Source organism: Melospiza melodia, chromosome 11 (genome assembly GCF_035770615.1).
Source record: "Melospiza melodia melodia isolate bMelMel2 chromosome 11, bMelMel2.pri, whole genome shotgun sequence".
Lineage (NCBI taxonomy): Eukaryota > Metazoa > Chordata > Aves > Passeriformes > Passerellidae > Melospiza > Melospiza melodia.
Window position 1 is genome coordinate 833,315 of NC_086204.1, and position 282,009 is coordinate 1,115,323.

The window sequence follows — 282,009 nt, forward strand, 5'->3', positions numbered from 1 at the left end:
ACTGCAACTGGTGAGCAGCCTGGGGGATGTGAGCCAGAGCAGAGAAACTCTGCACATCTCTGCCTTGAGATTACAGCCTGCTGAGCCCCTCTCAGGGCTCCAGACCCTGTTTCCCTGCTGCTTTTCCCCAGAGAAATAAAGTGCATTGGACAAGCGTGTGTGTGTGAGGTTTTACCTTGTCCCCTGTGGCAGCTTTTGGAGCTCTGGGCCCAGGTGAGGCCAAGGTGACAGTGAAGCTGCTCATGGTGAGAGAGAGAGCCCTTAGGGAAGGGAAGGGGTCGGTTAAAGGTGTTTCTTTTTGGGGACCACAAGAGGCACAAAGGTGTTTGCTGCTGCAGAGCTGGCTCTGGAGCTCAGGGCTGTCGGAACTCAGTGCATCCCTCCGGGTGTCCAGAATTGCCAAGGACCCCGCTGGGGGGCTCAGAGACCCTGGCATGCTGCCCAGAGTACCTGGGGATTTGATATTCACCCTTGGAGCAAGTTACCAGCTTTGTATGAGGACCTGAAAGTCACACAGGTTTGAATAGTGTAATAACAAAATGATCACAGGGTGAAAATGTAGAATTTAGGATTTTTGGTATGGGGGTTATGGGGACAAGATGGAGGAATCTGGGTGTGTCCAGCCTTTCTCCTTCTTCTTCTCGTTCTCCATTTTCTGCAGTGACGTTGGCACTTTGGGATTGGTTTAGACCAGAAGTGCACTGTCTCACATAGGTGATAGGTATTGGGAATTTAGTGTAAATATGTTATAGGTAGTTTGTAGTATAAAAGGACAACACAGAGTGCCTGTGGCTGCCCTGCTGAGCAGATCTCCACTGGGCAGAAAGAAAATTTTATAGATAAGAATTAATAAACAACCTCAAGACCGAAAAGTGAAGAGGCCAGACTCGTTCTTCATTGCACAGGCTGAAGCAGAGACATCCTGCACATCTCAGGGCAGCAAATATCAACAGCCAACCAAGACTGGGCAGTGCCAGATCCACGTGAGCAGCTCTGAGCCCTGGACTGAGAGCAGGATTGGGCTGCTCCAGCAAAATCCCCCTCACCAAGGCTGGGACAGCCCCTGTGCCCACTGTGCCACAGCCACCAGCTGACCCCTGTGCTCCCTGGAGCAGCTTTTCTGCCTCTCCCGTGCCATGGGGCTGCTCCAGGATGGGCATGGGCTGCTCTAGGTGAGATATTTCATATTGCTCAGCCCTTCCCGGGGTTATGCAACAGCCTCTGAGCCCGTGTGTGTACTCAGATGTCTTCATGCTGCTCTGTATCTAATTGAATTACGTGCTTCCTGTCTCATTTAGCTTAGCAGCCTCCCGCGGCTCCGGCCCCGTGCCCTCCATTATCAGCCCTTGTTTTGGAATACAAAAAACTCTTCTGTGTCGCAACGCCTGGGGCCAGGCTGCCTTCCCAGAGCCCTGCCAGCATCAATCCACCTCCCAGCCATAGGGTCGGGTTTCATCTGCACCAGGAAGGTCCAGGTTGGGCTGAGAAGGCATCCACAGGCAGCATTTTGGGGGGTACAGCCACCCCCAGCAGCAAAATACACACACCCCATCAGCCCCAGAGATTGGTGTTTCTGGGTTATTTGCAAAATGCCAGCAACTTTGGAAAATACAAAAACTAAAGGTTTCAACCCCAGAAATGGGGTGGGAAATGGCAAAACAAGGGTTTGGTGACACGGCTGGGAGGTGGCTGGGCTAAGAAGACACCCACAGCAACCCTTTGGCAAAATCTGGGGTGTGCTGGCCCAGCAGCCCCAGGAGTGCTGCTGGTGTTTCTGGGTTATTTGCACAATGCCAGCAACTTTGGAAAACACAAAAACCAAAGGTTTCAGCTCCAGAAATGGGGCGGGGAATTGGGAAAACAAGGGTTTGGTGACAGGGCTGGGAAGTTGGCTGCACTGAGAAGGCACCCACAGCCACCCTTTGGCAGAATTTTGGGGGGTACAGCCACCCCCAGCAGCAAAACACACACACCCCATCAGCCTCAGGGATTGGTGTTTCTGGGTTATTTGCAAAATGCCAGCAATTTTGGAAAACATAAAACTAAAGTTTTCAGCCCTAGAAATGGTGTGGGGAATGGGAAAACAAGGGTTTGGTGACAGGGCTGGGAAGTTGGCTGGGCTGAGAAGGCACCCACAGCCACCCTTTGCCAGAATTTGGGAGGTACAGCCCCAGCAGCAAAATACACACTCCATCAGCCCCAGTGATTCCTGCTGGCGTTTCTGGGTTAGTGTTTGCAAAATGCCAGCAACTTCGGAAAACACTAAACCAAAATTTTCATCCCCAAACTACAGAAATGGTGTGGGGAATTGGGAAAACAAGGGTTTGGTGACAGGGTTGGGAGGTTGGCTGGGCTGAGATGACACCCACAGCCAGCCTTTGGCAAAATTTGAGGGGGTATAACCACTGGCTGGCTTCATCCTCAGCAGCAAAACACAAACACCCATCAGCCCCAGGGACTGGTGTTTCTGGGTTATTTGCAAAATGCCAGCAGTTTTGGAAAACATAAAACTAAAGTTTTCAGCCTCAGAAATGGGGTGAGGAATGGGAAAACAAGGGTTTGGTGACAGGGTGCAAAGTGCCCTGTGTATGTGCCCCAGTGCACAGCCAAGATCTGAGGAGAGTTTCTGGCAGGGGTATTTTTGTGGTTTTGTACTGTTCAAGTGGAATAAGGGGAAGATGCAGAAAGATTTTTGGAAGGGGAGGCAGGGAGAAGGAAAAGGGGAAGAGCCAGGCTGAGCTGTGCTGTTTTGGGGTCGCACTGCAGGCAGGCTCCCCAAGGAATCTGTCTCCAGTTTCTCCTTTCTTCTTTGGCCATCTCTTCTCAGGGATGGCCAAACCTGGAGGCATTCCTGCCATGAAATCAGGGAGGTGCTGACTGCAAAGGAGCAGAAATGGGATGTTTAAAGGCCCTGCTCATGTTGCATAGCCCCTTCCTCCACCTGCAAGCTGTTGATGAGCTCTGGATGTGTTTAAGGAGGGAAGTAAGCCAAGGAGATGGGGATGGGATGGAGTTTGGTGATGGGCTTGGCTTAGACCTGATAATCTTAGAGATCTTTCCCAACCTGAGAAGTTCTCTGATGGTGCCAGGGAGGAGCAGGGAAGCTGCCAAGGCTGAGACAGCAGCCAAGAATTTGCAAGTGGCCCCTGAGTAGCCACATTGCAGCTGGGGCTGGGCCATGGGCACAGCTTGTGGGACAGGGACAGTCAGGGGTGGCTGTGAGACACCTTGTCCATGTGGCTGCAGGTGAGCCTGGCTCCACCTGGGCCTGCCCAGCCCATCCAGGATATCCCAGCTGCCCATGAAGGATCCCTCACCCTCACCCACGGGGAGTTTGATGGATTCCCGACACTCCACATTCACATGAGGCACGGGAGGAAATAGCTGCTCTGGATATTTGTAGCAGTGCAGAAAGAGATTATTGAAATAATAATAATAATAATAATAAAGAAAAATTAGAATTACAAATGAGGTTTTCAAGGGGCAGCTGTTACCCACTCTGCCCACGTGCTTGCTTTGCACAGCTGCACAAGGAGAGGTAGCTGACAGCAGGTACTTTTAATCTTCTCTTTCCGTTCCCAGCACCTGCTTTTTAAAGCCACTGAACAGCCAGCAAAAAAAAAAAAAGCTAAAAGATGATGGCTAAATATATCCTAAGAGGAGAGACAGAGCAGCACTAATGGCAGATCCCTCCTTGGATGCATTCAGATGGGTTTGGCTCGGTGACAGGCTGAGGGAAGAAGCAGCAGATGAAAAGGAAAAACAGCAGAAGAAAAGATTTAGGGGCAAAAATAAAAGGGGGATAGAAAGAAGCCAGAGGGACTGATATATTCCACTAGACCCATTTCCAGAGGAAAATTTAATGTTTGGCTTTCAATGCAACACGTGTGTGTGCAGAGCACAGAGCAAACACTCACCTTTCACAGGGAGAGAGAGGGGCATCAGGCAGGGTGGGAGCCCTCGGTGTGCCCAGGAGCAGCTGAGATCCAGGTTACTGCTCTTCCTGCTGCCAGACCTGTTCAGGAGGTGCTCTGCCCTTCCTCACTGAAGCCCCACATGGTTCCTGCAGTAAATCTCTGTCCTGGGTTGTAAGATATGGTATGGGGGTGTGTGTTCTATTTCCATCTGTCAGAGGTGGGACAGTTCTCTGCTGTTCATTGGGCAGTTTTCTTTATCTCTCCCACAACCAATCCTCCCTCCAGGAGATCTCTTCTGTCCATGGGCCATTAATTATTAATTATCTTCTCTCCATGGCCAGTGAGTGTCCCTGCATGGCTGATCCAATTCCATCATCCCATGGGGAGATGCTCCGCCCAGGGGAGGAGCCAAGCATTCCTACCTGGATACAATCTGAGCTTTGGGACACCACAGCAGCCTGTGCCCCCAGCATTGCCAGAGGAGCAGCTTTCTGCTGCCCTGCATGGCCAGAGGGAGCCCAGGCCCATCTGCAGCAGCCCTGGAGCTGCAGAGGAAAACTCCCCCCTTGTGCAGGATCCCTGCTGCAGCAGAGCCACAGCTGGCACTGCAGGAGGGCTGAGCCCCCCTGGGATGGGGCTGGGACACCCCCTGACACACAGGGGCAGGGACTGCTCTCACTCTGGCAGTGGTTTGTTTTCTTTTTTTAATTTTTTTGTAATATTGCATTTGTATTTTTATTTTTCCTGATAAATAACTGTTATTCCTATTCCCATATCTTTGCTTGAGAGCCCCTTAATTTCAAAATTATAACAATTCAGAGGGAGAGGGTTTACATTTTCCATTTCGGGGGAGCCTCCTGCCTTCCTTAGCAGACTCCTGTCTTTTCAAACCAAGCCAATCTCTCACCATGCAATTTCCCACTAAGACCCAACCACACCTCAAGTGCCTGGCATCCTGCCCCTGCTAATGCCTCCCCTTCCCCCCCAATATCCAGGATTGCCCTCAGCTGCTGCCTGACCCTTCCCCAGGCTCCTCCAGACTCCCCAAACTGCTCCATGACTGGCTGGTGACTCTCCCCCTACTCCTGCTCATCCCTCCCTGGTTTATCCCACCAGGATGGAGCAAGCTGAGGCCCAGGTGTGAGCTCCCTGCTGGAGCACAGGGTGGCTTTTTCTGGTCTGGAGAAAGCTCTTCATTTGTTGTTTGCTCTTTGTGACCTCACCAAGCTCCATCCATCCATCCATCCATCCATCCATCCATCCATCCATCCATCCATCCATCCATCCATCCATCCATCCATCCACACTGCTCCCTTTCCCAGGAGCTTGTGTGTCCCCCACTGCTGCTCCTGGTGCAGGGAGCAGGCTCAGCACTTGTTCCCACCTCTGTCCATGCTGGTTTTGGGATTTGGGGCAGGGAGTCCATCACTGGCAGCAGCAGGGAGGTGTACTCAGAGAAGGACAGCAATGTGCTGCTGGAAGGCTCCTGGGATTTTCCTTCCTTGCAGGTCCTACTGACTCTTTTCAGACTCATTTCCCCAAACTGGACCTCTGGGGAGCCTGGTTCTAAATTGCTTCTACTGAGGCATCCACAGCTTGGAGCCAACCCATCCTCACTCTGCTGCCCCATCCAGCATGTCTGCACCAGCTTCTTCCCTCCTCTTCCTCCTCAGCAATTTGGCTGGGATTCACCCCTCCATCCCCAGGATTGCAGCTTTTCAGACACTCAGGCAGAGAGCAAATAGTCTCAGGCTGTTTATTACATCCTCAGGGTGTCTATACAGCAGGGGTGTAACACTGCACAGCGTGGTGACACGGCTCGGCGGGGATTTGTGGCATGGCTGAGGAGCTTCTCCAGCCTCCCAGGGAGCAAGGGCAGCCTAGCAAACAAGCAGCTAATGCAGGAGGACGCGGGGAGCTGAGCCCATGCCTCTCCTTGAGCAGGAAGGGGTCAGACTGAACAGCCTGCCTGGCCTGCCCCAACACCAGCAGCACTGCAGGGGTGGCAGCTGCAGCGGCAGGATCTCCTGAAAATAAAAGCATTGCCCAGGGAAGCACTTCTGAGCTGTTCTTTCTGCCTGGTGGCTCACTTCTGAGTTCACTGAGTGCAGCAGAGCCATCCTCAGTCTCTTCTGAGCCACCCACGAGCTGATTTGCAGAGGAACCAGGTATCTTTGTTATTTTAAGCAGCCTTGCTGGGCGTGGAGTTTGTAGTCAGGTCCTCAAGGGGACACTGCTTTCCCACCAAGGTGGAGGTGCCAAGGAGCTTAAGGACAAATCTGAGCTCTGATTTGGGCAACTCACAGAGGAGTTGGGGGAGAGGTTATGAGAAGATGACATCTTCAGTGGTGGCTCTTAAGGAAGGGGGATCTACCCCAGGGTGTGCTCATACCCTGCTCTCTTCATTGCCACGAGTTCCTACAGAGGTCTGCAGGAGTAAACACAGCAGAAGGTGCCTCCTTCCCCTCCCTGCTTTTCAGCTGGTGGCTGCAGGCACTGATAGAGCAACATGAAGACATTTCTCTCAGGATAAAGCTGTTACCCACACTGGAAATGCAAAGCTGAGCAGCTCCTCATCCATCATGCTTTAGATCCAGCCTGGGGCATGCAGTACGTGAGGCAAACCGGGAGCTGTGGGGCTGCTTGAGACAAACAATTCACAGCACAGCTGGTCCCCAGAGCTCCCTGGTGCCTCCAGAAGCAGGCACTGCCTTTTCTCCTGTGCCTTTTTGCCAGGAGTGTTGGATGTTTTTGGTAACAATCTCGTCCCCCTGTGCCACCTCCCTCCCACAGCCTCGGCTCGCTGAACTCGCGCTGAGTTCACCGCAGCCTCAGATTAGACACACATCCTCCTGCAGGAGGCACAGAGCACAGCGACTGAGTTTGCTGAGCAAATACAACCCACACACCTTTATTGAGACTACTTTTATAAACCAGAGAGCCACGGGGGTGCCCAGCTGTGACTGACCCCAGCATGGACACCCTCCACCCCAGCCAGCCCCTGCCACAAGCACTGCACGTGCAGCCTGCATGGAAGGAGGAGAAAAAGAAGGAAGACAAAAGACTTGGGGACAAGATGAGTCTCTGCAAAGCCCAAGGGGTGCGTGGTAGACAGAAGCATTCTGGTCTAGCAGCAAAATGAACTTTAATTCCAGTTCTGGGGTATAATGCTACGATGCCAGAGAGAGCACAGCACCAAGGAAGGAGACGACTGCAGCAGCCCCAGGGATGGAAGATAATGCAGAAAATGATGTGAAACGTTTTGTTCTTATATAATGGGCAGGGAAGAGCTCCTAGGAGCTTTACAGTGGCAGTAGGAGGCATGTAGGAGGGAGATGGCATGACCAGAGATGAGTGCCTGGGGAAGGGAAAGGCAAAGAAGAGAGGAGGGAGGGATGGGCATGGAGGAGAGGCAAGCAGGGGGAGGTTAGGGTAGTCCCAGGCTCAGACAGATGAGGACAAACAGTGCTGGTGGACAGGAAGGTTTGGAGTGCTTGGAGGAGGAGGAAGAGGGAAGACAACCAGGACAGGAGAGAGAAGGAGAGAGGAGTTTGGAGGGAGAAGCCAGAGGCCCCCAGGGAGGGGAGAGCTTGCACTGACAGGTGAGAGGCACTCCAGGACTGGCATGAGGTATGCTTTGCTATTGCTCTGAATGCTGTAAACATTTTGGTTTTGTGTCTATCATCAGTGAACATTCAGTTCAGTTTGATACATGTGCTCTTAGGGGTAACTGGGAACCTAGCAGAGTTTTACATCTCCTACTACTACTTGGACTTACACACGAGGCAAACACAACACTGGCTAAAGGTCTCAGTTTATGTCATTTGTGCCTAATTCTCCTATTTTAACATGCACATCTATGTCTCAGAAAAGCTTCTGTAGTAGAGGACACTAAATAAGATACAGATGAAATCACATGCACTCTCATCCACCCACACCCCCAGACACACACAGCAATTTCCCCGTCCCCTTTGCCCTTCACACCCTCCCAGCATGGACTAAAGGTGCATTAATGAGTCCACTAAAAGTGGTGGAAATCATCCCAAGCCTGGCTGACGGACCAAAGCAGGAGAAACTTCAGACAGATTCAAGTTCTGCATCTGACCCTGCAGTTAACACCACCTGAAGCTCATAGAAAATGAAATTTGTAAACTCTTTTTCCCTTCTGCCATCAATCTACCTGGGAGCTGACTGGGTATGGGCCAGCAAACAGAATAAAAAGAACTGAGTGAGCCAATTTTTTTCCCCTCTCTTCATGCGATGGCACATTTTAACATTGCTCCAAACAGGAGGAACATTTTGGAGGTGTGTGCTTGTGGAGAGGGGAAATGGGTTTGTAGGTTGTGAGTACCCCTTTCACAGCAGGAAGAGATGAATCAAGGATAGGATATTTGCCCTTGGTGGGAATTAGTCACCACTCAGCTCTTTCCAAAGCTTTGGCTCAGTCATGATTTCCTTGATCAGCCCCTGGTTTAAGGGGTAGAGCTACAAGCTGCTTATTTTGATTCAATTCAGAACAGCATTTGTCATTAAAGAAGCAACTGGTGCCATTTTCTTATTTAAGAAAAATAGAATTTTACTTTAAATAACTAGTCTGCTTTCCTTCCAGAGAGACAAACTGCAAGAGCAGCAACGAAAATAACAAGTGGCAGACTCAAGTGCCTCAGACAATACTTTTGCTCCACTCTGTGTTCTAGGATGATGTTCCCAGTGGAGGGAACAATTTACTGGGAAAAACACTTCTCCTACATCAGCCAGCCTGATTCCAGCTCCTGTCACCACTGCAGCAACATCTCCAGATGTGCCCTGCTCCAAGCAATTCCCCAGGTGGATGGAGCAGAGAAGGGAGCTTGGATTTACAGGGTGTGGGCCACTTCGAAATTTTTTTTGAGTTCTGATGTAAAATGAAAGGAATTCCAGCACCAACACTGCTGGAGGGTCTTGTGGAGAGATGGAGTCACACTGGACAGGACCAGGGTAGCCTGGGGATTGTCCCACTCACATTCCTGGACACAAGCCTCTGGCTCCTGCTGTGTCCCCTGGCCTGGCTGTCTCTGTGACCCTCCCCAAGGTGCTGACCTCAGCTGGCCCTAGAGGTCAGCAGCACCCAAGCTCACTCAGAAGGTCTGTCTGGAGAGCTTATCATGGCTTTGTGCCTTCTCTTTAAAAGCAGTGACTGCTTCAGCCTCCTTCTGCTGGCTCTCACATCCTGGGCAGCTCTGGGATGCTTTTTTTGCACGTACAGGCAAGAGCAGGGTGGAAAGGAGGAAGACAGGGCCAGAAAAGGTGGCCTCCCTTCACCACTTGAAACATTTGTTTGATGCCACAGTGCTGGGAAGCTGAGCTGCTCTTTGGCAGCAGGGAGTAAAACTGGGACCACAGGCTGATGCCTTATAAGATTTTAATTTTTGTGTTTGTGTGTACACTAGACTGTATTAGTGCATAGCTCTAAACTCTATGGAAAGTGTAGTTAACTCTCTCCACATTTTGGTCAGACAAAGCAATCCCTCTGGACCTGTGATCCAAAGACACCCTACAGCCTCAGGCCCCAAAAAGGATAAAGAAAAGTGAATTGGTGGGGGGAGGGGGGGAAACTGGGGGTAAATAACTTCATTACCTGAAGCTGTAATTGAGGATTAACTCCTGATATGTAAAAGAACAAATTTATAATTGTCTGAAAAACTCATGACCATTGTCTATCCTAGGTGTAACCCCTTGGGGAGCTTTTGACTGCCCAAGGTGTGCCTATTGAAGGCCTTCAATAAATACCCATATTATTCTCTTAACCTCTAGCCTCTGTTCTAGGCAGCCACTCCAACGCATCAGTTTTTGCTGGCCCAGATGGGAGGGGAAACTGCAAAAGCAGCCTTTGCCCCTGGGGATCCCAGTCTGTGCTGTGTCACACAGGGATGGCAGGCAGCGTTTCTGGGAAAGGGGAGCTCCCCCAGCCTCTGCTCACAGCCAGAGAGGGGAAATTTCCATCCCCTTTGCAGGTCAAGCCCCGAGTGTGTCACTGCAGGAGGGTTGGGTTTGTCCTTCTTGTCCTACCCCAGGGGCTGTGGGGGTGACATGGCTCCTTCTTTCTGAGGTTAGAAAATGTGGCTGGGGGTGTGTGTTCAGTTCCCATCTGTCAGAGGTGGGGCAGTTCTCTTCTGTTCTTTGGGCAGTTTTCTTTATCTCTGCCACAACCAATCCTCCCTCCAGGAGATCTCTTCTGTCAATGGGCCATTAATTATTAATTATCTTCTCTCCATGGCCAGTGAGTGTCCCTGCATGGCTGATCCAATTCCATCATCCCATGGGGAGATGCTCTGCCCAGGGGAGGAGCCAAGCATTCCTACCTGGATCCAATCTGAGCTTTGGGACACCCCAGCAGCCTCTGCCCCCGGCACTGCCAGAGGAGCAGCTTTCTGCTGCCCTGCATGGCCAGAGGGAGCCCAGGCCCATCTGCAGCAGCCCTGGAGCTGCAGGGGAAAACTCCCCCCTTGTGCAGGATCCCTGCTGCAGCAGAGCCACAGCTGGCACTGCAGGAGGGCTGAGCCCCCCTGGCATGGGGCTGGGACACCACCCTGACACACAGGGGGCAGGGACTGCTCTCACTCTGGCAGTGGTTTGTTCTCTTTTTTTGTACCTATTACATTTGTATTTTTAATTTTCCTGATAAAGAATTGTTATTCCTATTCCCATATCTTTGCCTGAGAGCCCCTTAATTTAAAAATTACAATAATTCATAGGGAGGGGGTTTACATTTTCCATTTCAAGGGAGGCTCCTGCTTTCCTTAGCAGACACCTGGCTTTTCAAACCAAGACACCTTCCTACAGCCCAGGCAGCACCAGAGACAGGCACTGATGTGTGGCTCTGTGTCCTTTGCTTCTACCTCTGATTCCTTCCATGCATTGCTCAGGTTCATCAGACCTGTCTCACTCTGCCTTGCTTGCCATAAAGCTTTGGGACACTGAGTCCTGTAGGATCTGGCTCCCTTGGAGAAATCATGGCAAATCTGGAGCATTTTCCAGATGTGCTTCACTGCTCCCGCTTTCGAGCAAGCAGCAAAAAGTTTGTGTTAAACTGTGCCACGTCCAGACCCTGAGCTTTATATCTCTTGTGTCCCATGAGGGGCCTCAACAGCCCCAGGAGCTGTGTCACTGAGCCTGGTGTGGATGCAGAGTGTCACCTCTGTCACCACAGTCCGCCCCAGCTCCTCAGGTGTCCCTGCAGGGACAGGGGACAGCCAGGAATGCTGGGTCACTGCTGCTCTTTCTGGAAATTCCTCACAGAAATTTAACTGGAGATGGGATTTGCCTTCCAAAAACCTGGAGGATTCTCCTGCTGGCTAACCAGACACTGAAAAGCAGCTTTCCCTACTGAACATAAAGTTGTAATGTGTTTAGATTTCAGTGTCTTGGAGACCACAGGAATGCACCTCCAAAATAAATCCAGCATGGTTACCACCTCTGTCTTGATCCTGTTTGTCGTACTGTCCTGCACATCATCCTTGCAAAAAGCCTCAAAAAGCTGTTTCCTACTTAATTGATGGACAGTAATTTTTAATATCCAGACAGATATTTTTTTATCTTCTTCCAAAAATATTTTGCTTGGCTTTAGAATTCATTGTACCTCATTTACACCACATTACACAAAGTCTATATCAGCAGCTTTCTGATGTATCAAAGCCACCCACCACCCTTGGCTGGAGCAGAGGTTTACAGCCTCTGGTCTGGGGATGTCTGAGAGAAGAAAAAGATCCATGGGGTCACTTTCCAGGCCTTCATTAAATTAAGAAAAGAGACCTCTGGTCTGCCGGCTCAAATCCACAGACAGGCTGTCTGCTTCTCCCCTCAAAAATATTGCAGGAATCTGCCAAGCTGGAGCAGCAGTGCCATGGAAATGGGGCCATCAGATGGGAGGAATTATTGCCCAGCCCACAGGAGGTGCATGGGCACAGAGAATTCTCTTGCAGGGGCCATCCAGGCTATGGGAACAGGGCCAAAGAGCCCCTCACATCCCCCCTGCACGCCTCAACACCCATCCTGCTCACTCCATGCTTTGTGTCCCACTGGGGGCAAGCACCCTGCATCAGGGTCTGTGTGCTGGGGAGCTCTTTGCAGGACACTGAACACACACAGAGAGTGGGAACAGTCAGTAAAAGGGAAATAACAAAAATAGAAATGGGATTTTTCACACTGCCACTGGCCAGGTACCCCATAAAAAATGCCATCTGCTGTGGCAGACGGGCTTTGTGCTTTTCCTACACCCCAGCAAGGGCCAGAGGGTTCCAACAGGTCCTTCCTGAGGAGTCACCAAGCCTGTGGCAGCCAGGAGCCCCTTTGTGCTGGGCTTTGGTCCAGTGCCCAGCACAACAGAGCCTGGATGATGGCTGAGACTGAGCTACCACACAAATAAATAACAGCCACAAAAAACAATCATTCACATTAGAAGACTTGCCTGCCCAGGCCTAGTGAGAGCTTTTGGGATTACCTTCCTCATGAGGAAAACTCAGCTCCTTGGGAATACTCTGAGCCTCCATCCCTGAAGGAAAAGGGGCAGTGACAGAGTGGCAGCCAAGCCATAAGGTGTGCAAAATAAATGGGGGGGGTGAGCTGAGTTTGCTGATGGTTCCCACTTCAAAAAAGGGATTGAATCCTGTTTCTTTGTCTCCTGTCTCCCTCCCCTCAGTCCCAGACCCCAGCAGGGTGAGAGCTGAGTTTGCTGATGGTTCCCACTTCAAAAAAGGGATTGAATCCTGTTTCTTTGTCTCTTGTCTCCCTCCCTTCAGTCCCAGAGCCCAGCAGGGTGAGAGGTGGGCTGGCTGTGGCTTCACAAGTGGCAGCACTGCCCTTGGGGCCCTCCTGAGCACAAGGGAGAGGTGAGAGACAGGGAGAGATGTGTGGAAGGATGGAAAGGTGTTATTTACACACAAACCAACCCAGCCATTTCAAAGGGAACCCGCCTTGCCCACAGGTGACCCTGAGAGGGTTGTGGGTTTGTGCTAGACAGAGGGAAAAACTGCAAGGTGCTACTGCTAACAAAGAAAAAGCACAGATAGTCAAAGAGTCACTCTCTGGAAGCTTCCTCTGCCCCTTGTCCCTCTTTTCCCATTCCCACTGCTTTGAACACCAAGAAAGTTTCACATTTAGAGATGGGTTTTGGCTGTTGAGGGAAGCACGTGGTTTCTGAGGGCCCCGTGGCTGTCCTAGCTGAGCCTCCTCTGGGTCTGAGACAGCAGGTCTGTGTAAATTTTGGATCTCAGGAACCTGGGGTACGAGTCTTTCTCCATCAGGCTGTGCACCTTCCCCTGGGCTTGGTCAAAGCAAGACAGGGAGGGCTCCTGCACGTTTCTTCTGGTCAGCTCCCGTGTCTGGAAGTCTATGTTCACCTGGGGAAAGCAGCAGAAGAGAGTTTGGCACTGAGTGTCCAGATGGCCTCCTTCAAATGGCTCATTCCCTCTCTGCCAGGGCAGCAGAACCAAGGTCCTACCCCTGCCCATGCCTGAACAGCCCCCACAGTGATTCAGGGCTGTGAGTTCTGCCCCAAGCCTGGAAAAGTTGGGTTTATAGTGATCTGAGCAATTCTGAAATAATTTTACTTTTACTAAAATCACTTTTGAAATTACTTTCTTTCAGACTCTTAGGCAGCACATCACCTAAAGCTCCTGACTCAGCCTAACCTCTCTCCTGTTCCCTCTCTTCTTCACCACATGCCTAATAAATGGGTGAATAAACTTTCAACTGGGTTTAAACCACTGGTACATTCTTATTAAATGTCTCCAAACTCGGCTGATCTAAAATAAACTGTTTGATTTTTCCCATAGCAGCTTCATGTTACAATGTCTGGAGGAAAGGCTTGGAAAAATAAATGTTACGACTGCCATTTGTTTGCAAAGGCAGCCAGTGGAGTTTTCCTGCTCTCCTTCCCTAGAAGGATAATCAGCATTTTTTTAGGGTTATTGTCTGGAAGGAAAAAAAAATGGCTGAAAAAATATTATTTGTTGTTATTAATTCAGTGTCCAAACTGGAAGGAGCCTGGAAAATAAAGCTGTCTGCCTCAATGTGGATGTCAGCAGTATGGATTAGCTCTATAATTTCATATTCTAAACATGCCAAAATTATGTAACAGTGCTCCTTAGCACATCACCACAGGACCAAATTGTAGGAAGGACGCCCATCCTACCTGCATTCCCATTTCTAATCAAAAATCATCCTTCCAGTCCTTAAAATCTCATTTGGCTTCCTGAATAACTGCTGGAAAATGCTCAAGGAGAGCACTGAGACCCCCACACACCTCAGTGCGAATCTGGGTCCTTCCCAGTGGCCTTGCAATGGCCTTCCCAGCTGGGAGAGGGAGGAAAATGAGGAAAATTAGCCCTTTTTGGGTCCCTGACAGGCACCCATGCATGAGTGGGAGAGGCTGGGTGCAGTGAGAGCACCTCTGGCTGTGCTGTGATTGCAGTGACACAACCCAGCGTGGTCACCAGGCAGGACCAGGCAGTGCCATCAGCCTGTGGAGTGCTTGAAAGGGGATTTAACAATCCCAGGCTCCGGGGTGTGACTGCATTTTCTGTTCAGCTCAGAGTTATTGTTTGTATCTCTCAGGAGGTCTGGGTGAGGGGGGAGTTAGTCAGAAGCTCTCCCCCCCTGGGAGTCAACAAGTTACTCACAGAATCACAGAATCACAGAATCACAGAATCACAGGATTGGAAGAGACCTCCAAGATCATCGAGTCCAACCCAACCCGGCACCCAGTGCCACATCCAGGCTTTGTTAAACACACCCAGGCATGGGGACTCCACCACCTCCCTGGGCAGCCATTCCAGAGCTTTATCACTCTTTCTGTAAAAAACTTCTCCCTAGTATCCAACCTGTATTTCCCTTGGTGCAGCTTGAAGCTGTGTGCTCTGGTTCTGTCAGTGCTGCCTGGAGAAAGAGCTCAGCCCCAGCTGAGCACAGCCACTTTTCAGGGGGTTGTAGAGTGATAAGGTCACCCCTGAGTCTCCTTTTCCCCAGGATAAACACCCCCAGCTCCCTCAGGGCTTTGTTCCACTCATGGGTGGGATGGTCCTGGGCAAAGTGTCCTGCCAGGGAAGAGCCCAACAGCCTGCTGAAGGCTGATAGAAATGACAGGAGCACTGTGAAATGCTCCTGGGGAGCTCAGTGAGGTTAGGAAATGTAGGCTGAGGTTGCCAGTGAACTCCCTGGCTGTGACTAATTCAGTATCATCAAAGCATTGCCCTCATCAGGGATGAGTCAGGGCGAGCAGAGGCAGCTGGAGCAGCCAGGATAGCATGGCCACCATCCTTAGCCACTCTCTGAGACGGAAGGGACACAGGGAGAGCACCCAGCTGGGGGTGACAGCCCTGCTGTGTGGCAGTGAGATGTAATAGCCTGTCCCAGTATCCCGGTTGCCTCCCCAGGTGTGCCAATCACCTCTCCCTTCCCCTCCTTTGGCCCTGCTGAGTGCTGTCCTTCAATCTTGGCATTCCAGAAGGGCCTCGAGTGATTGGCAGAGTTCACTCGAGGCCCTTCTGGAATGCCAAGAATTGGCAAAGTTCAAAAGATGCCTTACGTCCCTTGAGGGACATTGAGCCATCCAGGTGTCATTTGTCCCCTGAGACTTCTCCCCATACCTGGTTGGTGGCTCCCTACCCCTTCCCTGCCCCTCTCCCCGGGGTTAAAAGACTCAGCAACCACACTGTGGCTGTGTTGGAGCTGTTGCTGCATTCAGAGGCCTGTGGGCCAGGAATAAAACTCTGGATTAAAACCCTCCATCAGAACCTGATTCCTTTCCTTCACCTCACCTTGAAGCTACTCCACCAGAGGCAAACCTGATCTCCTGCATGCCTGGACTTGTCCCAAGTGCCCCTCTGCAGCATCCAGCCAGCCAAAGGTGTCTCTCAGGTGAAAACACCACACACCCAGCCAGCCAAAGGTGTCTCTGAGGGGAAAACACCACACATCCAGCCAGCCAAAGGTGTCTCTGAGGGGAAAACACCACACACCCAGCCAGCCAAAGATGTCTCTGAGGGGAAAACACCACACACCCAGCCAGCCAAAGGTGTCTCTGAGGGGAAAACACCACACACCCAGCCAGCCAAAGGTGTCTCTGAGGGGAAAACACCACACATCCAGCCAGCCAAAGGTGTCTCTGAGGGGAAAACACCACACACCCAGCCAGCCAAAGGTGTCTCTGAGGGGAAAACACCACACACCCAGCCAGCCAAAGGTGTCTCTGAGGGGAAAACACCACACATCCAGCCAGCCAAAGGTGTCTCTGAGGGGAAAACACCACACACCCAGCCAGCCAAAGGTGTCTCTGAGGGGAAAACACCACACATCCAGCCAGCCAAAGGTGTCTCTGAGGGGAAAACACCACACATCCAGCCAGCCAAAGGTGTCTCTCAGGTGAAAACACCACACACCCAGCCAGCCAAAGGTGTCTCTGAGGTGAAACCACCACAGCTGCCGCCTTTGGTCAAGCAGCAAGGGCCAGATGAGTCCAGACACGTTCCATCTGGCTATATTGGTATAAAATTCCAATCCTGCTGGGTGCCCTGGCGTGCTGTGGCACCCCTTACCCACCTCCCGAGGGGCCTGCACGTCGATGAACTCCTCGAAGATGCGCTGGGCCTTGGAGGCCAGCTTGGCCGCCGAGCGCGTCTTCTTGAAGTCCTCGCAGGCCAGCCAGAACTCCAGGTTCTCCTCGCTGAACTCGGTCTTCAGGAAAGCACGGAAAGCTGCCAGCCCATCTGCCAGAGACACACAGGCAGGAGAGGGTTGTGGGAATCCATAAAACCAGAGGGTTTTGGGAAAGCTGCAAAAGGCAGGCCTCAGAGACAGCAGAACTGTGATTAGAGCTATGCAGCAGTCATGAGATTGGGCAGCAGAAAAATTATGTAGGAAGTAGAAAAGTAAGGACAAAATAGAACAATGGTCTGTTTGTTAATGCTTGTTTAAGCTGCAGAAAAGTTTATCTAGCAAGATATTAGGAAGTTCTAACCTTAATAATGAAGCTCTGTGCATTGCGTTTTACCTGCTTGTAAGCAGGTATTGCATTCAAAATAAGCAAGCATTGTTTAACCAAAGGTACGTGTGCTTATTATAGTGGTTGGATGGAACTACTGTCAATATGCTTTTGCTTCGTGTGATTGGTCAAAAAACTTTGAAAGGAAGTTGTAACATTGTTCTCAGTCTGCTGCCTGGGATGTGAGCTGATGGCATCTTCCCATTGTCATAACCACGTAATGAGAGTGATGGTGGAAAATCAAACAGCTCAAGGCACTCCCCTCCTGTTTGTGATTTGTACAGACCCCCTGACTGGTGATAAAAGTGATGCCTCAAGGAGCTGGAGCAGAGGCTGGGCAGAGTTAAGAGAAATAAAATGGATTTTTATTGAAGAGCCTTCAAAGGCCACACTTTGGCAGTATTGGAGCCATGGCTCTGTCTGGATGTCTCCAAGATGGAAGCAAAAGAGGGCTTGGTCATGAGATCTCACATTTTTATAAGTTCTGTTCCATTTGCATATTGGAGTTAATTGTTTAATTACAGCTCCAGCCCATGAAATCCTATCCTTCTTGTTTTTCTCTCTTCAGCCCACGTTGTTTGTGCTTTTGGGCCTGAGATTTGGATCATTTGTCCTTGGTGCCCAGCTAGAGCACCAAGGAATTGTTTTATCTCCCTGCTCTGTGCACAGAGCTCACCATCTCCTCATAGGAAGCCCAGACCCGCACACTAAAGCAGCACAGAATCTGAAAAACACAAAAGCTAAAACCTGAGGCATCAAGAGAAGGCAGGGAGCTGTTCCATTCTCAGACATCCTTCCACCTATCCCAGCCTACTAAAGACAATTTGATATTTCTCCCAAGCTCTGCCATTCCAGGATGCATCCATAGCTTACACCACTGATGAGCCAGGCTCCTGTGAGCTGCCACAAAGCCAAACATGACTTGATGTAACTCTGAAAAAATGTTTTCCTTTGCTAAGGTGGCAAAAAGCTTTCCTTGGGACTGGATCACCCACCCTTTGGAAAATTACTCATGGAATTATCAAGGTTCAGGTCATCTTAATACCACACTTTATAAGGCCTTATCTGCCACTAAGAAAGTCTTCAATAAAACATGGCTGATGTGGACTTGTTCCCTATGTTTTCTGTCATTTTGTTTTATTGCCTTGTGCCATTTTTAGTTCTTATTTAAACAGAAGAAAGCTCTCAGAGAGTCTGTTACAGCTCCAGTAAAGGGGAGAGGGAAAGGACTTGGCCTAATTACAGCTTGTCTAGTCAGTGGTAAAAGTGTGCTTATCACTTGCTAATGCTCAGCAATTGTGACATTTCAGTAATGCAATCTGAGTCAGCCAGGGCAGATTAGAAATATGGAAAGATTTATTAGGCAATCTGTGTTAAACCCCTGCCTGGGCCTATTTATGGACACAGCCATTGTTTTTTATTTCCTTTCCCTGAACAGCACCAGGGGGAGTTGATGCAGCTAAAGGCTTCACACATCCCCTTTCTCCTCAGGATAAACTTAGATTCTCCTTTTTTTTTTTTATTTTTTCCAGTAATGTACTTCTAACTCTTTCTAGTCTTTTGCAATAGCATCCAGGTTTTTGTAGTTCATGACTGGAAAGCTCTTGGCTACTTCCAAGCAACTGTCTAAAAATATTGATGGAACTGGGGATGAGCCTGGTGAGGTCAGACTCCTTGGAAGGATGAAGGGAGCAAGGACGAGGCATGTCCAGCCTCTCCTCCACCACCATCCTCAAGTTCTTCTGGGCAGGGCTGCTCTTGATCTGTTCAACCTCCATCCTGGATTGATTTTGGGGATAATCCAAGTGCAGCACCTTGCACTTGGTCTTGTTAAACCTCGTGAGTTTTCCATGGGCTCGTTTCTCAAGCTTGTCCTGATCCCTGTGGAAAATTCCAACATTTTCCCAAACAGGCTATTAGACAGTTCCTTCTATATGCTGCATATGCTAACTATATGCTAGATACAATATATACTCTATTTATATGCTCTCTATATGCTATATATATATATATATATATATATATATATATATATATATATATATATATATATATATATATATATATATATATATATATATATATAAAATGTGTGCTACAGATCTATAGCAATGTAACACTACCCAGCATCTCCCTTGCATGTCCTAAACTTCTTCCTGCTCCCCTTGTTCCTGCTAATAACTTAGATATGGACTGATTTGGGGGTTAATCCAGGTGCAGCACCCTGCACTTGGTCTTGTTAAGCCTCATGAGATTTCCATGAGCTCATTTCTCAAGCTTGTCCAGATCCCTGTGGAAAATCCTGACATTTTCTCAAACAGGCTGTTCAGAGAGTTCCTTCTATATGCTCTATATGCTAACAATGTGCTCTATATAGGAGATATATTATGTGTTAACAATGTGCTCTATATAAGAGATATATTATATGCTATATTGTATATAATATATATTATGTATATTATATATATAATACACATATAAAATATAAAGTATAAATACACATATTAATATATTATATATAATACACATATATATATAATATTTCTATATTATTTATATTATATATTAATTTATATTATATATTACATGCTATTTATATGCTCTCTACATGCTGTATTTATCTATTTGCTATATGTGCCACAGATCTATAGCAATGTAACACTGCCCAGCATCTCCCTTGCATGTCCTAAACTACTTCCTGCTCCCCTTGTTTCTGCTAATAACTTAGATATTTTCCAGCTCCCTCTGAAACCTCAAGCCCTAAGAAGTGGGCCTGGGTATTGAACAGCACCAAACAATCCTATTTCTGTCTGTGTGTCAGTCAGAGGAGATGTCTGACTGCCCATATCCTCAGAGGGAAAAGGAAAGGCCAGACAAGCCCAAAGTACAGCCTAAACCTCTCTTCTCTGCCTTCCTCAAAGCTCCTCCATTTGGGTTTTTTTTTTATCAGCAGCCTGCTATCAGCATAAAAATGGATCCATCCCATCTCAGCCATGCTCCCTCCTGCTGTCAGCCCCAGAAATAGCTGCATTATTCCAGCTCCTCCTGACACTTCTCCCTTCAAGCAATTTTAGGGGGAGATCAGGGCTTTGCACTGCTAGGGTAGACAAAGAAAGGGCCTCTCATCCAAGTGACACTGCGCATTGTGGGTCCAAGCCTGGGGCAATGTTGTGACATCAGCCCCAGAGCAGAATGCCAAAGGAGCAGGGCACCTGTCCTGCTGTCATCTACCTGCTATTATCCACCCTGGGCAGGTAAATATGGTGATAGGCAAATATGGTGAAGGTAGAGCAGCTCCCCTTCCTGAAATCTGGGACACAGCAATATTTCCCAAAAGCTGTGTCCCCCTTGGTGCCTGTAAAATTCAGAGGGCCTGCATGAGAGCAAGGGAAGGACTGGAGAGCAGAGCAAAGAGTCTTTGCATGCTGATATATTTCAGAAAGAAGGAAATAAAACAGAAAGTTCCAGTTCCTTGAAGTCTATGTCATTTTATCAATCATCAGCTCCTAGCATGTCTGACATTAAATATTCCATCACACAAGCACACTGCTGTGTCTCTGCAGTCTCTGCTGAGGTCTTGCTCCCCTGTCTCTGCCTTGGTCTTTTTTTTTCCCCTTTTCCTCTACAACTGACAGAGGAGCACTTGCAGGAATAGCAATGTTGCATGGAAGTACCACATCTGCAAGAGGATACTGATGCAGAATAGAATACCTGAAAAATAGGATACCTGAGCAACAAACTACCTGAAAAATATCGTATCTGAAAAATACAATACCTGAGAAATAAAATACCTGAAAAATATAATATCTGAAAAATATAATACCTGAGAAACAAAATACTTGAAAAATATATCTGAAAAATATAATATCTGAGAAATAAAATACCTGAAAAATATAATATCTGAAAAATATAATACCTGAGAAATAAAATACCTGAAAAAATATCATATCTGAAAAAATCTAATACCTGAAAAAAAATACCTGAAAAATGGCATATCTTAAAAATTAAATACCTGAAATATAAAATACCTGTAAAATATCATATCTGAAAAATATAATACCGAACAAATATAATACCTGAAAAATATAATACCTAAAAAATAAAATACCTGGACAATAAAATACCTGAAAAATATAATATCTGAAAAATATAATACTTGAGAAATAAAATACCTGGAAAAATATCATATCTGAAAAAATATAATACCTGAAAAATATAATACCTAAAAAATAAAATACCTGAAAAATAAAATACCTGAAAAATGTAATAATTGCTAAAAGAAGGGAATGTCATGAGTGACAAGGAGAGAAAGGCATTTGCTACCGCCCTGCCCCAGAGAGCAGCTGCAGCAGGTTCCCCTGGGACCAGGAGGTTTCCATGAGCTCTGCCTCCTGCTCTCTTGTCAATCAGCTCCTTTTGATGCTGAAATAAGTTTAGACAGTGAATGGATAAATAATAGTGTCTGGCTGTTCTCTGCTTTTTTTATCCACTCCTGTCATGCAGTCCCCAGAGCCTTGGAGGAGCTGCAGATGGTGAGGCTGAACCTTCGAGGGCCTTGCTGGGACACTTTGGGTGCAGGAGAGCTCAGCCCTGACTGCCTGGTTTGCCATGGTTTTCATCTTTAACCCTTAACTGCCTGCCAGCCTTCCCAGCTGCGCCTGACAGCCAGGTTTGGGCAATCACTGCCTGAAGTTTGTCATGGAGCAATGACAAGTGTGACTGGAAGGGCAGGAGGACAATTGGGCGTGAGAGCTGCCACCACCTAAGCTGGGATTTGACCTGGATGTTGACTTCAACCTGCTCCTCTCCTTCAAGGCTTTCAAGGAATGAGCACTCACGGATGATCAGCATTTCAAAGCTCATCCCACCTAACCGGACATCTTTTCTTTCCAGGACAGCCACTACTGGAGTGCAATGTGACACAAGCAGGAGAGAGATTTCACCTCTTGAAGAATCCCAATGTGCAATTCCGGGGGGATGCTTTACAGAGAAAGCACAGAAATTTTAACTTTTCAATTAACTGGACAATTGGACTTTTTTTTTTTTTCCTAGAGAAATCACCACTGGAGTGCAGTGTGATATGAACAGGAGAGATTTCACCTCCTGAAAAATCCCAGTGTGCGATTCCAGAGAAAGCAGAGAAATTAACTGGGCAACTTTTAACTTTTCAATTAACTGGACAACTGGACATCTTTTTTCCAGAACAAACACCACTGGAGTTCAGTGTGACACAAGTAGGAGAGAGATTCCACCTCCTGAAAAATCTCAATGTGCAATTCCAGAGGGATGCTTTAGAAAGCACAGAAATTAACTGGACAACTTTTAACTTTTTAATATACTGGACATCATTTTTTCCCAGGACAACCACCACTGAAGTGCAGTGTGATACAAGCAGGAGAGAGATTTCACCTCCTGAAATATCCCAGTGTGAAGTTCCAGAGGGATACTTTACAGAGAAAGCACAGAAATTTTAACATTTCTATTAACTGGACAACTGGACATCTTTTTTTCCAGAGCAATCACCACTGGAGTGCAGTGTGATACCAGCAGGAGAGAGATTTCACCTCCTGAAATATCCCAGTGTGCAATTCCAGGGAGATGCTTTACAGATAAAGCAGAGAAATTAACTGGACAACTTTTAACTTTTTCATTAACTGGACATCTTTTTGCCAGGACAATGACCACTGGAGTGCATTGTACTATGAGCAGGAGAGAGATTTCACCTCCTGAAAAATCCCAATTTCCAGTTCCAGGGGGATGCTTTAGAAAGCACAGAAATTAAAAGCAGGATCAGAATTCTGCAGAGGCAGCAGCACAAAATAATCCCCAACGTGAGCCCCAAAGGCATGGCCACTCAGGAGGACAGGATGTGCTGCTGTGGCTGCACAGCCCTTCAGGACAACTATTGGACAATTATTCAGGAATTTGCCTCAAGAGTCCTTTGCTTGAAGCCAAAAGAGGAAATTGATGCTGGTGGAGCAGACAAATTGAAGGCAAAGAAGCAGAGCTCTTTACTGGATGTTGAGAGTCTGAGGGAGAATACAGCAGACATTTGATATTTTACTTTTGCAGTATAAATCTAAGCTTCAAAATGCCCTGCTCTCCTTTCAGACTGACTGAGGAACATGCAGAGGGGATTGTGCAAGTGCTCAGACATTGCTCAGGATCCTGCACTGCTGGAATCTGAAATGCAGGGAATTCTCAGAGCCTGTAAGCCAAAGCTTAGAATTAAACACAGGATTTGATCTGAGACCTTGGGAAAGGCTTCTAAACTTAGGTGCCAGAAGTGAGAATATGGATTTTAAAGCAGAGACACATTTAAATTAGGAAGAGGAAAGTTTAGAGCTTTAGAGTTTAAGATATAGAAAAAACAAAGGTAAACAAGGAGTTTAGGATGCAGTGCTGTAGGTTTGTGTGTCATAACATGGCTGGCTTTGAAAGCTTACACTGTAGCATGAGTCCATAAGATAAAATATTGAAGGATTGGATCAAAACCATAAATATCCTTATTGGCAGTGATTTATTGGTTAATAAATCTTTAAAAGGGCTTGTAACTAGGGGCCGTGTGACCTTCTGAACCATGCTGTGAAGATGTGAGCTGAACTCACCCTTCCTGTCTGTGTAGAAGATAAGAAAAATAAATGGCATCATCTAAAAACCTCAGAGATCTAACTCAAAACTCCTTCAACAACCCCCATACTGCAGAGTTAGGCAGTGACAGGAATTTCTGGTTTATGAATGGGCAGTGCCGGGCAGGTCAATGACCATGTGAGGACAGGGAACCTGAAATCCCATTCAGGAGATGGAAAGTGGATCCTTTCAGGAAGAAGGGACTGGGGTGGGGAGCAGAAAACACAAGACAGGGCTTAGCTAAGCTTCATCAGCATGAGGAAAAGCCCAGATTAGTGGCCTAAATCATTCAGGCAGTTTAATAACCAAGCACCTGCCACTGTCAGAGCAAGAAAGCAATCACCAGTAATTTATTTAATGCATGTGTTTCACTCCTTGAGCAAGCAGGGAGTAAAGGTAGGGTCCCAGTGGCTGGTGGACGGATGGATTGGCTCCCTGGAAGGTGTTGGGTGCAGGGCTGGAGGGACAAGGTCACAATTGCTCTGCACAGCACACAAATGTGCTCCCACTGCTGCTGAGCAGAGCTTCCCTTCATCTCAGCTGCCTGTCAGCAGCACAATGCTAATGCTCTTCTGGCTCAGAAGGAGCTGGGAGTAGGTTGGGATATTCCTGTGCTGTGTAGGAAGTGAAGGAATGTGTAGACAACAGGAGGAGGAGAACAACAATAAAGTTTGGGAGGAAGAGCACGGAGATCACAAAAAAAAAAAAAAAATCCAGAGAAAAATCACCTTTTCCTCCAGATTTCAAAAAAATATGGAGAAAAATCACCCATGAGATAAAAGTGACAATTCAGGATGAATGTTTTTGGTGTGGAGTGAGAAGTTTACCAAGGGTTGAGGACAAACTGTCCTGCTGGATGCTGGAGGAACAAAAATCTGTGTGTCCAGCCCTGTGGGGGATGCAGAATGACACATGCTGTGGCTTGTATTTCCCTCCAGCAGGCTGTCAGGATAAATCCTCATCTGGCCAGCCTCCTGGGCATGGGCACAGGGAGGGGATTACTCCTCACTTACTCACAGGCATGCACTCACACATGGGGACCACGCTGAGCTCACTTCCCTGGCACAAAATGGGGAAAGTTGCCAAAATCCAGCGTGTTAAAACCACTGCTTTTCCTCCCTGGGCACCCAGGGAAATGCTGCACATGGTTTGCCTCTTACTCTGCCTCTGTCTCTTACTCTGGGGTTTATTTTCCCTGGCAAGAACAGCATCAGGTTCCCCTCTCTTGTTGCTTGCTCTGAAACCCTGACCCCAGGGAACATGTCAGTGAGCTCAGACAGTGTAAAATAGATGTAGAATAGGGATTGTCTGCTTGACCCCAGGGTTTCTGAGTTTATTTGCTCTGCCCATTAACAATTAGGATTTTACTGCACTGACCTATGGATGTGGAGCTGCTGCATCCTGCTGCTCAGCACTGCTCACTCCAGGAGGCATGAGGGAATTCAGTCCCAGGGCCAGCACAAAAGGGAGGTGGGGAGAGCCCTCCTGCATTTCCTACTCACAATCTCTTGTTAACTCAACTTGTCAGCTCAAATTATCCTTTGAATGGCTCGGGGAAGAAATCCAAATCAGACCAGTCTGTGCAGAGACAAGGGCATCACCCAGCCTGGAATCACCCAGGAGAAAACAACTGCTTCAAATCCCAAGGGATTTCAGTCCTCTTCTCACAACAGGATCAAACATTACCTGCACATCATTGCCTGTCTGGCAAAGGTGCTCATTGAATCACAGAATGGTTTGGGCTGGAATGGACCTTAAAAATCATCTCGTTTCAACCCCTCTGCCATGGGAGAAAACTACTGCTTCAGATCCCAAGGGATTTCAATCCTCTTCTCACAACAGGATCAAACATTACCTGCAGTCAGTCATTCATTCTTCAGGAGGGTGAGGGGAGATCAAGGGGGTTCCCCAGGGCTGTCACACTTCAAGGGACGTCTGGCAAAGGTGATGATGGAATCACGCAATGGTTTGGGCTGAGAAGGACCTTAAAAATCATCTCATTCCAGCCCCTCTGCCATGGGCAGGGGCACCTCCCACTAGACCAGGTGGCTCAAATCCCCACAGACTCTCCATGGAATCTGTGTAATGCATGACACTGCTCAGGTCACTTCTGTTAGAAACTGTGGGAAATGGATTTGTAAAGAATTCCCAAAGTCTGACAGAAAGCTCACATAGTGTGCATCTGAATGCAAACCTTGAGATAAGAAATGCTGATTTAGAAATGCCATAGAATAAGACAGATATTGTTGAGAGAGAAATGGAACTAGGAACAAGTTTCAAAGGATGGTTTTGTAAATAAGACTGGATACTTTGGAGAAATAGAACTATGAAAGATGCATTGTAGTAGACCCACAAGGGGTAATTTTAGATTATTGGCTTTAGGGAATTACAGCATGGCGTGGCAAAAGTTGATAGGACAAGAAATGCTTATAGTATATTGTAGTTAATGATTGTGATGGCATGAATTATAACACCTGCATTGTCTCACCCTTCACATGAGACTGAAAATGGAATAAAAGTTTTTAAAATGCCTCTAAGTCACCCCATCTCTAAATCAGTATAATCCAACAAGAAAGCTTTTGGAGACTCATGGAAATAGGAAGGGAATAGGAAGTGTTTTTCCCATCTCCCAGAGAACTGCAGGTCTCTGAACCTGCTCTGTGTACGAGGGAACCTGCTCAGCTGGGCACTTTGGAGCCCTCCTGGGGAGCTCTGATCCACGTTTTTGCTCCTTGGAGTAATTTTGCCACTAGTCCAATATAGGAATGTGCCTCTTGTTGATGGAGAAAGGAAATAAGGCCCTTTAGAAAGGAAATAAACTCAGAAGTTTCTCTCCTCAATTAGGTGAAAAAGCATCTCATAGCCTAGGGAACTTCACCTCAATATTAAGGATAGCCAATTGGACAGGAGCCAAAAGTCCCACCTGAACAATTTACTAGAAAAAGAAGAGAACAAAGAAACTAATTGCTTTTGTGGGGTGTTCTACCAGGAGCAAGAACCTCTGGCACCTAATAATTTTTTCTCTATAAAGAGTTTATTATTTTGCCTTTTATGAAACCTTTTCGTTTCCAACACTACCACAGAAGCCATCCTGCTGATTTTATGCTTTCTAAGGTAGCTGAGCTATCTTGGGTGTGAAACAGATCTCCAAGAGCTCATGAGACCTGGCTCAAGGAGAGCCCTATTTCAGTCCCACCCCTGGCAATATTTCCCACAAGATCTACCCCGTTTTCAGCTGCCCCATCAGCTCCTGAGCCCTGCTCCAGCACTTTGGGGTTTATTTTCCCTGGAGAACAGCTTGCCTGGAAGGCACTGAATCCATCTGACTGCAGCAGCAAGCACCACACAACCCCCTGAAATCACAATCCCCTTCCCAAAATAAATGAGCTGTCCATCTAGTGAAGACACTTTTGACAGATGTGTCAAGCACAAGTGCTCTACCTGCTGATGCTGTGAGCCCCAGGGGGAATTCTCCCCGAGCCCAGCTGGTGCTGAGCCCATACCCCCGAGCATCAATTCCAATTTTCCCTGGCTAATGCTGGGAAAATTAGACTGGAGCAGTTCTGTCCTCCTCTTGGCACTCAAAGCAGAATTTTTGCTGGCAGCTTCCCTCACAGACAGATGCCAGCAGGCCAGGCACAGCTTTATTTAATCCCAGATTTTGGCCAGTTAAGGCACAAGGCTCCCTTACCTGTGTAAAATCAGCACATCCTAACAGCAAAAATGCAACTTGTACAATATAATTAATTCCATGAGTATGTGCTGTTCTCTCCTTTAAACCAGTGTAACTAAAATAACACTTCTGTTTCAACAGAACTTTTTGTATTTGCATCATTATAACCCTCGACTGCCAGGCTGGCAATTCCAGAAACTTCAGGTGCAGAGCAGTTATAAAATATTCCTTTAGAAAGTAGTTTATTAAACAACAAATTTTTTGTCACCTACCAATCACCAGGCAATGTCACCGTGACTGCTGATAAAAATAGATTAATTTAAATTTTAAAGATCACCTTCTGTTGCCATTAGGAACTGAATATTTTTCATTAGAAACTGAATATTTTTCATTAGTGCCAGAGAGTTATCAGAATTACTTTCCATGCCAAGAGATGGGAAAGGTCTTGATAATTCATTTATCACTCTCTAAGGCTAATTTATTAATAAAACCAGACAGCCTCATGGAGGCTGCTGGACAAAATCATTGAACTGAGGTTTGATTTTGCATTTTTTTGCAGTAGTCAGCTGAAGAGGGAAGAATCTGTGTAACATCAGGACACAGGTGGGTAAATTCACTGGGGTTTGCAATCCAAGCCCTTCTTCTGCAGTCTAATAAAGAAAATTTCTACTTTTACACCAGTGAAGAAGAAATGGGTTTGAGTTCAGGATGATAACAGGGGTCTGACAATCCTGCCCTCCCCTTTCTCCATCCCCCAGGTACCCTGTAATCTCCTTGGTGTATTTTCCCCTTCTTGTTCTGAATTTCCACAAAAGAAACGTTCCTTTTTAGCCATACCCAGCTACACCATATATTTTTTTCCCCTATTGGCTGCAAGAGCAATGATCTCAACTAGATACTGCTGCTAAAATTACATCCTGCTTTTTTCCTGCCTTGGTCAGCCTGCCTGTTTAAAGTTGTCACTTAATTCCCTGCCAAAACTGTTGTCATCTCAGTAGAAACCTGGCAAAATTACCTTCAAATTAGCTTAATAACATAATTTACACTTACATTTTACAATGTAAGGAAAACCTGAGTCTCTAAGCAAGCCAGACAGCTCCTTAGTGCCATGAAAGAGTTCAGCACCCACGGTGGCTTTTCCCCAACCTCAACTCATTTGGGTTTTTTGCTTCAATAGAAGCCCATGAATGAACCCATACTGGGAACTTTGCTTTGTTTATAATTTCTCAGTGTGAAAATGCTGCTGAAGCAGAGCAATATTTGCAGAACAGACCTCACAGGACTGAACAGAGCAGGGGTTGCTGATTATAGGTTGGCATGAGGGCTCTGGATGTGAAATTTTTGGGTTTGCTGTGGTAACCGCAGCTCAGGGGGACCAAGGGGGATTCCTCTGTGCCAGGGCAAGCTGGTCAAGGGTGCTGAGCTGGAAAAAGCAGCACCTTGGGCTGATGGCTTTAGCAAGTGCAATTTTCCTTGTTGTCAGGAGCAAAGATGTGAAGGGAACACACAAAATTCTCTTTTTTCCTACCTAAAGGATGGTGGCTCGGAGGGACCGTGCCCCTGGACAGGGGTTAAGGGAAATGGAGGGAAAAAAAAGATAGAATTTGATCTCTACTCACATTTATGGGACAAAAGGACATCAAAAGAGTCTGCCCATCTTGTAGCTTCTTCTGTTGACAGTCTTCTGTAAGGAAAGGAAGGAGCAAGTTACAGACAAACCACAGCTGCTCATCCCCTCTGGAGCTGTTTGCTGAGGACACCGAGGAAGGCTGGGATTCCTCTCACCTGATTTTGGAGATCTAGGGTGTAGAACTGAGCCAAGTGACCCTGGGCTTGCTTTAGAATCAGAGAGGAGATCCCAAGGGACCTGCGGGGACTCTGCTCAGCTCGCATCCCCAGGCAGGCAGGTAAAATAGGCCAGATGAATCATGCCCAAAAAGGCACCAATTTTTCCTCATTGACTCTGAGCAGAGGCCCAGGAAACGAGCTCAGATGCAGACATTTACATTGTAAAAGCCAAAAGTCAGGTGAAATGGAACTCAGCCCTGCAGAAGTGTTTATTTCTCTTGCTTGCCTTTCAGGGGAAGGACAGATCTTATCTCAGGTGGAAGCAGGGACTTGTGGTCAGATGAGTCCCATCCCACACTTCTCAAATCAGGACTCTGGAGGGGTTGAAGCATCTCCCTCCAGCATTTTGCAAACCATCACCTGAATTTTTGCAGTGTCAAATACAAGGCTGAGCTGAAGATGACCTGAAATTTCGGGTCACCTCTTACACCAAGCCAACTGCTCAGGCTTTGATTTGTGATGGCAGAGGTGTAAATTACATCCCAAAAGAGGTGCAGACGTGTCCCACACCCAGCGGTGGGGACTGGGAGCACGTCCTCTCTCACAGAACCAAAGATCCAGGAATTTCCCGAGCTGTTCCTGCTGGATCAGTTTGTTTTCCTGCTGGAAGCACTCACAACTCGTACAAAACACAACAAAAGGAAGACAATACTGCAGGGGGGGAGGTGGTGGGTAGGGAGGGGAAGGGCAGGAGTGGGGTTGGGTGGGATGCTGCAGCTATACTCACTTCAAAGCCCGGTTGGGCTTGTCCGGAAGAATAGCTGTGAAATCATTATATGAGTCTGATTTGTGAGACAGGCAGCCCAGGCGAGTCCTCATCCCTCTGCTCCTGTGGTCGAGGTGGGGAAGCAGGGGTGTTAGCAAGGGGAAAACCAAAGAACAAGGATGATTATAAGTCTAGCCAGCTTGGCAAAAGAAAAAGAACAAACCCAAAAACAGAAAAACCTCTGTGCCAGATCTGTGTCCTTGGTTCCCTCGTGTGTGAGAGGGAGCCTGAGACATCTCCAGGCTGATGTTATGGGTGAACACAGCACCAGAGCAGCTGAAGGCTCCCTCACACCAGGCTGGCAGAAAGGCTTTGAAGGGCTGCATTTTGGGATGGTTTCTTGGAAAGCCCTGCTCTGGTTGGGTGTGGGAGGAGGGCAATGGGCAGCAGTACAAGAAATCGGTCACCACGTTCCAGCAGCACCAAAACCAGCACAGATCCCTGAGGTGGAGGGGGCTGGAGGAAGGAGAGGGGTAGGAAGGCACCTGCAAGGTGAGCCTGTGCTGCAGCCCCCTGAGCTCCCAGCCAGGATCGATCCCGAGCGGTTCTTTAGACTCAGGATTACATAAGCAGGATCAAACTGCTGTTTCCTGACACGCTTACCCAGGCAGAAAATGGCTTTATAGCTTTTTTCCTCTACATTTCAGCCCAGCCCCAGAGCCTTCAGCCCTGTGCCAGCCCCTGGTGTCCTTGCCCAGCCCCTTCCCAGGACAGCAGCCGCAGCATCCTTCGTTACATAACCCGGGATGGGCAGGACAGAGGGACAGGGAGAGGGAACACATGCATTGCACGGGACTGGCACCACCCTCTCCCCAAAAACATGTGGGGGCTGCTTCTTGGGGTTGCATGGGCTCTGTGATCTGCCTCTCCAGCCCGAGGGTGTCTCCTCTTGGAGATTCCCTGGATATCAAACTGGGCCATTCTCTCCTCGGGACCATGGGAGGAACATTCAGTGACCCCATCTCCCCTTCCTAGCTGCTGGACCTCCTTTGGAGCTGCTGAAAGCTCTGCTCCCAAACAGATGCCCAACACTCTCTGTGGCTGCACAAGTAGAGCATTTTTCCCCTTCCATCTGTAATTCTTGCAGAACACTTCAGCACCAGTGCCTGAGCCAATCTGTGGCGCGCCTGTTTCCCCCTTCTCCTCCCGCCCTTCGGAGAGCTTCTATTATTGCACATTTTAATGTAATCTTCAAGCAAATTAAATGTTAATTAAATGCACCGAGTGTCTCCCTGGTGCAGCACAGGCAGCTCACAGCGTTTAACAAGCACAAAACCCAGGAACTCCTCAGCCACAGGAATTGTTGCACAGCCTCCAACTCCGGCCCCACGGCCGTGGGCATTGCACAAACTCCAGAGGAGAGCACAGGGAGTGCCACATTCCCAGCTGGACACCAAATCCACTGCAGGATCCTTCTCCAGATGCCTCCTACCCCCACCTTTCTGTGCCCTGCTCTGTTTGCTCACGAATTTCCCAGCAAGAGGTGTGACAGGCGTCAGCACAGCAGCGCTGCTCCCGTTCCCCTGGGATGCCTGAGATCAAGGGACTGCAGCAGGGAATCAGAGCAGGGAGCTGGTTCCTCGTGGAAAACACTTCTCTCAGCCAGGACTTCCAAGCCAGGACACAGGGGAGAGAAAATGGGAGAGAAATTGGGTGTGCAGGAGGTGGAGAGACAAGGGAAGGGCAGCAGGGACACTGCAGTGGGCAGAGGGGCTTGCTGGACGAGGTGGACAGGGACAGGGTGGCAGGGTGGGGATGCACTGTGGTTGTTCCAGTTACCTCCGTGGGATCAGTAAGGCAGCCATGCAGGCATCCAGCTATGGTTAACCCTTTAACTGGCTGGCTTGGACCTCAGTCAGGGCTGCTTGCAGGAGGCAGGAGGGCAGAAAGAAGGGATTTACTGTTTCATGTCCTGGCACTTTAAAAAGCACCAAAGAATCCTCTTTGCCAAAGCCAAGAAGGGCCAGTTGTCCTCAACCCATTTGATCCTTCCCTCCTAGAGTGGAAAGTCAACTGTTCAATGGAAGACGTGGAGAGCTGAGGGGTGGCCACAGAGCAGAGACAGCATTTCCTTCTAAGACCAGGCCAAGTCCAGCTTCAGGTGTGAAGCAGTGTGAGTTTGGTGTCCCAGCTCACCAGGGAGCAGCAGGAGTTGGCTGGATTATCCCACTCATCCTCTGAAGGTCTCTCCTCAAGGGGCAGAGCTCCAGGCTGGCCTTGCTAGGATGGGTCACAAACTACATCTTGTGCCTGTCCCTGCAGGTCACGGCTGGAGCCAGTGGCCAGGCATCACGGGAGAGCTGGCACTGCAAACAGAACAACAGCAGGACTTCACATCTGCAGGGGCTGCTCCTGTGCCACCAGGGCTCAGGCACTCACACAGAAACCACTCAGAGCAAGCAGGGCCTCGTTGGGGTGGTGGGAGACACCAGGGAGGCGCAGAGGCTGCAAAAGGGGAGGGAAAGAGGAAGGAAGGAAGGAAGGAAGGAAGGAAGGAAGGAAGGAAGGAAGGAAGGAAGGAAGGAAGGAAGGAAGGAAGGAAGGAAGGAAGGAAGGAAGGAAGGAAGGAAGGAAGGAAGGAAGGAAGGAAGGAAGGAAGGAAGGAAGGAAGGAAGGAAGGAAGGAAGGAAGGAAGGAAGGAAGGAAGGAAGGAAGGAAGGAAGGAAGGAAGGAAGGAAGGAAGGAAGGAAGGAAGGAAGGAAGGAAGGAAGGAAGGAAGGAAGGAAGGAAGGAAGGAAGGAAGGAAGGAAGGAAGGAAGGAAGGAAGGAAGGAAGGAAGGAAGGAAGGAAGGAAGGAAGGAAGGAAGGAAGGAAGGAAGGAAGGAAGGAAGGAAGGAAGGAAGGAAGGAAGGAAGGAAGGAAGGAAGGAAGGAAGGAAGGAAGGAAGGAAGGAAGGAAGGAAGGAAGGAAGGAAGGAAGGAAGGAAGGAAGGAAGGAAGGAAGGAAGGAAGGAAGGAAGGAAGGAAGGAAGGAAGGAAGGAAGGAAGGAAGGAAGGAAGGAAGGAAGGAAGGAAGGAAGGAAGGAAGGAAGGAAGGAAGGAAGGAAGGAAGGTGGTGCTGGGTTCCTCGTGAGCCGTGGCACACTGGGGATCACTGACTGACAACTCTCCCATCAGCAGAGAGTGAAGGTGAGATGCAGCAGGCAGGAGAACCAGGGGACAGAGAACAGGATTCTAAAAGAGCAGAGGCAAATGTTCCTGGTTTGCCAGGCTCCAGGTGCCCTCTGAGAGGGGGTGCAAGGAGCCAGGACCCTGCTCTGCTGGGGGACACCCTGGAGCTTGGGCTGCCCACTGCACCATCCCTCTTAAACCCTGATTACATTAAAAAGGCACAAAGCCTCTTCCCCACTAAATTAATGGAGCTGGGATTGTGCTGCACTGCCAGTGAGTGCATTCCCTTAATCCTCGCCCTGGCCGGCTGCTTCTCTGACTGAAATCAATCCTTGTAATTCCTTAAGCCCCTCTAAATTTCCTCATTAACAGCCTCACCCCCATGTAGGGCCACAGCACATGACTTCCTAGAGTCCAGCAGCTCCTGCTTCCCTTTCCCACTGCTGCTCCAGCGGAGCCATCTGCCCTCTCTCTCCCTTGCAGCATGAATTTTGGGGTTCTGTTATGAAAGAGCCTCCTGCTGGCCCCCACTGCCCCCCACTCACCCCCACAGCAAGCACCCAACTTCCCTGGGACCCCAAAGTCTGTCTGACTTGAGAGGTGCAGGGACCAGCATTCCCCATGGAGGCAATGCTCAGCTGGCATCCCCGTGGATGCTCCCTCTGTTTGCAAATAAATCCAGTCAGTTTTGGCTTTAAAATGTAATCTGTGGCGTCTGGCAAATTGCAATGAAGGTCTCGGTGAGGGGTTTTGCCTCCTCCCTGCTCCATCCTTCATCCTGCCTCCATCCATCCATTCCTTCCTATGGAAGGAATCCAGTCAAGGAGAGCCACCAGCCTCATCATGGATGAGTTTTGGGGGTTTCTCCTTGACAGACAGCAAGGGAGGGCTGTGATTAGGACGTTCAGGTTATCAAACCACCTGGGCACAAATAAAGAAGCCATCCCAATACAAAAAAAAAACCAAACCAGCAGCACAAAGGTTAAAAAACCAACCAAGCAAATAAACAGAACAGCAAACCGTGAGATCTCTCGGGGGCTTCGGGAGATTAAGACCATCCATTCACATGCACAGAAAGCCAGGGGGGAAAACCGAGCACGGAGGCACTGCAGACAGGCAGGCAGACAGACAGACAGACACCGAGATCAAGATACTCACTGCCTTTGAGCCGTCCTGCCTGCCGGTGGCTCCGTGCCGACAGCGTGCTCAGAGCGGCTCTGGGGAGACAGCAGAGCTTCCTCAGGGCCAGCCCCCTGCCCGGGGTGACGGGCACACCTCGGCACCCTCCCCTCCCCTTCCCCTCCCCTCCCCTCCCTCCCCTCCCCTCCCCTCCCCTGGCAGCGGCAGCAGCGCAGCCACGGCCGCTCTCGCATCAGCCCCAGCCCGGCTGCGCAGCCGGCTCTGCTCAGGATTCCAGCGCTTCCCAGCGCATCCCAGCGCATCCCCGCGCATCCCAGCGCTTCCCACCTCATCCCAGCACTTCCCAGTACACCCCAGTTCATCCCAGCGCATCCCAACTCATCCTAGCCCATCCCAGCACATCCCAGCTCACCCCAGTTCATCCCGGCACATCTCAGAGCAGCCCCGCGAATCCCAGCACATTCCAGCTCGTCCTAGCCCATCCCAGCACATCTCAGTGCTTCCCAGCGCATCCCAGCACATCCCAGAGCTTCCCCGCGGATCCTCGTGGGTCCAAGCTCATTCCAGAGCATCCCAGCTCAGCCCAGCGCATCCCAGCACACCCCTGTTCATCCCAGCGCATCCCAGCACATCCCAGCTCATCCCAGCACATCCCAGCACATCCCAGTACACCCCTGTTCATCCCAGCTCACCCCAGCACATCCCAGTCCATCCCAGTGCCTCCCTCGGGCTTTGGGGCCCCCAGATCGTTCATTTCCAGGAGCTGCCACAGACGGGAGGGATGGGAGAGCTCCACTGAAGGCGTCAGCAGGGCCAAGGGAGGAGGTTTGGGCACAAAGCAAAGGAGGGTTTATTGCTGGGCACAGCAGGACAGAAGGGAAAACGCAGCCAGTGCTGTGGCAGGAGCCTGCACCCACCTGGGCTGGGCATCCTCGGTGCCCTGAGCCCAGAGGATGGGCTGCAATCCCCCTTTTCCTCCTGCACCCACCACAGAACAGGTTTGGGATGTCCAGGGCAGCACAGGGGCTGTAACAAACCCTGAACAACCTCACCCCTGGCACCAACATCCCCCCGGTGTGGGCTCAGCACAGCCCCGTGTCACACAGCACTGGTAGGGGCACATCCTCACTGAGAGCTCAGCCAGTGGGATCTCCATTGATTTTTTTTAGATTGACTAAAACAAGCAAAAAACACAGAAAGAATGAGGATTACCATAATAAAAAAGTCCCCTGCAGTTTAACAAGTCATTACCTGTCACATTCACATTTTCTGAAAAATTCCTTCACCCAGGATTTTTGTCCTGGAAAGCTGAGAAGCCTCGGAGAAAAATGAAAACAACAATTATCTCATTTGCTTCTCCTCTGTTTTGCTCATGTAAAATGTGTTTAAAATTTATTTATCCAACAAGTGATTGTTTCATTAGTTTCTGCTGTATTTTCACTCATTAACCAATCAGTGCCAAGCTATATTGAGACTGTAGAAAGAGTCATGAATTTTCATTATTATCTTTTTAGCATTCTGTAAATACCTTTCTGGACTCTATAATATAATATAATATAATATAATATAATATAATATAATATAATATAATATAATATAATATAATATAATATAATATAATATAATATAATATAATATAATATAATATAATATAATATAATATTTCAATATAATATTTCAATATAATATTTCAATATAATATTTCAATATAATATTTCAATATAATATTTCAATATTATATTTCAATATTATATTTCAATATTATGTTTCAATATTATATTTCAATATTATGTAATAAAATAATAAATTAACCTTCTGAAAACATAAAATAAAATTCTTCCTACCACAAAAATCCCTGCAAATACAATACTGCCTTTTCCCTGGATACTTGTAGTCACCTTCCTGTCTGCTCAAGCACTGCTGGCCCTGGCACCCTGGTGCTGTGAGCAGGAAACATGCCTTGAGATAGCACATTATCAGCATCCCCCATCCCTGGGGAGAGGCAGAGTCCTGCAAAACCTCCTGGAAAAACACAGGGATTAGCAGCAGGGCAGCAGAGACCCCGGCTCCCCATCAGCCTGGGTCCCTCCTGCCCTGCCCTGCCTGGGGCTGTGTGGAGATGTTTGCCTTGTGCTCATCCTCCCCTGGCAGAGCCCAGCTCGTCCTGGCTGGGATTATTCACATCTCCACTTATCAGAAGACAAGCACTGCAAAAATGCCCTGGCCAGCAAAATCTCCTCTGAGCACAGTCAAAGGTTGAGGTCCATCCTCTGCCTCTGTTGCCACAGGCTGCTTTGGCCGAGTTAAATAACAGTCAGCTGCAGCCCTTGCCCCAAAACCCAGGCCAAATTTAACTTCTAACCTGTCATTTTTGGTTTAATACAGCATTTCCATGCCCCCAGGTGCCCTCTGGGCACTGCAGGGGTCACGAGTGACAAGGTTTTCATAACAGTGCCAGGACATCCCTGAGCTCTCACTCACAGACACATGGTGGGCTGGAGGAGGTCACTCAAGTGTTCAACCCACACAGCTCAGGGTGATTCTGCTCCAGGATTCAGATTTTCTGAGATTTTTTTTGTTGCACTCACAAACAGATCAAACTCTGGTCCACCAACACTGAGTGGGAGAAATTCCTGGATCATGAGAGTGCTCCCATTTCTCCCTCTGCTTTTATATATTTTAATATATTTGTATATATTTTACATATATTGATATTCTATATATTTCTATCTTTTTATAAATTATATATTTTATATATACCTATTTAATATATTTATATTTAATATTTATGTGTATTTATAGATATAAAAGATATAAAAGATATATATAATATATAATATATAATATATAATAATTAATATATTTATATATATAAATATTTATATATAATTTTATATCTAATTCTAATATATGTCTATATTTCTATACTTATATACTTATATTTTTATACAATATCTTTTCTAATTTATGCAACATAAAATATATATTGTGCATATTTATCCATTTTATGTATTTTACGTGTATATGACTATAACTATAAATATGAATATATAAATACATCTTTTATGTCTTTATCTAAATATCTGTTTTATATATAAATATATCTTTTATACATTTCTTTAAATATATATTTAGATATTGCCATCTCACAGCCATCACCACGATGAGAACCCCAATTCCTACTTCTCCAGCACCTCCTTAGACCCTTTTTGTGAGCTCAATGAGATCCTGAAAAACACACAAATGACTCAGAATGCCAACAATTTTTCCTTCTGGTTTCCTGGGGCAGGTGTGAGTTAATAGAGAACAAGAGTAAGTGAACTGTTCTGACACAGGCACTACAGGAAATGTAATTAAATTGCAGATAAAGAGAATTACGGGTTTTTACAGGGTAATATTTTAGAAAGCTTCTGTGTAGCAGGTTTATAGCAAATTCCTTCTAAAACAGCCCCCCTGCTTCCAACCACTCTTTAGTTTCTATTTAAATGCTTTTAATAAAATAACTCATTTTGATATTAGGCTTGAATCCCATCCAGAAATTTAAATCTCTCCAAAAATTACTCCAAAGCAATTTCCTCCTAACCTGGCAGCAGCAAACACCAGCAGTGACCACGTGCATTTCCCAGCCTCTTCCCTACATGTTAATCTCCCTCTCCAGGATCTTTTTTACTTTCACTGCGTCCCTGCCTATTCCAGGTGTTTTGAGCATTGATCACGGCTCAAATGGGTTTTATCCAAAAAATCTCATCCAGACCAAACAGCTCCACCAGCTTCAGCTGCTTTTACTTTGTGATTTTTCTTCTCTGGCAGCATCTCTCCTGGCTGTTCTCATATTCTGTAAAAATCCTTTCTGTATTCTTTAATATAGCTTAGTATAATATTAGTATAATATTATACTAAAATATGGGTTCCATGGCCGTGCTCCAAGGGCCTTGCTCAAGTTTCACAACCTCTTGGTCCAAGAGGATTTTCCCTCCTGCCAAGAAAAGCACATTTCCCTTTGCTGGGGTGCTGGGCAGCTCCATCCCTGCAGGTGAAGTCGCTCCCTGGTGTGTTTCCATGAGATCCTTCCAGAGGATGCTCAGCACCCACAGCAAGGTGCCCCTGCCCATGGCAGGAGCCTGGAACTCGATGAGCTTTAAGGTTCCTTGCAATCCAAACCCTTCTGAGATTCTGTGTCGGCTCTGAGGCTGCACAATGCCAATCACAGGGGCTGGCTGCCTCCCACAGCAATCCTGGCTCTGGGAATTCAGGTGAGCTGCAAAACCTGCCTTAGGCTCAGCCACAAACCTGCAGCTGGAACCCAGGAGGGATTTGGGCTCTTGCTGCATTACTGAAAAGATAAAATGTCATTTGCTCTCCTTCATAGTCATTCCAAATTTATCCAGAGTGGCACTGATAAGGGCGCAAGCCCAAGGGAATTCAGATTAGTAATTAATTAATCACTGTCCAGATAATGCTCTTCTCCACCACTGTTTGCAATTAAACCTGGAAGGAAAAATTACTTGGAACTTGCATCCAGCTCTGCTCACTGTGCCAGGCTGCCTTGTCTGAAAGCACACTTGGTCCAGCACAAGGTGACTGCCTAGCAAGGAAGGAATTATGATTGGTGTGTAGATCACAAAACAAACCACGCCCTTGTCTTAATTCCAAACAGAACCCCCTTCTAAATAATATAAAAAATCTCAGGTAATATGTGGGCAGCAGGAAATGTCCACAGATGAAGCTCGGAATGCTTCACCCACAGATGAAGCTCAGAATGTTTTTAAGGAGTTGATTTATCTGCTCCTCTTAAATCTCAAATCATTCTCCCTGTCAGGCCTGGCAGGAGGAAATCCCAAAAGGCGAAAGAAGGAGAGCCAGAGTTTCATGGACAGGTGAGGAGAGCGAGCATCTCACACGTGCTCTGTGAGACAGGGCAGGAGATGGGAGACACCCACCGAGCCAAACTCCCCTAGAAAATGAAAGCACACCTTCAAAAATAGAAATAAAAACGAGTTACATAAAGAGAGATCCGCAGATGTGTCTGTGGCTCAGCTATTTGAATTGTCCCCTGTGTCAATGACAAAAGTGTCTCCTGGCCCTGCTTGTGGCTCCTGGGCTCGGTGGCTGCCGCAGCACAGCAGATGCTTCCCCTGCTCCCTCCCAGCCCCTCCAGGCAGGCAGGACACAAAACCAACAGCAAAGCAGGGCAGGGAGCTCCAGGCTGAGAAGGGCAGGCAGGAACCAAAGGGAAGAATTTCCCCTTTAAAGCACTTTTATTACAATTTCATAATTGTTCTCCGAGGAAACGCTGCCGTGGCCAGAGGCAGCTCCGCGGAAAGCAGCGCTCCGGAGGATGCTGAGAGTGAGGAGCAGGGAGGCAGAAGGGATTGGGGCTGACACAGAGATGCTCTGTGCAGCCCTGGAGCCCTCCCAGCTCCGAGCATCGCTGCTCTGCTGTCAATACGGCAGCGGCTGTGCACGGCTGGGGAGCTGGGACAGACCCACCCCGCCAGACAGACAGACAGACAGACAGAGCTCCACAGCGATGCCCTGCCATGGACTGCCCCGTGCCTCGCAGGGTTTGATGGAGAGCTGATGCTCAGCACGGGGCAGGGAGCCAGCCATGCTGACAGACAAGGTTAATTTTCTGCTGGGGGATCATCCGAGGTGCTCGCAAGCAGCCTGCGTTCTGTGAGCTGACTATTGCGAACGAGCTGTTTATTGAGTGTTAAAAATCAGCCCCAGAGCTCGGGGTTGCAGCCCCAAAGCCATTTATGATGGACAAGGTCTGCTTCTGCTCTGCTCTTATCTGCTGGTATTCCACAGACTGGGGCCTGCAGGGCATCCAGGTCCCAGAGCAAGGATTTCCTGGGGCCATTCCCTGCTCCAGGGATACACAGCTGAGCCAAGGGGAGGTCATTCCCACCACAGCAAAACACCTGAGCACGTGTTTAGTTTTAAACACCTCGCCCAGGATGAAATACAAACACAGCTAGCCACCAGGGTGAGCTGGGATTTCTTTCATCCATCTCTGGAGGCTGCTGCTGTAGCCTGAGCTGAAATATAAATGAGGCGAGCGAGATGAGCTCGTCCTCTTCCTCCAGCAGATTTTTCTTTCATAAAAATGTCTGATGCATCCAGCAGCAGCTTGTCCTCGGCAGAGTGGCTGCCAGCAGTGCCCGTGCCCTGCCAGGCTGCAGGGAGATGCCAAAGCCCAGATGGGCAATGTCCCCAGAGCCGCGTGGCAGGGGCACAGAGTGGCAGGGGGACAGGGCAGGATTGTCACAGCGCTGCTCTGGGGGCTGCAGGGATGAGAGAAGGGCAGCCCAGCAGGGCAGAGGAAGCTCAGCCCGCTCATTATGCAACCTGTGGGCTCCCCAGCGGGAGGAATTCCACAGCATTCCGCTGGGATGGGGCACAGCAGCCGGAGAGGATGCCAGCACCACGGGCCCCTTGGATTTGCCAAATAACCCAGTTTGTTTCCCCCACCCTTGGGAGAGCAAGGAGCTGACCCTCACTGCTGTGGGGGTGTTACAGCAGCAAATTTACAGGAGCAAAATAAACCCCCCAGTCCTGCTGGTTGTTCCCCAAAGGGTGCACATGCCTCTGCTGTCTGCAGATTTATCTCCAGCCTCGGCTCAGCACAGCTCTCTCCTCTCCAACACGGAATCTTTTCGCTCCAGTTGGTCTCGTTTTTAACCAGCTCAGCCCCAGCGCTCAGTCACAATGTCACAGAGACCCAAATACTCAAAGCAGACACAATCCACCATTTTAAAACCACAACAGCAGCGAAGCAGGGCGGGGGGAGATGCCGGGGTGCTGAAGATCTCCGAGGTGCAGGCACAAGCACAGGCTCAGGCTGGTGTTTTCTGCCAGCATCAAAGGCCCAGCGTTAATCCCATTGCAACAGAGATCACCCAGCGCCGGTCCCGTTCCTCCCCAGGCAGGGCTGGGCTCAGCCTAAGCAAAGCTGAGCTTTCCCCGCCTGCTAATTAATTCCCAGCCGTGCCCGCGTCCCTTGGACCATTCACAAGATGCCACGGGACGATTAACACGGGGGGAGCAGCACCGCGGTGCCACTGACGGGGCGACATCCCAGCATCACCCTTCCCCTCCCGCTTGGCAGAGTCACCTTCCCCGCAGGAAACCGGGCAAGGAACAAGTCAAAAATCCCTCCTCCCGTAGGGATGCAGACAAGGGAAGGCCTTTCATCACACTCCTGCCTCTTACCTGTGTGCAGCTACCTGGCTTTGGCTTTTGGTGCTGGTTGGGGCCCTGAGGAGCCGCGGGGTCTTGGAGCATGGGGGCGGGTGTGGGACCTGTCCCAGCCCCGTTATCCCCTCCAGGGCAGCAGCACCGTGCCCCTTCCACCGTGCCCAGCCCCGTTATCCTTCCCAGAACAGCACCGTGCCCCTTCCACCGTGCCCAGCCCCGTTATCCTTCCCAGAACAGCACCGTGCCCCTTCCACCGTGCCCAGCCCCGTTATCCCATCAGGAGCAGCACCGTGCCCCTTCCACCGTGCCCAGCCCCGTTATCCCATCAGGAGCAGCACCGTGCCCCTTCCCGGGCTGCCCAGCGGGGAAAGGGACGGGAAAGGGATGGGAAAGGACAGGAAAGAGTCAGGAAAAGGGACGGGAAAGAGATGGGAAAGGGATGGGAGAGGACAGGAAAGAGTCAGGAAAAGGGACGGGAAAGGGATGGGAAAGATACAGGAAAGGGAGAGGGAAGAGATAGGAAAGAGACAAGAAAGGAACAGGAAAAGGACTGGAAAGGGACAGGAAAGCACAGGAAAGGGATGGAAAAGGGACAGGGAAGAGACGGAGACATAAAAGGGACAGGAAAGGGGCAGAAAAAAGACAGGAAGGGGACAGGAAAGGGATGGGAAAGAGATAGGAAAGGGATGAGATAGGGACAGGAAAGGGATGGGAAAGATTCGGGAAAGGGACAGGAAAGGGACATAAAAGGGACCAGAAGGAGAAAGGAAAAGGACAGGAAAGGGACAAGAAAGGACAGGAAAGGGACAAGAAAGGACAGGAAAGGGATCAGGGCCTCACACAACATCGGAGCGAGGAAAGGACTCCTTTATTTTCAAAAACTCTCACTCCTCCACATTCCTACTCCTATATTATCGACAAACAAACAAAACAAAACAAAACAAAACTCTCCTTTACTTTTAATTAATTTTAACTAACTAAAACAAAATAATTCCCTAAACCATAGGGTTTTTTTCCTTTTCTGAAAACCTACTCTAAACACCCAAAAACCTCACACCTATAACTCACCAAAACCTAAACTACATTTCCAACACTGAAAAAGTAATAAAAAACTAAATAAACCAAACTACAACCCACAAAAAAACCTTTCTAAATTTATAATCTCTTTTAAAACAATGAAAAAAATTATTATTTAATATTATTATTTTTTATATTAATAAATACTTTACCTATTAAATAAACATTTTTTCCACTTTTCTCCAAAAAAAATATTTTTCCCAAACCAATTAAAGAAAAACCCTTAAAATTTACTTTTCTAAAAAAACAACCTTTAAAAATTTTCTCCCAAAATTACCCTAAACTAAAGCAAATACAACTTTTGGGCTCCATGGTCTTTGTTTGCTGTCACCTGAGTGTGGGAAATAGATTTGTAGAGAGATCTTAAAGTTTGATAGAAGGATTATATAGTATATATTTGTATGTAATTTTTGAGATAAATGTTGGCTTAGAAATGTTATGGAATAGGATAGATACAGTTGAGAGAGAAAATGAAATTAGAAATAAGTTTTAAAAGATGGTTTTGTAAATAAGACTAGATATTTTAGAGAAATAGAACTATGAAAGATGTATTGTAATAGAACTTAAAAGGGGTAATTTTAGGTAATTGGTTTTACGGTATTTATAGTGTAGTGTAGTAAAAATTGGTAGGTTAAGAAACACTTATAATGTACTGTAATTAGGAAATAGTTGACTTTTGACTGTGATGGTGTGAATTATAACACCTGTATTGTCTCACTCTTCACATGAGACTGAAAATAAAATAAAAGTTTTAAAAACTCTTCTTAGCTGTTCTATCTTTGGCTAGAAAAGAGTTTAATCTGACAAAATTGGTGTTTTGTGCAAGGAATAAAATACTGGTTAGTTCTGTGTTGTGAATTTGTGTGAAGACATGAAAGCCTTCTTGATATATGATATATGATATATGATATATGATATATGATATATGATATATGATATATGATATATTATGTGTTATATGGTATATAATATATTATGATATATTTTATATTATGTATTATATATTATATATGTTGTATTACATATGCTATATGTTATATGCTGTATGCATATACATATATACATTATATTATATGTTATATATCTTATATATGCTATATGTTGCATAGGTAACGTTATATATGTAATGGTATATGGTATATGGTGTATGTTATATTACATATGTTACAGATTATATACATTTTATATATAAACCTTTAAAATGGTAATAATAGTAATGATGATGATGATGATGATGATGATGATGATGATGATGATAATAATAATAATAATAATAATAATAATAATAATAATAATAATAATACACAACTTTAAAATTTCTCTACAAATTTATTTCCCTGGAAGGAAGGGGATTGCAGTGCTAGTTCAGCTTTTTATGGGTAACTCCATTTTTCCTTTGAAGATAACAAACCCCCAAGCCCCAAGCCTGGTGCTCCCCAGGGACACTGAGGGATGCCTTGGGGGTGTCCTGAGCCAGGGCTGCACATCCCAGAGCACCAGCTCAGCCTTCCCCTCTCACCTCCCATCATCTGGGTCGTCCTGAAGCAGGTCCAAAGGGCTGGCAGGGCTGTTTGGGGGCTGTAAGACACTCCAGCTCCCCTTTGGATGCTGTCAGGGAGCTGCTGGCAGAGCCCCCTGCAGTCCCTGACACACCCAAAATGGGGGGAGCCAGAGATCCAGACAGAATCCTGCCCAAAGGGCACCAATTCCTCACCCCACTGATTTTATGTCTCTAAAACATTGAGTGTTTAGAAGTGTGATCCTCTGCGAGGAAGGGAGAGCTTTGCACCTCATGCCTTTTTCAGCTTTCCCTTCCCCTCCTCTGCTCCAATGTTCTGCCTCTCAGATCTCACCTGGGGGAGCTCAGTTTGGTCAGAAGGGTTAAAATAAAGTCGAGTCAGATGTTTGAGGTATTGGACCCTCCCCAAAAGCCCCACTCACCCGTTTCACTCCAAGGCTTCCCACTGGTGTTTGCAGACACATGGATCTCTAGCCACAGGGCTGCTGTTAATAGAAATCAATGGGTGATGCATGGAACTACAAGTGCAGAATTTCCAAGTCAATACCCTGCCCAGCAGTTAACCTGGGAGCACACCAGCCCCCTCCCCACCTCTGGGTGCCTGTGTTCAGTCACACACCTTCAAGGCTCACCTGAAACGATGAACATTCCCACGGCAGAGGACAGGATCAGTCCTACCGAGCAAAATCCAGTACCCTGCCTGCTCCACTGGCCTCAGGATGTTGGCACCCAGCTCCAGGAAAGCCCCTCCTCACAGATCACCCTGCCAGGAGCTGTCAGAACAGATTTCAAGTCTCAGCATTCCATCAGCCCTGCAAGAGAAAAGGTCTCACTGTGGGTCTGTGGCTCTGGACGGATTCTCTGCCTGGAGCAGCACATCCAGGGCCCAAGGGATGATCACTTCAGGGCCTTTAACCAGGTATTGATGCCTCAGGTTTGAGTTTTTACATTTTAAAAATTCTGTGCTGCTTTAGTGTGGGGGTCTGGGCTTCATATGAGGGGATGGTGAGCTCTGTGCACAGAGCAGGGAGACAAAACAATTCCTGCTCCAGCTGGGCACCAAGGACATTTGATCCAAATCTCAGCCCCAAGAGCACAAACAACGTGGGCTGGAGAGAGCAAAACAAGAAGGATGGGACTGCATGGGCTAAAGCTGGAACTGGACAATTAACTCTAATATGGAAATAGAGCAGAACTTATAAATGTGAGAGACTCTGTGACTGGGGATCCATTTTTTGTGACCATTTTGGTTCATCTTGGGCGTAGCCCTGGCTGGGCTCTTGTGCTGCCCAAGGTGGATCCATTGAGGCCTTTTAATAAATCCCTACTTTATTCTTTAACTCCATCTAGTCTGTTCTAGGTCAGCTCTGACAAGACATCATATCCCATCCTCATTCCCACCACAAGAGCAGCGAGGAGCTGAGGTTTGGTGCCATGACAAAATCATTGTTTCTCATCCCAGAGAGATCCCAATGGTGCTGGGGAGCTGGATCCCTTTAGGATGCTGAAACTGGGAGCACATCACTGCAAAGGGGGGTGTGGGGCTCTCTCTTGCAGCACTCTGTATTACTGACACCGCTAACAAAGCTGCCAGGAGTCTCTGAGGATGCACAGCTTTCCTACAGCCCAGGGCTGGGAGATTTCCAAGTGACATCCATCCTCTGTAGGGCTGTTTTTAATGCAGATACACTGCAGAGCTATCGGGGAAGGTGGGCAAAAGCCATCTTTGGGGAAAATAATCCCCATATCTGTGTCTTGTGGGGAGTGAGGAGCTGCCTGCTGTGTGCCCCAAGCCAAACTCCAAGTCTCTAGGAGGACAGACGCTCTGGCAGCCTTATAGGCTGGGATCTGACTCTCCCAGAGGGGGAAAAAAAGGGCAATTCGATGATTTGTGGTGTCCAGGACTTGCAAGGGGACACTGTCAGTGCCACTCTCTGTCACCACCATGAAGGTGCCCCCCAGCTTCCAGCTTCTCCCTGTCTGACCCAGGATTTCCAGCTGCACGTGGAAAAGCAGGTTTGTTTTGTATTGCATGCAAGATCCTAAACTTAGCGAGCAAGATGTTAATTTGGGAGGGGAAAATAGGCCATATTTATGTAACTGTGAAAAGCTGCAGCAAAAGGCTACGGATCCAATGGGAGAGGAGCGTCTGCTCCCAGCTCAGGGCTTTTGTGAGAGCTCCAGCAACTGCATATTCATCTCCCCACACCCCAAAGAACCAGCTTTGAGGCTTTCCAGGCTAAGAATAGAGGTCTTGTTGTGTTTGCTGCTCCACGGGCTGGGTTTTTGTCCGGGATTAGAGGCACCAGGGTGTGTGGAGCTGCAAACGGCAGCATCTCCTCCTGCCTGTCAGCCCAGCAGGGATGGGGAGCACAGAATAAAGGGGGAATTCATTCCCAGCCACACAGGATGGCATTAGTGCTGGCCCTCTGCTCCCAGAGACATCCCCCGTGGTGGATGGGGCACCCACAGAACACGACTCCCTTGTGCACAAACAAAAACCCGAGCAGGGCAGCTGGGGCAGCGCCACCACTGAAATTAGCAGCTCGTCCTGGCTGTGAAGCTGATGGCTTGGAGCCACCTCGGGTCCCTGCAGGGACAGACAGCTCCCTGCCAGCCATTTCTGTGACATTTCTGTCTCTTTCCGCTCACATTCTCTGTCCTACTTAAACCAGGTTGGGAATCCAGCAATGCCCAGCCTTGGAAATGGGAACTCCAGGGATTTTCAGACAGCCCTGCACTTCAGGGGTCTTTCAGCTCCAGAAATCATCATGTGGCACTGCAGGGAAGCAGCACAACACTGCTCCCTGTTTGGCTTTGAATTTGTCACCCTGGGGCTCTGGGAAAGCCCCTTAAGGGCTGAACTGGGCTCTCAAATGGCAGCAAAGCCGTTCCTGTGGGGAAACCAAGAGGAAAAGGAATTCTAGAGGCTCCTGTGGCCTCTGACTCCACTATTCCCTGAGCCTGGGGCCATATTCCTGGACACACATCCTCAAGCAGCAAGGGATGAGACTTCCAGAAAGGATGGTGACCCAGGGCTTTGGTACCTGTAGCCAAGTGAGAGGAATGGTGGATTTGTCTTTACAAACAAGCTGTGGGTCTGCTGGGAGATAAAACCAGCACTGGGAGAGAAAAGAAACAATGGGAAGGATTCCACTGATTGATGAATGGATAAAGATATTTGCTTTTGCAAATGAACTTGAGGTTTGCTGATAAGTGAAATTAGACACTGAAAGATGAAAGAAACAATGGGGAAGAAAAAAAACCCTAAATTCCATGAGAATTAAAGATTAAAAGGGAGGGTTGGAAATTAGAGGGGAATCTTTGGTATCAGGCATTCTGGGAAGTCTGAACCTCTCAAGTACCTCAGAAATGGGGAAAACCCCCTAAATTCCATAAGAATTAAAAATTAGAAGGGAGGGTTGTACATTAGAGGGAAATCTCTGGTATCAGGTGTTTTGGGAAGTCTGTACCTCTCAAGTATCTCAGAAATGGGGAAAAAGAGAAGGGAAATGCAGCTGGGAAACTGGGATAAAAAGGAGGCTGCGTCCTCCAAAAATGTGAGAGACCCCAGGGGATGCCCCATGGCCTCTCCCTTTATTGGAATAAAGTAAAAGGACTCCTCTGTCTCCTTTTTGGACATAAACCTCTGGTGTTTGTGGGTTAATTTTCCTGACAAAAGGGCAGCAGTGAGCACAGGCACTGGCTGCAGACAGCAGGATGACTCCTGTCCACCAGAACTCCAGCCTGGGAGGTGAGAGAGGCCACCACAGCACAGACTGAAGGCTATGACTGACATGAGGTGGTGTTTTCAAATACATGGGGACAGAAATTGGTTTTTTGAAACATGCAAGGAAATGCTCTGCAAAACATGAATCCCCTGAGAGCATGCACAGTCTCTGGAGAAGGCCTTTCTTGCTAAAACATCACATAACAGAGAAGTCTCTTGGGAAAAGACTCTCTCCTAAAATAAATGCCCCTGGGAGCAACTGTCTCAGAAAAAAAAATAGAAAAAGAAGTGTTCTAAAAGCTGCTATTAATTCTGTATTTACCCTCTCTGCAGCAGCAGCACGCAGAGCTCAGAGGTGAGCCATTATCTCCCATGCCCCTTCCTAATCAGAGCTGAGAAGGATCCAGCAGTGATCCTGCTGCTCTCTCATTTCCTCCCCATCACTCAGACCTGCTCACTGTGAGCAGCAGCTCCACAAAATCTGTCCCGGGCTCGTCTGTGCAGCACCACAACGGGGCCATCCCATCTGCTGCTGTTTGTTCAGCCCTTGCATTGCCAGAGGAACACCTGGGAATGCTGCTGAGCCTCGGCTCAAAGCACAGGGACACGTGGGTGTCTCCCCATGGGCTGTGTGACCCCAGCACCGTTTGGCAAAGAAGGAGAGGCCAAGAACCAAGTGGTGCCTGCTGGAATTAGCCACTCTCGTGATGCTGGCTGTGAAAAATGCGTATTTTATTATTGGCTTTTCGCAAATATTCAAATGAATATTATACGTGTTGTGTTAGAAAGTTATGCTGTATTAATTCTCTTAAGTAGTGTGTTAAATATAGTTTTAGGTTATAAAAATTGTTAAAATAGAAACTATGCTATGTAGGATACTTTTTGTAAAGAAAGGACTTGCACTGAGATAGCAGCCACAGGACACCTCAATCTTTCAGAGAAAAAGAATTTATTGCCCTCTTATCAGAAGAAACAAACTTTGTCCTGCCTCGAAGGCGCTGTTAGAATTCAGAAGAAGAAGTTGACAATGACCAGACAGAATCCTGTGTTTGAATGGAATTTATGCACCATGGATGAGGTGTATGAATATGCAACAGGCTGTTGCTTTTAAGGGTTAATCCTCTGTTAACGTGGGTCTTTTTTCGGGCTGGTGCTGCCCAGAAAAGGTACCTGGATGTCTGTAACTCTTTGTATTTGTTGTCTCATATTGTCCTGATTCAAATTATCCAAATTATTATTACCCTAATTGTATTACTATTTTTATAACCATTTTATTACTATTAAACTTTTAAAAATTTAAAAACAAGTGATTGGCATTTTTCACACTGGCCACCATCCAGGCACTTGGCCAAACACAATCCAGATACTCTGACCCTGAGGATTGGCTGCCGTGCCTGGAAAACCACATGCCAGCTCTGACTAAGCACCTGCAGGTTAATTTATCTTTCACATTTCCATCGGTGTAGCTCAGCAAAACCCAGAGCCACGCTGGCAGGCAGCAGAAAATTCCTAATGAACAGCCATGAGTGGGGAAGGCCTGAAAATTCTCCAGGAAATATTCATGGAGCAACTGAACACTGAGGATCTGCTGTAGGGGGCATTGGAGACCAACCCTTCTGCTGCTGGCAGGAAAGATTCTTTGGATGTCTTTAGGAGAGGAAGGCAGAAGCATTCTAAAGCCTGGTCTAGCAGCCTGTTAAAACCTACCTGCCCTCACTGTGGTTTAAGGCATAAATCTGCATTTATTGCCCAAATTCTGCATATCCTGCAGTCTCCTTTTCCATGAGCAGATGTGTGCAAACAAGGTGACCCCCAGAGAGGGGGTTATATTTCAGGGTGTTCCATCACCAGCAGGAAAATGAGGTGTTCCTGAGACAACAGGAGTTGATGCAGATCCATTCTGAGCTCAGACTGATTGCAAAGACAGCATGGATGCAATTCCCAGGACTTCAGGCAACACCCACAGAACACAACAAGATACTGTGTGAATAACATCTCCCTAAAAATCCAGTTCTGGGAACATGGTCATCCTCTGGGACTGTATGGTTAAAACCAAAAGAAACAGGCAATGAGATCAAGGAAAAAAAAATACTGGACTTCCACAGCAACCTAAGCATGAGCATCTCTCTGTCTGGGAAAATAGATGGACAGAAATGGAACAGAAATGGACTAAAGAAGCTGGAGTAGTCACAGAGCGTCCCGGCACCTCTGAGTGGCCCAGGGCATCACCATGCACAGCACCCAAAGAAAACCCCATTTATTCACCCACATCAGCCTCTGCCTGCCCTGCTGGCACGAGGAAGTGTCACCACATTTCTCTTCACAGAGAAAAGCAAGGCACAACTTCCCAAGAAATTCCTGAGATTCACATTCTCTGAACCTCAGAGAAAGAAAAAACAGTTCTTGTCTCATTTACTGCTTCTGTGTTTGTTCACAAGTAAAATACATTGTAGAAGATTGTTTACCTAAAAATAATTAGTAATTAGATTCTGGCGTGAGTATTTTGATTCAGTGACCAATTGAATCCACGTGTGCATGCTGGGACTGTCACTGACAGTCACGAGATGCTGTGCATTGTACAATTGAGTGCTTGGCAGATTCAGTTTAGATGTAATATAATACAAAATAATGTAGTATAATAAAGTAATTAATTAACCTTCTAATAAGATGGAGTCCTTCTCATCATTTCTCCCTGCCACAGAGGTCAGCTTGTTCCGATAATGTGAAAAATGCCAATCACTTGTTTTTAAAATTTTAAAAATGTAACAGTAATAAAATTGTTATAAAAATAGCGATACAATTAGAGTAATAATAATTTGGACAATTTGGATTAGGACAATATGAGACAAAGAGTTACAGACATCCAGGTACCTTTTCTGGGCAGCACGAGCCCAAAAAAGGACCCACGTTAACAGAGGATTAACCCTTAAAAACAATAACCTGTTGCATATTCATACACCTCATCCATGATGCATAAATTCCATTCAAACACAGGATTCTGTCTGGTCATCAGATTCTGTCAATCCTAACAGTGCCTTCAAGACAGGAAGAAGTTAGTTTCTCCTGATAATGGAGCAATAAATTCTTTTTCTCTGAAAGATTGAGGTGTCCTGTGGCTGCTATCTCACTGCAAGTCCTTTCTTTTAGAAAAAAAGTATCCTATATAGCATAGTTTCTATTTTAACATTTTTTATAACCTAAAACTACATTTAACACACTACTTAAGAGAATTAATACAGCATGACTTTCCAACACAACACATATAATATTCATTTGAATATTTGCAAAAAGCCAATCATAAAACACATGCATTTTTTTCACAGACAAGAAAGCAGCTTTTCTGTGCCAGGCTGCAGCCAGGCACAAGGCAGCAGCGAGCAGCTCTGCTCCGGCCCAGCAGGGACGGGGATCAGGGCAGTGTGCAGGGTCTCCTCAGGACAACAGCCCCAAAATGGGGAATTTTGGCTGAGAGCAACAGGAGGAGCCAGCAGCGTGTGTGTTTTGCTGTCTGCAGGGCAGCTCGCACCCAGCGTGGTGTTTGCCTTTGCACAATGGGCTCCGTTTGTTGACTCGTGTTCAGCTTGTGACCCAGCAGCGGCAGCGTCTGCTGGCACAGCAGCTGATCCTGCTGGGCTGCTGCAGCTCACACTCACTGAGAGCTTCCCATCACCATTCCTCAATTTATCAAAGCTCAAAACATTTCCTTAGGTTTTAGGAGAAAACCTACCTTTAGGAGGAAACCTACCTTTAGGAGGAAACTTACCTTTAGGAGGAAACCTACCTTTAGGAGAAAACTTACCTTTAGGAGGAAACATACCTTTAGGAAGAATCCTACCTTAGGTTTTTAGTTTTTCTGTTCTGCTTTTAGCTTTATATTCAGTGTTACTGGGATCTTTTCACAGGGTGGTAAAGACAAAACAATCCTGTTCTAGCTGGAGACTCAAGGATAATCTCTTCAAACTTCAGGCCCAGAGCATAAACAACGTGAGAAGAGGAGGGTGAGCAAGCAAGCAAGGAGGGTGAAACTTCAGAATTTGAAGCTGTTAATTGGGCAGTTAACTCCTATATGCAAATGGATTAAAACTTATAAAAATGTGAGATCTTGTGACCCATCTTGGAGCCATCTGGGCAGATCCACAACCAGAGCCAGTGGCTCTGGTACTGCCAGGGTGTGACCTTTGAAGGCACTACATATATATATATATACATATATACATATATACATATATACATATATACATATATATACATACATATATATATATATATATACACACATATATACATATATATATATACATATATTTATTTATTTATTTATTTTATATATTTATATTTACATAAATATAAATATATTAAAATGTATATTGCGTATTTGTATATTAGGTAAATATATACGTATATAATTATTTTATAAAAAATATATAAATAAAGTTGAAATCTATTATTTCTATATACTGTATAAATATAATTATACTTATAAATATAAATATATTTTAAAATATACTATAAATATATTATATAAATATAACATATAAATATATCTAAAATTATAATATGTTACATATAAAGAAAATATATATTATTTTATACTATATAGATATAAATCTGTAAATATGAATTAATATTTATATATAAATATATAAATGAAGATACAGCACTTGAATAAATATCCACTTTATTCCTCTTAACTCCATCTAGCCTTTGTTCCAGCTCCTTAAGGCATCACACTAGCCTATAGATTCTCAGATTTGTACTAGTTTGCTCACAAATATAGGAAACAACATTTTCTATTCACCATCTCAAACTGAATTAAAGGACCTGAAAATACTAATTTAATTTTCCTTATAGCAGCCTTCCAGTACCTAAAAGGGGTTTACAAGGAGCCTGGAGAGGGACTTTTCACACCAGCACTTCCCCAAAACAACCATATGGTTTTACCTGCCCAGCACCTTCCAGACCTGTGCTTTTTTTTTTTTCAGTTTTTTTGTCCTCCTGCAAGTGAAAATTAAACTGATCTGTATTTACCCAGGTCCTCTTTTTTCCTATTAGAGCCAGGTACTGAGCGAGGTTTAGAGCAGCCAGGTTGCTCACCTATCCACCCAAATTTATCAGAAAGCACCACAAATTATTCTGAAATCACTTCAAAGCTCTTTATTGAAATTCCTGCCACCCAGGCAGCCTGATTTCCCAAGAGCCCTCTTGAATGTAAATTTTTTCCCCCTCTATTCCAAGCAAAGCCCTCACTATTTGTCATTATCACCAGCAGTGCTACTCAGCACTTCTTTCTCTTGAACTTTCTAACAGTGACAACTATGAAAAATAACCATTTTGGCCTTCCTGACATTTTTTGATAGTTCTTCGTGTCCCCAAGATTATCCCACATGGACATTAACAGCCTGAGGAGGACCAAGGGAAATGCTGACCTCGTTTGTTGTGATTAGCAGGACCACAGAAAGGAAGGGTTGTCACAGTCAGAACAAGTATTTCTTAAATTAATGGACCATGATGAAGCAAAATGCATTTTTCCTGCAGGTTCAGAGAAGAAAGCAAGCCCAGGGTTGCAAAGGGGAAGTGTTTTCATTCACTGAGTAGTGGCACCTTTAGGTCAGTGTCACAAAAAGCTCATTCCCAACAGCCCAACACTCCATCTATCATGAAATGTTATATGGCAAATTTATCCAGCTCCAGGGAGGGAGAAAAACCTCCAAACAAACCTGCATCAGTTCAAAAGCAAAGCCAAGTGAAATGCAAGAGTTGCCAAAGAGGTCATAATTCAAATTGAGCTCAGTTAGAAGCATCCCAGTGTTTTTACAGTGTTAGGTTCAAGTCCTGACTGTGGACAGCAAGGTGAGTGAAGCACCTCGCCCTCCTGAGCACCCAAATCCTCTTTTATGACGGACACAGCCCCCAGCAGAATTCTCCTCCTCAATTTTCCCTATCCTCCTGGTATACTTAATAAATAAATGAGCACCATACATCCACTACTACATAAAATGACATTTCCTGATTATGAATTTGTTAAAATTACTACAGTTTTCTATAACTGCATATTACATGGTGCCTATTCTTCACTATAGGATGCATAGTAACACCGAATTTATATATTTACGCACAATTTGTGTAGATTTGTAGCTTTTAGTTCCCACTTCTGTGAAAGACTAAGGAAAAAAAGCAGCAACCTCTTTTAGGATTTCAAAAGGAACAGTAACCCCCAGGAAAGCACACAAAAATCTTCTGTGGCACTGGCTATTTAAAGAACAGCTTCAGTATTTCCTACTGTTGCATAATAGATTCTGATTATTTTGACACTTTTCAGTATTTTTAAATCTTTTTTAAGCTGGAGCCATGGGGAGGCAGCACGAATTAGCTGCACCTTATTTTATTCCTGTCAGCTAATTTCTAGATCCTCCAAAGCTCACTTATTTAGTCCTGTTCCTCACCAGAACTGCAGCAGCTGCTTTGGGAAGCCATGCAGTGTTCTGGGTCCAAAATCTGCTCCTGGATGAAATAATGAAAGGCTGCTCATCAGGCACCCCTCAGATGCTTTGATCAGTACTGCCAAAGAAGCAGCGAGGAGCAGAAAAAAGGCATGGAAATGACCTTGATGTGAAGAAAAAAATGTCTGCAGGCTCCCAGCTTCAACAGCAGGTTTTTTAGGTAGCGTTAACCAAATTATAAACTCACAGAAATTGCCTTTTCAGAAAGCATCATTCCAGCAGAACATTCCTGACAACAAAGCACATTAATTCAGTCAGCACAGTTATTTAACTGGTGAGTCTACATTTAATAGGTGTTTATATTCATTAATATTTATCTCATCTTCCACAAATGAAATTAGTAACAGCATGCCGGAGATTTTCTCCACATGGCTCCTGCAAATGCATTAAACCCAGCTATCTCCAGAGGCAACTGTGGGCAGAGCTTGGCCCTGTGTGTTTCTGTGGCAGCTGTGCTAAAATTATGCTCCTCCCATTAAAAGAATCCTTTTTATTTTTGCTGGATCTGGCTTTAGTTATACAATATTAACAGAGAAAATAGGAGCTGAGACTTCATGGCTTCATATGCTTTCAGTTTAAATTCTATTTAGAGAATTCTCAGGATTTTATGAGACATCTTAAACATCCAAATCAAGCTCTCACCTTCCATAATTTCTATGCTATTAATCTTTTTAATAGTTATTTTGTTATTATTATTAATTTATTATTTTAATAATATAATCCTTTACTATGAATATGACAGGGTAGCTTTTATATAAACTCTTGCCTTGAAAAGAAGCATGGGAGGTTAGAGATGAGTGAGATTTAAAGTACTCAGAGAAGGAAATGTATGGGTTGGGAGGGATCTTAACATCTAATCCCACCCCCTGCCATGGGCAGGAGAACTTCCACTACCCCAGGTTGCTCCAATCCCCATCCAGCCTGGCCTTGGACACTTCCAGGGATCCAGGGGCAGCCTCACAGTGCCTCCTCACGGGGAAGAAAGTTCTGGAAGGCCACAATGAGGTCTCCTCCCCAGGCTGTTTCTGGGATGCTCCCTCTGGGACAATGCCTGTGGCACCTCGAGCTGCTCAGCCTGTCATCCACCCACATCTCCTCATGGCTCTCTGGCAGCTTTGTACAAAGCTGCAAAAAAGGCAATTCCTCAGTTAGCAGGGCTGTGTCATCCTCCAGAGAACTCCTGGCTCTGGGCAGTGTTTGGCTGTGGCTAATGCCTCCGGTTTTGGGGTTTATATTTTTAAAATTCTGTGCTGCTTTAGTGTGTGGGTCTGGGCTTCGTATCAGGAGATGGTGAAGGGATGGGAAACAAAACAATTCCTTCTCTAGCTGGGGACCAAGGACAAATGATCCAAATCTCAGGCCCAAGAGCACAAACAACGTGGACTGAAGAGAGAAAAACAAGAAGGATGGGACTGCATGGGCTAAAGCTGGAATTGGACAATTAACTCCAATATGCAAATGGAGCAGAAATTATAAAGGTGAGAGACCCTAAGACCAGTCATCCATTTTTGGGTTCATCTTGGGTGTAGCCCTGGTTAGGCTGTTGTGCAGCCCAAGGTAGATCTAATAAATACCTAATAAATCTCTACTTTAGCTCTGTCCAGCCTCAGTTCTAGGTCTGCCTTCCCAAGGCATCCTGGCCATTGTTGTTTTGCCACTCAGAGTGAAGTGATGCTGTGTGAAAGGATGAGACTCACTCAGTCCTTCTCCTCAGAGCCCTGCTGCTGTAATTGCTGTCAAATTAGTTCTGTTCATGCTGCAGGAAAAAATCTATTGAAGGCTTTTCTTTCCCAGAATCAGCCTGGATGTCTTTTCTCTTTACATATAAATAAAAATAATGGCAAGGAAAATTGAATAGATGACAAACAAGGAGGCTGCATTTCAAGGGACAACATCAAGGAGCTGAGGACTTCATCTCCAATTCCCTTCAAATTGCTCAAGTAAACAATAAAATTCTCAGGACTGAGACAGGGTAATATTAAAAATCCAAGAGTACACTGTGATTGCTGTTTCAGAGAAAGCTGCCACCAAACAGGCCCCTTGTACCAACTGTTCTCAGAAATGTTTTTATACTGTTCACTTGGGCAATTAGAAAGTGTTGTCCAAATCTGCCTCTTGTTTTTTCAGATAGAGTGGAGTGGGATCTTTCTGAGCACTTAATATATATGTGATTTAATGCTAGTTTTTGCACCAAAAAATATCTAATCACTGGAACTGAAGGTTGGTAAATACTAACAGCAGGATGTTGGGGAAAAAACCTACAAAAACAACCAACAGGAGCATTCAGCTTTGGCCATCCAGCTGTCCATGGGTATATGAAAAGTCACTGCAGGGATTTCCTCAGGAAAGTAGGTGAAATTACCTAAAACTGTACAGCTTAAAATAAATGTGAATAATAAAAAAAAGAGAGGATATTAATTCATGAAGTTATAAGCAGAACAGAAAACACATAAGAAATTTGAATATCATTACTTCTATAAGCTGCATGGGAAAGCGTAATGATCAGGTGAGAGGTTTAAATTAAGCATGAGGAAGTAGTTTTTAGAATAACACATAATTTAACAGAACTCAAGGCTATAAAAATGCAGAAGGGAGTCTGCAAGAAAGAGGGGGAGGTACTTTTTGCAAGGGCATGTAGTGACAGGACAAGGGGATAGAAGTTTAAAGTGACAGAGAGCAGGTTTAGATGGGATATTGGGAAGAAATTCTGCACTGTGAGGGTGGGCAGGCCCTGGCACAGGGTGCCCAGAGAAGCTGTGGCTGCCCCTGGATCCCTGGAAGTGTCCAAGGCCAGGCTGGATGGGGCTTGGAGCAGCCTGGGATAGTGGAAAATGTCCCAGGTGGAACTAGAGGGCCTTTAAGACCCAACCCAAATAAATTCTTGGATTCTATGACTCTATAAAATACAAATATTGTTAAAATATAACCAAATTTATGGTGGAACCATCCACAATGCTTTTCTTTAGCTCTGCAGAGAACACCAAGGCTATCAAAACATAACAATCAAGCTGGCTCCTGATGGGTTATTAGAGAAAAATGTGACCAAGCCATCTGAACAGATCTGTCACGGAGCTCTGCTCGCTGAGAACTGTGCCTGGCACAGCTGGTGACTGCATGGAATCATCATTTTTTAATTACTGAAAACAAAGCTTCCAAAGGAACACAACAAACTGGAGCACAAGCCTGGAATCAGAGCCCAAATATTGAGATGTGAAGTCATGTGAAGCTGACATGGGGGATTTGCATCTGGCCCTGTTTAGGTGGCTGTGGTTGTCTCTGCCTGTTCTGTGAGCACAGAGGCTCAAAATGCACCAAGAATGCTCCAAACACACCCCAGGGCAAGCAAAGTTAAGAAATAACTGGGGGGAAAATAAAAATCCATACATCTGAGAGCATAAATTCTCTCGATCCTTCTGCTTGTAGCAATAGAGACTCATTTCTTTGGGCTGCCTGCATTCAGAGCAGCATCATTGCTCCTTTCCTCACAGTGGGAGAGGTGGAATCCAGAGCAGCAGAGGCATTCCTGGGATTGGGAATGTACAAAGCCACACCTCCTGCTCACACCCAGGATAAAAGAGCAGGTACAAATCCAGCTGCCAACAGCTGAAACCATTCTTCAAATATTTCTGAATTTTTACAAATACTAATACTTTCTGTTTTCAGCAGAATTGGGAATTCATCAGCACTCTGAACCTCTGGGTATCTGCAGCACAGGATTACACAAAGCTGCTGTGATACATTGCAATTTGGTAAATTATATTGTAATTTAGCTAAACTCAAGAGAGATACCAGGACAATACAGGATTAAACTCCATATTAAATTCTGGGAACACTTTCTGTCTTTGTGGCACTTTATACAAATAAATTTACCCAAACCACCTGGGATGGCTGAAATCAAGGGCTGCAATTTCTCCCCAGGCTTGGAAACTTTTAAGAAACAAAAAAAAATTTAAAATAACAACTCACACTTTGGCTGCTGAGAATCCCCCCCTGTTCTGGAGAGGGAGGGAAATATCAGCAGAAATTGATCTCTGCTTCCACAAAAGGGTAGTATAAATTTACTAGAGGGTTGTTCTGGTCAAATCTGTTGAAACATCCAGAGTAGGTTCTCCTAGAGGTGAGGAACAATCATTTTACCAGTGTTTTGTTCAGATCCAACAGAAGAAAATCAGTAAGAGGTGGAGTCAAAGAGTGCAGAAGCTCCACAGGCAACCCTGGCTCCTGCTGGAGCACTCCTTGTATAAACCCACTGCCCACCCTGATCTTCACATCCCATCTGTGCCACTTGTGAAGTTGTCTGGAGAGGAGAGGATCATGTCAGGGAACATTCAACCTCACATTCTTACCTAAAGAATAATTCTTAACAGATGAGGATTTGGCATCTTCTAGCACAGCTGACAGAGCAGCATTTCTCCACAGGTTTGCCTGACACACAAGGAAAATAACAAAGAGCAGAAGCAACAAGGGGTCTGTGATGGTTTCTATTACAGCGGCCTGAGTGGGTCGCTGAGGGTGAGAGAGAGACGAGAATCTTGTTTCTAGATCAGAAGGCTGGATTTATTGATATATGATATATACTACATTGTAACTATACTAAATAGAATAAAGAGAGAAGTTGCAGAGCTGCTCGGCCAGGCTGAGAATAGAAAGAAAGAATCTATAACAAAGTTGTGTCCAAGGACTCTGTCCCTAGCTTGTTCCTTGTGATTGGCCCTTAATTATAAACATGGGAACATGAACCAATGACAGGTCAAAGTAGGTGCATCCTATTGCATCCCACAGCAGCTGATAACAATTGTTTACAGTCTCTTCTGAGGCCTCTGCCCTCCAGAAGACACAGAAATCTGAAAGGATTTCTGTGAAAAAATGTCTGCGACAGTTTCAACATCTCTTTTCAGGATCACAGGCTGGCATCTTCTCTCCAGCAAGCAGGAGATTCTGGTCTGCAAGAGAACCAGCCCTGATTTCCATGGATTTCTTTGTAGTACCTGTCTACTCTTGCTCCTACCAAAACATGCAGTGTGCCAAGCAGATTGTGGTTTCAGGGATTTTCTGTAGATTTGGCTTGCACAAGCCCAAGCACAATCTTATACAATGCTCCATAAAACAAAACAAAACAAAAAGTAGCATCTTAAAACAACAACAAAGAATTAGCATCTTCTGTGCACACAGCCTGGCAAACTCACACTTGGAGAGCCTTGGGAGCCTCCTTCATTCCCCAATCCAATCACAAATGGCTTTCCTGCATTTGGGACACACCTTTTAACATTTAACCTAATTGTGGCAGGGCAGTAGCAGCTCAGACAAGGTGTTTGGCTGCACTTTTGATTTCTACCTGCAGTGATTCCCTCATTTAGCAGTGGGTAAACAACCAGCAGCCAAAGCTGCTCGCACAACAGGGATGTGTATGGCTGGGAGACAGCTCACTCACATGTTTTAACAAGTGCTCTCAAAAAGAATGTTCCAGGCAGGGTTACATTTCTGCCTGAGCCTCCCAGAGCACCAGCTTCCCCTTGAACACTTGATAATCCTGATTTGGGACTCAGCAGAGGTAAACAGCATTTGCCTTTGCAAGCAGGTGCTAAGCAAGCAATATGCTACTCCTGATTTCACAATTAAAAAGCAAAGTTCAGCACATTTTGTTTACAGTTACTATAAATAAATAGCCTGGGGGAGTGAAGAACTTTTGAGAGTAACTTATTTCCATGACCTCAAACAAGCCTATGACATCCCTGCTTTGGGAACACAGATGATCCTCAAGCAAATTCCATGCAAATCTTAATCACAGTACCAGTGAAGAAACGAAATCAGAAAATCCAGCATCCCATAAAGCAGCAGTCTGAATACAACACATAGCCTGCAGTGGCTGCACTTTGCATCACCACTGACAAGGCAGGAGAACAAAAATATCTGCTCTAACTGCCCCAGGGTGACTCTCCTCCCTGCAAAAGCAACAACAAAAATTAAATAATTGTTTTTGAAGTCACAGGATGTCCTCAGCTGGACAGGACCCACAAAGATCATAAAGTTTCAATTGAATCTGCTTAGGGATCTGTTTTTCAGGTCAGCTTCTCTCTGAAAACTGATCCTCACTCCATTACTGACAGCTTCTGCTCAAAGAAAGAAAAAAAAAAAAGGTTAAGTCTAGATGAATTGATTTCAAATAGAAATGAATACCCCATATGAAGAAAAAATGAAGGAATTCAGTGTTTGGCTAAAATAAATGTGAATACAAATCCAGGATTGTTCTGTTTTGTTTAAAGTAATATTTAACCAGCTCTGAGACTGAAATAACAATCATGCCAGAAATAAAGAAAGTATTTTCATTTTACACATGTAACTCCATCATTTTATAATCTGCAAAGCAGCAGCAAGTCAGCTCTAGTGCCACTTTCTATGGATGGTATTCAAAAAAACCCAAAAACCACCCTTAAGGAGAGGAGCTGCCTGCATTACTGATTCTCATCAGCAGGACAGCTCAGTATTTAAATAATAACTGTGAACACCACCATGTAGTGTTACCCCATGATGTGGAGACTGAGAGAGTGGCCAAGCCTTGGGGCAGACCAGGATGTGACAATCTGCAGGACAGGCTGGAGTTCAGTATCAGCTCAGACAAGAACTGAAATCTTCCTTCTGTCCTCCAGCACCTCCTCTGGCATGTGCCTCGTGCTGTCCTTCCCAGCTGGGACACAGGAGCTCTCCCTCTTCTTCCTTTGCACCAGCTTCATCAAGGAAACTCTTTTCTTGTTTCTTCACCTCCACCTCTCCTCACAACAGTCACTGTGGATGTTCTGGTGTGGGACAGGGATGATCAGTTCCCTGGGAGGAAATTGCTGCTGCCTCACCACCACTGCAGCAGCAGGTTTGCAGAGCTCACAGGAGCTCATGCTGTGCTCCCACAGATTTCTTGTCATCTCCTGGAAGGGCCAGGGGTCACAAAGCCAAACTGACAGCTTGCTGTTGGAGAGAAAACCCAAAGCTACACTCAGGCAAAACCACACTGCCAGATAAACTTTATTTATAAACATACAAACTCCTGAATGACTGTGCTGAAAGCACCAGGACCACAGGCCCCAAAGACAGACCAACACCTCTTTGATGAGTATTACAAGGACAACTGTTGCAAACATCATCCATGCTTCTCTCCCTCTCCTTTAAAGGGAAAACACAGCTGAGTGTGAATTCCCCATGGCAAAGTTCTGCATGATCTGTATCCTCCATCAGGAGACAAGTTGTTGGCTGAGCTGAAGTTTGGCTGTGCAGTGTTCAGAGCTCCTGGTCCAGCAGTTTTATTGTCACAGTGCTCAGCTGATGTAATTTAATGAGGATCATGATTTAATTCCTGCCAGGGAAGCTGACTATCTCCTCCAGATTGTAGGAGGAATACTTTACAAGGGACATGTAAAAAGTGGGAAAAACCAGAACCCATCTTCCTTCCAATATGACACACTAAAGCAAACAGTCTCAATATCCTATGCTAAAATTATATTCTTTGCTATTGCTTTTTGGCATGTCCTTCCCATTACCTCCCAAAGATGAATTCCTATCACGAAAATCTCTTATCTACCTCCCACTCCATCCAGCACAGTGGATTTGGACTGTCCCCACCCAGCCACAGCAGCTGATATTTCCTGCACTGAATCCTGGCCTTTAGAAGCTGTAACCACCTCTGGCTGATCAGATCAGCTACACCACTGGTGTGAAGTCAGTTTTTCTTTGTCTCTTTTTCTTCAAGAGGCCAGGAAACCTGAATGTGATATGGCTCCAGCTCTTCTGGAGTTCTTGGGAGCCACCTTCATTCACCAATCCAATCACAAATGGATTTCCTGAATTTGGGACACACCTTTTAACATTTAACCTAACTGTGGCAGGACAGCAGCAGCTCAGACATGTAAATGTAAAATGTAGAATTTGAGAGTTGGGAAAAACCAGAACCCATCTTCCTTCCAATATGACACACTAAAGCAAACAGTCTCAATATCCTATGCTAAAATTATATTCTTTGCTATTGCTTTTTGGCATGTCCTTCCCATTACCTCCCAAAGATGAATTCCTATCAGGAAGATCTCTTATCTACCTCCCACTCCATCCAGCCCAGTGGAGTTGGACTGTCCCCACCCAGCCACAGCAGCTGATATTTCCTGCACTGAATCCTGGCCTTTAGAAGCTGTAACCACCTCTGGCTGATCAGATCAGCTTACACCACTGGTGTGAAGTCAGTTTTTCTTTGCTTCTTTCTCCTCAAGAGGCCAGGAAACCTGAATGTGATATGGCTCCAGCTCTTCTGGAGTGACATAGTCTGGAGCATTGCCCATCAGGTCTCGTCCCCTGAAGGATTTTGGAAAGGCAATGACGTCCCGGATACTTGGAGCGTCAACAATGAGAGAGATCAGCCTGTCAAGTCCTACAAGCAGAAAACAAACTGGTCAAACATTTGAGTTATGGCTCTGTATTACCTCCCCTGAGTCAGAAAAATCAGAAAGATTGAGGAGGTAATATCACTGAGCTTGAAGAAAAAGAGTGAAGCAAGAAGCAAGTAAGGGAGGAAAAAAATTAATCTCAGCTGGTAGCAGAGAAAGAGATTTGCCTCGAGAGCAGAAATGTCTACCAAAATAAAGCTTTTCAATATTGCAGGAAGCTCTGTAACACACTAAGGGCTGCAGGACACAGACAGCAAACACAGCATAACAAAACTTGGGCAGCTGAATGGCAGAACACTGGCAGGGCTCTGCTTTACAGCTCAGGGCTCTGCATCAAGCAGTTTGGAAGGATTACAGCTACTGAGAATTCAAGAGGAACAAAAGGCTCTGGGTGACTGGACGGAGGAAGTCAAACTGCAAGACCCCAGGTTAAAAAAATAACTTCATTCTCTGTAGGCTTTTTTATTTTGGTGAGTGTAGGGAGGGTGTTGTTGGTTAGTTGGGTTTTTTCCCCTCTTTCTTTAAAGCATGAACTTGCATTGTTCTAGGGAAAAAACCAAACCCTTACATTTTCTGAACTAATGAGCAAAACAGGTGAGGAGAGAAGAGGAGTGAGATGGCAGCAGAGGGGAAGGGTGTGAAACACAAAGTGCCATTTCTGTCCCATGTCCCCAGGCAGGCAGCACAGGGATCCTGCTCTGGCTGCACAGGAATGGGAACAAAGCTGACTCAACCTCACTGAATACAGGGTTTGCAGATCAGCAGGTAAGGACCATCCTTAGAGCCACCAATGTCCTTGCTTAAGACCTAAACCCCACTGTGACTCTGGAGAGGAACACCCCAACTTTCTGCTCTTGGTGACCAGACCTCTATTTCTTTCCACAAAGCTGCTGCAGAGATGGAAGCAGCAAGGCTTTTCCTAACAACCATGAGCCTTGTTCCCTGGATCTAGTATTAAAAAAACCCACCAAACAAACAACAACAACAAAAAAAAAAAAAAAATTCCCACTGAAGACCTGCATCTGTAGAACTACAGATCACTTACCTAAAGCAATTCCTCCATGAGGTGGAGCTCCAAATTCCAAAGCCTCAATCAGATGGGAAAGCACCTCAGAGTCCTCCTGCAAAATCACATTAAGAGGTGTCACTGGACAAGCAATGCTCCTCCTGTTAGCAACACAAGATGAAGGTGCAACGAAAGCATCCACTGCTCAGGGCTAGGAGTTATGTCTTTATCTGAGAAGATGAGTGTTTCTTTCAAACTATGTAATTAATATTTCAATTAATCCGTGCTTTTAAATCTCCAAGAGATCATTAGAGGCATCTGTAGGTGTTACCTTCAGCACTTTCTCCAGCACAAAACGCTGCTGCTCTGCACTGTGAATTCTGATGGAGCCACCTCCAACCTCACTGCCATTCAGCACAAGGTCGTAGTGCTGGCTACGGACCTGCAGAGAGACAGGGACAGGCACTCTGTGAGGCTGGCCCACAGCTGCACCTAGAAACAACCTGCACAGAGATTCAAAGACACTGGGAATGAAGCCCTGGAAGGTGTAAAACTGCTCTCTCAGGGGTACGTTGCAGTTCAGGTGTCAGTCCTGCTGGAGGTATGGGGTGCCTCTGACTGATGTGGGAGGAGAACAAATCCTTTTGAAAGGTTTATCAAACCTGAAGCAAATGAGATAGGTAGAATATAAGATTTTGGTTTTCTGTCAGCTCCTTTTGCTGGGGCACATGTGAATATTTGCTATTTGCAGTAATCAGGAAGCCATCTCTTCCAGACACATACAAGATCATAGAATCACATTAGGTTGGGAGGGACCTTAAAGATCCTCTAGTTCCAACCCTCTGCCATGGGCAGGGACCCCTTCCTCTATCCCAGGTTGCCCCAAGGCATGCCAGCCTGGCCTTGAACACTGCCAGGGATGGGGCAGCCACAGCTGCTCTTGGCAATCTGTGCCAGTGCCTCACAGGGAAGGTTTTTATCCTGATACCAATCTAAGTCTACCCCCTTTCAGTTTAAAACCATTTCCTCTTGTTCTATCACTGCTTGCCCCTGCAAAATATCCCTCTCCAGCTCTCTTGTAGCCTCTTTAGGCACTGGAAAGGACTCTAATGTTGCTCCTGAGCCTTCTCTTCTCCAGGATGAACAACCTCAGCTCCTTCAGCCTTAACTAACAGCAGAAGTGCTCCAACCCCTTGATCATCTTAGCAGTCACCTCTGGACTCATTCCAACATACCTACATCTTCCTTGTGCAGTCAGTCCCACGAAACATCTTTTTTTACACTAAACCCAGCTGCTGCTAGCCTGGTTTTCCATGTAAAAGAGCCAGCACGGCAGGCATGAAGTTGGTTACCTTTGTGGGATCAGAATACAGGAGGCTGACATCTGAAGGATGAGGGGCAGTGAAGGGGTGATGAGCAGATTCCAGCTCAGTGGGATTCTCAGCCTTGGGGAGGAAGAGGGGGAAATCCACCACCCAGAGGAAGTGGAAGGCTGTGGGATCACGGAGTGCCAGCCCAGCTGCCTCCAGGAGGTTGGCACTCAACAAGCGCAAGGCTCCTAAGGCAGAGCACTGCAACAGAGAGAAGGGAGAGATCAGCCAGGGTGGTTTCACCATCAGGAACTCACTCAAACACCCACCAGGCAGAGTGTTCCATGAAGGAAGTACCACAGACAGCATCAGCTGGAATGCATTGCTGCCTTGAACACTTTAGCCTCATATTCTGAAACGTATCACCTTCCTACCAAGGCAGCAGCAGCACCAGGGTTTGACAGACACCAAGTAAGGAGCTTGGAAGTCGTGTTTTTCCAGCTATTTCATCTTCAGAACTTTCTCAGACTAACCTGGATTAACTGGGGGACCACATGTAAGATCCATACTTTGTAGACTGAGAAATGAAGGCACAGAAGTGAATACAACAAAATGTTGGCTATTGGGCAAAGCGTGACACTTTATAATAAAACAATGCTTTGTTTTATTGTTTTATTTCTCTCTGCTCTTGCCAGTAACATCTGCTGGCAAGAATAGAGAGAAGGGTGGAAACAGAATCTCTCACCATTGCTGCTAATAAGTCATGCACTTGTGGGAGACACAATTACCTAGTCGACCTCATTTTCCAATCTGTTTGATGCTTCAAAAATGAAGTTAAAAAAAAAGAAGGCACTGATTTGTTGCAGGGTTTTTTACATTTCAGGCTTCATTTAAGTTACAAGTCCTGCCTAGAATTTGACTGGGGGCCATGAAAGTAATAGGCACATTTCATGCTTTATCTGCTGTTGCTATAGCTGCCGTTCCAGAGAAAGAGAAAATTAAATGATGACCTATTTTAATAATAAGAAGAATCAGACTGAGGTCAGATAACATCAAAACCATCATCAGCAACATTCAACTCACAGAGCCACCCAAGAAAAGCCTCCTACCACTTGCTTGTGCTCTCCAGCTGCCAGCAGCACCACATCACCCTCCTGCATGTTCAGTGCTTGGATGAGCTCTGACTGCTCCTTCTCACTGAGGAACTTGGTAAGCAGAGATTTCAAGCTTCCATCAGGTCTGCAGATAATTTCCATGATTTCCTGGAGAAAGGTTAAGGGTATGTTCAGTGCAGTGCTGCCCTCTCTTGACTTGAAGCATTACATGCTCAGGCTCTCTCAGCTATTAAAAACTGCTCTCCTACCGCCCTCTGCCTTTATCACACTTTGTCACTCACCATTCCCAAAGCCTCAGGAGAGTTTCTGTCTCACCTGGTTAAACTGGGATTTTGCAGACTCCTTCAATGATCCCAAGTCTTTATTTGTGAGATACCTCTGGGGAAAGAGCAAGAGAAGACACAGCAAAGATCAGCTTGGAAAACTTGACTAGATATCAAATCTACTGATTAAGCTGGTTGCAAACATCTCAATTCTTTTGTTTCCAGCTCAAGTTCTTATGAAGGCTGTGGAACAGGACAGGGTCCTTAGCACTGGGCTGGGTGTCTGCTCTGAGGGCTTCTTTCAGGCAAAGACCCCTCCAGATCTACACATTTTTCCCCCTCTCACAAATAAATGTATCCGGTCAGCAGGGTCAGGTCACTGCCTCCAGCCTGAAGAAACAAGGCTACACCACCACACTGTGGATGGGGAATGCAGAGCTCAAACTGGAGGAAGAACAGAGAAAAAACAACTGGGCTGACCCTTGCATGCAAAGCCATGCAGTAAATGAGGAGCTGCATCACGATCTTGATTACTTTTCAGCTACTCCAGTGTTTAGGGTGGGTCTAGATGACACTTTTGTGTTGCTCTAACAAACACATCTGTGCCCTCTCGTGGGAAGCCACTAACTTGCACTTTGTGCCAAACTGAAAGGAATCCCAAAGGAAACCATGGCCACAAAGCCCTGCTCCCCAGATAAAACTCAGTTTTTAGAGCACTTGTTTTTTCCATACTACCCAAGCTACAAAGATGTCTACAGCCAGAATTAAATCTGTTTCCTTGCCAAAATGCAGGACTGTGTCAAAAGTCTTCCACATCTATTATAAACCTTGATTTTGGTCCATGATAAGACACAAATTGTACCCAAAAATGCAGCTAAAGCAAACAAGAGAAGGACATGGAACCACCTGATCCTTCTCTGCCTATCCCAGAGCTGTGCCATGCCCAGCCCCTAACCAGGACAAATCTCCTGTCACAAGGCATAATTTATTATTGAGATGCACATCAAAAAGCTGACAGAAAGCAAGGTGAGACCTGAGAGGGTTCCCTATCCTCATGAGATCTTGCAGCTCTGTTGCTTTCCTCCTCTTCCTAAGAATAAAATACTCTTCCTGTTCCCTTTTTATTCTAACACCACTCAGCCCCACCTAACACGGAATACAACCAATCCCAAGCTCCCTTAAGAACACCAGAAATAGCAAGGAACATTTCCATACCAACAAAGGAATTCAAATTAGCATTTTATTTATTCCACACAAACCATAAACAGGATGTAAGAGCATCACTTACCACTCCCTGAGGGATACAAATGGCTCTGATGGAGCCATGTGGGTAACTGAGGGCATTCTGCACAAAATGAATGTTTGATCTTCGTAAAACCTCACTGACATCCACGATCTGATAAAGGAGAGAGCACAGGAAAAAGCACTGCTGGTAGGAATACAAAGCAAAAATTCCTGCATCTGTGTCTTAACACCTTCAACACTATTCCCTTTTAGAAGATTTTGCTTTTAAAATAGTCAAGATACGTTGCTCCCTACATCATCTTTAAAATCAAGTTTTATTAGAACATATATTTTTCACAGTCAACTGATTAAATCCTTTCTTTTTCAGCAGCAACAATGGAACAGGCACCTTGGGTAAATTACAGGACTCAAAACTCCAGCCAACTATGTATCCATGATCCAAAGGTTATTTAAACACTGACTGAAAGGAAAAGCTGCAAGCTTTCAATGGGCAAATCCTCACCTTCATCCCAAAGCGAGTGTCTGGTTTATCAGTCCCATATTCAGCCAGTGCCTCCTCATATGTCATGGAAGGGAAAGGAGTCACAATGGAGCCTCTTTCCTCAGGCCAGGAATGTTGCAGGAGGCCCTCTATGAGCCTCTGGATCCCAGCTTGATCTATAAATGACATCTCTATATCTATCTTAAAACAGAGAACAAGGGGGGAATTCCACATTAGCTACAGGTTGTGCTTTCACGGTGCTTCTTGTGAGTACATAGCCAGCAGAACAAGAAACAATACACAAAATGACATCACAGCATGACTGCATTAGGCCAGGAATGTGTTTAGGATCACCCTCCAGGCTGATGACTCAGCCAACAACCTCCTCAGAGAGTGAATGAGGTAAGGATGACAAGGACACAGAAGCAGCCTTGAGTGACCCAGGCTAACTCAGCCTGGGATTTCAAGGCTGAGGAATGGGATGTCTGCCCTAGCAGGACAGGAGGAGATTGTATCATCATAGTAAAATCACTGCTGCAACGCAATTCCCACATCTGCACCTGGGGCACTGCAGCAGCCAAGGACAGGAACCACGCACTCATCCCACACCAATTTCCAAGGCTGTGCCAGTGAAACACACACCAAAGCAGCACCAGACTGGCACAGACTAAGCCTGCAGAAGGGAAAACAGCTCTGAGCCACTTGGGGTGAGGAGCAGCAGCAAGGCAGCAGAGGCTGGTGATTACCTGGGTGAATTCTGGCTGCCTGTCAGGCCGTGACCCCTCGTCCCGGTAGCAGCGAGCGACCTGGAAGTACCTGCAGTGACACTGTGACTTAGACCATGATTTAAAGTATCCTCAACTCAACTGTGGCTATAGAACTGAGCACACAAAGAGAAGGAAAAAAGAAGTAAACCAGAAAGAGAGGGCTTTGCTCCCACAGCAGATGATCTTTGTTCCCATCCCTTCAAAGGAATGGAATCATAACAAGCAGTATCCATCTCCATATCTTCCAGAGGCACTGGAGACTGCCAGGTGAGCTGTCCCCCAAGAGCAGCACACTCAACTCTTTATTCCACCTTCACTCCACTCCAGGACTCTCATAACAGCCATGCAAAGCTCTCAGACAAACCTGGCCTGCAGTTCACTGTGTGAACAATTGTCTGTCTCCCCGTTCATCCATTTGATTTGGAGACGTAAGCCCAATTAAAAGCTTTGCACTTGGGCACCCTGACATGCTTTTCCTTGTCTCAGTCATGCTCAGCTGCCCAGCCTCACCTCAATTAATTCTGTAGGTTACTCCTGGAGCAGCTTTCATCACACATTAAATTTTCTGCCCTTCAGGAAGGCTCTGCTTCAGATCAGGTTTGCATTTAACACAGCAGTAAAGATTTCAGCTTTCCAGAAGGATATATTTCATCTGACTGTAAAGTCTTAAATACTTAAGGATCTCTCTTCAAGACACAAATCCTTGCCAGTGAGGTTTTTTGGCAAGTTTCTAAACTTCAAAGATAAAGCAATCAAACCCTAGACAGGACATGCAGAGAACAGGAGTTCAAGAAACTCTTACCTGTCCAGGCCTCCAACCATGAGGAGCTGCTTGAACTGCTGAGGACTCTGTGGCAGAGAGTAGAACTTGCCTGCTTCCCTCGAGGGCACAAGGAATTCTTTGGCTCCCTGGCATCAGAAAGAAAATTTACAGAGTTCAGCAAGTAAGTGGCCCCAATTCCTAACAGAGCAAAAGGAAAGGACCTATTTCTCCCATTATGAAATCCCACATGTGAGGAAATGGCTGTTTATACATTACACTTCATATCTGTTAAGCAACTTGGTCCAAAATATCTGAAAGGAGAATTCTCTACGTTCTTCTCTGAGAGCCTAATGCATAATAGACCATCCAAGACTGGGGTTTAAATGCAAGAACTCCAGGGTAGCTGCATCAACAATTCCTCAGCTACAGCTCTCTTCTCTCTGACTATTTTTGAAATGAAAGAAATTAATATAAGACCAGAAATTTAATTTACTTGAGTATGATCTCTACAATAACCTACTGGTTAAGAGATAAATGCTGAAAAGACAGTGCTTTCAAATATTCTGGGTTTATAATCCCAGGGTAGACTTGCATTCAACATGTGCTCTACAAGGCAGAAGTTTATCTTGTTTGAAGGTTCAAAATTAAGACATGAATTATCATCTCTCCCTCTACTTTTAAAAGAATTTGTGGAGAATATCAGAAGTTTCACAAGCTGTTATTTAGCAAGGGAAAAGCAACGAATGCTGAGTGGCAACTGGAAATGATTCAGCCCTGACTGTGCAGCTGTAGGAGGCCAAAAAGCATCACATACATACCCCTGGGGTTCTTTTAAACAGAGTTGGAGTTTCTACATCCACGAACCCTGGGGAACAAACACAGAATATGCTGAGAGGAGGGAGAACTAACATGACAGAGTAGGCTAGAGTAGGGTTAGTCAGCAAAATAGGTCGTGCAGCACACCATGGAGCCTCTCCAAAACCAACACACTTTACTACTTCTAATAATTATTCCTGTAATGACAGATCTAAAGGCTCTGAGCTACTCTGATGTCCTGCCAGAACTGTTGATGACAGGACTCCAAACAGGCTGAAAATGTGTTAATTCTCTATCTATTCTTAACCAAGCACTGATTTTCCAAAATGCACATCCTAATTTTAAGAGAAGCAAAAGCCCTAAACAAAATCCATCCCTCTGACATGCCTCAACTGGGTGACCAAAAGAGGGCAACTACCTGCAAAGTGTCTTTTCTCATTGGAAACAACTAATTTGAAACAGGTTGCTCAGAGCTTCATCCAGCCTAGCCTTGAACACTTCCAGGGATGGGGCAGCCACAACTTTTGTAGGCAGCTTCTTCAGGCCTGATGAAGAAGTAGCACCCACCCCACCATAAGCAGACATTTCCTCATTAAGTGTGACCAGTTTGGAGCAGCAAGTTGGTTAGGAATCTCTGCCAGCACAAGGAAAAAGCAGCAGGGAGAGCTGGAATGTCTTGAATTTGTGAGGGTCCCGAGGACGAGGTGAGAGATGAGAATCTGACCCCATGTTCTCGGAAGGCATATTATATTATATTATATTATATTATATTATATTATATTATATTATATTATATTATATTATATTATATTATATTATATTATATTATATTATATTATATTATATTATATTATATTATATTATATTATATTATATTATATTATAACTATACTAAAAAAAGGATATAGACAGAAGGCTTAACAAGAATGAGAATGAAAAACTCATGACTGACTCCTCAGAGTCAGTTGATGACAGAGGACTCCAAACAGGCTGAAAATGTAATTCTCCATCTGAAATGTTAATTCTCTTGACACAGATGATGGTGATTGGTCATTAATTAAAAACAATTCACATGAAACCAATCAAACATACACCTGTTGCATAAACGATCTCCAGCCAAATTCCAAAGCAGCAAAACAGGGAGAAGCAAATGAGATAATATTGTTTTTTCTCTGAGGCTTCCATTTTCCCAGGAGAAGCAATCCTGGTGAGGGGATTTTTCAGAAGACATGACAGTGGCGGGAAGGTTTGCTGCTCCAGGCAGCTCCCTCACCGTGCAGGTTGCAGAGGTACTCGCGCATCCTCATCACCACGCGGGAGCGCAGCCGCAGCGCCCACTGCAGCCGGGAGCTGCGCAGGTCCAGGTACCGATACTGCATCCGCAGCGCCTCCGACTTCTGGGGACGAGAGAGGGGCAGGGTTAAGGACAAAATTCAAACTGCGTGGCCAGTGAAGGGATCCTAAAGCCACAGAGAAAACGGAGAAAATAAATAAACGGGTGATGCTCGGTTGCCGCAATGCGCCCGTTACGCACAACCTACACAAATATGGCAATCGCTTGGAAAAAAACCCAAAGTGCCCACAGAAGCTGGGGCTGCCCCATTCCTGGAAGTGTTTAAGCCCAGGCTGGATGAAGCTCTGAGCAACCCTACCCATGGCAGTGGGTTTGGAAAAGGATGATCTGTAAGGTTCCTTCAAACCCAAACCATTCTGGGGTTCCACGAATCAAATAAAACAGCCCCATTTCAAACTCAAAAACCCAGCATAGCCCTATGTTGAAGATGGCAATGCAAGATGTTTTCAGTTACCATCTATATGGTAATTGAAAACATTTGTCTTTGTCAAGTGGGCAGTTTGCTTTATCTCTCTCTTTGAGTGACCACATTCACACCTCCCTCGGGAGGAGACATTGCTGATAACAGCTATTGAATGTCCCTGCATGGCTGATAAGAACTGCAGCATCCCATTGGGAGATGTGAGCCCAGAGGGAGGAGCCAAGCATTCCTGTCTGGATACAATCTGAGGTTTCAAACATTCCTACCTGGATACAATCTGAGGTTTCAAACATTCCTACCTGGATACAATCTGAGGTTTCAAACATTCCTACCTGGATACAATCTGAGGTTTCAAGCATTCCTACCCAGGTATAATCCAGAGGTTTTGAGACACCAGCACGGCTTCTCCACGGGATTCCCCAGAGGAACAGCAGCTGTCTCTCCTTCCCCTGGATCTTCAGAGGAAGAATCCATCCTTCTCTACAGATCCCTGCTCCAGCAGAACCACCCCTGACACTGCAGGAGGGCTGCAGCCACATTTCCAATGGGACTGCCACCAACACCCTGACCCACAGGTGTCAGGCTGAGTTCTGACTCTGTCAGTGTTGTTCTAGTGTACTGCATTGTTTATTTTATCCTTTATTTTTTTCTTCTCTATTAAAGAACTGTTATTTCCTACTCCCATATTTTTGCCTGAGAGTCCCTTAATTTAAAATTTATAGCAATTGGGAGAGGTGGGGAGGGTTTACATTCTCCATTTCAGGGGAGGCTCCTGCCTTCCTTAGCAGATTCCTATCTTTCCAAACCAAGACACCCCATTTCTTTCAACTCTTTCCTTTGCCATCAGTGCTTCCAGAAATCTGGAATCATTCAAGCCCTGTTTTCTGCTTAGCTCTAATTGGAAATAAATCCTCCCAGCAAACAAACACCACCTCTGCTTTAAATACCATCATTACTCCCAAGTGTAGTGGGGAGAATCAGACACAGCTCTCAGATGTTTTACTATCACCCTGGGCAAATTCCCAATTTAGTGAAAAGCCACCACTTTGATAAGAAAAACACACCTTGATAAAATCCTTGATTTCAAAAGGCAGCTTCTTGCAGGAGTTTAGGATCTCTGCAGTCTCTGCCTTCACTTCAATATCCCCTGTTGGCATCTTCTAGAACAAAAAGGCAAAGAAATTAAAACTCAAAACAGTTGGACAAAGGTATTTCATAAATGCTCAAAGGGAAAAAAAGAAACAATGTGATTACCCTCCCTGCCTTCTAACACAGTGTATAAATCAGAGAGTTTCTCCCAAGGACAGATTTCTTCCAGGTTTCCCTTCTGTTCAGAGAAACACAAGCCACCTCACCAAAGATGGCAGCTTCTTTCCCAGTAGCATACTGGTCAACAAACAGCAAAACCACACAGTGTAGGTTTCAGGGAACATGAGCAAAAGCAGCCCTTAATATGAGTCAAAAAAAGGCAAAATAGAGGAACTTCTCAGAACTTCCAGTTCTAAACATCAGTTCTCAGAACTGGTCTTCTTTTGACTCCATCCCGAGGGAGGACAGGCAATGCCCCTCACGTAGCACTGAGGCACAGCAAAGTTCACTTGATCCTGCAGGACTCTCACTATTTACCAGGGGAAAGGACACACAGCCTTCCCAAAATAAAGAAATTAATAAAAGAAATAAAGGCATTGCTTGAAGCCTGCATTTTAAGTAGATATCTAAAAGATAGAGCAATAAGGAGCTATGAACGTAAATACAATCCTCTTTTTAGACCTGCCAGTTATATGCACAGTCCCGAAAGATCAGTCTATAGCTGATTACAATGACAGCTGAGGAATGCAGAACATTAAAAAATGATTCAACCTCTGTTCCCTATACAGAGGATTTTCCTACAGCAGAATACTCCTATTCTGCTGGGAGACCAGCAGAATCAATAAACAGGTGGAACTCGACACAACAATATTTATTTTCAAGCAAAAGCAATTCCCACCACACTCTGAAAGCCTGGAAAAGCCAGCTTTATCCTTGCAAAGGGCTGGGATCCAGTTTAATTTGTGTGTGTCTGTAATGTGCTCTGAGATTCTCCTGTTATCTGACACAGTGTGAGGTGACATCAGTGCTACCTGAGGATGGGCTGTCACACAAGCAGAATCTGTGACAATGCTCTGACACAAAGCCCACCATAATCCCACCATCCAGGGGTGTTTCCTTCAAGGAATAAAAACTCTGGGAGTCCCCCTGACCCCATCCTCACCGGATTCTCCTGCCCCTGGGGCCGGGGGGACACTGTCCCAGTGACTCTGACCACAGACTCCAGTGGGGCATTGGACAGCAGCTCCTTCACGTGGGAATGTGCCTGCAGGGAGAGGATACAACCTCAGAGGAACTCAAAGAACAGCACAAAGGCGCTGAGGCCAAGCAATTAAACCCAAAATCACTCTTAAGGAACAGCACTGATGCTTCTGTTGCAGGGTCAGGTCAGGGCTCTCACGACACTGCAATCTATTTGTGACTCAGAGCACTCAGTTTGGCAAAGTGGCTGCTGAAGCCAAGCTACCAAAGGAAAAATAAAAACACATGTTTTGGTAGCACTTACCTCATCCTGAGGAATGATGACCTGGGTGAGTCCCTGGAAATCCCTCAAAACCAGAAACAGGCCTTGTCTGATCCATGAAAAGCACAAAAGGAAGAATATTTTATTCACAGATTTGGTAGTTTCTGCTTTTTAAAGCATATGGCAACCAGCTACACTTTCAGTACCCTGCAACTCATCCCAAAGCACTCACAAGTACTGAATGATGGACACTTTTCCCACACCTGAACAATTCATTTCACCTTGTCATCAGCCTCACACAACATACAAATAACCAGGAGAAGCAGAATTTTAACTTGAGCTTTCATGCATACAGAGCTGGGGTTCTGGACATGTGAATTTTCCTGCTGGGAAACATCATTCAGCTAAAAACAAATGAGCAAAAAACCCTAAAGTTCATGTGGAATAAAAACAACAACAACAAAATCCAATCGTAAGTCAAGAAGGGGAACACTCGTCCCATAAAAAGTTCCACATGAACAATCCACACTGCCAGCCCCAGAACCATAAACCTTGATTTGTTCAAGCTGCAGCAGTGCCACAGCTGCCACTGTGCTTTATCCATCAAAAGACTGCCCAATGGGACATGCTCTGCTGTCTTTAAAAACAAGATCACCATGACCACATTACAATAATCCTAACTCCTTTTCCTGGGTCTCCATTCACAACTGCTCAAAGATGAGACACTCAGGACCTCCTAAAACCAAAAAACTTTTTAGCCCATCACTGGAGAGCGACGCTGGATGAAACACAGCTTAGAGTGGATGTGACAAATAATCATCTCCATTTTCACCACGGTTTGCACTTACCTTTGATATTGAACCCATCCATACAGGGTCACCTTCTGTCCCACGTGAGCAGCACGCAGCTCTCCACATGTGTTGGTCCGAGTGACAAAACTGTTGAAGTCTTAAAGAAATAAAAAATAATAATTTCAAAAAAAATTTATATATATATATATATATATATATATATATATATATATATATAATCTCTCATAGCTTTTGCAGATGGAACAGAATAAATAAAGTTTTCCCTCCCAATAAAATTTATTTATATATATGAAGTTACTTCCTATAAATCTACACTAAGACTATGGCACAAACATGAAATGAAGCTAGTCTAAATGTAATTTAAACAGGGATTTTTTTCTGTTTCTCAGTTCATAAAGATACTTGAACATAGCCTTGCTGCAAACTGTTTCCCTGCACATTTTAGGAGCAAGAGAAGCGAAAGTCACAGATCAATCCTAAGGGGTGCTGACAATTCCACATTTAAATCTAGAATCATAGAATAGTTTGGGTTTCCAGGACCTTAAAGCTCATCTCATTCTACCCCCTTGCCATGGGCAGGGACACTTTCCACTATCCCAGGTTGTTCAGAGCCCCATCCAGCCTGGCCTTGGACATTTCCAGGGAATTGGAATTTGCAGCTCCTCTCAGCAGGACCAGGACCCCACCACCCTCACAGGGAAGAATTTCTTCCAATATCCAACCCAAACCTGCCCTCCTTCAGCTCAAAGCCATTCCCCCTTGTCCTGCCACTGCAGTTCCTAGCGGTGACACAGCAGAACAGGGCTTAACAAACCAAGAATTCAACACACACCGAGGACACTCACCATGGAGGTGTAAATTTAATAGCTCCTGCCTGAAACAACTGGAAGAAGGCCTCAACAATGGTTACAGAAAGGTTTGCACAGACCCCCGTGTGCCTGTAATTATGGCCTAACTCATAGATCCATTCACAACCCCTTACACAATGTGCAAGAGGCTCGGTTTGCAAGGAGAAGCCTGAAGGATACCAATACCTGGTCTTATATAAATAATTCTTCATGAGCGCCTTTAGAATTAAAAGAGATTTACAAGACACTTAGTAAACTGATACAGGGAAAATAACTTGTGATATTAATCGATTCTGGGGACTATCCTGACCTGTACCCCGGGAGAAAAAGGACCCAACCTCGAGGGGACGGGACCAGCGCTCCTCCTCACCTGGAGCCGCAGGTGCGGCGGCAGCGGCCGCCCGGTGCAGCGCTCGCACCAGCAGCCGGGGCAGCGCCATCCCCAGCCGCCCCTCAGCCTGAAACACGGGGAGGAGCGCCGCGGATCTGCGCGAAGCGAAAAACGTGAGCTCCGGAGGGGAAAAAAGGGAAACCACGGCCGCCTCCTTCCCTCAGCGCCGCCCGCCCCAAAGATGGCGGAGGGGCGCGCCCCCCGCGCTGGGGCCGACGGGAAGAAGTTCGAACGGCGGAGGCGGGCGGGTCGAGGCGAGCGGAGGCGGCGGCGGCGGAGGCAGGCCGGCCGGCCGAGGGGCGCGGGCAGGCCGAGGGGCGCGGGCAGGCAGGCCGGCCGGCCGAGGGGCGCGGGCGGGCGCCGCGGCCGGCGGGTCGAGGCGCGCGGGCGCCGCGGCGGGCGTCATGGCGGAGGAAGCGCCCGAGGACGGCGCGGCGCGGACCCTGCCCAGCCTCAGGCGGCTCTCCCGGGCTCTGCCCTTCGGACGGAGCCATGGCCGCCTCATTGTGCCGGCGCTGTGCTCTCAGGTACGGGGAGGCACGGGTTGTGGCACCGTCGTGCTCCCTCCGTGTCCCCTCAGCCGCGCTGCGTCGCGCGGGAAAGTCAAAATTGAACCTTATTCCTTTTGTTTTGTTTCCCCCCTAGGAAAAGGCTGACCCGCAGAAAACAGCGTTCCTGCTGCGGAAAGCCTGGACGCTGTACAGCGTGACCCCTCTGTACGGCTTCTGCCGCGCCCGCCTCAGGGACTACGCGCGGCTGCTGGGCGCCTTCATCGCCGCCGAGAAGCAGAAGGGGCTGGCGGTGGAGGTGGGCGTCGAGCTGGACATCAAGGTGGCCCTGTCCAGCCTTGCCGACATCAGGGGCAGCGAGCTGGACCAGGCTGCCCTCCTCGTGCAGGTGAGGGCGCTGGTTTTGTTCTGATGCAACGCTCTGTCTTGAAAGGAAGCCCCGAAGTTAAACCCTAGCTGTGTGGAATAGCTAGTGGGGCATCCACTGTGGTTTAATGAAACTGAATCGTGTCTATTTTTAAGTGAAACTGAACATTTATAGGCTTAAGCTGTGCCAGGGCAGGTTTAGGTTGGACATTAGGAAGAATTTCTTTACAGAAAGGATGATTAGACATCGGAATTGGCTGCCCTGGGAGGTGGTGGAGTCACCGTCCCTCGAGGTGTTTAAGTTAAGACTGGATGTGACACAGTCAAAAGCCTGGTCTAATGACAAGGTTGAGCTTGGTCACAGGCTGGACTTGATGGCCTCAGAGGTCTTTTTCAGCCTAATTGATTCTGTGATCTCCTCTAAGCAATGCATACAATAAAGAGCAAGTTTGAGTTCAACTTTTTAATAGCATCTATATAGTTAAACAGCAGCAATATCTATCTATATTATACAGTACAACTATACATAGCAATCTCTGTCTGATGTTTTAGCTCAGCAGTCAATTTACTGCCAGGACTTGGATGGGTTATTTTGCTTCCTGGATAAAGCATAATCCCACTTCCTGAGCAGAACTTAATATTTCTGAAATGCTTTGCTTCAAGTGGAATGTGCTACTGAAATGTCAGGTTCATTGTGGCAATGGTTGTAGGATGTACCTTGGGAGTTAAGCAGCAGAAACTCAGATCTCAGGACTGTTCCTAAGGAATTTAAAAGTGCTTTTTCTGCTGTTTTCAACATAATTGCATTCAGCTTTTAGAGATGTCATGGATAGACTGAATAACTGTATGTGTTTGACGCAAGGCAAAAAAAAACCACTTGTAAAAAAGTCTTAAAACTTTAAATCAGTATCTCTTTTTAGCGGATAAAAAAAAAAGCCATACTTGCTTTGCAGCATTGCAATGCTTCTTCTCCCCATCACAGCTCTCCTCGAGGTCACGAAGCTCCTCCAGGAACTCTGAGGACAAACCCGTGTGGTTGGGCTGGTTCTGCTCCGTGTTTGGGGACGAGCTTTCCGAGAGCGTGCCCGAGCACTTCACCTGCCTGCCCCTGTTCCTGAGCCACGGCGCCGAGAGCTACACGGCCCTGGTGGGCAGCTGGTTCCAGAAGACTTTCGACTGCTGCTTCCGCCGCCTGGCCATCAGCCCCCTGAACCTCAGCTGGATGGTGGCCATGTGGGCTGGCTGCAAGCTGGACAGAGCTGCCTCTGCCGTGGAACTCGTCTTCTCCGTGCCCCGCCTGGCGCAGCCGCTGGATATTTCCTACGCCATCCACCCGGAGGATGCCAAAGCTCTGTGGGACACGGTGCAAAAAACGCCGGGAGAGATCACCCACGAGGAGGTGGATGTCTTCATGGACTGCCTCTATGCTCACTTCCACAGGCACTTCAAGATCCACTTGTCAGCTGCAAAGCTGGTGAAGATTTCCACAGCCGTTGCCTCGGCACACTGTGATGGGATTGTAAAGGTGAGGCCCTTAGTTGTTCTAATGCTGGCCAAATTAAACAGCTGTACCTGAAAGTCTCATGGTTCTTTTGCATGATTTCCTACAAGGAATTGTTAAACCCTCAGCTTTTACTAGTCATACTTAGCTTTAGAGGTGGGGCAGCTGCCAGTATAGTATTATATTACTGTGTTGCAGCAGAAGCTATGTGCCTGGGGCAGAAATAGGTGTATTAGCTGTGGTACGAACAGGAAAGTTTCTTAGGCCATAAAAAAAGTCATTTTGGACTTAAAAAGATCCCAAACTCCACAAAAAGTTCCTAGCTTTCTAGTATTGTAGTTATTAAGACATAGGCAGAAGATTCCTTCGCACGTAAACCTTTTCATAAAGGTGCTGGTCTTTCTACAGAGGTTATCTCCAATATCCTTCAAACCTCAGAATATTAATTCTTCAAGCAATACAGTATTTTCTTCTGGGTTAAAGAACAGTTTGTGTAAATGCAGTTGTTTAAATTTACCCTATGCTGAGGAGCACATTGCTTGCTTTTATCTGCAATAGCTTAAAACTGCCTGACACAACTTTTCCTGTTGCAGTTAAGTACACAGAGATATCTCAGGCTTTCTGAAGGGTGCTCCTGTGGAATGTGTGCTGTGTAAATTCAGATATGGCTTTTCATAATGGGACAGGATTCAAGTCATATGCAGTATGGGAGAAGTAAAGCAACAACAGAGCAGCTGAATAAACACACAGAACACTTGGTAGTTTCCTTCCAAGCAGGGCTTCAGGGTGTGGAAATCTGGCAAATGCAATTGTTGCTTTGACAGGCTTTTTTCTCTTTTTTTTTTTTGCAGATTCTACACAGCCAGTACCTGCCTGGAGTGCTGATGCTACTGACTGAACTTGCAATCTCTCAGATACAGTGAGAGCCATTTCAGTAGCTCTTCATACTCAAAAGGCTTTCTGTTTGGACAGTCTGTGCTGAGAAACCCCCAGGAAACTCACTCCTGCAGCATCTCCTTTCCTCTCATTCTGGCTGACTTTGGACAGACTGTGACTCCAGCACTTGGCTGTGTAATTCCATGCACAGCAAAGTCAAGCAGACATTTGGCCCTGAAGAACAGCTGCAATGCAAACTTGTGGCAGCTTCCTGAGCAGCTTTGTTTTCTCAGAGTCACTCATTTCATTTATGAGCAGGTATCAGCTCAGAGACAAACAGTGCAAGTTCTTGGTGCAACTCCCTGGCAGGTATTTCTGTTGTTTCTAAGTTGGTTTTCACTGGACAGCCTAAGCTATGCAGACCTTGCCTAAACTGTGACTACTCTTGGGCTACCCTAAATGCAAAGTTCAGCACACCTGAGAAAGGGTGCATGCTGTACAATCCAGGGCAGAAAAAACCCAGGTTTCTAACTCCTTTTTTAGCTTGTTAAGGGTACTTGGTAATGGTGATAATGTTCATTTATGTTCCAGTTGGGCATGAAATTGGACATGAGGCACTTGTCAGCCTGCTGGTCCTCCCAGGCACATTGATAGATGGGAAAGTGAGGATAGGAAAGTGTGGATAAACTTGATAGTTACTGGGCTTTGTCCTGATGTTTGTAATCTTGGATGTAATCCTGTAGGCCAGAGAGCTCTGAGGGTTGGAGCTGTGTGCTAGAATTTGATGTTGGATTCCCTCCCTTCTGAAGCAGGTAAGAGGTCAGAGGGACATTTAAGGAACAGAAAGCAGCACCTGCTGAGAGATTTTTGTAATACAGTACTAAATAAAGAAAATCTTTTCCATCTTTTTTCTCAAGGAAAGACCACCACTGTCTAATTAAATATATCCTTGCATGGAGCTTATTTCCAATTACAGCTTACCTGACCAAACCACCCCTTGTTACTTATTAAATGCTTCTGTGAGCAACAAAATTCCAAGTCTAATTTCTTGCTTCACACTTGTGCAGCACCTCTGGGAGCTGATTTGTACCATGACCTTCTCCTAAATAGGGGTGCAAGTTTCCTTTCTCTTCCCAGTGTAAAACTGCCTAACACATAACTGCATGCCTAGTTCCCAACCTGTTTCCAGAATTAAACAAAGGAACATGCACATGGTTTCAGATTCTTTACTAGTTGAAGATGGATTTTTTTTGCATGTTAAGGCTGAAGTCTGTAATTCTTACCCTGGTAAAAGCAGCTAAGTGATCTTCTGAAGGTCCTGACAGCTCAGCAGCTACTTAAACTATCACTTCTGGTGCTTTAGTTTCCTTATTAGAAATATCTCAGACAAAGTTTGCTCTCTGGAGTCAGAAGAGCACTGGACAAAGGAGTAGAAGGTCTGGAAATAACTGGCAACTGGATTTGGTTTGAAAATAGGACTGTTATACCCAGGGCTAAGTTTTAAATCTAATGCTCAGCTCTTTCCAACAAATTTGCATAAATAATCTCTAAAAACCTAAATTCTTACAGCCTCTCTTAACCCCTTCCTTGAGCTGTCCTCATTGTTAAATGAGCAGAGATGAGATTTAGCAGACAGCACAGATACTTCCTTCCACAAAAAGCTGGCTCAGAGTGATGTGAAGGGTAACAAGAAACAGCAGAGTTTTAAGCCTGTCTTACTGGAATTTATCTAGGGAAAAAAACCTCCTCCAGCATCTTTGTCCATATAAACCACAGAAAAACACCTCCCACTGCTTTCATTCACCCCAAGGAACAAACCAAGAACAGCGTAGAAGAAATTTATTAAGATAGCACTATTTATACAAGTTACTCATGCTAGAAAAAAGCATAAATGATACATGTAAACATTTGTTTACAGAATACTTGTTTTCCTTGTAAAGGTGCAAATGATCTTCATATGTAAACACAAGAATACCGACCTTTAGGGGGGAAGGGGTTTTTATAAAAGTTTTAATGTCCCATTTATGACTGTAGTGTATTTTTTACTATATTCAAGCACATTAAAGTCTGAGTTACATGAATCAAACGATGAAGTTAAAGAACTTAAGGTGTCAGCACTGCCTTTTTCATCTCAAGAATTTACAGTCCTCTTTTTCAAAATGAAATTTAGTAAAGGTCCACAGTTAGATCAGGTGCAAAAGGTCATTCTTCCATACTCAATAGAAATTACTGTAAAAACAGAACTGTTGAGTCTTGAGTTCTTCCCTGCTCTCTCCCCACTCCTGGGTGACCCCACAGTTATTCACAGTGCCAGAAAACAGCCCTTCCCCTCCAAACTCTTAAATGATCCTCACACCTTTCCCTGCTCTAACCACACACAGGCAAAGTGCACAAAGACCACTCAAAGAGAGGGCTCCATCCATCAGGGTCAGGAATTCTACAGACACAGACAACAGGGCAGCTGAGCTGAGGCTGGTCTGAGGTTTTTTTTCCCCAGCAGGAAGGAGCTGGCTGTGGGTCTGCCCTTCCAGCAAGAACACAAGAAGTGGGTATCAGAATGAACAGATGATACCTGCACCCTGCTTCAGACAAGAACTGATATCAAACAGGCAACAGGAAGAAAAAGGCTTTTAAAGGTGAGCTAGATTTAAGTTCTGTCAGTGGTTGCAGGATAAAGTACCAGTGTGGGTGTAGCCCAACTGTATTCCACGCCCAGCTGCATTATTTCTGACATTATTCCTGGGAGTGGTGGGTCCTTTGTAACAGCTGGGAGCTGAGTGCAATGTTCTCTGTCCTCACAAAGTGACAGCTGCACCCAGCCTAAGGGGGGGTCATGTCTGCCAGTGGGCAGAGTCCTATCAGGGACTCCCCAAACATCCTATGACTCAGGATTCCATCATTTCATTGGGAAATCCCTTGCTCTGGGGGAAGGATTCAACATTCCTGCCTGGATTTGAGGGTCCGTGATCTGGGGGTTTGGGGATCTGGACACAACAACCACTACTGGACATCCAAAGAAGGACCAGGCCTTTCCACAGGACCAGTGCTTTTAACAAGACCTCATCCATCACACTAACAGGACTGCAACCACTGTTTAACCAGGACTGGTTTTAAGCCACTCTTTGTGTATTCACTGCATTTATTGTCATCTCTCTATTGAATTGCAACTCTGACTTGAAATCTCTCACAAGGTCTTTCTGTGGGGCTAATTCCTCCCCTGCTAGTTTACCTTCAAACCAGCACAAGTTCATACACAGGAGAGAGAAGAGGAGAGAAAAGCTGAATTTTTGTACAGTAAAAAGGCATTGCTTGAAATCCTTTTCCTCTCACCCTTTTTGGGCACTTCACTGATTCAGCTGAGCGACGCGAGTTCCAGTTCTGAAAAGATACCCAGGACAGCCATCTCACAGCTCTCCTGTCCTCTAAGAGACCCCAAATCATACCACAAGGGTTGGAACCACAGCAGCTGGCAGGACACAGCCCTGCCCAAACCACCAGCTGGTTGAAATGCAAGTCACACATATACATATATATATATAAAATACATATATATATGCACAGACAGATGTATATAAAAAGCTGGAATCATCGCTGTGAGCGATACAAAGGAAATACATGATACAAGTCAAATGAAAAAATAAATATACTCTGTGCACAGAAAAGCTTCTGTGCAAAGGTGGCACCTTGCAGGTCAAGTACTTTTTTTTTTTTTTTGAAGCTCTCTGTAAATAAGGCAAAAGCAATGTTTTCTGTATCACTTTTTTTCTCTTTCGCCCACCAAACAGCTGCCACATCCACTGCTCCCACAGCAGGAGGGAAAGCAGGAATCCCTCCTCCTAGCCAGACTCCCAGTACAGAGTGTATGGGCTCTACATCAGCATCCTTTTAGGCTACAAGAACTGTTACAGTTTGGTTTATTCCAAAAATGTAGAACTATTTAGAAAAAATACGGACATAAGCAACACTTCTACTTTTGTCCAGTGGTTCTCTGGAGTCTGACAACGTGGTCTCCCGCGGGGCACACTCTCACAGAAGTCAGTTTTTATAATTCCATAGAAAGAGTTCACCGACAAAGAGTTACATTGGAGCTAGACCGTGCATACTAGAGCTGCAAAGAGGTCCAGTGTCAACAAGTCTCTTCAGTTTGTTTTTCTAGGAATGAGAAGGCAGGGGACTCCCTCCCTCTGGAAGCTTACCATATATGAGATTCACAGTGTGTCATTTTGATAACCCCCACGCCTCCGCCCAGCCGCCGGTAGTTCATCCCGCCGTACAACCTGCAGAGACAACATTCCAGAGTCACACATCCTGCTCCATGGGGACACCCACCTCTGGGAGCTGCCATGGCAAACACTGAACCATCTTTAATGTCTGCTTAAAGTGAAGAAGAGCTTGTGGAGCACCCATCTTACACACTTCGTAAGTAAACAGCTGTATCTGCTTGTGCCTGCCTCTCAGAACAGAAACTGCTGCTTGATTTGACACCAAATTTCTGTTAAATAAATACTTCCTGCTCCCTGTCTGGTAAGAAAAAGAAATTTGTAAACTCTAGCTGACCTTAAGCTAAGTTTTGGGTATCATAGGACTAGGCTTAGTCCTCCTAATTCAACTAATTTAATTTGTATGTCTAAACCCCTACATTCAGCTGAGCCAACTGAGATATAACACATCCCAAGCACCATCTGCTGACTGCAATGGTGTCTGCATTTCACAGGGATATCAGATCCCTACAGATTGCAGCTGCCTGTCCCCCTCTATGCCACTGGAGTCTGCTGGCAGGAACAGGAGAAGCAAGTTCTCCAAACAGCTTTGTTAAAGCCAAATTGTAGCAGAATTGTTTCTCAGTCAAGCAGCACAAATAAAAAATATCTTCAAGATACAAAAGAAAGGGGAGACCACAGAAGCTGGTCACCTATATTGAGTTCAGTGGAGGAAAAAACTGATAGTTTTTTCAAGCTAATAATACCTTGAATAATCAATCTCCCAAGCTGTGTGAACGCCTGCCAGGCAGTCACTCCTAACTCTGGGCTGTCACAGGGAGTAGCTGAAACCATTCCACCAAGGAATCTGATGTATGTACCACTTTCTCTCTCTGGCTTCCTCAGCAGTTCAAAAAGTACTGTGGATCCATGGTTCACCAAACCAAGGGAAATTCCTCCACTGCTGCGCATGACAGCCATTCTTATCAGTGAAGGGTTAAACTACTGCTATCACTAGTAAGAATAAGGACACTAATTTCTTTCTATTCCCCACCCTTGCCAGATCACCACAGCAGCAAAAATAGCCACAGGTGCTTGATACTTTATGCTAATTACATTTGAGAATAAATACACAAGCAATTGTTTTCAAGTACAGTTATGACTAGAAAGGCTATTTTTCCTCTTTCTTTTCTGCTCAGCATATATTTTGATCAGCAATTTCATATTATTTGCCTCAGCTTGGAGATTCTTCCAGTGGCTGAATCCTGCTGATTTAAAGGGGAATAACATCATGTGCTTGAAGTGTTTCAGCTCCTCCAGAAGGATTCAGAAATCACTGCCTCACACTGAAAGTAAGAAGTGATCAGGCCAAATTCTACATGGTGGCTGTGAGTTCCTTCTGCTAAGGACAAGCTCAGTTTTACTGGGATGCAGGAGAGACTCAACCCAAAATGAACAGAAGGGGCATGGTGAGATATTTTTCAAAATGTGGTTCTTTCTTGCAAGAATGGGAATGTTGTGATGGCTCTACCCCACACAAGTTCTCTGTTATGGTGTGTACAACATTCCTAATTTTCCTGGGACAGCTCCAGCTGGATTTCATTGTCTGATTGTCACACAAACTCAAGCTACCTCCACGTGTTGGCATCTGGATCAAACACCTCAATGGTCTTCAGGTACGTTGTGCCATCAAAGCCTCCCACTGCCATCAGCTGTCCATTCACCACAGCCAGGCCAACCTGCAAAACAGCCATCAGTCAGCAGCTACTTAGCTTGGATGTACTCAAAAGAAGGTTTAAAATGAAAATATTAATGAAACTATTTAATAACCGTGTTTGGTGAAAGGCAGTCTGCAGGAGATGGTTGGGGTTTTTTTTCTTTAGGGCACGGCACAAATTAAATACCCTAAAAAATGAGACATGGAAAGTTAAATGTGTATCTCAGATTAGAGAATCTCTCAAAGAAAACGCAGAGGGTTCCCCTTATTGCCAGCTACAAGAAGTAGAACCATCTGAGTGATGATAAATACACAAGAATCTAAACCTTTTCCATACAAAACTTATGTTCTGGACTGAAATTTTTCCCCAAGAAAGAATATCTACCAGCCCACAACACCTGGTTAAAGTAGCAGACTCACAGGAAAGCCCCCGGTCCCAAACCTCTCAGGTTAGGGCTTGGACCACCTGTAAGCACTTTGGCCTCCAAACTTCTATTTAATCTTTGAAATCACTGAAACATCAAAACGTGGAGTATAACAAAGTGGAAAATGTGGAGTATAACAGAAAAAAGGGAAGGTACACATTGTAAAATGGTCCCTGTTTGGCTTTGAGGAAGTCAGGTGAGCTGCAGATACAGCTGCATGTGTTTAGCAGTTTCTATAGAAAGCAAATACAGAAGCAGCTGATAAAAAGTCACTGTCTAATGAGAAACTGAAGTGGACAGTGTTGGACAGCTCACTCTGTGCTTGGAGAACAGAAATAAATATGTATTCTCTGCCCCAGAACCAGTGGTTACTCAAACTGTGATTCATACTTGCCTCACCAGACACTGAACACTAACTCACAGACAGAACTCATCCTCTCTTTACCACACAATCCAATATCTAATGATAAACACCCAGATCATTTCCATCTCCCAGCCATGATGGCTGCTGAAAACACTGCATAACCTGTTGTTCACAAGAAATCACCACGATCAGCAGTGGATGGGAACTTGCTGTCACTCACAGCACTGAGGAGGACAGGCACAGCCCAAGTGAAAGCCCAGGAGCCCTGTTCCCACACATGCCTCAAGGCAATGAGAGTCTGCTGGGAATGTGTATCTGAACACATGCTAACCCAGTTTCCCAGCCTTTTCCTCTCAGCAAGTGGGTGTTTTCACCTCCTAATTCATCCAGAGAGATTCAGGTACTAATTTGATAGTGTTCTTTGATGGTATTTCATACCAGGTACAGCTATGTCACCTAAAAGCTCCTCTGCTTCAGGCTTAGCTGACTGCATACAAGCCCCAAAAATATTTAAAAACACCCTCAAATGTCTCATTTCCCCATCTAAACAGCTGTGTGTGGCATGACTTGGCTATCTCTGCACCCTCTTGAGAGTTTTTTGCAAACTTTTTCCCTCACAGAAAAGAGGTAAAGATGCAGAGGAGGAAGCAGGAGAGTCTCATGAGAAGACTGACACTTCACCATGTGCTCTCCCCACAACAAGAGTGACAATGACACCCTGCCCTGTGCCCTCTGTCCCCACATGGTGACAGGTGGCAAGGATGAGCCCACCAAGCCCCACCTGATGCCTGGAGGGGCTGCCTAGAACAGAGGGTAGGCAGTGTTAAAGGAATAAAGTAGGGGTTTATTAAAGGCCTTTAAAGGATTCACCTTGGGCAGTACAAGAGCCCAAAAGTGGCTCTACCAAAGATGGACCCTGGGTCATCAGTTTTCCCACTTTTATAAGTTCTGGTCCATTTCCATATAAGGGTTAATTGTTAATTGTCCAATTCTAGCTCCAGGTGATGCAGTCCCATCCTCCCAGTTTGCTCTCCTCAATTTGCTGTTTACACTTTTTGGGCCTGCAATGATATCCTTGATTCTGGGGCTGGAAAATGATTGTTCTGTGTGACTTAACTGTGAGGAGAACTTGCCAACACTTTATATGGAGTTCAGAGTTATAAACTAACGCAGTGCAGAATCTGGAAAATGTGTGTGAGAAAAACAGAACTTCCACAGACACTGAAGGATCTGATCTGCAGCCTTGGAAGAAGCTTGGATTGATGTAAAAGTACAATACACAGACATTAAGCAGAAAAATCATAAACTTGTGTTTCTATAGTTGTAAGAGTATGCTTTAAATAAATGAGAAACTGTATTGATAAGATGGTGAAGGGTTTGTAATCTAAGGGTGTGGTTGTATAGAATAAACTAAGAGCTTAGAAGTTATGAGAATGTGCAAGTGAGACAAAAGCTCATGGATAAAAGTATCTACAGTGCAGCAGAAGTAAATAAAGGTGATAGGTTAGAAAAGCAAAATAAATTCTGTGGCAACTGTCTATTGGATTAGAAAGTTCTATATTGCCTTGTAACAAAGAACCTGTGACTATTCTTGGCACATGGCAAATGCTTCCTCCTCGAAAACCTCATGGGCTCTGAGACTGATGTTTATCTGAGCAATAAATAGTTCTTAGCTTGAAAACAGCCCCATCCCTTCATTTCTAAAGGCAACAATGACAGGAAAACATGAAATGTAAGACCTGAGGCATCACACTCACCCCGCTGCGCCGGGACGTCATGGCCACCACGGGGGACCACTGGTTGGTGCGCGGGTTGTACCTCTCAGCACTGCTGAGCTCTGTGGTGTCATCCCTGCCTCCCACAGCATAGATCATGTCCTGGTACACAGCACAGCCCAGGTGCTTCCTCCTGGTGCCCATGGGGGCTATGGTGTGCCAGCGGTTCTCCTGGGGGTTGTAGCGTTCCACTGCCGAGGGAGGGAAGGAGTGCGGTCAGCAGGGTTGGCAGGCAGTGGGGAGAGCACTTTGGACCTGATTTCCACACACCAAAAATGCCATAAACCCCTTTGTTCTCTCTTTTCCAAAGCCATGAACCCCTTCGTTCTCTCTTTTCCAAAGCTATGAACCCCTTTGGTTTCTCTTTCCTTTCAAAGCCATGAACCCATTTGTGTTCTCTTCTCCTTCCAAAGCCATGAACCCATTTGTCCTCTCTTTTCCTCCAAAGCCATAAACCCCTTTGTTCTCTCTTTTCCAAAGCCATGAACCCATTTGTCCTCTCTTTTCCTCCAAAGCCATAAACCCCTTTGTTCTCTCTTTTCCAAAGCCATGAACCCATTTGTTCTCTGTTCCAAAGCCATGAACCCATTTGTTCTCTCTTTCCTTCCAAAGCCATGAACCCCTTTTTTCTCTCTTTTCTTCCCAAAAACTCTTGCTAGTATCTCTCCTGTCTCCACACGCAAGAGGGAGCTGGCAGTGCTACAAACTGACCTGCAGCAGTTTTACCTTTGGCACCTTCTTTCCTACAGCAAAAATGGCTGCTGCAGGAATTCAAAAGAAAAAAAAACTGCTTGCAACTCCTATGCAAATGATCAAATCATTGTATTAAGGACATACTGCCAAGTGAAGCACTGAGAAAGTAAAAATATGACACACAACTAGGTAATAGGGCCTCACAAGTCTGGAGAGTGAGCTATTGTATGGTACAATAATATTTAAAGAAGAAAAAACTCCACAAACTGATCACTGAGATATTCAACAGCTATCTGGGGACATGACAGGCTCCCAGGACCAGGACAAGCAGTGACTGGGATGAAGGGACAGCAAAAGGCATACCAGTATTGAGAGGAGATGTGCCATCAGAGCCTCCCACAGCATAGAGGAAGCCTCCCAGCACAGCCACGGCCACTCCCAGGCGCCTGGTGCTCATGGAAGCCACTCGAGTCCATTTGTTTTCTTTGGGATCATACCTGGCACAAGAATAAACAGCAGAGCTGAGGGAAGTGCTTGACATCTTCACAAAGAAGCAGGAAGCCTGACTTTATTCTCCCCAAACAAAAATCCCTGTAACATTTGTACAGTTCCTATCTCCTCTCTCTCACCCTCACAGTCTCAGAGGGTGCAGCTTTTCTGCATCAGCTGCACCCTCTAAGAGATCCTCTTTCTTGCTGTGCCCCACTTTTTTGGGGTTTTTTTTGTAATTAAAAAGTACCTCTCCACAATGTTGAGACAAGAGACACCATCCTGGCCACCCACAGCATAGAGGTAACCTCCAAGAACTGCTACTCCAACACTGGTCCTGCAGGTGCTGGTGGGAGCCACATCACTGCTCCACTGATTGGTCTTTGGATCATACCTGGAAAAAAAAAAAACCACACCAAACAGCAAAATTTATCTGCCTAGGTTTGTTTCAGACTCTCCCATGCTTGGGAGCTCTACAAGGCTGTGAAACTTGCCTATCCTGAGCTTCAACTGCAGCACAGCTCTTTGTAAGCTGGATAAAAGCCCTGAAGTGATACAATGCATCCCCTACATGCTATTCCAGGGATGTTCAAACTGCAGGTTGGGATGAATCAAGCTGGAGATCAAAGGTTCAGGCTCCTGAGAGAGACTGGCTGGCGAGTGGAAACTTGCAGCAGAGTTAACTCTGCTCTGCTCCCTGCAGTTCACACAGGAACTCAGCCAGCACTGGGACTTCCAGATAAAACATGGATGGACTTGGGAATCCAGAGAAAAAGAGACACAGTGCATAGCAAGGAAGTGCAGGATGTGGGAGATACAATGATTTGGGAATTTGGGAGCATTCAAAGAGATAGGTGGGAAGAAGGGGAGGCTCAAGGTGGGAGGAGGTATTTTTACAGCTCATTGGGTTTGTTACAGGGCCAAGATTTAGAGTAGTAGGAGAGCTTGACTCATGCAGCTTTCAGGCATGGGAATTGCCCTATGCAGCTCCCAGAAACAGGAAGCTTGGTAAAAACTTGTTTGACTTTAATCTTTCACAGGCCCAAAACTGACCTATTTTCCTTCTTCTGCCTATGTGCCAAGGTTCCTTAACTCTCAAGTTGCCACTTGACAAAAAAAAAAAAAAATCCAGGATCTTTCCCTCAGCATCTAAGAAATGCTCACTGTAACCCCACCTTCCCCAACAACACTAAAAACAAACCCTCAATTGCAAGGAAAGTCAACCAGGATCACCACTCCTTCCAAAAACACACCCAGACCCATCTCCTACAGATTCCTTCCTTATGCAGAGGCTTTGGTTTGTCCCATTAAGCTGGGGATAATGTGGCACAGTGTTTTGCACCAGGGGTGTGCAAGTCAGGAGGAAATGGCAAAATGAACAGAATTCCTAAAAGGCTGCACCCAGGGTGCAGGTGAGCTGCAGACACAGCTGCATGTGTTTAGCTGTTTCTACAGAAAGCAAATACAGAAGCAGCTGCTAAAAAGTCACTGCGTGATGAGAAATTAAAGTGGACAGTGCTGGGCAGCTCACTCTGTGCTTGGAGAACAGAAATAAATATGTTCTCTGCCTTCAAAAGCAGTGGTTGCTCAAACTGTGATTCATACATGAACATTCACAGCTGAAATTCTGCACAGGGGCCTTATGGACACCTACCTTTCCACACTGTTCAGATAAGAGGAGCCATCATGGCCTCCCACAGCATAGAGGAGGTCGTCCAGGACGCTGACCCCAACTCCACAGCGCCTCTTGCTCATGGAAGCCACCATCCTCCACTCGTTGGTCTGGGGGTCGTAGCGCTCCACACTGGAAATGGCATCCCCGCTGCACCAGCCCCCCACTGCAGCAAACACCAAAAACAGGGTCACAAAACACTCGCTGAGCTCACACACTGCCTGTGCTCCCGGCACAAATCCCCCCTTTGCACTCGTCTCTAAGTCACTCTTTCTGAGGTTTGTAGCTGCTCACACACTGCCTGTGCTCCCGGCACAAATCCCCCCTTTGGACTCGTCTCTAAGTTGCTCCTTCTGAGGTTTGTAGTTATAAAATAGAAGGAGATTTTCAAGAGCCTGAACTGAAGTGTGGAGATGCTGTGGTTTGCACAGCACCAAATAAATCATGTGAGTAAGAAACATAAGTTAACTCAAACTTTCAAATATTAATGCACAGGTCACATCAGAAATAGGTTGTGAAGACTTTATGGGAACACCACCACCAGAAAATCCTGCCTGGAGTCTCCTGGCCTAAGCCAGTGGGAAAAATGCATTGATTCAGAAAATCCTGAGTTGGAAGGATCAAAGTCCAACTCCTGGCCTGGCACAGGATAGCCCCAAGAATCCCACCACATGCCTGGGTGTGTTGTCCAAATGCTTCTTGAGCTCCGTCAGGCCTGGTGCTGTGACCACTGCCTTGGGAAGTCAATTCCAGTGCCAGACTCTACTGTGGGTGTAAGAACCTTTATCCAATATCCAGCTTAAGCCTCCTCTGACACAGCCCCAGGCCTTTCCCTTGAGTTCTGCTGCTGGTTACACAGAGCCCAGAGCAGTGCCAGCCTCTCCTCTCCCGTCACAAGGAAACCATGTAAACCACGATGAGCTCTCCTCTCAAGGCAGAACAGACCAAGTGACCTCAGCCCCTCCAGACTCAGATGGCCCCTCTAGCCCCTCCAGCACGTCCTGCTGACACACAGACACAGCTGCAGGGACACACACCTGCAAAGAGCACCTCTCCACAGCGGATGGGTTTGCGGGGCCTCGTCCGCGGTCCCTGCATCAGCGGCCGCTCCTGGGGCAGCAGCAGGTAGTTCTTGGCTTCATCCACCAGATCCCTGTGCAAGACAGGAAAACATTAATCCCCAGAGGTCAGGCTTGGGAGAAGGGGCCAATCAGAAGTGATGGGAAGAGCAGGCAGCACTAGTCATGCACCTCAGGTATTGCCAAGTCACAGGAGAAGAGCGTGAGCAGCTCGGGTTAAACGCGCGCTGTCACTTCAATGCTCATCGGTTGTTTACGAGCCACTGCCACAGTGACAGCAGCACACCAGCACCAGTGCTTGGCCACAGTTCATAACAGATACAGTTTGCTATAAAAAGACTGATTAAAAAAAGATATATGACGAGAGATTTGTCAGGCTTACTGTGCAGAAAAAAAAAATCCAGCCTGCCTCAAGCTAAACTGAACAGTCAGTGGTTTTGCCTCGGAAGAGAACAGGAGTTGGAAAGCACACAAATACATAATTCACACATGACCAATAGATGGAGATAGTACCCTTCTGATGAGTATTTTCTCCAGCTCACACTGTCCATCCATTCATGACTTGCGACCTGGACTAATCCTAATATTCCAAACCCTTGAATAAAACAAAGAACAAAAAGTCCTCCTTCCCTCTACAAATGTGGAATTCCCCCAGTATGAATGCTTATTCAGGAAGAGAATAATTTAACCTGCGCCCTGAACTTCTTTACAATATGCACAGGATAGATCATGTGCTTTGAGGATGATACAGAACTCTGCAGAACCAGAAAGGTGAGACTCATACCATAAAGAGAGGAAATGAAAACTTCCCTGCATTATCCTTGTGGGAAAGAGCAGACTCTAATCCCAGAGTTCAATTCTGCTATCAACGTGCAGACATTCTACCTAGAAAAACTACTTTAGATCCCACAGAGATCATCATGAAAGCCATGCAAGAGCTAAGCTGCAATAAGAGGCCATGACTAGAGGGGGTGAAAAAAAAAAGGCAAAATGAAAACCAATGCAGTGAAAGGTCTTTTACCTACATCAAACTGCACACTCAAATTTGCCATGTCACTGAAAACCTGAAAGAACAAAACCACTTCTAGGGTACACCACTAACTATTATGCAAATAGAAAACAATTTTTCCTGCTTCTCCTATCCTGCCAGTTGCCAAAGACGAAATTGTGAGGCATCACCCATTTACCAGTGACAAACGAGCACAATTTCAGAGGACAACATAATTCAATCCTGTAAATGGCTGAGGAGATTCACCTGCATTCCTCATCACTCTTAATGAGTGGATCAGAGCCCACTGTACCCACAAGAAACTTGGGACTCAGCAGGGGCAGGCGGACGTGCTGCAGGACCTGAAACACAAACCAGAACACCTATGGTGAAACCACAGTTACCCACAGAGATGCAAAAAGCCAAATGGAAAACAAGAGAATTTTAGCTGAATGCAGCTTGTCTCACAGCACATTTGCCTTTTCAATATCCCAGTTTAGATACCCAGCAGAAAATCAGTTTTCAGAAAGGGACAATCCACTGGATGCATCAACAGCTGAAAGATGACAGCTGGAAACCTTTAGAAAATTACAGATGTCAAGACATCTGCCTGAACACTAGTTAAATTAGTGGTTTTATCAAGGATTTAGCTCTCTTAAACATGAGTGGTATTGCAGAGTAAATGAACAATGAGAAACAACACATCTTTCAGAAGAGTTGAGAATTTGAAGGCCCAAGCACATATAGACAGAGGCAAACAGTTATAAAAGCATTAAAAGCTGCCTTGAGAAGAGCAGCTTTTTCCAGTTTGGTTTGTTTACTTAAAACCATTTTCAAAAGCTTTCCAGTAAATAAAGTTGCATTTAACATCTCTTTCCAAAGCAGAAACAGTGAGGCAGGCAGATGCTCACCTCTTTTGATCATCCAGCCCAGACTTCAGAGGCTTTGGGCTGACAGCTTTGTCAGAATGGGTTCTGCTCTGTGAAATGCCTTGGCTTAGATGAAGCATCACATTCCAACAAAACCATTCTGACAAGCTCCACTGTAACATCATGAGGGCTGAGGCACAAATCAAGCAGCAGAGCTTAAAGAAGCACTGCAAAGCAAGACAAGGCTTCCCCTCTCCACTGTGGTGCTGATATGACTCTCCAAGCAGTGCAGGCAGGTTTGTCTGGACAGACTGCTGGAGTGAGCTCGTTTGGCAAGTCCTAGCTGGGAACAATCCAACAAATCCCCTAATGAAGGCTCTGGCCAGCCTAGATGAAGGGACAGTGCAAGCCACCTAACACAGGTGGGAGTCAAAGAGAATTTTGGTGGCTTTACAACATTCAGAAGCGCTCTGGCACCACCCTACCATCCCTCCTTCCTCTCTCCCTGGATAAAGCAGCCTGGAATGTCTCTGTGCCCAAGATTACCTGTGGCAGCTGGGGTCTCCTCTCCTGGATGCTGTACTTCACCCAGGCCATCACAGCGTTGAACACCTGCTCCTCGCTGCGCACGTTTAACTCGTCACTGGATATGATGTCTATGAGCTGGTTGGCAGGAAGCAGCATGAACTCCTCGCTCTCCATCACCTGGGAAAGGCAGAGGAAAAAAGGAAGGGAGTAAGGACAAAGCATCAGAGCCATTCACCACTCCAGCACTTCATGGACTGAGCCAGTAAAAAGCCAAATCCCCATCAGTTCCGAGAACAACACACATAAAGGGTTTGCTGCACTGGGCAGAACGCAGCCCCCAGCAACACAACAAGACACTTATGGATGGGCATGCCTTTTACACCCTTTAACACTTTTAAAGGGTTAAACCACACTGATCAGGTTTGAAAATTCAAGAAAAACAAAGCCTTTCTTTAAAATCAGCCTCCTCATTTGCCGTGTCTAATACATAAAGCAGAAATGAAACCACAATAAATACGTGACTAAAAAGCAGCACTGGAGCACAGAGATTTCCACAAGGAAAGCAAAACAGAGCACAAAAATAAGAGTCTCAAACAAGTTACCAGAGGCATTGCAGAGAACACAGAAAGCCTGATTTGTGGCAGAACAGAAAATATTTCAGGAGACTCATCTGATCCTGCCTCTTTCATTTGCTCTAAATATACACATGGAGTGTGCAGCAGTCGAGATGCACTAAAGAGGGAATCAGAGCCCCCAGAGCCCCTAAGGACTGATCTCCTGTGAAAGTCAAGCCACTGACAAACACATTAATTCCTTCAGCATCCAAGATAGCAACCAAGTTTCTCAGGAGGCCTTGGCTGCTGCTGGGGGACTGCTCACACAGCATGAGTCACTCAGACTGCCCTGGGAGCTCACACACCACCACAGCTCCTGCACAGACAGCAGACAGATGGGGAAAGGTACAAGAATCAAAATTCAAACTGCAGAAATGGCCTGACTGATAACTGCCAGCTCACTTTCCCTGCAAGCACTCCCAGTCTGCAGCTGGGAATTTCCAAAAGGTTCAGGGACAGAAAATAACTGAATGCTGGCTTGCCCTTATCATCTGTGACCACATTAGAATTCCAGGACTTATTTCACAATTTGCTGCATAAATTAAAGAAAAACATTCTTTGACACAAGCATCTCAACAGCAGTCAGCTGTGCAGTCCTTCTAATTACCTGAAGAAGTTATTTAAGGGCACTGAAAAAATATCCAGCTACTGACAACAGAAAATATTGTTAAAAAAAGAACAAAGAGGACAATGAGATCAGTTACCACACTTGGTTCTTGGGCACCCTGAGCTTTTGGGGACAGTAAAGGCCACAGAAAGGTTGGCCCAGAGACTCCTTCAGACTTTAAGTAGGAACTGGGTTGGTCATTAAAGATCTTTATCAGCTTTTTTCCATAGTCTCCCTTCCTCCTACAAAGCTTATATGTAAACTTTACTCTGATGGTTTTAAATGCAGCTTCTGCAGAGCCTGGAAACAGCAGCTGTGGAAATTCCTGAGTTAAAGATGCTCATCCAGCCTCTCCCTTTGACCCTCAGGACATCCAGTTGCATTGATGGCCTCACAAAATTCAAAGCACTTCTTTAAACCAAATTATTACTACTGTGCAACTTGTTAGTTTACATAGTAAAACAAATCATTATTTAAAATGCTTTGGCTTTTTTTGGCTTAATTATAAGGACACTCATAATTATCTGACTAATAGTAATGATCTATTTCACTGACTTGCTTAGTGGACAAGAATTGGCTGGATTTCATTTCCTCTGCAGCATTCCTGAACATCAGTGCTTTCATAAACAGAGAGAATTCATGTCAGACTATACAATATGGAGTGCAATTTTTGTCTGTTGATAAAAGTGCAACTTGTCCACCCATAAATATATTCTTTCCCTACACACAAATGTCAAGAGACAAAAAAAAAAAATACAAAGGCTGTTCTTGTACAGTGGAGTTGCTAATAGAACCATTTCACATTAGATGCACAAAATCCACTAGGGGTTATAGGCAACAAATTAAATTGGGAGGAATGGAAAAAACATTTTACCAAGAAGTTAATGATGTAATGCAGCAACACACATAAAAATTTAATAGAAGCAGAGGTTAGCACAGCAGAGGACATGAAGCAATTCAAACTGCATTCAAAGTAACTGCAAGGGTTGGCCTGGTGCCTGCTGCTTAATATTTCACCTTGGCACCCAGGAAATTCCCAGCTCACGTTCCTTTCTGCCAGCTTGGAGGAACAATGACCACACAGCCTCTGCACAGGAAGGCAATTTTTTTTTTTTATCAGCTTTTTATTTCTTTTTTATCAGTTTTCAACCTCCACAGTGCATGATGGTTAAACAGACAAGTGCCTGGCTGCCCCCAGGGATCCCCAAGCCACTCCCCAGATGGGAAATGCTGCCAGAATGGAATGCAATCCCAAGGAGCAGCACCACTCACACTGTCTGCAGAGAAACAGTGGAAGCAAAAGAAGTGATGATTAAGGATGAAGAGCTGCACAACTCCTGGGGCACTGAACTGGACACCAAAACCTGCCCAGGCCAAAGAAACAGTGCTCTAATCTAAGCCTCACTTTTCCAGAGGCTGTGTTTAAGTCAAGTCAATTATAATTTGCATCATCTTCGAGGAAGAGTGCTCTCTTCTCTTTTTCCTCCTTGTGCTTTAACAGGGATAAGGAAGACAGAAAGTTGTCTTCAAGGGACTGCAAAAGAAAAGAAGCCCATAGCAAGCAGCTCCTAACAGCCAGCTGCATGCATTAATACTAAACACTTTAAAACAAAACTGTCAAGCTGTTAAAATGTTATTTAGAGGCTTGTAAGCATGCCCTACTCATGTTATAACAAGATCTAATAGCCAGTAAAACAACCAAGCACTGAAAATAAACAACCATCTGGATAGCATCTTGCTCCCCCACCTCCCAAAAATAAAAAACAAAACCAAACAAATCCAGGAGAAAAGAAGTGCAGAGCAAGCACAGAGGATATGAAGTGGCCAGCTAAAATGTAGGGCTTTGGGAAACCACCTAGTTCTACAAAAAAAAAAAAAAAACTCTCATCTTACCAGCAAAAAATTCTGTTTGGTTAGAAAAGATGTATTTAATTGCAGCTTTTACAGTAAACTGATGTTTTGGATACCAAGAATTGTCTTCACTGTGTCCAACAGTTGTGTTCTGTTGTGTTGGTCCTGCTCAGATTTTGAAGTACTACCTGACTAAAATTAACAAATTCCAACCTGCTCCTTGCACGTTAGAAGGGAAAAAAAGAGACAAGCTGCCATCACTCACAGCACTTCCATACTGCTGCTTCTCTGGGGAAACCAAATTAGCACCAGGAGTTCCTGGAGTTCCTCCCTTTGGAAAGGATCTCCCTGTGAAGCCGGTGGGAAGAGGAGATTTTTCTGCAGCAGTTCAGTAAAGACCCACTTTTCTCTATTGCTCACACAATCCTTAATTATTATGTTGATCCTTCTCTGAACCAGCTGCTGGCATTTTTTTTTCACCAAAAAATCATCTAGGCAGAATTAACAAAGGATGAGAAACTTGAGTTTATAAAGGTCAGCTACAATATTACACATCTGAATTACTTTCAGACAGCTTCTGCTGAATAATAGATGCAAAACTCTAGTTCTGCTACAACCAGGGATTTGGAGACTCCCCTGAGGCAGCCTCATGCTCCCTCAAACACCCACTTTGTCAATCCCAGAGCTCAACATCAAATTCCTTGGGTTCCATTGATGTGTTGTCCTTACTTTTAACACCTTCCCCCTCTCCAACCATGTAGAATCCAGAATATTTCTGAAAGAGGAGTGGAATATGCAAGCAGGACAGATTCCATGCCAAATCCACCTGCACCCACATCCTTGCCACCCACATAGCACACACCACACATCTTTCAGGGAAGAAATGTTGTGCATCAACCACTGGTACAAGACAGTCCTGCTACCTCTCTCCTCTTTCCTCCCCACTTAACATCTGGCACCCATCACTATGGGTCCCATCACCGGCACCCATCACTATCAGGGCACAGAGCAGGTGTAAAGGCAGGATTTGGAAAAAATGACAAAATGAGAGTTGCTGAAAGCTCTCACAGGCCACATTGATGCATTTTACAGCACAATTCCAGCACACCAGCTCCTTACCTCCTGGAAGTTGTGCTGCGTGAATTTGTCGGCGATCCTCAGCAGCTCGCGGCACGAGTGAGTGTCAGCAAAAGCCCGGATGCCCAGGCAATTGGAAGGGTCCAACTGTCTCTTGAGGAACTCACAGCAAGCCTCCTGGATCTCGGCCAGCTGGAGAAGACAAGCAGCTGGCAGCAAGGTCTGGACATTCCCCTCTTCCACGGTGATCTGCGAGGTGTAGGCGAAGTCGATGAGCAGCTCCATGGCGCGCTCGTCGATGTCCCTGATCACCACCTCGGTCTGCCGCGACTCCGCCAGCTCCCCGGTGAACATGGCTCGGAAATAGGGGCTGCAGGCCGACAGGATCACCCTGTGGGCGTAGATCTTCTTGGCCCCCACTACCAGCACCACATCGCAGAGCTCCCTGTGCTTCCTGAGCAGGTTGATGACCTCCAGGGTCTGCCGGGGGTGCTTGTCGGAGATGTAGGGCATGCGCGCGGGCTGCGGCACCCCCTCGGGCAGCTTGTTGGGGTCTCCGAGGGTGCAGCGGCTGGTCACGTCCATTCCGGTCTCTCCTGGGCGAGCGCTGGCACACCTGCAGCGCAGGAGATACAGATACAGCACCATGGTCAGGGATCCCAGAGCCAGCCGGGAGCTGGAGCTCCACAGCTCGCACCGAGCACGAGCCTGAGGGACACAGACACGAGCCGTGCCCGTAAGTCCGCGGCGGGACACGAAAACAAGCACGTGACCACATGAAAGAGGAATCCATCTCCAAGCAAAGCTAGCTGAGAAGTAAACAAATGCCAACTTGCAGCAGGCTTCTATTTATTGCTATTTTTATAGGCTTTGGATGACACACGGCTGTAATATCCAGCTACACATACATATTTGTGAGCTGAACCTCGCCGTAGCCTCGTGTGGTAAAGGCACATTATCCCCATTTCACAGAGTGACTCAAAGCACAGATTAGCTGGCTTGCCCACTGTCAAATGCTGGAGTTTTCTTTGACCGAGGTGGAGATGGATTTCCAGCTCTGTGATTTAACCAAACTTCTCTGTTCTACCTATGTTTTTAATGGGGTCACTCATCACTGTAATGTCTGAACACACTCAACTGTCACACAGACTTCAGGAGCTCAAGATGGCCTGCAGAGTACCATGAGCATCTTTCAGGTTCACAGAATACCCGTTTTAACCATCACCTCTTCAATTATCTTTGAGCTGTGGAGTCTCCTGACTCAACCCACCCTCCCTGACATGTGTCAAAAGAAGGTTAATCTTCCTCAAGAATGGCAGAAGGCAGGCAAAACCAAATCAAACCAAACAGGAAAAAGATAAAACAAGTATCCACCACTATCAACCAGCCAAAAAAGGAAGAATAGGAAGTCAGGATGGTAACTTTAGAGGTGAAGAATCACTTAAGAACACATAAACTAAGTTACTGGCACAGAGAAGAAACACAGTCTCTTCCCAGTTTCAGAGGCAATTAGGAAAAGCCAGGAAACTGCTTCTTGTTCCCACATCAAAGGAAAAGCATCACTTAGAGCAATTAAAGGACATTGAGCAAAATATCAGAATATTTATGGTTTATCACCACTGAAGATGTACTGAAAGACCCAAAACATGCTGGCCACTACCAGTTTTTCCCTGATCCACTGGCATTTGTGAGCTGTCACTACCCCAGTGCTCACATTAAGAGTTAAAATGAAATCAAGCTTGGCTTTGCCATGGCTCAACGTAATTTGCAGCAGGCTTTAAGGAAAGAATTAAAAAAAAAAAAACACCTCACATGTTTTCCCCTCATTATTATGTCAAATGCACTTTCTAAGCACTGGGAAACCAGTCTCTGGAGGAGTTCAAATTATTTACTTGCATCTTAGCCTGTTTCCCATTCCCTCCACACCCTCTCCTTGATCACCATATTCAGATGTTTTAGACCATTACCTCCTCCTCCTCCTATCTTGGTTACACAGATCCAGCTGGGGCTCCCCTCTGGGTTTTGCTGCTTGCTTCTGCTCAGCCTCTGCACCTTAAATGCCTTGGATTTTTATCCCTGCTCCATCTTTTTTACATCCATCACCGTTCTGCTTCCCTGACACCTCTGACAAATCCTCCTACTCTTACACTGCCTCTCACTCTCCTCCACCCACTCCTGTCCCTCACAACCCAAATTCACCTTTGGGGGGCTTGACAATCATTCTCAAAGCTCTGCCAAGTTCCTCACAAACAATGCATAAACTAAATTGCCCTTGCAGCAACACACACCAACCACAATTAATGGTACCCCTGCAAAAACCCCAAGAAACCTGGGCTGAAGATTAATTTACCTAATTGGCTTATTTTCCCAGTCCTTAGCAGCCAAGGCCAGAAGGTAAGTAATTTAATCCCTCTACCAAAAGATGGAGAAAGGTGGTGACAAACATTCCTCTGTAGAGTTTGGCTCTTGCTAAGCAAGCTGAGTTGATTTTATTGTGCATTAAGTGTTTTGAACTATGTCAAACCAACCCTTGGAAGGAAAAAAAGAACACAGTAAGAGCTCTTTTAAGACACATGCTACTACAGTTCTGGACAGTTTGTCTTGACCAGGCTGTCAGTCAAAGAACAGAAGAAGCATTTTTCAAATAAAAACCCATTTCATGTAACTACAGCACACAGGAGATGGTGCACATCCAGGACAGGGCATCCTTTTGGAAAGCACACAACCCCTCTGTAACAGATTTAGGCAGTAACCCTTGTCTTTCCTAGCCAGGACAGAACAGGATTTTTATGCCCAAATGGGGCCCTGCTGAACACATCTTTAACTCACTGAAAAGGTGTCTGGTTAGCAAGAACTGCAGTCATTCCTGCATTGTTCACAGCAGCATTTATCTGAGAGCCTGCATTGTACTCAGCCTCCTTACTCCTGGGGAGAAAGTGCTGGTTAATGATTAAAGAAGATTGAATAGATGAAAAAAAGAGTAACAACCAAACATTCCTGATTCACCCACAACTTATCTCTGGGTGGTACAGAAGCCAGTGATCAATTGGCTTAAGAATTTCCAAGCTAGATCAACCCAGATGCTTGATGTGAAGCTCGATGGGTTGGTGCTACACACAGGCACAAAAGTGTGAATTTAAAGGACACCTCTGCTGGCTTGTGTCTCCACAAAGCTTGTAATTCCACTGCATTCTGTGTGCATTATGCATAAATATGCACAGAGAATGAAATGATGAGTCAGTAGCTTAGAGGTGTGAAAGACAGAAGGCAGTACTTGATTCTCACATGGGAGGGGAGCTGCCTCCCCCCACACAGAACTCAGAGCTGCTCCTGAATAGCCAGGGCGATTAAGGAGGGCTGAGGATCCAGAGGAAATGTGTGTGTGCCTGGATAAAAACACTCACACCCAGCTATGCAGATATTCTGGGATTAGTTTCCATCAAAATGCAGGGCTGGGGAAATCAGCAAATACAATGGGATTAAGAAAGGGCTGACAAAGGATCAGTTTTTGTAGCACACTGCTGAGAAGTACAAATGGGAACACAGGCAAGTCTGCAACACGAAGTCCGCTAAATAAACAGGCTGCTCTGCCTCCATTTTATTCCACTAATGCCCAAAATTTCATTCATTAACAGGGGCATGTATGAGACATCCATCTTTACAGCAGCTCCTCCCAAAGTTAAAAAAATACCTAATAACACACACCTAGGGAAAATTCCCTCCCATGCTGTCATAAGGGCACCTTAACTTTCAAACCTGCAATTTTTTAAGATAATATGTGTTTTAGCACAAGATTGCAAACAGGCTTTAACACAGTTCAGCAGAAAACAACAGGCTGACCTAAAGCTTATGAAACACACATTTCAGGCTAAAAACATCAATTGAAATCCAAAAATCATGTATTGCTGGAGTGGATTTCAGTGGCAAGAGATTTTAGTAGCAAATAAAAATAACAAAGCAAACTGGTAGTGGTTTCTGTCAATGCCATGATTTGAAATTAAGAAATATTTCCTATACTCATTACAGAGCTGCAAGAACAAGGGTCATTGACTTGGCCCAGCCTTTGGCAAGAAAAGTCACCACCACAACATGCCAACCAAGTAAATGGAAATGCTTTATTGTGGCATCAGTACCCTAGGCATCAAGTTAGCTAGAAGTCTGATTATCAGGAAAAATACCACTGATTCATTTTCTTGCCCAGCTAGCAAGGTTCCAGTAAGTTTCCTCAACAAAGTTATGCAAACAAGCAGATAAACATGACTGAAATACTATTTGACATTACACAAAAGGAAACCAACAAGGATCTGGTGTATTTGCCTCTATTTGTATTGCTTGGTTTGAATTTTACTGACCAAGAACAGAAAATTCAATTTCACTCTGACTGAGGAAAATGTGACATGGTGCTGAACTACTGTGACATCCCAGTTGGGGTGAAACAGGATGCCCATACTCTAGAAGAAGAGATCATTACTGGAGCCTTCCAAAACCTTCCTGAGCCTTTTGTAGCTTGTTTTGGGCAACAGCTATGTCCAGGTAGTTGGGTAACTCCTGAGTGCATGACCAGGATCTGAAGCCTCCTTCCTCCTGCTGGGTCTGGCTGCTCTGATCCAGCACTGCTGTAAGCTGGGAAAAGGCTGCCAGGAAAAAGCTGAGTGAGGAAGAGCTGGGAGAGCTTCCCCAGTTTGTTTGGGAGCTGCTCAAGCCCTCGTGCCTGAGCTGTGTTGAAGATATGTCTGCAGCTGACTGTGCACCCACCCATCCTGAGCTGATTTCCTTGCTTCCTTCCTCACCCCTGCTTGCCCAAGGGGTCCAGGACTCCTGTCTGGCCCTGGCCATCAGATCTGCTCTGCCCTCCAAGTCTGGGTGCTGTGGGACCATGCCCTTCACTCAGAGGTCCCTGCTGCCTTGTTTTTCCCCTCAGCAAAGCCACATTCTCTTGCTGAGAGTGAGCAAGAACAGCCTGCCCCAGCCACCCCTTCATTCCTAATGCAGGGTAAATCCTGTTTGCAGCAGCAATTCTGTGTTCCCTGCTATAATCTCGACAGGAATAGCTGGAATTCCTTGTCTGTTCAAGCTGTTCCTCCTCCCCTCTGAATGCTGTACACATTTGATACCATCTCACTGTGTTTATTAACCCATTACTGGCCAAGCCCCACTCCCCTCTTTGACACAGGGTCTCTCACTTTTATAAGTTTTGGTCTATTAGTGTATTGGAGTTAATGGCTTAATTACAGCTTTAGTCCATGCAGTCCCACTTTTCTTGTTTTTCTCTCTTCAGCCTATGTTGTTTATACTCTTGGGCCTGAGATTTGGATCATTTGTCCTTGGTCCCCAGCTAGAGCAGGAATTGTTTTGTCTCCCTACTGTGCGCAGAGAGCTCATAGGAAGCCCAGACTCCCACACTAAAGCAGCCCAGAATCTAAAAAACATTAAAAGCTCAAACCTGAGGCACCACCTGGGCAGGCAGAGCTGTGGATCATTATTTCTCCTTTCTGCCCCACCTCACGTGGGGGTGTTAAATTGGCTTCAGAGCCCTGAGTTAAAGGATAAAAGAAAGTGCTCTGCCATCTGCATAGCTGGAGTTCATAGGAAGATCTGCGCTCAAAATCCAGTCAGGAACATTTTATCATTTTCTGCTAAGACAGGCAATAGGAGGAGAACAAACAGATTTCAACAAGCCGCACTGAAGCCCTTAAAACAGGCAAGTGTACTCCAGAACTGGAGTCCACAGCTCACAGCAGAGATGTGCTTGTCAGGCCAGGCTGCAGCAATAATAAAAAACCTCCACTTCTTCACCTCTGTGCTGCTGCCCACCACAAAAATTAAAACTGACTGGCAGCCAGAACTTCCACAATAGCAAATCCAAGGCCACAAACCCACAAACAGACACACCAACTCCAGCACGTGAATTCTCTGCCTCAGTGTGACACAGAAAAGAGCAGGCACAGAAACAACTTTAGAACCTCAATTTCCCCATCAGGAACACAAAAAGGAGGGAGAAAGCAAGAACACAAGCCAAGCCAGTTATCAATTTTATGTCATTCTGCAAAAATATCTTGATAAATGGAGCACAACATCAAAACCTAAAAAACTGGTTAAGATTTAAACAATCTCTACTGAAGAGGGCTACAATGAAAGAAAGCTCATCTGCTATTTAATCCATCCTGGAGGAAAAGGAATTCACTGCAAAAGTCACATACAGCTCCTCACTGAACAAACCACATTTCTTATCTTGGCAAAAATGCAGCACAATACCCAGGCTCAGCCTCTGTCATGTCCCAGGTTTACTCACTGCTGAACTGCAGCAGCGGCACAGCAAATTAAATTCATTAAAATGCATTTAATTAAAACGGCATTGTGCCATTCTTCAAGGGTTTAAGTGGCTCCTTCCTTCTTGCCTCCTTACACAGAACCCAGGCTAATGGTTTCTGTGGCTAAGAATGCTCTATAGTTTCATCTATGGTTAAAAGCCTTGCCTGCCCTTACATGAATGTTTATAGATTTACCCACAATAAAGTTCTCCTCCTTTCAACATCCCAAAGAGCACAAACAGACCAAGCAAGCTGCCTGAGCTCCCTTCAATCCATTTAGAGCTGAAGAACTTCAGGCAACTTTGCTTCCACACAGCCTGCATCACGCACAGAAATGTATCTGCTGCTAAATGTTGCTGTGGGATTGCCATCAAGCAAGGAAAATCAACAAGAACTAGCAGGGAACCATGTTTGCAAACCTGTCATCGCGCTGAACTACTGTGACAACTCTTCCCTCTATGAGAGAGAATGTTTTTGACACAACCACAGCAAGACCTCCCCTGAATTAAACTTCAGCTGCATCTCCAGCTCATTAGAACTGAGGCAGCTGGCATCCATAATTAGAAAAGGAAATCTCCTTTTCACCCAAGACCTCACCAAACTCCCTTCCTTAAGGGAAAAATAATACCCCTTGGAAATCAAGTTTAAATTTATTCCTGGCAGTCTATTTTTTCTATTTTCCACAGCTTTGATGCCTAAGTAATTAAATACTGAATTTTAAAGATTATAGTAAATGGGGGAAGTGGAAAAGGGGATGGAGAATTACAGAATTAGAGTAACTTGTCTTCCATACTCTTCCTTAAAGACATCTGGCCTTGTAAATACTGAAAACTAAATACATTTAAGAAAGGACTAAAGAGGAATGATTTTTTTCCCAATTCCCCATAGCCAGGCTTAAAAAAAAAAAAAATCCAAAACCACACAAGATTTTACAGTCCAGGCACACAGCAAACCAACTCACATGATTTATCCTGTTTGGGGAAGAGAAGAACAATTGTTTTTGTGTCTTACCTGCGCATTGGCTTTCCGTCCATGCACCGTGAAGAGAAACCTTCACCCTACACTTCAAGACCTGATCCAACAGGGAAACAAAAAAAGAGAAAAAAAGGTGATTTCCTATGGGTTACTTTTTAATTTTTGAAGGAATGCTTTGCTAGGCTGTGTCTCTACAAATGAGCTGATATCTTTTTGGTATTCTGATAGAATGGCTTGAAGTTTTACATCTCTTGTGTCTCACTCTTCACAGAGACTGAAAACAGAATAAAATCTTTTAAAACATCTCTCAGTTACCCTGTCTCTGTAAAAACTAAGGAAACCAACAATTTCCAAGTGAAAATAACCTTCCTTCCCCTCTTCAGTCCTAATGTGCCTTTGAGCTCTTGTCCAGTTATAAATTCACATCCCAGATTAACAACACCTGGACCGCAGAAAATAAAGCAGAAGAAAACATCACCAGCATTAAAAACATTTCCACCACGGCTGCACAAAGATTCCTCACCAAACAGAACACACGCATTATAAAGTCAGCACACTGCCTGCCTCCCTGAATCCTTAAAACTGTTCTACCAAAGGGAAAAATATCTGAAGTGACAGGGTGCTCACTGTCACTCCTTGCTCGGAGCCAGGAGGTATCTCTCCCTCACACATTTAGCAGAGATTTAAGGCAGGCTAGCACCTAATAAACAGCACAGCGCTGCTCACCAGCTACACTGCAGAGCCAGGATTTGATAGAAGATAAAACTTGTGTCTGGAAATTGAAGATAACTGTGCCCCAGAGGTAAGAGGGATGCTAATAATGCTACTACATCTGCAAAGATGAATGATGCTGCCTGACGTTCGCTACACTTCCACTCCAAATATTCATTTTCTGAGAGTAATAACAGTTGCAAACTGCACAGGCCTTTCATATTCAGCCACTAACTTCTAATTCTAATGTAAATTAACCCTTTTTACAAGGGCATCGCTTCACCCAATTTCATTTTTGATAGTTATTCACTTAGGAATACATTTAATTCAATTATTATTCGAAGCAATAAGCCTAACTTTTTTGTAAAAATCTATTAAAAGAACAGAAAGGTGTTCTGCTTCCACACTGATAGTCACAGGCTTCTACCTCTCCAGAAATGAGCAACCACTGAACTATGGGAAAAGCAATGACAGAATGAGAATGAATTAAACCTTAAAATAAACACAAGTAGCATTCACAAGAGGGAAAAAAATATAATTAAATTTAGGGGAAAAAAAGGTCATTTTTGGAAGACTGAGACTGTCAGACTGGAACCTCATTTCACAGGCAGCACTCTCTAGGAGCATTATCCCAGACACACCAGCGGAGCTGGCTAATGAAGAATAAGCTCAGAGTTGCTGTCTGCCACACTTGCAAATTACTCAGGTTCGCAGCTCCCTGCAAATAAAGACAGGCGATTCCTCACGGTTAGGGCACCGCATAGCGATTCCGAGGTGAGATCGGGGCTGCCGGGGCAGCGAGCACCGCCTCAGCCCGCCGGGGCACCGGGCACCGGGCACGGCCGCGTCCCGCCGGGGCTGTCCCGTGAGCCGGCAGCGCCGAGCGGCCCCCGGAGCGCCCCGCACACGCGAGGGAACGTGCAGCAGGCTATTCTTAGCCCCCCGATTGCATCAGATTTAATCCCCTTAAACCCACGTTGAAAGCCGGGGAGGAGGGGAAATCACACACACGCATATACAAGCAAAATAAAGGCATTTAAACCGCGCTGTCCGCGCGGCAGCAACAGGCTCAGGGGCGGCTCTGCCAGCACAGCCCGGCCCTGCAGCCCCCGCGGCACAACTCGGCTCGGCCGGCGGCAGCTCCTGCGGGACGGGCACCGCACCTCTCCGCCGGGCCGGGCCGAAGGGCCACGCCGAGCCCAACCCGGCTGTGCCGAGCCGAACCGCGGAGCCCACGCTGCGCCAGCCCGCCCGGGCAGCGCTGCCTGGCCCACCCCGCACCCCCCGGCCCGCAGAGCCGCCTCACTCACGCCGGGCGCGGGCTCCTCGCCACCGCCGAGCCGCGGTCCCGCAGCGCCGCCCGAGCGCCTCCTCAGCCGCAGGAAGCGGCCCGGCCCCCGCCAACCGCCGCCGAGCCGCGCCCGCCCCTTCCGCCCCCGGAGCCGCCGCCTCAGCGCGGCCCGGCCCCCAGGCCGTGAGCGGGAGCCCCCAGCGAGGGGCAGAGCCGCCGCAGGCACCGGGCTCCGCGAGTGCTGGCGGAGAATCAGAACGGGCAGCGCTGGGAGAGGGATTTAAAATGACACCGGGCCCAGGCGTGCGCCCTGCGCGGCCGCTGGAAGCGCTAAAGCAGCGCCAGGTCCAGACGCCTCCTAAACAGCGACTCCAGCACCTCCCTGGGCGGCCTGTTCAATGCCTGACCAGCCTGACAGTGATTTTTATTTTCTGATCTCTAAGCTGAACTGCCCTGTCTCAGCTGGGCAGTTCTTGTTCTCCCAGCAGCAGAGCCCGAGCCCAGCTGGCTGCACCCTCCTGTCAGGTGGCGATAGCGATGAGCTCCTCCCTGAGCCTCCTCTTCTCCAGGTTGAACCTTATTTCAGCCGCTCCTCAGGTGTTTTCCAGACCCTTCACCAACCTTGTCCCCCTTCTCCCGGCACACTCCAGCACCTCAATGTCCTTTTTAAAGTGAGGGACCCAGAACTGAATGCAGCCTCACCAATGCCGAGTACAAAGGGATGATCACTTCCCTGGGCCGCCTATCCCTCCATAATTCCAGATTAACACCGCTTCTCATTCGCTGTGGGTGATGCATTTCTCAATGTGCCCGAACTTGGCACAAGGTGTGATTCTGGGGTTGCCCTGTGCACGAGGAGACCTCATTCATGTGTATAAATGTCCAAAGGGGAGATGCCAAGATGCTCTTAGTGGTGCCGGCCACTGGGAGGAGATCCACAGAAAGTTCCTTCCACATGAATACAAGGAAGAACTTTACTGTGCAGTGATCAAGCACTGGAACAGATTGCCCAGAGAGGTTGTGAAGTCTCCCTGGGCAGACATCCCAGACCTGCCTGGTTACAAAGCAAGGCCGTGTTCTGAAATGGCCCTGCTTGAGCAGGGAGGTGGCACCAGATGACCCTCAGCGCTCCCTTCCAACCCCCTTCCACCCATTCTGCTATTCTGTGCAGGGCCACGAGCTGGATTTGGATGATCATTGTGGATCCATTCCAACTCAGGATATTCTGTAATTCTGTGAACTTCTGGCTTTCCTCTTGACCATGTGTCCCTGTAAGGTGACAGTGCCCAGTGCCTGCCTATGGCCTGCTGGGTTCCTTAGTCCTTAGAACCTCCAAGGCTGGCAGGATCACAACTGGAAGAGGAGCAGATATTTGGAAGTAGCTGGATAACAATGCCAGCTGGAGTGTTTTCATCCAGACAGCAATGAATTCCATTCAGGACGACAACCAGGCACAAGGTGCCTCAGCCCACCAAAGGCTCCTGTGGCTCTTCCACTGCCTATGCCCTCTTCTTCTTGCCTGCCACCCTCACAGAGGTGTTCCCAGGCATCCCAAAGGCCAGGAATCTGTCTCCTTAAAAATGACAGAGCATGCCTGTGCATCAGATGTGTCACTGAAACTCAGCAAAATTCCTGCTATGAGCAGCCAACTTCTGGAATCTTCTTAAATGAATTTTATTGTTCCTGAGGCACGTGCCCTTTCGGTAGGAAGGGCATCCAAGGAATGAGCAGCAAGGAAGGCAGGGGTCAGCCAGGCTGCTGTCTGTGAGCTTCCAGAATGTGTGTGTGCTCTGGGAGACATGGGAGAATTGGGGGGGCAGAGAGCAGGCACCCCACATTCCTGGTCCTCCAGGCCAACGTTCTTGGGGCACAAAAACCTCCAGTCCTTGTCCTTGCCCAGGTGGACATGTCCTGGCTGCTCTGCAGGGCCTGGAAAACTCTGGGCATGCTGGGCCTGGCTCATATTGCCCCCAGCATCTGGAGAAATGTGCAGAAAAACCAGAGATGGGCAAGCAATCTAAACCAGTCCCACAGGAAGGGATGGGTTTGTGGGGTGCAGGTAAGGCCTGGCCCCGTCATTTCCAGGGATGGGGACAGCCAGCTTGACATTCCTCAAGGACAGATTGCCAAAGTGCACCTTCCCATGTTCCCAACTGCACAAGATGAGGGCCAAAGCCATGGTGATGCTCAGGACCAAAACCATGATGCTGATGTTTGGGGGTTTTTTCATCACCTTTACCTGCAGGAGCTCCAGCACCAGCACTAGCAGAGAAGAAGGGCAGGAGGAGTTTGGAAATCCCCTTGAGGAGGGACATAGCTTAGAGCCAAACTCAGGAGAAGGCATAAAGCTCCTCTCCCAGCGGGGAAATATTTCAAATTCACAGACTGGCTGGGGTTGGAAGGCTCCTGGCAGCTTGGTTTGTCCAAGCCCATGCTCAACTGGGGTTGTCTCAAAGCAGTTGCCCATAAACTTCTGCAGTTTTGATATCTCCAAGAAAGAAACTCCACAACCCCTCTGAACAAGCCATTCAGAAAGGTGCCAGTGCTCCATTACTCTCCCAGCAGATGTTTCCTTATGTTCAGAGGGAGCCCCTTCTTTTTCAGGTTGTGTCCGTGTCCAACCACTGGCTGTCTTTTCACCTTCCCTCCTGCTATTTTTATACATTAATAGGATTCCCCCTCTGCCTCCTCCAGCCTGAACAATCCCACATGTCCTAATCTTTCCCCACAGGAGAGATCTTCCAATCCTTTCATCATCAATGGACTCTCACCAGTAGCTCCTGTACTGGAGAGCCCAGAACTGGACACAGCACTCAGGTCTGGCTTCATCTGAGCAGAGGGGAAGGATCACCCTAACCCAAAACTTCCCCTAAAGCAGCCCAGGATGCCATTAACCCTCTGCTAATGGACAACCAGGACCCTCCCAGCCTTCCCTGTGCATTCCAGGTGTCCCAGCACGTACGGGCACGTGGGATCATTCTTCCCCAAGTGCAGGACTTTGCAATTCCCTTTGCTGAACATCGAAAGGTTTGTGTCAGCCCATTTCTCCATCATGCAGGTCTTCAGCAAAGGTGTCAGATGGGCTGGACCTAGTGACATGAGTTACTGGTGTTCCACCAGACCTCACACCACCGATCACCAGAGACTGGGACCAGTCTTTCAGCCAGTTTTCCCACAAGTTACTGGTCTTCCACCTGACCTCACACCACTCATCACCACAGTCTGGGACCAGTCTTTCAGCCAGTTTTGCATCTACCTCTGGGTTTTTCCAGCCTGTACATCACCACTACCAGGAGGTTACAGGAGATCCTACCAAATGCCTGACTCAAGCCAAGGCAGACAACATGGCCTGCTCTTGCCCCACCCACCCAGGCAGTCATTCCTTCAGAGGGTTATCAAGTCCTTTAAGCCTGACTTCCCCTTTTTGCACTCATGCTGACATCAAGTGTTTTGCCACAAATCCCTTTGCCAAAAGTGTCCCCTTGCCTGACACCCTGCTGGTGCTAATGCCACCCTGCCTGTGAGGGCTTTTGATGACTGTCACTTATTCAAGGCACTGCGAAGGGCTGGACTTGTCCAGCTCTGCTGTTCTGAGAGCAGAGGGGTTTCACAACAGCACCCCAAGCCACACGTGCACCAGGACATGCGGAGTGTGGCAGATTGAGTCTTGACGCATTTTTGGGGTGCATGTGTGTGGGGAAAGGCGCAGGTCAGGCCTTGCCCTGGTGAGGCAATGCCCTGCTCTGCACATCCTCCATCCCTACAGTTTGTATGCCAACCCTGAGGGGCTGCCAGTCCCTGGCACAGCAGAGGAAATGCTCCACACCCGCCCCTGCAGCCCCAACCAAGCTCCCCAGCGGCCAAATGACTGGAAAACCCACCTGGGGAAAGGGCTCAGGATGGCTAAGGAGTAGATAAAGCTGAACTTGAGGTGAGCACAGGTCTTGACCCTATCTCCTTTGGAGTTTTCATCAAAAGAAACACCTCTGCTAGCTATATGTGTCCTCTTTTCTATATTTTCTTGCTTTCTTCAATTCCCTCCTGTTGGAATTCATGAATAATTTAAAATTGAATGGGCCTAAAGTTTGCAAAGTTGAATGGGCCAATTGAATTCTCTGAGGTGTTTTATGTTTAGTGTGTGCTACTCTAAACCTTCAGTCAGTTCTTTGATTTTCTAAATTTGCCATTTGGTTGTTTTCACCTCTTGAGAGTACCTTGTCAGTATTTCTCCTGTGCATCTAAAGCAGAGCACATCAACAACCACCAGCCCTTTTAGAGCCTTGTCAGGTCACTTTTTTTGGGCCTTACAGTGGGGGGAACCAGCCAAAAGACAGAGCTGCTGCCTTCTTCTTCACCAAGGGACTGATCTGTGCCAGCAGCTTTGCTCTGCCAGGTCTGGCTTAGACTTGCAGAATTAAGACAAGGTTGGCCAGGCCTGTTTCTATCCTGGGACTGCAATCAGCACCAAACAGGAGACAACACCAGCATCCATTTATTCTGTCTTTATTCACTGGGGAGAGGAGGCCAGTATTTTACCTTGTCTTCTGCATGAGCCCTGAGAAGCCTCACCAGTTCTGCAGAGCTTTGGTCCCTCTTACCTACACAGAATCAGCCCTTGGTCGTGGCAAAGCTGACGTGCCTGGAGGAGTTTTGGTACACAGGGAGAGGGATACAAGGAATGAGTCTGCCCCAGCAGCAGTCACTGGGGGAAGGTGTTTCCTTTCTTGTTCTCTCCAGGATCAAAGCTTGTCCCAGCTCACATCAGCCTGGAGAGCAATGGAGCATGGTCCACTAAACTGTTAACCACAGAGCAGAGCCAATGCTCTGGAAAGAGTGAAAGAACCATGAGGGAGCAAGGCTAAGGGTCTCTGCTCCAAGCTTTGTGGGATGCCTGTGAAATTTTGGGTTTGACAGGGCAAGGCAGGCTTAGCAGCACTGGCAGATGGATCTTTGCTGGCCACCATCCCACCAAACCCCCTCCACTGTCTCCCACCAAGCCCCTGCCCCACCTTGCAGGGGGATTCTCCAGGCATCCCTAAATCTGCAGTACACCCCACCAGCCCCTCTGGACGTGGCTGTTGTAGCACCACCAGGTTAGGCAAGACTAACTCTCACCCTGGGCAAGGGAGGGCACTGCCTGGGCAGCCCTTGGGACAACAGACTGCAGGGACAGTGTCCTCCCCCAGGACAGTGAAAGGGACACAGGCAGGCTCTGCAAACAGGGAGCAGAGGACTGCTTGGCACCCAGTTTCACACTGCCCAGATGGGATTTGTGGATGGTCCCACATGGGGATGCAAGGCAGCCCAGGGACCGCTACACACTGCTGAGCCCTCAGCTCAGCAGCTGCCTTTGATCAGCCATTGCCCCTTTCTTTCAGAAGAGGCTGGTTGTCCCTTAACCATACCTCATAAACCCCAGAATCCCCCACACAAGAGCAAAACCCATGCAGGTGAGGAATGAGACACACCTCTGACCTGCAAGCCAACCTCCAGGCAGGTCAGCCCAGGGTGAACCAACAGTGCCACCAAGCTCCAGAGGGGCTGAAGGTATCCACGTGCTGCCCCCACAAGCCGGGCACTGAGACTGCTCAAAAGGCTGTGTTTATATGGCCACATACCCAGCAGCCCCACACCTGTGGTGGGAAGGGGTGTCAGGCACAGAACGGGATGCTGTTGAAAAGCTGGGACTTGGAGCTGCAGTGAGACAGGGAGAGATACAACCCATCATTCTCCCAGCTGCCAGAAGCAGTGTGCAGCACCTGCCAGCCAGAACCAGGCTGCTTGAACAGCAATGGCAGGAAAAGACAAACCCAACCAGGTGTGACACTCAGGCCACACTCTGTTGAAAGGCTGAGACTTGGAGCTGCAGAGAGACAGGGGGAGATCATTCCCCATCATTCTCCCTGAAGCAGTGTGCAGCACCTGCCAGCCAGAACCAGGCTGCCTGGACTTGAACAGCAATGGTAGGAAGAGACAAACCCAAGCCAGGTGTAACACTCAGGCCACACTCTGTTGAAAGGCTGAGACTTGGAGCTGCAGAGAGACAGGGAGAGATACTCCCCATCATTCTCCCTGAAGCACTGCCAGCCAAAACCAGGCTGCCTGGACTTGAACAGCAATGGTAGGAAAAGACAAACCCAACCAGGTGTAACACTCAGGCCACGCTCTGTTGAAAGGCTGAGACTTGGAGCTGCAGAGACAGGGGGAGATCATTCCCCATCATTCTCCCAGCTGCCAGAAGCAGGCCGCTTGCCCCTGAACAGCAATGGTAGGAACAGACAAACCCAACCCAGGTGTAACACTCAGCCTGCCCAGGATGGACACCACCACGGTTCTGCCTTCCTTACCGAGTTTGAGGTGAAGTTCCTGACACCAACACCTCCCAGAATCCCCTTTTCCCCACTCCCTCCCAGCAACACTGAGCCTGGCAAATACCTGACAGCAATTAATTTTACGTTATTCTGCATTTACGCAAAAATAGAGCAATTCTATATTTATAGAGGTTTATAGGCGGATCCGTGCTGGAGGAGTTATGGAGCAAGGCCGGGAGCTGAGGGTGGTCCGGGCTCCCGAGCAACCGGCGGCTTCTCGTTGGGCAACTCCAACATACAAAATTAAAGGCATTCGTCTCCGTCTGGTTTCTTAAATAGATAAGGGGGGAACGAGTGGACAGTATGTACAGAGGGGCCGTGCTGGCCTCGGCTCTGCCCGGGTCAGTGGGGCCGGCTGCTGGACTCTGAGGGCTGCCGCTGGCGCGGGGGAGTGTAGCCATTCAGGTACCCGTTGCTCTGGCGTTTGCTGAGTCCTCCGTTAAGAATGTCCTGGATGTGCTGCACTATCAGGTTTATGGCCACTGTGAGCAAAAGGGGGAGAGAGAGTGTTAGGATGGATGCAAAGATCAAGCAGAGCTGAGGTAGGGTTGTGACCCTGCTGTCCCTCCCAGTGTTGTCCCCTCCTATTCCCCCCCAGGACTGATCCCTCTGCCACTCAAGCCAGGACAGTCAGGCTGAATCCAGCCAGAGCACTCAGGCTGAATCCAGATGGGGTGGTGGGGCTGATCCCAGTCAGGATAGTCAGGCTGAATCCAGCCAGAGCACTCAGGCTGAATCCAGACAGGGTGGTGGGGCTGATCCCAGTCAGGATGGTCAGGCTGAATCCAGCCAGCATAGTCAGGGTGATTCCAGCTAGGATGCCCAGGCTGACCCCAGCCAGAACACTCAGGCTGACCCCAGCAAGGACACCCAGGCTGAATCCAGTCAGAGCACTCAGGCTGAATCCAGACAGGGTGGTGGGGCTGATCCCAGTCAGGATGGTCAGGCTGAATCCAGCCAGCATAGTCAGGGTGATTCCAGCTAGGATGCCCAGGCTGCTCCCAGCCAGCATGGTCAGGCTGAATCCAGTCAGAGCACTCAGGCTGAATCCAGCCAGGGTGGTCGGGCTGATCCCAGTCAGGATGTCCAGGCCAAATCCAGTCAGAGTGGTCAGGAACTCAGGCTGACCCCAGCAAGGACACCCAGGCTGATTCCAGCCAGGACACTCAGGCTGAATCCAGCCAGGACAGTCAGTGTGATTCCAGCCAGGATGCCCAGGCTGACCCCAGCCAGAACACTCAGGCTGACCCCAGCAAGGACACCCAGGCTGAATCCAGCCAGGATGCCCAGGATGATTCCAGCCAGTGTGGTCAGGCTGACCCCAGCCAGGATGCCCAGGATGATTCCAGCCAGGGTGGTCAGGCTGACCCCAGCCAGGACACTCAGGCTGACCCCAACCTGGCTGACCCAGCTGCACATTGCCTTTTGTAGGATGAACCAAGAGCTAGCCTGGAGGCATCAGAGAAACACAAACTCCCAGTCAATAATGCTGCAAGCAGGAGCAAAGGGAACAGGCTCGTCTTGGCACACCTGTGGTAGCAGCACTCTCTTGGCAGTGCTGCTCTCAGGCAGTGGCCTGAGTCCCCTCTGGGACAGCTCCAACCTAACTCCACTGCAACAGCAACAGCCCAAGTCTGGCTGCCAGGGCAGAGCAGCAGGGCCTGGTGCTTACCTTCATTATCTGCTCCTCTGGGAATGATCACATCAGCGTATTTCTTGGTCTGGGAGGAGAGAGAGCATTTTGTTACAGGGAAAAAGTGGAGAGACAGCGGGCTGGGGCATTGTCCCTGCTCCCTGGGGCAGCTCCTTGCCCTCCCCAGACCCTCTGGGAGGGATGTCATTGCTGATAATACATTTTGGATGCTCTTATTTGTGTTCTGCTCTACGTTTCAAGGGCCATGCTTTGTGCCCTGACTCCATTGTCATGAGCTCATACAGAAGCCAGTAAGAGGCACCCTGAACAAAACCTGCAATTAAGAAGCCTCATAATCACAGGACTCCAGCAGCTGATGCTCTTGGGAACACCATTCCTCCTGAATCCACCCAAGACTTGCTCCAAGAGCACGAGCTGGCACGGCTGGGCACAGCCATGAGATCTGCCTGGGAAGGGGGGAGAATTCTCCACCACACCACTTGCAGAGGTGTGGTTCAGGACACCAGTCCTGACCTAGATTCCCCTGCAGGTGCCAGTCTCAGTCTCCTCCTCATTTGTGGCAGTTTTACAGCTGACAGCCAAGCCCCACCAAGCCAGCTGGGCTGATGGGTGACACCTGACACCTTCAAGTGCTTCCAGACATATCAAAAACCACCAGGATATGCTGGACCATTTCAGTACTGGACCACTTGGCTCAGAGCTCCTTTAGGAGTCAAATAACAGCAGCAGTGGGTGCTGAGCCAACACCAGGTTGGAAGTGAGAGCAGACCACGGCAAAGCTGTGGGTAGAAACAAGGCAGTTCTGTGCCCTCCTTGTTTCACACTTCATTCTCCTACAGACTCTTCATCAGAAAAGCCTGACGCAGCATCTGCTGCTCTGAAAAACGGTGGATTTAGAAGAGGAGCCTTGCAAGCTCGACCTGTCTCTCAGGAAAAGCCTTTCTGGGCTTTGGAATTGGTCCCCAGAGCCACAGCTGAGTAAAACTGGAAAAAGGGAGCCGTGCAAGAGCCAGGAAAAGATCTTGCAGCACAGGATCAGCCCCTCTAAAGGTAAGGGGCAGAGCTGACCAGACAGACAGGCATAGGGATGCTCCCAAGGTGGGAGGCACAGTTTAATTCCTGCCTGGGGTGCTGGCCAGCAGTTCCCAGGTTTCAGGACTCTGCTTGCTCACTTCCTCCAGAACTAAAAAATAATCCTCATATAAAAATATAAAAATCTTCATTACCACATCTGCTTGAGAAGCCTTGAGAAGCAAGGCACAGGCTGCTCTCCATTAGAGCCAGGAAAGGTGTACAATGGCTGATCTCCAAACATGTTATTTCCATGCAATCCTGCAGTAAATTCCCCCACACAGTCCCTGCCTGCCAGGCAGCCTTGGCTCTGTTATCAGCTCCCAAAGGAGTTTCCTTTCTCCAGGCAGGCCTTGTCCCCCTGGCCACTCAACAGCCACATCCCACTGCACAGGCAGAAGAAGCAGCTGCCCTGCTCTCCCAAGCACGAAGGCAGCGACACTGCAGGGTGAAAAGGGCAGGCAGCACAGCCCAAAAGAGGAGGCAGACACAGCAAACACTGCCTGGGGGCAGAGACCTCCCATTCCCCGGCTAAATACAGCCAAGGATCCTCCCTGCCAGGCTGAGCTGCCCAGAGGTCTGTCAGCCCTTGCCCAGGGAGGGATTCCTCTGGCCATGCTGCCTTCCCAAAGGGAAGGGTGATCTCACCGGGAAGGCAGTGGCTGTATAAACAGCCCCCATCACAGCCTGCCCTGGCTGCAGAGAGGGAGGAAGGCACAGGGGGCAGATCTGAGCCCTGGGCAGACACCAAGTGCTCCTGTTGCAGCACTCTCATGGGTGCACTCCCCTGACTCACCGGCAGGCAGAACTCCTCGAAGGCAGGCTTGACAAAGGTGATGTACTGAGACAGGATCTGCTCCAGGTCCCTGCCTCGCTCGCTGATGTCTCGGAGCACTGAGGGGAAGGTGGAAGGCACAGTCAGGAGCTGAGGCACAACTCTCTCCACCCCCTTTCCCTTCAATAAGTACAGCCTTTGGATATTTTCCCTGAGATCTCTGTTCCTGCAAGCTGCTGTCCATGTGTCTGAGCACATCCCAGCCCAGTTCCATGCTTTTAACCTCCTTCCAAGTCTTCCTGGGAGCCAAGGGCTGCCTGACCTGGCCAAGGGCTTTTCTTGGCCCCCTTCTCGGCTCTGCATGCACATTCCAGCTGTAACCAGTGCCAGCCCAGTCCTGAGTGCTCCCAGCCTCAGCCTTGCCTCCCTCCTGTCACTCTGTCCTGCCTGTCTCTGCCATCCCAGTGCAGAGGTGCCCAAAAAGTAGAAAATCAGTGGGGTTCAGCCACACACACATTAGGGCACCGTTTAACTCAAATCTGCAGAGGTGGGGAGGGTAAAACTCACCCACCTGCACAGCTCTGCCAGGCTCCTTGTGCTGTCCCCAGCTAGCAGGAGAAGCAGAGGTGAGGGGGTCAGCTCAGGAGGAAGCCCGAAGGCAGGAGAGCAAACTGGCCTCCTGCTTGTTCTGCCACTCAGGCCTTCCACCCTGCTTGCATGAGCTTTGGGCCAGTGCCATCTCCAGTCTGACACCACTTCAGGGTGGACAAGTGGCCCAGTTCAGCAGGAATTCAATCCTCAGGGAAGAGCCAAAGCAGCCCTGTGGCTGAGCAGACAGCTCTTGGCTGTCCCCAGGGGGCTGCTGGCTTTCCCCCAGCATGTGAGTGCCTGGCACTGGCTTTGGAATGAGCCTTCCCTCGTGTCCCAGGCAGAGCCAAGGCACAGCACTGCCCTGCCAGCCTGCCTGACCTGCTGGGCAGCACTGCCTGTGTGCTCTCAGGGCCAGGACACTGCTCTGGCACTGCCCCCATGGCTCTGTTTGTCCTTGGCCAGCAGCTTCACAGTGTGGCCTTTCACAGCCCTGCAGGGGGAAGTGATGGGGGGAAAGGGCTGGCAGCAGGATGGGAACCAGCAGCAGCTTCTCCAGAGAGCAGGAGCGAGCCCCATCTTGAACAACACAGAAAAAGAGGCAGGGAAAATATATCATTCTTGTTTCCCAGCTCCCACACCTTATTTGCTGGGGTGCAGGAGGCCTGTGAGCTGGGCAGGGGCTGGTCCTGACAGGGCAAAGCTCTCCTGCCTCTTCCCAGGGCAGGATAATCACCCCACACACAAACACAGGTCAAACACCTGCTGCTGTACCTGGCCCCAAAGCAGCAGGTCCCAGGTAAAACCACACACCCTGTCCTGAGGGATTGCTGGCAGGGCAGGCAAACATCCCAAGGACAGATTGGCACCTCTCTGAAGCCAGCAGGTCCAAACTCAAACTGGACCCAAAACATGCATGTGACCTGGTTTCTTTTTTAGGGAAACAGGCCAAGGACAGGGCAGTGAGGGAGCTTAGCCACAGTGAGGTCCCTGAGCCCCATGGATCCCTGTCTGAGGCACCTGGCAGAGCCTGCCCCTTGCACTCTGCTAGCAGAACTTCTGAGGTGGGCACAGTGTGAGCTGCACACACTGAACCCCAGCACTGCTGATTAACTGAGCTGTCAGCTGCACTTCCAGGAACCTCACCTCCTGCTGCTGCCCAGCTGAAAACCCAACTCTGCAACCCTTTAGGGCTTCTGGGACACAAAGATGACTCAGGGCCACATCACAACACAAGATCCCAACTTTGGCAATGAGTTGCCTCCAGCCACGTTCCAGGGACATGATTATACCTTTGGCACCTCTCACACAGGCTCTCCTTTCCCAGAAATGACAGGCAGACATGCAGTAAACAGATTTGATGCTGCAGTGGTCCTACCAACTGCTGATGGCAGGGAAATGGGCAGATTCCTAGCAGGAGAACAATGAGCTGCAGTAACCAGGAGACAGCAGCACCTCCATCAGCAAAGCTGCCCTTTTGCAAGTGGTTGATGGTGGGTGGGAGAAGTACAAGGCTCACAAGAGCAGTGTGAGCACAGCAGTGACCCCACAACTCACACTACACACCACCTTCTCCTGTCCTGAATGACCACTAGGACAGATGGAGCCCAAAGTCAGGGGCTAAATTAATTCAGTGGACACTCAGATCTGTTACAGGGGCATTCCATAAAATAGGGGATTGATATTTGTGTGAAACACCAAAGGTGGGGAATGAGAATGGACTGGAGAGTGTGGGGCCTGAGCATGATTTAAGTGGTTTGGAATAAGGGCTGGAGAATGTGCTGGTTTTGGTGGGGATAGAGTTAAATTTCCTCACAGTGGCTGGTGTGGGGCTGTGTTTTGGATTTGTGCTGAAAACAGCGCAGATAACACAGGGATGTTTTTGTTATTGCTGAGCACTGCTCACACAGATCCAAGGCCTTTGCTGCTCCTCACCCCACCCCACAGTGGGGGAAGGGACACAGCTGGGACAGCTGACCCTGACTGACCCAAAGGATATCCCACATGATGATAGAAAGCTGGGGAAGAAGGAGGAAGGCGAGAGGAGACATTCAAAGTGATGGCACTTGTCTTCCCACATACCCATCACACACCATGGTGCCCTGCTTTCCTGGGGATGGCTGAACACCTGCCTGCCCACGGGAAGTGGTGACAAATTCCTCCTTTTGCTTGCCTTGTGGCTTTTGCTTTACTTCATAAACTGTCTTTGTCTCAGCCCACAACTTTTCTCACTCTTGCCCTTCTGATTCTCCCCCCAGGGGAGGCTGAGCAGGGAGCTGTGTGGGGCTGAGCTGCTGGCTGGGGTCACTGTCACCACCACAGTGTCCTACCCTGTGGCTGGGTGTCGCCCTGAGCTCCTGCACAGCATTTTAAAGGATTAGGGCTCACATTTTGGGACCCTGCATATCTCACATCTCCCTGCAAGTGACTGTGCTGTCACCTCCCTGGGTGAGTCACGCAAGAACAGTGGGCAGGGTCAAGAGGGATTGCTAAAAAGGAGATGTTCATCAGTGCTGATGACATCCCAGCAGCTGAGGAGGCTCTGCATGTGTCTGACAGCAGGAGGGCAGGCAAGACCAGCTCCACTGCAGAGTGGAACATGCACACACACAGTCCCAGAGTGACGCACTGAGACGCGCTCCCCTCGTCACAGCGCAGAGCTCTGGCAGGGACTGCTCCTCTTCAGTCATCTTCTGCATCCCCAGGCACCCTGCGGAGCCTGTTAGAGCCAGCCAGGGGTAGCAATAGTTGAGACAGAAGTGAATTCTGCCCCAAGAGTCCCCAGATGGTTTTATAGTCACCCGGGAGGTGCTGCATCAGTGACCCACCCCTCAAAGCTGCTTAGAAACAAAGGACATCTCAAGTCATGCAGGCCCTGCAGTGTGGGTGTCCCTCCCCATGTCAGCTGGCACCCCACAGCCAAGCCAGCAGGACTGGGGAGTCCTGGAGAGGGACAATTTGGTTTCTAGGGCTCTTTGCCCCCAAAGCCACATCCCACACAGAGGCTCCACAAAAGTACAACCGGACTCCCCATGTGCAGCACCCACGGTGGACACCATGGCCCAAATGCCCTCCTCAGAGCACACCCACAGCCCAGGTCCTGAGTGGATCTATCAGGCTCTGACTGAGCTGCCCAGATGCTCTGCTGTGCCCTCTCTTCCCTGCTGGCATCTGCTGACTGGCAGCAGCTGCTGCTCAGCTGCTGGCACCGGGCTGGTGCCACGGGGCCGTGCGAGGACACGGCACACTCAGCACTCATCAAAGGAGGAATCCCAGCCAAGGCAGCAAAAATCCCACTGAATCCCAAGAGACACACACAGAGCAAGCCACAAGCTGCCCTAGTGACACTCTGCACTGGGCAGGAAAAGCTCCATAGCTCTTCACAGCTTTGTGCCAGCTCTGCTCTGCTCACTGTCACTGCCTGTGTGCCCAGAGCAGTCAGGGGCATTGGTGTCCCTGCTCACTGTGTGCCCACAGCAGTCAGGGGCATTGGTGTCCCTGCTCACTGTGTGCCCACAGCAGTCAGGGGCATTGATGTCCCTGCTCACTGTGTGCCCACAGCAGTCAGGGGCATTGGTGTCCCTGCTCACTGTGTGCCCACAGCAGTCAGGAGCATTGATGTCCCTGCTCCTATCACCTGCCTGTGTGCCCAGAGCAGTCAGGGGCATTGGTGTCCCTGCTCACTGTCACTGCCTGTGTGCCCAGCTGCCCAGAGCAGTTAGGGACATTTCTCTCACTGTCACTGCCTGTGTCCCCAGAGCAGTCAGGGGCATTTCTGTCCCTGCTCACTGTCACTGCCTGTGTCCCCAGAGCAGTCAGGGGGATTTCTGCCCCCGCTCACCTCTGCGGGACAGGCGGGTGTCGGCGTCCGTGTCCACGAAGAGCTTCATGCGGAACAGGTCCCTCACCTCCTGGCTGTAGAAGGCCAGGATGCCCTCGAAGAGCACCACGTCAGCAGGGTACACTGTCACCGTCTCCTCTTTCCTGGCACGGAGAGCACAGTCAGACCCTGCTGCTGGGGGAGGCTGGCCAGCACAGAGAGAGGTGTGGGGGAACAGCTGTGCTCCTAAAGCACTGCTCCAACCCTGGGACACCACTGCTGCACCAAGGGGGCAGGAGAGGAGGGAGAGAGGAGAGAGAGAGGAGAGAGAGAGGAGAGAGAGAGGAGAGAGAGAGGAGAGAGAGAGGAGAGAGAGAGGAGAGAGAGAGGAGAGAGAGAGGAGAGAGAGAGGAGAGAGAGAGAGAGAGGAGAGGGCAGACCTACCCCTGGAGGGAATCCAAGGCATATGTAGGCTTCCTGGAAGGATAAATGGCAAAGCAGGAAGCACACCAGCCCTTCTCCCCCTACCTGGGCCAGCTGCTGCTCACAAGGGTTATGTGCCAAGCCAAAAAGCCCAGGGAACCTGCATGGCCAGCTCTGCTTCCCTGGGGAGCAGGCAGCACTTCCCTGACAGCACAGTGATTTTGTGGGAAGCACAGCAGAGCAACGCCATCCACGACCAACACAGGCATGCAAAAACAAGCTGAACACAGGCAAGGGGAGTGGTACAGGAGCAGGAATTGTTGTCCTCCTCCTTTCCTGGCACTGCCAGGGTGTTTGAGGCTGGAGTGCTTGTTAAAGCTGCAAACACTGAGTTTGTGGGGAGAGGACCATGGATGGGGAAGAAAAGGGAGGTCATTAACCACGCAGTGCTGATGCCTGGATGTTGCTGGATGGTTACACAGCTTTCCAGACCCTCTGCCTGAGTTGCTCTAACCCAGGGCTGGAGGAGTTAGGATGGGAACTTTGTGCTGGCACTTAGGCACCCAAGCAGAGGGCAGGAGTTTGGGCAGGGCAGGGCTGCCACAGGACATTAGCAGAGGCACAGCAAGGCAGGAGCAGCTGTTAGACCTGGAGTGGGAGACAAAGTCATAGACAGGAATCTGGACCGTCTTCCCTTCTGTGATCTCTTTGAGGGTTTTCACGATCAGCTCGTTGTCAAAGGCATCTGAGGAGAGAGGAAACGTTACCCGAGGCAGCTTTGCAACCTCTCCCACCCACCAGCTGCTGAGCTTTGCCCAAGCCAGAGTCGTTGGCACCCCACACTGGGGACAGACAGACACACAGTGAGGAAAGCCCTGCACCCCCCCAGGGAGCAGGCAAGGCCACGGGGCTCTGTGGCTGTGCAGCAGCCTGGGATGTGGCCTGCAGAGATCAATACTGTCCTTGTGCAGCACTGCTGCCAGCCCAGGCACAGGAAGGCATCTCCTGCAGGGCTCCAGCCCTCAGACAGAGACTGCAGCAGTGTTCCAGCAACACAGACAGGGCTCTGTTTGCTCAGGGCTCGCTGCCTCTGGCATTGTCCTCCTGGGGACCAAGGGACAGCAGCTCTGGAATTTCCCCACTGAGCCCAGAGATGGTTCAAAGAGCCCCTGTTGTGGTAACAGGGCAGGGCCCCTCACTGGAAGGGTTTGCAGAGCAGCTGCACAGCTGGTTCCCTCCTTGAGGGAGGGACAGGGAGCTGCTGGCTCCAGGGACTCTGCCAGCCCAGATCTCTCTGGGCCTGACTCAGCTGCACCAAAACCCAATCTGTTCCTTTGCTGCCTGCTCTAGGTGAAGGCTATTGGAACAATATCACCTTTAAGGTCCCCTCTAACCCAAACTATTCAATGATTCTACAATTCTATGAAAACCTTGTTCAAACTGGGGGATGTTTTTGCAGGAAGAAGAGGGTCTTAAGGAGTTTGAGGGTTTATAACCTGCTCTTTCACATCCCAAACACTCCACCCCATTTCCTTCCTAAGAGAGATGGGGGGATGACACACAGGTGGTCCCAGCCACAAGAGCTTGACTAAGGCATCCCATGAGGATTCAGAGCCCCAGTGTCCATGAAGGGTCTCCATCCCTGTCCCCACAGTGCATGGCAGAGCCCCAGGGCCGCTCTCCACTCACCTGGGTGGTCAAAATTGAACTGGCCTTTGAGTGCTTTGGATTTCTGCTCCGAGGTGAGCACCCTGTAGAAGCTGTCTTGGCTCACGATCACCACCTGCTTCTGGCGATAATCCACCTCGTTCTGCCCCAGCAGCTGCACAATCTTGGAGCACACTGAGGACTGCAAAAGGAATAGAGCAAAGGAGGCATATCAGCAGCAAGTTACATTTGAGCAGCACAGGGAGGACTGTGGTGGTGTTCACAGGGGTCCCAGGATGAGGGAAGAGATGAGATCTTGACTCCATGTTTCAGAAGGCTGATTTATTATTTTTTAATATATGTTATATTATATTATGTTATACTATATTATATATTATTATACTATATTATATATCATACTATACTATATCATACTATACTATATTATACTATACTATATTAAAAGAAAATTATATACTAAAACTACACTAAAAGAATAGAAGAAAGGATTCCATCAGAAGACTATCAAGGAATAGAATGATAATAAAATCTTGTGACTGATCAGAGAGTCCGAGACAGCCAGACTGTGACTGGCCATTAATTAAAAAAAACAAGATGGACCAATCAAAGATGCACCTGTTGCATCCCACAGCAGCAGATAATTATTGGGTCTTTTTTCCTCTGAGGCCTCTCAGCTTCTCAGGAGGAAAAAATCCTAACAAAAGGATTTTTCATAAAATGTGTCTGTGACAGAGGATGTCTCCAGGTAACACCCCTGCCTGCTTGCTGCACCTCCAGCCAAGAGTCTGTGGCTTTCCCAAAGCCACCGAGGCAGAAGTGCTCCAGAGGCATCACCATGGTACCCTTTATGTGACAGCAGCACCAAGTTTGCTGCCTGCCACCCTCTCCTCCGCCCCTATAGCCTGCCCACAGCTCCTATTCTGGGCACAAGTGGCAGCAGAAAAACAGTTGGCTCCTGCCTGGGTTCAGCCACATGCCATGGGCACTTTCTCCTTCAGAAAGCAGTCTTGGCTCCCCCAGCTCTGCCCCATGCCAGAAACCCCACCACAGCACAAGAGAGAGCAAACAAAGCCCAGGACGGGAAGGTACGAGGAGGAGAGCCCGTGGGACTTTATCAGGGATCTGTGCCACAGCTGCCAGGGCTGGGAGGAGCCAGCACATCCTGGTGCCTGCTGGCACGGGAGGCTGGGGCACTGCAGAGTCAGCAGCTGAGCAGCCACGTGGGCCTGGCTGCTGGCACGGGCAGCGGGCACCTGGCACTGCCCACGGAGCAGGCTGGGACAGGGCGGCTGGCACCGGCTCTGCTGGCACCAGGGCACGGCCACCACTGCCACAGCACACGGAGCACAGCTCGGGGGCAAGCCCAGAGCCTGCTGCAGTCCCTTCTCCTTAGTCATGGCAGTCCTTGGGGGTGACTACATTGCAGCCTGGCAGCCAGCACTGCCCCTGCCACTGAGAGCCACTGCCTCTGCCCCATGGCACCACTGCCCAGACAAAGCAGCTCCTGTGCCAGGGGGAACAGCTCCCACTCAAGCAATCACACTGTGCCCAGCTGAGCTGCTCCTGGCCCTGGTCACCACAAGGGTTGTGCTGAGCCCTGTGCCTTGCAAAGAGCAGAGTGCTTGCCCCAGCCTGCCAGAGGCTCTTTCCATGCTCCTGCCTCCTGGATGGCTCAGCCATCTGCTCCATACCTGACTGGAAACTTTGAGCTGAAGGCAGCACTGGTGAGAGGGAGCAGGGAGGGGAGTGCATGCCTGGCAGAGCTCACCCCAGCAGGCAGAGGGCAAGGCTGTTTGCCTGAGAAGTGGAAGATTTGACAGCACTCCCCTCTCCAGAGACCTTCTCTTCCCTCCAGGCCAGGCTGACCTGCCTTGGCTGTGGCCACTGACTGGGCTGTGAGTCATGCCCAGCCTGGCTGGAGAGGCTCACTCAGCTCTGCTGCTGAGAGAACCAGCTCCAGCTCACCCACAGCAGTCTGGGCAGCCCTGGGCACCAGTTTGGGTTTTGGCACAGGGATGGGGTCTCCTGAGCATCCCACCTTCTTCTCCTGCCTCTCCAAGCCAGGCTGGCAGCCCTGCCCTGCAGCAAGCTGCTCCCACCCAGAACAAAGCCCTGCAAGTCCGTGCCAGTCACCCTTGCACACAGGCAGGCAAAGCCAGAGCCTGCTCTCCTTTCTGTTTTCCCACTCCCCAAATCCTTTTCTGGCTGCTCTCCTCTTCCTCTGTTTTCCCACCCCCCAAATCCTTCTCTGATACAACTGTTTATCCAGCTGTATCCCATAGGTTCTGCAAAACTGGGGTGTGTTCAGTGCTTCTCTTCCACCTTTCCTGGCTGCTCACTGCCTGCCCATGCAGCAACAGGACACAGCACAGCAGGGCTCAGCCTTGGCTACAGCTGCCCAGGACACCAAACTTCCCAGGCCCTGTGCCATCAGGAATAAAGTGCCCTTCAGCACAGCCACCCGGAGAGATCCCCAGAGCCACAGGTTCCACGTGGATCTGCACCCCAAACTGCTTTTGCCAGCCCAGGGCAGGGAGCAGGACTCCTTTCCTTTGAATCAGTGAAAGCAGCACATGGATTTGCATTCACTCTCGCCCCTTGGACCTCAGCATGTGTACTGGCAATAAAATCATCACAAATGGTGTCAGTCTTCCTTCTGCCTTGTGCACACTGCTCTCAGGTCTGTGGATTCTGGAAGGTGGAGAAGAGCCTTCCAGATTTGTGTAGCTCCACACCTCACAAATTGAGACACTGATAGTGAGAAAAGCCTAAATAGAATGCACCCCAAAGCAGCTGGAGACAGGAACACGTCCTCCCTCCAGGTTCCAGACCAGGAACAGATTGGATCCCAGCTGCATTCACAATCCAGGGCTCAGGGGAAGATGGTGCCTCTTGGAAAAAGCAACCTGGCAGACACAGTGGACCCTTCCCTTGTCCCTGGTGGGCTCTGGAGAGATGGCAGGAGTGGTGGAGAAAGACAAGCAGGAGGACATCCTGCTCTCAGCACCGAGCTCAGTTTCAGCCTGGCTGAGCAGGGATGTCACCTGCTGGCTCTGGGAAGAGGAGGTGACACCTTGGACAATTGTCACCTTGGTGCTGCAGGTGTGGGCCAGGCCTTGCTGACATATTGCACCTGCATGTTCAGCTTGCCTCAGTCCACTCCAGGCTGGATTCAGCCCTCCTTTGCAGGGCCCTGAACCTCAGCAAGGTCCAAGAGAAGGTTTTTCCTTTTTTCACTATCATTTGTGGTAGGAACAACGTCTCATGAGGGGCAGTCCCTGATGCCAATGTGAACAACTCCTACAGCTGGACGTGCAGTTTTTCCCCTTGGCTGATAAACACTCACTGTTAAGGAGGAAGAAAAACCAGAAACATACAGTTTGGAAACTCCCCTACACAACTGGAACAGAAACTCCCAGCCTCAGGAAATGTCCCCCCAAATAAATGAGATATTCCCTGCTTAAACCCTTTTCTCCCAAAGCTGCACAGCATCCATGTGTGACTGTGAAAAGATCCATCAATAACTGGAAATGAGCACAGCCAGGTTTTGGAGAGACCCACAGATGCCCAGTAAAGCAAGAACAAAGCATGACTCCAAAGAACTGTGCCAGTGTGCCTCAGTCTGGAGGCAGGGGACACTTGCTGACAACAGGCACTTAGCAGCCACTTGAAGGGGCAGCCTGGGCTCAGATTCCTTCTTTTGCTGCTTCTCCCCGGGAAGAAGACAATTGTTTCTTCTCCAAAAAGCCCAGGAGTGCAGAGGATGCCTTGAGAAAGGTGACTTGATGCCAATAAACAAGCTGGAGGGTTTGAAGCCCATCACTAGCCATGCCTTACATGACACAACTCATCTGCAGGACTCTTGAGAGCTGTGCCAGAGCTTCTTGCCTCTGCTCAGCCCCTTTCCATACCCACCTCATCCATGCACACCTTGCCACGAGCCAAAGCTGGTGATTCAGCTGCAGCAAACTCCAGGCAACAGGATGCTGCTTTCTCAAGCAAAAGGAGAGAGCTTTCCCTCCTCCAGAACTTGGTTACAACTAAATATAGCCAGGCCCCAGCAGCCTCTGTGGTTGCCAAGCAGACCTTTCCCATGCAGCCACATGGAACTGAAGCAGGACTTTCCAAGGGACCCTGGCTGCTGCCATGGGTCACGAAATCCCACACGCTGCAGGGAGGGGAACTCAGCTCCAGGCTGGAGCTGCACTCCCTCAGGCTCTGCGCTCGAGCTGCTCCCTGGGAAAGCTGTGCAAAGCAGCCCACACCTTCTGGGGAGGAAGGTATCAGCGCAGCACCACGGCAGCCACAGCTCCAAGAGGTTATTCCTGAGCAGGAGCAGCTGCAGCTCCCCTTGCAGGACTCCTCCCCTGAACCAAGCACACAAACAGGCAGTGTTCAAGGAAGAAGTACAGCTTTATTCTGCTAGGAAGATGCAGAGGGCACCTGGAGAAGAAATCCAACATATTTTCCCAAAAGGAGAGAGGTGGTACACAGGGGAAGAAACAGATGGGTGTTTGGAGGCCTACCTCTAACATTTATTTGGAATACATTAATTACATATTTAATTCACATTCACTCGTGCCCTATAGCCAGCTGCTCAGATATTCTTCAGGAGTTGACTAATTCCCTGACATTATTATGCAGATTATCCCACAATCCCTCCTGGGTAGCTCTGATCAGTGAATATCACTTCTGATAGGTGTTAAGGAGAAAGCTGATGGACAGTGCCACTGTCACCCACCAGGTGAAGGGGCCAGGACACAGCTGATGTCTCCAGCCCCAGGAGGGCAAGAACTGGCTGGCAGGAACTCCAAAGCCTTGTGCAGGTGGATATGCTAAAAGCCACATGCTGACAGCAGCCTGTCCATCCCCAAGGAACCCAGCACTGCAGAGGGATGCTCAAGGTCCCATTCCAGCTGCACAGAGGACCTCCCATTTTCCCAGGGACTCTAAATGAGACACCCAGCAAAAGTGACTTAGCCAGATCAAGTGATTCCAGCCCTAAAGAAACACTGGAGCTGCCAGATCCCTCAGGAAGAAGAAAAGGGTTGTGTCAAAAGTGTGGAAAGCGATGCACAGCCTCCTGCCACCACTGCAGGCTGCTGCTCATGAGGACAGTCCTCCCCAACAGAGCAATGCCCTTGGCCCAGAGCACAACCAGGAGCCAGGACAGACTGCAGCAGTCCCATCCCAGCAGGGAGAGGTTATCTCCAGGGATATCAGTGCCATAACACCCTTCCTGCAGGATCTGACTGGGAGCTGGCTTGGCAGGAGCTGGCCATGGCTCTGCAGCTGCAGCAGCCTGCTTGGGGTGTCCTCATCACACCTCTGTGGATAAAACAGTCTCCAGTTTTGTGCTCTGACAGGATTTTCCCTCAGATGAAACATAAGGAACCACTGTAATTATTTGTTTAATTTCTCTGCTGTCCTCTGTAGCATGCTGCCCTTATCTCCTGCAGCACACGAGTTACAGATGTTGGTCTCTTCCTGAAGGTTACGGTGATTATAAACTACCAGGAAGCGTTTGGACTGGGATGACACACAGAACAGACAGCAAACTGGGAAGGGTCCCAGAGCATCCATCAAATGCCTGTGACTGCAGACAGCCAGTTCATGACCCACTCCATCCTTTCCAGCCCTAATGGGAGCATGCACATGTGGCAACACCAGGACTGGAAACTTAGTATTATTCCTGAACCAAAAGCCTGTCTCTCCACCCAGAGCACTCCCAGGCAGGTTCACCACCCTGCCTTTCCCTTTGTGAGGCACAGGCCAAGCAGAGCAGGAGGGGAATAGCCAGGTTTCTATTCACTCACCCTGGGACACTGTGCATGTGATCAGCAATCCAGGGCTGGAGCATAAACAGGCACACACAGAGGCTCTAAACACAGATTACATGCAGGGAGGAAAACAAGCCCTCTAACACAATCCCTCCCAATCCTCTGGTTTTAGGCACAGGATATTTTTCTCGAGCCCCTGCTGCAAACTCCATAGCCCAGAGCTGGCTGAGCCCACGGGACTGTGGTAAGCAGGCTCCATAATGAGCACATATTCCATCAGTAACAGGAAAGGGCTGACCCATCAAAACGCCCTGTGGATCAGTCTGATCAGGGCTGGCACACAACAACGTTCTGCTAGAAAGTTTGATGAGTCTCTAGCACACGTTGACACCAGTGTTTAACTAGTCAGACCTTGTGATGCAGGGCTCCTGCCAGCCACAAACCAACGTCACCAGGAAATGGTGCTGAACCGGCACAGGGCTGCTGCAATTCCTGTCAGTCCCCCTCCCGTGGGGGAGCCATTCCCCGATCTCCCCTGGCCTTCTGTGCCAGCCATCCGGGTGGTGACATTGTGCCAGGGACCCCAGGCTGTGTGGGGGACCTCTGCCCTTGGTGGGCTGAGTTGTCACAGAAGAGGCTCCACGAGAGATGGAGCTGCCCCTTGCAGCTCTGAGCACGCCTTCCCTGGGGGCCAACGCTGCCGTGCCACCCTGGCAGGGCAATGCCAGCCTCCTGGCTGGCTCACTCCTGCAGCCTGAGCCAGCCCTGCCAGTGCGGTGGAGTCGGTGAAGAGCACACCTGGCTGATCACAAGGCTGTAATCTTGGTGCTCTGCAGGCTGGAAACTCTGAGGCTGCATGTTCAAACAGACATTGGGAACTTGATGTGCTAACTCAAGACCCAAATGATGTAACTACCTCCAAGGCTGCAGTGGCACCCATGCTCAGCCCTCACTGCCATCTGAGCAATGAGCAGCCAACCAAAGCAAGCTGTCATTTCTCACGAGCTCCTGTTGGAAGGCAGCAATCAGCACCTCACTTCACGTGGGGACAATTAATGCTTCAGCCTGAGCTCCAAGAGCTCTCCCCACCCCTGCAGCCACCCCAGCACCAGATGCTGCTGCTGGGAGCAAGCTGCTCCAGGCACTGCTGGCAGAGCTGCAAGGTCCCTAAGCTGAAGTGAGGACACAAAGAGCTTTAGGGGGTATCCCAGCAGTTCCCAGCTCATCTCAGCAGCCAGTTTGCTGAACTTTCCTCCAGCCTGCAGCCTGGCCGCCTGCCTTGTGCTCTGCAGAGTCCTTGCTGGTCAGGAATGTCCTGCAGGAGCTGCTGGCACAAAGGCCATGGGTGTAAGAGGGAACAAGAACTCCAGCAGAACACTTGAGAACAGACAGGGTGAAAGAAAATGTGACAACAAGCCTTGGGAATTGCTCTGAGGGAATGGGGCAGTTGCAGTGCTCTTCATGTTTGGAAGGATGGGGGTCTTAATGGCAAGTGATCTCCACCCCAGGAAAGCACAGACTGCACAGCGCTTGGGTTTCAGGGGACAACTCTTTTTTTTCTTTTGTGAAGAGCCTGTCCCAGCTGAGCTGACTCAAACCAGCCGCTGTGGAGCTTGCACTGCCCTCGCAGGGGCTGTGATAGCCCAGACTGCTCAGGGCCTCTGCAGCTCCCCAGTTTTGCTCCCAGCACAGTCCAGCTTTCTTCCCAGAGCCAAAAACCAGCCCCTTATTTGAGCGGGCAAAGTTGCTCAAGCCACTTTTGCTCACTAGGGAAAGAGCACTCAGCCTTTGAATTTGAGTTCTCACAGATTTAAGGAACACCATCCAAACAATCCCAGCTTTTTGGGAAGGATGGTTGTTTCCAACACCAGCTTCCCCAGGGTACCACGGCACACAAGTCATGGCCAGCTACAAACACATCCCATCCTTGCACAGCCTGACCCTGCTGCTGCACCAAGAGGGATGGAGGGGACTGTGGAGCCTATTGTCCCGATGTCAAACCCAAAAGCAGCAGTGGGAGGAGCTGCAGGGGGCCTTGGAAGGCAAATTCCCTCCCTTATCTTCGGGCTGGTGTGCTGCCAAAGGGGTGTGTTGGGACAACAACCCGCAATTGGTGTCGAGGCCAGTCGGATGGATCTGTCACTTTCCCACTGGGAAAGGTGCCTGCTTCACTCCCCTGCTAGCACTCGCTTTTCACCCACAGCCAGCACATCAGCACGGCAGCCCCTGGGCTGGATTTTGGCTGCAGGCAAGCCCTTAGCTAAGCAAACCTCATCAGCCCCATTGCTGCTTTCCCAGAGCGTGCTGCAGCACCCAGCACAGGCCACTGTCACCAGGCAGGTGAGGGACAGCCCCCATATCCCTGCGTTGCAGCCACACCAAATGTGAATCTGAGGAGCTGCGGGCACAAGCCTCAGGTCATTTTTTTTTTCCTGTTTCTTGGAGTTTTTTGCCAGTATATTTCTTGTGGCCTTTTCCCACCAACTTTGTAGCGATCTGCTGGACTCCCTTCAACAGGCAACACTGCACACAGATTTTCGGCAGTCACTGGAGGGGGGGGAAATCAAAGCTGAGAGACAGGAAAAGCCAGTTAGTACATCTCCCTTGCTAGAAAAGGACTATTTCCCTATTTTTTTCCTAAGGCAGCCTGCTGCTCTGGAGCATTTTCACTTTGAAGTCGAGCACCACTGTGGTGCATTGTACTGTAATCACTGCTTTTACCTTGTGGGCCTGAGACACCGTGTTCAGAGACATAACAGTTCAGCAGCGCCAGACGCGATGTTATTGGGACAACTACAGAGAGGCAGACCCACGCATCAGAGAACAGACAAACCCAGCGTGTTTGAGTCACCAGAGCTGTGCTGCAAGAACAATCCAGCTTTCCTTCCCACCGGAGGAGACTGCATCCTCTCTCTCACCATCCCTCCCCTGTTACAGCTGGATTTTTCCCCCTTGCAGCAGCAACAGCAGTCCAAAAATCAATAGGGAACTCGGAGACACGTGCTTAAAACACTGGGCTGAGGTACAGCAGTTGGGTTGTGCCTTCAAGAGAAGGAGGGATCCCCCGGAGATCAGCCCGCAGATCCCAGGCTCATCCTTCTGAATGTGCCAGCCCACATTCAGTTTCCTCAGCAATAAATATTTCACAGGTATAGAGCTACTTCCAAATCTATTCATCCTTTCCTAAATACAGCTAGAACGTGCTGCCCTGCATACGAGTGCTGATGAGCTGCGGAGCTGCTTTTACCGCTCTTAAATAAGAAGGGAAAAAAAAAAAAAAAAGGTATTTTCTTTTCCTATTAAGAAAGAAAGTGACCTAGCGAGGTTAAACAAATTCAGACGGGCACACTGCATGAAACAAGGAAAATAAAACGCTGAAAAGCTGCAAGGCTGCCGTGCACTGCAGTTTGGGTGTAGCAGCCTGCCGGCAACACCCGCATTGCCCCGGCGGGCGATGCCCCGACCGTGCCCGCAGCCCTCGGCCCGCTCCGCTCCCACCTGCCGCTGCCAAGGGCCAGCCCCTCCCGGCACGGCAGCCAGGAGGTCCTGCTGCCGCTGTGAGTCAGCATTTGCTGCAGAATCCCCGCTCCTGCCACCCTAAACTTGGGCAGAGAAGGGCACCCCCATGCACGACAGGCGGGGGTGGAAATTAAAGAATTGCATCGGCCCCGAGGTGCCCTGCGGGGCGGGCAGCGCCTGGGGTCGGTACGGGTGATGGGGAACGGGGGAAGCGCTGACTACAGGACCACAGAAGAGATTCTGGAGGGGAGGGAGATGCCGCCGCTGCCCCGGCCGAGCTGGGGCCACCCTTGCTCCGCACAGCGGCCCCCGGCTCTGCCCGCTGCCACAGAGGGACACAAGGTCCCGGCCGCAAAGAAGGAGCGAGTAAATCCCGCACCCACCCCGCACCCCCTCCACGTGTCCGCGGGGCTCCGTCCGCCGGCCGGGCAGAGGCCTCGGCGGCCGCGCTCCTTCCCCCGGACCGTCCTTCTCCGGGCAGCCGGCTCCATCCGCAGCCGCGGCCCCATCCGCAGCCGCGGCCCCGGCTCCTCCATCAGCGGCCGGGCCGCGGAGCAGCGCACGTGGCGGGGCGGCCGCTCGGAGCCGCCGCCGCCGCTGCCATGTGGCCGCCGGCCCTGCCTGGCGGGCAGCTCCCCCGCCAACCCCCTCACCTTGCCGCTGGCCGTGCCGCCGCTGACCCCGATGAGGAAGGGCTCGCCGCCGCTGGGCTGCCCCTGCTCCTCCAGCCGCTGCTCGCTGTCCCCCGCCATCCTGCCCGGCTCACCGCCGCGCCTCCTCCGCCTTCGCTCAGCCGTGCGGGGCTGGATTTATCTGATGAGTCAAGGGCCTTCCTCCCCGCCTGGTTCACATCCCCGGCGCTGCGGCTCCTTGCCAGGTGCTGCCGCAGCTGCACATGCTCCGGCCCAGCCCGCCGGCGGGCGGCACTGCGGCCACATGGGCCCGCACCGCGCCGCCGCCCTCAGCCCGCCCGCCCGGCCGCGGACAAAAGCGGCGGGCCCCGCGCTGCTCCCGAACCCCGCGCTGCTCCCGAACCCGCTCCCTTCCTCTCTCCGGCCACTCCGCTTCATCCCACACCACGGTGGGCCCCGGCAGAACCTCCATTGTTTGTGTCCCACGCTGGCCAAGGAGGCCAAGGGCATCCTGGTTTGAATCAGCAATAGTGTGGTCACCAGGACCAGGGCAGTGACCGTGCCTCTGTGCTGGGCACTGCTGAGGTCGCATCTGGAAAACTGGATTCAGTTTTGGACCCCTCACGACAAGAAAGAAAATGAGGGGCTGGAGTGTGTGTAGAGAAGGGAACAGAGATGGGGGAGGAAGGCCCGGGGGCTCAGCCTGGGGAAAAGGAGGCTCAGCAGGAGCTTTATTGCTCTACACCTGAAAGGAGGTTGTGGCCAGGTGAGGGTCAGCATTTTTCCCCCGCGTAACAAGAGACAGGGCAAGAGGAAATATACTAAACTTTTTCCTAGGCTTGCGTGGGTAGGTTGGGTATTAGAAAAAATTTCTTCACCCAAAGGGTGGTCAGGCTTTGGAACAGAGTACCCAGAGAAATGGTGGAATAATCACCATTCCTGGAAATGTTCAAGAACCACACAGATGTGGCATTTGGGGACACTGTTTCATGGTGAACAGTGCTGGGTCAATGGCTGGACTTGGTGATCTTGGAGGTCTTTGCCAACCATAACAACTTTCTGATTCTCCCACCCCACCTGGGCCCTGGTCCTGCAAAGCATTCATAAATTATTATTATTATTAACAATTCAAATCTAGGAATAAAAGTTATGCTTATGTCTTTGGCAAACGGGATCTGTCTGGGAAGAGCCATGAGCGCTCTGGAGGCCAGGATTCAAAGTCAAAATGACCTCAACAAAATGGAAAAAGGATTGGAAATACGTAGGGTGCAAGTCCACGCAGACAAATGTGATATGATCCATGACAATGTGAGATAGGAGCCTGCTGGTTAGCCAGGCCTTTTACAGATAAAGATCTGGTGTAGAGTGGATCAAAGAATCAATTGGTGATGCCCTGTGAAGAAGGCAAACATCCCATTGGGGCATAGAAACATCCACAGGTGTCATGCTTAGAGAAAGGTGAGGCCTGGTGGGAACTCAGGAGCAGCCCAGGGTCTGGCTTTGTAGGACTGCAAAGAGAGACCTTCCCCATGTTTAGTCTGGGGAAGGTCTCTGCTGCAAACAACTATATAACTATTTAGAGCAATACAACATCTGCTGGGCTGTAAGGCTGTGTGGACATGATAACTGTTTCCAAATACATAAAAAAAACTGCCACAAACAGAAAGCGAATAAGCTTCTTTTACCCTTAAGGACTAAAAAAAATGTTGCCAGCTGAACACTGCTGTTACAAGGACAATTCAGGCACATTTTCTAGGGTTGAAAATGGTTAAATCATAGAAAAAGTTGTTTAAGGAGACTAAGGGCTTTAAAATCTGAGGACTAAAAAAAAATTAAAAAAGAAAAACCAGTAAACATGCTCCTGTATGGAAAGTGTTCAGTAGTGCTGATCCTGCTTTGGTTCAGGAGCAATGCCCCAAGGTTCCTCCCAGCCCTGTTCAGAGAGGATCAGAACTCTCGGTCAGGTTTCTAACTTCCCACTTCAACACAGCAAAGCAGATGTAGAGATGTTTCCAGACAGGTTCCACGTTCCCCATCCCGCAGGATGTGAGAGAGGATCCCCTCAGCAGCCCCATCACACAGGGTGATGTCCCCCATCCCGCAGGATGTGAGAGAGGATCCCCTCAGCAGCCCCATCCCACAGGATGTGAGAGAGGATCCCCTCAGCAGCCCTGACCCCTCTGCCCACTGCTCCCCATTCCTCTCCAGCAGTGCCAGCATGGGAGACTGGCACAGCATGCAGCCCTGCCAGGGAAGGAAGTGCTATATATGGATGAGAACTTCCTGCAGGGATGAGTTCCCGTGGATTCCCATGGCCCCGGGCCAGTTTCCAAGCACTGGCCATGGGCACAGCTCCTGCACACCCCGGTGGGACCCAGGAGCTATTCACAGCTCTTCTTTCTTACCTCAACGCTGACACAGTTCTATGTGGATGGCAAAACCCCCTCAGGAGGGAGAGAACTCCAGGTTCTTGGGTTCTCCTCCTGCCTGCCATCACTGCTGCCCTGCTTGGGGACAGTGCTGTTTCAGGCTGTGCTGCCCAGCTTGAGCTTCTCTGGAGGATGCCCATCATGGCATTTCAGCTCCAGGTGAAAATGGACTTGTCCTTCATGTGGCAGGAGCTGACACACACCTGCAGGGGAAGGAGAAGTAAATGCCTCTTGGAGGGGGTTGAGCTAAGGATACCCAAGGCTTATTTATACAGAGCACAAGGAGAACTTGAAAAGGTCAGGTTAATGGCTCTTTCAAAACCAGGCCAGGGCTGTGACCTAGAAGTGAACCAAATGCAAGTCCCAGTTAGTTTCAGATGGCACTTTTCCTCAAAACTGAGAATTTTACGCACCCTTTTGCTGGCTGCTGGTCACTAGCACACTGTGCAAAGCAACTGAACATTTGTTCAGTTTAAGCTTGGAGACCTCAGTATGTGAAACCTTCTGGGATTATGTGTCTCTCTAATCTGGTTTCAAGGTTGCCTCCATAAATATTACCACTTCTATATCTAGAATGTTTGTGGACTACACCAGCCCCTGACTCTTGAAACCAGAGCGATGTATTATGCAAATGCCTTTCTTTTTCTCATATCCCAGGCTGGTAGATCAAACCAGACTGCACCCAATTCTCATCTGTCCTTTACACGTTGATCAAAGCACAAGAATGCTGTTTTGAAAAGGAAATGCCATTGAGGGTAATGTGCTGTGTGTTGTCTGTAAAAAGGATCTGCTGATAAGGATCCCCGTGTGATTCAAAGTGACAGGATGAAATTACAAAGAGCCTGTTGTCACCTCTACCTCCAGTTCAAAGCATGGACCCTGCAGAGAAAAGAGGTTCATGGTTCACTGACCATCTCCTCCTGGCCTGCATCTGCCAAAAAAACCCCACTCAGTATCAATAAGTGATACCATGTGAATAATTTCCCACAGCAGCATCTGAGAAACTATTTCAAAATACTGCTTTGATGCATCTCACAGCCAGGAAAGTCAGGGAGCTCTAAAGAGAGGGAGAGAGGGGGGAAGATGGTACACAGCACAGGCAACTGCATGAGGTGGCACAAAATAATACAGAATCACAGAATGCAGTGGGTTGGAAGGGGCCTTACAGCTCATCTCGTTCCAAGCCACCTTCCACTATCCCAGGGTGCTCCAAGCCCTGTCCAACCTGGCCTTGGCACTTCCAGGGATGTGGCAGCCACAGCTTCTCTGGGCACCCTGTGCCAGGGCCTGCCCACCCTCACAGGGAAGAATTTCTTCTATATATCACAAATCCTTCTGCATCACCAGCTGTCAGCATTTTCCTGCTGCTCACCCCAAACAGAAACATCCACCCTCAGTTCCATCCCTGTCTCCCTGATGGCTCTGAGTCCCATTTTGCTGACATCCAGTTCTCAGTTTTGCCCTGGTGTTGCAGGAGGTTCCTTGGACATGGTGCTGGGACTTTTCCCACCTCCCTGTGACGTCTGACACAGCCACCTGCACACAGGTGGCTCTCTGCTTTCCTTGTGTGCCTGTCCCCAGATTTGCAGAGGTTGTTTGCTGTCTGAGCTCACACCTCACTCGCTGTCTTCTCCTCTTTCTGCACGCTGTGTTTAATTTAAGGGTGGTAGATTTTTTCCTTTCCCTGTTTTTCACTCAGCTCTGCCCCTGTAATCTTCTGTCACCAGCAGCAAACTCCTCTGTTACGTAAGGACAGGCACAAACCTGCCCTTCCCTGCTTGCCCTGTTTCCTTTTCTGTATTTCTGCTTTCTAGGTCTCCTCACCCCATTACAAACCCACGGGTTTGGTCTAGTTCTGCTGCTCCAGGTGTAATTGCTGGAGCCTCAATAAAAGTCAATTTGTCTGCCAAATCCTTGCTGCTGTTATTGCACTGGCCTCGTTAATGCACTGCATAGTGCCATCCCTTCCATGAATATTTTACACACACGAGCAATGGGAGATTTGAGTCCCTGTGAATCACAGAATGCTGTACTCCTCTGCTGGCTGTACAAGGGGCATGTGGGACAGCAACAGCACCTGGTAAAGGGCAGGCAGCAATATTCCTAAATATTTGATCCCAGAAAGTGCCTCCTGGTGAGATGCACTAACAGGCTGTTCACAGAATCCTAGAATGGTTTGGGTTGAAAGTGTGAAAAATGCGTATATTATGATTGGCTTTTCTCAAATATTCAAATGAATATTATATGTGTTATATTAGAAAGTGATGCTGTATTAATTTTTCAGTAGTGTGTTAAATAGAGTTTTAGGTTATAATGTTAAAATAGAAACGTTTTATGTAAGATACTTTTTTTGAAGACAGGACTCGGACTGAGATAGCAGCCACAGGACACCTGAATCTTTCAGAGAAAGAGAATTTATTGCTCCATTATCAGAAATTAACTTCTTCCTGCCCTGCTCAGCCATGATGACACCATTAGGATTCAGAGGAAGAAGCTGACACTGACCAGAGAGAATCCTGTGTTTGAATGGAATTTATGCATCATGTATGAGTTGCATGAATATGGAACAGGCTGTTGTTTTTAAGGGTTAATCCTCTGTTTACGTGGGTCCTTTTTCGGGCTTATTTTGCCCAGAAAAAGGTACCCGAACTGTCCATAACTCTTTCTCTCTTTTGTCTCATATTGTCCTAATTCAAATTGTCCAAATTATCATTACTCTAATTATATTACTACTTTTATAACCATTTTATTACTATTAAACTTTGGAAATTTTAGAAACAATGACTGGTGTTTTTCACAATGGCATGACAACGAGCCTCCCACAGCGCCGCTGGGGGGCGGGGCCACCGCCGCCACCGGCAGATTGACAGCCGCCTCGCCCAATCAGAGCAGCGCCCGCCGCGCATTCCCCGCCCTTCACCTTTCCCGCGGCTTCTCGCGGAGCCGGCGGCGCCAGCCGGAAGTGCAGGTGGTCGCTTCCGGGCGTTGCTAAGCAACGAGGGGCCGCAGCTTCCGGGTGGCGGGTGCACTTCCGGGTGCGCGGCGCTGTTAGCGGGTCGGGGGCGGCGGCAGCACCATGAGCACCATGTTCGCCGACACCCTCCTCATCGTGTTCATCTCCGTCTGCACCGCGCTGCTGGCCGAGGGTGAGCCGGGCGGGGCAGGGCCGGCAGCGCGGCAACGGGAGGGAGGCTGTGGAACGGGGCTCGGGGTCAGCCGGGGCTGGCGGGGAATGGCCGCGGTCAGCGCTGGGAGCTGGGGTTGCTCCCTGCAGGAGGGAGGGAGGGAGGGAGGGAGGCTGTTGGAAGGTGAAAAGGGACGGAATGGTTCCTCCATAGCTGTCATGGGAAGGGTGTGGGGGAATCGCCTGCCCTGGCAGTGATGGTGGCTTCAGCTGCTGGAAAAGGTTGTTTTTATGTCAGTGGCTGAAACAGGGGCAGATTTTTAGGGAAGCGCTGCGTAAGTGTCTTTTGGGGTAGTCACAAGTCCCAGGTCCCGTTTCTGATGTTGTGCCGTATCCTTCAATTCCCCTTCTAACCCCTGTCCCTAAATTCATCCCACACCGCTAAAACAGGTTTATCAATGCAAATAAAAACTCGTTTCTGTTTTACACCTACAGCTCCTTTCATGGTTTATATCCCCATTCCATTTCACATAGCACTTGGAATGGGGATTTGAAGGGAAGGCATGGTGCAGTTTGCTGCTGCTTTGTGCTCCCTTATCTTGGTTCTGACAGCCCAGGGGTTTTGTAAACATAAATTTAATTGCTGCACGGTTTGCTCCTTGCCACCAGCGTTGCTGCAGGAGGTTTTTCCCTGCCTGGCTCCTGGCTGAGTGTTTGTTTCAGGTATAACCTGGGTGCTGGTCTATCGCACAGACAAATACAAGAGGTTAAAGGCTGAAGTGGAAAAGCAGAGCAAGAAATGTAAGTACTCACCAGGGGCTTGTTTTTTTGGTTTTTTTTGGTTTTTTTTTTTTTTTTTTTTTGCTGGAAGAAGCTCAGCCAAAGACCTTTTCCCTTGTGTAAATTGCCTCTCCTGTCAGTGGAGAACAGGAGGAAGTAAAAAATTGGTCCTGGTATCTTTTTTTATGCACATCAGCAGCCAGTGTGTGAAATAAATGTCTGAAATGCATTCAAAATGTCTGAAATACATTCACAATGTCTGAAATGTTCAAACATGCAATTTCTGCCTTTCAGGGGCAAAGAGGAGAATCTGAGGTCTGTAGAAAGAAAAAGTTAGGGTTGAATAATGAATACCATGAGGAAAAAGCATTTTATGTAAAGGTTAAAAGTGGTGATTGATGGTGGGGGGTGAGTAAGGACAAAGCCATCGTAGAAAGGTCTGAGCAATCAGCTGATGGAAAACCAAATGATCCTAATGTAAACTGGAAGCAAATAGGTTAGGAAATATTAGGGAATAAGTTCATTCCAGAGAGAGGAGGTAAACAAAGTGTGAGGGGAGAGGGGAGCTGAGGGTGAGCAGTCAGATCTGCATCAAATATTGAGAGAAATGGTGAACAGGAGCATGGAGTCTGTCTGTATCAGAAGCCAAGTTTCAGATTCAGAGAAATTCTGACCTTTTAGCCTCAGCTGTGTGCACCCTGCCCAAGCTGCAGCAGCGAGAGACAGCACAGGACAGCTGGGGCCAAAGCAGAGCTGGTTTTACCTTACAGATAAATCATGGTGGTGTCAGTGCTTTTAGTGCTGGGAGAACAACATTATCCCACATTGCTTTTGCAGCCCAGCTTGTTTCACATTCCCCTGGGCAGTTTGAACCCAGGAGCTGCAGTGCAATCATGTTTGTGTCACAGCTCCCACATTTTTGGGGGTTTTTGTCACCACAGCAGGAGCAGATGGGGATTGCATCCCTGCCTGCCTCACTTGAATCCCACTGCTCCTGCGTGTGGGATGGAATGAGCCCCAGAAGAGCAACTTAGAGAAGGAGTTGAAAGCCAGCTGCAGATTTAGTGTCCCCTTGTGTTTGTGCTGCTCAGCTCCAAAAGCAGTTAGCAGGGCTTAATCTCTGGGGTTTAATGAGTGCTGAAAGGGTTTAATGCTGTTTGCTTTTATAGCTCTCCTGGTGTCTAGGCTGTCATCTGTGAAGGGAGTGATGAAGGGTTCGTGTGTCTCAATTAATTTCTGAGCTCCTTGTTTGATTCCCCACCCCCACCAACAACAACAACAAAAAAGATGAAGCTGAATCAGGAGTCAGTAAAAATTCAACTTTGCTTTTTTCCCTTCCCCTCTTGTGCTGAGGACAGCTGGCTGACCTGAGGGTTTACAGCTTGCCAAGTGGACCACTTGAGCCACACCTTTCAGCTGTTATCTAACACATCTGAAACAGGAAAAAACACATTCGAGACCTTTAAGCTCTCCCGTGAGAGCCCTAGCAGATCCTTGGGATTTGCAAAAACAAAGGGGCTGGCCAGTGTGCTTGAGCAGACATTGTTACTCCTTAATTTCATCTCTTCCTGTCCTCTCCTTCCTCGGGAGAGGCTCAGCCCTGCCTGAGGCTGCTGCAGGGATGGTTCTGGGTGAATGTAGGGCTAAATGGACAGGGCTGAAAGCTGTCCCTGGAATTTCTGATTTGTTGGTGTGGATGTTCCCATGGGAATTGGGGCTGGGAGCTCCCGGGGCTCGGCATGAGTTTTAGCAGCACTGCCTAGGGTTTAGAGCTGGGGCTGTGGGGTGATGTGCACAGGGCAGGATGGGGTTCCCAGCTGGATTTGACACAGGGAAGGTTATGGACACACCATTCTGTGGGTGCATTGTGGCATCTGACACCTCTCCAGTATTCCCTGGGGACTCAAGCTCCCTGTTTTCCTCCCTGCCCACCAGAGCTCCTCTCGTTCCTTGGGAGCAGCAATTGTTTCTCACTCTGTTGCCATGGAGGGGTGATGTTGAGGTGGCTTGTCTGGGCTGCTGTGATTTTCTCAGCAGTTGTGACTGACTCACAGGCGTTCCTAAGGCAGCTCTGCAGATCCTGGTGTGGCTTGGAAGGTTGGCTGGCTTCATTTCCCCTGGGCTGTGAAATCAGGGCTGTGCTGAGCTGGTACTCCATGAGGGAGGGCAGCCCCAGCACTCAGGTGTCTGTGAGCTCACACTGAGCCCAGGCTCTTGTTTGGGATATGCTGTGACCGTGTTCACAGGGGTTTTAGGGTGAGGGAAGAGACGAGGATCTGACTCATGTTTCAGAAGGCTTCATTTATTATTTTATGATATATATTATATTAAAACTGTACTAAAAGAATAGAAGAAAGGATTTCATCAGAAGGCTGGCTAAGAATAGAAAAAGAAAATTATATCAAAGGTTTGTGGCTCAGCTCTCTGTCTGAGCCAGCTGACTGTGATTGGCCATTAATTACAAACAACCACATGAGACCAATCACAGATGCACCTGTTGCATTCCACGGCAGCAGATAATCAATGTTTACATTTTGTTCCTGAGGCCTCTCAGCTTCTCAGGAGGAAAAATCCTAAGGAAAGGATTTTCCATAATAGGTGTCTGTGACAGATATGGTACCTGCACTTTGCATAAATACACTGAGTTTAAAGTAAAAAAAGTTGTTAGAACATGGTCATGCTTCATCATCCTTGCATTCTGGAGTACTCTTGTTATAGGTCTTGAATAAAAGTGTCTCTTTCTTCCTGGAAAAGCCCTTTTTGCTGTCCCAGAACCTCCTTTGCAGCACATTTGCTGTGTTCCATGTCCCTGTGCTGGCTCTGCTGGCCTGCCTTGCTGCAGTGGTGGTTGGTGCATGTCTCATGTGGGGTTTTAGTACCTTTGCCCTTAGGCTTCTGCTTTAAAATATTGGAAATGCTTCAGTGCTAATGAATTGAAGAATGGAGAGGCTGTGGCTGCCTGCTTGGACAGCATTTCCCCTGAGAATGCCTGCCTGTGAAGAAGGGATGTAGGAGAACACAGACTTTGCTGTATTCTGCTTCCCACTGCAGATAATCAGGAGCAGAGCTTGCCACAAAGCTCTTTTCATCCCACTTGCTGAATCAAAAGTACTGTCTGATGCTAATGACAAATCAGCAAGGGTGGCTTGAGCCAAATTTGTCCCCAGACTGCTCTGTCCACAGTGCCATGGGCTCTTGACAGAATTCAAAATTAACTCTTAAATATGTTTGTATCTTATCCAGGGTTTTGATTTTTTTTTTTTTTATTAAAAAGTGATTGGTGTAGGTAGTTGATAACTTCTTGATTCTGAACATGTTATCAGTCCTACTTAGCTGTTTTTTGTGCCCCTGTTCTGCAGAGGACTAAAATGTTCTGTTGGTGGTATCACTGTGCAGAAATGATGGAGGATCTTTTCATTTTGCAGTGGAAAAGAAGAAGGAAACCATAACTGAATCAGCAGGCCGACAGCAGAAAAAGAAGATAGGTAAGACTGGCACCTCAAGAATGGTGAAAAGTTGAGAAACTGATGGAAGTGATTATCCTTTCCTTCCTTTCAAGGCCGTTTATTCATTTGCCTTACTCTTGCAAGGCAGGAGAGAGCCAGCCAGCCTGCCTCCTGATGGTTTTGGTCAGATCACTGGGAAGAGCAGCACCTCTTGCTGAGCTCCCTGACTTTTCCTCCCATTTTAGCCTTGATATCTATGGCTGTTACTAACTTCAGCTGTCAAAGTCTTTGCTGCAGTACTGTAGCTGTAGGACTCAAATTATGATTTTTTCCCCCCCACCTCATTTGTACATTTTAGAGCTGAAGATGTTCATATTAACTATAACCATGCTTAGATTAATTTCAGTCTTGATAAATCAGTTTTGCTCAATTTTAGGCAGTGATTTATTTTTCCATTCTTTTTCATTGTCAGTAAGCTGAATTCTTTCAGGGTTAGGGTAAGTATTGACCCAAGCAAGACCAGAGTGAAGAGATGTTGAAAGGTTTTAGGAGGATCTGCCATCTGCAGGACTCGCAACGTGCAGCAAAGCTCAGTTCAGTTATTACAGAGATTGTGGCAGGAACACTTTTGAGAGCTCCTGGGAGTTGGTTTCCTCATTCCTCTGTAACACCAGGTAGCTGGATTAGTCATTTGATCTGTACAAAGCTTGGGAATTATAAACACATCTTCAAACAGCTCTTCCTAGGTAGAAAACCTGTTGTCGTTAGATTCCTGAAGGGACAGGAGCCAAAATGCTTCCTCTTGTGCATTTCACTTCTTAATCTTGACTAATCCCTGCGTGGGATGAACACTGCTTGGTGGAAAAGGCAGCTTTGAAAGTGACCATGTGCAACAACTGCAGATAACATTAAATAAAGAAAGTGTGACAATGACTTTTTTTGCAGGGCACCATCCAAGCTGTGTTCCTAGCAGGCAATATTTGACTTGTGCTTGGGCTAAACCAATAAACAGTAGAATCGGAGGACTTCAGATGCTCCACCAGTTTTTATACACTGAAATAATCTTGTTTTGCAGATGGAAAACAAAGCACAAAGGGACAAAGATCAGAACTTAGGAAATGACCACTGATTTTGTTTGCTGTGATGCTTGCTGGCCAAGCCTAAGATTCTGACACTGATTTTTTTTTTCTCTTTTCTTTTTTTTAACAAGTGTGCATAACTTCAGTATTTCATTTGTGTTCAGGCAAAGATGAATTCTTGGTGTTCCTGAAAAACCTAAATGTCACACTGGACTTCCAGAAAATGACTCAGAGCTGTTAAGTTGAAATCTCTGATCTCAGTAACTTACTGGATGTCAAATCATTCTGCAAGATGGGGCATTGTTGTCACAGCAAATCTACTTGTGCTGGAGTTCTTCCAAGTTCTACCATTTTAGTTAACAAAAAGTAAATATTGAGCTGAGGCTTTATGGATAAGTAACAGCTGTGGTACAGACCTGCCTCAGTTGCCATCTGTTCTGCACACAGAATAAGACAGGAGGTGTGTGGATGATACTACTTGGTTTCATAAGGGATGAATCATGCCTGTGCACAAGGAGGTAGGGGGAAAGTAGCTTGGGAAGGCTTCATTTGGTGTTTCCTACATAAAAACCTTTATTTTTAGCTAAAATGAATGCATTGTCACATTTTTGGGCACTGCTGGAACAGGACACCTTTTGCACTGGTTTTGCCTTCTATCATTTGAGTTTAAAGGGATGATTTGTTAGCTTAAACCTTGCTACTGCTTTCTGTATCCATGTGCTTCTGGAAGAAAAGACAGAGATTCCCAGGAGTGCACACCAGTGCTGGATGGACAGCAAAACTGAAACAAAATAAAACAAAAATCCCCAGTCCTGGCAAATCTCTAGCCCTGTATCCTCATGGTTTGTGTTCCAGTGAGCAGAGTAAGATGATTTTGGACTCCAGGGAGCTGCTGGTTAACCAGTCCTCTTTCTCTGTGCCTTTTCCCAACTGTAAACTACCCAGCAAAGTGCTGATGTGTGATTTGGGGAGGAACAGACCATTGATGTAAGTTGGTAGATCACCCAGAATGTGTTCATTTTGAATCTGTAGAAATAGGTGAGAGCCAGGTCAGGTATATTGAGCAATCAGAGCTGTGTTCTTTCCTCCCTGTAACCTTTAACCCACCTAAATAGATGGTTGATTATGCAGCAGAGGGGAAAAAACAAGTATTTGTGCCAAATGTGATTCCTGAAGAGCTGGCCTTTGCCTGCTGAAATGTCCCAGGACACAACTTTCTACCTTGCTCAGGAAACAGGTGTCTGAAAGGTTCCTGCCAGAGGGGGTGGTTTGTAGTTAGGAGCAAGTGGAAATAGCAAAGAGGCTTCTGAGGAGTTGGGTAGGGGTGCTGCTGTTGCTTTTCATAACAGAATCTGTGAATCCCTGTGCTTGGCAGGGGCTTGGGAGAGAAATTTTGGAGTTTCTGAGGTGTGGTACTGAAAGTTTCTGATACTGAAAGTTTCTGGTACTGAAACTTCAGTGAGGATCCCTCAAAATTCCCATGCTGGATAGGCCTTGGCAGTCCTGCATCCTCCCCTCTTCACTGATGCTGTTCTTTGGGTATTCCTTCATTATCCACATCCTTATTTCAGCTGGCTGTTGCTTCCCAGCCCCTCTGGATCCATCCAAGGCATGATGGAGACAAGGGACAGGAAAGGTGACAGATAGTGGATGATGCTGAAGGCCAGAGCAGCCCTCCAGTGAGGAACATGGAAAATGCTCTCTTCAAATCTGAGTGTCTTTGAAGTCTGTGGTGATTTAAGGACAGACTAAATTTCCATAATATTTCCTGCAAAGCCCAGTAATACACTCATTACTGAATTTCATGTAGGAAATCTCTTTCCTCTTTGGAGAATCTCCTAGGGGTGAGAAGAGTGCAAAATTCATTACTAAGACCAGCAGGATTTTGGCATTGCTGAGGTGCAGCTCCCAGCTCTGTGCATGGTTTTCCCTTTGGAGACCTCCAGAAGGAAATCCTTATTTATTTGATGTATTTATGTTGGTGTGCAGCAAATTGATCACTGCTCCCTTTGGGAACTGTGCTAGAGGAGCACTGTTTTTGTTTCCTGGCAGCAGTGCTCATGCTCCTGAGTGAGTTGGTTGAGTTAGCAAATCTGACTTTGGGTGCATTTCTTTCAAAAATGCTGAATGTGTGATTCCAGCCGCCTCCTCTCTTTGTGCCTGACTTGCTGCATGTTGCTGTGCTGGAGAAGCAGTTGGCTGTGTGCAGTTTTTCACTTTCTACTGTCTGGCAAAGAGAGCTGGAGTTGATTTTGGAAGTGTTATTTGTTTGGAGAGCCAAAGAGGTTAAGTTTTCCTGGAAATGAAAACACTCTGGTTTCTAGGTTGACATAACTGATTATAACTGTTGGTTTTGTTCTTTCCAGAGAGACAAGAAGAGAAACTGAAGAATAACAACAGGGACTTGTCAATGGTATGAACATTTAAAGCCAGTTCCCAACTGCTGGAGATTCAGTCAGTTTCCCAACAGAAAGATTTTGTTCAATTGGCAAAGAAAGCTGCTTTTCCTCTGGAAGGGTCCTTCTGGATTTTCTCTGATAACTAGAGATTTTATTTTGAGCCACAGAGTTAGTGCCTCATCTCAGGCCAAACCTTAGCTATTTCCATCTTTAGAAGTCCCCATGATGATTTTCAAAGTAGAATTAATTTTTGTGGCTTCCTAAAGCTTTGGTCACTGCAATGATTCCTCTGCTGGGAGTCCCCTGGGAATCCCCCTGGTGGGTTTTATAGGCTTAAGGAAAAAATAAAACCAGCCTGGGGGAAGGTGACAGGACAATTCTTGAGCACTTGTTGGTTTTCTCTCCCTGCAGCAGCACCTCCCATCAGTGGCTGCCTTTGTACCAAGTCTCTTGAGGATTTCTCCAGTCATTTTCACAACCCTTCTGTGTCCTGGGCCATCATTTTCCCCTGTTGATTTCAGTGATCTGTACAAAGCCTGTTTTTAAGGGTGTGAGATCATAAGACCTCAGTGTGGGCCTGTCGTTTTGAATCTCTCTGAATTTTTACTCACAGGTTCGGATGAAATCCATGTTTGCCATTGGTTTCTGCTTCACTGCCTTGATGGGAATGTTCAACTCCATGTAAGTATCAGCTTCCTGCATTGTTTTCTGAAATTTTTATGGTGAACATATTTTCCACCTTCCCTTCATCCCTTGAAATGTTAAGAGTGACATTGTCCAGCTAAGAACCACAAATAAATAAATGGATCCATATTTCATCTGGAGAAGTGGTGGTTTGGTCATCACACACATTTTCTGCTCTAAGGGGAACATTGAGTACTGAGCACAACCAAACTGAACAAATTGCCTTCAGTCTAGACACAGCTTTAATATCTTTTCTGCATGGGAACATCCTGATTAGGGCAAGTTTGGTGCATGTCAGGCAAACATCTTCAGTCTTCAGCTGCTTTGGCTTTGCTGTGATGGTGTGACCAAAGAGTGCTCTTGCAAACAAAACTGGGTCAGCTCCCTTGCCCTTAGAAATGAGCTGTAATTGCTGAGTTTGTTGTTGCCCTACTTGAGGAAATCAGAGTCTAGATATAAACAGGTCCAGGCACGGGCTCCAACTTAATGTTTTAAAAGTGACCTGGGAAGGGTGTAGTTTAAAAAAAACAAACAGACAAGAAACCTCAAACTGGTTTGCACGGTTATAGACAGCTTTGTTTCAAATATGCAAATCTGAAAGGCTGTGCTTGGCTTTTAAACCTTGATTTACTTGAAATATGAACTGTTGGCTGTTAAATCTGAAGATGACATGAATATTGTTAGGATAACCTTTAGGAGACTGCTTGATATCTGGGAAATATCCTTGCCCTGCAAACAGGAATTTACATTCTTGGGCACCAAAGCCTTTGGCTTCTGTGCTGGCAGTCCCCAGGATACAGTCAATTGTTCTTTTACTGGAGATCTGTGGGTGGATAAATTGCAAACATGGAGTAACATAATAACAGAAGTGCCACTGTGTGGATCCTTTATTTGTTCAGCTTAGTCAGACTTCAGCATTCTGAGCAGAGCAAAGCAGCCCAGCACGGGAGTATGTTAAAATTTGGGCTCAGTCTTGAGTCAGTGATGTCTCATTTCACTGCAGGGCTGGAGGTGCATCATGAGCAATGAGGGGTCTGAGGGGGCATTTGTAGGGTTGCACTTGAGACTTCCAAGTGCTTGCCTTGCTCTTTGGGTACAATACAAACACCAACACCTGCCCCTAAAGCAGACTGAAAAACAAACTAAAAATGCTTTACCCCACTGTGCCCTCTTTCCTAGAGGGGGAAGAAGCAGTTCCTCTGAGTATTCTGTGACTAACAAGTACTACAGCACTGTAAGTTTGTTAAGAACTTTAGGAAGGGGTTGATTTGGGTTAAATTCTATATTGTTCCTTCTTTCATAGAAAATAAACTTCTACCAAGTTTACTTGTCTTGTTCCTCTTTAGAGGATTCCTGCCCACATGCTGCTGAGCAGATGATGTCTGCCTTGGGGCCTATCTTTTATTTAACTGCCTCTTTCCTTAGAGGCAGTGTGAGCAGCAGGAGTATCCATGGAGGCACTTGTGGGTGTGAGAGGAAAAGGAGGAAAAGGGTGGCTGACACCTGCAATGGCTGTGGCCACGTTTGCTGCTTTTCCTGTTCTTGAATGAGTTCATGGCTGCTGGGAAAAAAGGAGCAGGAATTGTGTGCAGGCAGCACCCTTTGGACAGGTACTGTGCAGATGCTGTGCTCTGTCTGAGCACCTCACCTCATTGCCAGGTGTCCCCTTAGCCAAACTGGAAGTCACTGGGATGGTTTCCCCTGTCATTCCTGGAGTGGCAGCAGGTTGGAAATGTCAGCAGGGCTGGTTTAAACCCAAAGAGCAGAATGCTGTGCCCAAGACAAACAGCTGAGGGACTGCTGTTGTTTAAAAGGTTCATTATGGCACTGAGATCTGCAGCAGCAGTGGCCTCCAAGCCACCAGGGATTTCACCTGGGGCAGAAATTACCTTCTGTGTGTCTCAATTTTCTCTTGCCAGGAACTTTTTCATGCAATCACTCCCCTGCGTTACTCTAAGAGTTGTGCATTCTGGTACCTCTTAATAACTGTGAAAACCTGCTGGAATTAAAAGCAGGTACCTGAGGGTGCTACTGCTGAAGTACTTGTCATTCTCCCAGCAGGAATAACGCAGAATTTTAAGCCACTGGGGGATGTTCCAGGGAGATAAACATCCGTTCTGAGCTCTTTTGCCAAACTGCCTGTGAGATGTAAACAAAGTTGGCGTGTGTTTGAGCTGTGGCTGTGTGAATGCATCTCCACAGGAAAGAAAGCTCATTTAGGATCTCTTGAAACAAGAAACACCTGTTCGAAAATCAGCACATGCAGAGAAAATAACATCCAAATGTGCACATGCTGATGAGGCATCATACACATCTACATCAAAAGATTGGGTTGACTGGTCTGGCTTGGGAGAAATCTTTGCTAACTGGCCAGAATTCACACTCTGCCTGATGCCCTGGAATGTGGGCCTGGAGGGGTTCCAGGAGTAGGATATGTGCTGGGAATATGCAGTATCATCCTGTCCCTGCACTGCCTTCATCTCCACAGCTAATGCAGACAAACTGGGGCTATCGAGTGCTCCTTGATGGCTCTCCTGTGCATCCTGAGGAGCACAGCTACTCCAGGGAAGGAAAAGGTGTCTTTGATTTATGCTCTGGTTTAAAAAATGCTGTTTTGCTTGAAGCAGAGGGTCTGTCTTGTTGCAGTAACTGCAGTACAGCAGGGTGACAGTCATTCATCTTTTATTGAAGTGCTGACTGTGCTCTGGGAAGTGATCTGCTAAATCTGACTGGGAAATAAAATGCACCAGAAAACTGCAAAACACCGAGATTTCATGAAGCAGCAGCTTGTCCAGCTGATCACTTCAATCACTAGGAAACACTTTGATTATGGTAAAAGTGTTCCTGAGGGAATCCTACCCTGTGGAGGGCTTGGAGAGAGAGATGTCTTTATCCTCCTTGTGTGTCCGTGTTCACAGGGGTCTCGGGTTGAGGGAAGAGACAAGGATCTGACTCCATGTTTCAGAAGGTTTGATTTATTATTTTGTGATATATATTACATTAAAACTATACTAAAAGAATAGAAGAAAGGGTTTCTTCAGAAGGCTAGCTAACAATAGAATAGGCAAGGATGATAACAAAGGTTTGTGGCTCGGCTCTGTCCGAGCCAGCTGGGCTGTGATTGGCCATTAATTAGAGACATACAACATGGGCCAATCAAAAATCTACTTGTTGCATTCTACAGCAGCAGATAATCAATGTTCACATTTTGTTCTTGAGGCTTCTCAGCTTCTCAGGAGGAAAAATCTTAAAGAAAGGATTTTTCGTAAAAGATGTCTGCGACACTCCTTGGTGCAGTGTGTGGAGAGGGGCTGGAGAAGGCAGCAAAGCCTTTCAGCCTTCCCTGTTGCCTTACCTGCTCTGGTGGCCTGTTGAAGGTGCTCACTTGTTCTTCCCATATCCCAAAGCTCTTTGCTGTCTCCAGTGGTGATCCAGTGCTCTCTTTTCCAGATTTGATGGCCGAGTGGTGGCAAAGCTTCCATTTATCCCCCTGTCGTACATCCAAGGTCTCTCCCACCGCAACCTCCTGGGTGAGGATTACACCGACTGCTCCTTCATCTTCCTCTACATTCTCTGCACCATGTCAATCAGACAGGTGAGTACACTTTTCCTGGAGCAGGGAAGGCTTATCCCCATCCAGGAAGAGGAGTTGTGCACGTGTAATCTTGGATCTGTGTGTGGTTTCTGTGTTTGTCTTCATTCCTGTGCCTCATATTCAGTTCTAGGTTGGGATCATTAAAATTGCTGTCCTGGATGGGCCTGGAAGACTGGCTGGAGACTTGCACCAGGGCTCTAGGACAGAGTTGGCAGAAATGGATTCCTGAGCTGTGTGATAACTTTGTGGATTGCCATACCAAGAGATTGTGTCCATCAGAAGCTGATCTAAATCCTGCTCCTTAGTAATTACAACTTTTACAGCAATATGTGCATCTTTACAAACAGCAGCATCTTTAGGGGGAACTTTCTAGGTGGCTTGCAGCTCTATAAAAGTTTCAGCAGTCCATAAAGTTGCTAGAAAAGTGAGGAAGGAGTTAAAGCTGCTCTCTTGGGTTTGTCCTTCCTATTTTTGCTGTCTGCCTGATTTTTTTCAGAATTTTAAGAACTGTACCTTTGGTGTCAGGTCTCTCCAGCATTAGGGACATGGCACAGAGAGGGGTCAGGTATGGTAGCCAAGAGCAGGCTCCACAGAGCTCTCCAGCAAAGCTCCATAGTCCCACCTTTTGGAAGAGGATGAGGATAAGGGACCTGTTCAGGAAGGTTCACTGGCAGCTCAAGTGGCAGAATGGCTGGGGAGGACAGGAGGACCTTCTCAGTGCCACAGGAAGTCTGTTTTGTTTTCCACTTTCCCCACAGGGTGCTGGGGATAGGTTAATGTACTCTGGATGAATGCTGGTGCAAGTAGCTGCAAATCACCTTCCCTTCTGTATTCATATTTCCCTTTTCTTTGATTCACTTCCTGAATTCTTGCTGCTTTTCTCCTTAACCCCCTTGTTGTTTTTCCTCAGGGTGCCAAGGAAACTTAGACTAAGGGATTTAGACTTAGATGAGCAAAGGGAGGTGGTGTGTAATGCCAGGAGCTGGGCTGAGCTTGATGGAGCAGCTCCGTAACTTTAGTTCCTTTAGTCACAAAGTGCATGCTGGTGGGTGGAATTCCCCATAGCCCTTTGTACTGGCTGTTTGTGCTGAAATGGATCCCAGATCCCTGTTCAAAAGCAGATAATGAATTGTAGAATCATTTCTGCTGAAAGGAACATCTGGGGGTTCACCCCTCACCCCAAGCAGGCCCAGCTTCACCAGAGGCCAGGCAGGGCCTTTCTCACTGTCTTTGCTGCAAGACAAACTTTCACTTCCCACTGGTAGAGAAGGGTTTGCTGCTTTGAAAGCTCTGAGGATCACCTTCCAGAATTCTGGAATTCTGGTCTGATGCTGTTCCTTCAGGCAATCTTGGCTGGTGCTGCTCTGTGTTACCTGTTACATGGAAAGTCCTTTCTTTTCAGTGTTGCAGATTATGATTTGGGTTGACTGGGGAATTCTTTTGCTAAAAAAATCCCTCATTTGTTTTGTCCAAAAATATAATTCCTGTGGTTAATTCTAATGCTGGGTATTTCCTGATGTTCTATATGGTGAAATTTGTGAGCACCATGAACTGAGGGACAGAAATGCCAAGCTCTTTGCAGTGGGTTGTGCTTTCCATAAACTCCTGGAAAAAAATTGCCCTTGTGCTTGAGAGTTCCTTATGATGTCCCTGTGGAGGAGGAGAGTGAGTTTATTGCTCTGGAGAAGGGTGTGAGACCGCAATCTTCCCAGTGCTGCATTATCTACGTGATCATGGTTAACAATTCCTGCACTCCTCCAGCTGTCAGGCAGCTCAGCTCCTTCCTCCTTGCTGCTCCAGGGAAGGGCAGGGACACCTCAGTTTGCACAAGAGCTCAGAACTGAAGCTGTGATTGCTGCTGGCATCCTGCTCTTGGCTTTATTGCCACTTGAAAGCACCTAGGTGATAACAGCATTGGGAAGAGCAGAGCTGTGACAGGCTGGGGGAGAGGGCAAGAAAGTAATTAAGGGCTTAAAATGGTGCCAGAGACTTGCACTTGGTGCTCTCAGTGACCTTGGTGGTGAAGGCTTTGTGAGCCTTTGCATTTCACTGTGTGCAGAAGGGGAAATCTTGCCAGGTTGGCTTTGAAACTGGTGCTGGCCCAGGGGAGGACAAGTGGTGTGGGAGTTGGTGTCTGGCTTGATGCAGCTGACACACAAGAGGAGGAGTGCAGATGTACCAAAAATCAGGGAAAAGGTTGTGAACAAAGCACGGAGGCCACAGTGCCTCAGTTTTTCCTTAAATCCTTGAGCTGCCTGTGAAAGCATCAAAGACAGGGAAGAGAGATGTTCCTGTGGAGCTCAGAGGTAGAGCAGGAACTCGGCTGTGTGTGAAAAAACAGCAACCTGGTGGGAAATGCAGGGGAGGCTGCCTGGGCGGTGATTAAAGTGACATTAGTGGGACAGGCAGGAGCAGCATCAGGGACTCTCTTCATGTGGGGGTGAGAAACTCTTCAAACACTGACTGGGAAGCTTTGCTGCCTGTGACCTGGCCAGCATCTCCCAAAATAGTCACCTCGCCGTGAGTAACTTCCTTTGCGCTGTTCCCAGCTCTCCCTGGCACGTAAATCCTGTCCCCCAGTTCCTCCTGCCTTCCTGTTTGGAGAGAGGAGGGCTGCTGGGAGAGGCCTTCCAAGGGTCCTTGAGCTGCTGGGATTTCAGCTGGGAAAGTCTGCTGCTGTGCTGGGTGGGAGCTGCAGTGTCAGGGTTACATCCTCTGTGGCTGCTCCTGGTTGTGAGCTCCCAGCCTTCACCTGTGCTGGTTGGGAACAGGGATGTGCTGCTGTTCCTGGGCTGTTTGCTGCTCCTCACTTCCTTTTCACACACATCTGAGCTGTAGATTAGGCTGCTTCTCACCAAAATGTATTCCCAGTGGGAAGGGGAGCCAGCAGTCATCCCTGCTGCCAGGACTGTGCTTTCCCATAGGGCCTGGTCTTAGGGCAGGGAGCCACTTGCTGCCTTGTCTGAGGTCTCTTCTGGGTTTGAAGACCAAAGCAGGAGCAGGTCCCCAGGAGTAGCAGCATCTGCAAAGTACCTGTCCAAAGGGTGCTGCTTTGGGAATATGTTTTGGTGAGAAGCAAAAAAAATCACCAGAAATCACCAGATGTGGGAAGGGGAGCCAGCAGTCATCCCTGCTGCCAGGACTGTGCTTTCCCACAGAGCCTGGTCTTAGGGCAGGGAGCCACTTGCTGCCTTGTCTGAGGTCCCTTCTGGGTTTGAAGACCACAGCAGAGCAGCTCCTGTGCTTCCTTCAGTCACTTGAGGGAAGATCAGAAGAGCTCAGATGAGGGATTTGGATCCCTAAATATTTACTCTTCCCTCCCTGCTCCTCTGATGATCATGCTTGTGTTGGAAGCAGGCTCTGCAGATTTCCTTGTCCAGCGTGGCCCACAGCAGACGTGACAAGGTTTCTGCTGGACCCTGCCCCATCTTTGGTGTTTGCAGGTGTAGATTTCAGGATTGCTGTGCAGCAAAACACGCTTTGGAGCTGGTGTGTGATGTTTTCTGCCTTCCAGAGCAGGGGGAGACTGTCCCTTCCTCTTGAAGCAGTTGGAATGAACTTTAGCACCACAGTTCTCCACTTTCTCCGTGCTGGGAGGAGCAGGGAGGAGGCAGTGCACGCTTCTTCGGTGCCCTGGATCCCTGCTGGATCTCTGCTCCGCGGGTGAGCCGCTGGAAGCTGACAGCGCCCGGCTCCTCTCCTGCTGGCTCTGCAGCACCCTCTGCTGTGCTTGCTCTGCCCCTTGGCTGCTCCTTTGTGTCCGTGCCTTGATCCAGGAGACCCTGGGGGGAACCAGAGCAAGGAGTTCATGCTCTCAAGCACATTCAGTTGCTGAACATCAAGCAGGGGCTGGTTTATGTATGCCATGGGCTAAACGTGATGTAATTCCTCTTCTTGTGTTCCTTGTGTGTGGGTTGAAGCCTTCCTTTTCATCATCTCCAGCTGAAATGAATCCTGATTTTATCTTATTTTAGCTACTGTGGAATTGGAAAACTATCTGATTATTTCCCCCCCTTTTTGTTCCTCCCCTCCCTTTTTCCCCCTCCATCCCCCCCCTTTTTTTTCCTTTTTTCCCCTTGTTTTCTTCTTTAGTTTATTCTCCTTCCACGATAAAAAAAGTTCAAGAGCTTTGTGCCCTTGCTGTCTGACCTATCCTGACAGTTATTTTGGAGAGGACACTCAGGTTTGAAGAGAATCCTTCCTCTTTTTGTTGTCTTCATAGCCAGCACTCAGGTGGTGACACAAGGAGGACACAGTTGTTTTATTCTTTCCCCAGGAGCAGCATCTGGAGCTGGACTCCCTTACAGTGAAGGATGAAACTGAAAGAACTGAGGGCTCTTTGTAGTTGCACTGTTGTGAAATTTAAAAGACATTTCACAAAAATCAAGCAAAACATTCACATTTAAATATTTTGCTGTGATTTTTTTTTTGGCTTATGCCTGGCTCTGCTAATTATCTCTTCCCCTGTTTGTTGTTTTCCACTGAAACACCCCGCTCAGATGCAGATGAGGTCATCCCAATAGTCAGGTTTTGGGGTTTGCTCCATAGGTCCTGTTGTCCTGCATGTCTCCAGTGCCCCATTGATCTGTGTGCAGAACAATTAACAGGCATTCATGTTAATTCTGGGCCTAAGCTCCTGACTTGCACTTGGCACATGCTCTGGTTGCCATGCTGCTGTCCCAAATTCCAGCTGCATTAGGAGGCTCCAGCTGCCACGGCCAGCACCAGCAGTGCTTTCTGGAATTTGGGAAACCCAGGGCTGCCGAGTCTGCCCATGAGCACTGCTGGGAGCCTGCACTGCAGTTAAATTGCAGTGGGATTTTATGGAAGTAGGGTGTGTGAAGACAGCTGACTGTGGGGTGTGTAGGTGGAAATGGGAAAGAATCATTGTCCAAAATACGGATTTGGTGTTGAGGGGCTTTTGTTGAGGTGGGGAGGAATGGCCCAGCCATTCTTGTCTGGCTCCATGCTGAGCTGTTTGAGCACATAGGGAGAGAGGGTCAGTGTATGATGGATTATGTGGGTGAGAACCTGAATCTGTTAAAACAAATGTGGAAGTTTTACTTGTGCTGCTGGAGAGAGTCCAGCACAGAGATGATTTGGGGTGTGGAACATCTCTAAAGATGAGAGACTGCAGGAGCTGGGCCTGTTCAGTCCAAAGAGAAGACTGAGAGGGAATCTTATCATGTGAAAATCTCAAAGGTGAGTTTCAAGAGGATGGTGCCAAAACTCTTCAGTGGTGCCCAGCAACAGGATGAGGAGCAGTGGCCATGAATTAAAAAACAAATTCCACCTCAGCATGAGGAAGAAAATCTTTCAATGAGGGCGCAGAGCATGGAACAGCGGCCCAGGGAGGGCGTGGAGTCTCCTTTTCCAGAGACATTGCAAATCCATCTGGATGTGTTCCTGTGTCACCTGCTCCAGGTGACCCTGCCTTGGCTGGGAGGGTTGGACTGGATGGTCTCGAGAGGTTCCTTCCAACCCCAGATTTTCTGTGAGCAGAGTTGGGATTTCTTCCTCTTTGTTTCCCTTGCTGTGAAAAATGCGTATTTTATGATTGGCTTTTTGCAAATATTCAGATGACTATTATATGTGTTGTGTTAGAAAGTAATGCTGTCTTAATTTAATTAAGTAGTATGTTAAATATAATTTTAGGTAATAACATAAGGTTAAAATAGAAACTATGGTATGTAGGATACTTTTTTTCTAAAGAAAGGACTTGCACTGAGATAGCAGCCACAGGACACCTGAATCTTTCAGAGAAAGAGAATTTATTGCTCCATTATCAGAAGAAATGAACTTCTTCCCACCTCGCTCAGCCCTGAAGGCTGAGGGGAAGAAGCTGACGCTGACCAGACAGAATCCTGTGTTTGAATGGAATTTATGCATCGTGTATGAGGTGTATGAATATGCAACAGGCTGTTGCTTTTAAGGGTTAATCCTCTGTTAACGTGGGTCCTTTTTCGGGCTTATTTTGCCCAGAAAAAAGTACCCGGATGTCCATAACTCTTTATTTCTATTATCTCATATTGTCCTAATCCTAATTGTCCAAATTATTATGACTCTAATTATATTGCTGTTTTCATAACCATTTTATTACTATTAAACTTTGGAAAATTTAAAAACAAGCGATTGGCATTTTTCACGCTTGCCACACTCTGACCCGCCGTGCCCTTTGTTGCTCTTGCAGAACATCCAGAAGATGCTCGGCCTCGCTCCCTCCCGGGCTGCCACCAAGCAGGCAGGAGGCTTCCTTGGCCCCCCGCCTCAGGCAGGGAAGTTCTCCTGAAGCAGAGCCCTCAGGGAAGCCTGGCCAGTGCCACCAGCCTGCCTTGGGGAGGTGACAACAGGGATTCTGCACCAGGCATCGCCCGTCTGAACCCCGGCTATGCAGTATTGACACCATCATCCATTCCCAGCGTTCCACCAGCGGTTGTTCGTTCATCCAACCAAGAAACTTCTCTCGGAAGATAGCGCGACCTTTGTTTCTGAGTAATAAACGGCATGGGCATGTTAATTTATGTTAAGAACGTCTCTTAATTGGGTGCTGGGGAGCGGGCTCGGCTGCCTGGCGGGCGGCACGCCCCGGGCGGGGCGGGCCCTGACGGTGAAAAGGCGTCTGAGGGAGAGGCGGCGCTTCCCGGCCGCGGCGCCTCACGGGATCCGTCCCGCCGATGTTGGCACGCTCCCGGCTCCCCAGCCTCCTCCTCCAGCTCCCCCGGCTGCGCTCAGTCGCTCCCGGCCTCGCCGCCATGAGCTCCGCCACCGGCACCCTCACCGTGCAGCAGCCCCTCAACTACCGCGCGGGAGCCCGCGTCCAGCCCGCCGACGGCGGGCAGCTGGAGGAGGTGTTCGAGCCGGCCACAGGTACCGACCGGGGAAAGCTCCGGGGGCTGGGAGAGCTCTGTGCCTGTAGGGCCCGGTGTCCTCGGCTTCCCCCAGCTCACCCGGGTGTCACATATGCGGTGTCCTGCTGCCCCTCGGCCACCGCTGCTGCAGTGGCGGAGCTCTGCCTCAGTGTTTGGCCATCATCGTTCTTCGTGCAGAAATCAGCTCTCGCTCTGTCACTGCCCGATTTTGGCAAACCTCCCCCATTTAAATATCTCTGTAGTTATGTCATTGTAGTTATCGGTGTGTAGCGTTCAGCAGAATCGTTTCTAAGCGTTTAACCCTCCTGGGGAAATGTGTAACGAGAGCCTTGAAGAGGGTGGTGGAAGTGTAACAAACTCAACTGGAAAAGCCAGAGATTTTGTAGCAACTGGAGGTAATTAGTAACCAGAACACGACTGTGGGCAATGTCAGCTCTTTTAATTGGAACCGGCTGAATTGCAGCACCTCTTCTCTGGCTGAATTTTGATTACAAATCAGTGGGTTTCAGTGGGAAATTCTGTGCCTGGTGTAATTGGCTTGACTGAAGTATCTGGGGTCTGGTGCAAGTAAACCACATTCTGGACCCCTTTTCTGAGATTTCCATCTCATTTATTCCCTGTTCAAAAATGTGCCCAGGTCGTGTGCTGTGCAAGCTGCCCTGCTCTGGGGAGAAGGAAGTAGATCTGGCTGTGCAGAGTGCAAAAGCTGCCTTTAAAATATGGAGTCAGATGTCAGGCATGGAGCGGTGCCGAGTGATGCTGGAGGCTGCCAGAATTATTCGGGTATGTTGGAAGGGACAGGGGTGGTTCTGTCTCTGAGCTTCCTTGTGGCTTATTGTGGCTCTTGGGGGCTTCAGCAGGACTTGCAGAGCTCCAGGAGTTGCTCAGGAGTTAAAACCCACCTTTGGCCAGAAGAGACAGGAGGCTGTCTCAGGCAGGGCTTTGCTCTTATCACTGGAGTCAGCATCCGTGCCTGCAGCTTTGGCCTTATCACTGGATTCAAGGCCACTGTGTGCTTTCTCAGCTGAATTCTGTTAGACAGCATAAAACTGAAGCGGCCCATTTGGCATCTTGCAGGCTTTGTGGTTCTTTTAACAGCTGCAAAGATTAAATTTCAGTGCACACAGTTTCAGAGCTGAAGTTGCATAACTGGCATGGCTGAACTTTTGGCTTGTCGGAGGCTGTTGTTACATGACTGGAATGTGTCCTGGCAATAAGAGAAAGTAGGAGTACTGGTTTTTTATCTGTCAGATAATACACACGGGAGGATGCACATAAGTGAGGTTTAACTCAGACTCCTTTCTAAGATAACAGGTCCTTGGGCTTCAGAGTTAATCTCCATCAAGTTAATCTCCATTAAGTTCTTACACATCTGTAAGAACCCAGACCTTCCCCAGTGTGTATAAGTCATGAGAAAACTTTCCTTTATGCCAAACTTTTGCTTTTTCCAGACTTCCAGAGCAGGGTGACATTTCTGTTAAAGGATATCTCCCAGCTGCATTGCTTTGTCCCTCTTCACTGGCCTCTGGTTCCATCCTGACCTTGCTGTTTGCTCTTCCCAGTTCAGTTCTGCGAATTCTATCATTGTTTGCCAGACGGCTTCTCTAAGTTCATGTTTGTTCATCTTTTAGATAAACAGGGATGTTGAACAAGACTGGACCAGCAGTGAGCCCCTGCAGCTTTCCCTCTGACATTGCCCTGCACTCAGTCACCATGGGGACATTGATAAACAGCAGTTGGGAATGTCCCTTTTGGAGACGACCGTTTCTCATGGCAGGATCTCGTTTGGGATTTGTGTGCTGTCTCCTTGTGGTGTTCTGCTCAGCTTCTCTAACATGTTGTCTCTGTCCTGTGCTGCTCACAGGAGCAGAGGGAGGAAATTGCCACCATGGAGACCATCAACAATGGGAAATCCATCTTTGAGGCCAGAGTGGACATCGACATATCCTGGCAGTGCCTGGAGTATTACGCAGGGCTGGCAGGATCTCTGGCGGGTGAGGAGTTACTGCAGTTTGCTCTTTGCTCTCTGTCCCACCTTCCCTGCTAACTCCAGTGGCACAAAGCCATCTTTGCTGCTGATTTCCCTGAGAGATGGGCCATTCCTAAAGAGCTTGGAAGGGTTCTGAAAGCACTCACACACCTTCTGTGAGCTTGCTGGGGTAAAACTGTGTCTCTGCTCCCAGGCAAAGCCAGACCTGACCCCTGGGGCTCTGACCAGACAAGAAGGGACTTTGCTCTTTTCTACCCTCTGGCTGTTTCTTTGCAGGTGAACACATCCAGCTTCCAGGGGGATCCTTTGGGTACACTCGGAGAGAACCCCTTGGGGTGTGTGTTGGCATTGGAGCCTGGAATTACCCTTTCCAGATTGCCTGCTGGAAGTCTGGCCCCGCCTTGGCTTGTGGTAATGGAGCCTTTCTGCCCACCCCAGTGTGTCCTCAAAGCCGAGTGATCCTGTGGGGCACAGTGATCTCTGGGATGAAGTCTATGATTGCCTTGAAGTGTTGAAGGATTAGCAGAATGTTCAGGCAGTTCCTCTGGCAGAAAGGGAAGGGGAATGCAAGGAGGAACATGTCAGATGTTGAGAGGTTAGGAGTGCATCCAGAGAAACACAATAGCTTGGCTTTGTACCAGATGGGGAAGGTCTCTGGGAGTGTCTGCAGGGCAAGACCAGCAGCGCCATCTCCCCCAGCCTCTCCCCAGCAGCAGTGATCAACTGAAGGTGTTTCCTCCTCTCCTGGGGGAAGCTTCTGGGCTCTGTTGAGACAAACTCACAGTGTGGGGTGGGGATTGTTGTTGTTTCTTCCCTGAAGCAGTTTGGGTGTTAACCCCACCTCGCCTGTGTCTGGGTTCCCTTAGGCAATGCGATGGTCTTCAAGCCTTCACCCTTCACCCCTATTTCTGTGGTGAGGCTGGCAGAGATCTTCACAGAGGCTGGAGTGCCCAAGGGGCTCTTCAACGTGGTGCAGGGTGGGGCTGCCACGGGCCAGCTCCTCTGCCAGCACCCAGATGTGGCCAAAATCTCTTTCACTGGCAGTGTGCCAACCGGCATGAAGGTAAAGACACCTTGAGACAAGGGTTGTATCAACTACAATCAGTCTGTAGTTGATACCTCCTTGAGCTTTTCTGCATGGGGCTTGTGAGTGTGGCAGCATTTTTGGGGCTGGGCAAGGAGCTTGCAGCACATAGAGGGTCATGCTGGGGATCCAGTTAACCTGCTGGGCATGAGCTTGGAAGAGTGGACCCCTTGGACAGCTTCACTTGCTTAGCCCCTGTTTGCAGTGAAGTCTCTGAGCTGCTCAGGTGGGTGTTGATGTTGGGAGGAGAGTACATGAAACAGCAGCACTAGAAAAATGTGGTTCTGGCTGCTATAAAGCACTAAAGCTGCATGCTACCTACTGTTTTTAAGCAAGGGGATAGTTTCTGTGAGTTTCTCACCCTCAGTTTATTATTCCAAAATAAAAGAAAGACTTTTGGGAATAAATTCTGAGTTGAAGGAGGGGAAATGTCCCATGAATGCTCCCTATGTGTGTATACCTGTGGGTTGCAGTGACAGATGGCAGCTAAAGCTGCCCGCAGCTTACACTGAGCATGAGACTTCCTGCAAATGCCTCTCCAGGTTTTGTTGGCTTTATCTGTACCCCCAGATCCTCTGTGGCTGTCCTCATCTGAACTCACCACATCTAGGGAGCCCATCTTGCCCTTTGTGCTGCTTCTCTTGTTGGTGATTAGCCCTTTGTGTCTCTCTTGCCTCTGCCCCCCAGCCTCCCCTTGGCCAGTGGATCACTTGTCTCTTGTGTCCTTGTTCCCCTCAGATCATGGAGATGGCAGCTAAAGGGATAAAGCCAGTCACCCTGGAGCTGGGGGGCAAATCCCCCCTCATCATCTTCTCAGATGCTGACCTGGAGAATGCTGTGAAGGGAGCCCTCATGGCCAACTTCCTGACTCAGGGCGAGGTGTGTGTGTCTGTGGGGCAGGGTGGGGCCAGCCCGTGAGCTCCTGTAAGTGAGGGGTGCCCTGGGGCTCCCATCCTGCCACACCTTTCCCTGGGCAGTGTCACAAAGCGTGCCCTGGGAAGGAGCCAGGGTGTCCCAGCAGAGTGTGCCTTAGCCACAGGGCACACTTAGCCAGTGTCCTGTCCTTCCCTGGCACCAAGCACCCAGCTCAGCACAGCTGCTCCTGTGCCCTGGGCACCCGTGTGGCACTCACAGCTCAGGAGAAGCTGTGCTGGTGTCCCCTGGAGGAGCAGCAGGTTCCAGCCTGGTGTGCTGAGCCTGAGGACAGGCTTCTGTCCTTCCCAAATTCGGGATATCCCCCTGTGCTGCAGGCTTTGTGTGATCCTGTTGGCAAATTTGCTCAGCAGGGTAATTTCTAGGAATTCAGGAGTCAGCTCAAGGTCTTTGCTGCTGGTGACCTGATGCGTTTTTGCCACCTGGTGGCATCAGAACCACGGTGTCCAGCGAGGACTGTTGAGTGCAGTCACAGCCCCAGGGTGATCTCCTTGTGTTCCTTGTCCCCAAAGGACAAGGAGCTTTTCCAGAAGCCTCTTCCAAGCAGGGAAGGACTGTGGAGTGCTGTGTTTTCTATTCTGAGCTGCCTGTCCTGTGTCCCAGGTGTGCTGCAATGGCACCAGGGTGTTTGTGGAGAGGAAGATCCTGGATACCTTCACAAAGGAGGTGGTGAAACGCACCCAGAAAATCAAAATTGGGGACCCTCTTCTGGAGGACACGCGGATGGGAGCCCTCATCAACCGGCCCCACCTGAATCGTGTGCAGGGCTTCATCAAGCAGGCAAAGGAGCAGGTGAGGTCGTGATGCTGCCCTGAAATGTCTCTCCTGTTGGACAGACACACTGCCAGCTGCCCTCCTGCCCTGTGCCTCCCCAGTTAAGCTGGGTTATTTGGTTGTTTTTGGTTTACTCAGTGGGTGTGTTGGACCGCTAGATACAGAAGTCTGTGGGATCTGCTGGGAGGCATCCCTGGGTCCTCAGAGAATTGGCTGATGTCGTTGCTGAGCCATTTTCCATGATATTTGAGAAGTCACCTTTGAGATATAGGTGAAGTCCCAAGCAACCGGAGAAGGAAAAACACCCATTTTCTAAAAGGAGGGTGGACAAGAGCCTGGGAATTCCAGACCCATCAGCTTCACTGCTGTGACTGTGTAAAGATCATGGAACAGATCCTCCTGGAAGTTGTGTTAAGGCACATGGAGGACAGAGAGGTGAATTTGAGCCCAGTACAGGGTGCTGCACCTGGGTCAAAGCAACCCCTGCTACCAATCTAGGCTGAGGGATGAGCAGATGGAGCAGGGAAGGACTTCCTGCAAGGAGGGACTGGTGGATGAGAGGCTGGACATGCCCCAGCCATGTGTGCTGTCACCCAGAAACCCCCAGTGCCCTGGGCTACATCCAAAGCAGTGTGGGCAGCAGATGAGGGGGAATTCTGCCCCTCTGACCTGCTCTGCTGAGACACCACTTCAAGCTCTGGAATCCTCAGTACAGGAAAAACAAGTGAGGAAAGGCTGAGAGCTGGGGTGGTTTAGCCTGGAGGGGAGAAGGCTCTGGGTACACCTGATTGCAGGATTTCAGTACATAACAGGGACTCAAAGAAAGATGGGGACAAATGTTTGAGCAGAGCCTGCTGGGATAGGCCAGGGGCCAGCCAGAGCTGGGCAGGATGCTCCTGGATGTGCCTGCATGCCTTCCTCTCTTGGCTCTTTTGCAGGGGGCAGAGGTGCTGTGTGGTGGGGACCTGTACGTGCCAGATGACCCGAAGCTGAAGAATGGCTACTACATGAGGCCCTGTGTGCTAGGTAGGCTCCATCTCAGCCATGGTACCATGGATGCTGTGGGATTTCTCCTGAGAAATGAGTTCAGCTTTGTAACCTGGTTCTGTGATGGCCCCAGCGTGGATGGACACTTGGATGGGGGTCCTAGAGAGAGCTGAGGCTTCCAAGAACTGCATGCAGGGAAATCTGTGCTGTTGGTGCTTTTGGGGTGCAGGGTGTGCCTGGCTGCTCTGCCATGCTGGGGGCTGTCTCCAAGGCTGTGTGGGTTGCTGAGTGCACAGGCTGTGCTGCTGCTCTTCCTCCTGAAGCCCTTGTGCTCTGCCACGCTTCCAGGGAACTGCAAGGATGACATGACGTGTGTGAAGGAGGAGATCTTTGGGCCTGTCATGGCCATCCTGCCCTTTGACACGGAGGAGGAGGTTCTGGAGAGAGCCAACGCCACTAAATTTGGCCTGGCAGGTGGTGTCTTCACCAGGTATGACTGGGCAGTGTTTGGAATCGTTCTGGGGACTGAAATACTGCAGTGATTTGCTGCTCCTCTTGCAGGCTTCCAGAAAAGCTGAGGCAAGGGATTGCCAAAAAGGAAATCTGTAAATGACTGCACATCTCCCTTTTTTCCCTCAAGTGCTGGGTGGGCCCAGCTGTCCCTTGGGTTCCTCCCAGCCTGGCTTGGCCTGCTGCCTGCCTTCCTGCCCCTGCAGCATGCATCAGGAGCCTGCTGTGCTGCTGTTGGCTACTTGCCCCACTCTGTATTGCTGGTGTCCTTGTCCTGCCCTCTGGAACTGAATGCACTTGGAGCATCCTTGGGAAGTGGTGCTGCCTCCTTGGAGCAGGCAAAGGCAGAGTAGGGCAGGCTGGACTCCAGAAATCCCTGCTGGCCTTTCTGCAGTGGGTGTTGCCTGGCAGGGAAGGAGGGGGTCCAGCTGAATTTGCCCTTTTCCTGCAGGGATATCCAGAAGGCTCACAGGGTAGTGGCTGCTCTCAAGGCTGGGATGTGCTTCATCAACAACTACAACGTCAGCCCAGTGGAGCTGCCTTTTGGGGGATACAAGTCCTCAGGTGAGCTCTGTGTGCCCTCCCCTGGTTCCTGCCAGCTCCAGGGGCTGTGTGGCCACTGGCACTGCTGGAGCTGTGTCCTCACTGCAGCTCTTCCCCGCAGGATTTGGCAGGGAGAACGGCCGGGCAGCCATCGAGTACTACTCGCAGCTGAAGACTGTCTGTGTGGAGATGGGGGATGTGGAGTCGGTGTTTTAGTGCCTCTGGGGCCTGTCAGGGCAGCATCAGGCAGCTCCTCGCTGCCAGCCAGAGATGTGGATCATGTACCCAGCAATAGAGTACCTACAGTTGTCAGTGTCCAGGGGGAAGCTGAGCGGGAGCAGCGTTTAACCACCCTGCTCCTGCAGGGGGGGTTGGACACACAGGGCTCAGCTCTGCTGGGCAGAGGGAGGCTCAGAGCAGGAGGCACCAATCTGGCTTTGGGCAGCAGCTCCTGCAGCCACAGAGTGTTACCAGAGGCTTGGCAGTGGCCAGACTTCCCAGGCTGTGTGCCTTCATTCCCATTGCCTTCCACCCTCTATCAGCTTCACTTCTGGCTTAGGACCCTACATCAATGCAGGTTTGAGCTCTAGGACACAATTATATCCTCTAGCTATCCTGACTCTGTCTATTCTGTAACCCCATAAAAGCCTTAATTGCATCATTGTTTATTCCCTCTAAACCCTTGGTAACCTTCAGTTTTGATTTTTTCTATCTGTACCTTACTCACATTGTGGGGAGAGTTGGCTGATGCTGCCGGGGCCAGGCATGGCCTTGGGAATCACCTCCACACAAGAGTGGGGGTGAGCTCCAGCATGGAATAGTGAAAGCTATCTCGCTTCCTTCCTGTAAACTTACTGTTCTTTATACACATGATGAAGCAACAACTTCAATTGTTTTCTTATGTCTTTTTTAGCAATCAAATAAATACTCACTCTGGAACAAATTCTCAGTGTGACATTAATTGAGGGGTCCAGAAATGGGGTTGTTGCTGTATGAGTTAAATGAGCTGCAAGGTGGCTTTTTGATCACTAAAATCATAAAAGCTAGAAGGAACATCTCTGCCTGACAGACAGATTTCTGTAGTCCCACAAAACCAGAGTAGTTCTAGCATTCTGCAGAGCTTCTTAAGAAAACCCTCTGTAACTATAGAATGAAAATAAAGAATGGACAACTTCCTTTTATTGAGAAAGAAAAGGAAAAACACCACAGGAAGCCAAGTGTTCTAAAAGAAAACAGAGAAGTCCCTTTAGCATCTGCAGACGAACTGGCAGCCCAGCTGCTCATAGACTGCATAGACAGCTGTGCCCACCAGCCCAAGGAGTGCCACGGAAGCAAAGGACCCTCTCCTTCGGTTTTTGGGTTCTGGAAAAAAAAATAAATCAGAATTTGTCAGTTCACTAAAAGACTAGCCCAGCGTGGAGAGTGAAGAGGGAGCAGAACTAAAGGGAAACCCCAAGAGCAAAACAGCTCAGGCCTCTTAGGGTAGGCATTCCTGCTGGAGGAGAGCTCTTCCCAGGAGCAGGAAGAGCATGCTGCAGTGCTGGCAGCCTGTAGATCTGCACCCTTTCCTCCACACCTGGCTGGGAGCAAAGTGCTGAGGTCACTGTAGGAGCCCAGAGTGCCAACAGTGTGTGCTGCAGGGCACAGTCCTACCTCCCGTGTAGTAGCCATAGGCATAGATGATTCTCCCAAGGACCCAGGTCATGCCAAGCCCCGTGGCCACTCGCTGCAGAGAAAGGAGAAGAATTAAAAGGCTTTGGAGGCTTGAGCAAAGTTGTGCAGGCAACCAGGGGCTCAATCTCATTTTACCCCTGGCTTCTTAGCCAAAGCAAGGAGCAGGATGGTGGAGGCAGCTGCTGCTCCACTGCCTCCAGCAGGTGTTCCAAACTTCCACCTTGACTCTTCATTTAGAGCTCACTCCAATGTGGCTCCCATTTGCCAGATGTGTTTACACTGCTTCCTTCCCTCTTGGAAAAGGAGTCTGTCTTCAGGAAAGACCTAATTTGTCTTTTGATGGCAAAGACAGAGCTACTGGATTTGGCCTATCTCCTCCCAAGTTGTCTGCATCTCTCAGTTAAAAATAATCCAGGCTTTTGTTGACTTCCTTTGGCAGGGCTTGGAAAAACTGGCCTGAAGGATTCTTCCCACTCAGTGACTGGAGGCTGCAAATGCTTTGCTTTGTCTAACAAGGCACATTTAGGGGAAGGGCTCTAACAGCTGAAACAGCCGTAATGAGTTTATTACTTGTGATTCTCCTGCAGGAGACCTTCAACAATTACATTTTAAGAAGGGGCACTGCTGTTAAGTGTGATGTGCCTACTGAAGGGGCTGTCTTGGCCTCCTGCCCCCCACCTTACCCAGGTCAGGGAGCCAGAGCACAGTCCTGCATCACTTACCGGGTGGTAGATTCCACTAGTGCCTAAAAAGAACAGGAAGGCAGGGTAATCTTCCAATCTGAAAATAAAAGTGAGGGGAGGTTGTGTTTGTGCTCAGGCTGCTTACAAAGACAAAACTGCAAGAGGGCAGAAACTGCAAACATTCCCTGCCAAGGGCATTTTGGGCTCATCACCAGTCTCTGTGCTCAGCACTGTGGCTGAGGAAAGAAGAGGTGTGAGCACACAATTTTAGGGGCTTCCTCCCAGCCTGTGCCTCTCTCCCAGGACACCCACCCACCCTTTCCATTTTGTTCTCTGAGCCACTCTAACCATTCCCCAGGAGTTGTGCTTCCCAGCACCCCTCTGATGTGCTGCTGCAACCTGTCCACAGCAGCTGGGTGGACTTGGGCCTCTCCCCAGGGAGACCTGGGCAGCACAACAAATCAGAACCTTCTGGAAACAAGATTCCTCACATCTTAACATCTACCCATGGAAGCAAACTGGTGGGAACTGGGGAAGAGGAGACAACTTCACAGCACCATCCCAAGGTTTAATGCATAGGAAGGAGCCAGCACAGCCTTCCTGCTGAGCTCTGCAGGCTGAGGCAGCAGCACCTCTGGGGCCAGGGGCCCTGTCCCCAGCCCTGTGTGTCCCCAGGCCCCTGCTCAGAGGGGTCACTCACGTGTTCTGGTGCGCACGCTGGATGCAGTTGAACATCTGCCCGTTTTCAGGGTCCGTGCTGTACATGGTTGGGTACTGCCAAAAAATAAACCAGCAGCAAAGCTTCAGCAAGGGAGGCCTGCAGCTCCTCTCCCCAGGAGCCCAGAGCTGCCTAAGACCAGCCTGCAATGGCAGCTTAGAGCCTGTGCCTGCCCTGGGGCTCTGTTCAAGGCCACTGCCTTCCTGGAGCTGCTGCTGGCTGCAGAGGCTTCCCCGGGCCTCAAATCCAGCCCTCAGTGCACCACACACACTGGCCACACGTGCTCCAATCCTGCCTTGACGCAGCAGGAATGGGATCACCCCAGCAGGCAGCTGGAGCTGCCCTCCTGTTCACCCCTGCCTGTCACTTCCATGAGTGAAGTGGTGAAAGAGCAAAGGAGCAGTGGTTTGTGCTGAAGCCAAGTGGCACAGCAGCCACTGCATGCCACGGGCCTGACCCACAGCTGTCCCCAGCCAGCCCACAGCTCTGCCTGCCACAATGGCTCCCCAACAGATGCTGAGGGAAGGTCACTTGAAAGGTGGTCACCTGTGACAGCGCCCACATGCTCCTGCTGAGTTTGAGAAAGCCTCTTGTCACTTTTGTGCCACTACCACCCCTTTCCCCCAGTGCTGCATCAAGTCTCATTTGCAGGGAAAAAGGGCAGAGCAGTTTCTTGCCCATCAGTGCTGCCAAGCTCTTTCAGCTTGGTGCCAGGCACCTGATGCCCCAAATCCCAAACTGTGTTCAGCTCTCTGGAGAGCCATGTCAGCAAGTCACCCCAAACTGATGAAGGTGTCAGCAAGCTTGCCATGCCCCACAGAGCACTCACCTCCACACGGTACTTCTTGCGGGCGTTGCTCACATTGAGGGCGAGGTGTGTGACCATGACAAAGCTGGCAGCCCCAGTCAGAATGACGTAGCCATACTCCTTGGAGAGAACAGCCATGGTGCTGCTGCCAGAGAAAAGGAGCCTGTGAATGCTTGGGGAAGTGGCAACACGTGAAATACGTGCATGGAAGAATTGCTGAGCTTGGACTCCAAGAGCTACCAGCACAGGGACTGGCTGAAGGAATTTGTACTTTTTGTACCTCTCTGTACCTGCACAAAGCAGGAGTTCTCTGCATAGTTCCTGTCAAGCAAGGCTTAAAATCACCTAAGCTAGAGGTCTATCCACCCCCAGAGCTAGGGGCCACCACATGAAGTCAGTTTATTTCCAGCCTGTTCCCTAAAGAGAGATGTTTCTTCATGCACTGGGAACCACACCTGTGGAACTCCTTGCCAAGGGACATTGTGAGTGCAGGCACTTCTCACAAATTAAACACGAAATTGGGCGAGTCCTGGGAGTAAAAGGTAAGTTGGGAGTTAGAACCTGGCTCAGAAATCCCCTGAGCTGGAAGGAGCTGGGCTACATCAGTGATTAATTACATTTATATTGTATTTATATGAGGTCATCCTCATATAAAATACTAACAAACCCAGCACCTCAGCAACGATAATTGAACTTTTGGGTAGAGCCACTGGCCAGATGACTGATGCTCAGCCCTGCAGCTCCCAGGAAGCCTCTCAGAGTCACAAACTGGTGAACAGCTCCAACAACACACAGCTTCTGGCATTTACAGACATCTGCACCAGCGGCCAGGGGACACCAGGGCCTGTGTGGCTTTTGTGTAATGGTTCTGTGCTCCCTCATGCAGGCCTGGGACAGAAGCACGGGGCAGAAGGCGCAGCCTGCAGCCTCTGCCATGGTGCCCCACATTCCACATTCTCACTCTTCCCTGCTCAGCAGCCCCCACAAGCCGGCCCTGCTTCACTCCAGCTCCCCCTCTGCTGCCAGAGAACACAAGGGCCCTTCCCCACAACCATCCTGCACACCCCCAAACCTCAGTCTGGGTCGCTCTGGAGGGAGCTGCATGACACAGCCCAGCAAAAGACAGCAGAGAGCTCCCTCCGGCACGGAGATAATTCTCCCAATCAAACCCCAGTTGGTGCCTCCACGATGTTTGCAATGAGGTTTTGGTGCCTCCCTGCACTGATCCACCAGCACAATCTGTCAGTGTGGGGAAAAACAGGCCACACCTCGGGGAACTGCTGCAAAGCCTTCCTCTTGCACCCCTCACAAGGGATCTTTGGGGACCACAGGATTTTATTTCTCATTTGCAAAGGATTATCATTGATGGAGCAAGGTGAAGACAGCAGCTGGCTCTGTCCATGGCAAGTGAGGTAAACAATTATCAGTAAGAATATTAAAAGCCTGAAGTAATGAAGAAAAGCCAACTGCATGCACCTGTAATTGAGGTTGGCACCTGACAGGTGACATACTGAAAATAAAACATGTAGAGCAGGTTGGTGGTCACATTTCCCCCTTCAAATTACAAGGTTGCTGGAGAACCGGGCATTTTGTCTTCCAGCAGGAAATTATAATCTGGGGGTTTATCTTGGGAGCAAAGAGCACGGCAAAGCATTAAACCGGGTGTGTCATAAAACTCCTACTCTTACACGACTGATATCAAAGTGTACCTCAAGCCTTTGCCCTGGTAATTTAGTGCCACATAAATCACTCCAAAGTCACCAGGACTCCCACGGTCCTTTCCGGATTGTGGTGCCCGGAGCGTTTCAACAACTTTTGCCCGCCGCCGCAAGGCCTTTGCTGTCACGGTGCACAAAACTCAATTTCTCCCTTTTTACCCTGCGATGTTTCCATCGGGAGCCACAGACACGAGATTTGGGAGCGGGAGGAAAAGGGTCCTTCCCAACTCTGCCACAACACTACTGCTGCTGTGAGTCAGCAAAGCGTCTTAAGGCTCCTCGAGCAGCCCCACGCGTGGATTCGGACTGGATTAGCCCATCTAAGCTCAGCCCTTCGAGCCGGCAGAGCGACCAAAAGGGGCCGGGCCGAGCCCTGCCCGGCCTGCTCGTCCCGCACCCCCTTCCCCCGCAGCCTCTCCCGGCGGGGAGCTGTCCACGGCGTTTTCCACGAGGACAAGCTGCCCCTGGGCGCACCCGCTGTCCCCCGGCCCGCACTCACCCTCAGCGCGGCGCGGAGCGGCGGCGGGCCGGAGCCGGGGTGAGGAGGGAGCCGGGGCGGGGGCGGTGCCGGGCCCGTCCCCTCAGCAGCAGCGCCCGCAGGCGGGGCCCGCGCTCGGCCCGGCGCGCTCGGCCTCGTGCTGCCGGGGCAGAGGGGGTGGGGATTGCTGAGGGCTTCGCTGTCGCCTCGGCCTTCCCCCCGCACCCTTGCTGCCATTTTACCCGTTCGCAGTCTACGGTTTAATGGCTCAGGGTTTGGTAGTTGACCCCGTGCTTGCTGAAATCTCCTGGTTTCCCCAGTTAGCTCAGCAGACCCTGCAGAGTGGTTCACACGTGGAGCTGCTGTGCTGGATCACTGGGAAAAATGCGTATTTTATGATTGGCTTTCAACAATATTCAAATGAATATTATATGTGTTGTGTTAGAAATTGATGCTGTATTAATTTTCTTAAGTAGTGTGTGAAATATAGCTATAGGTTATAACAAAATGCTAACATAGAAACTATGCTATGTAAGATTTTTTTTTAAAGAAAGGACTCGCAGCGAGGTAGCAGCCACAGGACACCTGAATCTTTCAGAGGAAGAGAATTTATTGCCCCATTATCAAAATGAACAACTTCCCGCCTCACTCAGCCCTGAAGACGCCGTCAGGATTAAGAGGAAGAAGTTGACACTGACCAGACAGAATCCTGTGTTTGAATGGAATTTATGCATTGTGTATGAGGTATATGAATATGCAACAGGCTGTTGCTTTTAAGGGTTAATGCTCTGTTAACGTGGGTCCTTTTTAGGGATTATTTTGCCCAGAAAGAGGTACCTGGACCATCCGTAACTCTTTGTTTCTATTGTCTCATATTATCCTAATCCAAATTGTCCAAATTATTATTACTCTAATTAAATTACTATTTTATAACCATTTTATTACTAATACATTTTAAAAAATTTAAAAACAAGTGGTTGACATTTTTCACAGTCATGTAAGCAGATACTTCCCTTGGCAATTCCCAATGCCGGTGGTAACAAGGATCTTACATCTCCCTGTGGATGCAACTCTGACACTTTGGTATGGACACACAACCCATTTCCAAGAACATTTGGAGAGCATGTAAGCAGTATTTTTACTTTATAAAACATTCCAGTTTTAGGGTTGTGTGACACAAAAGCATAGCTTGACTTTCCAGTTCATACAACAGTGGAGGCACAGGCAGTCTGGCTGCACTGCAGGAGCACAGAGGGTTCTTTTGCTGTTACCAGTGTAATGGGAAAAAAAGGAAAAAGCAGTGGGATCCTGGGCTCCTAAAAGTGCTGATTTTAATCTCTTTGCCTTTCCAAAGCAGGAAGTTCTTGGATTCTCTGGGGCTCTAGCAATCCAGTAATTCCCTGGGGCCCCAGCTGTGTAGGCTGATCCCTGTAAGCCCTGCTGGCTTTTTTGGCCAGGAAGGACCTGGTGACCTCCTTGGCTACAGCAGAGTGGCAGGACCTCTCCTGTATTTCAGTACCTTCTCCAGCCAGTCCTTATGTCCCTACTGTTCTCAAGGTAGGGTGGAAGTGGAAATGCCTGGCACTGTGCCCACCTCTCACACCTGCCCAAAATGAACATTTTGCCAATATCCTGAGTCCCAGTGGCAGAAGACTGGGTAGAGAACAGCAAGTGAAACTGGAGCACAGCAAGTGAAACTGGAGCACAGATACTTCCTTCTCTTGCAGTTTTATTTCACTTCCCAAAAAAAAAAAAAAAAGAAAAAAAAAGAAAAAAAAGAAAAAAAAATCCAGGGTGGGACAACATGGGAAATCAGGCAGGAAGGTAGGAAGGTCCTGCCTTTGGTTCCCACAATGGGAGTTCAGGAGGACTGATTCTAAGTGGCTGTGTCTTCCTCCTCCTCCTCCTCCTCCTCTTCCTCTCCCTTTGAGGCATGGGCCTCGTAGATGACAGCACAGACACCGGCCAGCCAGGCTGCCATGGTGCCAGCAAGGAAGATGCAGAAGCCAACGAGGCCCAGAAAGACATAATCCTGCTTGTGCAGCTGGGTCAGGCAGCTGAGGTGGAGCTGTGCCTCTGCTGCTGGCATCCTCAGAGCACGCAGCCCTGCTGGGGTGTAGCAGGTGATGTTGTCAGCATCTGCAGAGAGATGAGCAGAAGCAGGACTCTCTAATCTGTATCATCATTTAATGAATAGGAGTGCTGGTAGAAAAATTATGGGAGGCTTGCTAAAGGCCTGAAAAATAGCTGCAGACTTCATGCCCTCCTCCCCATGGCTTGGGTAAAATCTGACAGCCAAACTCATGCCAAACCTGTGCTAAACCCTTGCCAAACCACAATTCCCAGGCTGCCAGAATATTTTTTGCTGTGTTGGCTCCATAGGATTATATTGCCCACTGGATTATGCCACTGTGGCAAACTGCTGTCCCTGCCCTCCTCATCTCTGCTGATTGAGCACTTTCATCTTCACATAAGAGCACCTGTGTTTGCTGTTTTTTTTTTTTTTTTTTTTTTTTTAATCTCAAACACCTTCTGAAGTGATACAGCCTAAATGATGCTGGAATAATGAGGCTGCTCTGGGTTTGACAAGGTTTGCAGTCATGCACAGCCTTACCTGCTCTGTGAGGCAACTCATCAATGATTCAGTACCACTGAAATAACAACCATTCCCTGTCATATTGCAATATCTGCAGTGATAAAGCAGATGCTGCCTGCTCCCTTTCAAGTTAGTGAAGGATCAGTGTGGTGCAGGGTGTGCCCCCAGCCATCCTCTGCAGGTTTTGAGCCCCACAGACACGGTCACTGTGGTGGGGACATCCTGGATGGACAGGATGGACGAGCCTGAGGGAAAGGGAGCGCTGCTCCATGCATGGGATGGAATGGGAGTGGTGGAGGGGGATTTTTATTGCATTACACTGTATTGTATATGGCTGAGTGATGTTGTTCATGCTGATCTTGATACTGGCCCTGAGTAAAACTGAAGAGCTTTTATCTCTCTGTCACCCAAGTGCAGCCAAACTTGGGCAGCTTTGTGTCAAAACTCTGATGCACAAACATTTCTGAAGGTCAGGAGCCTTGCTAAAGGCCAGGCTGGGGTCTGCTTGCAGCACATTCCAGAGCTCTGTCCCAGTATCCCTTTGGCCTGGAACAACCCTCAGTTTAAGGCTGCCTTTCCTACTCCTCCCCTCCCCAGCAGCCTGCAATGAGCTTTATTCTCCTGTTGCAGGGTTCAGTGGGTTATCTCCAATCTCACTGCTGAGAGCTGTACTTTATTCCACTGTCCCATAATTGCCTGTATGTGGAAAAAGAAACCCTTTATTGTCTATAAGGAGCTTACTACATCTAATAAAGACACTGAGACATCTTTAATTCAGTTCTGTCCTAACACCAGATTCCAGCTGCCCTTCCCATTTTTCCCCTTGGGCTCTTTTGTAGCCCTTTCTTATTCAGTGGACAGACTTTCTCAACCAATTGTCTCTTGCAGCTCTCTCTCACCATTGTGCCCTGCATTACTGAAACCAAAGCTTTTCTTGTTCATGTGTGCTGTGCTGCGTCTCTTTCCAGTCTGGAAAAGCTAAGTCCATGTTCTGCAGCTGCAAAGCAAAATATCACCCTTGGGACCAGTGTTTTTATGGGAAAGGGAACTGGTGATTGCCCTGCCTCAGCCTCTCCAAGACCCAGCTATAGAATCTCTCAATATGAAGGGCAGCTGCTGACTTTGGGGTGGAGACAAGGCAGGAAATTCACAGCAATGATTTTCCCAGTGCACATCTCCCTAGAGCTGTGTGAGGCTCCTCATTCTTGGTGCTGCAGCCTTGGGGTGCTGTGCCTCCAGGGACACCTGAGGCTGGATCCAGGTATTTTTGGGAAGCAGCATTGTCCCAGCTGCACACTACACCTCTGGGGTGTGAACAAGAGGGATTTTTCATGCGTGTAACCCAGCTGCTCCCATCCCTGGTTTGTGTGACAGCAGAAAATGGCATGCAGTGAACTGAACTTTTGGGAAGGAGAACAGAGGGCTCTCTCCGTTCCACACACATCCCTCACCTGGAAAATGCACATCGCTCTCCATCATCCAGGTGATGAAGTCCAAAAAGGAACAGTTGCAGTGCCACAGGTTGTCACTGAGCCCCAGGAGCCTCAGGTTGGGCAGGTCCCGGACGGTGCTGGTGTCCAGGAAGGTCAAGCCAGTCCGGCTCACATCCAGGTGCCTCAGCCAGGTGTTGTTGGCAAAAGCATCTTTCTCGATGGCCACAAGGTTGGGATTGTCCGAGATCTTCAGTACCACCAGGCTGAGGAGGTGGGAGAAGGTGCTGAAGGTGACCTGGGAGAGGTTGTTGAAGCTGAGGTCGAGATAGACAAGCCTGGCCACGCCAATGAAAGTGAAATCCAGGTCGTCCCCCAAGAGGTTCTTTCTGCAGTCCAGATAGACCAAATCAGCCAGGAAGCTCAATTCCACTGGCGGCAGGTACGAGACGTTGTTTGCTGCCAGAATCAGCTGCCTGGTGTCCAGAGGGATGTCCACAGGGAACTCCTGCAGCCGCTGCCCGGTGCAGTTCACCTCCAGGTACTGACAGCTACACCTGCTCGGACAGCTGATCCCCTGGGATGCCATCCCCAGAAGAAACACGAGGCTCAGGGACCATGGGCTACCTGAAGGAAACATGGTTTGAGACCTTCCAGGCTGCTTAGCCCTTCATGGAGTGCAGGCAGCCCTATGGCAGCTGCAGTGCCCTCCCGGCCATGCCGAGGAGGTGCCCAGCTGCAAGGCTGTCGGGAAGCACTCTGTGGCTCACCTGAGCCCTTGGCAGAGTGCCCAGCTGGAAACCGAGCCTGGCTTTTACATGGGCAAGTGCAGAACGGTGGCTGGAGCGTCTCTGTCTCACACTCGGTGCCAGGTGACACCTCCGTGATGTCAGTGGCTTGCAGGAGCTGCCTGCTTTTGGGGACACTGCTGTGACCTTGCTGGCCTGCTTCCAGCTGGGTGGAGCTGTGGGAAGCTGTGCGTGCTGTGGGAGCGTCGGAACTTTGTGGGGAGAGTGTGAACAGCCCAAATTTTGTCAGAAATGATATTGTGAAAAGTGCATATTTTATGATTGGCTTTTCACAAATATTCAAATATTATATGTGCTATGTTAGAAAGTTATGCTGTATTAATTTTCTTAAGTAGTGTGGTAGATATTGTTTTAGGTTATAATATAAGGTTAAAATAGAAACTATGCTATGTAAGGTATTTTTTTTCTAAAGAAAGGACTTGTAGCAAGATAGCAACCACAGGACACCTAAATCTTTCAGAGAAAGAGAATTTATTGCTCCATTATCAGAAGAAATGAACTTCTTCCTGCCTTGCTCAGCCCTGGAGACACCATCAGGATTAAGAGGAAGAAGCTGACACTGACCAGACAGAATCCTGTGTTTGAATGGAATTTATGCATCATGTATGAGGTGTATGAATATGCAACAGGCTGTTGCTTTTAAGGGTTAATCCTTTGTTAGCGTGGGTCCTTTTTGGGGCTTATTTTGCCCAGAAAAAGGTTCCTGGATGTCCGTAACTCTTTATTGCCTCATATTGTCCCAACCCAAATTGTCCAAATTATTATTACTCTAATTATATTACATTACTATTTTCATAACCATTTTACTACTATTAAACTTTTAAAATTTTAAAAACAAGTGATTGGCGTTTTTCACAGTGTCACACTGCAAGGGGTGGTACTGGTTAGGCGAGAGTCCTGTGCAATGTTGGGCTGGCATCCCATCCACATGGAATAAAACCTCCTTCCAGGAGCCAGGAGGTTTTATCCCATGTGGAGTAGCGTGTCCAGGTCTGGGGATCTCAGCACAAGATGTGGAGATGTTGGAGAAGTCCAGACAGGCCATGAAGATGCTCAGAGGGCTGGAGTAACTCTGGTATGGGGACAGGCTGAGCTGGGGCTGTGCAGCCTGGAGAGGATTGTGGTGAGACCTCATCCAAAAGGTTTTTGGAAAGGAGGAAGAGTGACTTATTACACGGGCAGGTAATGAAAGAACAAGGGGAATGGCTTTAGACTGAAAGAGGGCAGGTTTGGAGTGGATGTTAGGGAGAAATTCTCCCCTGGGAAAGTGATGAGACACAGGGTGACCAGAGACGCTGTGGCTGCCCCATCCCCTGGAAGTGTCAAAGGCCAGGCTGGACAGGGCTTGGAGCAACCTGGGATAGTGGAAGGTGCCCCTGCTCATATCAGACGGAAAACGAGGTGAACTTTAACGCTCCTTCCAGGGATTTTATGACTCTTGCAGAGGCCGCGCCAGCCCCGCTTGACAGCCACTCAGGGACAGCGCCGCCTCACCTCGCCCTTCTCCTCACGGCCGACGGCCGCGCCGGGGCGGGGCCTGCCAAGCCACGCCCACCACGACACAGCGGCCGCTGATAGGTTAGGAGAGGGCGGGAACGCGCTAAGCCCCGCCTCCCGATGACGATGCGATCTTTGATAGGTCAGATAGGGCGCGGGGGCGGGGCGTGAAGGATTCAAGCAGCGGGCGCGCAGCGGTGCCGCCGTTGTGTCCCTGCCGTGTCTTCGCCACCTCTACTGCTGTGTCCCTGCCACGTCCCTACCGCCGCCATGGAGACCATGACCTTCCCTCGCTACAGCCCCGACGACATCATCAGCTACCTCCGCTCGCACATCCTGGAGGGCGCCGAGGCCCGCAACCTGGTCAAGGGCGACGTGTTCGGCAACCCCAGGGTGCGTGAGGGGGGCGCGGGGCGGCTCCGGGCCCCGCCGGCTCCCGTGTGGGACGGGCACGCTGGGCCGCCCCGAGAGACCGCGGGGTTGGGTGGAACGGGCTGGGGTGGGCTCGGGGCTCTCCTCGGGCCTCGCTGGGAAGCGCAGTGCTGTCAGCTTTGTGACCTTAAAGAATTCCGGCGTGAGGTCTACTTGGAGCTACAACAGAGCTGTGTAAGATTAGGTGCTGTTTTAATCCAGATGCTTATAAAAGTATAAGTGATGTTAACCTAGAATTAGCAGCGTGAAGGTTGTGCTTTAACTTCAGGTTTAAGCAGCGCATGGCCTGTCTTCCCCAGGAGCTCAAAATAGTTCAAACGTCTTTCGGATCTATTTAGTGCTTTTAAACCCCTCCCTGCTTCACCCCCTTTCATCACTCTGAGCGTTTAGTGTTAGTGAGTGAAGAAAAGTGGCTTTAAAGCAGAGTTGATGCCTCTGAGTGATTCCTGGTGATGTTGTTGCCTGTTTTTGAGCCTGCGGTGAGAGGGGTCTGGCCCTGTTTGTTTAGATGGTTTTTAAGAAGCAAAATTGATCACTGATTAGTGCTATTAATGAATAATTGTATGGCTTGTGGTGATTTTTTTTCATCTTAATTTTATTGAAGGGCACTTGTTGCTACAGGATTATCATTTCTGTGACCTTTTTTAGGTTTTTTGGCATTGTTTGGTTTGGATACTGCTCAGCAAGCAGCAGTGTAGTGGAAACCAAGCCAGACACACACCGTCAGGGCTGTAACTGCCTGAGCTGACTGCTGCCCCTTAAAACTGAATTATCAGCAAATAATGCTTGAACTGCAAAATGTTGAGAGGGAAACTTGGTTGCCTTGGTTGGTCAGTGAATTCAGCCTTCATGTGTTAAAAGCTGAATGCTTTCATGGCCTGGCCTGGCAGCCCTGAGTAATCAAACATGGAATCCTGATTCATGTCCTCTCTTCCTGCAGCTTGAAGTTTTACACCTGATTTACCTGAGAATCCTGCAGAAAGTGTGTGGGATCCGACTGGAGCACGCCTACATGGTAGGGCTGCCTGTGGCAGGGCTGGTGGGATGTGAAAGGAAAAAAATACTGGATTTACCTGTTCTTTGGGATGCTAAGGGTGCCAGAAATGTTTGTAAGGTCCAGGAAGGAGTGGACAAGCTTTTGGAGGGACACCTTGCCTTGAAAATCCATACTGGGCTACTGCTAGAGGAGGTTGGACTGATCTGAAAAGAATGTAAATATTATTTTCTATATTTTATCATCTCCACTCCTCCATTAACTGAGAGGAAAGTGAGGAGAGGCTGATACCTAAATTGACCAACAGTTAATTTACCTACTGTCTCTGGTAGACAAGAACTGATCCTTGAAAGTGAGAATAAATAGTTTTTGTCTCATGGCTTTTCTGGATAAACTGAAAGGGAGGAGTATTATGTGCACAAGATAACTCTGTTCTTCCCAGGCAGTGCCAGCAGCTGCCACGCTGTGCTGTGAGGAAGTAAATAAAACAGAGTTTAGATTCAGTTCCTAAGTTTGTAATGCTGCTGCTTTAGTTATTATTGTATTTTTTTGTCTTTTCCAGCCAAAGTTGACCCTTAAAATAGTGTGCTATTTACTTTGTTGACATTTTCAGCCTTTAATATCCTTTTCCTGTAGGTGGGAAGATCATCCTCAGTGTTCTTAATCTATTGGGATTATTTTATGCTGTGGAAACTGCTGCATAATTTTTGTTTTAAGTATTCTCTACTTATGCACGGACTATCTTTTTACTCTTTTTACTCTTTAGATGCCCCTCAACGTTGACATAATGTACCCACAGATCCATGAAGGCTTTCTGCCTGTCTGTAACTTGTATATCCACATGTAAGTAGAAGATGCTTGCCTTGTGCTAGCTGGGCAGATGCTCTGGGATGAGAGGACAAGATCTATTTTGCAGCAAATGGTGACAGGACAAGAACAGAGCCATGGTCACCAAAAATCACTGCAGCTGAGGTTGTGTTTTGTTCTCTTTGCAGGGAACGCTTGCTGCCCATGTGCCGGATCAATGACTTCCAAATTGCTGATGTTTTAAGCCCAAGTAAGCAAGTGCCTTGTAATCCTTTTGTTTCCTGGGTGCTTCTTCTCCTTGGGTGTCTAGTGTGGAGAAATGTCCTTCTGGCTGCTCTTCTGGCCCTTAAACAAGCTGCTTCTAGTGGACAGCTCTTATTCCTTATGTGGGCTGGTGCAGTCAGTAACTCAGGGCAGCTTTGAATGCTGTGAATCTGTTGAGCTGCTGGTCTGGAGATGGGCTGTGACAGTGTAATAATAGATGGGGATGAAAATTACCCTGGAATGCTTTGGGATTTCTTATGCCTGTGCTCCACTCCTTTCAATACCCAATTGTGATTCTGCCACAACACAGACAGCTTGGAAAATGCTGCTCTGAAGAAATCTTTCACTTCTGGATCTGTCTTGTCTAAGACATTCAAAGCTTTTGTAATCCCCTTTCAGAAAGTTTGCTTGGAATAAAGACAGAAAATCCCTGCAGTTCAAATTGCTGCCTTCAGTTTGGCTGATAGCTACAGAGAGGTTCTCTCTTCAGAGCTGCAGTTCAAGATTGACACTCTTTCTCTCTCTGGCTTTTCTTGGAATGGGAGGCTGGTGTGTTAACAGCCTTTTCTCCCAGGTGCCACTATTCATTTGTTAAATTACACAGAATTGCTAAGTGCTGGTAACCAGCTTGGTGCTGGTTTTGTGTGGTCTGAAATCTTTGCAAGCTGAGTGGGGGAAGAACTAATTTGGACTGTGTTTTGTAATTTCTATCTCCTTGAATTACACTTGGCCCAACTTTTTGGAAGCAATTGCAATGCTTTTGGAAACCAGCTCAGTGCAATTCCTGTTTCAGAGACCAAGAGGACAGTTCGCTTCTTGAGTGGCATCCTCAACTTTGTGAACTTCAGGGAATTCCTGCGTGAGGCCTACTTAGAGCTGCAACAGAGCTATGTAAGATTAGATGCTGATTTATTTCAAACACCTATAAAAGTATAACTGATATTAACCCAGAACCAGGAGCATGAAGATTGTGCTTTAACTTCAGGCTTTTGTGACATGTTGGGATGTTAAAAGTAGCCAAGTAATTCAGGAAGGTACTGATTATTACTTTGGGTATTACTGAAAGGGTTTTTTTTTCCCCTCCAATATACTGGGGAGAAAAAGAAATACTACATATGTATACAAATGATATATATTATATAATATATATTTTTATATAATATACATTATTATTTCTATATATGGTAACAATCATGCATAATATAAAATATTATATATAATATAGATGTTTTATCTATTATACATTATTATTTATGTATAATATAAAATATAGTGACTATAACATAATATGTATTATGTATATATTATATATTTTATATATATATGTATCTATATGTGTATATATATACACATATATATGTATATGTGTGTGTATATATATATACACGTGTATATGTGTGTATATATATATATTATATATACATACACATATATATGTATATATATGTGTGGGTGTATATACATATATATATATATATATATATATATATATTTTTCCCCTTTCAATAAATTATTGAATACTTCAGCCTGGTAAGTGAAGGATTGACTCCTTGTACCATTTTGAGAAAAGTTGGGTTGTAGGTGGCTTCTGTTCTGAACATCTCAGTAGCTGAGAGATGGTGCATTTCATGTGAAATAACGATGAGCAAGGCTCTAATAGAAGCCCAGCGAGAAAGCACACTTCTCTAAAATTAAATATTTAACTTGCAGAAATTAGCTATGGAGAAAAAACAACACCTGGAGGCTGTGAATCAGGAGGCAACACTGAAGCTGGAGAAACTGAAGTGAGTGTGTGGAGTGAGCACTGTGAGATGCTCTGCTTGCCTTTCCTGCTCAGGCTGGATCAGCGGGCCAGTTGTGTGGGGCTCAACAAGTCTGAGTGCAGAGCCCCATTCCTGGGTCATAATAACTTGGTTCAATGCTACAGGCTTGGGGAAGAGGGGCTGGAATGTGGCTCAGCAGAAAAGGACCTGGGGGTGCTGGCTGATAGCAGCTGAACAAGATCCAGCAGCGTGGCCAAGGAGGCCAATGGCACCTGGCCACATCAGCAAGTGTGGCCAGCAGCACGGGGCAGTGTCCATCCCCCTGTGGCACTTCCTGAGTGCTGCATCCAGTTCTGGGCCCCTCACTGCAACAAGGACGTTGAGTGTGTCCACAAAAGGGCAGTGAAGCTGGCAAGGGTCTGGAGCACAAGTCTGATGAGGGGGAGCTGAGGGGGTTTATTCCCTGCTGGCAGAAAAAAAAAAAAACCCAAAAAACATTTACAGTGTATGGTTGCATTGAGGGAATCCTGTATTTGTGTGTGGAGAACTAGGTTGAAACTTTTTGCTCTTACTTAGCTTTTAGTGATGTGTCTTTATCCCTTCAACAGCTGGAGGAAGCTCATCTTTAACTTAATACATGAGTAAAGTTGTCTTCCTGAGTTATTTGACATGTTTGCCACAGTCTCTGTTTTTCAGGCCATTTAGCCCTACTGCCTGTGTCTTTGCACCATTAAGTTTTGGTTTTGCTTGTGGATAATAGGATGAAGAAATGGCTGGTTTCCAAGAGAGCTTTCAAAACAAATTTTTTTGGTTTTTTTTTTCTGACAGCTGCTTTTGGTGTGTGCTACACAGGGGGTTCCCTAGCTGGGATAGGTCTGCATTAATATAAATTATTTGTATGACAGATAATATGCAAATTTCATAAATGAAAGTCACCACCAAAATTGGTAGGACTGTTGTACTTTCTCATGCTTTGCTTAACACTATATTTAAACTTAGTCCTTTATGTTTTTGTCACTTCTTGCCAAAATATCTCTTTAGATTATGCTTCAACTGCAAAATCTTACAAGCAAAGCAAAATAAGATATATTCACTCGAGACTGTCTTGCACTGATTACTGAAGTTACTGGCTGTAAACTCTGTGGAGGCAGTGATTGTTTTATCTGCTGTACTCTGACTGGCCTATAATGATGCTGAAACTGCCCAATATCTTTGTTTTTCCCTCAGAACAGTCCCAGCTGAACATGAGGCAGAGATCAAGCAGCTCACAGAGAGCATTCGGGAGCTGGAGCAGGAGCTGAGGCAGGACTATCGTCGCCAACAAGTAGGACCTTGTTCTGTATTTCTCTGAAAACCTGCTGTGGGTCCCTCACTTCTCTTTATTTTATTCCCTTCCATCTAACTCAGTGGATAAAAGAGACTTTTTTGATTTAAAACAATGGTAATTTTAGCAAAATGCTGTTGGGCCTCTCATTGTTTCACTGTGAGGAATGTGAAATGTGCTTTAAATCAGACTTGGGGAATACAAAAGTATAGTTGACTCTTTTTTTGAAATGCATTTCTGCAATGACTTGGGAGATGCACATCTCACTTCCAAACAGGAACACAGGGATGTTCCTCTTTGCTTTCTATTTCAATTCCAAGAATTGGAACTGGAGGTTGGCCATGGCAAGAAATGAGACCCAAGGGAATGCCTGGCAAAAAGAATGGGATTAACTGCAGGGGTAACTTTTCAGCGCTGCAAACTTTCCTCTCAGGTCTCATGGATAACTTTTTTAGCTCCTTTGGGAGAAAGAAAATAATCTATGGCTAGGATTTTTTGTTTTGTCAACTCATGTCTCTGTTTTTAGCATTATTAACCTTGTGTTAGACTATTATTTGGGACTTTATGTTAAATCATATTTTTCCCTGAAGAAGAGAGCCCCTGGCCAAGAAAGTTGTGAAGGTATAATATCTGCCAGGGTCAATAAGAATAGGGATGGCCAATTTCTTATCCCTATTCCTAGTTACCCACTGCTGGCTGCCTCCCCAGTGCTTCCAATGGTTTTGGTGACAATATTCTCCTTTCCAAATCTTACAGATTGCAGTTTTTTCTGCTGGTTAGGACATTCCAAAGGACCCATAAATAGGATTTCTCCTGTGGACAGATCTATGATAAAAAAAGGATAAGGCAGGTAGCAGCTGTAGAGATGCTTGTTGAAAGCTTGGTGCTTTTTTATTTTTTCAGACAGCTTTGCAAGAAGAGACTTTTCAAAAGAAGGCAGATATTGCTGAGAGAAACCAAAAACTGGTGAGTACACCTCTGTGTGGCTGCTGGCTGCTGATCAACTGAGAAATCATCTCTCTTTCTAGGATCAGATTATTCTTGGAATTAAGTCACTAGAAATCTGGACCTCTGAGGTGCTGTGGGTTTACCTTGCATGCACGGAGTGGGCTAATGAGGCACAACAGGAGGTTCTGAACTTGTTGCTGTTCTCAGTATCTCTAGGTCAGGAGTTCTGAGGGAGAGAGCTTGTGGCAGTATTCCAGCAGGCTGGATGGGGCTTGGAGCAGCTTGGTCTGGTGGGAGGTGTCCCTGCCCATGGAAGGGGGTTGGAATGAGATGATCTTGGAGGTCTTTTGCAACTCAAACCATTCTAGGATTAGCTAGCAGGCTTTTGGTGGAAAACACCAGTTAGCTGCTGTTCTTCTGCACCCCTTTAAGCAAATGTGGGAAGCAAAATTGGCTGTTGATTGCTTTGATTTGGGATGTTAATGGTGTTGAGAGGAATTTATTTTTAGAACTTCCTAATGAGGAATGACTACACAACAAATAACCTGTCTAGTCATAAAATCATAGCAAACCTTGCTAAACAATTCCTCTTTGTTCACCTAATCACTGATAGTGAAAGTGTTTGTGTCATTAACTAGAATGAGTGCAAAGTGTCTCTGGCTGCTTTGAAAGAAGAACAAGAGCAGCTGAAATCCAAAATTGTGGAGAGTCCAGAAGAATGGAAAAGTTACAATGAGATGATGAAAGAGAAGATTAAGAAATTGAAGAAAGAGAAGGTGAGGTTTTCTCCTCTGTCCACACAAGGAGGTATTCTGTTAGAAAAAGCATGTTTTACTGGACTGTCATCATCTAGAGCTGCTTCTTGAGTGATGGTGAAACACCAGCAGGGCAGGTGTTGGTCTGAGATGAAATCACAGCCTCAGAAAATTGAAGGTTGGTGTATTTTTGATGGGCTGTTTTTTCCTTTTGAAAAGCAAGATTGCAGTCACTTGTAAAATCAGGTGTTGAACTCTTGAATCTGTTTGGCTGTTTGCTCTCCAGAGGAGACAATATTTTGTCAGCTCCCAAAATCCTTGGATTTAGAACATGTGTTTCATAATGCTTCTGTTGTTATTCACTGTTTCTGGAATCAATAGCTGTCTTCACTAATATGCTGAACACTGAGTTCCCTCCTAGATTTATTTATTCCTTTTTAAAATTATAATCTCCACTAATTTTTGTGGTTTGAGATTGCTCACACTTCAGTGGTTGGCACTTTGCCTCTGAAGGGTTTTTTTGTTCCAAAGGTGTAAATTCAATTGCTGTAATTTTAGGTATGAAGTTTTACATAACTCTTGTTTTACCAGTGTAGAATTTCTTCACTGCACAGCTTTTTTTTTTTTTTTTTTTTTTTTTTTTCCCTAAAAGCTGATTACTGATTAATTCAGTATAAAACACTTGTATGTCACCTTTATTTCTGTGCTTCCAAATAAATGCCTTTCTTTTATTTTTTTATGAAGAGCTCATTTCACCATCTCTTAAATATTACTTCTAGTGTCTTTAAACAATGAGGGGAGGGTTCAAAGTTCAAAATGCTTTAATTCTATGTAAAAGAACTCTAAAGCTGTTTATTGATAGTCTTTTTCTCTCTTTAAAGCAAGAAGCTACTGAGGGATATGAACGTTATAGAGATGTAGTAGATGTTCTGCCATCATGCCAAGCGGAGTTGCAGTTATACCAAAAGAAGATGGAAATACAGGGAGAAAATGTGGAGAGACTGGCCAGTGTATTATCAGAGGTCTGTATTATCCAAATTATATCCTGTTAGGGAAATTTGATGTCTAAGCAATGTTCCCCTCTTTCCTTTTCGCTGTAAAGAATGACATTTTGAAGTTTCCAAATTCTTTCTTAAAAATGTCAGTAAAACATTGCTGCTGCTTTGCTGGGTGGCACTTGCTAATGTACTATGCACTAGCTATTGACCACTTTGAATAGTCAAAGGCTTTGTTGCCATAGAAACCTGACCTAAAATAGTTGGAGCTGTCTTGGGGTTGTTGGTAGGAAATGATGGGAAAAGAAAAGCGAAATCGAGTTTCTTCTGCCTTGAGAGTGAAAACTAAGAATAAAATATGGTTACTTCAGGAAGAGTCATGTCTTAAGTGCCTTTAAATTTATTAATATTGCTAAGCCGGACATTCTCTGATGAAATGTTTGTCACAATACAGTCCTTTGCTGTTTGCCACTAGGTTTTGGGATAATGGAGTTGTTAGGAGCAATTGAAAAATGTTATGGAGTCTTTTGGGGTGTTTGTATAGCATGTGTTCAAATGAGGCTTGGCAAAAAGCTAGAGCAGAAGTCACAGTCATTTCTGAAAGCCATCCTGGGGGAGGGGGTTTTGTCCAGTTGGATGTATTTATAATCAGAGAAAGACCAGGGAGCTGGCAATCAAATCTTCAAAAAGCTACTTGTAATCTTAGCACATTTACAGGTTATGCTGTCTTGATAATTTCCTGCCCCCATTTAATTTATTTCTATTTCAGTTATTTCTATACTTCTGTACTCTAGATCAGAAACCTGGAGGACCAACTTGAGAGTTCTCAGGTAGAGCTGAAAAAGGCCAACACAGATGAAATGTCCCTGAAGAGAGTGGTGACTGCAAAACGTGAGAAGCTGGCTACAGCTGAGATCCAGCTCAAAAAGATGTGTGAAGATATTGAGCTGCACAAGTGCGCCGTGCTCGAGTATGGAGGGGCTGATGTTTCTGCCTGCTGCTGCTGCTTTATGTCTTTGTTATGTGCTGCCAAAGTCCATGGCTGCTGCAAACACACAGCTTAGCACTGAGGGGAAAACCAGCTGTGTGGGACAGCTCTGCATGAGGACCAGGAATATGCTGCAGGCAGGGATTTGGGGTCTCAAATCAATAATTGCAATGTGACTTGACAGCAATTCTTTTATTGGAGCACTAATTTAATTTATAATGCTTATTCTTGATTCTTTTATCTTCTTAAAGAGAATGTCACATTGGGATAATTTTCCAACTTATCAGACTTCAACAAAGCCCCATTTGCCTTTCATGAATTTTTCATAATTTCCCTTGCCACTTTTGCTCATTATCAAAGATGTTCGAGACCCATGGGGAAATGGGGCTCGCATCTCAGAGGAGCATTATCCTGACATGATGCTTCTAAAACAAAAGGAAAAGTGTCATTTGATCAAAGCCTCTCAGCCCCTCTTCCTTCCTCCCATATGCTGAAGGCAGCACCAAACTGCAGCCCTGGAAGGTCCTGGCTTCACTGTGAGCTTAGTGCTGAGCTTTTAGGGAGAAAATTGATTTTTAAACAATTTTCATCTACACAGATAGAGAGGAAAGGGAATATGGAACATTATTGGCTGTGATGGAAGGGAGCTGCTTGCACATGGATGGGAAAATCAAGTAAGATTTAGTCAGGCTTGAGGCTGGTGTGCAGAGTGGCACTTATTGTATTGTACCAGCTAAAATAAATTATTTGGGAGGAAAATAGGTTGGGCATTGGGAGGAATTTCTGGACAGAAAGGTGATTAGACCTTGGAATGGGCTGCACAGGGTGGTGTGCAGTCACTGCCTCTGCAGGTGTTCAAGGAAAGACCAAGCCATGGTCAAAGTGACAAGGGGGTGTTCATAGGTTGATCTAAGAGGTCTTTCCCAACTTAAATGCTTCTGTGAGAAGCAGCTTTTAATTTAGCAATGAAAGCAACATAATCTTATGCTCCTTTTCATCAAAAGTTGCTGCCTATTTCTGTTTTTAATGTGTCAGGTATTTCCCTTGAGTGATAAAATTAAATGCTTTGATAAGCAAGAGGGGAAGGGAGGTAACCTTAGTTGAAGAAAAGAGTTTTTGCTGGTGAATGAAAGAAATGTCCTGACTGTTCCCTTGAGATGGGAAGGTGCATATGGGCTCCTGCTAAGTATGAGTTTCACTTCTTGTACCTAAGTTGTTCTAGGTTAAAAATCACATTAATTTCTGAGAAAGTCAATTCTATTTATCATTGCTGGTTTTATGCTCATAAAATGCAAGGTTTGCTTGTGGTGGGCTTCAGTTTCATCTGGAATGAGTCAAAAGGCTCAATACTAACTTTTTTTTCTGTCACCTTTAGGCATTTCAACAAAGTCCAGGAGAAGAGGGGTGCTGTGTGTGACAAAGTTATGGTCATTCGCAAGGAAATCAAACAGAAAAAGGACCAAATTGAGCAGCTGAAGGAAGATGCTGAAGAAAAAGCAAAAAAAGCCAAGGTGAGTTTTTTTTTTTTACCCCTCCAAAATCTTCTTACATTCCTGTTGTAGTGTCTTCTGTGAATGCTGCTTTTTAAGCCATGGATGAGACACCCTTGAAATCATTTGAGTCCACCAGACTACTCACTTGACATTGTGCTTGATAAAGATTTAACTTTGCTGATGGATTTTTTTTCCCCCTTTATTTTCTCTTTCCAGGAAATACACCTAATTTTGAAGGCTGTAGTAGACAAGTGTCATGAATCTCTCCTTAAGGCAGTAAAGGCTTCTGCAGCCTCAAGAGCAGAAAAAATTGATGAAATAAGGGAAGGGCTGTTCAGCATTCAGTCTTCTCTAAATGATTCTTAAGCCTGTCTGAACTTGTGTTCTACTTTCATTGTGTTTGTGCTCATACCTGAACTCGAGCTCCTGCTTTGCATGGGAGGGATAATAATTCCAGGCAAATCCAGTTTTCTCCAAAACTATGTCAGAACATGTTTAGCTTTCCAGGCTGATCCTGATGTCATGAGCTTGCTGATGTGGATAAGAAAACACTCAGTTTCTGGTGTTTCAGTCTGCACTTGGTTTTAGTGGTAATATTGCAAGTGTTGCTATCACCAAACTGCTCAACATTTTGGACAGAACCGTGCATTTGTAGAAACTGTTCTGCAGATTTTGGTCTGGGAACACCTGGTGCCTTGAATGTTCAAGAAAAGTCAGTACCAGGTGATGCTCCACCACCATTATTCAATTAAGATGAAATCCTGACAGAGCAGTAGCATCCATCTAAATGCCAAGTTACTCTCATCATAAAAATTTGTAACTGTAAATACTCAGAAGTATAATTTTAATATCGTTTTAGTTAACAGTACACTCTCTATGCTTGAATTGTGTCTGCTTTGTGGGGTATTGAAACCTCATCTGTGTTCATCAGTCTGTGTTAGGATGCTCTTAAATATAGATTGATGTTTTGTACTTAACTTGTGAGTGGTTTTCATTATTTGGAAAAAAATAAAATAAAGATATTTAACCCTTTTTCTCTTGTGTCTTTCCATTCCCCTAACTGACTTGGCATAAGGTTTCAGCTGAAAAAGGTTGCTTTGTGCATTTGTAGGAATGTGTGCTATGAGCAGCCTTTTGTGATGAAAGGAGGAGGATGATTCAAGCCATCTTTAAAATTTTAATTCATCTCTAGAGGTGCTAGCAAGTCAGTTAGGAAGGGCAGGTGCTTGTTCCTTCTAAAGCTCTTACGGAGGCATCAGACTCTTCTAAAGTTTTGCTTTAAGCTTTTTTTTTTATTTTTTAATTTTCCCATTGTAACAGAATTGTTTAGGTTGGAAAAGCCCTGTAAGATGAAATGCAGCCATTAACCCAGCACTGCCCCTTCCACCACTAAACCCCGTCCCCAAGGGCCACCAGTGCGCTCTGAAATATTGCAGTAGCATCTCCTTCCTTATCAAAACTCTTTGGGGAATGAGATATTCCCAAAAACTTCCAACAGATACTGCAGGGGATTATTCCAATCAGCAGATCAAGATCCTTAGGCTAGAGAGATGATACTTGTGTATCCCACTGATGAGGAATTTGCAGGACAAAGAAAAAGCTGGAGTCTGGTTCCTGCTCTCAGAGTTTTTGGGTAAAATAAAATGCTGCAATTCATGAAGAAAGAATAACACTTGATTTCCAGGTTTTTGTATTTCCAATAGGTTCTTGTGCTTTCAATGTTGCTAATTTGTACCTAGAATACTTGTAAATCATAACTAAGGTATGGTGTATCTAGAGATAATTGATTTTTAGGTGTGAATTGATTCCTACTGCTGCTTGTCAAAAACTTCTACCCACTTTGAGCCACATGGCAGGGCAGTGGGGGGAGTTTAGTGTGGCCCGGAGAGCAGAGAAGGGAGAAGGGTTTTGCTGAGGCAATACAGCTCCCTTTCCCTCAAGAGGGCAGTGTTTGTCAAAATTTTCTTATTTGTTTTGTTTTTATTTTTCCTAATCTTTCTGCTTTAGCTACTGTTTAAAAGTGTAGTTAATTTTTTTTTAATGTACTTGTATTTCATATACAACATAAAGCTTGCAGGAAGTTGGGCTGGCCACACTTGTTTGAAATGTGCGGAGTTATTAACAATAATCTATCTGTACACAAGCTTTTAAATTCTGCAAGCAGAAAAAATAACAGTGGCTAAGGTGGGAAATGAGTTAACAGAACACCTTTTAAGGGATGGAAGGAAATCTTTTTATCACTCCTCTCTTGCCTTTACACCAGACTATGGAAGGATCTTCAGAGCTGTCTCAAAAGTCAGATTTTGTAGGTTTTGGGTGAGAGCAGGCGAGCCAGGTTTGTATTTTCACATTTTCAGCTGCTGGGACAGAGGGATGAGCTGGGAGCTGGCCACTTGGTGGGGATGTTGGCACGGAGAGTGGCCCCGGATTCATGTTCCATTCCTGCCACAGCTCTGCTGAGGAAGCCAAAGGAAAACCTGCTGAATCTTCAGCTTCAGGATAACAGCTTTTCAGCTTCCATAAATCCTAGGACCAGCCAGCACCAGGTAAGCTACAAGTTCAAACTCACTGACATATATTTCCATCCAAGGATATGACCCTTGATGCTGCCAAAATAGGAGCTGCTCTGGAGGAAGGAGTCTGTTCCCTGTTATTTGTGCAGGGGAAGTAGGAAGGAGTGTGAAAACCACGAGGTCGTGAGATGCAGAGTAAAGAAATCTGGCAGATAAAGGCACTTGTGTGCTGAGGTCTCTTGTATGTATCATCTTGCATGCTTTAGAAAGTTTCTCTTGATGTTTCCATCAGGCTCATTAAAGGCAATCCTTATTATGATACAGTAAAATAAATGTATCATTATATACATTTCTTTTATATATTTATTTATTTATTTATTTATTTATTTTATATATATACAAATAGGCTGGAGATACCTGGGAATAAGACCAAGGAGAAAACTTGGAGCTGAACATCCAAATTCTTGTTGCCTGCAAAATTCCTTTTTCCAAAGGAAATGCTGTTTCTTGAGATGCTGGAAAAGGAGAAACTGTGTGACAAGATAAACTTCCCATGTGGTTTTTCACTGAAAAGTTTTATTACCATGAGGCTTTTGTCCCTTTTTCCCCATGAAGAAATGACAGTGAGGTGTTCAGGAGCTGAGTTTCGAATGGGCAGCACATTAACCAGTCCTTACTGCAAAGAGAGGGTCTGCAGGCTGGGACAGTGATATTGAGAAAAGCAATCACTGAAAAATGTACTTGCAAAGAGAAATGGGCATTAGAAGGAAAAAAAAAAAAAAATCACTGTTTTTGCAAGCTGCAAGTCCACCTGGGGAGGACTGGGAGAGGCCAGTGTTTGTAGAAAATGAACAAACAAAAGGAGGGAAAACCCAGGTTATGTTGGGGTTTCCATAGCAACACAATGCTTTTCCTGGAAAACTCAGCTGATGAGATCTAATCTATCTGCTGTTTAACTCTTGCATGCAGAGCCCATTTCTTGCCTTACCTGTCTCCTCCAGAGCACATCCCTGCTGATGGCTGTGCTGTCACTCCACCACAGTGGTCCCCATGGGGAACGATGTTCCTGAGCCCAGGCTGCCCCTGTTCTGTTCCAAAGCACTCAGAAAAGGAAGAATTTATGAGGCAGAGACACCTTTTTGTGTGTAGGGAGGATTTACCAGGTGTGCTGATCCTGGGCAGCCTGCTGAGATCTGTGGAAGACTTTGTGGGACTGTTTGGAGAGTTTATCAAAGCATCCTGACTCCAATTTGTCCCTGACTCCAATTTGTACCTGATTAATTTGTGCCTGACTCCAATTTGTATCTGATCTAAATTTGTACCTGATTTAAATTTGTACCTGGTGTTCTGCCCCTTGAAAAGCCCCAGCTGTGGGGATTGGGAATCCTTGGTGGCCAGGGGAGTTTCTTGTGGAGGAAGGTGGAAGGGTGGCAGCTTTTGCCTGACAAACAGGACAACTGGGAGAGTGGGCAGCACCACAAATGTTCATGAGATGGGTCCTGGTCTCAAAAATGTAGAATCAAAAAATGTAGAATCCACTTTCTCCTCGAAAAAGGGAGCATCTGTTTTAGGGAGAAAGTGGATGTGAGACCCCATCCTGGTACAGCAGAGAGGAAATGGATTCTGCTCCCTGCCTTCTGAGCAGGCTTTGCAAGAGCGGCTGCCCTTGGAGGGGTAAAATGGGATGGAAGAGGCAGAATTTTTTCAGTTTTGGGTCCCTTGCATGGTGAGGAGTTACAAAGAAAGGGTGGTAAGAAAAGGCAGGGATCCCAAAGGATGCTGAGTATATTGTCATAGAATCAGGGAATGGTTTGGCTTGGAAAGGACCTAAAAGCTCATTTTGTTCCAGCACCTCTACCATGAGCAGAGACACCTTCCACTGTCCCAGGCTGCTCCAAGCCCTGTCCAGCCTGGCCTTGGACACTTCCAGGGATCCAGGGGCAGCCACAGCCTTGTGGGCAACCTTACCACCCTCACAGGAAAGAATTTCTCCTGTCTGATGTGTTTGTTGCAGCCCTGTTAGGGGCCTGGCAGTGGCCAACCCCTGCAATATTCAGCAAAAGCAATATTCTGTTTAATTGGTGGGCTTTATGTTTGGTTTTTTTTTCCCCTCTCTGACTGTTGTTCTGTTATTAACCTGTTACTGCTTATTGAGCCCTGAAGATTTGTGAGTAGAAAACAACCATCATTACAATATTTAAAAGAAAACAAATTCAGAGGGGTTCAAAGACCAGTAATCCAGGTATGCGCCAATAAATAGGAAGCAGCGCTTTATAATCTCTTCACAAACCTTCCCCTATCTTTAAACATTTATTATATTCCCTGTTATTTCTCCTGACAGCCACCTGTTCAACTTGTGACCTGTTTGTAAAAATCTGCACACCATCTATCAGAGGGATGCACTCACAAACTTCTGTTCTGTGGGCATTGAGTAAATTATTTCTTTAAGATCATATGGCAGATCTATAATTAATTAAACCCTCCATGATATTAGTGCAAAATAATTTCTCCTTTCTAAAAAGGTAAATGTAATTTGCCGATCTGGTATTTGGAAGAATGCTTTCCCCAAAATCAATTCCTTTAGTTTCCAGAGAATAGAAATGAGAAGCAATCTCATTTTAATTATATCTCTTTATTGCTAACAAAGGAATGATTTATGCAATTAAATTAACTGGCTAGAAAATTATTCTCAGCTGGGCTGTCCTAATTCTTTGCTTTCTGAATTGCAGGCTCTTACACTTCTCTATGTAGATTAATTTTTCTGATATGCAAACAATGCTCCTTGTGTTCATTTTTAACATTTTTTATTCACAGCTCCCCTTTTCTTAGTGTCAATGACATGAGTAATATTTGTGCACTGCTGGGCTCTGATTCAGGCCTTTTTTATGTGGAAAGATTGGGAAAAAAAAAAATCTTTTCTTTTGAATCTCATTATTGCAGAGCAAGGTTTTGAAGTTTTCTTATCTATTGCTCAGAAACAGCAGCAGGAACATGGAGGGACTGCAAAGATGTCAAAGGATGCAAACTTTTGAAGGAAAATGTATCAGCACTGAGGAGACAGGTGAATTTGTGGCTGGTGTTAAGAAAGCATTTTTTAATGTATTCCTCTTATACCTCTGTCTCCTTGCAGCCAGGCAAAAAGCTGAAACACAAGGGGGAAAAAAATGAGACAGATTTATGTTGCACACAGACTCAATAGGGAACAAATTTGGGATTTTTTTTTTACCTCTTTCTGCCTGGGATTACCTTGCAGCGGCTGGCCAGAATGCGAGCTAGAGAGATATTTGGGCTGAGGGGAAAATTACCATGTAACAACACATTGTGACCATGTGCCAACGCAGCCTGACATCCTCTGAATGGGGCATTGGTGTAATGTGGCTGCTCTAAACCAGCAGTGAACATATTGCAGAGCACGTGTCGGCTCCGTCTGAGCTGTCCTGCCCTGTATCAGCGGAGATGTGTCAGCTGGTCAGGCTTTGCTGTGCTGGCACTCCGCGCTGCTGTCAGACGGCTCTGAACTCAGGGAAAGGAGCTTTGGATTGGATGGTAGGAAGGAATTCTTCCCCGTGAGGGTGGGGAGGCTCTGGCACGGGCAAGATGTGGCTGCTCCATCCCTGGCCAGGCTGGACATGGCTTGGAGCAGCCTGGCATGGTGGAAGGTGTCCTTGCCATGGATGATTTTCAGGTCCCTTCCAACCCAAACCAGGTGAAATAAAGTTTAAAAACCAGAGTTTTCCTCTGGGTTGGAATGTGGTGGTCGGGGTGTGGAAAGCTCTGCACCATTGTGTCGCCATCATATTTTATTTCTGGAAAAATCCTCTTTGCGCAGGATTCTTCTCCCGGGAAGCTGAGAAGCCTCAGAGAAAAAGGAAAACAATAATTATCTCATTTGCTTCTCCTGTGTTTTGCTGCATTGGAATGTGATTTGGAGATTGTTTATCCAACATGTGAATTGTTTTGACTTAATGACCAATCAGGGTCAGGCTGTGTCAGGACTCTGGACAGAGTCATGAGTTTTCATTATCATTCTTTGTAGCCTTCTGTCTGTATCCTTTCTCTATTCTTTAGTATAGTATAACATAGTATAACATAGTATAATATAATATAATATAATATAATATAATATAATATAATATAATATAATATAATATAATATAATATAATATAATATAATATAATATAATATAATATAATATAATATAATATAATATAATATAATATAATATAATATAATATAATATAATATAATATATATAATAAATTAGCCTTCAAAGAACATGGAGTCAGCTTCTCAATTCCTCCTCCGTCTGGGGAACTCAGAAAATACCACACCATTGGGATTCTGAAGGCTTGTGAAATTCCAGAGAGGAAGGATCGAGTTGTTATCATTCGGGTGGGATAAGGAAGAGTTTTGAGCCTCTCTCCTTGGACTGGGGATCATCCAAAGGGAATCTTTCCCCTGGGCTGCTGGGTGGGCGAGGGAAGGGGCAGTTGCTGCAATGCCTCTATTGACTGCAGTGGTTCTCCTTGAGGACACCACTGTAAAATCAGCATAAACTGAATTTGCTTAGCAAGTGGGATCACACTTATTTATTGGAAGAACATTTCTCAAAGAACAGTTGCCCTTGGCACACTGTCAAGAAGTGATTTTTAAATTTTTTTTTTAATTTAAAAAAAATTTCCCCTAGTTCTGCAAATTCCCTGCACTGAGTTCAGTTCTCCTGCATGAATATCTTGGCTCATACAGGAAATAATCCTTTGCAATGCCTCAGGAAGATGCTGTGAGGTGTGAGTTTACCAGCAGTCTGCAGAGAGAAGGTTTTGAGTTCAATATTATCTATACAGCAGGAATGGTTAGAAATCAATAAGATGAAATTCATGACAAATGCTACCTTTAGGGAGGAAACATCTGATTAAAAAAATGAGAAACAGCTGCCTAGGCAAGCAGTACTGCAGGGAAGGGTTTGGCTTCAGAGTGAATCACAGACAAGTGAGTCAGTGATGTGCCTTTAAACAGAAATCTCGTTCCTGGAAGCATTAATAGGAGTGTCAGGAGCAAGTTGTGGGGTCGGGGGAGAGATATGACTGCTCTGTGCTGCTTGCTGAAGGCTGGCAGAACGTATCCAGCCTTGCAGCCTGCATTTCAAAAGGCAAGAATGGGGAAAGAGCTGGGAAATCACGATCTGGGGGATAAGTAATGACAAGCCTTACAGAGGGAGAAAATTAAACTTCACTTGCAGCAGGAGAGAATTAAGCTGATACCAGGAAAACCTCCAGCAGAACCTTCAATTCTCACCTATCAGCCCACCTGGAACCCTCTGGATGTGCCCTTTGTGCCCCCCAGCCCCACCTGCTTTTACTCTCCCCTCCTGCTGCCTTTTTCCTTCTGGTTTAGCTGCAAATTCCAGTGGGGGCTGGCACTGAGAGCTGCTCCTGCTGATGGCCAGGGGAAGGGTTTGATTTCTCAGGGCCAGGAATCCTCCAGTTCTTTTGGAACAAGCAATGTGTGTGAGGAGCAGTGCAAATAAAAGATGTACTCGCAGTGGAAGGGAATGAAAGATGAGGAAGGAAAAGAAACTAAAGTAAGTAAAAAAACTCCAACAACAAACAACCACAACAAGGGGGGAAAAAACCCCCAAAAAAGCCAACTCAAACCCCAGTGAAACCAGAAAATGTCTCCCTTCATGGAGTTGATGATAAGGTGAGGCTTCCTTGGCATCTGGGACCTCCAGAACAGTTTAAATGGTGGGCAGTGTAGGTTGGCAGTGACAATTTCAAGAATCTGCCCCGTTGCAGTCTGAATTCTGAACTCCTGATCTGTTCCTTAACAAAGGAAATAAGAATGAGTTCCCTCCACGTCCTCTAATAGAATTAATCACCTCTCCATGGACCATTTCCCAAATGTGCCAGGATTTAATTTCACAGCGAGTGCTATCCAGACGAAAAGCTGCCTTTGCTAAGGTGGGGGATCTCTCCTCTGCAAACCCCATCCCTATCACAGGTGGCTCTTCTCCCTCTGAGCAGATCCCTGCGCCTTGCTTGCTGGTTTATCCTGCCTGGGAATGCCCTTCCTCTCTGGGATAAGGTTTATGCCTTGTGAAGCTCCTCTGGATGTGTTCTCTGCAGGTGCTTTTCTTCCAGATGAGATGCTGCTGAGACAGCAGGAAAAGTAAACTGGGCGGAATTTAGGAGCCTTGTGCATTTCATTAAAACAGCAGAAAATCACCAGAAAGCCCCATTTTGCTGTTGATTCATTCTTTTGTCTTTGCTGTTTTGTTTTGTCCACGGTGTTGTTCTTAAAATCTTATATTCCTGCTGAGGTTCTCACAAAGCAGGACCCAGCAAAATGGAGTTTGGGCTTGCAATATTTCAACAAAGCCAATTTTAATTTTTTTTCCTTTTGTTTCATTGTGTAACATAAAAAAAAAATTAATGAACATTTTACTCCAAGTTGAGCAAATATTTCATTTTGAATACCATACTTTTGTTTATATTGGATTCTGGATATCAGAGTGCTGAAATCAGAGGTTAATCTGGTTCACTGCCCTGAAAGAGATGCAAGTGCTGGAAAGCTTTCTGTTGACCTTGTATCTTCATTTCTCCTGACTTTTCATTTCTAGTCTTTCCCATTTCCCAGTAAATTACTCAGAGATAGCTCCTAGCTGTGTCTTACAAGCAGCAGGAGAAATGAAGCAGTGTAAAGTATAGATAATATAGACTGCAATTAGGCACTAGAGCCTGTGCTTTCTGTCTCATTGCATTTCAGAGGGAAATTCTGGCAAAACCCCTGTTTCCCTGGCCTTTTAGAACCTGTTTTGTTGTTCTTGTTGAGATCTAGTTTGGAGCTGGGTGATCTCCTGAAAGTCCCACCTGAACTGTGCTGCTTCTGTGAGGATGGGTGTGTTCACTGCCCCCAAATTGCCAACAACTGCTCTGTGGGAAGGTTTGCCTTCTTTCCCATTTCTTTCCCATATTTGCCCACCCTGAATCTTCTTTTTCCCCTTTTTCACCCAAAGGAACTCTCCCTACAGAAATCTCAGTGCCCAGAGCTGTCTTGGCAAAAGACTAAAGGGCTTCAGCAAAATGTTAAATATGCAAATAATAATAATAATTATTGCTGGTAATAACAGGAGCAGCCTGGGATTTCTTTATTTTTTTTTTTTAGATTCTTCTGTCCTTTGCAGATGCCACTTTAATGCAAATCAAACTTTGCGGATTGTGTTACCTATTGAAAAATAGTTTCAATTAGAAATTCAATTACTCTGTCTTGGGGGGGATGGAACTGACAGTTTCTTTGAATTTTGCACGTTATAGAGGGCTCCAAAGTGCCATAAATCTGCTAATTGATTTCTGTACCTGTAATGTTTGATTAGGTGTATTTTATTGTCTTCTTGGTTTTAATTAACCCCAGGCTTGTCAAAATTCTTCCACTGACAAAGGATATATGATGAACTGAGATAAACTCTATTAACAGAGGCTGACTTTTGTCAGTAATTGCTATCATGCCTGAGAGTTATTAGAAATGATCACACACAAAGAAGCTGTACTTTTGGTAACAACTTTTATGGGCTGTTATAAATCTGTTGATTGCCCCCTCCCCGCAGGAGATAAGCAACTGTGAATGACAAGGGGTCCGACGGAAAAATCAATCATTTCCTGCACGGCTTATAAATATTAAGGGTGACAAAATGGGAAGAGTTATGAAGTTGAGAGTTATGAGGCACTTTTTCTGAGTGCTGAAAATGGAATTGGTGCTGATGCACCCATACCTGTCCCCAGCAGAGAGCAGGAGGGCTCTGGGGACAAGGGCACGGCCACCTCTGCTCGTGGTGGAGCAGAACCTTCTTACCTGGCCTGGGCAGCTCGGAAAGGCTGAAGGCAGGCTGAGATTTTTGCTTTTTTTGGCCTTTGGTTGGAGTTCAAGGCTGCCTTGGAGGGCAGGCACCCAGCAGGGCACAAAGAAATGTGTGCATTTATTGATGCCGTGTGCTCTTTGTGTTAGAAATGTTCGACCTGGGAACAGCTGGCAAACCATCTCCTGGACAAAACCTCAGAGAAGGGTCAATATCCCTATTTTTACTGATATATTCCCCTGTAAGGACTTTGTTTATGTAGGATCTTTAGATAGAAATGTATCTAAAACCACACAGGAGTTTGTGCAGAAATATTTTTGGGTGAAGCTGCAGCTTGATCTGTTGGAGCTCTCTGCCCTTGAGTTCTGGAGCTCTGTGTGAATGGAGTGTGGATGCAGGTGCAGTCCTGAGAACACAAATGAGCAGGACTAAAGCCACCCAAAGCCATGAAAAAGGGACAGACTTGGTGCAAATTATTTGTTAAAATTGTGAATTATTGTTAAAGTAATGTGAATACTTCTGACAAACACCAATACATTCATTTATAGTTAACATTAGTGAATGTCTTAGGGATTTTTAAATATATATATGTGGAGTGACATTAATTTATAGTTAAAATAATGTTTATAAATGTTTTGGGTTTATATATATATATAAATAAATAAATAGATATAAATATATAAATATATATTTGTGTGGGATGACATTAATTTACAATTAAGGTGATGTTTATAAATGGTTTGGGTTTTAAAAAAAAACATATATGTGGGACAACATTAACTTATACTTAAGATAATGTTTATAAATGTTTTGGGGTTTTATATATATCTACATATATGTGTTTGTGGGGGTGACTAATTTATAGTTAAGGGGGGTGATTAATTTATAGTTAAGATAATGTTTATAAATATTTTGGGGTTTTTATATATCTATATATGTGTGTGGAGGGGAGTGACATTAATTTAAAGTGATGTTTATAAATATTTTGTGGTTTTATATATATATATAATATATATGTGGGGGGGTGACATTAATTTACAGATAAGGTGATGTTTATAAATGTTTTGGGTTTTTTTTAAATATATATATCTATATGTAGGTTGAGCACACAAAGTCCTCAGGAGCTACAGAGATCTATTCCCTTTTTTCTGCCAAATTCTGTCCAAGCTTTGGACACTCTTGGCTGGGTAATTCAAAGTTGCTTAATAGCTCTTCTGTCTTTTCTGTCTTGCTCAAAACAGTTATTTTTAGCTTGATTTTTTTTTTTTTTTAATTTAATCTACAGCTGAGAGGGTATTTTAAACTGACCTTCATTTTCTTTGTAAGAATTATCCCAGTGACTTGCAATTGTGGAGGAAGGGGGAGCAGAGTGGAGCTTTCCCCCACAGAGCACACTGCAGTCCTAAAAGCTGCTTTACCTAAGAGCATTAGGGTATTCAGCTTGTTATTAATATTTTGGGGAGCTCATAAAATACCTCTGCAGCTTGCAAGGTGCGAGATTCTCACTTTGCTGTCTTAGTTTGGCCCAAAATAGATTTTCCCAGTGCTTGGGGCTTTTTGGAGGAGAGTAGAAGGGGCTGCTGTCTGTGGGTTTATTGGGGTGGCGAGTCACAGCTGGAAGTGCTGCTGTGGGCATAAGCACCCTTCAGTTCCCATTCATTCTGCTGACCCTCAGAGGGTCTGGAAACCACATTCTGCTTGAATCCCAGCTCCTGTGGATCACTGCACACAGGGCAGGTGGTTTTTGATCGAATCCCTGAGTGAAAACTGTCACTGATTCACTGATTTCTGCAGCCTGACAGGGGATCTGTAGTGCTGCACCCCTGGCATGGCACAGGTGGGATTTTCTAAGGGATCCTCTGGTGCTGTGGGATGAGAACTCTCCCAGCTGTGATTTGGGATCTGGCTTGATGTTTTGTAAAGAATTAGAAGGGTCCTGGACATCCCAGATCTTGAGATGTGGGAGTGTGAGTTGAGGCCAGCAAGGGAAGGAGAGCTGAGAGCTGAGGATGGATGCTCTGTTTTGAGGAGCTGGGGCAGATCTTTTACCATTGGTGTATTTGGAATGGAAGCACCCTTCAGTTCCCAGGGAGAGGGATCCATTTGAATTGCTGGAGTGAAAACTGCCACTGATCCACTGATTTCTGCAGCCTGACAGGGGATCTGTGGTGCAGGACCCCCGGCACAGGTGGGATTTTCTAAGGGATCCTCTGCTGCTGTGGGTGGGGAACTCTCCCAGCTGTGACCTGGCTTGATGTTTCATGAAGAATTAGGAGAGAATCTGGACATCCCAGATGTTGAGATGTGGGAAGGTGAGTTGAGGCCAGCAAGGGAAGGAGAGCTGAGATCTGAGGATGGATGCTCTGTTTTGAGGAGCTGGGGCAGATCTTTTACACTTGGTGTCTTTAGAATGGTTCTGCAGGCTGGAGAGCTCAAACTGACCTGTTGTATGTAATGGAATTTCAGCTCTCCCACCACCCCCTTTAATGCCCCCAAAGGGTTTAGGGGTAAGTTTAGAAGCTGAACCTTCCTGCTGCTTTGCCTTGGTTACACAGCTCAGCTCCAGAGATTCCATGCAAGCCTCGTGTGTGTGAGAGAGTGCACATATATCTATATTCCCTCTTGGGGCACGCTGAAAACAATCCATTCAGAAACCAGGTGTCCTTGTCTCTCTTGGCATCTGGTTAAATATCAGCCAAGTAGGAAAAGGTAAATCCTGGGATGCTTTAACAACTGCCGGGCCCGTGCAGCCCCGGGCTCCATCTGATGGGATTTGAAGGTCACGGTGGCTGCCCACGTGTGAAAGATGTGTCCTTATTCCCCATAGATAAAGCACAGCCAGGTGATCTGTCTCAAGGTGTCCCCAAACCCAGCGGATCCGGCGCCACCTGCGCTTAAGGCTGCCGAGAGCAGAGGTCGCTGTTGAACTGGGAATGGAGCCCCTGAGCCTCTCCAGGGCCACCTTCCCTCTCCTTCGTGCCCAGCCCTGCGACACCTCGGGCTGCTGCACGGAAATCCTCAGCCTCTTTTAGGATTGCCCAGAAAACCCCCAGGAAACCTGAGCTTGCTCAGGTGAGTTCACATCTTACTGCCAGCATTCCTTACTGCTTGGAAACAGCTTGGGTTTTGAGGAAACACCTGGAGTTTTAAGGAAACACCTTGAGATTTAAGAAAACACCTTGGATTTTAAGGAAACATCTTAAATTTTAAGGAAACACCTTGGGTTTTAAGGAAACACCTTAGATTTTAAGGAAACACCTTGGGTTTTAAGGACACACCTTAGATTTTAAGGAAACACCTTGGATTTTAAGGAAACATCTTAAATTTTAAGGAAACACCTTGGGTTTCAAGGAAACACCATAGATTTTAAGGAAACACCTTGGGTTTTAAGAAAACACCTTGGGTTTTAAGGAAACACCTTGGGTTTTAAGGAAACTTCTTAAATTTTAAGGAAACACCTTGGTTTTTAAGGAAACACCTTGGGTTTTAAGGAAACACCTTAGATTTTAAGGAAACACCTTGGATTTTAAGGAAACATCTTAAATTTTAAGGAAACACCTTGGGTTTTAAGGAAACTTCTTAAATTTTAAGGAAACACCTTGGGTTTTAAGGAAACACCTTGGGTTTTAAGGAAACACCTTGGGTTTTAAGGAAACTTCTTAAATTTTAAGGAAACACCTTGGGTTTTAAGGAAACACCTTGTTTTACAAGGAAACACCTTGGGTTTCAAGGAAACACCTTAGATTTTAAGGAAATACCTTGAATTTCAACAAAATTCCTTGGATTTTAAGGAAACACCTTGGATTTTTTGCTTCTCTCTGGACAATTAGAGCTTTCAGCAGAGACTGTGGGTGCTTTCTTCACGAGGATGATCAGCACCCTTTGGCAAGGCGGGACATCTGTGGCAGCAACAACCTGGGAAGCAAACAGGCTGTGCATCACACCACTGCACTAATTCGGTATTCACAGCAGCCTGAGCTCCAGCAGTTTGTCCTCAATTGGTTTATTATAGTCAATACTTATTATTTATAGATATGAAAGAGACAAGATCTGAGCCTTTTGATGTCGTAAATCGATACAGATTTGTTCTCTCCCCGAACATGCAGGGCCACAAATCCTCAGTTAAAACTTCAGCCTTTTGCCCAGACCTGTAAACTTCACGTGGAAACCTTTGTCTTGGCAGAAACAGGGCTGCCATTCATCCCAAAATCCTGCAGTTCCAGGCTTGGTGTGGTGTAGTGTGGTTATTTTGGCGAATAACCAAATATATCTGGCAAATGTTTTGGACAGCCAGGCCAGTGCCATGGAGAATTACCTGGATTTGTGTGGACACATTTAGCCTTTCCTTGGATGCAGAATTCTGTGTTCAAAGCAGTGGGAGTGCAGGAAACACCGTGGTGTCTAAATAGCTTGTAATGTTACAGCACAAAAGGTCTGAGTTAATGATCCAGTTGATTTACAAGTCAACTGCATGACAATAGAAATTAATATTTGCTGATGAGTCAAACTGAGAGACTCTGAATTTTTTTTTTTTTTTTCTCCTCTCTAATGGTTCCATGTCAGATCTGTGTGGGAGTTCACACACCTGTGCATGGATCAGAGGGTGTCTGGGGATAAAGGAGCATTTGATGAACTTTTGGACTCTCCTGAAAGATCCAGAGTAAGAAATCTCGTGTGAAACTGAGATTTCCAGGTGCTGTGCTGTTCTGAGAATGTCTTCTGAAAGTTTCTGAAAAGGAGATCCCGGATCAAATGTGGCTTTGTTTAAGGGGCAAAATACAAACAGCTGAGGGCAGATTCTGCTCTCTTTTGCTTCTGATTTATATTCAGCTAAACTTGCATCACTGTAAAGTGACAGTGAGAAAAAAGCTGTGGTTATTAGGGGAAGAAAGTGGCACTTTAAATTAGCTGATCTGTAGTTAAAACATGTAAAAACTGCTGGCTGTGGCATGTCCTTGGCACCGGGATGACTTTAACCAGTCCAGCCCAGCCTGAGGAAGGAGAAAAACCCATAAAAGCAGAGCTGTCCTGAGGGGAGAGGTTGCATGGACAGTTTCCCATCAGCCTTGGGCCACGTGGAGAGTAAGGACTTTCAGGAATTGTGGGATCAGAGCATCATAAGGATTGGAAAAGGCCTCCAAAAACTCACCCAGCGCTAAACAATGTCCACAAGTGTACCATCCATGTGTTTTTTTGATATATTCAGGGTTGATGATTCTATCACTTCCCTGGGCAGCCTGTTCCAGTACCTGACCACCCTTTGGGTGAAAACATTTTTCCTGATATCCGACCTAAACCTCCTCAGGTGTGACTTAGGATCTCCTCTCCTCCTTATTGCTTGTTCTTGGGAGAAGAGAGCAATCCCCACCTGGCTACATCCTCCTGTCAGGGACCTGTAGAGAGTGATAAGGTCCCCCGTGAGCCTCCTTTTCTCCAGGCTGAGCCCTCCTTCAGCTGCTCCTGGTGCTCCAGACCCTTCCCCAGCTCTGTTCCTCTCTCTGGACTATTCCAGCTCCTCAATGTCCTTCTTGCAATGATGGGCCCAGAGCTGGACACAGGATTTGAGGTGTGGCCTCAGCAGTGCCCAGCCCAGGGGACAGTCACTGCCCTGGTCACTCTGTGGCTGGTACAGCCCAGGTGCCCTTGGTTGTGACCGTGTTCACAGGGGTCTCAGGGTGAGGGAAGAGATGAGGATCTGACTCCGTGTTTTAGAAGGCTTGATTTATTATTTTATGATATACATTACATTAAAACTGTACTAAAAGAACAGAAGAAAGGATTTCATCAGAAGGCTAGCTAACAATAGAAGAGGAAAGAATGATAAGAAAGGCTTGTGGCTCAGCTCTCTGTCCGAGCCAGCTGACTGTGATTGGCCATTAATTACAAACAACCACATGAGACCAATCACAGATGCACCTGTTGCATTCCACAGCAGCAGATAATCAATGTTTACATTTTGTTCCTGAGGCCTGTCAGCTTCTCAGGAGGAAAATTCCTAAGGAAAGGATTTTCCATAAAAGATGTCTGTGACACTTGGTCCTCTTGCCCACCGGGGCTTTGCCAAAAGCAGCACCCCCAGATCCTTCCCAGCCCCTCTGCCTGCAGCACTGAAGCAGAGGGATGCTCCATCCCTTGTCCCTCCTTGAACACCTTTTTCTCAGAGAACACGGGGACAGGAGCTCTTTGGAGCTCTTTGTTCTGCTGCTCAGCACTTTGGGCATGGATTGGATGCAAATAACTCATCAAAGAGGTGTAAAACAGAGTTCCTGGCCCTGCTGTCTTCTCTCCAAGGGTCTGTGACATCCCCTGGCCTCCCTTGCAGAGCCAGCACTTATAAAAACTCCTCTAGCAGCCTTTATGCTCTTAACCCAATTTCCTTCCAAACTGCCATATGCTGTGAGCTTTGGGAGGAATTGAGAACTTGAGAAGGCTGCTCTTTTAAATCCCACAGAAAGGAGGAAAAGTGGCATTCTGAGTGCCTGCAGGCAAGGAATAGAGAAATCTCACATGGGTTTTGGGGCAGGAAAACCCGTGTGCCCTCCCCAAACTGAAGGCTGCCTCCCCCTGCAAGCAGTTTTCCCAGTCAAAGAAAATGTGAGGGAAGCTGTTTTGTTGTCACGTTGGGCGATGCTCTGAGATGCTGCTGGAACCCGGGAAGAAGTGAGAGCAGGCAGAGGGTGATGATGAGCTCCAGAGAAGAACCAGATGCTGCAGAGATGGATGGAGCTGAGCCTCCTGCTGAGTAACCACTAACAGGGGGGGATCCATCCCAGCTGCTGGGGAGGCTTTTGGAGGGTGCTGAGCCTGCCAGGTGCTGTTTTCTGAATCACTGCTGTGCCATGTGATCGGAGTCAGTGTTTAATTGGGGAGTTTAAGCCCTTAGGCTGGGCAAGGCAACAAAAACTTCAGATGCTGGGTCAGAGACACCCCTCTGGCAAGCTGGTGATCCTAGAATTAGGCTTGGAGGGTATCAGCCTCTGCAGGACTTGCAGAGCGGTGCCGAAGCCCTCCTTTCCCAGATGGTTTGGTGGCTGTGTGTGTGTGTGTGCTGTCCCTCAGCCTGGATGAGCATGTGGGGCTCTGGTGGCTGCCACATGGCCAGGAAAGGAGCAGTGCCCTGTGGCCAGAACGCCTCCATGTGGATCAGAAAGAAGAGCCTGTCTCCACAGCCCTGGGTGGACTCTGTGCAATGAAGCTGAAACACCAGAAGGTAGGATTCCATGTGTTTGTACAGAAGGTCTGTGCCCAGTGCATAAACAGATTAAAAGTGGATGTATTTTTTTCACCTGGGACACCTGATCTTTGATGGGTTTGTAGCCTTGTGCAGGGGGTGTTGCAGCACAGCACCAGGGCAATGAGGGAAATGTACTCTGTCTCCTGCTTTGGATGTCTGTGAGTTATTCTGCATTGAGAGAGTGCCTGAGATCCTTTGCTGCATCCGTGGTTGAAGGACAAAGTGCAGTGATGGAAACAGTTCTGAGATGCAGGATCCAGAGGTCAATTAGTGAATGAGCAGGGATAAGAAAATGGAGGTTGAAAAAGAGTCAAAGATATTTACAGCCTGCATGGCCTTCCCTCTCCTGGCGCTTTATTTTTAATGGCTTGCTGCTTTTACCTCTCTTTGTTTAATGAATATATTGCTGAGTTATTGGAAGCACAAACTGCATCCAAAAGCAGGACACTCAGGGTTTATTATATTCATATAACTCAAAAAACAGCCAAATTGATTTTTTTTTCTTTTTTTTTTTTTTCTTCCCCCCTCCTCCTCCTCCAGCTCATTTTTAAACCTTGCAGCAGGCTCAGTGGCAGTGACAGGTGTGAGACTGACAGCACTGGAGATGAGAAGCTGGGGAGGGCACCTAAACACCCTCTTTTCCTCCCTTGGCGCTTTATTGCGCTCCAGCCACCTCTCCCCGTGCTTGGGGCAGAGGCAATCCTTGTTTTGCTGCTCCCCAGGAAGGGCAGTGGGAAGCTGGGGCTGTCCCTCCCACTGTCCCCAGCGTGGCTTTGTGCCTGTGTGACCAGAGAGTGGACACAGTGGGACATCCTTGGCCACCCCAGCACAGTGGGGACGTGCAGTGCAGGGCTCTGTTGGACCTGGGGCTGCTGTGAGGAAAACGTTTTGAAATGGTTTCTCTGGGTGGTGTTTTTTAAAAAAGCATCTCTGTGAGTCTCCAGGTTACCAGTCTGTCCCAGGTAGCACGTTCTGAAGTGGCAGAATTTGGTATATTTGGTGCCTTCTGGCCTCTCTTGGGGGTGTTCTCCTGGATGGACAGGGCAGTGAAGTGTAGGACAATTTTTGGAGCCACGACAGCTGCTGGACTTTGGGACTTTGTCCTGCAGCCACCTCACCCCTCTGATGGGAGCGCAGCACCCATGGGCTCCAGGGACAGCCCTGCCCTGTCCCCTGGGATGGAACAGGGACAGGGGAGGTAAGCAGGGGCTGGGAAGATCTCTGCTCCTGGAGAGGAATAAAGGAACCCACCCTCAGCACCAAACAGCGAGAGGTTTGCAGCTCAGCCCTGGTTAATGAGGGCATTTTGATCTACAATTGTTGACTGCAGAAAGAGCATCCCTGATAAAGGGGGAAGGGATGTCCTGGGGGAGAGGGTCGCTGAATATGCATGGCCCCGGGTCTCTTTGTTTAGCTGATATCTGACTATATTTATTCTTCTAGATTACACATTCTGACTGCGGAACAAAGGGCTGGCAGGAGCTGCTCTCTTGTGCTTAATAATTTGAGTGAATTTACATTTCAATGCAGCCCTGTGCCACTTCCCACCCCCCGTGGAAAGAGCAGAATTTCCCTGTTGCGGGGAGGGGGAAAAGAAACTCCCACCGCAGTGGCCAGGCTGGGAGATTTATTGCCGCTCCTCTCTGAATTTATTCCTCCCGAATCCTGCACACGTGTGTGATGCAGAGATGTTTTTCCTCCCCACCCCAGACCTGCTCTGCCTGCCCCACCTCCCTGCTGAGCTCTGTGATTCATCCTCGAGTAATTAACCATCGGCAGCACAGAGAGTACCTGCCTGGGCAGAAGTGAGAAATCACATCTGCACCTTACAGGAACCGGGCTGAAGGTTCCTCTCCTCTCTGAGCGACACCCAGGGAGCTGCACAGGGAGAAAAAGGCAGAGTTGGCAAAAGTCCCCGGTAGGAGTGATGGTGGGCAGGATGGCCGGGATGGATGGAGAGCAGAGATCTCTGCAGCCAGGTCATGGAATTTGTGGTTTATTGCAAAGGGCCTGGGTGCAGGGCCCTGCTGGGAGCTGCCAAACACAGCTCAGAGCTGACCTGAGAGAAGTAGAGAGAGAAAGCAAGAGGATGAGAGAGTGAGGAAGAGTAAAAGAGAGTGAAGTTCCTGTTACAATGCCATAAATCTTCTGCGCTGAATATTCCAATTCTCACTAACCTAATCTAATAAAAGATACAAATACTATAGCATTTACACACAGCCTGTAAGAATCACTACATTACCATACTGTGTTACATTTTAAACCCTAAAAACTCCTCTTTGGGCCCCTTCTGCCAAGCTGTAGGGTCTGCTCTGACCCTTGGGCCTGCCTGCAAGCAGAGGGTGTTGTTCCATCAAAAGGGAATTACCTTCAGCTGGCCACACCATTGTTTTCCAGTTGTTCAGTAACTGAGATATCAAAGCTTGCTTTCATTTCAATCTCGCTTATAGTTTCTATATTCTCAAAATCTCTTGCCAGGCAATCATATTTATAAGGCTTTCCTGTTTCATCTTCCCCAGCACACCCCAAACACGGTCTGGTTTCTATGCAACGTCCTTTTGGCTGCACTTTGGGAACTGGAAGTACAAAAACCCCTTTGCTGAGTCAGAGTTGGCTATGGGGGCATGGAGGTGGCAGGTTTCTCACTTGCTGGTCTGACCCTTGGATCTCTGCCTGCAGGGTGGTTTGACCTGCTTGGCTCAGCTCTTGCTCCTGAAGAGGACACAGTCTCAAGCTATGTCAGGGAAGGGATAGGTTGGATATTAGGAAAAAGTTTTTCCTAATAGAATAATGAAGTACTGGAATGCTCTTCCCCGGGAGGTGGTGGAATCACCATCCCTGGATGTGTTTATAAAAAACTGGACATGGCACTTGGTGCTACGGTCTAGTTGAGGTGTTAGGGCATGGGTTGGACTCAATGATCTTGGAGGTCTCTTCCAACCTCATTATTCTGTGATTCTGTGAATTTTCCCTGCTGCGCATCCCTAAGTTTATCCCAGAGGATGATTTGGTGTCCCTGCACAGGACACTCGTGCACACAGGCCCAGGATGCTGCCTTGGCTGCCACCCGCTCCTTACTGAGTCCCACTCCTGCAGTTTAATCTTAGGAGAGCTGCATAATTTTCTCTTGCTTGCCTGATAATAACTTTGCAGGGACTTTATGTGCTGATAACCTCAGCATGCTACACTCCATTTGGGTCTTTCACCACCAGCTGCTCTGCATTAGCCCATTTTAATGAACTTTGATTATAGGCACAGCTCCTCATTGCTGTTTCAGAGGACATCTCTGCTTTTCTTGAGCTTCCTAGGAGCTGGGCTTTGGGGCCATGAGCACAGCACCTCACTGCTTGGGATTTATATGCTGAGATGTGGCTCAACTAATACGTTTCTTTTAGTTCCTCTTCTGCCTAAGTCCCCCATGGTGCAAAATGAGATGGAGCCTCACTGTTCTTGGGGCTGAAGACGCAGAACATGAGGGAAGTGCAGCCTCAGTAGAAGTTCCAGAAGTTCATTACACCTGAACTCGTGCCTTTGGGCAGCCAGGGGACAGGTACTGCTTTTGTCCTGAGTTGTTTTCTTGCCATTGTTTCCTTCTCTTTGAGTTTGTGTGAGGACCTGTGTGTGGGAGATGGGAGTTGTTGAGCTTTGAGCTGCTCAGGGCTCCCATGGGGGAGGGAAGTGAGCTTCCAGCAGGCTCCATATGTGAGACCAGTGGCTTTTAGCATGTTCAGTTCAAACCTAAGCAGCAAAACCACTTGGAAACAGGTTTTATAGCTGTGTTTCACCACTCCTATGAACTTGGGAATGTGTCAAGCTCTCTGTGGATGTGTGTCCCTATACTGCCCAGAGCTGAATTCCTGACTCTGCAGAGAGCAAGGCAATGACCCCAACTTAGCCAGTTAGATGCTGCTCTTATTTCTGCTGACATTTGTGGATGTTGGTGTTCTGCAATGCAGAGTGCAGGAAAAAATGTTTGAGGAATGGGGGCAGAATCAGGACCTTGCCCTGTGTCTTGCTCCAGCACGACAGAGGGGATTTCCTGCCCTGTGAAAATGGTGAAACAGTGTGTGGTTGTCAGCAGTTCTGCCTGAAATGCCTGCTGGAGCAGGTAGCTGTGTTTATTTTAATGGCTGGATGTATACATTCATTATTTCTCACTGGTTTTGCATTGTGTACATGCACAAAGGTGGAACCATACATATGTATGTTCCATATCACACACACATCCACAGCCTGCAACACCCACCAGCACAATGCAGCGTTAAACCAGGGGGCTTTCTCTCCTCTTAATTACCTAATTACATTGGTTCTTACATTCTGTACATCTTGGTTTTATCTGAACTTTCCAGAAGGTGTAAGCAATACACATCTTGTCACATCCCATTTTCACACTAGCGCTGGTGCTGTACGAACCATTGCTCGAAATAAAACACGACGAGAATAGGCAGCCATCTGTCTGGGAAGCACATGCAGTCCCAGATGGCAGCTCCTCTCCTGCTTGCTGCTAGCACAGCCCTCTCCCTGCCTCAGGAGCACAGCAGAAATGTGTAACAGTTCAGCAGGGAGATGTAGAGCGTGTGGTCCTCCCCCGGGCTGGGGCTCGGGGCCCTCCAGCGATGGGAGGGAAACTTGAAACTTGGAGCCCATCCCTAAGGGGGGCAGGTGTTCATCTCTCTCACAGCAACCTCCTCTCTGGGAATGGGGCTCCTCATCCCGTCTGTCTCTGTGTGAATATTCCTTTGCAATGGTGAAGTGGGGGCCTGGAGGAAAAGAGTCCACAGGACCTTGGTGGGTAAAGCCCATCCCAAACAGGGGCAGGTGTTCATCTCTCTCAGAGCAACCTCCTCTCTGGGAATGAGGCTCCTCATCCCATCTGTGTGAATATTCCTTTGGAATGGTGAAGTGGGGGCCTGGAGGAAAAGAGTCCGCAGGACCTTGTTTGGGTAAAGCTGGAGGGAGGTAAAAGCCTCTGAGCCCCTTTTGAGAAGGACAGGGCTGCTCTGGGGTCAGGAGGGATAACAAGCAGGCTCCATCTGTGTGACCAGTGGCTTTTGACACATTCAGTTCAAACCTGAGCTGCAAAACAACTTGGAAACAGGTTTTATAGCTGTGTTTCACCACTCCTATGTACACATCCTGTCTGTCTCTGTGTGAATGTCCCTTTGGAATGGTGAAGTGGGGGCCTGGAGGAAAAGAGTCCACAGCGCCTTGTTGGGTAAAGCCCCTGAGCTCCTTTAGAGAAGGACAGAGCTGCTCTGGAGTCAGGAGGGATAACAAAGGGTGCTGAAGGCTCATCACATATCTCTGCTTTCATTTCCACCCCGGGGGTTCCCCTCTCTGCAAGCTCAGATCAGCTCTCTCTGGACTGTTCACACCTGCGACTCTGCTTGATTTGCAGGCAGCTTGGCCACCAAAAAGTGACACATGCCAGCCTCAAAGGGTCACAAGCCACCTCACAGCCAGTGTCCCTCCACCAAGGAGTTGTCCTGTGTCATTCAGGACAGGTGACACTGCTGCCTGCCCTCAGTTAGTGCCACCTGTGAAACCACAGCGTGGGAATGTCTGTCCTGCCAACATGATGAAATATATCTGCTTAGCAAAGCTTGGTCATTTCTGCTGGACGTGGCATCCAGGGATTGCTTTCACTGATCAAATTTAGCAGAAAAAGCCCAAGAACGTGTAAAGCACCAAGTCTGGGAGTGGCTGGGCGAGAATGCAGCTTCCTTATTCTTTGAACTTTCTGCCCCTGCATGCAGGTTTTAATCTGGCCTGAGGGAGGGATAAAGGATGTAGGGACAGGTTTCTGCAGAACAGAAGAAATTATCACAAAAGGAATGACAGCCCTCGGGAGAGGCACCCAAAGCCATCTCCCTGTTGGCTGTGACTTTTGCTACAGCCTTTAGAAGACCTGAGCAGTGGTTCTGTGAAACAATTAAGAATTTCCTTGTAATTTTGCTTTGCAGAATCATCTCCTTCCTGGATTCCAGTTTTCTGGAAGACAAAGAAGAGCTGAGCAGTGGTTTTGTGGGGCAATTAAGAATTTCCTTATCTTCTTATAGTTTTGCTTTGCAAAATCATCTCTCTGGACTTCAGTTTTCTGGAATGTCTTTCGAGACTGTCTCCATTCCCAGAAAAGCCTTTGCACCATCTAATGACTTTTTAACCTCACGATACCTGTTCCTATCTGCAGTTTTTCCACTGGGAGGCTCATGGATGTGTTTTTTTTTGCTGCAGAGCTTGGCAGGTGTCCTTTTGTAGAGGGTGAAACTGCCATGGGCAGGGCACCTTCTACTATCCCAGGTTTCTCTGAGTTCCATCTAAACTGGCTTTGAACCTTTCCAGGGAAGGAGCAGCCACAGCTTCTCTGGGCAACCTGTGTCAGAGCCTCCCCACCCTCACAAGGAAGAATTTCTTCCTAATATCTAATCTAAACCTACTATCTTCCTAATATCTAATCTAAGCCACTCACACGGTCAGGAGGAGAGACAGTGCATGCAGGAAAGGTCCTGCTGAGATTGTGCAGAGGGTCAGATTGTTTTGGATGCAGGAGAAAAACAACTGCTTCTTCCTTCCTCTCGGAAACGATTTTGCCTTGGCCCAGCTTGTGCAAAATGGAATTAGAGAGCCTTGCTGAGCACCGGGAGCTGGCGGGAGCCATCACTCAGCCAATTCATCATCATGGGAGCCTGGTATCTAATAAGCAGGTAATAAATGTGCTAAGTGTCCACCTTCAGGTTGCCTGCATGCCTCCCCCCTGCCCAGAGCCTGGCTTGCAGCTGCTGGCGAGGAGATGTCACCCTGGCTGAGGAGCATATGATGCTGGAGTGTGGGATTTTCTGAGACCCCCGTCGAAGGGAGGAATGAATGAATCTGACTCCATGTTATTGGAAGGCTAATTTATTATTTTATGATATATATTATATTAAAGAATGCTATACTAAACTCTACTGAAGAATACAGAAAGGATGCTTACAGAAGATATTAATGAAAACTTGTGACCCCTTCCAGAGTTCTCACACAGCCTGACCATGACAGGTCATTAAGTCAAAACAATTCACATGTTGGATAAACAATCTCCAACCACATTCCAAAGCAGCAAAACACAGGAGAAGCAAATCAGACAATTGTTTTCATTTTTCTCTGAGGCTTCTCAGCTTCCCTGGGCAAAAAGATTTTTCAGAAAATATGATGGTGACATGGAGCGATGCCTGTCTGGCTTTTCTCTCCTGCCATGGGCTCTGTAGGGCAAGGTGTGGGGCTGGGGAGGGTAGGAAAGCCTCACCCCAGGTAAATCAGGCCTGAAGGCTGCAGTGGGGCTTGGCTGATCTCTGGGAGTCAGGCAGCAGGTTGGGGTAGGGAGTGGGGAGGGTTTGGCTTTGTCATGGAATGTTTTGTATCTTCGGTTGAGGTGCTAAAATTGTGATTTCTCTGGGTTTTAGTGCATGAGGTGATGGACAAAGGGCAGCTGGAAGGAAGGACAGAGGGATGTTGAGTAGAGAAAGCACAGGGCAATGCTCCTCCCGCCCTGAGGGAACAGCTGTGGGGCAGGCTGTGGTACCAGGGAATGCTGGAATGCTTTGGATTGGAAGGCACCTTAAGGATCACCTAGTTCTGATTCCCTGTCATGAGCAGGGACATGTTCCACTAGACCTGGTTGTTCAACCTCCCATCCAATCTGGCCTGGAACACTTCCAGGGATGGAGCATCCACAACTTTTCTGGGCAGCCTCCTCCAGTGCCTTACCACCCTGTGTATCAGGTGGCACCAGGAGAACCTAGGCCTGGGACTGGAGTCACAGAAGCTCAAGGGAAGCCCATGTCCCAGGGAATTAGCAGTGGGTGGCTGTCCTTGCTGGGGGATGTGGGTTAGGAGAGGTGATCCTGGAGGAACAGATCCTCCTCTGGCCTGTGGGTGGCTGTTCTTGCTGGGGGACATGGGTTAGGAGAGGTGATCCTGGAGGAGGTGACAAGTCTGGAGGAACAGATCCTCCTCTGGCCTTGGGGAAATGTGGATCCCAAGCAGCAGTAAATGGGAACATGTGGAATTGCAAGGGCCTTTGCTGGCATCAGGCAGGAGGGGATGGGGACAGCCCTGACAGGAGGAGATTGCAGCAAGGACAGGACAAGGACCTCCTTGCATCCTCCAACTGAGAAGGACCTGCTGGGGCACAATCTCTGCGACCACCAGTTGTGATTGACAGCTGTCAGTCTCCTATCCTTGCTGGGGCTGTCCCCAGATCCTAGGGGGTTTGCTGCTGTCCTGGTCCCTGTGTTGCTGCCCTGAGCGGGCGGTCAGCGCCGCAGGCTCGGCGAGGCAGGGAAGCCTGTCCCTTTTTGTCCCTATTTGTCACCGAGCGTGGGGCCTTGGAGGTGGCTCAGAGGCAGTGCATTAATGGCTGTAATCATGGCAAGCCTTGGTGCTGCTGGCTGCAGCAATCTGTTTGCTGGCTGACAGCGAGCTCGCCGCCGGCAGCGCGGCCCCGTGGGATGGGGCCTTGAGGGTGGCTGAGCTGGGGCTCTTCCCATGAGTTTGATGCTTCAGGAGTTTGGCTTTTATGTTTTTCATCTATTTTTAATCCTATAATTCTTCAGTGTGTAATTTTATCTTCATATACAGTGCTAGCTACTGGCTTCCCATTTTGGTCAGGCACAGCAATTCCTCTCCAGGCCTGGCAATCAAGGACACCTCACTGCCTCAGGCCCTGAGAAATGTAAAACAAAAGTGAGTTGTGGGGAGCAAACTTGGGGTAAATAACTTCATTACCTCAAGCTGTAGTTGGAAGATGTACCCCCAATATACAAATGGACCAAACTTATGAAAGTCTGAAAACCTGCGACCATTTGGGTCTGTTTTGGGTGTAGCCCCAGGGAGGCATTGTCTGCCCGAAACATACCTTCAATAAATATTACAGCTTTTTATTCCCTTAATTTTATCTGGCCTCTGTTTTTAGGTAAGCACAAAAAGGCATCAAGTTGGGTAGGTGAAACCCTGGTCTCAAGCTCATGGATGGCAAATCCAGCAGAGTGGATTGCAGCCAGGCAGATTTTGGGTTTTGGAGAGTGCCCAGTGCTTTCAGGGGTTTCTCTTTTCTCTGGTTATCCTTAAAGAGGCTTGCTGCTCCTTTCAGTTTGCTGGCATCCCCCAGTTTTGCATTTGTCTTCCTTGCTAATGCTGCAGTCGGTGCCAGAGCTGCTTGGGGTTTCAGACCAGCCTGGGATCAATAGGGGAGCACTTGCAAGCATCATATTAATTGAGTCTTATGTTGAGAGCCCTTGTGCTATTGATTGTAACAGTAACTTCAGCTGGAATTTGGGAAGCACTTACTTGAAGTCGAAAAAATGAGAAGAAAGCAGAATGCTGGGTGATTGCATTGACTTCATTTCCAGAGGATTACACTGTAATAATTGTGTGTGTCCAGTCTGCTTTCATTACTTGTCCCTCTAATGAAAGTACCAGGAATGCTTACAGATTTCAATATGCAGGATTACAAGGCTTGCTTGGAGCAAGCACCAGAGTACAGTGGCCAGGAGCAATATGAGAGACTTTATCTTAATAACCAGCAGAAGATACCCACTCACATTGCTGTCTGCCCCACTCACATCCTTTTCTTTGCTTTCCTTCCTCTAAAATAAAGAAAAAAAAAAAAAAAAAAAAAAAAAAGGAAACAAAAATGCCAATTACTGGCTGAGAACATGAATTTTTCATTGACCTCCTGTAATACCCCACAAAGCTCAGGAGCCTGGAAAGTAATGAAATGAGATTTCTTCAGAGAACAAATGAATGAGAGATGATGACTGTCTGGCCCAAAAGTGAGATGAGGGCATTGTCAAGGGCCTGACTTTGAGGTGAGGCAAGGACAGGGCTGCTCTGGGGTCAGGAGTGATAACAGGGGTGCTGAAGGCTCATCACATATCTCTACTTTTCATTCCAGCCCAAGGTTCCCCTCTCTGAAAGCCAGTGCTCACATTATGGGATTGTGGGATGCCCTGAAGGGTTGGGGCAACCTCAGCATGGGTTGTGCAGCTCTGCTGTGTTTTTGTTTTGTTGTTTTTCTTCTTTTCTGACACACAACCGTCCTCTGAAGCTCTTGGTGTGGGGCAAAGTACCCCAAATAAACCCAGGCTGGGATGCTTTGGCTGCCAAATGTCCTTCCCTGCTTTGCAGAGCTCTTTGGGGAGGTGCCCTGAGTGCTCAGAACCCCAGGTTTGGGACTAAACTTGCTGTGATCTTGTTGCCATGCTGGGGCTTTCTGGGACTTCTGTTGTTTTTAATATGCTGCTTTGCAATAACCCAACAAAAGCTGCTCTCAAACTAATTTATTATTTTTTTTATAAATGCTCCCCACACTTTTTTTTTTCTGTTGTTGTTGTTGTTTTAAGATGCTGTCAAATTGCACTTCTTAAGATTCATGGTGGATCTCCTCTGCCTGACTCTATTACCCAATTTAAATACACAACAGCAAGAGGGGTTGAATGCCACTGTGTTAACATGGTGCCAGAGACCTCTGCGAGGTTGTTTGTTAAAAGCAAATTGTACCTGTTAAGGGGCTGGGAAGGGGAGCACAGCTGCTGTTAACTGCTTTACCAAATTGACTCTGACTCATTCGTTTCAAATGAAAATTGAAATGCTTTTGACTTCTCCTTTTTCTTCTTCTTCTTCTTTTTTTTTTTTTTTCCCTTCATCCTTCCAGTGGCAAATTTGCTTTACTTAACGCTAAGTGGGGATCATTTCTTGTGATTACTGAAAAATGCATCATAACTTTTGATTACGCTGCTATTAAGGATGCAGAATGGCAATTGCTGCTGCTCGAAGAGAGGGAGAGGGAGAGAGGGAACGCTGCTGGAGGAGCGGGTGTAACCCTTTGCTGTGCAGAAGGTGGGAATGCTGCTGCTCTGCTGCCCCTAGGCTGCAGGGCCGGGACCTGGGCTGGAATTTGGGCTGGGAGCGAACACACACACACAGCTGACCCTGGAGGGATGCAGTGATGAGGGCTGGAGCATCGCTGAGCCACCAGGAGTTTTCCTTTCGTAGGGGGTTAATGATCCTCTCCTGAAATGAAAACACCTTGGGAAGGCTGGGTGCTGTGCGGAAAAAGGAAAAATTAGGGGCGTGGAGAGGCAGCAGGACCAAGGACGCATCCCAGGGGCGTGGAGCCCTTCAGTGGGATTCTGCCAGGGGCTTTCCAGCTGGGAAATGGGAAGAGAGGGATCCTGGAGGGCCCAGGGACACTGTCCTCAGTGCTGGGGAAACTGAGGCAGGGAAGGGAAGGTGGGAGCAGGAATTGAACAACTAAAGGAGCTGGAGGTGTTCAGCCTGGAGAAAAGGAGACTCAGGGATGACCTTATCACTCTCTACAGCTCCTGAAAGATGGTTGCAGTCAGCTGGGGCTGGGCTCTTTCCCCAGGCAGCACTGACAGAACCAGAGCACACAGCCTCAAGCTGCACCAAGGGAAATACAGGCTGGATATCAGGAAAAAGTTTTTCACAGAAAGGGTGATAAAGTTCTGGAATGGCTGCCCAGGGAGGTGGTGGAGTCCCCATCCCTGGGTGTGTTTAACACAGCCTGGATGTGGCACTGGGTGCCAGGGTTTAGTTGAGGGGTTGGGGCTGGGTTGGACTCGATTATCTTGGAGGTCCCTTCCAACCCAGTGATTCTGGGAATTCTGTGATTGCTTTACCTTGCACTGTTGTCAGCTTGACCTCAGGACAGGTGCCAGTGATGCTGATGAGCTTTCTGGAGGATCCCTGATGGGGAAAACCCATCCAGACCAGTGCAGAGAGCCCCTTCATGGCTTGGGGAAGGTGTAATCAAAATTTCCTTCCTGCTGCTCAACACAGGGGCCTGTAACCAGAGACAGAACACCCGTGTGTGCCCAACATTGCACGGGATTTGGGAGCTGAGGAAAGGAAGGGGAGTTTATTCTGCATCAGAGGATCACAGGAGCAAGGCACTGGGGTTTTGTTGGTGGTCACTTCCACACTTGCCTGCCTGCAGCCCCTTCCCAAGGAACTCTGCTGTTTATTCTGCCCCTTTTGCAGCTCTCCCAGGGCACCACCAGCCTCCTGTGGCTGCTTTAGCCCCGAGTTCCCTCTCTGAACTACGTTTCCCAGAGTTCTAATCCTGAAGGGCAGCGCTGAGCCGCCTCTGAGGAGACGCAAGAACAGAGATGTCGTGGGCTGCGCTTAATTAAATCAGGAGCGCAGGGAGCAGCCACATCAGCTGCTTGGGAGGGGTTTGGAAGATAGAGCTCTCTTATGAATAAGGGAACACACTTTTTTCCCCCCTTTCCTTTTCTTTCCTTTTTTTTTTTTTTGTTTTAAATGCATTCCCTGTTGCTCTGAGCAATGCTGTGGTCAGCTGCAAACAGCTGGCTCTGTCTCATGTTGAAAAAACAGGGTTGTTAGTGGGAGTGAAAGGACAGGTGAGCTCTGGGATGCTCGGGGGGAGTTCTCTGCCCCAGCAAGACTCGCCTGAAAACACTTGGGTGGTGCTGCAAGGCTGGAAAAGTTAAAGATGGACAGAAGTGCATGGAATGATCAGATGCAGAGAGCAACCTGCAGAGCTAGGGAGAAATGTAACAGCTTCTAATATTGATGAGACAGCCAGTGCCCTCCAAGGAGAATTACAATTTCTGCTTCTTTTTCTTCTTCTTCTCTGTGCTCCAAACTGAGCTTGGTAGCAGAACAGATGTGGCAGTGCATGGTTACATGAAGGGTGTTTTCACCAGCACTGGCAGCTGTGTGGGTTGGATTTCTTGGCAAGAAAAAACACTTTTGAAAATGTCAAATTTTTACCAGCTCACCACGGAGGGGATGTAACCCAGTCCTTGCAGCTCACCAAGTTGGGCTTTGCTTTGTCCTGGGAGCATCCTCCTGGCTGGAGATTATGACTTGGCAATATGGAAGGTGAACCAGTCTCAGCATTCCCAAAAGTACACCCACACATGCACACTTACAGATACACACCCACCCACCCACACACACACACACATATATATATATGTAGATATGTGTGTGTATATATATAAAATACATATATATATATTTTTGCTGGCAGCTGAGATAAAAGGGATATAATGAAAATGTAAACGAAAAACTTTACAGCAGGCATGGCCTGACAGAGGGAAGATTGATATCCCGTGATGCTTTGTCTTGATGAGACAATGAAAAATAACCACCACGGCAGCTGTGTCAATATCAGACTTGGTAATGCACCACTAGCTGTGGGTTTTTATTTAATCCGCTTTGCTTTAAGATGATAACGGTTGTTACTTTTCAATGCCTGTCTGTCAGCACCCTGGCATTGCAATATTCCTCCGCAGCTTTGCGAGCGGGTTTCATTTATTTTAAAATACCATTTCACACACTGCTGACTTTTAACAGTGTTCCATGTGAGTTTGGGAGATTGAATAGTGACAGAAACAACACTTTTTATGAGAATACAGAATATTAAAAATGGGGCACAATATACAGATGGCAGTTTTCACTACAGCTTGTTTTTTTCCCCCCAACCTGCTTCTGCTACTCAGCTTCCCACTGAATGCATTTGTAGTAACACCATAAATGTCACTTTCGCTGACTGCCTTTTGGCATTTTATTTAAATGGGATTTCGCTGCTTCCTGCTGCTGCTGCTGCCACTGCTGCATCCAGCTCCTGCTCTGCAGCACTGCCACTGTGCTCTCCTCTTGCATCCGCTGCATTTTCCATCCGCCTGCATCCAGGGGCTGCCAAAAGGGGACAGCCCCAGCTGTGGCAGAGCAATGGGAGGCGTGTGTGTGCACTCCTGAGTGTCTCTGGCAGGACAGGAAAGGTCACTGAAAGCCATCCAAGAGTGCTTTCTGCTCTGCGAAATACTTTTCTCTCTGCTTGGCTTCTCTGAGGCTCTCGTCTTGCCAGCAAAAAGGCAAAACTGTGTGCTGCTGTGATGGCGCCGAGAGGCAGATGATAGCTGGAGTTAGTAACTCTTGGTTTTAACTCCTGGGGCTCTTTTGGCTGCTTCCTGCTTAAAAATCTGGCTGCTTGCTTGAGCTCAGTTGCTGTGATGTTGAAGGAGCCCTGTCCCCTCCAGGTTTCCTGGGGCAGAGAACAGTGAAAGCTTCCCAAAAGGTGATACAGTCACACGGCACATCCCTCTGTGGGCCTGGCTGCTGCTCCTACAGCCATGTGGAGCTCCAGAAAATCTCCAGAGCTTGGTGTGTGAAGAATTGTGATGGGTGTCAGTCCTGATCTGTCTCCTGGAGAGAGCTGCTGGTCTGCCAATGCTTTCCTGGGGGGGCCACAAGGGCTGGGAGGCAACAGGGAAAGGGGTGAACTGAGGGTTTGCTTTGATTTGCCCTCAATTTGTGTCTCAGAGTGGCTGGAGAGACCTCCTGAAGTGTCCTTCCTCTTTAGGAACAGGAAATTTTTCTGGCCTTTTGGCCTTTGAGGGCAGAGAGTCAGCTGCTCCCTGTGCCCTGGGTGCTGTGGCTGCAATGCAGCCTTTTGGGATGTGATTCTGTAAGCACAGGAGGATCCATACCCATATTCCCCACTCAATTTCCTTCAGTGTTGGGAGGAAAAGATCCTTTTTTTTTTTTTTTTTCCATCACCTTTCCCAGTGCCAACAGCCCTGTTGATAGTTTATGACAATTCCCTGTCCTCTCTAACCTTTGGGAGGGATGGGCTGCACTCCTGCCATCATCTTGTAACCCCACAAGACCCCAGAGTGGTTTTGGAGATGCCTGGTTGACTGATTGTCCCAATTCTTTGCATAACTTTGGAAATGTCTGAGCCTCTGCACATCCAGGCTGGAATGGTTCGAATGAGTTGTAAGGGATGATTGTGGCAGAGCCAGAATCCTGCACCTTTGTGGGTAGGAAAAACTGGTTTTGTTTGAAAAATGGAAAGATGGATTTTGATGATCATGGGAAAGGAGTTAATTTAAACATTTTTGAGGTCTTTATTTGTAAATTTGAGGTGATGGCTGGTTGCAGGGAAATATTGCTCATCCTGGAAGTGTTTAAAGCCAGTTTGGATGAGGCTTTGGGCAATGAGCTCCGAGGGGAATGTGTCCCTGTGTTGGAATGAAATGAGTTTTAAGTGTCTTCCAACCCAAATAATTCCATGATCTCTTTGCTTCCTACCCAAGCACCCTATAGAGGTCCCTTACACCACCAAATGCTGCATCAACTTCTTTCAGTATTTTGGAAAATGCTCAACGGGGGATTATCAATTTGATCTCTGTAAAATGTCTAATTTTAATCATTGAGCTGCAGATCCCCTGTACAGGTGTTCAAGGGCACTATATAAAATATAATGACCTCCACCAATGTTTTTCCATCCTTCTGGTAACATTTTTGCTGCTGCAGATTGTGGCACTGCAGGACTAAGTGCACCTGCATTCCTTGAGCCCTTCTGGGAGGCTGGGAATTTGTCCTTCTCTATTCCCCTGGGAAAAGCTGCTATTTTTGGCTTTGCAGGTTGCAGTGGCATCAGACTTGCAAGTGGTGATGTTTTAATGTACATAAAGCTGTTTTCCAGTGCAGGCTGAATCTTCTCCCCTCCTGGTCCCAGGAGAGTGTTGTAGCAGGGGGTGGGAGGAGCAGAATGAGCCATTACTGAACAGGTTGACTTTCTAAAGAAAATGTGAGCTGTTTGAAAATGCTCCTGCATGAGCAATGTTCCAGGCAATCCTGGGAGATGGATGAGCAGTGAGAGTGCAGGTGAGGCAGGCAGAGGCACTGGAGAAAATGCTGCTTTCTTGTCTCTGTCCCAACACAAATAATTTCCACATAAATGGCACCTATCTGTTATTTAACACTTAAATCATCAAAGTGTCCATCAGCAAGGAGCTCTTTTTGTGCTGGATGCTCCACAAATATAAAAGTGTGCACACAGGGAGGCATGGAGATGGGTTATGGCTCCTGTTTTAGGGCGAGGAGATGGTGCAGGTGACCTTTCCAGAGCCCTTAAACCCCATTATCTATTCATCACCTATTGCAACAAAAGAAGAGTTGCACAAAGTTTATCCCACATTTCATCAGATCTGTGATCTGGATTCTTAAAGCGAACTTAGGGAAGCTAAACTTTCCTCCTGCTGTCTGTATAAAAATCACTCAGCTACACTTGTGCACGTGTTAGTGTGCTGTAAGTCCATGGTAATGTCGTATTTGCATGATCCATCAGGAAAAATAAATAAGAAATAATAGAAAAGAAATAAAATAGAAAATACAAATAAAATAAAGTAGAAATAAATAAGAAAAAAATAAGAGCGTGCCTTTAGCTTGATCCTTTTTGGCCTCTTGGATGTGAAGTAAGATGGATAACAGGGATACCAGGCTTCATTTTAAGTTCTGCATGTTTTGGCTCTGCTGTAGCATTTCCTATAAATATTGTCTTTTTATTGTTGTTCTTTCCCAAAGCCGTGGTGTTTGCCTACTGCCAGTGGTTGCCAGCGTTAATTTAGTGGTTCCCAGCTCCACCTGCATGGCTGTGCCAGGGAATTCTGCTGAACTCCACAATTCCATGTGTAATGCATGACTCCTTACCCAGCAGAACAGATTCATTAACCTGAGGTGAAAAAATAACAACATCCCCCTCCCTCTGGACGTTTGTTTTCCACGGGGCTGAGCAGGGGGTGTTGGTGGGGTGGGTGAGGGTGACATGGGCCTCCCAGGTCCCATCTGTGCCCCCACTGTGCCCTGAAGGAATGAGTCTCCCCACTGATGGATGGGATGCCCTGGAAGCCCAGCTCTTTGCTCCCAGCTTGGCATTTTTTATTTTTTATTTTTTTTTTCAGGGATGCAGGATTTTTCAGCCAGCAGGATTTGCTAGGATGAAGTGGAAGGGATGCTGAGGCATCTCCCAGTTTGAGCTGTCTCTGTTCACCTGTGGGAGGTGGTTGTACTGGGTTTTCTTTCATGGCATTTTACAGGTGCACAGAGATTTTCCTGTTGTCCACAGACCCTGTTTCATCCCTGAGGATGCTCATTCTCCAGGAGCTGTGCCAAGTAGCAGAGAAGTTTCTCCCTTTATAATACTGCTTTAGGAAGAAGTTTGGTTTTTGGGGGTTTTTTTTTGGTTTATTTTGTTTTTTTTTTAACACAGAACTGTTGGTGTCATGGTGGTAGTTTGGGATTTTTGGAAGGGGGCTCAGCTTGGCTTGCTGCAAGGTTTGTAGGGTTTGTAGGTCCTGACAATCCTCATTTAGCACTTCTGGCACCTATCTGACAAACTCCATGTCCAGCAAATACCAAACACACAACTCTACAAAACAAAAGAACAATTCATTTTCTTTTATTAATACATTAAGATAAGTATAAAGACTTTAATAAAATATATTACATAAACTTTCCCAACCATTCAATAGCTACATAAAAACATACAACAATTACAAAAAATATATTTAAAAAACCCCCACATATAATGTGAGAATCTGTTTAATCAGCTAATATAAAAAACTTAAAAAAAATAAAATATAAAAAATTTCAAAAAACCTTTTTTTGTAAAAAATATTAAAAAAACCTAAAAAGCCCACACATAATTTAAGAATCTATTTATTCAGTTAATATAAAAAACTTAAAAAAAATAAAAACATAAAAAAAAATTTCAAAATATAAAATATAAAAAACCCAAACTTAAAAACCCACACATAATTTAAGAATCTATTTAATCAGCTAATATAAAAAAAAAACTTTAAAAAAATTTCAAAACCTTTTTTTATAAAAAATATTAAAAAAAATCAAACTAAAAAACACACATAAAGAATCTACTTAATCAGCTAATATAAAAAACTTTAAAAAAATCAAAATATAAAAAATAAAAAAAACCTTTTAAAATAAAAAATATAAAAAAAACCAAACTAAAAAACCACACAAAATTTAAGAATATATTTAATCAGCTAATATAAAAACTTTAAAAAAATAAAAACATAAAAAAAATTTAAAAAACTTTTTTTATAAAAAATATTAAGAAAACTAAACTAAAACCCCCACACATAATTTTAGAATCTATTTAATCAGCTAATATAAAAAAAGCTTTAAAAAATAAAAATATAAAAAAATTAAAATCTTTTAAAATAAAAAATATAAAACAAACTAAAAAAACCCGCACATAATTTAAGAATCTATTTAATCAGCTAAGCCTCACACCAATACAAAAAAAACTTTAAAAACAAACATATATAGCAAGATAATTATCATAATATTTATACCTTATCTACTTCAATATATGCAACAAAGCTTTAACAATCTTAAAGCTTAGAGCAATCAAAGCAATATTCATAATTCAAACAGGAGGGGGAAAATATTATGCAGGGGCCAGGAGGACAGTTCAGTGTGCACAGTGGGATTCTTTCCAGCTCTCAAACTGGGATTTCTGGGGTTTCAGGAGGCAACAATTCCATCCCAGGCCTGGTGCTGTAATTGCTGTAATTGCTGATTTTCTATCTCTCCTTCACTTAATTTGCTTTGGCCATGTAGGAGCTCCAAAAAATCTCCAGAGCTTGGTGTGTGAAGAATTGTGATGGGTGTCAGTCCTGATCTGTCTCCTGCTGGTCTGCCAGTGCTTTCCTGGGGGGCCACAAGGGCTGGGAGGCAGCAGGGGAAGGGGTGAACTGAGGGTTTGCTTTGATTTGCCCTCAATTTGTGTGTCAGAGTGGCTGGAGAGACCTCCTGAAGTGTCCTTCTTCCTTGGGAACAGGCAATTTTTCTGGCTTTTTGGCCTTTGAGGGCAGAGAGTCAGCTGCTCCCTGTGCCCTGGGTGCTGTGGCTGCACTGCAGCCTTTTGGGATGTGATTCTGTAAGCACAAGAGGATCCACACCTGTCGCAGACATCTTTTATGAAAAATCCTTTCCTTAGGATTTTTCCTCCTGAGAAGCTGGGAGGCCTCAGGAACAAAATGTAGACATTGATTATCTGCTGCTGTGGCATGCAACAGGTGCATCTGTGATTGGTCTCATGTGGTTGTTTGTAATTAATGGCCAATCACAGTCAGCTGGCTTGGACACAGAGCCCAAGCCACAAACCTTTGTTATCATTCTTTCTTTTTCTGTTCTTAGCCAGCCTTCTGATGAAATCCTTTCTTCTATTCTCTTAGTATAGTTTTAATGTAATATATATCATAAAATAATAAATCAAGCCTTCTGAAACATGGAGTCAAATCCTCGTCTCTTCCCTCATCCTGGGGCCCCCGTGAACACGGTCGCACACACCCATGTTCCCCAGCAATTCCTTCAGTGTGGGGAGGAAAGGATCAGAGTTGTGAGGAGGGCAGTGGGTGCTCAGTGGCTTGCATGGATGGGATTAACCCCACTCCTGCATTTTCCTTGCCTTTTGTCCCAGGTGCCCAGCCCTGAGGAGCTGCAGCTCACCTGCACAGGGGTCCCTGCACGGCCTCCCACCCCTCTGGCACCCCAGAGCCAGCTCTGCCCTGAGTGTCCCTGCGTGGCCAAAGAACCCTGCAAGCACTGTGAGCTCTGGCTGGGCTCAGCAGCTTTCTGTGCACAGCCCTGAATCCCACGGGGAGTTTCCAGCCTTTCCATCATCTGTTGCAATCCCGTGGTTATTATGGATTGCAATAGCAGTACCTGGAAGCTCTTTGGTGGCAGTTGCTGTTTCAGAGGCTATTAAGCTTGCAGCTGAACACCTCTTTGTCTAAGCTAGCGCCTAATCTTTCACATGACAATATCTTTACAGCTAGACCCATCTGGAGCCTGAGTCAAAATCAGATTCGCTTTCACTCCAAGCTGCAGATTTGGAGAATTACACTCTGTCAGCAGGGGAGGGGGGAGAGATTTTTGTTAAGAAGATGAAGGAGATATTTCCTTATCTGTGAAAGGCTGCAAAATGGTGTGCTGGTTTGAGCTGGGATGGAGTTGATTTTCTTCCCAGTGGCTGGTGTGGGGCTGGGTTTTGGATGTGTTGATGACACTGGGAGGTTTTTGTTGTTGCTGAGTGTAGGAGTGATGGTGGTAGGACGGTCAGGACAGATGGAGAGCAGAGATCTCTGCAGCCAGGTCAGGAACTTGTGGTTTATTGCAAAGGGCCTGGGTGCAGGGCCCTGCTGGGAGCTGCCAGCCACAGCTCAGAGCAGGCCCCAGAGAGGGAGAGAGAGAGAAGGCAAAAGTGTGGTAAAGAGGATGATAAAAGAGAGTGAAGTTCCCATTACAATTCCATAAATCTTCTGGTTGAATATTCTAATTCTCACTAACCAATCTAATTCGAGATACAAATGCTATAGCATTTACACACAGCCTATAAAAATCACTACATTACCATACTGTGTTACATTTTAAACCCTAAAAATTCCTCTTTGGGCCCTTCTGCCAAGCTGTAGGGTCTGCTCTGACCCTTGGGCCTGTCTGCAAGCAGAGGGTGTTGTTCCATCAAAAGGGGATCACCTTCAGCTGGCCACACCATTGTTTTCCAGTTGTTCAGTAACTGAGGCATCTCAAAGCTTGCTTTCATTTCAATCTCACTTATAGTTTCCATATTCTCAGAATCTTTTGCCAGGCAATCATATTTATAAGGCTTTCCTGTTTCCTCTTCCCCACGAGCTGAGCAGAGCTCCCACAGATCCAAGGCCTTTGCTGCTCCTTGCACTGCCCCACCAGTGAGGAGGGCACAAGGAGCAGGGAGGGGACACAGCTGACACCAAGTGACCCAAGGGATGTTCCATTCCATGTATTTGGTGATACAAAGCTGTGGAGAAGAAGGAGGGGGCATTCAGAGGGAAGATTTTGTCTTCCTGATACCTTAAGTTTTAAATGTTTCTGTTCTGCTGTGGTGTGCAGCTTTTAGCTTTATATTCAGTGTTACTGAGATGTTTTCACAGGGTGGTGAAGACAAAATAATTCTCTTCTAGCTGGAGACTCAGGGACAATCCCTTCAAACTTCAGGCCCAGAGCATAAACAACATGAAAATAGGAGGGTGGGAAAGCAAGCAAGGAGGATGAAACTTCAGAATTTGAAGCTATTAATTGGACAGTTAACTCCTAGATGCAAATGCACTAAAACTTATAAAAATGTGAGATCAGGTGACCTCTTTTGCTTCTATCTTGGAGCCATCCAGGCAGAGCAACAACTGTGGCTCTGGTACTGCCAGGGTGTGGCCTTTGAAGGGACATATATTATAAATATAAATAAATATATACATTTATAAAGAAATATATAAATATACATGCTATAATATATAAAATATATATACATAAATATTCTAATAAATAACTAAAATATCAAAATATATATAAATAAATAAAAATAAATATACAAATTTATAAAGAAATATATACCTATACATGAGATGGGATACAAATATATATTTGTATATAAATACATATTCTAATAAATAAATAAAAAATATAAGAATATAAGAAAAAATATAAAGATAAATCTATATATAAAGATAAATCTATATATAAAGTGAAGGCACTTCAAAAAATATCCACTTTATTCCTCTTAACTCCATCTAGCCTCTGTTCCAGCCCCTTAAGGCATCAGTTTTGGTGACCACATGTGATGAAGCCCTGCTTTCCTGGGGATGGCTGGACACCTACCTGCCCATGGGGAGTGAAGCATGGACTCCTTATTTTGCATGTGTGGTTTTGCTTTCCTTATTAAATTGTCTTTATCTCAATGCACAAGTTTTCTCACTTTTATCCATTCAGGTCCGTAGCCCACCCCACTGGGGGGGAGTGAGTGAGAGGCTGTGTGGGGCTGAGTTAAACCACGACAAATGGCAGCATTAAATCTTTGTCAGGAGATCTTAGCAGGGATAATGTCTTTCCACGTCAAAAATCAACCCAAACAAACCAGAGATAATGGACATTTAGGTGAAAGCAAATGATCTATGATTTCTGAGCATGCAGGAATCTGGGTAATGAACTACTTGTTCAGATGTCTTCTTTTGAGTTCATTAGCTTTGTTCCACCCTCCACTTGGTGTTCTAATATGTATTCTAAAACACTTCTTGCGTTACATTCCTATCCCTGTCTTTCAAAAACTGGAACAACTTAGTTCATAGAATCAGAGAATGGTTTGGGCTGGGAGGGAACTTCAATATTACCTTGTTCTACACCCCTGCCATGGGCAGGACCACCTTCCACTATCCCAGGGTGCTCCAAGCCCCATCCAGCCTGGCCTTGGACATTTTCAGGGGCATCCACAGCTTCTCTGGGCACCCTGTGCCAGGGCCTGCCCACCTCACAGGGAGGAAACACTTGAATTCTGTCCTGCTGGAGATCTGAGTTTGGCTATGATGTGGAGGATGAAATAAAGGTTTGTGTATTTTCCATGCTGCTCACTGCAGAGCTGGGAAATTACTAAGCTGACACCTTCTGTTTGTCTCCGTGTTTGCAGTGCTGTGATGCCCCTGCCAAACAGGGAGAGTTATGGATGGGAACTGCTGGGGTTTTAATCTTTGCTGCTGCAAGCTGGAGGCAGCTTTCAAAGGGCTCCAGTCCTGTGTTTCTGAGAGTTTTGCTGTTAAAGGAGGGTTGTGCTGGAGAAATACATCCCCTCCTCAGCTGCTCTTTTCTTTAAATCAACCTTCCTTCCTTCCTTCCTTCCTTCCTTCCTTCCTTCCTTCCTTCCTTCCTTCCTTCCTTCCTTCCTTCCTTCCTTCCTTCCTTCCTTCCTTCCTTCCTTCCTTCCTTCCTTCCTTCCTTCCTTCCTTCCTTCCTTCCTTCCTTCCTTCCTTCCTTCCTTCCTTCCTTCCTTCCTTCCTTCCTTCCTTCCTCCTTTCCTTCCTTCCCTCCCTCCCCTCTCTTTTTCTCTCCTTCTCTCTTCCTCTCTCTCTTTTTCTTTCTTTCTCTCTCTGTTTCTCCTCTCTCTCTTTTTCTTTCTTTCTCTCTCTGTTTCTCTTTCTCTCTTTCTTGCCTTGCTCCCTCCCTCCCCTGGAATCCACAGTGATGCTCCTGGAAAGAAAGGTCTGTGTGTCCTCCAGGCACAAAACTCTGCAGGTGCAGAGCTGGAAGATTGCAAACAGTTCCTCAGTGTGAATAATTCCTCCTCCCCTTTGGAGGTTCTTTTTCTAGCTTACATTCAGACATACTTTCTCTCTTTTTTTTAAGCAGTCTTCCCAAATATCAAGTTTTATCCTCCCACTCTTCATCACTCATGAATCCTTGTTTTTACCACTGTATTTTTGTTGTTTATTTAAATGGATATTAACGTGAAGAATTTCTAAATGGTGTAGCAATTTTTTTTTCTTCTGTGCCTCTATTTGTATTGGAAGACAACTTGTACAACATGATCTGAAAATACTCCCATATTTTCTAGTTATGCATAATCTGGCTAGCTCTGTGGTGACCCTCTGACCAAATAATATCCTCAGTCACTTAGATATCCTCATTATAACCATTAGGTTAAGTGCTGAGCAGAAAATGTATATACTGTACCTTAAGTTTCTAATCACTGTGGCAGAGTTTAGATTGGTGCTATCTTTTTTTAATGGCCAGCAATTCAGTTTCTTGGATGAGGTAGTTAATTGGTTCTTTATTGTCTATAGCCTCAGCAAAGCTTTTTTTTTCCTTTAGTGTTTGTGAAAACCTCTTACCCTCTATTTTTAGTGTTTTTTTTTTTTTTTTTTTTTTTTTTGGTGAGGAAATAGCAGAAAAGACTACAAAGTGCATGTGATTTTGCAGGGATTTAGAATTAAAAATCGCTTTTCCAGTACAATGAAAAATCCCAATGAAGCAAGAATGTGTAAATGAATCTGAAACTGCAGCTGAGCTCTGAGTCCTAAGCTGAGAAGAAGAGCCATTGGGGGAAGTGAAATTTAAGGAAAATTCAACTGGAGACTTTTCATTTGTTGCTGGTTTCCAGGAGTTTGCAGCCACAGAGGTTAGAAACTTATATTTATCTTTTAGCACAATTATGATGATTCTCATGTGTTCACCTGCCAGCAGCAGCTGAAGCTGGGTAGAAAAAGCTCCTGAAATAATTTAAGACGACGAAATAAGGAGAAGTTAGGAATATTGCATTAGGCACCTGAAATTTTATCTGCTTGAAAGTGCTGTGGAACTTCTATTTCATGGATCTGGCCTGAGGTGCCAGGCCAGTAAGAGATGTTTGTGTGCATGGAGTAGCTGCAAAATCAGCTGGGTTTTTATTAAAAATATGAGCTAGAGAGTCTCAATGTGTATCAGAGGTGGGAATGGTGTGCTGGGTATCCATGAACTGAGCAAGACTTGATGTTCCTGCAGGTTGTGAGAGTGACCCCACTCCAATGCTGAATACCAACCTGAGAGCTGGATATTGCAAATAACCCCTCTGGGTTTTTTTTGGGGAGGCAGAGGAGGAGCGTTTATAGTGCTGAAATGCCCTTTTGACTGAGGAGGTGACACTGGGGACACTGGTTTGTTATGGGCTGCCAAGGGCAGGAAATGCCAGCTCTGCACTTTCACCTTTTGCAGTGGAGGTTGTTTTCCTTCTTAATCAAATTGAGGCCGTCCTGGTCTGCTCTGAGCCCTGGGCTCCAGCCCTGAGAAACTCATTCCTTGTGGGTCACTAATTCTGGGGAGGAGGGAGGCCTGACATCTCCCTCCTGGGAGGTGTGGTGGAAAGGTCATGTGCAAAACAGGCAGAAATATATTTGTTTCCTCTGGCAGGTACTCACTCCTGTGCTCATTTAGTTTACAGATGATGGATCCAACCCTCGAAAATCTGCTCCTATATTAAGTTTTTTTGAGGAAAGAGATGCAACCAGTTTGGGGTTTCTGCAAACAAAGGTGCCATGGTGAAAAATAGACTGAGTTCTGAACAGAAATTAGTCCAAGCCCTGAAAGGACTTACTTTGCTAACAGTATTAGTATTGGTGCTGTAGATATGGCAAGCCCTTGTAGCTCAATGAGTTTGTCTCAGAACATTTTCATGAAGTTGTTTTAGAAGAATTTTTTTTACAATGAGGGTGATTATTGTATTTGATGGGAAATGTCCCTGTGAAGGCAGGAATGATGACTCTCACTCCATGTTCTTAGAAGGCTAATTTATTATTTTATGATACTATATTATGTTAAAGAATGCTATACTAAACTATACTAAAGAATACTATACCAAACTTTAGTATAGTTTGGTATAGTATTCTTTAAGGGATACTTACTAAAATGCTAAAAAGATAATAATGAAAACTCGTGACTCTTTCCAGAGTCCCGACACAGCTTGGCCCTGACTGGCCAAAGAGTCAAAATAATTCACATGAAACCAATGGAACAATCACCTGTGGGTGAACAATCTCCAAACACATTCCACATGAGCACAACACAGGAGAAGCAAATGAGACAAGAATTGTTTTCCTTTTCTCTGAGGCTTTCCAGGAGAAAAACCCTGGGTGAAGGGATTTTTCCAGAGAATGTGAATGCCTCAGGTGATAAAACCCTGGCACAGGCTGTGCAGAGAGGTGGTGGATGCCCCACCCCTGAAAGAGATCAAGCTCAGGCTGAACCTGTTCATTGCAGGGAGGTTGGACTTTGCAGGTCCCTTGCAGCCCAAACTATTCCATGCTGATAAAGTGACGACTGAATTTGTGCAAAGCAGGGAAAAATCACTGCATGGTGCTGTTTTACACAGGAACAGCGTGGCATGAAGCACACTGTGAAGCATTAATGTGCTGGGGCAGGCTTTGGGGAGGACAGGGAGGAGCAAAAACCTCGGAGGGACCAAAGGCATTCCCTGCCTGGCTGTAGGAGCCTCTCTGGGCATCTGCAAGCCCGGGGTGGATAAGCTGCTTTGCAGCCATCCTCAGCCCCACAGGGAGCCATGAACACTTATGTTAGCTGTGCTTACAGCACGTTATTCCTTAGCTCTGCACTTACACAGCACCACTAAGCACCTGCTAATGCTCTGGAGGATTTTTAACCATGCACAGCTTGATTAAATACAAACAGAGCCAGATATGCAGGGGAAATGTGGCTGTAGTCACACAAAATCCAGTGCCTTGTGTGTGGGATTTTTGTATCCAAACAGGCTTCTGGTGATGACACCACACTTTCCACCTGTGACTGGAACAGGGTAGGACAAATGCCCTCCTGAGGCACTAAAATTTTCCTTGCTGCTTTACAGAGGTTAAATAAAAGCAAGGGATTTGTTTCCTGAGCAAGTCCCTCTGATTTACAGCCCTGTGGGCAGGAGCAGAGCCACTTATATTAGGAGAGCAGTTTGGAGAAGGAGCACAGCAGCAGTGAAACAGCTTTGAACTCTGCAAGGTGCTGATGAAATGCCTCCCTTGCACTCTGTCCCACTGGGATCTGCTCCCAAAACTCCTGTGAAAGTTATTTGAAAACCCTTATGGCTTTGTGCTTTAGGACCGGGAGTGTGCCCAATAACAGCAGTTTGCTCATACATGGACTCATTTGAAATGGCTTCTTATTTATTAATGAGGCTTTTTTTTTTTTTTTCCCTTCAGATGTTTCACAAAGAGCACAGTTTGGGGGTTTGAAACTGTTTGGACAGAGATAACTCAAGTTATGGGTCCAGGTTGGAGCTCAATTCTCAGGTGAGCAAACCTGGAGTTGCTCCACTCCTCCCAGCGCAGCCACTTCAGGCTGGTGGCAGTGTAAACCTTGAGCAGAATTTGGCCCAGTTTGGGGTCTTTAGTTTTGTTTTGCCATGGAGGGGAGCAGCAGCGTTGTGAGTAAATTGTCAGCAGCCTTTCTGTGTGTCCTCCCTTGAAATGCCTTCCTTGCACTCTGTCCCACTGGGATCTGCTCCCACAGCTCCTGTGGCAGTTGTTTGAAAACCCTTATGGCTTTGTGCTTTAGGACCAGGAGTGTGCCCAAGGCTCACAGGGAGAGGGGTTGTTTTATTCCCTGGGAATGTCCAGATTCTGGCTCCAGCCTGCTCCTGGGATGGCAGGGACTGCTGAGGCTGGACTGGGAATGTTCCCCCTGGGAATTGCAGGTGGAGGCCGAGGCAGGAGAGGAGCAGCAGCGTTGTGAGTAAATTGTCAGCAGCCTCTCTGTGTGTCCTCCCCTCGCCTCCGCTTTCTCCTCACCGACATATCAGCGATGTTTATTAAGAGATGACAAGTCTATCAGGCCTCATAAGCAGCCTTTCACAAGGAGGAGATCTTATATCCAGAGAGCATCATCAATCTTGTCGCTGCTCTGCTCTTCTGAGCAGCTGATAGCGAGCAAGGCTCCATCCTCTTCCCCCTCCTCCCCAGCCCTTCCCCTCTCCTCCCCTCCCCAGCCCTCTGCAGCACAGCGGGAGCCAGCAGGGAGAGACTGGATTTGCATAAAGTGTTTGTGGAGAAGAGAGGGATGGGGAAATGCAGCCCCTGCTGCCTGGGCTGGAGGTGGTCCAGGGATGCAGGGTGAAGTGCACCCCAATCTGCTGTCCAGGCTGATAAAGAATGCCTAATTTGGGGGGGGATTGACACCGCATAGAAGTCAGAAAATCCCCCTCCCCAGCTGCTGTGCTGGTGGGGACAAGGTGCTGCAGTCCAGCTGTGCCCCTGTGATGCTCCTGTCCAGGGTGTCAGGATCTTTAGCTGCTCACAGTGACCCCAAGAAAAGATGGAAAGTCTCTTTTCCCAACCTGGCGCTTGAAGGAGTCAGGGCTCTTCATTTCTTGCTCTCAAGGTTGTTTATTGTTCCTTATCTGTAAAAAATTTTCTCCTGCCCTGTCGAGGTCAGCTCAGCAGGACAGTCCCAGGCACTCTGCCTGCCCCAGGGTGGTGTTATGTCTTTTTACTAAAAACTACATGTACATTATTTACAATAACTTCCCAATACCTATCACCTGTGTTAGACAGTGAGCTTCTACTCTAAACCAATACCAAAGTGCCAACATCACAGCAGAAGATGGAGGCCAAGAAGAAGAAGGAGAAAGGTTGGACACGCCCAGTTCCCTCCATCTTGCCTCCTGAACCCCGATTCTAAAAACCCCAAAATCTACTTTTCCACCCCATGATAACTTCACCAATATTCTACTTGAACTGTTGTGGCTTGCTGATCTTCATCTAAGGTTGGTAATTTGCTCCACGGGTCATAATCAAACCCACAGGGGCATTTTGGGGTCTCTGAGCCCCCTGGCAGGGGTCTGGGCTGCTCAGGACAGCCAGAGGGATGTCCTGGCTCCTGACACAGGGCAGAGCCCTGCAGAGCTGTTGTTGCCCAGAGAAATGTGATTGCCTAATCCCTGTAAGTGTTTAGGGCCATGCTGGATGGACCTCTGAGCAGCCTGCTCTAGTGGAAGGTGTCCCTGTCCATCAGAGATAATTAGATTGTGTCTGAGGTCCCTTCCAAGCCAGGCCATGGTGGGACTCTGTGTCTCTCCAGCTCAGTGATCTCCATGTGCAAGGGCTCAGAAATCCCCTCTCAGAGCAGGAATCATCACTTCTGTTTCTGTTTTACAAAATTAATCCTACCTTGTAAATAACTTTTTCTTTTTCTTTTTCTTTTTCTTTTTTTTTGCATGATCTGCACACTTGACACTCATGATGAGCTGATTGGTTGGAAAACCACTGCTACCTTTCCTCCCTGACCAAATTAAGTTTCTTGTTATTCCCTCTGCCTATTGGTTGGAAAACCCACTGCTACCTTTCCTCCCTGACCAAATTAAGTTTCTTGTTATTCCCTCTGCCTCCATTTCCCACTTCCTTTTTTTTTTTTTTTCCCCCAATTCTTAAAATTCCTTTCCTCTGCTTTTATCTGAACGCCCTGACTGTTTAGGACTAAATTTTGTGCACAGACCCAGCCCTGAACAGTAAGACTGTGCTAAGAAAAGCTGCCCATTGCCTCTTAGAGATGCTTCTCCCATGGCTCTGCTCATGCTGGCAGTGCCTTGGTCTCAGGGGAGAGGAGATGGATTTACTTTTGGGAGCTTGTTAGGGAGCACAGCAGTGAGCTTTTCCCACCAAGTTTTTTGTTCCCTGGTGTTTCCAAGAGTTTTATAGCACAGAGAGAGGGAGCTGAGTGACCTGTGGGGGAGTGGGTTTGAACTTGGGGCAGCTCAGAACTGAGCCTGGATGTCCTCATCTCCCTGTCTCCCGTTGCTGGAGACAACTATAAAATCACCTTTATCAAATATATATAATCCTCCACCAAGGATTTAGGCTATCAGGCTTGCAAGTGTGGGACGAATGTTGACACATCCTCGTTAAAAATGTTGCTAAGCCTTGCATATCTGATGTGCTTTCTTTTTTTAAAAACTAAAAACTGTAGACAGATAAATATAACCAGGATGCACCTCACCAAGTTTTGCAGAGACAGACAGTTTCCTGTCTGAAGATGCATCAGAAGAGCCGGCAATTTCCAGGAGTTCCCATTAAAACTTTATGATGAGAAATTGAACACAAAGCTCACAGAATATTTAAGGCATTAAAACTAACCCTGTGTGAAATTTCCCAGCCATCCCTTTAGGAGGAGGCAGGAGTTTATGCTCCGTTTTAAGGCTCCTCAAGCACGGCCTCGAGCAGGATGGCACAGGAGCTGCCTGTGCTAACAAATCCTCGTGGGATATGTGGTGGAGAGAAATACGAGGCTTCCTTGGAGGCTTTTGGAGTGTGATCCCATTCCCTTGGGCTCGGTGGGAAATCTGTTACCGCTCACTGCACCGTACCTGGAGCTCGAGCCCCAAACTGCCCAAAGAACCCGGCTTGGATTGAAAACTAAAGCTGAGGTAAAGAACGGGGAAGAGGAGAGGTGGCAGAAAATGGCTCTCAGCTGAGTAAAGGCCTGTCAGGAAGGAAACGGTTTGCTGCATTTATTGTTTAGGTGTGAAGGGATGGCGGGAGCTGCACCAAGATCTGTTTGAGTCAGGCTGGTGTTTGTGATGGCTCCAGCCCTGCCTGGTTTAGTGGAAGGTGGGGGAAACTGAAGAGCAGGCAGCTGCAGGGGGGATTTATTCCCATTCTTCTTTGTCTTTCAAAGGTCATTGGAAGCCCAAGGGTTTATATCCCTTCCAAAATTCTGTAGCATTATGATTAGGTGTCATTAAACTTGCTGCCTGTAATGTGCCAACATTACCCTTTTGATTCATACACATTTTCCTCCTGTCCTTTTCCTTGGGAGTGGGGAGGGAACAGCCTGACACATCTCTCCTCTGCCCTGGACTCCCAGGATCCAAGGCAGTGCCAGCACTCTGAGCCCAGCTTTGCTTGCTGCGCTAGGGAGACAACAACTGATGCTGCAGCTTTTGGTTTTGTCAGGCCTCTATTTCCCCAAATGAAGCTGCTGGTTAATAATGGACATTTTGGAGGCAAAGATAGTAATCCCTGCCTTCACGGGATGCACTAGAGCTGTCACAGCTGTGCAGCATCACTTCACTGATGAGAGAGGTGTGCTGTGTCCCACACTGGTCACTCTGTTGGGGCTCAGCCTGGGCAGGTAGCACAGAGGGAAATCAGGCGCTGCAGGTTCTCCAGCACTGCTGTACTGTCACCATCACATTTTCTGAAAAATCCTCTTTGCCCAGGATTCTTCTCCTGGGAAGCTGAGAAGCCTCAGAGAAAAAGGAAAACAATAATTATCTCATTTGCTTCTCCTGTGTTTTGCTGCTTTGGAATGTGGTTTGGAGATTGTTTATCCAACATGTGAATTGTTGTGATGTAATGACCAAACACGGTCAGGCTGTGTTGGGACTCTGGAAGGAGCCACACGTTTTCATCAGTATCTTGTTAAATCTTCTGTCTGTATCCTTTCTGTATTCTTTGGTATAGATTAATATAATATAATATAATATAATATAATATAATATAATATAATATAATATAATATAATATAATATAATATAATATAATATAATATAATATAATATAAATCTGGAGTTTACAGGAAGACCCTGCTCTGTGTAGGCAGTGTTTGAGGAGCATGGAGAAGCTGCCAGGAGACTCTGGATTTTCAGCAGTGGCAGCTCTCTTGGAGCAAAATGTCTTTCCCACTGCTGCAGAAATTGGTACTGTGGAATCCCAGGTTTTTGTCTTGCTGCCATCAATGAGAAAGAGGGAAGGAGTGAGAGTTTGCTCCATCACTTTGATACCATTTGTGTTTTGCCTTTTTTTCTTTATATGTTCTCTGTATTCTTCTGTATTCTATACATTTGTAGCTCTGTAGTCTATTGTATTAGTGACCCATTTCCCCAGTGCTTTTCCATGGCCTTTCCTTGAGCAAAAAGGCAAAACAGATTCCAGAGCTCCAAGTCCTGGGGGTGCAATGCCCCTGTGCTGTCTTGGTTCTACCTGGGAACCAAGGTTGAGAACAATTCTTTGAGATACATTTTCATGGATTAGTGCTGAAGGGGGGGTTCCAGAGAAAGGGATTGGCCTGGGGGGATGAATTGTCCTCCTAATTGGTGCTTTTCATCAATTCTGCTGATTTCATAAAACCTGTAAAACTGCATTCACCCCTGGAGGGGGGGGGTTTTGTGGACATCTTTCCATAACTGCCTTCAAATAAAGATCCCCTTTTATATTACCTCCTCACCAGTTTCATAAAACCTATAAAACTGTATTCAACCCTGGAGGGGGTGGGTTTTTGTGGACAACTTTCCATAACTGACTTCAAATAAAGACTCCCTTTTACATTACCTCCTCACTAAAATTATCCCAAGTTTCATTTCCAGCTTGGGGGAAAAGACAACAACTTCTGTTTGCTCTGAAGCACGCATTGACTCAGGAAAAAGCCTCTTCCCAGATCAGAAATGATGAACCGCAGTGATGAACCAGCCAGCTTCATGTCTGGTTTCAAACACCAGCATGGCAGTGGTTGTGCAGTGGCCGATGGACCCCGTGGCCACTTTGGGAGCGTTCTTCTCTCCTCCCAAATGATATGACTCAGGTCTGACCGTGCAGAGGAGCAGCTGCAGCCTCCAGGAGAGCCCCTAATGAGGCCAGGATCTCCTGCTTTCTGTCAGCTCTGGGAGGAGGCCGTGGGTAATTGCCTGTCCTGCCTGCTCCTCGCTGCTTTCGAGGTTCCAGCGCTCGGATGCGCCGTTTAAAATTCTGATGGCGTCTTGTCAGGTCAGCGTGCTGCAACACGGGAAGGGATTTTACATCCTAAGGATTCCAGTGGCATTCCTGCTTGCCTGGTGCTTTCTATACCTGTGTGAAGGTGGGTTTCTCTGCTGTGGGGTTGTAGCTGTGATGGTTTCCTCTCACTGTGAAGGTGTTCACAGGGGTTTTCAGGTGAGGGAAGAGACGAGGATCTGACTCCATGTTTCAGAAGGCTTGATTTATTATTTTATGATATACATTACATTAAAACTATACTAAAAAGAATAGAAGGAAAAGTTCCATCTCAGAAGGCTGGCTAAGCTAAGAATAGAATAGAAAGAATGATAACAAAGGCAGCTGCCTCACACTCTCCGTCCAAGCCAGCTGACTGTGATTGTCCATTAATTAGAAACAACCACATGAGACCAATCACAGATGCACCTGTTGCATTCCACAGCAGCAGATAACCATTGTCTACATTTTGTTCCTGAGGCCTCTCAGCTTCTCAGGAAGAAAAAATCTTAAGGAAAGATTTTTCATGAAAAGATGTCTGCGACACCTCACCAGACCTCTTGGGTCTCTGTGGTTGCCACCTCAGTTTGGTTTCACCTTTGGGATTTTCTGTATTGTGCTGGATGAGCTGGAAATGGCAGCAAGAAAGAAGGTTGGGAGGAAAGAAGCCCAGGTTAGAGATCACTATAAATTGCTGTAACCCTCCCTTTAGCTGATGTTAGCACCTTTGCAGAGGGTCACCAATGACAGCCAGGCTGTGTCAGACTCTGGAGCAGAGAATCATGAGTTTTCATTAGTACCTTTCCAGCTTTTTGTCTGTGTCCTTTCTGTATTCTTTAGTATAGTTTAGTATAGTTTTAGTATAGCATTCTTTAATATAATATAGATCATAAAATAATAAATTAGCCTTCTAAGGACATGGAGTCAGATTCATCATTCCTCCCTTCGACGGGGGACACCAAAAATACCACACCTGTGTCTGGGACATGTGGAGTGAGCACAGGAGCACCAGGCATGCCAGCCCTGGAGCCAGGGTGCCAAGGGAGGCAGGACAAAGTGTCCCCAAGAGTACAATCCCAGCTTTATCCTGGATTTGGGGCCACGGTTAGGAAGGGGAGCAGGGTGGTGCCTCTGTTTGGAGCGATGCTGGAGGTGATACGGAGTGGCTGGGATTTGAAGGGGGGATTCATTAGGGGATTTTAAAATTTATTTTCCATTCTTGCCGCTCTCCAGCACTGTCATCCGTTCGGCCAGGAGGTGGCTCTGGAGCACGCTGAGGAGCCGGGCACAGCGCGCAGTAGCCACGACGACAGGGAGGGAGAATCTCGGAGCGATGGGAGGCAGATGGATGGATCTCCTTGGAGCTTCCAGTGGGCTGCGTGCCTGTCCTCTGACACACACACATGCAGAGGCAGCCTCGGCTCATTCCCAAACACCCCTGAAACCATGGGCTCTGATGTTTAGGAAGTGGGGAACATGCTCCTGGTGCTGGGAACATGAGCCTGGCTCTGGCTGTCCTTTGGGAGCGAGGATGACTCCGAGCATGGTGTCACACCAGATGTAGGCTCTCCCCCAGAGCTCCAGACCTGTGAAAAGTTGTTGTGCCAGGCAGCCACGCCGAGAGGAGCTGCATTTGTGCTTGCCAAGGTCCCCAGGGATGTAGGGGGTTGTAAATGCAGGCTACCCTGATGAGGGGAGAGAATGATGCGTCTGACTCCATGTTCTCAGAAGGCTAATTTATTACTTTAATATACTATATTATATTAAAGAATGCAATACTATACTATACTATACTATACTATACCATACTAAAGAATACAGAAGGGATACTTACAGAATGCTAAAAAGATAATAATGAAAACTCACGACTCCTTCCAGAGTCCCGACACAACTTGGCCCCATTTGGCCAAAGAGTGAAAACAACTCACAGCAGAACCCAATGGAACAATCACCTGTGGGTAAACAATCTCCAAACACATTCCATGTGAGCACAATGCAGGAGAAGCAAATGAGACAAGAATTGTTTTCCTTTCCTCTGAGGCCTCTCTCGCTGCCTTTCACCTTCCCAGGAGAGAAACCCTGGGTGAAGGAATTTTTCCAGAGAATGTGGATGCCACAGGAGGGCATGAGGGGCAAAGCAGAGAAAGCCTTGACAGAAGCACAGAGAAGCATCACTGCTGTCTAGGAAGGTATTGGCATCCCAGTCTTTGGAGAATGTGCCAAAACTTGTGCCTGGCACACACAGGGCTGCCAAGGCTGAATGAGTTGCTTTCTGTCATCCTTGGGCAGTGCTGTGCCCCTGACAAATGGAGCACTTGCTGCTCCTGTGAGAGTAGAACAAGATCATGGCAGTCCGGGGCTCTCTTTGTGGTTGAAGCTTTGGGATGCCCCAGAAGCAGGGAATTCCTGCTCTTCTCTCAGTGCTGTGATATGGCTCCTAGTGATCTCCTCTGTGCTGAGGAGACAGAGAGCCAGCCCTGGAAATCTAAGTCTGTGCTTTGATCCCCTTTAGGAGCTCAGAGAGGGACCTTTTACAGCAAAATTTGGAATTCACATATTGAAGAGCAGGATGGTGAAATTGAAGTGGGATAGGGCTCCTCAAAGGCCAAAGAGAACAAACAGGCCTAGAGCTCACCTGGACAGGAGCAGAGATGTGCTCAGTTTGTTCCATGGAAGCACCAAGGTGCTTCCAGCTTGGTTCCTGTATCTCCAGTGGCCCAGCAGTGCTGTTGGCAATGCTGCCCAGGTGCTCTGTCCCCTTTCCATCTGCTCTGAGGTTAGCTCCGGCCCTGCTGTGAGGCACTGCTTGTTTGCTCCTCACATCCTCTTTGCTGGTGAAAGCTGAGGGAAGAGCAAGGGCTTTAATTCAGCTCTGGAGCCTCTGCTGGCTACTGCCTTGTGCTTTGCCAGTGCTGTGTGAAGTGGAGAAAGGGGATTATTCAACACCACTGGTCCCAGTCTTCAGTGTGGGAGCAGATTTTAGAGGACAGACCTCAGCCCCAGGTCCTTGTTTGCTAAACAAGCTGGATCTGGAATTACAGCTGATTTGTTTCACATTGAAGGGTGAGACCTGAGATGGCTTTTTACACTCCCATCCGGATGCTATGGAGCCAGCAGAAGAGACTCTTTGTTAGACTGGCAGCTCTTTAGGTCCAGGCTCCCACTGAAACTCAAATTTCTGTCATCTCTGTGGCCTGAGACAAGCTGCAGGTACTGAGCTGAGAAATCCAAACCTGTTGCCATATTTCAGCACATGCAGCAAACCCTGTCTGCCCTCTGCCTCTCTGGGGAGCTGGAGAGGAAGAGGAGAGATTCCCCAGGCTCCATGTGAGGTGCAGCTGTAATTCAGAGAGCCTTGCTGGACCCCGAGCCCGCTGTGGGCCGTTGAGGGAACGTGTGCTCTGCTAGGGTTAAATGCTTACATGAAATCAATAGAAGTTTTATTGCCACCACGTGATGTGGCAGCTGGAGCTCTGCCACCCCTAATAGAAGCTGTGTTAGGGCTCCCCCCACCAAGTACAGGACAGATATATTGGTCTAGACAACTGAAAAATAGTGGTATATTGGGAGGCTGCGTTTTCATTATGTAAATGGAGCTCTACAGGAGGATTAATTGATTATTCAGTTACTATGGATCTGTCTTGGATGCCCTGGCAAGATGAGAGAACTTGATGGAAGCTCTCCAGCGGTGCTGTGGGGCGGCACAAAGGAGTCCTTGAGCACCCCCTGCTCCCCTCCAGGCAATGCTCAATGCTGGAATTGCTTCCCAGAGTGGTGCGGGTGCCTTCCTGCTCGTGACTGGTGACCATATCCTGCTACAGGCAGCAAAATCTTGCAAGAAATAGTCAGAATCCATCTGTTTTGTGCTGTTTGCAGGGATTCACCTGTTGACCAGGTCTTGCTGGTGGCAGCTGGAGACCATGCAGAGGGCTCCAGAGTAAATGTGCTGCTGCAAGTGCTGGGAGCTGTTGAGATAAATTCATTTTTGGAGACTTGCTCCTAGCTTTAATATATATGAAAAAAAATTAATTATAAAATATATATTAAAAAATACATAAAATATATATGTAATATATGCAATATATATAATACATACACAATACATTGTATATATTTTATATATTATATATATAATATATAATATATAATATGTAATATGTAATATATAATATATTATATATTATATATTATATATAATATATTATATATTATATATTATATATTATATATTATATATTATATATTACATATTTTGTAAATATAATATATATTTTATATATGTAGCATATATAATATATATACACACATATATACATACACACACACACATATATACACATGTATCTATATTTATATTTATATTTATATTTATATTTATTTTATTTTTATTTTTAATATTTATTTATTTATTTATTTATTTATTTATTTATTTATTTATTTATTTATTTATAATATATTGTTTTAGCCTCAGCCCAGCAAATGAATGATACAGAAACAAAGGGAAAAGATCAACTGGAGAAAGGAGAGCACCATGATTTTGTGATAGGTACAAATATCTATTTCATGGGCAGCTTAAGAGCTCTTTAGAGTAGATCTTAGTGAAGCTCCAGGTGAATGTAGTGCTATTTAGGCACTAAGGTCAGTGTCCACGGAATATTTTGGATTTTTGAGTGTTTTAGAGTGTGGATAGGCTCCAAAATTTTGGACCTCATAGGAACGGCTGCTGTGTGGTTGGTGCTGTTGTTCTGCTCTCATTCCTATGTTGTATCTGGGGCATTTTGAGAGCTGTCCTGTGAACATGCTGAGGTCTTCACTGCTGCCTGCCCCTCTGGGGTGCCCAGGTGTGGGCACAGCTGTGGAGCAGCTCTGCTCCCTCCCCGTGGCCCTGGAGCACTGGGGTTTTTTGTGGGCTATCATATCCTCATAGCTAGACATGTCCCTTCTGGTCAGACAAACACATTATAGCACAGGGAGTATTTTCTGACTCAGAAATACCTGTTCTGCCCTCCCCAGCAGTGGGAAATAGACCTGCACACTCTGTTGGGTTCAGATTGCTGCAGGAAGAAAGGACAGCTGTGCCGAGATGGATGCACTCACTTTCTGCTGTCCTGCTGTGTGGGATATAATTGCTTTATCCTTCTCTGCTCTTCCAAAACCATTTCGATATTGCTGCCCAGATCAAATTTTGTGAAGAACATTTTAAAGCAAATCTTAGCCTTTGGCCTGAAATACATCACCTGTGGAAAGTTTTACAAACAATCCCGATATTTGGAGTCTGGGTGGGGAAAAGCTGTGATATTGGACAAGTGGAAATTTAGATCCTTGGGAGCAAGAGCAGATACTGGAATGGAGGGTGATGTATCCCCAGAAAGTCTTTGGGAATTGCAAAAACATTTAGTGTTGAAAGGAAGACCTGCTTATGCTGATGAAATAAGGAAATTTGCTTCTGTAAAATGGGGAAAGATGAAAAAAAAAATTAAAAGCTAAGTCAGTAAGTGTGCCAAACTCTTCCAGAAGTTTGCAGAGTGTCTCACAATCCTGCTGCTGAGAACAGGGCAAGAAACTTTCTGGAGCCCTGTCGCAGGCATCTTTCCATGAAAAATCCTTTCCTTAGGACTTTTTGCTCCTGAGAAGCTGGGAGGCCTCAGGAACAAAATGTACACAATGGTTATCTGCTGCTGTGGAATGCAACAGGTGGGTCTGTGATTGGTCTCATGTGGTTGTTTCTAATTAATGGCCAATCACAGTCAGCTGGCTCAGACTCTCTGTCAGAGCCACAAGGTTTTGTGTTATCATTCTTTGCTATTCTATCCTTAGCTAGCCTTCTGATGAAACCTTTTCTTCTATTCTTTTAGTATAGTTTTAATGTAATATATATAATAAAATAATAAATCAAGCCTTCTGAAACATGGAGCCAGATCCTTGTCTCTTCCCCAATACAAAAACCCCTGTGAACACCGTCACAGAGCCCCAAGTAAGGACCAAAAGAGATGAGATTCTCCTTTTTCTATGAGAAGAGAACAAACTGTGGCCAAGTATCCCCTTTTTGAGGTGACAGAATTGCACAAGAGTGCTGCAGGGGTAGTTGTGAGATGGCTTTTTACACTCCCATCCTGATGCATCTTTGCTCTTTTCCTGAAGCCATCGAGCTCTGAGGATTTCAGTGCAGAAACTTTGCAGACACTTGTTTGCAAGGCAGACATGCCTTTCCACATCCTGTCTCGTGGATTCCCGAACAAAGATGTTTACAGGAAAAAAAAAAGGCAAGAAAAAAAAAAAAAAGAAAGCATTAATGCTATAGCAGGAGGGGGAAAGCATAATGTATTCTTCAAATGTTTGTATGTCAGCAAAACGCCTGCAAACCATTCAATAGATTAATCCTGTAGCTGGCCTAAAAGGAATGGATTTCTAGCCATAACTGAGATTGGGAAAAATTGATTTCCATGTTCTTGTTGACTGAATAAGATGAAAACAACTGCCTTGGCACTCATTACTAGGCCAAGAATTCAGATCTCTGCTGGGCTGAATACCAGAACTAGCCCAGCTCAAGAAGTGATGAAAAAGGGGCTTTTCAGAAACCAAATCTTCAATATTTCCCATTGTGGAAATGGGATTTGCAGCAGGTCATGGCCGCTAAAGCAGCGGGTGGCTTTGTGTGGATGTGTGGCTGGATGCTTTGGTCTCTCAGCCAGAACTATGAAGGCACTCCTGGTAATCCAAAATGTGAGAATGGCTTGGTTTGGGTTGTCCATCTAGCTTAAGTGTAAAATTTCATTTCAAGAAGCAGCTCAAAAGAAGATATTTAAAATATGTTTAGGTTGCATGGAAGATACTTCTAAAATTTATTGTTAAGAAACTCTTAGTGAGGGGAGGGATAATGAGCTTATGCAATGTCTGAGCTGGAAATTCTCATTGTTTTCCCCACCTCTGACAAAGGACAAAGTAGAAAAGATGGGAGAAAACACTGGCTGGGACAGGAGGTGACACCTGCAGGGGGGACAGCCATGACCACTCTCCAGACCCATCTGAGTTCCCTGTGTCTAGGGAGTCCCCAGCTGCTCTCCCCCAAGTTTTTTCCAGCCTGGATGAGCTTCATCCACCCAACCATCTCTTCAGATGCTTAGGACTGAGGGAGAAGATCTACACTTTGTTGTTACATCATTTTTTCCCCTGGGATTGGTTCCCATTGGAGAACCCTTGTGCAGGAAGCAGACAAAGCAAAGGACACGAACTCAGTTTGAGGCCCCACCAATCCCAACATCTCCCAGACCCTCAGCCTCTCGTTGTGGTGTTGTGAGGGTCCCCAGGACGAGGTGAGAGACATCAGAATTTGACTCCATGTTCTCAGAAGGCTGATATTATATTATATTGTATTGTATTATATTATATTATATTATATTATATTATATTATATTATATTATATTATATTATATTATATTATATTATATTATATTATATTATATTATATTATATTATATTATATTATATTATATTATATTATATTATATTATATTATATTATATTATATTATATTTTAATGCTATAGTAAAACTATACTAAAGAAACAGAAAGGATACATCAAAAGGCTAAACAAGAATGATATTGAAAGCTCATGACTGACTCCTCAGAGTCTGACACAGCTGATGGTGATTGGTCATTAAGTTAAAACAACTCACATGGAACCAATCAAAGATGCAGCTGTTGGTAAACGCTCTCCAGACCACATTCCAAGCAATCAGATCATTACTGTTTTCATTTTTTTCTGAGGCTTCTCAGTTCCCCAGGAGAAAAAATCCTGGCAAAGGGATTTTTCAGAAAACATCATGGTGACATCTTGTGCTGTGGATTAGGCCAATGCAAAAAGGCAAATCCCTGTCCTGAAATTCCCTGGGAATCACAGCAGCTTTTGAGTGACTGCAAACAGATCACTTGATAACCCTCAGTCTTATTGACACAACTCCAAAAACCACGCCGCAGAGTGTAAATAATAAATGTGTAGTATCCGCACTGGAGCAGGTAAACAGCGCCTGATGTTGTCTGATATTTCACTGGCAAGGTGTCCTCGGTGATGCTCCAGCAGAATAATTTTCCAAGCGAGTGGCTCGCGTGACAGGTGGATGAGCTGAGCTCACGGGGCTGGAGCTGGGAGCTCCGTGCTGGGGATGGAGCAGGAGCAGCTCCGTGCTGGAATGGAACAGGAGCAGCTCCGTGCTGGGGATGGAGCAGGAGCAGCTCCGTGCTGGAATGGAACAGGAGCAGCTCCGTGCTGGGGATGGAGCAGGAGCAGCTCCGTGCTGGGATGGAGCAGGAGCAGCTCCGTGCTGGGATGGAGCAGGAGCAGCTCCATGCTGGGATGGATCAGGAGCAGCTCCGTGCTGGGGATGGAACAGGAGCAGCTCCGTGCTGGAATGGAACATGAGCAGCTCCGTGCTGGGATGGAGCAGGAGCAGCTCCGTGCTGGATTGGAACATGAGCAGCTCCGTGCTGGGATGGAGCAGGAGCAGCTCCATGCTGGGATGGAACAGGAGCAGCTCCGTGCTGGGATGGAGCAGGAGCAGCTCCATGCTGGGATGGAACATGAGCAGCTCCGTGCTGGAATGGAACAGGAGCAGCTCCGTGCTGGGATGGAGCAGGAGCAGCTCCGTGCTGGGATGGAACAGGAGCAGCTCCATGCTGGGGATGGAACAGGAGCAGCTCCGTGCTGGAATGGAACATGAGCAGCTCCGTGCTGGGGATGGAACAGGAGCAGCTCTGTGCTGGGATGGAACAGGAGCAGCTCCGTGCTGGGATGGAGCAGGAGCAGCTCCGTGCTGGGATGGAACAGGAGCAGCTCCATGTTGGGGATGGAACAGGAGCAGCTCCGTGCTGGATTGGAACAGGAGCAGCTCCGTGCTGGGGATGGAGCAGGAGCAGCTCCATGCTGGGATGGAGCAGGAGCAGCTCCGTGCTGGGATGGAACAGGAGCAGCTCCATGCTGGGATGGAGCAGGAGCAGCTCCGTGCTGGGATGGAGCAGGAGCAGCTCCGTGCTGGGATGGAGCAGGAGCCGCTCCATGCTGGGATGGAGCAGGAGCAGCTCCGTGCTGGATTGGAACAGGAGCAGCTCCGTGCTGGGGATGGAGCAGGAGCAGCTCCATGCTGGGATGGAGCAGGAGCAGCTCCGTGCTGGGATGGAACAGGAGCAGCTCCGTGCTGGGATGGAGCAGGAGCAGCTCCGTGCTGGGATGGAACAGGAGCAGCTCCATGTTGGGATGGAGCAGGAGCAGCTCCGTGCTGGGGATGGAGCAGGAGCAGCTCCATGTTGGGATGGAGCAGGAGCAGCTCCGTGCTGGGATGGAGCAGGAGCAGCTCCGTGCAGGGGATGGAGCAGGAGCAGCTCCGTGCTGGGATGGAGCAGGAGCAGCTCCGTGATGGGGATGGAGCAGGAGCAGCTCCGTGCTGGGATGGAGCAGGAGCAGCTCATTGTTGGGCTGGAACGGGAGCAGCTCCATGCTGGGGATGGAACAGGAGCAGCTCTGTGCTGGGATGGAGCAGGAGCAGCTCCGTGCTGGATTGGAACGGGAGCAGCTCCGTGCTGGGGATGGAACAGGAGCAGCTCCATGTTGGGATGGAACAGGAGCAGCTCCATGCTGGGATGGAGCAGGAGCAGCTCTGTGCTGGGATGGAGCAGGAGCAGCTCCGTGCAGGGGATGGAGCAGGAGCAGCTCCGTGCAGGGGATGGAGCAGGAGCAGCTCCGTGCTGGGATGGAGCAGGAGCAGCTCCGTGCTGGGGATGGAGCAGGAGCAGCTCCATGCTGGGGACGGAGCAGGAGCAGCTCCGTGCTGGGATGGAACAGGAGCAGCTCCGTGCAGGGGATGGAGCAGGAGCAGCTCCGTGCTGGGGATGGAACAGGAGCAGCTCTGTGCTGGGATGGAGCAGGAGCAGCTCCGTGCAGGGGATGGAGCAGGAGCAGCTCCGTGCTGGGGATGGAACAGGAGCAGCTCCGTGCAGGGGATGGAGCAGGAGCAGCTCCATGTTGGGGATGGAACAGGAACAGCTCCGTGCTGGATTGGAACAGGAGCAGCTCCGTGCAGGGGATGGACCAGGAGCAGCTCCGTGCTGGGACGGAACAGGAGCAGCTCCGTGCTGGGGATGGAGCAGGAGCAGCTCCGTGCTGGGATGGAACAGGAGCAGCTCCGTGCTGGGGATGGAACAGGAGCAGCTCCGTGCTGGGGATGGAACAGGAGCAGCTCCGTGCTGGATTGGAACAGGAGCAGCTCCGTGCTGGGATGGAACAGGAGCAGCTCCATGTTGGGATGGAACAGGAGCAGCTCCGTGCTGGGATGGAGCAGGAGCATCTCCGTGCTGGATTGGAACAGGAGCAGCTCCGTGCTGGGATGGAGCAGGAGCAGCTCCGTGCAGGGGATGGAACAGGAGCAGCTCCGTGCTGGGGATGGAACAGGAGCAGCTCCGTGCTGGGATGGAGCAGGAGCAGCTCCGTGCTGGGATGGAACAGGAGCAGCTCCGTGCTGGGATGGAGCAGGAGCAGCTCCGTGCTGGGATGGAACAGGAGCAGCTCCATGTTGGGATGGAACAGGAGCAGCTCCATGTTGGGATGGAGCAGGAGCAGCTCCGTGCAGGGGATGGAGCAGGAGCAGCTCCGTGCTGGGGATGGAACAGGAGCAGCTCCGTGCTGGGATCGAGCAGGAGCAGCTCCGTGCAGGGGATGGAGCAGGAGCAGCTCCGTGCTGGGGATGGAACAGGAGCAGCTCCGTGCAGGGGATGGAGCAGGAGCAGCTCCATGTTGGGGATGGAACAGGAACAGCTCCGTGCTGGATTGGAACAGGAGCAGCTCCGTGCAGGGGATGGACCAGGAGCAGCTCCGTGCTGGGACGGAACAGGAGCAGCTCCGTGCTGGGGATGGAGCAGGAGCAGCTCCGTGCTGGGATGGAACAGGAGCAGCTCCGTGCTGGGGATGGAACAGGAGCAGCTCCGTGCTGGGGATGGAACAGGAGCAGCTCCGTGCTGGGGATGGAACAGGAGCAGCTCCGTGCTGGATTGGAACAGGAGCAGCTCCGTGCTGGGATGGAACAGGAGCAGCTCCATGTTGGGGATGGAACAGGAGCATCTCCGTGCTGGATTGGAACAGGAGCAGCTCCATGCTGGGATGGAGCAGGAGCAGCTCCGTGCAGGGGATGGAACAGGAGCAGCTCCGTGCTGGGGATGGAACAGGAGCAGCTCCGTGCTGGGATGGAGCAGGAGCAGCTCCGTGCTGGGATGGAACAGGAGCAGCTCCGTGCTGGGATGGAGCAGGAGCAGCTCCGTGCTGGGATGGAACAGGAGCAGCTCCATGTTGGGATGGAACAGGAGCAGCTCCATGTTGGGATGGAGCAGGAGCAGCTCCGTGCTGGGGATGGAGCAGGAGCAGCTCCATGTTGGGGATGGAGCAGGAGCAGCTCCGTGCTGGGATGGAGCAGGAGCAGCTCCATGTTGGGGATGGAACAGGAGCAGCTTCGTGCTGGGATGGAGCAGGAGCAGCTCCATGTTGGGATGGAACAGGAGCAGCTCCGTGCTGGGATGGAGCAGGAGCAGCTCCGTGCTGGGATGGAACAGGAGCAGCTCCGTGCTGGGATGGAACAGGAGCAGCTCCGTGCTGGGATGGAACAGGAGCAGCTCCGTGCTGGATTGGAACAGGAGCAGCTCCGTGCTGGGGATGGAACAGGAGCAGCTCCGTGCTGGATTGGAACAGGAGCAGCTCCATGCTGGGATGGAACAGGAGCAGCTCCGTGCTGGATTGGAACAGGAGCAGCTCCGTGCTGGGATGGAGCAGGAGCAGCACCACAGGTCCCTCCAGCAGCTCCCAGCAGCTCGGCACTGAGGGGCCACCAGGAAGAGCTCACCCTGGGCTTGCTGACAATGGAGTGTTGCTCAAAGCTTTCTCCCTGCTGCTGGTGTGGATGTGTCAGCTTCCCAGGCTGGATGACACAGGGATTAATAATTCATGCTGGAGGTATTGACTGGTGGGAGCTGTTAGGAGCCTCACCCTGGGTGAAGGGGCTGCCTTCCTGCTCGGGTGCTGGGGTTATCTATATCACAGGCTTTCAGGCCATGACTTCTGCAGTATTTCACTAAGATGATGGTCTGAATCTCGTTCTATAAGGTCTTGTAAGGAAAAACTACCTAATTAAGAAATGACACTTAAATTATTTTTACTTTTAGCCCAATAACCCACCACCCATGCCCGCACTGTGGACATTTTTATCCAATTACACCCAAATACCACCCAATACCAATGGAGAAGAAGTTATTTTATCCAATACCACCCAATACCAATGGAGAAGAAGGTATTTTATCCAATACCACTCAATACCAATGGAGAAGAAGGTATTTTATCCAAAACCACCCAAACCCATGGAGAAGAAGGTATTTTATTGAGTACCACCCAAACCCATGGAGAAGAAGGTGAGAAGAAAGACCAGCCATGGCCCTAAAACCTCCATCTTGCTTTATATATATTACTATATGTATATATTTAAACTCTAAGTTTTCCACCCTGTGATATTGCACACTTCTACTCAAACTACACACCTATAATCTCAGTTCTATCATTCGATTTTGGAAGCCTTCTCCACAGCCTCAGGTCAAAATGCGGTGTTCTCTTGAGGGTCTGTTCCTTTTAAGACAAAAAGTTTAAAATTCTCAGCATCCAGGGTTCCAACAAAGAGGCTCCCCATGGCAAGGCGTTTGCTAGATTCCCTCCAGGGTGGCAGCTCTAGGAGCCAAGACTGCTTCTTGTTATCCAGAGCATGCTCCTGTTCTGCTTTTTGGAGTGTTGCAAGGTGTCTGGAGAAGCCAGACTGTTGAAAAGCAGCTTTCCATAACTTGCAGGTGGACTCTTGTGCCTGCTGAGTCTGAAATAGTTCTTGTGATAGGGTGGTCCTCAGGATGGACTCTGCAGTTGCTCCTGTTGAGTGCAAGCACATCCTGCAGTATTCCCAAGGGGACTGTAAGGCAGGAAAGTGCACATTGGCTGACCTGACCCCGAGGGAGCAGCATCCCCCTAGAAATGGATGTGATTTCCAGGAACTGGGAAACCATGGTTGGGATAGTGTGAATTTTAAAGGATCAAGGGTGTGTGTGTGCTGCTGTGATCCTGGGTGGAGGGTGCCACCTTCATGCTGTGTGTTGTACCTGTTTGGGAAAGATTTTCCTTCCTGGCCACGTGGAGACGCAGGAAAGTCTCTGAGGTGACCTCGGGGCTGTACAACAACAGCCTGCAATGTCTGTAGCCATGAGTGGCAGACAAAGGAGACCAGGGATGTGTGCCCAGGAATCCTGGGAAGCTGCCCTCAGCTCCAGCAGTCACAAGATCTGCCTTTCCTCTCCTCTCGTGATGCTTTGTGCAGGCTGACCTAGAACAGACACTGGACAGAGCTAAAGAATAAAACAGGGATTTATTAAAGGCCTCAATGGATCCACCTTGGGCAGCACAAGAGCCCAGCCAGGGCTACACCCAAGGTGAACCAAAATGGTCACAAAATAAGGACAACAGGTCATGGGGTCTCTCACTTTTATAAGTTTTGGTCCATTTGCATATTGGAGTTAATTGTCCAATTCCAGCTCCAGCCCATGCAGTCCCATCCTGCTTGTTTTTCTGTTTTCAGCCCACATTGTTTGTGCTCCTTGGCCTGAGATTTGGATTATTTGTCCTTGGTGCCCAGCTGGAGCAGGAATTGTTTTGTCTCCCTGCTCTGTGCACAGACCTCACCATCCCCTAATATGAAGCTCAGACCCACACACTAAAGCAGCCCAGAATCTGAAAAATAGAAAAGCTCAAACCTGAGGCATCACTCAGTACCCAGTGTAACATTGCACTGACTTTCCCAAGTAAGATGTAAAACTGAGCTGATGGGCTTTTTGAGAGCAAAGCTCTGTTAACAAGAGCAGGGAGGTTAACCTTGGATCCCTGCCCAAATTGAAGTGGATATAATCTCTAAATGGCTCATACCAAAATGAAATCCACTTATTGAGGGAACGTGTCCCTCTCTCTGCTGTAGTGCTGCTGTGCTGAGCACAGAGGGGACAGAAACTTGTGGGTGAGTGAATTTTGTGCTGAACGTGTTAGGGAGCAAACCAGGCCTGTCTTCCTGGGTGCATGCTCTGTCTTCTAAGAGATCCAACAAAATCAGTCAAGGAAAAAAACCAGCCTAGAATAGATCAAATCCTGGCTCCAGTCTCTATTTTGATGGACCCTGGATTAGTCCTGAGCAGTGCTATCTTTCCTGGGAAGACCTCGCTCATGGCACGTTCTGTGGGCCAGGGTTGTGCTGCCATCCAGCTCTGTGTGATGATGGACAATGCCCCAGGCTGGACAAAGACTCCAGAGGCCTTGGCTCACTGGTGATGCTCACCCTGGTCAGGGGCTGTGGTTAAAAGGAGGACTCACACTGAGTAAAAGCTTAGCACCAGGAGCCTGGGGAGCAGATATGTGCAGTAGGATGGAATAAACTGGCTGCCTGCAATAGCTGTGCAAGCACTGGCTGCTGGGCTCAGAGGGCTGAGAGTCCTTCATGCTGCAAAATGTGCTGCAGCAATGCAGGATCCCAATGTGCCTTGGTCACCCAGCAGTGCTGGACCAGGTTCTGGGAAGCTTCCAGCCTCAGCTTCACCAAACACGTGCTCCGCCTAATGCAGATGCAGCTTTGGAGATGCTGAAAGGTTTCTCTCCCCCCACCACCTCTTAAAAAGAGCATATGTTCTCACTACTAACAAGCAGGTTTGCAAAGAGTCTATTTTTAAGATGATTACAGGGTATCAGTAGCTGTTCCAGTGTCAACTGTCGGTTTTGTTTCCTCGTCGGCAGTAAACTGTTGGCAGGTTTGTGCACCAGAGGTTTACTCCTTCCCAGCTGTAATTGCACAGCACAGAAATTATCACTTGCTCTGTGCGTGCCTCTGCTGGTTCATCCCTCTGAGCCTGCTGCTCACCAGCAGCTCCTCCAAGCACATCCCACATGTGCTGAGGAGCCGCGCCGTGGCATCTCCTGCTGGCGCAAGACAAGGCCTGGCTGCATCTGAGCTGCGCAGATGAGCCTGAACGTGGCATTGTGCTACAAGTGTGCTCAGTGTTGGTGCTTCCTGCTCTGCTGCACAGGGAAAGAGCCCAGGATCAGCTTCCTTTCCTCTCCGGTTGCTGCTTTAATCACAGCCCCAAGATGTGCAGGGTGTCTCTGCTTCGGCCCGTGCAATGAAGAACGAGTCTGGACTCTTCACTGTTTGGTCTTGAGGTTGTTTATTAATTCTTATCTATAAAATTTTCTTTCTGCCCAGTGGAGATCTGCTCAGCAGGCAGCCACAGGCACTCTGTGTTGTCCTTTTATACTACAAACTACATATAACATATTTACACTTAATTCCCAATACCTATCATCTATGTGAGACAGTGCACTTCTGGTCTAAACCAATCCCAAAGTGCCAACATCACTGCAGAAAATGGAGAACGAGAAGAAGAAGGAGAAAGGCTGGACACACCCAGATTCCTCCATCTTGTCTCCATAACCCCCATACCAAAAATCCTAAAATCTACATTTTCACCCTGTGATCATTTTGTTATTACACTATTCAAACCTGTGTGACTTTCAGGTCCTCATACAAAGCTGGTAACTTGCTCCAAGGGTCAAAATCAAATCCCCAGGTGTTCTGGGCAGCGTGCCAGGGTCTCTGAGCCCCCTGGCAGGATCCTTGGCAATTCTGGACACCCGGAGGGATGCGCTGAGTTCCGACACTTTCCCACTGAGATCTCAGGGTCTCTGTGGTCAAGATGACCCTGAGGTGTTAGAAAGTTTCTTTTTCCCAGCCCCAAGATTGAAGGAGTCAGGATTCTTTGGCTGTGGTTTTCAAGGTTATTTATTCTCTGTTATTTATAACATTCTCTTTCTGACCTGCTGAGGTCTGTCTATCACACTGACTGCCCCAGAGGTGGTGTTATCTTTTTATACTAAAAACTACATGTACTGTATTTACAATAATTTTCCAATACCTATCACCTATGTTAGACAGTGTTCCTACCTTAAACCAATCCAAAAGTGTCACCATCCCAGCAGAAGATGGAGGACAAGAAGAAGGAGAAGAAGGACAGGACATGCCCAGATTCCTCCATCTTGCCTCTTGTACCCCCATTCTAAACCCCCAAAATTCTACTTTTTCACCCTGTGACAAACTAACTATCATTCTACTCAAACTCTTGTGGCTTGTAAATCTTCACACAAAGCTGGTAATTGTTTCCATGGGTTAAAACTGAAGGCACAGGTGTTTGTGACTCTGTGCCAAGGTCTCTGAGCCCATTGCCAGGGTCTGGAATCACCCAGGGCAGCCAGAGCAATGTCCTGGGTTCTGTTGGATGATTTTTTTGCAGGGATGATTTTTTGCAGGCAGTTTCCCTCGTCTGCTGTATAAAATATAAAAAACATGCAGCTCTAGCTGAGACCTTCAGGGTGGGGAACACCCCATGGTGATTTGGTGATTTGGTGGCTGAGTGTCTGAGAGCTGGTGCTCCTCAGCTGGTGAATAGCTCAGCCTTTCTGCATCTCAGATCCCTGTGAGCAGCACGGCCAGACTGCACCAGGCTTTTCTCCACACGGCCACGGAGAATCTGAAGTCCTCTGATGGAACAAAGGATGTGGAGACCTCGTGGTACAGCCAAAGCTGTGCTGGCTAGAGGGCACTGGAGTGTTAACTCACACCATCCCTCCCATCCTGCTCCCACACTGCTCAGCCAGAGGTGACTTATGGAGGAGGAAGCAAATAGGATCCTTTATTGAGAATTAAGGAAATAGCATTGTAAACACGTGCATCCTTTTATTATTTTTTTTCCAAGCGTGTAAGTAGCCCCGTGATTTGTGACTGCAGCTCTGCACACAGAGGTGATGGGGGAGTGCAGTGGGAAGTGTCAGCTAGTGGGAGGAGGGCTCAGAAGTTCCATTCCTTACCCCACAGGGCACATCCTGTAGGAAACAGCCACTTGAAGTGCACTTATTCCTTTTCCCTTGACAGGCATGAGATGATGACGACGCCTGGGTGTGAAGTCTGCTCCGAGGCCTTCAGTGCAAGTCCTTGGCACACCTCTTCAGATTCAGCCTTCCCCTCCCATCCTGAAAGTTTGCAAAGTGATGGGAGAGAAGCCGTGGTTGTGCTTGCCGGGCTGACACCTCCTGCTGAGCATCCTTCCCTGCAGGAATGGCAGTCCTGTCGCGTTACCCTGGGCACGCGCCGCCGTGCCGCTGATGGGACCAGACAGGATCCGTCACTGTGCTGATGTGTCTCCTCCACAAAAAATCCTGAATGACACCAGCATCCGAGAGACGGGGAACAAAGGGGAAAACAAATAAAATTATCTGCTCTGTTTGGTCCCCTCTGGTCATCTGTCATCCCAGTCTGGTGTGGGGGCTGTGAGGGAGGGCTGGGGTTGGAGGGGTCTGGGTTGGGGATGTGAGAGGGGTTTGCTTTGTTCATGTGAGACCAGCAGGCCTGGCAGGCCAGCACGCTGCTTCTGCTGGGCTCTGTGGAGTGTCTGTCTCTGTCTCAGCTTGGTGCTGGTGTCCAGACTGCCCTGAGTGCTGCCATAGCCAGAGCCTTGCAGTGGGGCAGAGCTCGGTGTCGCTGGCGCTTCGCAAGCGTCTGAAGGACCTTGCCAAGGTTGTGTGTGTGTGTCTCTCCCTGCCTCAAGGTAAGATCATCTCTGCCTCTGTCATTGCTGCACTAATCTGTTTGTAAAGACCCTTGGGGATACAGGTTGCTCAACCTCTTCCAGGACTTCTAACAAGAATAATTGTAACAACCCTATAAATTGTGTTGGGGGTTTTCTTGTTTACTTTCCTTCCTTGCCTCAATTTTTGTTTATGTTCTGTGGTCGAGGAAACATTTTCCTTCACATTTCCAGGAGGCTGTTTGAAAGCTGCCCTCAGATCAGTGAGGACCAACAGGGATGGCTGTGCTCCTCTGCAATGCCTGTGACAGATGTGTCAGCTCTGGGCTCACTCTCTCCAAATGGTCCATTTCTGTCTCAAAACACAGGGGCCAAAAGCAGAGCACCAGCCTTATGATGAAAATCAGCCTTTAAGGTAAGAAGCTGAGATATTCTTGCTTGAAGGAGATGCATGGGGAGCCTCTCTCACACGAGGATGCTGACATTAAACCTTCAAGGCATCATGGCCTCAGCTCCTCAGAACTGCCTGTCTTGTTGGGCGGGGAGATTTCTCCCAGATATATTTTCTTGTTTTAAATTGTCTGGTGGAGTGTTCCCCTCTCTTTACACAGCTGTTAGTTCCAGCCTCAGCAGTTGAAGGTACTTTAAAATTGGGTGGGTCAGTGCTTGTGAAATAGTCTGAGCTGTTCATTTTCATGGGACTGAAGAGTGACTTACTGTTCGTGTCCTGAAAATTGTTTGTTTTGCCTGGAGGGCATCTTGCACAGGAACTTCAATTGTTGGCTTGACTCTCCTTTTGTGTAAGTTGTCCAAGCTGAGAGCTGTGTGTTCTATAACAACCTCTTCTTGTCTGTGGTAGCAGCATTTTGAGACCTGCCCTAATCAGAGTTTTGGGTGGCACCACTCTGAAGTGAGCTGGAATTGGAGGGAAGAGAGCAGAGATGGGAAAGGAGAGGTGCATCCAACTGAGGTAAGGAGGCTACCAAACACAGGGCAGCCAGGCCAGAAACATGCAGATTATGTAACCACAGCTGGGCTAAAACTTGGCAAAATAGTCTTTCTGGGCTTGTAGACTATGCTCGAGCAAATGATTTTCTATGGACCCTACTGAGCAGAAGAAAAGATAATTGTAATTCAACAGAGAAAACAAAACATCCATTTCTTTAAAAATGCCCCAGCCTGAGTAGCTGCAGACCTGGAAAATAGCCTTAAAAATAAGCAACCAGTAGCTCTAATTACCCTGGAAGGCCACCACCTTCTCTTGCACAGAAAGGCAAAGCAGGCTGGGAACTAAAGGTACTGCAGAGCTTGTGAGGAAACCACTGGGTCTTGTCCCTGGGCAGCCCCAGTTAAGAAAGAAATACATCTGCAGGCTCCAAGTCCCCTGCCTGCTGCTGGGACTGCTCACTGGTGATGACATCTCAAATATGTTTTAATAACCAGAGGCTGTTAATAAGCGCTTGCTACTTCACCAGCTTAGATGCATCTCTTTAAATTTAAACAGGATTAGATAAGGTAGGGAGATTATTAAATACCCAAATGAACATTAAGCAGATATATTGGAGGTTTAACAACTCTGCAGCAGATTGTTAAATTGCTCTAAATATTTCCCTACTAGTCTGGGGGTATTTAATTAAAACAACCCCTCTAGTCCTGTGTAACGTGCCTGGCAGGCCTACAAGCCCTGCACAGGGCAGGACCTTAATTGGCAGCGTTACCACAAAGCTGAGCCATGCTCGAGGACAATTAAAAAACAACAGCCTCCCCCCCCTGCCCACCCCACCCCTCAAACCACCCCAAGCCCCTCTAATTAGTGTGAGAAATGACGACAAAACAACTGCGAGTGTCTCCAGTGACAGGTGCACAAATAACAAGGCTGATGAAAGATTTTGCAATTAAGATTGCACTATGAAGATTAATGGGATATTTTCATAAACTGATGTAAGACTGCCTGTAACCCAGTTGCCTCCACATAACTCCATCTCCTTCTCTGTATCCCTTATTTCTCAGATTTCCTTCACCCCCTCTTTCCAGCTTGCTCAGGGTTTTCACCCCCAGCCCTTTTTTTTTTCCAGGTCTCCCATCTTTCCTGGCATTTCCCTTCTCTTGCTTTGGCTGTTCTTGTCTAAATCTTGGGTTTCTGCTCCATTTAAACTTCCTGGCTGGATGAAAGTGGGGACATCCATGGGCTGTCCATGTGGCGTTGCTCCATCACGGGCTGTGCCCACTTCCACTGGCTCACTGGAAGGTGTTTTCCAGGTTTGTTAAGGATCCAGCTGCAAAGCACACATCTGGCTCTGGAGCCACGTGTGTCCATGGCTTTCCAGGGCCCACAGGTCACATTGCCTGTGCTGCTTCCCAGCAATGTCTCCCTTGAGCGTGCCAGCAGTTCTATTAACCCAGATTAAATTGGTGCAGCCACTGCTTGATAGGAAGCATTAAGCTGGCAGGGAAGGAAACTGGGAGCTGGAGCAGAGCCCCCTCCCCATGCATCTTTCAAAGAGGGGGGTTTGTGCCTCTCACCCAAACCTGCTCTTTTCCCAAAGGCATTTTCCTGTTGCTGCCATTGTTGTTACTCCTAATTGCCTCCTGATATTCTTGATATCTCCAAGGCAGACTGGTACACAGGGAATTTACATTTCTTTTAATCTAGTGAAAGCAATGATTGGACACAGAGCCTCCAGTCCTGCTTTTCTTCCTCTCAGCTGCTGCCATACACCAGGTTTGATGTTCACCTCTTCAGTCTGTCTGTGCTCACTTGAGTTTCCTTCCTGACCTTGTCCTCAGCCCTCCCAGTGTCTTTTGGTGTGATTTTCCTGAGAGACCTCAGAGGTATTTGTCAGGACAGGAGTTCAGAGGCTCTTGTCTGGGTGTAAGTTGTGCCTGGCTGCAGGGAGCTCTTCCTTGCTGCTTGCTTTTTCCTGTTGTTTTTTTCCCCACTGCTTTTTCCCACATAAATGATGTGTTGGAAGAGACACCTGCCCAAACCTGCAGCCCTGCTCCCCCCAGGACTTTCAGAGCTAGGGGTGAATAATCCCCTGCACAGGGATTTTGAAGTAGTTGTAGCTGGGGCCCCCAAACCAGTACAACCACTTCCACACTGTCCTGCTTGTTAACTTTGCTGGGGAAGGGTGTAAATAAGACCTCAGGGCAATGCTCCTGATTCTGAGGCTCTCCCCATGCCTCCATCCCTAGCAAAAGGGCTGCAAATTATTGTTTCTCACCATTTGTGAACAGTCTTTAATTGAGAGTTAGCCCAGGACCAGTGGCTTGTCTCAGACACTTCTCTGCACAGAGGGATGCTATGCACTCTAAATTCTGACACCCTTTCTATAAGGTCCATGAAAAAATCTGGTACAGCAAAAAAGGCAGGAGAATTCCAGTCTCCTAAGAAAGAGGCATTAATTGGTGGTGACAGAAATGTAGTTTTTCCTGAGAATGGTATGTGCCTGACAGTATTCCACTCACCAAAGCAAACAAGCAGAAATTAGGGCTTTCTGTCTCTTGTCCATGAGCCTTTTTGACTTGATATCTCCTTGTCTCTCCTCCTTTTAATTGCTCAGCTATTGTCCCATTAGTGTCAGTGCTTGGCGGGCGCAGGGGTTGGAGCTGAGATGCTCTGGCTGCTGCTCTGTGAAGTGTCAGCCTGGATAAATGCAGAGCTTCTTTCTGTTCTCTCAAATCCCCTTTCCCACTCCCTCCTTACCTTCCAGAGGCTGGAAAAGGCCAAGGAATGTTGGTGCAGGCTGTAGGTGTAGCTTCCTTCCCAGCCCTTGGCTTGTTGGTGCATCTCTGCGGCTCTTTGCTGCTCCAGAGCTGAGATTATGCTGGAAAAAAAAATGTTTCTGCAGTGAGATGATACTTCTTGGTTTGGGATTCTTGCAGACATTGAAAAGTGCCTGGAAGACTCTCCTGGTGGAGCTGCTGCTGTGCTCCTGCCTCTCTGCATGGGCAGAGCTGCAGCCTGAGCTCTGGCTCTCTGCTTTCACTTTGTGTCTGTGTGCTGGTCCAGAGGGGCTGGCTGTGTGCTTTTTATCCCCTCTCACTGCCCTGGTGACTGCACTGATGCCCACTTCCAGCAAATGAACCTTTTGGGGGAAGTCTTCACCTTTTTAGCTTCTTGTCCTGGCTGCTGCCGCCTGCCAGGGGCTGATGCTTCCCAGTGATCCTGCTGGGAATGCAGGGTGGAGCTGCCTTTTGGTGGAGCTGGGGATGCAGGGCAAGCGCTGGGAGGCATCAGAGGGCAGATGATGCTTTCCAGGGTGAGTAGTTCCCCCTGCTGCTGCTGCTGCTGCTGCCTGCTGGGATGTGCTGCACGCGGGATTGTCCCTGGAAAGCTATTCTTGCCAAAAGCAGCCACAAGAACGCTTTCTTGCTTCCTGGAAGAGGCACAGAGGGTGCCAAACCCAGCCTGCCAAGGAGCAAGGCCCACTGCCCCGGTGGCCTGTGGTTCTGCTGGCTCTCCACTGCTCTGTGGAGCTCGGAGCAGCGCCTGGCTGACCCTCCCGGCAATCCAAATGGATGTGCCCTGACCCAAATGCAATTAGTGCCAAGCAGGTCTGGAGCTCAGAGCACTGAGATGTGTGGAGATGCAGCAGCAGAGCTTCAGGGACCCTCTATGCTCACCCCACAGCCTGGATGAGCCAGAGAATATTCCAAGGAATGAGCAGGATGCAGCTCTGCCTTGGGAGATGCTTTGAAACAAGCAAACACGTGGGTGGGAAGGGAATTTGTGTTGCAGGGTGGATTTAATGCCTGGTGTTTTATAACCTGAGTGCCTTTTACCAACACGGTTTTACTATCCCCTCCCATCTTAATAGCTGTTTTATAAATATTATTATGAAGAAGTCTTGGTGGTAATGCTAAAGGGAAGCTGGGCTTTGTTTTATCTGAATAGCTCTTGCTTCCAGCTCGGGATAAGGGCTGTAACACTGCAGAATGAAGCTGGGCTGGAACAAAAGGAAATCTATTCATTAACTTAAATCGTAGTAATTTTAGCATGACCCAAGAGGAGCCTGGTGAATCTAACCCTCTATTTTCCCACATCCTTCCTAGCAAGAGCCTTTCTTTCTCACTGAGGCTTGAGAGCTGACTCACTTCCAGACTGGAGTGAAATCTGGGGTGGATATTTTTTTTTTCCCTAAGATTAGAGTCAATGCTGTTACAACAATTACAGTGTAAAGAGAAATTATTGCCATTGTTGATTTTAATGCGTGAAAGCTGAACTTAAGTTGTCCACTTACCAACTTCATAGATGCTGGGTTAATTTTTCTTTTCGTTGTTATGTGCAGTCACAGATTTCTGTAAATGCTGCTGCTCACCTAGGGGGTAGGAATCACAGCTGAGAGCTTGACTGCCTGATCCCTTATCATGTTAGTGACTCTTTTATAGGGCTGCACTTCTGCCTTTTTTAAGGACTTGATAATTTGTGGAGGGGGTGAGAGATCAAACCTAAGGAAGGTCAAACCTAAGACCTAAGGAAAGAGGTGTAAGTGTCTTTTTGGGGCACAATGAAAGGCTCCTGCTGGTGCCAAGGCAGGTGGGGAGTCCTGGTCCCTGGCCTCCTGCAGTCTGATTAGGGTTGCAAAGAGACCTGGACCTTTCCATGGGCCAAAGCCAGAGCTCAACTACTCTTGGCAAGTTTTTATTGTTGGATGCTGCTTTTATTTTTTTAATGTTTCACTTCAGATTCAGCTACAGTTGTGCAAATGAGTGGACAGAGGATCAAAACAGAGCAAAAAGGAGGGAGTTTGTGGGGGGCAGAGGGCTAGAGGGTTGGGGATGCAGGAAGCCACAGGTATCTCTGCTTTCTCTCAGCTCTGTAAAACCGGGGCAAGGAGGTCGATAGCTTACATAAGAGCTACTGGCACGCAGCATTCTGCAAAAGCTCCCAGAAAGCCTCCTGGATGGCGAAGCACAATGGGAGCACAGGCAGCCTCATCACTCAGCCTGCAAACTCCTCCGTGTGAGAACGCGCGTTTGACGTAGCTGCTACCCAAATGCCAGCAGGTGACGAGCAGATGGGGCTGCCGGGCGCCCGTCTGAGCTCTGCCTGAGCAGAAGGTGCAGGGGGAGTGGAGATCTCAGTGCTGGGGCTTTTTTTTTTTTTTCCCTTTTTTTTTTTTTTTTTTTTTTTTTTAAATTTTTTCCTTCCCCTTGTGTGTGTGTGTGTTGTCGAAAGCTGCCGCGTGGTTCTCACCAGAGATGTAAAAATAGAAGCTGTTGGCTCGCGTGGGGCTGCGCCTTTATCTGGGTGTCGTGGTCTCCTGGGTATTTACAGGGGGCAGGCAGACCTTGGCGTTGGGAAGGGTGAAAGTTTGACAAGAAAGTCTCACAGATATGTGTGCTTGGCAGAAAGATTTTTGAATTTAGAATCTGAAGAAGGAATAGAGATGGAAGCAAGTTTTGATATAGAAGAAGGGAATTGCTGAGCCAGTCTTACTGGATAACCAAGGAGGCAAAAGGTTTGTTACTTACAAGGGGTTTTTATGGCTCAGAGCAAAGGATAAACCCACCCCAAACAAGAAGATGTTTTTACCAAGCAGAAAAGTAGCACAGGCAAACAAGTCACCAAACGTTGCAGCAAAAAGGTCTCAGAATTTTCCACTGCAAGAAAACTGAAAAACAACTTCTAGCTTAAACTGTAATGTACTGACTTTTAGTGACTGGACAACAGTAACATGAATATGGTAATTATGGCAGTTATGATGGGCTATAGATAGTTAAGGTATAGATTGGTTCTACTGTATTAAGATGCTCAACAAAGAAATGTATATAATGCATTGTAACCAAAAGAAAAGTATATAATGCAATGTAACCTAAACTAAGGGTCTCCAGGCCTGCCTGCAGCTGGAGCTGACAGCTGTGGGCACAGCTCTGTCACCCACAGCCCTGGACTGCTGAAACACCTTGGATACAATAAACTGCATTTTGGAGAGCTCCTGGAGTCCCACATCCCTCACCTTGGGAGAAGGATGAGAGGAGCAAAATGAGGAAAATATTTCACATGGTGGTTTTGGGCCATGCTGGTGCCCACTGGGAACACTGGGTTTTTCCCTAATGGGTGCCTCCACCGATCCTGCAAGAATGGTCCCATCTTCACAAGCTCTTCTCTCTGATCCATGAGTGTGACTTGCCTTGGGGACAATGGGGATTTAAACACATTTTAGATGATTTTCTTTAAGGCATTTACAGCAAAGTGCAGCTAAAGCTGATAGAGCAAGGAGCACTTATAGTGTTTTTCTTCCTTACACATCTCCAAAACCAATTTTTACAATTACAAAAATAACAACTCAAGTTATAATTAAAACCGAAACAAAATTACTAATTATACTAACTAATAGTTCAACAACTATTATATACTCAAGAGATGGATGGGGGGATGGATGGATGGATGGGGGGATGGATGGATGGATGGATGGATGGATGGATGGATGGATGGATGGATGGATGGATGGATGAAGAGCAGTGCAAAGGACAGTGGCAGTGAGCAGCCAGCTCGATGTGTGGTGTTTTGGGAGTGGGATCTGCTGTTCTGGTGGGGGAACCAGCAGAGCAGTGCTGTACCAGCTGCAGTCTGTAGTCCTTTCTCTTACAGCCTTTTGCTGTGGTCCCAGTCATCTTGCACTGTGCAATTTCCCATATTTCTACTGCTCCTGCAATCCCTACTGTGTGCCCCAGTGCAGCCCTCAGCTTGGAAGGGAATTGGAAAAATTAATTGGGTATTAAAAGCCTTGGTGGGCTGACCCTGGGTGGGTGCCAGACACCCACCAAAGCCTCCCTCTCACTCCCTCTGCAACTGGATGGGGGAGAGAAAACACAACAAAGGGTTCACGAGTTAAGGTCTGGGAAAGGTCACTCACCAAATACCATCACGGGCAAAACAGACTCGAATTAGAGATACTCATTGGATTTGTTGCTAACAAAATCAGAGCAGGACAATGAGAATTAAAAACAGAGACTAAAACCACCTTCCTCCCCCTTTATATGCTGAGCATGATGCCATGTGGTCACTTGGGGTCACTTGTCCTGAGCCTCCCATGCACCCCCAGCCCACTCACCATGTAAGTGGTGGCCAAAAAGCAGAAAACACCTCAGCTCTGTGTGAGCCCTGCCCAGCCCCAAGGAAAACATCTCTGTGGTCAGCACAGATGCAAAACACAGCCCTGCACCAGCCTCTGTGAGACAAAAACCCTGCCCCAGCTGGATGCACAGCCCTGAAACCACAGATGCCTCTTGTTACTTCACCCTGCTCAGCCCTGGCACAGGAGAGACAAAGACAAGAGGGTGAGTCTGGGAATCAAAGCCCCTCCTGCCTGAAAATGTGGAGGAACACACCGTCCTTTCCTGGGAAGGCTGGGCACAAAAACCGGGATCCCCTTCAGACTTCCTGAAGGGATTGTCCCCCTCTGTCCCTCTCCCTGTGGCAGTTTGTGAGCCTTTAAGGATGAGATGCTCACAGGTCCCCAGTGCTGTGATGGGCACGGGGGCCACCACACCTGGTGGAATAGGAGGCAAACAGTCCCAGCTGAAGAGGTCATGCAGCATTGTAATCCCGAAAAGAAACATTATGATTCATCATTCCTGATGTAATGTCATCTGTTTAATAAAGCTGTAACTCACTCTGGGCTCATTTTTAATGGGGCTATTGAGGTAATGGTGTTGGGTTTTCTCTTTCCCAACCTCCCCCCACTCCCATACTAAGTAGGATTTGGACCAAGCACTTGGAAAGTGCTATTGTAGCCAAAGACTTTTTTTTTTTTCTTTTTTATATTTACAATATCTTTCAGGCCATAGCTGAATGGGGTATTATTTATGTCAAATCACTACTTACCCTGAAATATGGGGGGAAAGGAAAGCCAACAGCTGGATATGGTAATGAGTAAATAAACCATGTGTCTCTTTAATGATAGGGACATGAATTGGTGCCGCATGGGGAAACGGCCGGCGATAAGATGCCTTTGACTGGGGCTGACCACAGAGCAAGGGCACCCCAAAATTTATGTGGCTGGAGGGCTCCCTTGGCAGCTTGCTGAGAAGAGAGATGGTCTGGGCTTGGCTTTGCTGCCTGTTCCCTGCGGGGGTGTTGTCCGCATGCAGGCACAGCAGCGTTTGCTGCCTCCAGCCTGGAGGCACAGCGCGATCCTTCCCACAAAAAGCTGGGCTTGGTTTCTGTGGATGTCTTGGAAACACAGAGTTCTTAAAAATCCAGAAAGGTCATTTTAGGAAGAAGTGGTGGGAGGGGGAGTGGCTGTAACTGTTCTTGTGGTCTGGGATTTCTTCAGGGTGATTTTCTGTGTGTGGGTGGAGAGGAGCAGGTCTGGGGATGGACATTTTGAATGCTGGTTGTTTGAACCCCCACAAGTGACATCAGTTGTCTGTGTCCTCTCTAGAGCAGAGTGGCAGGAGTCTTTCTGTCTCTGGGGATGTGCTACGAGGGCACAGCCAGAGAGTGGGTGATTGATGCAAACTGTTAAAGGAAAGGGGAGATGCCAAGGGGAATTGCCTGAGGACAGCATTCAAGTAGGTGTGACAACACCAAACCTCTTTCTGCATTCAGCTTCCCGCACCAGGGGCAAAGAGTTGTTTTCATTTTGTGGCAGATTTTGTGGGGTTTGTGTGAAGTTTTGGCGTGGGGTAAAGCTTCTACCAGTAATTATTCCAAAGCTGAGTTCCACACTCCTGGACATGTGCAAACCTCTCAGGGCTGAGCATCCCCCTGTGCTGTGTGGAGTGGAGACACAAGGCACCAATTCCCTGTCCCACAGAGCTGATGCTCCATGGGGTGAGCCCTGAGCTGCAGCCAGGTGGGCCCATTTCTCTTGAAGTCAAGTTGTGTGCCTGGCTCTGTGTGCTTGCAAGAAAAAATCAGAGCTGCCAAACTGTATGGATAATTTCCGATACAGCAAACTCCTCTTGACATCTCAGAGCAGATGCTTTGGGAGTGTATGAGAGCTGGGCAGATCCTTCCCACTTTACCCACCTGGCTTTGATGTAGGGACTGTCCCAAATTAAGGAGTCTCTTAATGTCAAAAAGGACTTGATTTCCTGTGTGAAGATTACATAACCTTTCAAAATTTATGTGGTTATTGTGCATACAGCTTATTGGAAAACCAAGTCGTCCCTGCCCTCTACCACAGTTCTCTTGAAAGGAGGAACCAGAACTGTAACTGGTTAGAACTCTTTCTATGATGCTTTAAATTGGTGTGAAAGTGTCATTAAAAATTTTGCACCTTGCCACCCACAGATTGCTTAGTTGGCAACCACACATAAAGGCCAGCAGGATTTTATTTGAGGATGTGTTGTTTTATTCACATATTTTTGCCTAATTCAAAAAGTGAGGTCACTGGTTTTAAGAAGCCAGAAATTAAAATAAAAATAACCTCAAGGCCTTGTACAGCTTTTGTGGCTGGCTGCACTTTGTGTTTTCCCCCAGACTTTCTAGATGGAAACTCCCTGTTGTTTATCTATCTCTCCTGTTGTCATATCAGGAGCAAGAAAGGAAACAAATAAGGAAACTTGGGAAAAATCCACCAAACCACAACAAAAAAAAAAAAAAAAAAAACCAAACCCATAAGAACCTTAAAATATCCCTCACTCAAAGCAGTTTCTACTTTTGTCCCATCCGGTGGTAATTTATGGCAGATGCAGGAGCCAGCCCTGTGCTCTTTGGAGGAGCCAGGAAAGGCTGGAGAGGTGAGTCCTGTCTGGAGGAGAAGGGTGGTTTGTGTGCTGTGGGGTCACCACGCTTCCTGCAGGCTCCTCCACTGGTTCTTTACAGGCTGGATGTCCCCTGTGACTGCTGCTGGGCTGCATCCTGTTTGGACCAGGGGATTTGGTGCTCCATGGACCTCAAAGGAAGCTCAGGGGATGTCACATGAAGGTGCTTGGACTCCTGCCCACCCTGAGGAGGTGAGCTGGTATCTGCTGATGAAATGCTTAGTGAGGTATCATATGCTACAGCTCATGGATTTAATATTCCTTTCTTCTGCTTCCTTCTTCGTGCTGGTCCTTCACCAGAATGGGAGTGATGGTTTTCATCTGCCTTTTGAAGAGTTTTAGATCTGACATGTCCAACAGCTGAGACTTTGGTGGGGGATTATTGCCAATTTCCCTGTAGACCTTCACAATGTTCTTTGCTCTCGGTCTGACTCGGCGTAGCTTGGCCTGGACACCTGTGCTCATGTCAGACACCACCTAATTCCCCCCACGGGTTTGGTTGGGGCTCTTGGGAGCAGAGGGCTGCTCTTCATTACTCCAGCCCCGTGTAAGCAGCTGCTGAGGCTGGATATCTTTGGTGCAGTGAGAGGAAATTGTTTCTGCCTGCCTTTCATGACTGTGCTATCACTTGAGGAGCCCGTGCTGCGACCTACCAGGGCATGCTCACATGGCTTGGAGTGGGAACCCAAACCAGCACGTGTCTCCTGAAACAAACACCAAAAACCTCATCTCATGAATGCTGTCGAGAATGTGAAACTTGTGGGTAAATCATAATGTGGTTCATGGGGTCAGCAGAGAGGGATAAACCTGCCACTTACAGACGTTCCCGGCAATAAAAAGGCACCGTAAAGAAAAGCCCCTTGTTGCCAGGCAAAGCCACAGGCGCAGAATTGAGCCGTGCCTGAGGCCTCCCGCTTTCCTGGGGAGCAGGGAAGGGGTTAAGTGTGGAGCTGAGCACTCAGCTTGCTCTGTATTATGTCCAGGTGGCATGACGTGTGAACAGACGAAAGATAAAAATCACAGCGGATAAAATCACAGAGGAAATGGCTCTGTCTGAGCCCAGATCACGACGCCTTGCGCTGACCCCACAACCTGAGCTCCATCAGTCAAGTTGTCCTTCCCTTGACTTCTCACCCCATGCTCTGCTGCTGCTGCTACTCCATAAAAGAGGAGGGTGGTGGGAGGAGGGGAGAGGCTGCTCAGCCCGATGACTAAGAGGGTCCGAGGACACAGGTCAAGTTCTTTCTGCTGCAGTCTGGAAGGGAAAGCTGAGTACTCTACCAGACCCTGCTATAAAATGATCTTCCCCATAAAAGGACTGAAAAGCAACTGGGAGGAGAGTGTGGTGCTGTCCTGCCTGGGCTGGGGATGGGGATGGGGCTGGTGGAGCAGAGCCAGGCTGTCCCAGAGCCACAGAGCAGTAGCAGTGTCAGGGCCTGGGGCTTTGCTGGGGAAGGTGTCAGGCCTGTGACTTGTCTGTCACTGGGTCCCTTCCCACCCAGCTCTGCTGACAGGAGGCCAGGGAAGAGACCAAACCACCCTGGGTGAGGATGCTGCTGCTGTGCCCTTGGTGCTTGGTCACCTTCGAGAGAGACAGAAAGTCTTTGAGGGCTTGGCTCAACTCTGTGGGCATCTCTGGGGAGGAATGAGTCTCCTCAGTCTCCTTCATCAGAGACAGGTGGCACCGGTGACAGAAATAGTGTGCCACTGTCCCAGAGCCAGGCAGGCGCAGCTGTGGGCACGGGCACTCTCCAAGCTCCGCTCTCACAGGAGCCATGTTCACCACGAGGGCCGGAGGATGCTGGAATTTGCTCCCTTTGTCGGATCCAAAAGTGTCTCGTTTTGGGGAAGGCCTTCTGGGCATGCTGCATAAGACATCTGTTTTACAGGGTGTTTAGGACGGGGCTCAACTCAGCCTTCCCAAAACTGGGAAAGGCTGGGAAGTGGTTCCCAGTAGTAGCTGGCCGAGTTCCCCTGCCCTAATTATCTTTTGCAGCCTTGGGATTTGAGTGTGTTACCAATGACTCTGTGCTGGGGCAATAAGAAGTGGGAGGGAGTTTTTAGGTGATTAGGCTGTAAATTTCTCTGTACATTAAAAAAAAATAAAATGGTGCTTTGCCTGTGCTATAAAGATGCAGGAAACCACAGCTCTGGTGGCTTCATGCCTGCATGGCAACTTGTATTTTCAATTCACCTTTACCTAGTTCCCTGTGTATTTTAGTTTAGTTTAACCCAGCAGAGTTTAATTGGAATTTTTTCACCAGAATGGCCAAGCTGGTTTAGAGCTGCCACTCCCTGAGCTGCAGGTGAGCTTTTTTGGTAGAGATGCCTGCAGAGGTACTGGAGACTGCGTTGCTGGGAGCAGAGCTATGGCAGGAAAGTGCTTGGGCATCAGGTGCTGGGAGGCCTTCAGGCAAAAGGGGAGTGTGGCTGAGCTTGGCTTAAGTGTCTGCTGAGTCTGCTGCCCTGTCTGTGTGAAAATGGTGCCAAAGGACCTGGTGCCAGGTGCTCTGAGGTCAACAATCTGTCATGATGACCCATTCCAGGGCTGGGTGCACCAGTGGTGATGCCAGGGGAAGGTGAAGGTTTAAAAATCCCCCTCCTTTTTGAAGCACTGCTCCCCCGAGGCTGTGATTGTGTTTATTGTCTGCTCAGAGGGGCAGGGTGGGCACCTCCAGACAGAGACATGACCTGGAACCAGGAGGATGGTGGTGTACCCATTAAACAGTGATTTAGAGCTTAATGAGCATCACACCTCTGCCTCCCCTGGCTGTGAGGAAGGTCAGGGTATGATGACCAGGCCTCGCCTACGAGCAAAGGTGTGTCTTGGCTTGACAGCATCTCCCGTGCCTTTGACAGCATGCGTGGTTCAGAAAGTGCAAGCAGCTGTTGGCAAGACTGAGACTTCCTCGTCCTGGCCAGGAAGGGTTATCCCAGGAGCACAGGCTTCAGCAAGGACATGGGGAATGTCCACACAAACATACATAACTTTTTTGGGATGCCTGTCTGTGAGCAAAGCCACCTCTGTGTGTGGCACAAGGGGCAGCTGCATTTGGGGCTCTCAGCAGGCTCTGAGCAGGCAGGGCAGCAGCCCATCTGTGTGTGTGTGCGCTCCTGGAGAGGCTGGAGAGCATCACCACTCCTCCTCCCCAGGGAAAGCAGCTCCGTGGCACGACCTCCCACCTGGGGAAACGAGATCAGCAAATGACTCCTAAGTAGCATGTCCATCACTGTCAAATTGACCACGGATGTCAAGCGTGAAGCGGCTGTCCCCGCGGCGTGGCCGGAGCCAGCCCCTGAGCTGGCTGAGCCGAGCTCTGCTGACTCCCCGTGATAGCATTTTAATGTGAGGGATGACAGAGGCCTCCAAGTTAATGTCTGCAGAGAGGTGACAGTTTTGAATGTCAGCCAAAGTGGAAGGCCTGCCTGGAATTTCGCAGAGAGGGAAGAGGATGGGCGTGAAATTAGCCCAGGCAACCGTGTCAGCGCCGGCAGCCTCGCGGCGCTGATACCTGGTGCTCCCAAAGCTGGCAGCCTGAGCAGAGCCTTCCCCCCGGACCTCACACATGTGGCCCTTCTCAGGTGTGTCTCCAAGGGCTGGAGAAGGGATTTGAGCCTGGAGATCCCCATTGCTCTCCTGCAAGGAGCACGGGGATGTGGAGATGGAGTCAGAAATGCCGCGCTGGCGATTGGAGGTGGAGATGAGGTGGGAGCCAAGCTGGTGTCTGCCCACCATTATTAAAAATAAACCAGTGCATGTATTAAGATGAAGCCTGGCTCTCAGGAACTTGGCTGGCTGCCTGAACAGCCCCATGGAGTCCCACAAGGAAGGCACTCCTGGTGATTAAAATCTGATGGCAAAGAGCATCCGAGTAATTCCTAAACAGCTCATTCACGGGAGGGAGTGAAAGCCTCCTAATGCTCCTTGTGCAGATGAGGCAGTACAAATCAGCCTGTGCCAAATGAGCAGGTATTCCAGTCCCCTTCCCCAGCCTAGGGCCAGAGAGCTCCCTTTGCAGTGCCTCAGTTTCCCTCCTCTCCGTGGGCATAAAATCTGGATTTCTTTACGGAGAAATGTTGGAGAAAATAAATGGCTTCAGGGTTGCAAAGGGCCTGAAGACTGCAGGTGGGAGGCATTCCTGAAAGGAGACGAAAACAATGACAAGATACTGAGCACAGCCAAGAGCTAGGCTGGATTTATTAAAGGAAAAACGAGGGAGACATCTGTGGTCAGCTTGATAAATTGTCTCCCCCTCAAAGCCGTGTTTCTGTGTTATTGTTCGCCCGTGATGGGATCTTGACAAACTCTTCCCCGGGCTCAGGGGCTAATTGCTGAGTTCACAGAGTTGCAGATGGTCTTCCATGCTGTCATCTGAGCTGGCACTAGGCTGAACTGGCTGTAGACTGGCCACTGGGAAACCTTTAATGGGTTTGTTTGGTAATGCAATACAGGGCACAGTATTCCCTTTTAAGTCCAGTAGAGCCCAAACTCTTCCATTTGCTGGAGAAGAGTAAGTTTCTGTTTGTGTTCCTTGTGAAATCCTGTCTGTGGTATGCAAAAGGACTTTCAGAAACCTAGTGTTGGATGGCCAGAAGATCAGGAAGAAGATGCTCTGCTTCTCCTTACTGCAAAAGCCCAGGGAGGAGGAAAAAGTTTGGTTGCCTGTGTTCCAGCAAACCACAACTTGGGAAATCTGGTGGCCTGCTGTTGCCCTGTAGGGATACCCTCTGACTTGAATATTTGGGAAGTCACAGCTTTGACACAAGAGATCTTTGTGAGAGAAATTGCCTGATTCCCAAAGCAGGGTTTTGACTGAGAGCTGTTTCAATAGAAATCTGTCTTTCTATTTGTGTGTAGATAAGGCACTGTAAGGAACGCTGTCAGATAAATAAACGCAGGTGGCGGCTCACGAGGAGCAGGATTGTAGTGGGCAAATCACTTCAGAAAATATCTTCTGGGTGTTGGAAGGTCTTAGGGATTCCAGGAGCTGCTAAACCAATCCTGTGCTGCTGGGGTGGTACCTCAGACCGGGCTGAGGTGGTGCTAACAGAAGTGGTGAGTTGTGGCTGCTGTGGAAAAAGAGATGAAGGATTTGTCCACCCCTTGCTTGAAGATAAGAGTCCTGCTTTGTTGTTGCACTGAGGGCAGAAGAGTGTCTGCAGGCCAGTTACACAAAAAACCCCATCAGAACTCCTCACAGATATGTCAAATGTCCATTATATGTAAAAAAACAAAGAGACAAACAAACAAAAAAAAATAACCCACAAAAATTCCCACCAAAAAAGCCAACACACCCCCAAACCAAAACCACTTCCAAGTGGGGGGAAAAATAATGAACTGTGGACCCCCTAGTTCTCAGCACCCCAGAAGTTCAAGTTAGTGTTGGATACTGAAATGAAAGGGTATTGGTGCTGAGAAAAGCCTCCTAAAATAAGGGGAAAGCCTAAAATTAATCCTAAATTCCTTACTCTAATTTTAATGCTGTCTTTATAAGCCTGGGCAATCGGCTGGAGAAATGCTGGCCTTTGTTTAACTATTTTTCTTGGCAGCACTTTGACCTTTAGGTATCTCCTGGCCTTGACCTCAGCTCTTTCCCAGCCAGGCAGCCGTGGAGGAATGCTGCAATTTGCAGGCTCTTAATCCCAATATATCAAATGCCAGTCTGGAGGAGCACTGCTGGAATCTGCTGGAGCATTGACCCGTGCTGTCCTTGTCTGCACTGCTCCGTGGCTCCTCTGAGAGCCTTGAAGGACACTTCCCTGCCCAGGAGGATGTGGACCCTTCTCCTGCATGGGAGGGATGTCACAGGGAGGCTCTGACTCCACCAGGAGGGGGTCTCTCATCATCTCATGGTGGATAACTTCCCTGCCGTCCCTGCTGTCACGCAGAGCGCTCGCTTTCCTCCCCACCGGTTCATTTTGCATTGCTGCCTCCCAAAGTGTGGGTGGAGGCACTGTGGGAGAAGAAGACCTGCGTGGATTAAACTCCAACCCTGCCTCCTCTGCTGAGAGCTGTGGCTGAGCAGGTTCCCCCTCCTCAGGCTCAGACTCAGAGCTAACTCAGGGGAGAGATGTGTGCGGTCGTTTATCCTCCTCATCGACAGATGGGATCCGACAGCTTCTTCCCTTATGCAGTCACAGACTCCACAGCTTGCATCTTTTCCCCTTTTCTGCCAGGAATAACTTTAGGGGGGGCTTTAAAAAATGGTTCATTAATGTTCTGGAAATGTTGTTTTGTGTGTGAATTGCAGGAACTATTTACAGTAACTTCTCAAATGAACCTTGCGAAAGGGGAATAATTTTGCTCTGTGCAAATTTCGCAGCCTTTTACTGCTCTGATTTTTTTTTTTTTTTTCCCTTTTCCTGACAGCATCTACATTTTAAAGTTATGGCTCCAGGCTTAAGAAACCCAGTGTCTTTTTGGACCAGGTGAATTATGAATCAGCCTTGAACTCCCTTCATAGTGCTGAGTATTAATGTGTCCATATTGCAGAGGGTTAGTGACTTAGCCAGTGGGTTGAGCAGAGAGCAAAGAGGGGACTTGAGGTCTCCAAGTGTTTAAGGCAGGGCACTATATTCATTCCCTGCTAGACAGATGGGAGACAGTGAGGCCCATGGACCTTGGAGAAATTAATGGAGCTCTCTGAAAAAAAAAAAGCCATCCTGCTTAGAAATGAAATGTTAGCTGCACTTCTGTGTGCTCTGTGTGGTCGCCTTTAGTTTTATTGGTCCCTCATCCATTAAAGTTGTCACCTCCTGATGTCATCCCAACTTTCTGTGTTGGGAGAAGGCTTGGTGGAAGAGCCCTTCCATGAAACACGGGGATATTGGCCAGTTGTGCTGCCTGCATCTGGTTTTAATGGGGGTCATTAACCAATTATCAGCTTAACTGAAGATACTTGCTGTAAATTTAATTAAAACTGATTATGTGAGGTGAGATTTTTCTTGGATGGGAGCTTTGGTGTGCTGTAAGGTGGGAGACAGCTTGCCCAGGCAGAGGGTCAGTGGGCAGGCAGGTGGCCTGGGTGTGTGACTGGAACAGTTTGGTCAATATTTTGGTCAATATTGGTCAGTTCTGGAACAGTTTGGTCAACATTTTGGTCTGGTCAGTTTTGTTGATCTTTCCTGACTTACATGAATTACCTGCAGATCCTGGGTTTCTGGACAAAGATGCTTTGGATAATGCTGCAGCCCCTCTTGTCCCCAATATCCTGAGGCTTTTTCTTACCTCTTAAACCCATCCTGCTTGCTTTGGGTTTTGACTTGCATTATTTATTGTTCCCTTTACATCAGCCCCTCTGCTGAAGCCAAACCTTGTCTCGTTGAGCTTGGCTTCCTGGCAAGTCTGAATCTTGCAAATATGTCCAGGTTCAGAAGAAAAACAACTGTTTAAGGATTTAGAATTCAATTGAAAGCCAAAATGAAACACAGCATTTCATTCTGGATAATTAATAGATTTCTTTTGATAGAATAGCACTGATATTTTTGTTGATATTTAGTAATAAGTGCTGTCACTGAAATGCTTCTTTTCAAATATCATTTTAATTGAATTTGAAGCAAAAGGCATTTCAAGATGAGGAAAACTGAACTGCTGGGCTCAGAAATACTTCAGATAGACATCTTGATTTTTCAGAATTAAAATATTTCAGTGTGAAGAGCTTTCAATGTGAAGGAGTCCAGAGTGATTTGAGGAGTATTTCAATGTTCCTGAATCTGCATTTTTCCCTGCTTATAGACACAGTATGTGTGTGTGGTAATGGAACATTTTTTACCTCCTTCCACAGTAAATGAGTAGCTAGCACAGTTCTTTGGTGAAAAAAACTTAGAATTTAAATAGACAAGCTGGCAGGTTATTTAATCTCTGGATAATTTTGCCTGCCAGCAGAAGAGTATTTTTCACTTGCCCAGCTCAGTCTTTGGCCAAGCCAAGAACTGGAGCTGGGTTTTCTGAGTCCTTGTCCCATGTCCCAGAACAAGATCCCTGTCTTCTCTCTTTGTCTGCGGTTTGTGATAGATCACCCAAGTCTCCTGATATAATTTCTCTTCTGCTCCCTGACTGTATGATTTGGAACTTTTATAAACAGGCCACAGCAAATGCATGTGACACACAAAAATATGGGTATTCATCAAAGCAGCACAGCTGCTCCCGAAACAATGGTGCTAAGGAAGCCCATTCATACTAATTACAGCAGCACAAAGAATTGTGTTGCTAAATTTGCTGGCAGGTCCAAAAAATGTTTTGGCTTGACCTGAAACAGTCTCTTTTGGGGGAGAAGCTTTTGGCAAGTTGAAATGTTTTAGTTTCACTCTAGGAGCAGCATTTTGTTCTGAAGCAAAGGGTTGGAAGATGGAACTTTGGTTTCAAATCCAAGTGAAGTTTTTTTGTTTGTTTGTTTTGAAGGAAAGAATGTTTTTTCTCTTACCCTTGAGTCTGATAAAAAGGGATAAGTGGAATGGTGGTTTGGGCAGCTGTTCTCCCCAGTCTGAACTCTTCATCTGCTGGAGGATGTCCTGACCCTTCTGCAGGCATCAGGAGAAACACCTCAGCGAGGGTCAGAGGCTCAAGTGGCCTGTTCCTTCTCTGCTTTGGCCCCAAAAATGTACTTTGGTGAAGCCAGGTAGCCCTTGTGTGCTGGAGGAGACAGAACCGGGGCAATTCCTCTCCTAAATCTCTTTGTTCTGAGCCCAGAAGGAACAGAGTGTAATTGCACTCCGCATACCGATATTTCTGTGTACTCCTCTGATGGCATTCCAACCGCACAATATTTTCCTTTCTGAAAATAGCAGGCTGATTTGGTGAGATCCTTGAATGTTTAGAAAGTCTGAAAATGCATAATTAAGGTATCCAGCCAACTCCCCCTTTTGCCTTGTAATTATTGTGTGTTGATAATCACCCCAAATGACTTCCACCACCCGCTCAAGCTTAACTTTGCCCCGCAGATCTGTCAAAACAGAGACGTGTATCAACATCTCAATTTGCTCTTACGACAGAGGGAACAAACTTCCTTTCCTCTTCAGATGAATCGATTTTCAACGTAATTTCACAATCGTGCAGTGGGTAGAATGCACAGGCACAGCCTCTGCGTGCCTTTCTCTTCAAAATCCTACCTGCATGAACCTCCTGGTTTATCATCGGGGTTGGGTACCTAGAACAGCCCCAAAGGGCTGCCTGGAGAGAGGGGCAGTAAAAGCCTAGCAGCCTCATGCCAGACATCTGAACTGAGGTGAAAAAGCAAAATGTTTCCAGCCCACATCAGCTCTGCTGGCTTCAGCAGGAGCTGCTGTGTTTGTGTGACAGGGTGCACGCTGGAGCCCGCGTGAGTTGATGGCAACACTGTGCTTCACGTTGTTTCAGTCCCTGCTTTTACTAAGCAGCCATTTGGATGACATATGGAAATTAATGTTATATTTAGGCATGTTGTCCATGAAGACAGTTACAAAGCTATTTTTAAACCTAATACTTTTACTTATCCTTCTAAAACTCAGCAAGGGGCGCTAACTCTTCTCCAGCAGCAGAGGAAGACTCAGCCGAGTCTTTAGGGGTGTATTTCTGGATGGGAAGATGTTTGCTAGAATAACCCATTCACTTCACTCTGATTCTGCTCTTATCTCAAGTTGCTCTGCCCTCCTTGCCAGCATCCCACTGATTCCTTTGGCGTGCCATACCCACAACCTCGCTGTAGCAAGTCCCAGGACTTGGCAAACGCCTCGGGCTGCTCGTGGCTCTGGCAAGCACCAGCAGCTGTGTTGGAGATCTGTTCCAACACACATCTGCGTGGGGCTGTTCCTGTGCTGGCCGTGTCAAAATCCAGGGTGCTGCTGCTCCTGCATGAGCAGTGTTGCTCCAGGTGCTTGCTCCCTAACCCTAACCCTGGGCACAAAGCACACCAGCCCACCAGCAGCACTCCTTTTTCCTTTAAAAAAAGACTTTTTCCCAAGCCTTTGTGCAAGGGAGAAGCCGTAAAGACGGGGTTAACAGCTGACATTGTGGATGGGCCATCCAAGTTGCCAACGGAGATGCGAAAGCGCCGCTGAAAGCTCTGAGATTGATTTCTTCAGGAGCTTTTGCGGCGGGGCCAGAGGCAGCGTGCCAAGATCTCCCGGGACGGCTCCTGTCTGGGGTATTGCAGCACATTCCTGCCCACGAAACCCTCCTTGTGACCCACTGGGGTGTTCTGTGGGATGCTCCAGGCACGGCCTCCCCCAGGGGCCAGCGTGTCGCTGTAACGCGACTCCTCAGCTTGATCCAGCTGCTGGGTGGGGAGAAAAGGAGCTCTCTGCTCCCTCTCTAGCTCCATCCAGCCACTCTCCCTGCTGGGATGCCGGCCCTGCTCAGCCTCAGATCATCCAGCCTCTATTTTTTGGCATTTTTTATATTATTTTTAATTTTTTTCCCTTTTTCTTTGGCGTCTCCTGCTGCCCCTCATCACCTGCAGGCCTTGGGAGATGTGCGTGCCTCCTCCCGTGGCTGTGCCGGGCAGGGATGATTACCTTGCACTCCTGCTCTGCAGTGCGGTGATGATGGCCATTCATCAGGCTGTTCCCTGGTGGACTGGACTTGACCTGGACACGAGAGCCTCCAAACAGCTCCACTCACTCACGTGGTGCCCACTCCAGCTTTCCTGGAAGGCAGGCGGATCTGGTGGGAACTGCCTGACACGCAGCCATGGATGCAATAACCTTCAGTTAGGGGAGGGAAAAAAAAAAAAGGATTATAAGAAAGAAAAGAAACAGAAAAAACCCCAACCTTCTGCCCACGATCCCGTGGTAACCCTAGAAATATGGGCATTAACGTCCAGAGAGCTTTCTCCTCTGGATGAGGGGGGAGTTAATGGGTTTGGATTATTTGTGGTTATCTGGATTTCAGATTGACACCATAAATATTCAAACTCTGAACCTGGCTGGATGCAGCCGCTGTTGACTTTTGTATGACCTAGCTGGAAACTTTAAATCAGCTGTCGACTTGACTTTCAGGGGAGTGAAATGCTCCAAATCCACCAGATAGCATCTCCTTGGTGTTTTATTACCTCCTGAGAAGCTCACTTTGGTAGGGACCCAACTCCAGCCTCCCATCAGAAAGCAGGGCTTTGTTAAGCTTGCAAAGTTGTTAAACCTGCCATGTGGGAATAAGGGTGTCCTACCTTGTGGCAGCACACAGGGCTTATTATACTGAAAGTACATGATTAATACACAAGCAAAATGAGTCCAGATGCAAGCCTAGCATTGTGTTATTAATGGGCTAACACAGATCTCTATCAATGGTGCTCTCTGTCTGCTGGATCACATTGGATGCTTTCAGTGGGCTTTTTTTAGGGAGAGGTTTTTTTTTAAGCATTCCTTTGTCTTTTGAAATAGGTACAGGGCTTTTCTGAAGGCATTGAGTAGGTTTTGCTGCCAATGTAGCGTGTGCTGTCATTTTGGTCAAGAGTTCAGGGCTGGTTTGTAAAGTGCTGGGTGAGTCAGAAGTGACACATGGTGAGCAGTTGTGAGGGTGGGCCAGCAGTGATGCCTTGAGTGGCTACCTAAAACAGAGCCTAGACAAGATTGAGAGAATAAAAAGGGGTATTTATTGAAGGTCTTCAAATAGCTACACCTTGAGCAGCCAAAAGCCTCCAAGGGGCTATACCCAGGATGGAAAATGGTCATGAGTTTTTCAGATACAAGTTTGGTCCATTTCCATTTCAGGGGTTAATCCTCCAATTACAGCTTCAATGAAGTCATATTCCCCCAGTTTGCTGCCCCCCAATTCACTTTTGTTTACACTTCTTGGGACCTGAGGCAGTAGAGTGTCCTTGAACCCCAGGCCTAGAAAGGAATTGTTTTATCTGACCAAAATGCGAAGACAGCAGCTAACACTCTCTATGGAGTTTAATATACTAAGGGAATACAGGATTTGAAAAATATAAAAGCTACATCCTAAGGCACCAGCAGTGCCACCTTGAAGGGCACTCTCTTGCCCAGTGACAGAGCAGAGCAGCCCTCCAACACTGGATCCATCACAGCAAGCACTGCCAGTTTAATGAATGTCACAGTGGCCACTGTGATGGTCCTTTGGTCTCCTTTACTGGAGAAAGAGACTTAGAGAGCATTTTGGTGATGGGGAGGGCAGTGGCAGAGCTGATATTGTGTCCCTGCTCTGCAGAGCTGGGCAGTGCCTCCAGGGGTGATGTTCTGAACCGTTAGAGATGGATAAGCTGGGGCTGGATGCTTTGCCAGAGTTGAGAGGGGACCTGCAGTGTGGCTGGAGTCAAACCTCCAAATCTTTGTAGCCCCAGAGAGCTCTTTGCCTCTTCTTCCCTCAGTTCCCAGCTGAGGGCTAACCTTCCCAGAGCCATGGCTGGATTTGATTGCCCTGCCCTAAGGCTGGTGTGGGTTCACAGCAGTGTGGGGCACTCAAACACCAACAGTGGTGTGGCATGAAGTGGTTTCAGGTCCACACAAAGTGTGGTTTTGAAATGCAGGGGCTGGCAAGTCCAGGCTGACAGCTTTTAGACTAATTGGTTTGATGGTCTGGACCTCTAATGTAATGTTTTATCACGTCCAACAGATTTCTGTTCCAAATTCCCTGAGGAGATCCCTAAAATAGCTGCTCAATGAAAAGCTTTTCCCTGCAGCTAAGTGAGAGGTGCTGGCATTTGAGAGATTTTGGAAAACCAGCCCACAACCTTATGGATTATTTCCCATCTCCTTTGCTTCTCTGACTGTGAATCACAGGCAAATGGGTGGGAGTAGTAGTGGCCAGTGCTCCAGGTCCTCATTTCATGCCCATCTCTGCTGGGAAGGTGCTTTTTCCTGTGGTTCCTTCTCCTGGTGCTTTGAGATCCCTCTCTGCAGAAGTTCCCAGAGACACCTAGACACCACACACACAGGGGTTTGGAGCTCCCAGCATGGCCACAGCTGTACTCTCATGCCTCCAGCCCACCTGGTGTCCTATCCTCCAGCCTGCAGGCAGTGGGTTCTTTGTCTTGGTTTGGAAAGACAGGAGTCAGCTAAGGAAGGCAGGAGCCTCCCCTGAAATGGAGAATGTAAACCCTCCCCACCCCTCTGAATTGCTGTAAATTTTAAATTAAGGGGCTCTCAGGCAAAAATATGGGAGCAGGAAACAATGGTTCTTTAATAGGAAAAGGAAAAAATAAAGGATAAAATAAACAATGCAGTACACTAGGACAGCACTGACAGAGTCAGAACCCAACCTGACACCCTGTGGGTCAGGGTGTTGGTGGCAGTCCCATTGGAATTGTGGCTGCAGCCCTCCTGCAGTGTCAGGGATGGTTCTGCTGGAGCAGGGATCTGTAGAGAAGGATGGATTCTTCCTCTGAAGATCCAGGGGAAGGAGAGACAGCTGCTGTTCCTCTGGGGAATCCAGTGGAGAAGCCGTGCTGGTGTCTCAGAGCCTTTGGATTATATCTGGGTAGGAATGTTTGAAACCTCAGATTGTATCCAGGTAGGAATGTTTGAAACCTCAGATTGTATCCAGGTAGCAATGCTTGGCTCCTCCCTCTGGGCTCACATCTCCCAATGGGATGCTGTAGTTCTTATCAGCCATGCAGTGACATTCAGTAGTCTGTTATCAGCAGATGTCCCCTCCCGAGGGAGGTGTGATTGTGGTCACTCAAAGAGAGAGATAAATCAAACTGCCCACTTGACAAAGGTAATCTGCCATACAGATGGCAATCGAAAACATCTTGCCTTGCAATCTTCAACATCTTGTGGGGACACCTTTCTCCAAGCTCACTCCTGGTTATGAAGATGTCTGGGCTCTCTGGTACAGCCCCACGTGCCTTGTGCTTTTAATACCATCCATGAGTTGCTCTCTGCCGACTAAGATTAATTGAATATGTAAAACAATAGGTGCAAGGAATTAATACAGGGCTTTGTAATACAAGATGACTTTTATTCTAGTTTGAATACTTCACACAGCAGCTATAAGTGCATTAGTTTTATTGATCTATATTCATAGAATTATTTAAATGTACCCTCTGGTGCTGAGTGTCAGGGATTTTCCAATGCTTGCCACTATGCATTTTTCATTACAGGCTAGCAAAGGTAGATCCAAACTTTGACTGCCCAGGCAAGATTAATTTCATCTTGACAGCCCCAGCCAAGCACAGGCAGAGTGTTTTGAGAGCTGACCACTAACCATGGTCTCACACCACGTCCCCTGGAGCGGTTTCCTGGGCTGCCTCCTTAGGGCTCTCCTGCCTCGTCAGCCTCTCAGTGCTGCCAGGGTACACTGGCTCCCAAACACCCTGGCTCCAGCAGGGCTTTTCTTCTGCATTCTGTTTTAAAGAATGAAAATGGATGGGTTCCTATATATAGCTGAAACTCTTGTACTAAAACCCTGTCTGTACCATGCATACTAAGCCTGGCCTGATCTTTCAAGGTCAGATGTTTGGCAGGTGCCAACGTTCTGTAGCTGGTAGGACATTTCTTCCATCCAAATGTGACCGGATTGCCTTGTATTTAATCAGATTTTTTTCCCCCGCTTTTGTCTAAAAATGCTCAGTTCATTCTCTTTCCCTTCCCTAGTGAAGAATTTAAAGGGGGGGGAAAAAAAAAAGAGGTAAAAGAACAACTTAATTTCTGATGAAAAGCATTCTCAAGTTTTTCTTTTAATGATGTTTGATAGTTGTCCCTAGCCAAAGGAAACCTAACTTGTTTAGGATGAAAAGGACTAAGCTTCCCAGAGAAAAACAAAATGTGATGGGGTTTAGTGGTTAGAAGGGAGGCAGGTGGGAAGGCAGCTTTGCCACCCAGCTTTGTCTTGAGGTTGGGTGAGGAATGGGAGCTCCTGTAACCCCCCTTTCCTGCACTGGGCTGCTTGTTAAGGCCATGGGGAGTTTCTGGTGTCTGATAAGAGGCTGAGCTCACACTGCAGCCCTTTCTCCAGGGAGGACACTGAGAAGGTGTCTGTCCTTTAGCTGACAGCCTAGTGAGACTAAAACTCTCTGAGTTTTCTGTCTCTCTGCTAAATTGGGTTAAAATTAGCTGACAGGTTCCAAAGCGATTGAAACACAGAAGCCTACGGTGTAATTGCATAAGCCACTTTCCTTGGGAACCAAGCTAAAAAGCAGCAGCATGTTTTACTGCACTTATTATAACAATCATTCTGTGTCTGCTTCAGTGTGCACAGCACTGTCTCGATGTGAACTCGAGGAGCACTGGAGGGGTACACAGCCCGTGGGCCTCCTTGGGAGGGGGTG

General features: G+C 47.4%; 10 protein-coding genes across 17 annotated transcripts; 4 read left to right on the forward strand and 6 right to left on the reverse strand.

Annotated features, from left to right (window-relative positions):
* Positions 1 to 5,659: 5,659 nt before the first annotated feature.
* On the reverse strand, positions 5,660 to 34,230 carry RGS8 (regulator of G protein signaling 8). 3 transcript variants are annotated; one of them, XM_063165208.1, is made up of 6 exons: positions 34,121 to 34,230; positions 31,989 to 32,158; positions 29,814 to 29,915; positions 28,858 to 28,922; positions 16,494 to 16,660; positions 5,660 to 13,294 (listed from the first exon to the last, which is right to left on the reverse strand). In XM_063165208.1, exons 2-6 carry the CDS (start codon positions 32,024 to 32,026, stop codon positions 13,112 to 13,114), a joined length of 555 nt encoding a protein of 184 aa, XP_063021278.1. In that variant the 5' UTR covers positions 32,027 to 32,158; positions 34,121 to 34,230; the 3' UTR covers positions 5,660 to 13,111. The 3 variants fall into 3 exon arrangements, with proteins under 3 accessions (XP_063021278.1, XP_063021279.1, XP_063021281.1); XM_063165209.1 differs by having other exon boundaries at positions 31,632 to 32,158; XM_063165211.1 differs by lacking the exon at positions 29,814 to 29,915 and having other exon boundaries at positions 31,632 to 32,158.
* Positions 34,231 to 58,678: 24,448 nt separating this feature from the next.
* On the reverse strand, positions 58,679 to 76,883 carry DARS2 (aspartyl-tRNA synthetase 2, mitochondrial). Of its 3 annotated transcripts, none has more exons than XM_063165213.1 (18): positions 76,674 to 76,883; positions 75,492 to 75,591; positions 74,686 to 74,752; positions 74,344 to 74,445; positions 73,157 to 73,252; positions 71,591 to 71,714; positions 70,320 to 70,366; positions 69,541 to 69,647; positions 68,718 to 68,787; positions 67,993 to 68,172; positions 67,534 to 67,641; positions 66,298 to 66,360; positions 65,977 to 66,129; positions 64,910 to 65,128; positions 63,889 to 63,999; positions 63,597 to 63,672; positions 62,333 to 62,535; positions 58,679 to 61,088 (listed from the first exon to the last, which is right to left on the reverse strand). In XM_063165213.1, exons 1-17 carry the CDS (start codon positions 76,741 to 76,743, stop codon positions 62,348 to 62,350), a joined length of 1,881 nt encoding a protein of 626 aa, XP_063021283.1. In that variant the 5' UTR covers positions 76,744 to 76,883; the 3' UTR covers positions 58,679 to 61,088; positions 62,333 to 62,347. The 3 variants fall into 3 exon arrangements, 2 of the variants coding, with proteins under 2 accessions (XP_063021283.1, XP_063021282.1); XR_010028949.1 differs by having other exon boundaries at positions 58,681 to 61,088; positions 61,822 to 62,535; XM_063165212.1 differs by lacking the exon at positions 58,679 to 61,088 and having other exon boundaries at positions 61,128 to 62,535.
* Positions 76,884 to 77,095: 212 nt separating this feature from the next.
* CENPL (centromere protein L) lies at positions 77,096 to 81,706 on the forward strand. Its single transcript, XM_063165217.1, has 4 exons — positions 77,096 to 77,221; positions 77,340 to 77,591; positions 78,552 to 79,094; positions 79,922 to 81,706. The coding sequence occupies exons 1-4, from the start codon at positions 77,099 to 77,101 to the stop codon at positions 79,991 to 79,993; spliced, it is 990 nt and encodes a 329-aa protein (XP_063021287.1). The 5' UTR covers positions 77,096 to 77,098; the 3' UTR covers positions 79,994 to 81,706.
* Positions 81,707 to 81,770: 64 nt separating this feature from the next.
* KLHL20 (kelch like family member 20) lies at positions 81,771 to 108,263 on the reverse strand. Of its 3 annotated transcripts, XM_063165215.1 has the most exons (13): positions 108,201 to 108,263; positions 106,216 to 106,276; positions 98,936 to 99,509; positions 94,763 to 94,921; positions 93,615 to 93,709; positions 92,318 to 92,433; positions 91,263 to 91,446; positions 89,859 to 90,002; positions 89,483 to 89,616; positions 88,409 to 88,617; positions 85,778 to 85,884; positions 84,143 to 84,223; positions 81,771 to 84,054 (listed from the first exon to the last, which is right to left on the reverse strand). In XM_063165215.1, the coding sequence occupies exons 2-13, from the start codon at positions 106,236 to 106,238 to the stop codon at positions 84,024 to 84,026; spliced, it is 1,857 nt and encodes a 618-aa protein (XP_063021285.1). In that variant the 5' UTR covers positions 106,239 to 106,276; positions 108,201 to 108,263; the 3' UTR covers positions 81,771 to 84,023. The 3 variants fall into 3 exon arrangements, with proteins under 3 accessions (XP_063021285.1, XP_063021286.1, XP_063021284.1); XM_063165216.1 differs by having other exon boundaries at positions 81,771 to 84,223; XM_063165214.1 differs by lacking the exons at positions 106,216 to 106,276; positions 108,201 to 108,263 and having other exon boundaries at positions 98,936 to 99,541.
* A 6,354-nt stretch (positions 108,264 to 114,617) lies between these two features.
* On the reverse strand, positions 114,618 to 134,744 carry UCK2 (uridine-cytidine kinase 2). The gene is made up of 7 exons (XM_063165219.1): positions 134,504 to 134,744; positions 124,573 to 124,732; positions 123,532 to 123,628; positions 122,482 to 122,624; positions 118,074 to 118,171; positions 116,225 to 116,273; positions 114,618 to 115,034 (listed from the first exon to the last, which is right to left on the reverse strand). Exons 1-7 carry the CDS (start codon positions 134,600 to 134,602, stop codon positions 114,895 to 114,897), a joined length of 786 nt encoding a protein of 261 aa, XP_063021289.1. The 5' UTR covers positions 134,603 to 134,744; the 3' UTR covers positions 114,618 to 114,894.
* A 5,176-nt stretch (positions 134,745 to 139,920) lies between these two features.
* On the forward strand, positions 139,921 to 158,535 carry TMCO1 (transmembrane and coiled-coil domains 1). The gene is made up of 7 exons (XM_063165221.1): positions 139,921 to 140,057; positions 140,759 to 140,836; positions 144,241 to 144,300; positions 147,707 to 147,753; positions 148,353 to 148,420; positions 151,874 to 152,018; positions 158,209 to 158,535. Exons 1-7 carry the CDS (start codon positions 139,988 to 139,990, stop codon positions 158,305 to 158,307), a joined length of 567 nt encoding a protein of 188 aa, XP_063021291.1. The 5' UTR covers positions 139,921 to 139,987; the 3' UTR covers positions 158,308 to 158,535.
* Positions 158,536 to 158,676: 141 nt separating this feature from the next.
* Positions 158,677 to 166,651, forward strand: ALDH9A1 (aldehyde dehydrogenase 9 family member A1). Its single transcript, XM_063165220.1, has 11 exons — positions 158,677 to 158,885; positions 159,525 to 159,670; positions 160,752 to 160,881; positions 161,154 to 161,288; positions 161,744 to 161,940; positions 162,700 to 162,840; positions 163,498 to 163,686; positions 164,607 to 164,694; positions 165,004 to 165,145; positions 165,617 to 165,729; positions 165,830 to 166,651. The coding sequence occupies exons 1-11, from the start codon at positions 158,693 to 158,695 to the stop codon at positions 165,922 to 165,924; spliced, it is 1,569 nt and encodes a 522-aa protein (XP_063021290.1). The 5' UTR covers positions 158,677 to 158,692; the 3' UTR covers positions 165,925 to 166,651.
* Positions 166,652 to 166,859: 208 nt separating this feature from the next.
* On the reverse strand, positions 166,860 to 171,881 carry MGST3 (microsomal glutathione S-transferase 3). 2 transcript variants are annotated; one of them, XM_063165223.1, is made up of 6 exons: positions 171,809 to 171,881; positions 169,613 to 169,736; positions 168,766 to 168,839; positions 168,105 to 168,162; positions 167,362 to 167,434; positions 166,860 to 167,070 (listed from the first exon to the last, which is right to left on the reverse strand). In XM_063165223.1, exons 2-6 carry the CDS (start codon positions 169,727 to 169,729, stop codon positions 166,955 to 166,957), a joined length of 438 nt encoding a protein of 145 aa, XP_063021293.1. In that variant the 5' UTR covers positions 169,730 to 169,736; positions 171,809 to 171,881; the 3' UTR covers positions 166,860 to 166,954. The 2 variants fall into 2 exon arrangements, with proteins under 2 accessions (XP_063021293.1, XP_063021292.1); XM_063165222.1 differs by having other exon boundaries at positions 169,613 to 169,733; positions 171,809 to 171,879.
* Positions 171,882 to 173,663: 1,782 nt separating this feature from the next.
* On the reverse strand, positions 173,664 to 176,453 carry LRRC52 (leucine rich repeat containing 52). Its single transcript, XM_063165137.1, has 2 exons — positions 175,835 to 176,453; positions 173,664 to 173,926 (listed from the first exon to the last, which is right to left on the reverse strand). The coding sequence occupies exons 1-2, from the start codon at positions 176,451 to 176,453 to the stop codon at positions 173,664 to 173,666; spliced, it is 882 nt and encodes a 293-aa protein (XP_063021207.1).
* Positions 176,454 to 178,386: 1,933 nt separating this feature from the next.
* NUF2 (NUF2 component of NDC80 kinetochore complex) lies at positions 178,387 to 189,903 on the forward strand. Its single transcript, XM_063165138.1, has 13 exons — positions 178,387 to 178,512; positions 179,492 to 179,566; positions 180,312 to 180,388; positions 180,541 to 180,602; positions 181,410 to 181,507; positions 182,327 to 182,400; positions 183,607 to 183,703; positions 184,607 to 184,669; positions 185,290 to 185,427; positions 186,288 to 186,428; positions 187,196 to 187,371; positions 188,765 to 188,900; positions 189,099 to 189,903. The coding sequence occupies exons 1-13, from the start codon at positions 178,390 to 178,392 to the stop codon at positions 189,246 to 189,248; spliced, it is 1,410 nt and encodes a 469-aa protein (XP_063021208.1). The 5' UTR covers positions 178,387 to 178,389; the 3' UTR covers positions 189,249 to 189,903.
* Positions 189,904 to 282,009: the final 92,106 nt, after the last annotated feature.

Bases quoted from the DNA above. Each gene is read 5' to 3' on its own strand.
- LRRC52 (XM_063165137.1), bottom strand. From the start codon at position 176,453: ATGTTTCCTTCAGGTAGCCCATGGTCCCTGAGCCTCGTGTTTCTTCTG. The intron at 173,927-175,834 runs GTGAGGGATGTG...ATCTCTCTGCAG, and splicing joins GAGCGATGTGCATTTTCCAG to ATGCTGACAACATCACCTGC.
- DARS2 (XM_063165213.1), bottom strand. From the start codon at position 76,743: ATGGCGCTGCCCCGGCTGCTGGTGCGAGCGCTGCACCGGGCGGCCGCT. The intron at 69,648-70,319 runs GTATGTATGTGA...TTCTGATGCCAG, and splicing joins TGTTTAAAAGAACCCCAGGG to GGAGCCAAAGAATTCCTTGT. The intron at 67,642-67,992 runs GTGAGGATTTGC...CTCCTTTATCAG, and splicing joins ACACTCGCTTTGGGATGAAG to ATCGTGGATGTCAGTGAGGT.
- TMCO1 (XM_063165221.1), top strand. From the start codon at position 139,988: ATGAGCACCATGTTCGCCGACACCCTCCTCATCGTGTTCATCTCCGTC. The intron at 140,837-144,240 runs GTAAGTACTCAC...TTCATTTTGCAG, and splicing joins GGAAAAGCAGAGCAAGAAAT to TGGAAAAGAAGAAGGAAACC. The intron at 144,301-147,706 runs GTAAGACTGGCA...TGTTCTTTCCAG, and splicing joins ACAGCAGAAAAAGAAGATAG to AGAGACAAGAAGAGAAACTG.
- RGS8 (XM_063165208.1), bottom strand. From the start codon at position 32,026: ATGAGTGGGATAATCCAGCCAACTCCTGCTGCTCCCTG. The intron at 29,916-31,988 runs GTGAGCTGGGAC...CCTCGACCACAG, and splicing joins CCAACTCCTGCTGCTCCCTG to GAGCAGAGGGATGAGGACTC. The intron at 16,661-28,857 runs GTGAGTAGAGAT...TGTCTCTGGCAG, and splicing joins TGTCCTTTTGTCCCATAAAT to ATGGGCTGGCAGCTTTCCGT.
- ALDH9A1 (XM_063165220.1), top strand. From the start codon at position 158,693: ATGTTGGCACGCTCCCGGCTCCCCAGCCTCCTCCTCCAGCTCCCCCGG. The intron at 161,289-161,743 runs GTAATGGAGCCT...GGGTTCCCTTAG, and splicing joins TGGCCCCGCCTTGGCTTGTG to GCAATGCGATGGTCTTCAAG. The intron at 165,730-165,829 runs GTGAGCTCTGTG...TCTTCCCCGCAG, and splicing joins TGGGGGATACAAGTCCTCAG to GATTTGGCAGGGAGAACGGC.
- UCK2 (XM_063165219.1), bottom strand. From the start codon at position 134,602: ATGGCGGGGGACAGCGAGCAGCGGCTGGAGGAGCAGGGGCAGCCCAGC. The intron at 123,629-124,572 runs GTGAGTGGAGAG...CTCTCTCCTCAG, and splicing joins GTTCAATTTTGACCACCCAG to ATGCCTTTGACAACGAGCTG. The intron at 118,172-122,481 runs GTGAGCGGGGGC...CCTTCCCCTCAG, and splicing joins CACCCGCCTGTCCCGCAGAG to TGCTCCGAGACATCAGCGAG.
- CENPL (XM_063165217.1), top strand. From the start codon at position 77,099: ATGGCGGAGGAAGCGCCCGAGGACGGCGCGGCGCGGACCCTGCCCAGC. The intron at 77,222-77,339 runs GTACGGGGAGGC...TTTCCCCCCTAG, and splicing joins TGCCGGCGCTGTGCTCTCAG to GAAAAGGCTGACCCGCAGAA. The intron at 79,095-79,921 runs GTGAGGCCCTTA...TTTTTTTTGCAG, and splicing joins ACTGTGATGGGATTGTAAAG to ATTCTACACAGCCAGTACCT.
- NUF2 (XM_063165138.1), top strand. From the start codon at position 178,390: ATGGAGACCATGACCTTCCCTCGCTACAGCCCCGACGACATCATCAGC. The intron at 183,704-184,606 runs GTAGGACCTTGT...TTATTTTTTCAG, and splicing joins AGGACTATCGTCGCCAACAA to ACAGCTTTGCAAGAAGAGAC. The intron at 187,372-188,764 runs GTATGGAGGGGC...TGTCACCTTTAG, and splicing joins CACAAGTGCGCCGTGCTCGA to GCATTTCAACAAAGTCCAGG.
- KLHL20 (XM_063165214.1), bottom strand. From the start codon at position 99,541: ATGGTGCTGTATCTGTATCTCCTGCGCTGCAGGTGTGCCAGCGCTCGC. The intron at 89,617-89,858 runs GTACTTTTTAAT...TTCTTGTGCCAG, and splicing joins TGTCTCAACATTGTGGAGAG to GTATGATCCCAAAGAAAACA. The intron at 84,224-85,777 runs GTAGCTTGAGTT...TTGTCTCTGCAG, and splicing joins CCAGATGCCAACACGTGGAG to GTTGTACGGCGGGATGAACT.
- MGST3 (XM_063165223.1), bottom strand. From the start codon at position 169,729: ATGGCTGTTCTCTCCAAGGAGTATGGCTACGTCATTCTGACTGGGGCT. The intron at 168,840-169,612 runs GTGAGTGCTCTG...ATTTTTTGGCAG, and splicing joins GCAAGAAGTACCGTGTGGAG to TACCCAACCATGTACAGCAC. The intron at 167,435-168,104 runs GTAAGTGATGCA...CTTTCTCTGCAG, and splicing joins CTAGTGGAATCTACCACCCG to CGAGTGGCCACGGGGCTTGG.